At 39.4% G+C, this 232,668-nt stretch overlaps 2 protein-coding genes, 3 long non-coding RNA genes, 2 other non-coding genes and 4 pseudogenes across 12 annotated transcripts; 8 read left to right on the top strand and 3 right to left on the bottom strand.

The window, feature by feature from the left end:
• Positions 1–6,623: 6,623 nt before the first annotated feature.
• Positions 6,624–154,250, bottom strand: LOC116279834 (14-3-3 protein epsilon pseudogene; annotated as a pseudogene).
• Positions 19,269–59,779, top strand: LOC102530114 (solute carrier family 35 member F5 pseudogene; annotated as a pseudogene).
• Positions 60,512–61,090, top strand: LOC140691484 (uncharacterized). The gene is made up of 2 exons (XR_012067139.1): positions 60,512–60,655; positions 60,943–61,090. It is a non-coding gene; the product is annotated as an uncharacterized lncRNA (long non-coding RNA).
• Positions 75,839–75,945, top strand: LOC116279861 (U6 spliceosomal RNA). The gene has a single exon (XR_004189160.1). It is a non-coding gene; the product is annotated as a U6 spliceosomal RNA (small nuclear RNA).
• LOC102530546 (small G protein signaling modulator 1-like) lies at positions 76,598–80,394 on the top strand (annotated as a pseudogene).
• On the top strand, positions 117,040–117,802 carry LOC102530811 (proteasome subunit alpha type-3 pseudogene; annotated as a pseudogene).
• Positions 147,307–150,798, top strand: LOC140691513 (uncharacterized). Its single transcript, XR_012067221.1, has 2 exons — positions 147,307–147,788; positions 148,512–150,798. It is a non-coding gene; the product is annotated as an uncharacterized lncRNA (long non-coding RNA).
• Positions 154,251–154,532: 282 nt separating the features above from the next.
• Positions 154,533–154,606, bottom strand: TRNAN-GUU (transfer RNA asparagine (anticodon GUU)). Its single transcript has one exon. It is a non-coding gene; the product is annotated as a tRNA-Asn (tRNA).
• Positions 154,607–197,380: 42,774 nt separating this feature from the next.
• LOC140691381 (uncharacterized) lies at positions 197,381–212,449 on the bottom strand. The gene is made up of 3 exons (XR_012067014.1): positions 212,271–212,449; positions 205,757–205,996; positions 197,381–197,590 (listed from the first exon to the last, which is right to left on the bottom strand). It is a non-coding gene; the product is annotated as an uncharacterized lncRNA (long non-coding RNA).
• Positions 212,450–212,566: 117 nt separating this feature from the next.
• On the top strand, positions 212,567–216,689 carry COMMD3 (COMM domain containing 3). Its single transcript, XM_006208864.4, has 8 exons — positions 212,567–212,868; positions 214,193–214,304; positions 214,412–214,475; positions 214,571–214,605; positions 214,978–215,038; positions 215,130–215,186; positions 215,280–215,339; positions 216,319–216,689. Exons 1-8 carry the CDS (start codon positions 212,730–212,732, stop codon positions 216,376–216,378), a joined length of 588 nt encoding a protein of 195 aa, XP_006208926.1. The 5' UTR covers positions 212,567–212,729; the 3' UTR covers positions 216,379–216,689.
• An 859-nt stretch (positions 216,690–217,548) lies between these two features.
• On the top strand, positions 217,549–226,287 carry BMI1 (BMI1 proto-oncogene, polycomb ring finger). 6 transcript variants are annotated; one of them, XM_072954929.1, is made up of 10 exons: positions 217,549–218,167; positions 222,954–223,084; positions 223,442–223,538; positions 224,134–224,189; positions 224,290–224,340; positions 224,502–224,610; positions 224,692–224,737; positions 225,162–225,260; positions 225,638–225,718; positions 225,809–226,287. In XM_072954929.1, the coding sequence occupies exons 2-10, from the start codon at positions 222,973–222,975 to the stop codon at positions 226,136–226,138; spliced, it is 981 nt and encodes a 326-aa protein (XP_072811030.1). In that variant the 5' UTR covers positions 217,549–218,167; positions 222,954–222,972; the 3' UTR covers positions 226,139–226,287. The 6 variants fall into 6 exon arrangements, with proteins under 6 accessions (XP_072811030.1, XP_031532304.1, XP_031532305.1 ...); XM_031676444.2 differs by lacking the exon at positions 217,549–218,167 and adding an exon at positions 218,440–218,653; XM_031676445.2 differs by lacking the exon at positions 217,549–218,167 and adding an exon at positions 222,101–222,206.
• The last annotated feature ends 6,381 nt before the right edge of the window (positions 226,288–232,668 follow it).

Raw genomic sequence — 232,668 nt, 5'->3', positions numbered from 1 at the left:
TATTGAACGGTCTCTGTTCCATGTATTTCATTATTTCATCTGCAAAGATACAGGACTTGAACCCAGGATCTGAAAGGGGGCAAATCTAGTGAGTAGTGTAAAGTATACTTTTGAGAAAGGTGAAGAAGAGATGGAATTTGAACCAAGACAAAAAGCATACTTCTAATTATGATTTAAGATTTACAGGCATACCATAAAATACGCAGCCTGGTAGAAATTAGTGTGACTCAATCACAGCCTTAGGGGAAGTGTTTATTCACTTTAGCCAATTTCTAGTTAGTGTTGCTTTCCCAAATGAGGTCTATTTTAAAGACATTTAGGCTAAAAACCTCCTCTCTTTCCCACCAATGTCTCACCTCCTACTCCTATCCTCTTAAAATCTTTTTTGCCTCCACCACTATTGCTTTGTGTTATGTGAGCCTTATTATTTTCTTCGCTTTCTCACATTTCTCCTCCCCAACTCCCTACTCTCATTGAGTAAGTAGAAGGGAATAAACAAAATGCTTGCTGCATTCAGTATGCTTGACCAGTTTTGAGAGTTTGATCTTACGCTTTTCCCATTTTGGATCCAGCCAGCTGAATTAATCTCAGCAGGATAATGATAAAGCTACTTTTACTCTCATAGTTGGAGTATATTATGTTTGACAAAGGTTAGAGAAACAGTATCTAGGAAGTAAATCTTACTGAAGAAATCCTTTTATTATTGCAGGCGTTTAAAATATTTAAAAATACATAAATATAAGTATATCTTGCTTAAAAATCTTACAAGCTTGAATTTATCCCATTTTAAATTCATCAGGAGGCTTAACTTTCAAAGAGACAAGAGCACAGGTGTCTTAGCTACAGCTCCTGTAACAAAATACCATAGGCTGGTGGCTTAAACAGCAGATACGTATTTCTCATAGTTCTGGAGGCGGGGAGGTCCACAGCTGGGAAGTGTCAGCACGGTCCAGTTCTGGTTCAAGCCCTCTTCCAGGTTCCAGAGGGCTGCCTTCTTGCAGTACCTTCACATGATGGGGGTGTGGGGGAGGGGGAGAAAGCAATCTAGTGTTTCCTCTTACAAGGGCACCAATCCAATCCCATGGTGTGGGCTTCACCACCTTGATCTCATCCAAACCTAATTACCTCCCAAAGGCCCCACCCCCAAATACCATCACGTTGGGAATTAGGGCTTCAACCTGTGATTTGCAGAGGGCACAAACATTCAGTCCATTGCAAGAGGTATCACCTTTTTTTGTGTATCCCCAGTGACAAGCACAATGCATTGCACATGCTAGCATTCAATTAGTTGAATTGAATCCTGTGAATATCTTCCCACCTCCATTTCTCCCACTATAGTGTTTTAGTTTGATTTTTGATGTATCAGTCTTCTTAAAGTGACAGGCATTTTTATGAAGTCTCTAGCTTCAATGAGTAAAACATCAAAATAAAATGAGAGCAATGATCTTAAGCACTACTTTTACATAATTATCTCAACATTCATCTTTTCTCCTAATTTAATCATTGGATTAAGTGCAATATAACATTTGAAACTGGTGCCATATGCCATAAATCTAAGATTCTTGCCTTGATATTTTAGCAATCTGGTATTTCCCTCTTGAGCTCTATTCTTATATTGTCCAAGAACTCTAAGGACTTTCTTCACTTAAAGGGAATAGTTCTCTTTCCCAGACCAAGCTGAAACAGAACTGAAGCCTATTCAGTGCAGAACAGCTATGGCTTCTCACTGCCATAAGGTATTGCTCTTGACGCTTCTTTCTGCTCCGTTCCAACGACCCTGGTCCACTCTGCAATGATATCTTTGCTTGTTCTGGTCCAGGTCTCTGCAAAGACTGCAGTGACACTCACATTTTAGACTTCAAGTTTGGCATCTTCACGTGTTCAGTCTTGTCCCCCAGAGGACAACACAATTGAATAAATCTTCTTTTGCTGAAGCCGGGATTAAGTGAGCACACAATCAATAGCTGTTTTCTTATCTGGTGACATTTAATGATTCTGGGCATGGATGGCTGAAGCTTTGCCTAGCCTGGGCAGAGGGAGCATACACAGGAAAAGAGAAACCAGGGAAATGTTTAACAGTCACATGAGTTGTATAATGTACTGGAAATGAACCAGAGCCCCAGACTTACAGCCCGCTTTCCCAGAGAGCATTTGCTGAATCCTGGGGTGGTACAGGAGGCTGAAGGATTGGGTCCGACAGGAGGAGGAAAATCCCCCCACATACTACCAGTGCAAACAAAATAAACTCCACCTTAAAAGAGGACCTGCCTCAAATACACAGGCAGTCTTCCCCCTCAAGACATCCGTAATATTTCTCAAGTTATATGAGTAGGAGGATAAAGATCTAAGTGTAAAACCTCTGAATAGCAGAACTGAATCTGCTGGGTTGAGGAGATAGAAACCTTGTAGGCTCTTTATCAAAAGCCCAGAGGAATCACATCTAAGAAACAGAGAAGCCAGAAGTTGACTGAATCTTGCAAGAACTCCAACCCAGCTCAATCCCTGACCCTCCCCCTCTTTGTCTATTTTCACCTCTAGGGGTGAAACACCATGTCTATTGTCTATAGTTTTTAATATAAAAGCTTGGCATGTGATTAAAAAAAGTTATGAGATGTGAAAAAAACAGGAAACTTTGACCAATAACCAAGAGGGAAAAAGTAGATAATAGAAGACCCATAGATAAGCCAGCTATTGGAGTCCAGATAAGGACTTTAAAATAACTATTATAAAATAGAATGGTAGGTTACAAAATAGAAAAAAAAATGGACAAAATGGATTAGAAGATGCAGCATTTCAACAGGGAATTGGAATCCATAAGAAGAAATCAATGGAAAATCTCAGGTTGAAAAATATAATATCTGAAATCAAGAACTCAGTGGATGGGTTTAACAGCAGACTGGACACAGAAGAACAGAGGATTAATGAATTTGAGGACAGGTCAAGAAAAAAATACCCAGACTGAAGCACAGAGAGAAAAAAGAATGGAGAGACATAGCAGAGCTTAAAATGCATGTAGATGCAGTGAACAAATTGAACAGGCATGTAACTGGAGTCCTAGAAAAAGAGGAGAGAGAGAATGAAGCAGAAGCAATAATTATAGAAACAATGGCCAAGAATTTTACAAAACTAATGAAAGACATGAAACCAAAAATGAAAAGAAAAATTCAAAATAGATCATAGGCCTAAAGGTAAAAGATAAAACTATAAAACTCTTGTTTAAAAAAAATAGGAATAAACCTTAGGGACCTTAGTGACCTTGGGTAGCCAATGGACTCTTAGATATAATGCCAAAAGCATGTGACAGAGGAAAATAAAAAATAAATTGAACTTTTGTGTTACAAACAATACCATCAAGAAAGTGGAAAGACAACCAAAATAATGGGAGAAAATATTTGCAAACCACGTATCTGATACCATCAAGAAAGTGGAAAGACAACCAAAATAACGGGAGAAAATATTTGCAAACCCATTTAGAGAATGTAAAGAATTCTTACAACTCAACATTTTTTAAAATGGGCAGTGGATTTCTCCAAAACAGGTCAGTACAGGTCACACAAAAGGTCAATAAGTACATGAAAGATACTCAACATCATTAGCCATTAGGAAAATGCAAATCAAAACTACAAAGAGATATGATGGCAAAAATTTAAAAGACAGACAAAAAAGGAGGTTAGTGAAGATGTGGAGAAATTTGAACCCTCATATATTGCTGGTGGGAATGCAAACTAATGCAGCACCATGGGAAAACAGTTTGGCAGTTCCTTTAAAAACTAAATATACAGTTACTATATGGCCCAGCAATTCCGCTCCTAGGTATATACACAAGAAAAAGAAAAGCATACATGATCATAGCAGTATTATTCATACTAACCAAAGAGTTGGAAACAACCCAAATGCCCATCAACTGACGAATGAATAAACAAAATGTGGTATAGCCATAAAATGGAATATTATCTGACAATTAAACAAAATGAAATACCGATGCATGCTATAACATGGATGAACTTTGAAAATATTAAGCCAATTGAAAGACATCAGACACAGACCATGCATTATAAGATTTCATTTATATGAAATATAATAGGCAAACTTTCAAAGACAAAATGTAGGTTAGTGGTTACTTAGGACTAGAGGTGGGGGCGGTTGTAGACTTACTACTAATGGATATGGAATTTCTTTTAGGGGGTATGAAAATGTTCTAAAATTAGATTATGGTGGTGGTTGCATAACCCTGGGATTATACTAAAAAACATTAACTTGTATACTTAAATGGGTGAATTGTGTGGTTTGTCGATTGCATCTCAACAGGACTGTTTAAAAAATGAAAAGAAAGATGCAATAAGATCAGTAAGCCCCAAGTAGGAGATGCAAAACAAAAAACAAACAAAACTGAAAACATGCCTCAGTGTATCTTACACTGCAGAAAAGCTTGTGGGATGTCGTGAAGGCAGTGACTTCAGAGACCATTTGTAGCCTTAAATGTCTTAAAGAAGAAAGGCAAATTCATGAGCTAAATGTTCAACATAAAAGGTTACATAAATTACTACAAAGTAAACATAGAGTGAAGGTCTCAATGGGGACACCTAATTGTTTTCAACATGGCATTTCTGCAAGTGAGCTAGAAACACATCAGATCTTATATGAAGAATTTTTAAGAATTTTCATCAGTTTGTAGATTCTGGTGTTGACAAGTTTCAAGGTGTGACCATGATAGTCTGTGGCCAAGAAGCATTGGAACAGGATGTCACTGGGAATGAGGCAAGCAGGGACAATCTAGGGTGTTGGATGGGTTAGACACCTAGAAAGTGTCTGAAGGCATTTAGATCTTCTTATACATGAACTTGAACATCATAATGACCACTCCTTTCGGGGGGGGGGGTGAAAGATCAATGGTAATTTCATAAACCAGTAGGACTCAAAGAGGTAGTCTATCCCTCTCCTTTGGGTAAGATCCAATAACTATATCAAACAAAATTGAACATAATACCTGTCACAGCAGAAATCCAAATCTCTCTTAAAATCGCCATTTCTAAATGATTTTGAAAAGTCTGTCTCTCACTAAATCTTAAAATATTCTCTTTTGCCCCTTTTTTTGGCTGTTTCTCAAATATATGCACTTGAAGTTCTAAGATATCATTGCTCTCTCCTGGAAAATTATCTTCACTCAGTAATTTATTTATCCAAACATCATTCATGAACTTATATTGAGTTGACAAAGGTTAGAAAAATATTGTTTGGGGGAAGCACCTCCTTGGAAAATAATCCCTTTTTTATTGCCGTATTGAATTTTAATCTTTTGAAGCTCCTCATAAACAAATACAGATGTCCTTTATGTTATAAATAATAAATAAATTTCTTCATGTTGACTTTATGGTTTTTACTTCTTTGAATAATGTACTATTTGCTCAAATAATCTCATAGTGCATAAGAATACAGATTCTAGAGAGAGATTGATTAAATTTGAATCCTAGCTCTACTACTTTCCAGCTGGGTGATCCCCGTGTTTCAATTTCCTCCTCCGTAAAATTAGGATGATAATGCTACCAAAATCATAAAACACTACCAAAACTGTTGTGGTAACTAGGCGAGCTAATTACAGCCTGGTATATAGTAACTGCTTTTTAAATGTTACCATTATGCTATGAGAAGTCTCCATCTACCTTGTATTAAGAGCTCCATAAAGAAATCTTATCTATTCTTAAAATATTTAGATTCTGTCTTTAAAATCACTTGTTGTTAAACTTAGGCTGAGAATACCCACTTGACAAGAAAAGTATCCAATCAGGTGCCTGCCCAAGATGGTGGGAGATAAGACTGCCTTTACAAATGACTGGTTCACAAAGCCAGTTTACTCTTTTTTGTTCCAACTCCATAAAACATTATTCATGATTTTCCTGCTAAATTTGACTTAAAGATACACAATAGATACCTAATTAAAAGCATGTGACCCAAGTGAACAAAAGGAAGGGGAAATAGTTACATTCAATGATTTAGTCACTAAAGACTCACTGCTGATTGCCTCAGCCAAAATAGCTGTCTTTTCAGATAATGTTTTGTGCTTTACATAGACTTGAACGTGCCTCAGTAGAATCCATGTAAACATTTCTTTCTTCTAACATCTTCCACAGTCCCGAGATTATCATTTATTTCTCAAAGATTTCTGTCAATTCACCTGAATCACTTTTTAAGTGTGAAAATTTGTTTTTCTCTTTTTTCCTGAAACTAACCAAGAAGGATATTCTGTCCTACTGGCTCCTCACTTCAGCCCCAGCACACCAATCACCATACTTCCCTCATATACGAAAGCTCCAATTAGTCTGCAAAAGAAAATTTTAACAGACCTCTTCATCATCTATTCTTCCAGGCTGCACAGCGTGGCTTTGGCTTTGGCATTTCAGTTTGGCATTTGTTTGTGATGCCAAATTGAAACACAAAGGAAAATAGTACAAAGTTGCTGTTCACCTCAGTCAGTAGGCCACACAGCTAAGGCATTCGTTTATGCGTAAAAATTCAGTGACTCATAAATGCTTACTATCAAATTTGTGTGTGTGTGTGTGTGTGTGTGTGTGTGTTTAGACTAGAGATTTTATTTTAGAAGGATAAAGGATGGAGGCACAATAATATTTGGCATTTTTAATTTAGGTTTGTTTTATTTAAGTTTAATGTTAATCCATGCTGTGTTTCAGTAAGAACAATACAGATTCTGTATCTGTGGCTCCAGTCAGATACCAAGTAGTACAAATTAGCTTCAAGTTACACATACTGAACGAAAGAGGTTGAGTGAGCAAAGAAGGGGAGGAGGGGCCTGAGGGGAGAGGGAAGAAGAAGAAACAAAGAATTGAACACGCATGCAGGCTTTTCCATTCCACCTTCAATGCTAACCTGCTTCAGAGGGACAGTAAAAGTAGGCAAGAATGAGCAGCCACGGATTGTTGAACTGTTACCAGCACACTTTTCAGCAACATTTCAGCAGAGTTTGAAACACTTTTTACAGCAAAGTCATTATAACAAACTCCCCAAACAACCTTTTTTAACCACCTCAAGCTAACACCTGATTAATTTTAAACATTGGTATAAAATTCCATTTAAACAATTAGAAATGGGAAAATGATACCACATACACCTCTATAGTGTGATTAACCTTTCTCCTAGATGCTTGTATCACCTACAAGTCTAATGGTTTCAAATGTAATCCATTTCTAATGGTAGTCTTGCCACATTTGGCAGGAGACAATACAGAAATGCTGAAAAAGCCTCTATGCAGTCCTGTTAAGTGTCTTAAAGAACCTAAAAGCTGGGACTAGTAAAATCCACAGAAATTCACTCTTGCCTTTAAGAACTTTTGAAAACTTAAAAAAAAAAAAAAAAACCAACAGGGCAGGAACCTAAATTCTGAGACCAAATGTAAAAGTCAGATTTGGTGGTTCTCAATGACAATGGGGGAATTTCCAAGATGGGTGGGATGGGAAGGTGTAGGGTGGTCAGAGATGGTTTCTCTTTTTGGCTTTTATGTCTCCCTGATTTTCGTCTTCCACATCCTGCAGTGCTTCTTTATTCTGCTCTTCACCATCACCCTGCATGTCTGAAGTCCATAGTGTCAGGTTCTGCAATTGCATCATCAAAAGCTGCTTTTGCCAACCTGCAGGCATGGTCAGGGGAATTAAGAATTTCGTAGTAGAATACAGAAAAATTGAGAGCAAGACCTAAGCGAATGGGGTGTGTTGGTGGAAGTTCTGGCACAGCAATATCACTAGCAGCTTTATAAGCCACTAGGCTGTTCTCCGCAGCCTCCTTCCTGTCGTTTCCCATGGCAAATTCAGTGAGATACCTGTGATAGTTCCCTTTCATTTTATAATAGAAAACCTTGGACTTGCCAGTGTTAGCTGCTGGAATGAGGTGTTTGTCCAGTACATCCAGAAAGTCACAACAGATTAACTTTAGCTCAGCCTCAACCATTTGCCGATATTCCCGAATCAGTTTTAGTTTGTCTTCTCCTCCCTTGTTTTCTTCTTTCTGTTCAATGCTGCTGATGATTCTCCAGGAAGCTCTTCTAGCTCCAATCACATTTTTATATGCAACAGATAGAAGGTTTCTTTCTTCACCTGTCAACTCCACATCCATCCCTGCTCCTTTCTTCATTGATTCCACCACTTCATCATATCACTCAGCCTGCTCGGCCAGCTTCGCCTGATACACCAGATCCTCCTGATCATCCATAGCGGCAGTGGCTCTGGCAGGGTCTGCACGACGGATGGAAGCGGATGGCGTCTCCGACTGTCTCCTTACTATCAAATTTATTGAAAGGAGGTGGTGTTTTAAAATAATACTGAATTAGCAATCAACATGGAAACAGATAGAGACAGATTAAGGAAAATTTAGTTCCAAATGGTAAGATAGGAGAAATTTAAATTCTTTCACTATACCTATGGCCTTACCTTCATGTCTCCCTGCCTCAATATATAATCTTCTCTTATTTTTGCTCACCATAGAAGAATTTTTAGTGCCAAGACTCCATAATAAAAGTCTTAACTTAAAAAAAATTAAATAATAATAATTTCACCACCAGGGGGCAAAGAACAGTTTTACAGGAAAAGGTTATTTTTAACATTCTAAAAGAATTACCTGTGTGGACATAGTTTTTGTTGTTAGAATTTTGATAGCTTCAAATTAAGACATACAGATCCTAACCTAAACCTTTAAATTTAAGAATCATGTTTATAAGAGAGAAAATTGTACAAGTTACCATTAACCAGGCGCCCCTTTATTTACTATCATTTTTAGATGCTTAAAAGAAAATTTCCACCTCCCTTTTCCCTTTCCTATGTTTGCACAAGAGTTGGAAAAATAGAATTTGAACTTTTGAAATACTAATTTAGCCTTTGTCTATGCTGGTCGTTATTTATTTATTTATTGGCTTAAAACATCACATATTTATTCTCTTACAGTTCTGTATGTCGGAAGTCAAATTAATTTAATTTGGCTAAAGTCAAAGTGTCACGTAAAGGACTGGTTTCTGCAGAAGGCTCTGAGGGGAGAATCTATTTCCTTGCTTTTTGTCAGCTTCCAGTGGCTGCCTGTATTCCTTGGCTTGTGGCCCCTTCCTGTTTTCAAAGAATACCACTCCATATCTTCTGACTCTGACTCTTCCTGTGCCTCTTAAAAGAAACATTGTGATGACATTGGGCCACCTAGGGGTGGGATAATCTTCCTGTCTCATGATCCTTCACTTAATTACACCTGCAAAGGCTCTTTTGCCATGTAAAGGAACATATCCATAAATTCTGGGAATAAAGCTGGGAACATGTTTGGAGACCATTATTCACCCTACCACAGTAGGTATAATCAGAGGGAGCTGATACAAAGTACCTGGGAAACAGAGCAGGACTGGCTGACTCTGCCCCAAGAGGGAAAATGCCCTAAGAAACCACAGCCTTCACATTAAATATTCAAATGAACTAAAACCCATTTAACTTGGCAATCTCAGCCTCATTCCTTTAAGTATGCAAACCACCTAACTCCCCATCTAGCCCTCAGCGGACCAGCCAAGCCTCAGAATGCTTGCTTGCACACCCCTCTAATGGAAATTGCCAACCACCACCCTCAGTGCCTGGGGGCATCAGCTCTGTGCCCCCACCCTACCCTGGCTGCTCACTAGTGGCATCTGAACCAAGGCACTCAACTCATGGCATGGTCAGCAAGCTACAATGTGGCTTCGCATCAACCAGCCAAAGTTACAAGAGAAGCAAAATCAGTGGGTCAGAAAAAGACAAGACAGCTATTGGATCTGCCTAGGCTCCTGATGGCTCCCATCCTCAGCCATCCGTAATGTTGAAACAAATCCCCTTTTCCATAAAGTAATTTGAATGTACCTTTGTTCCTTGCCACCAAGATGGCCCAACTTCCACACGGGGTTGTACCCACTTATCCTGATTGAACATACTGGCCCTCAAGATTTAGATATCAGTCTCATGTGAATTTTGTCAATGTGAGTCAACATCCATGAGTCTGACTGAATATGGGACTAAGGAGATGAGGAACATGAATTTGAGTTAGAAAGCCCTGGGTTGGGTCCCAGCTCTGCCACTTCTTAGCTGGGTGACAGTGGATAAGTCACTTTACTCCTTCAGCCTGGGATCCTAACCTATAACCTGAGGGTGATCAGAGGACCTTGCGCATAGAATCACTGTGAGGACTAGACAAGACCAACCTAGGAAAGGGCTTTACACAGGGCCTCCTCAGTCATCAGTGGGTCAACATGACATGTTCACATGCCTTATCTGCATTTCCAAAATCCAAACAGCTCTGTAACTGCAGAGTCCTCTATAATTCATGTGACAGAAAAGACTGACCTCAGGGGACAAGAGGTTACTTACAGTTTTCCTTGTTCTCTTCCTGTGGATATTTGTTGCAGAAATATTAAAGTGTTTGGCTCATCTGGGTATTATGTGTATGCCAGTCTTTAAATTGGCTTTTAGCTTGTGGTATTTTTGGACAAATGGTTTCCTAAGCATTCCTAAGCATCCAAGCAGCTCTGCTTTTTTGTTAACTTAATGTGATTAACTCACATACTCAGGTCTTTGCCTCCTTCTAAAATCAGGTCCATCAACTCAATTAATGCTTTGCCATTTGTTAATTTTATAACTGTGAAATGATATAAATAATGGATAAGCACATCAATTCACCAATTATCTCTTTTGAGGCCCTGATATCACTAAACTTACTGGTGAAGTACCAGAGTCATAAATGACAAATAGACGAAAAGCAAAATGATCAGAATAGTAAACTATTGATAAGATGTGAAAAATTTGGTCTAACATGTATAAGTCCATCTTCTGAAGGTGTTCAGGGTGTTTGACTATTTCTGACTTGTTAAGTTGGTAAAAATTCTGGTAACAGAAGCAAAACTGAAAGTTTTTAAACCAAGGTATCTGCGGTAGAGGCAAACAACCACATTTCATTCCTCTTGGTGTATTTTGTTTGCCCTCTTCCTGCTCCTAAGAACCTGCTGGGACCACAGTTCCCTAAATCAATGATAACGATGTCACCATTTCAAATGAGGCCTGAAGCAGAATGAACACCACCGTGATCCACTAAGATCTGTCACTTTTCTTTCCCTCTACTGCTCACAGGAGCCTGGCCAGCATCTCCAGCACCAGGGCTGTCTCCAGCCAGTGCAGAATTGGGCCGGATACCACCATGTGTTCACCTAAAGAACATTTTTGTCCAGATGAAATCACATGAAAATGAATATTGACAGCAAACTTAAGGAGGAAAAGAAGTTGCCAAAGGTTAGCAGTAAGGGTTTATTAAAAGTCACACACTAAAGAACATTCTAGGACCCAACCCCCCTTTTATATTAGTGATGAAAGGAAAAGTAGAGATAAAGTGGGTTTCCTTTCCTCTTATCAACTTGCTTCTTTATTTTTATTTATTTATTTTATTTTTTTACTTATTTATTTTGCTGTGAATGGATAGACTCAGCTCCTTCTTTCTTGCAGAGCAGGTCCTCAAGCCTTTGCCCAGCTACTAACTGCTGGAAGGCTAAGCTTTGCATCCCAGTAGCCTATGTTAGATGCCTTGGTGCATCTTTCCAAATCCTCTCCACCTCATGTGTAAACTAAGCTTGGCCAAGTGACCAGAGCCACAGGGCTCCAACCAGCCTCCCACAGGTACCCGCTAAAAGCACCTTGCTTTAGGCCAGATTTCCTGATCTCCTTTTGTAATGGCAAAAGGTTGGCAGTAGCACACAGCCTACAATTTTCTCTTAAAAAAAAAATCAAAAAACCTTTAAACCTCATATAATCTCTTAAAGGTAAAGACAACATTTTAACAATGACTGAGAAAGAAGTTCATGCTATAGAGAAAGCAGGGAAATGGATTTTTGGAAAATACTTTCTTTATTATATAAATAAGATTTTTTTCTTTTGCCAAAAATGATATGTGTAACTAATAAAAAGTCTCCTATCTGGACTCATAAAAACTTGTTTCAAATCTTCCAAATGTAGCTTTTCAGTGAGTTTAAAATCCATTTGTTAAAAATATAAAAACCATTCATTTTCAGTTCCTTTCCCAGAACAATTATTTGACATCAGGGGGAATAGAAAATTACTAAGTTAAATTTTAACAAAAACCTTTGTACAACTGCTGAATGGAAATGCAAAAGAATTTATGACTTAGTATCAGAGCCAAGCATATGCTTCTTGCATTTAGATCTATGTCTCTTTATGAGGATTCTTTCTCACCTATGAATCCATTCAAACTAAGCACCTATATACATTGAAATTAAAATCAGACTTTCAGTTTATCACAAAATGTTTACCCAGATTCCTAAATAGACACATCTTTTAAAAATTTAAGTATATTCAGTTTACAATATTGCGTTAATATCTGGTGTACAGCATAGCGATTCAGTTAAATATATATATATATATATATATATATATATATATGTATTTCTTTTCATGTTCTTTTTCATTATAGGCTATTAAAAGGTGTTGAATATAGTTCCCTGTGCTACACAGTAGGACCTTGCTGTTTATCTATTTTATATATGGTAGTTAGTATCTGCAAATTCCTGAATTCCAAATTTATCCCTTTACCCTACCTCACTTTTCCCCCCTAGTAACCACAAGTTTGTTTTCCATGTCTGTGAGTCTATTCTGTTTTGTAAATAAGTTCATTTGTCTCATTTTTTAGATTCCACATACAAGTGATATCATAGGTATTTTTCATTCTCTTTCTGGCTTATTTCACTTAGAATGATGATCTCCAAGTCCATCCATGTTGCTGCAAATGACATTATTTTATTCTTTTTTATGGCTGAGTAGTATTCCACTGTGTGTATGCACGAATGTGTGTGTGTGTATATATATACACACACCATGTCATCTGTCAATGGACATTTAGTTTTATGGTAAATAGTGCTGCTGTGAACACTGGGGTGTGTGTATCTTTTTGAGTTAGAGTTTCTTCAGGATATATGCCCAGGAGACACATCATTTTAAAGCATATTTCTCTCAATAAAAATTGATGGTGATAATATTCTTCATTTTTGGAGAAAATCTTGGTTTAATCAATACTTCATGATATAATAATTAGGTCAACTTTAAGGTTAATTTATTAAAATATTTTATCCATTGCTTAATTTTCTTTCAAAGCATTTACCTTTTTCTTGTTGTTAAAACACTACATTTACTTTGAAGGATTATATTAAGTGTGTTTATTTATTTAATTTTTGATTGAAAAATCCCATTGCTTCCCATCACACTCAGAATAAATTACCATTCTTTAAAGTCCTCTGTAATCTGGCCTGTGTCTAACTGCAGCCTCACCTTGTACCATGCTTCCTCTCACCACACTGAGCTCCCTCCAGCACACCAGGCTTGGCCCATCTTAGGGCCTCTGCCCTCCCGTGGCTCAATATTCTTCTTCCCTTCATTGGACCTGCACTGAAATTCTACCACCTCTGACAGGTTATCTTGATCCCCTAACCTAAAAGGTCACCCAGTCGCTCCCTTCCACATCACCACCCTATTCAATTCTCTGCCTAGCATTTACCTCTCTCAGTCATTTTCCCTGTTCAGTATCCAGTATTTGTATATTGTGAGACTCCATCACTAGAGTGCAAACCCCAGGAGAGTGGGGCTTTGCCTCTCTTGCTCATTCCTCTAAATAGTGCCTACCTCATATTAAACTTTCAACAAATATTGTCAAATTGAAAAATTAAGCTTTCAAAAAGTATTGTTGGATTTAAACAGAGAGACTCCTTTTCCTCTCTGAGGGTAATAACTTATGGACTATGGATCACATTCCTAAGACAAAATAATCAAGTAACCTGGAGAACTGCCCAAGTTCAAGCCATAGGAGAGTAGCCAGCTGCCAAGGGAAGCTGCGACTTGCATGACAAGTTCCACCCTTCACCCTGTAGAACCAAATGGTCATGGTGGAGGATGTGTTGCTGTTTGGATGCAAATCATTGGTTGTGCTATTTGGTTGGGTAACAATCTGAAATAACACTGACTACCTAGGGACACTGTAGATATTCTTAGTCATTTTAATCAGTGTGTACTAAACTATTCATGACTTCTAAAAGCAGATTCTAATGTGGTGCCAAAATGAAGACTAGGTTCAAAAGTTGTTAAGTCACATAAAAATTCTCATTGACGTCTTGAATAAATACAGCTGAGAGGTACGATTTATACTTATGGTCTCCTAAGTGGGCAATAGGACATGCCACAGACAATTCTAATTTTTCTCAAGATTTCTCCTGTAAGTTCTAAGTCATATGTTCAACATGCAGAATAACAGTATTTTCAGGAAGACAGATATGCAAATATGATCATTTTCTACCCTCACTATAAAACATTCTGAAGCCCAACCAATTCTTTCATTTTAGTACAGGATTGCATTTCACAGAAACATCACTGTTTTCATTTATAGTCAAAAGCAACGTGTGTTGATATTTCAGTTAATGTTACCTTTCATTAGCTTTTTCATCAGGTATGTTTTCCACATAAGGTCAGAGCTGTGGTTAAAGCTTGTTTCATAATGATGTTTCAAGCTGCATTCTTTTGACAAAACAAAACAAAACAAAAAACACTTTCTTTTAAGCACATGGGAATATTCTCATTTCAACAGAGAATTGTGCTTGTTCACAATTGGGGGAAATTTAAAGGCTTCACAGTAGAGTTGTCATATTTAGCAAATAAAAATACAAGACACCTAATTAAATTTGAATGTCAGAGAAACAACATGGAACATACTTACACTAGCAAAAATTATTTCTTCAAATTTAACTTGGTATGTTTTCAGGCAACCCTGGTCTCTCTTTGTTTTGCCTACTTTTGATGGAGACATGGATTGAAATACACTCTTCTTCCAGGAAGTAGTGAAATCTTCATCACTTTCTTGTTAGCTATTTTAAAATGCTGTCAGCAGTTTTAAAATCAAAGAAGGGGGAAAAGCTACATGAAACAAACAAAACATCAATTCTCAAGACTTTGGAAGCCAGGCCATGAAAGATTTCATTATGTCAAACAATTAAAAATCAAATATTGACTAAGCGTTTACCATCTATAAGGCATTGTATTGCAACATTCCACAAGCACAAGAGAAGGGGAAAAGAAAGAAGCCAAGCTCTCAGACTCTGGAGGATGTATCATTTTGTGGGGAGGATAACATTGATACATACAAAAAGATAACAAACAGTACAAGGCAGTAGGTAGTAAGTGTCCAAGGAATCATATAGACAAGAGGATTCAGGAGATCAATTCCATCTGAGTCTTTGGAGAAAAACAGGAGGAGAAAGGGGGTGTTTTACTAAGTGCTTTATATTCATCGTCCTGTTTAAGCCTCCTGCTATGGTCTGAATGGCTGGGACCCCTCTCCCCCACTGCCTCACGTCTACAAGTTCACATGTTGGAATTAAAGTGCCTAATGTGATAGTGTTAGAAGATGGGTTCTTCGGGGAGGTAGTAAATCGTGAAGGCGGAGTCCTTACGAATGGGCGAGTGCTCTTATAAAAAAGAGCTCTAGTCTCTTCTACCATGTGAAGATGCAAGGAAGGTGCCAGCTATGAACCAGGAGGAGTGTCCTCAGCAGAATGTGACCACACTGGTGCCTTGACCTTGGACTTGCCAGACTCCAGAACTGTGAGCAATACATTTCTGTTGTTTATAAGCCAGTCTGAAGTACTTGGTTATAGCAGCCCAAATGGGTTAAGATACCTCCCAACAACCCTAAAAGGGAGATATTTTTACTGTCAGCACCAGCATCCAGAGAGGGTCACATTTCATGCCTACGGTCACATAGCTAATAAGCTACATACTGGTTTCCACCTTAGGTCCTCAAGACCCTGTAGCCTCAGTGCTGCCTCTGAGATGACAGGAGAGAAGGCTGGAGCCTCTACTGTTAGATGAAGCTCCTAGAAGTTTGAATGGGAGAGAGAGACAGAGAGAAAAGGATTATTTTAGAAAGCTACTTCTTCACACATTGCCCTGCACATTGTGGTTACAAATGTTAAGTACATTCATATTATTGTACTGCCGTCATCACTATCCATCATCAGAACTTTTTCATCTTCCCCAGCTATACCCAAGTGTTCATTCCATCGCACTGGATTATAAGGAGACTACAGAAAGTGTCAAAGATTAGAAACATTGTGAAATCAAAACAAACTGAAATGAACTGGTGGCTGTTTGCATGTAGAAGAATGAGAGAGCCAGAGAGATGAAGAATCAAAGATAAGGGCAAACCTAAGAATCCACAAGAACAAAACAAAAATGACAAAAACCTGTTAGATTTTGCACAGCAAAGGAAACGAAAAGCAAAACAAAAAAAGCAACCAACAGAATGGGAAAAAAATATTTGCAAATGATGAGACTGACAAAGGCTTAATTTCCAGAATATATTAATAGCTCATACAACTCAGAAACAAAAAACCTGCCCAATCCAAAAATGGGCAGAAGGCCTAAACAAGCAATTCTCCAATGAAGACGTACAAATGGCCAACAGGCATGTGAAAAAATGCTTAATATCACTAATTATCAGAGAAATGCAAATCTAAACTACAATGAGGTATCACCTCATGCCAGGAATGACCATGATTAAAAAGTCCACAAACAATAAATGCTGGAGCGGGTGCGGAGAAAAGGGAACCTTGCTACCCTGATGGAATGTAGTTTGGTGCAGCCATTATGGAAATTCCTTAAAAAACTAAATATAGACTTACCCTATGATCCAGCAATCCCACTCCTGGGCATATACCCAGAGGGAACTCCCAATTTGCACTGTGCACAAATAAACTACAACATATGGTCACCTCTCTGATTACGGAACACCCACTCTTCCCCCTGCACGCCCTGTGTAGCGTATTTAATTGTCTGATATGCCAGTCAAGTGAGGGCACCAGTATAAAAATGGTTATTACATATTGGTAAAGCTTAATTTCTTCCTCCCTTTTTTTTCAGAGAAAAAAATGAAAATAAAAGTTCTAATGTTGTTTGTTCAGATAGTACATTTTTAAAGAGGACACCTGTTAAAAGGAAGGGAAGGAATGACAAGTCAACAAAGATTGCGAAGGAACAGCAAACAAGGTGAATGACAGGGTGAGCCCTGGAAGCTGAGGGCCGGAGGGAAGCGGCAGTGGTCCTCTGGGTCTAGTGCTGGGGGAGTGAGATGGAGACAGAGGCACGATGCTGGGGTTGGGAGACCTTGACAAGAGCCATCTGAACAGAGCGGGGTGGATGGAAACTGCATGGAATGTGTCAAGGAGAGGCTGTGGGAACAGTAGTAATTATAGTTGCTGCCTTCAAAAGGTTTTGCTTTGAAGGCGAGCAGAGAAAGGAGAGGGGAATGTGAAAGGTGTTATGGGGTCATATGAGGCATTTTTTCATAGGGCAGATTACAGCATGGCTGGATGCTGGCAGGAAAGGTGATGACATTCTTGTATGAGGAGGTGAAGTGGGGCAGGGAATTTGATGGGAAAGAAGGTACAAAATAGCCATTTTGGAGTTGGGGAAGCAAATACTGCCCAGGATACGACCCTGGCCAGTACTGAGGACCCTTTCGCGATGTCTGGTCCTAGATTCGCAGTGAGACTGTTCAGCAGAGCTGTGCTTTTTTTTTCTCCAGCACCACTCAGCTGCTCAGGGACAGGGACAGGCACAGATCAGGCTAGCGATTGGTTTTAACCAGACAACAGAGAGAGAGGACAAGGAAGGTCACGGGGTCTGCAAACTGCGTGTAGTGACTGGTAGTGAGAGAATGTGAGGGTTCGGATTGGATTTGGTCATAACTGATGACAAGTGGGCATCAAAATGGGCAGAAGGCTTTCCAGCCTCCGCGCTCGGTCGGGTTGTGCTGCGCTGCGGGTTCCGGGACGACGGGTGGCGCGGGCCTCACGGGCCCCTGGCCCCCGATGGCCGGGGTGCTGGGCAGGGGCGCGCGGCTGAGCGGTGCCCGGCGCGGGCGGGCCGGGTCCGAGGGTCCCGGGCCCTGAACGCGTGGACGGCAGCGGACTGGTCTGGCCTCGCGCCACGTTGTTCGTGGGACCTCAGGCGGCGCCGGCCTGCGTTCCCACGCCGGCAGATCTGGCGATGGGGTTGAGGACATTTATTGGTCATCGACTGTATGCTAGGGATTTTTTAATAGAAGTGAGGATTTCTTGCATGTGAAAGGGAAGGCGTCGCCTTATAACTGCACCTATGCCTACCGCGTCAGTGTGACAACGGGTCAACGCAGAAGTCACGTGCCATTTAAGGTTTAGATCTTTACAACCGCCTCAGGGTGCAGAACTTGGCAGCAATCTAATATCACCAATTTTGCAGGTGAAAATGGATGCTTGAAGCAGACTGCTGCTAGCTGAATACTTGACTATCTGGGAGCACAAAGATGGCCTAAGGATGTCCTTGGTGAGGAATTTGAAAACTTGATCTTCAGGAGCTGCTTAGATTATTTAAAATTTCCAGGAGTGATAAAATTACTGTTTTGGACAGTCCGTAAGTGTATAAATAAAACAGTGGGGCCACAAATAAAGAAATTGTGCTTCTTCAAAGAAAGGGCAGAAGAAGTGATCATTGGAGGTGAGAGGTCAAGGAACTAAGAGGCCACGGCACAAACTTGTGGCAGCAGGGGTGTGCCACTGCTATGCAGGGTTTGGGAAAGTCCAGTCTCATCCTCTTTGGTCCCACCTTGGTCAGGAGGTGATTTTTTTTCCCCTCGGTGGCTCTGTCCCCACACAAGATGATCAAGTTTCCCATCTTCTGATCAAGGGTGCAGAACAAGCCCCAGAACAGCTTCCTTCCCACTTAAGGATAGCTCAGCACCAAGTCCTGTCCACTCCACTTCCTGGTTCTCTCAGTTAAGGGTCTTTCTTTCCCATCCCATTTCAAAAACTCTGATCTCCCAAGGCTTTCCTCTTTCTTGTGCACCGTCCTTATACCTTCTCTTTCCTTTCCCTGGAGCCCTGACATACTCAGCAAGCTCATGTCTGGATCTCTCTGTCTCACATCTGCAGTCTGTTTCTTCCTTGCATGCTGCGGGAAAGAAAAAGAGTCTTCAGGGTGCTAAAGAGCAAAAGAGGGGAGAGATTCACACAAAGCACACAGGAAATTAGAGATACACCCTGTCTCCGATGGATTATCCGTGAGACTGTTGAGGTCATCAAAAAGCAAAAACAGGAGTAGAGGTGGAAGAGAAGAGAGTGAGCCAGGTATTAAAGTCATCAGTGACTGAGCTGGAGTGATCAGGACAGCAAGACGTTTGACGACATGAACTTTGAAGGAGGTGAGGAGAGAGAAGGCCCGGAGATGGCATTTGGGGAGCTCAGAGGACTCTCACTCATTTAGGTCTGAGTACATGAGGCTTGAGAGGGAAAACCAGTCTCCATTCTAGAGGTGAAATGCTGTCCCCAGGGGGCAGGAACTCCACATTCCAGGTGAAAGTCTATAAGGGCCAATATCCTACATCTGTCATGTTCACCTTCACACCTGTAACACTTTGTACAAAGCAATGAGTACACAGCATGTACCCAATAAAGGTATATGGAATAAATGGAAGACCAGTTAATTCAATCCAGTGTTTATATTTAAACGATGTGCCACAACCCTACCAGTCTTGTAGGATAAGTGGCAGTCCCAGTTTCCTGCTCCAGTGTGACTGCCAGGGGAGTAAGGCGGTGCTCCAGGGCATCAGCTGCCTACCAGGAAGACCTGTTCTCACCAAACAGAAATAGATGCTGGAATCAGATAGATTGAAATAAAAACACCTGTTTTATTCCTCTTCAAGATGATGATCTGAGTTATGATCGTTACCAGGATCCCAAACAGATTCCTTTCTCCACCAGCTTATGCCAGCCCCGGAAAGTTTAGGGAAAGTTGAGTAAACAGTCAGTCTCATAATATCATGCTGCATCAAAAAAAGGAAGCCCAGAAGAGGCTGGACCACTCGTCTTCTGTCCCTTCAAACATAAATTGCTCCTCAGCTTTGGAAGAAGTGAATGAGGGGGCAGAAAAAACCTGGAAGCTTCCTCTCATATTTTTCTTTCCTACTGAGTGAGCATCTTCTCCCTTCTTTGAAATATGAAGAGGAGAGTAAAGGGCTTCCTCAACACATCCCAGCTTTTTATTCTAATAGACTTGAATATACAGTCAACCAAGGATATGATGTTCTCCTGGGAAAGGAGCTGCCTATCAGAAAGACCTGCTCCTACTGTCATGAGACGGCCCCTGTTCCAAATGCCAACTACTGTTTCTTCATACATCTTCCTGGGAACACTGATTGAACATTCAGATTTTTTCCCTGGAAAGCTCTCAAATTGTAAGATCAAAAACTTTGTAAAATGAGCTGTACTTCTACTCATTGACTTACTTTCCCATCTCTTTCTGTCATTCAAAACTCTTCCACTGTGACCTCTGGACCTTAAGGTCTATCAAACCAGCAAACTGCCCTATCTCCCTAACATCTGGCTGGTCAAAATGCGATTCATGGTACATTTTAAAGCCAAAACATAACTAGCAGTGAAATGTCTGAGTCATTTAATAATTCTATGTTTAAAATTTTGAGAAACTGACAAAACGTTTTTTCCAAAGTGGTTGCATCACTCTACCTTATATGAGGGTTTCAATTTTTCTGTATCCCCACCAACACTAATTATTTTCTGTGGCTTAAAATTATAGCCATCCTAGTGGGTGTGAAGTGACAGCTCTTCGTGGTTTTCATCACATTTCCCCAATGACTGATGATGTTGAGCCCTTTTTCATGTGCTTAGTGGCTACTTGCATATCTTCTTTAGAGAAATGTCTATTCAAATCCTGTGTCCATTTCTAATACAGTTGGTTGTCTTTTTGTTGTTGAGTTGTAAAAGTTCTTTCATCATTCTGGACCCTTTATGTAAGTTTCCTTATCTCATATATATGATTTACAAATATTTTCTTCATTCTGTGGGTTGTCTTTTCATTTTCTTAATAGTGCCCTTTGAAGCACAAAAGTTTTCAGTTACGGTGAAGTACAATATACCTGTTTTTTTTTCTTTTATTAATGTGCTTTTGGTGTCCTATCTAAGAAACCACTGCCTAATCCAAGGTCATAAAGATTTATGCCTATGTCTTCTTCTAAGAGTTTGATTGTTTTCCTCTCCCCCCATTTTTCGGTAACAGCTTTATTGGAATGTAATTCAGATAGCATACAATTCACCCATGTAAAGAATACAATCCCTATTCAATAATATTTAGTACATTCAGAGTTGTGCAACCATCATCACAATTTTAAAACATTTTCATCACCCCCTGAAAAAAATTCCTCTAGCATTTATCTATCATGCCCTACTTTCCCCAACCTGCAGCCTTAAGCAACCACTGATCTACTTTTGATCTCCACAGATCCGCCTGTTCTAAAAATTTCATCTAAACTATATCATACAGTATGCCGTCTTTTGTGACTGGCTCTTTCGCTTAGAATATTTTCAAAGTTCATTCCATGTTGTAGCATATCAAGACTTCATGCTTTTTGATGGCTGAGGAATACCCCATCACATGAATATACCACTTTCTGTTTATCCATTCATCGGTTGATGGACATTTGGGTTATTTCTATTTGTAGGTATTATAAACGATGCTGCTGTGAACATTTTAATTTTTACGTATTTGAGAATATCTTCATTTCTCTTTCATTTTTGATGGTCATTGTTGCTGGATAAAGAATTCTTGGTTGAGAGTTGCTTTTTTCTTCTTCCAGATATACTTAATGGTGTCTCACAGGTCTTTGAGATTCTCTTCACTTTTTTCATTCTCTTTTCTTTTCCTTAAATTAGATCAGATGAATTGATTTGTCCTCAAGCTCGCAGATTCTTCTGTTCACCTAAATCTTCTGTTGAGCCCCTGAAGTGAATTTTCATTTCAGTTACTGTACTTTTTCAACCTCAGAATTTTTATTCCTTTTAATAATTTCTATTTCTTTGTTGATATTCTTTATGTAGTGAGCCATCATTCTCACACTTTCCTGTAGTGTTTTTAGACATAATTTCCTTTAGCTCTTTGAGTATATTTAAAAATAGATGATTTAAATAAAGCCTTTGTCTAGTTAGTCCAGCATCTGAGCTTCCTCAGGGCCAATTTCTATTGACTACTTTTTCCCCCATGTATGGGCCATACTTTCTCATTTCTTTGCACATCTCCTAATTTTTGGTTGAGAATGGGAAATGTAAAATCATATAATGTAACAAACCTGGATATCAGATTTCCCTTCCCTCCCCAGAGGTTTGATGTTGTTTGTTTTGCTGCTGCTAATTGTGTTTGGTGGGTTTCCTGAATTAATTCTGTAAAGTCTGTATTCTTTCTCATGTGTGGACACTGAGGTCTCTATTTGGCTTTCTTACTGGGTGGTTAACAATTGTATACATAGTTCCTTAAATTCCTTGGAAGAGTAAGTCTGCCAGCCCTTGCATGCATGTTGGGACATGCCTTCAATGCTCAGGTAGTCTGTTTACAACTCTGCCTTTGCCTTCACCCCCTGCTTTCACAGAGCCTCATGGTTAATCAGACGTGAGAATTTAGGGCCTGCTCTGGTCTTTCCTGGGCATGCACACTGCCCTACACATGTGTAGCTTTCTAGATTCTCAGAAATATATCAGAGCTTTTCAAAGCTTGTTATTGACACCTCATGTTCCACTTTCTCCTTTTAAGTTTTTTGGTGAATTCGTTCTTTGTTGCAACTGTTATTACCACCTCAGGCAGCAGTGATATTAAACAATTGCCACTGATTATTTTCGACAACCACTGTGGTGGAAAATGCTGCTCATAATGGGTGAGCTCTGAGTCAGGTCAAATGAAGACAAGCCTTGTGAGTGGGATTTTCCAGGGAGCTGCCAGAGAGGTCACATAATGACAGCTATTTGGCAATGGGGCTTTGGGGGAGTGCCAACATTCTATCCCTTCCCATGGCTGCTGCACTATTGGTTTTCACCATGATTGCAGGTTTGTTTTCAAGTCTTCCCTGGAGCTGGGGAGAGGAGGAGGAGAGCAGGGTAGGTTAAAATGCCACAAATATCACTGTTCTTACCACAATTCAGTGTTTTTTCTTGAATAAACACTCTTCAAATTATTATAAACCTTTGGTTAATTTCTAGAGTTCTGAAAAAGTTGATTTTGACCATTTTTGCTAGTGTTCTTTTTCTTTCATAGAGGAATGAATTTTCAGAGGTCCTTACTCTGCCATTCCTGAAAGCCATGCTTCTTTTTTTTATTATTATTTAAAAATTTTTATTTTGAGAACATTGTGCAGTCATATAGAGTGGTAGGGAATAATACAAAGAGTCTGTATACCTTTCACCCAATTTCTCCCAAAGATAACATCGTGCATAACCAGAGCACAATATCTTACCCAGGAAATTGATACTGCTACAATCCACTGAGCTTACTCAGATTTTACCATTTATATGTACTCATTTGTGTGTGTGTGTGTGTGTGTATTCAGTCTGATGCAATTTTACCTCACGTGTAGATCTGTGTGACCACCACCACAACCATGATGCTTAACAATTCTATTATAAGGATCCCTCATGCTCTCCTTTTATAGCCACACAACCACCACTGCCCCCACAACCACCACTCTTAACATCTGGCAACCACTAATCTGCTCTTCACATCTATAATTTTGTCATTTCAGAAGTGTCATAGGATATACCATACAATGAAACATTATTCAGCAATAACAAGAAATAAAGTATTGACACCGCAACATGGATGAACCTTGAGAACATGCCAACCACAAAGGACCACATTCTGGATGATTCAAATTATAGGAAGTGTCCAGAATAGACAAATCTGTAGAGACAGAAAGTGGATTAGTGGTTGGCTAGGGCTGGGTGGGATGGGGGAGAATGGCTGGTGATGGTTAAAAGATGCAGGGTTTGTTTTTCAGGGTAATGGAAATGTTCTAAGAGTAAAATGTGGTGGTGGCTATGTAACTCTACATATTCTAGAAACCACTGAATTGTACACTTTAAATGGGTGAATTGTATGACATGTGAATTATTTTCAGTAAAGCTGTCAAAAAAAGAGAATGCTGTATAAATGGAATCAGACAGTATGCAATCCCTGCTCCCACGGAGACTGGTCCTATTATTTTTAAACAAAAGTTTGGTCCCAAAGGAAATATCTGTTACCAGAAGTAGCAGATATGCATAATATATACAGTACAGAAAAGTTTATATGTAAGATATCACAGTTGAGCAGGACAAGAGGCAACTGGGCAGAACCAAAAAGGAGAGAATCTTGTTCTCTGAGGAATCTGGGTAGCATTACCACTCACATACAAATGCAATTCAGGTGGGTCTCTTTTCAAGTCTACTCCAAGGATGGGATTTCTCAACTCTCTCTGAGCCAAAGAGGGGATGGATGAAAACAAGCTGTTTCAGCTCAATTCAGATAAGATAGACTTTTATTGGAAGAGAAAGCCAGCAGCAGTGATAGCAGTACACAAACATGCTGCTTCTAGATTCACAGATAAAAACTGTGACCGAGAGAGCCTTTCTGTTCTTGGCACAGAGACTGAACACGCTCCTTTCATATGTAGCTCTTATCTCATTTTCTGTTATTATTTCCCTCCACATTAGATCATTACAAAGCTTTCTGCTGGGAGAGCCATATTTATAGACCTCACATAATTCTTTTCTGGTGGAAATGAAGTGACTGCTTGTATACAGAATGCTGTCCCTTGATCAGTGTTATCATGATTATGGACCCTTGGTATTCAGTAGAAGTAAACTTGATTGGGTCTATATCTCAGTGTGTGATGTAGTTTCAAAGCTAGCAATTTGGAAACTGAAAATTTTCAAAAAGAGCTCCTAAAGGTAAATTCCTTAATAATTTCAAAATAACAGGAATTCTCAATGTCTTGAAATGTATAGGTTATTTAAGTGGTATTTAACCCTTATTTGAGAAAGAGAGGGGAGAGAGAAAGAGAGAGAGGGAGCTGTCAAGGTTATTGCCATTGTTCTGACTCCAGGTTCTCTTCCACTGTGAATTGCATCTTCAACATGGAACAAAACTACATGAGTAATTTATCTATTAACTGGCTGAACAAACCCTCTTCCACAGAGGAGTACTTTCTCTGGCACCAGAGAAATGAACTATAATAGAGATGTTTTCCAAAGTGTGGCATAAATGTTAGGATAGAGTTCACTCTCTAAACCAGGAGTTGGCAAACTTCTTCTGTAAGGGGCCAGAGTCTAAATATTTTAGGCTTTGTGGGCCAAATGGTCTCTGTTGCAAATCTTCATCCCTGCCTCTGTGGCCTGAGAGTAGCCATCAGCACTAGGGAAGTGAATGAGCATGACTATGTTTCAACAAAACTTGATTTATGGATGCTGAAATTTGAATTTCATTTGATTTTCAACAGTCATGAAATGTTTTTCTCTTGACTTTTTTTTTCTCCTAAGAAAATGTCTTAGCTCATGAGCGGGCCAGATTTGGCCTGTGATGATCAGTCTGGCAGCCCCACTCTAAACTGCTGGAAGACTAGAAACACTGAAGTCTGCGTAACAGAGTGGTTTGGAACCCACGTTTGGAGTCAGGCAGAGGTGGGTTTGACTATTGACTCTGCCACTCACTAGTTGTGTGACCCTGGGCAAGTTACGCAACCCGCTCAAAACCTGTCCTCACCTGTACAATGAAGATGGTAACAGACACTCCATAGAATTGTTGTGAACAGAAAACGAAGTCATGCACGGATGATTAGCACATGCGAGGTCACAGTGAACCTAGTCACCGCCATAATAAGCGTCTTGAGAAGTGCCACAAAGCCTTCCCTTTCCCCGAATCTCCGCTCCTACACTGGAATTTACAGCAGGATTTTTATCAAGGCAGTATCTACCAGGTCAAATCTGAGTAGTCCCCAGTCCTTATTCTCTCACCCGACCCAGTCAATTCATCAGCAAATCGCAGCTGCTCTGCCCACAGCATCTATCCAGACTCTGACCACTTCTCCGTAACTATCACCCTGATCCATGCCGCCACCGACTTTCACCCGGTCTTCTGCTCCCACCCCAACCCCTCTATTTTCCACAGGGATGCTTTAAAAATGTAACTGGGATGACTTCATTCCTGTTGCTCATTCCAGTCAGAGGAAAAGCCTAGGTCCTTATACATAAGCTCTCAGATCTCCCCGACTCTCCAACTGGAATGCCTTACTGCTCTTCAGACACATCAATCTTGCTCCTACTTCCCACTTAATATCTGTTCGTATTTCTTTCTGGAATGTTCTTTCCCCAGATAACCAAGTGTTTTCCATTTGACTACTTCTTTCAGGTCTGTGGTTAAATATCATCTTGTTAGGAAAGCATTCCCTGACACTCCTTAACTCTCTTATCCTACTTGGTGGTCACACTACAACCACTTGCCATATTTCATGTTTATTTGTGGATTGGATGCCTCTCGCCACTAGAATGTAAGCTCGTGAAAGCGGACTTTGTGTGTCGTGTTCACAGTTGCATCGTCTGTGTCTTTTAGAACAGTGCACGGCACAGAGTAGTTTCAAATTTGTTGAGCAAATTATTTTATGATTTATGAATCTTTTAGAGTTTAAAGAAATACAAGTTTATTTATTAAACTTTTCCTGCTCTAAAAAATTCTGAAAAAATGAGAGCTTTTTGAGTATTTTTCTTGTATTGATTAGAACATATGTTTGGCTGCATATAAATAAACAGCAGTTTAACAAGAAAGAAATTAATTTCTTTATTACCTAAGAGTCTAGAGGTAGGTGGTTCGGGACAATGCTCTGTGAAGTTGTCCAAATAACCAGGCTTCCTCTACTTGGTTGCTTATGAGTCCTAAAGTACATTATTGTCCTTGTCTATGGTCCAACAGGAGGGAGGAAGGGGTAGAAAGACTCTATTTAAGGACACTTTCTATAAACTGTACAAAACACTTTCACTCACTTCTCATCATAAAATTAATCCCATTACTGCAGTCAATGGCAGGAAGGGGTGGAATATAGCCTTTCTTCCAGTGGTCATTTGCCTTCTTAAAATTCAGCCATTCTACTTCTGTAGGGGAAAAGGGGCAAATAAATATTGGGAGGGGATTAGTCTTTGTTACAGTTCTCTGTATTTTTCCTTCTCTCATCCCAAAATATGTAGCCAAATTGAAGGGGTTCTCCCTGAAGCCCTGCTTCTCAGCACACGTGTCAGAGAGATTCCCTGGGTTGTCAATACTCCCTTGCTAGATTAAGATGCTAGGAAATCACCTTTTAGTTGAATTGAATTTACCAATTGTATTGATGATTCATTTCCCCTAGATCCACACTCTAAGAAAATGGAAGTATTTTCTAAACCTTTCAGAATATCTTCCATGGTTTCCACAGCCTAGCCCCTGAGAGCCTCTGAAATAGCCCTTCAAGGACAGCTTTATGAATCTATGACCTCTGTGGTCATACGGGACCCCACACTAGGTTCATGCTCTGTTTTCTCCATCTTGAGATGCTTAGTAACATAAGCTTTGATTCTGTGCTTTGTAAGGGAAGTCCAAAGGGACGATGCAATGCACCTGAGCAGAGGCACCATACTCTTCTCAGCCTCTGTTCTTTTTATGCTTATGCTGTCCCCTATTAGAAACTCCTGAATGTCCTAAAGTTCCAGTGCCTTGAATTGAGAGCTGCCCTAGAAAACTCTGGCTACCCCCAAGCTCCCTACTGCATCCAAATCCAGTAGTGTGTTACTTTTTCTTCACTCTTCTGATTTGCCAAGAGTTTCATGGTTCATCCTGTAGATAGATGCAATGCTTGTCTCATTTCCCTGCTTCCTTTTCTACATGGTGATTATAATGGGAATGTTTAAAAATATCAGATCTCTTTAAGTGACATTCCATCTCCAAGTCTGAACCATAAGCCATTTAATCATCCAGGGAAGGTAGAATGGACAGATACTGAGCAAAGAGGCCACTGGCCAGCTTCATGCCCCAGGGATGACCACACTTTGGAATCAAGAGAGACAGACAGACAGACAGACAGACAGACACATACACACACACACACACACACACACACACACACACACACACAGAGACAGAGACAGACAGAGAAGCTTAAATCCCAGGGTTTTTTCCAGAAGACAAGCATTTTCAAAATTCATTTATTATCTGTTACCATAAAACAGGACCAATTATTACAAATTACCTGGGCAAGAAAGTCTTACCAAGATAGAAAATGAGGAAGGAAAGCCTACCCTTTCTGGCTGTGGTAGCTTGACAGAAGGAAGTGGTGGAAGCAGGTCAGAGATTCTAGGGTATTTATTTCATGGTTTCTAGAAAAGCATCCTAGTTGGGGCAGACGAATTAAAATATCTATATTGTTATGGGTAGGGTAACCATATGTCTCAGTTTGCCCAAGATGGTCCTGATTCATGTTTGTTATCCCAGCATAATTATTAACAGCTCTCCTATTTACTTTCAGAGGCATCCTGAACTTGATAATAAATCATATGGTCACCCTAATTTGGGGAGCTTGAGAAAAACTGAAGCTAGTGGCTACTTTGCTTGGCATAGCAGGGACAGTCAGCAAGACCCAGCAGGCAGAAGACTGAAGACTCAGAGATAGGGAGGGAGGTGGCTGTAGAGATGAGCCTAAGGCAGTATCCCTGGCTCCCCATGGTCTGCTTGGGGGCGGCACGCGGGCTGGAAGTACTCATTGCCTGGGGGAGGGCAGCCTGGGTTCAGGATGAACTTGGTAGAGGTATTTATGAAAATTGCAGGAAACTCAAGCACATATCAAACTTAATGAGGTATTTAATGGGGGAATCTATAGAACATTCTCACTAAAGTCATGAAAAGAGAAAGATGCCTGATGCCTGTCCTTACACCTCTCTTTCAAGGATGAACAGAAGCTTCTAGCCAATGCGATAAAACAGAAGAAAAAAAAAATGAAGTAAAATGTAAAGGATTATGTTCATCGCAACAGACTGTATTGCCTTAAAAGTGGCAACAATATTTCTGGTTTCACGTGCTCTTCCAGGACCTTGCCACCTTTCCATCAAAAGTCTATGTCTCCACCCTTGGAACCAACGTGGGCCTTTGTGGCTGTCTCAACTAACAGGATATGGTAAAAGCAATTCTGTGTGACTTCTGAAGCTAGGTTATAAAAAGCAGTACAATTTCTGCCTGTCTCTTTCTCTCAGGACACAATACAGAGCCCTGAGTTCCTGTGTAGGAAATCCAGCTTTCTGAAGCTGCCGCATCAGGACAGGAGAAAACGTGTAAAGACGAGGCTTCAGAGAAACCTTAGAAATTCCAGATCTCTGCTGTTTGAGTCTTTCCAGCACAGGTGCCAGATGTATATGAGTGAGCAAACCCCCAAATCCAGAGAGTATATTAAAAGTTTTGATATGTTTGGGGAGGGGTAATATAGGAGTTTGGAATTAGCAGATACAAACTACTAAATATAAAAGAGATAAACAAGGTTCTACTGTACAGCACAGGGAACTATATTCAATATCTTTTAATCAACATAATTGAAAACAAAAACAAACAAGAAAGTTCACTTAAGGTGGTGACCACCAGATTTCTTCACTGCAGCTGCCACTTTTCTCTTTGTAATTAATAATCTCTGTGGAGATACTTTGAAACTGTAAAAAATCCTGTTCCCATCAAACTATCAATAATTTTAGCATCCACTAATGATTGTTTTTGTTTTTTGTTTTTGGACTAAATAAATTATTACTATAATGGTTGTAAAATGGTGGTTTTTCTGTTTCTGTCATTCCCTCTACCTTTACGAATTGACACCCATTCTCATCTCATCTTCCTCAACTGTCTCCCCACCCTCACCCATTGCTTTTCTTTCTCAATGTGGATTCAGGGAAGTGACAAATTCCCCCAGTATGGCTTAGCCCAGAGTCCTCTCTCTTGGGCCCTGGAATAGCCCAGCAGTCACTGAAAGTCTCACGCCTTTTGACTGTCAGGGATTCTGCTTGAATAGTTGCAGGACCACGTGTATCAGATCTGTGCTTCTCTTCTGGGGCGTTAGGAGGTGGGGAGTAATATAACCTGAATATTGAATATTCAGGAGATTCACTGATAAGACTAACAGGTTAGTAAGAGTTTCTTGTATATTTGGGAATAGTCTTCTGTGTTGTGGTTATTGCTGTTTTTAAATAAATTGTCATGTTAAACAATTATGTTGCTCATTATAAGGGTGTTTCCAGGCAAATGAGGACTTTATTCTATTTGTACTTTTTTTTTTCCTTCTAGATGATTTTGAAAGGTACTCTGCCCTTAATTTGGTTGTTGCTGTTAACTACACAGGAGTCATTAGTTTGCAATACACATCTAAAATATGAGTTGAAGAAAGTCTGAATATATTTTGATTTAAGCATGTAGTGAATGCTGTGGAGAGTGGCTTAGGCATCCCCATGGCGCCTCCCACTCCCTCGCTCTCAGCTAAATCCTCCCTGGGAACTGCCCTCAGCCAAAAAAAAGCCACTGTACCCTCCCTCCCGGAACAGCTCACAGGTGAGGACTGGACACTGTGGAGCCATCCTGACCCTGCCTCTGGGACCACTCTGAAGGGCTTGCCCAACTCCAGAGCTCCCAAAGGACTGCACCACATTTCAGCTTCTCCCTCGTGCAATCCTATTTCCTCCGCCTTCCCCATGGGTGTGGAGCCCCATGGGACTCACCCAAATCTCCATCTCAGAGTCTGTTTCCCAGGGAACCTGACTCAGTCAGCTTCTGAAGACCCAGACGTGGAGAACTGTCCTATTAATATTTTAGTCTGTTTTTCTACAGCAGTCAGAGGATTATGTTATTTACCTGATTTCAGGAAGAGATAATTTTGGGTGGATTTTTTTGTTTGCTTCACATACAATAGAAAAGTATTTTTGGAAAATGTGAAAATAAATAAAACTCAGAACTCAGTTTTAAAATTTGTTGCCAAGGTAATCTTATACTGGGAAATAAAAAATGTGCTTTATGAATTCATTCTCTCTCTCTATTATTAGCTTTTAAAAACAAAGTTAAAGATCCTAAAATAATGATTTGTGAAAAACAGAGACAGAACTAAATATAAAGTAGAAGAATTGGTAGCAGTTATCTAAACTTTACCACTGTTTAGGTTCAATTATGGGAAATAGTTTCAATTAATACATATACATTCACAAATTTATATATTCATTTGTAGAATTTATATAATATACAGAAATTCTAAGATTACACCATGCTCTACAACTTAACCACAAGTTGAGAAAGTAACTAATGAAATACTGAGTACTTACAGGCCTCCCACTTTACACAAATTTATTTAATTTCACAATCATATTATGAGGTAAGCATTATTGTCCCAATTTTATAAACAAGAACATTAAGGTTCAGAAAAATTAAGCAATTCTTCTAGATCACCAAAACAGTAAGTGATGGGGTCAGAATTCTACTCAGATCCGTGTGCTTTTAGGATTCGCATCATGATCTAACTTCATACTAAGTGTGTGGTTTCTCGTTTCTAAATGAAAGAATGGATTGGACCAGACCAGGGAGTCTGGTTCTAGAATGAAATGGGTGACAATTATGACTTTTCCTAGTTCATAGCAACTTTTATTTAGGTTTGCCCCAGTAACAAATGAGGTATAGATGTTCTTGAGAGACGCATCCCAATGGATGGACGCAGTGACAAGTGCCTCCCTTGTTTTTTGTGGAGACACGTTAGAGGTCTGGGGGGCTAAGCAAGCCTGGTGGGAGGAGCACAGGCCTGTGTGCTGGCTGACTTTTTACCGCCAGCCACGTCAGCATTCCAAGTAAGCAAAAACAACTCACACAACCGTGGATGGCAATGATTCTGAAACCGATGAAACCATGGTGGAGTTCTGAGCCTTGAAATTCTCTGCCAGTACTGGGCATTGTACATATCCTCCACTCATCAGGGCCTGGAAGTTGCCACAGGTGTCTGCTTGGGACAGCCTGTCCATGGCCACCTTCTAGAAGGCAGAACTAGCCATTTGGCCAAACTGTCACCTCAGAAACCAGGGTTCAAAGAATTCACATCCCAAATGTAGTACTGTATAAATAAGTAATTTAAATTACATAGAACAATGACTTTTTATGGTGATATTTCATTACCTGAAGAGATTTTTACCCATTTAAAAAAATTAAAATACATTAACCAGTTACAATGGCCCAGTTCTTAGGGGATAAATTCACATAAGTTTAAAGTTGAAAAAATTTAAATGATAACATAACATAACATCATATGACTCAAGATGTGGAAAAAACAATTGTGAATAAGTTTAGATTCCTAGGTCTAGAATCTGGTCAAAATGAAGTGGGGAATCTGAGGCAAGCAAGGACACAAAAGAAGTGATTCTTTTTATTGTCTTTCACATATAATTTCACACATAATTGTCTTTTATACATAATTCTACCACCTCCCTTTAGAGAGAGTAAAGTAAAATATTAGAACAGTTTGGATTGTTCAGCTGGGAGAAGAGAACATACAGACAACATTCTAGGTTTAAAAAAATAGTTTTCTTGAGATATAATTTGTATAAAAAGAACTGTAGATATTTAACATGAACAACTGGATGAGTTTGAACTTATGCAAACACTCGCAACACCATCACCATCATCAAAGTAACACTCATACTCATCACCTCCCAATTTCCTTCTGTCCCTTCGTTTTTGTTTTGCTTTTTTGTTTTCTTTGGGGGCCCTTGTTCGATGGGTATAAAGTTTCAGTTATGCTAGATGAATAAATTCTAGAAATCTATGGTGCCTATATATAAAATATATATATAAAATATGGTGCCTATAATAAACAATACATATAAAATATGGTGCCTATAATAAACAATACAGTAACGTGCACTTCAAAATATTCTGTTCTTAATTCACTATGTCAAGAAGGCTAGAATAACATGTATCTTCAAAGCCTCTCTTTTTTCCTTCTATTCTTCAAAAGGAATTAGGCTTAAACCACAGTAAGAGGGACTTACGTGGTAAATAAAAGGACAAAAGTGATTGCTTTTAGTCAAAAAATATTTTTCCTAATTGTACAAGTAATGTATATCATGTAGAAACTTAGGAAAATATTGAGGAACATAAAAAGAGAATAAAGGTTGCTCAGATTCTAATCACCAAAAGATAATTACTTTAGTGTTTCGGTGTATTTCTTTCCTTCCTTCTTTCCGGTTTTGAGTAGATAATACCTTGAGTAGTAATATGGTTCAGAAGTCAAAAGAGAAAAAGCATACACTCAAGGCATCCAGGCATGGGGTTCTCCCACCTAGACACAGCTAATGCACATTTCTTACGTATCTTTCCAAGTCTGCCCGGAGCTAACCTGTGCATATAAAAACAAACGCACGCATTTCACTCCCTTTTTCTTTTCTCAGAAATGATAGCATACTCCGTACATTGTTATGCAATTTTTTTTACTTAACAATAGATCTTAGAGATCTTTCATGTCAATCCCCAAAGAGCTTTCTCATTTCCTTTTTCACTGCTGCTTATTCAATTCTATGCATTAATGCCATGAATTATTTGCAAAGTTTCCTTTTCAGGGATAATTATATTTTTAATAATCTTTTGCAATTACAAACAATCCTGTAGCAAGGCATCCTATTTCAAGGCCACTGTATACCTGGGAGGGTCTATCTTTGGGATAAATTCCTATGGTAAAATTATTAGGTCAAAAAATTTTGATAGATACTGCCAAACTGCCCTCCAGAATAAGTTCTGAACTCTTGTTTTTTTTTGAAGTAGGTGGAGCAGTTAGGCTTATTTCTTTATTTTTAACAAAGATCCTGGAGATTGAACCCAGGACCTCATACGTGCTAAGGATGCACTCTGCCACTGAGCTATATCCTTCCCCTTGAATTCTTTTTTTTTTTAATTCATGTTTTCTTTTAGACCTTTTAATAGTAAATTTCATGTGTCAACTTGACTGGATAGAAAGATGTCAGATTATGAGACATCATAGCTTCTGTAATTGTGTGAGCCAATTTCTCATAATAAATCTCCTTTTCATCCCATTGGTTCTGTTTCTTTGGCAAACCCTAACATATACAGAGTTTATTAAAATAAAATAACACATTCATTCATGCATTCATTCCAGAGAAAAACAGCAGGACCACAGAATCTCCCTCTCTCCCTCCCATTAAAATCTTCATAAATTAATAAGACATAGAAGCAACACACACAGTTATTGAAGTGAGGCAAAAAATTTCTGTCTGTTACTTGAAAAGTGTTATTCAGAGATGAAAGTTGTGGGAATCCTCAAGCAGATTTTGCAGATGCAAGAGTAAGAGAGGGGGAAAAAAGCAAGAGGAAGGTATTGAGACAAAATTCTAATCCACAACTAAATACTCTGTTTTGGAACTGGGCAGAACTAATGGTGATGGTTGTGTGACAGCCATCCAGAAGGAAAGACATGGAAAGTTGCTGTAGAATTAAAGTCCTATTCCTCATCACAGATACGTAGTGAATCAGTGAAAGCCACACGTAATGCCAATCACACTGGTTTATTTTTCTCTTGCTGGGAAGAAAGTAGGAGAGAAATTGAGGTATATTAGGGAAAAACTATCTCTAAAGTAAAAAAAAGTCTTGAAAAATTGGAATGAAAGAAGATAAATTAAAAACTACTGGAGACACAGATGGCACATGGAAGATCCCAGGTGAAACTGTTCTCTGCTGTTGTACTCATGAATAGTGTCTCAGCTTGGACTGGAAGAAACCTTGTATTTTGCCCTTTCCTTTTGGTCAGGAGAAAGCTTGGGATGTGGCTGGTGGATAAGTGTAGACAGCAGAATACTCCTTCAGGGCTAACAGTTTCTGACATTATGAAGGCTTGGCACAGCCTGAATTAGAGGCACAATCAGGAAATAGGTTTCCTCCCTCCCCCAGCGCCCCTGCCCCAACTCTGAGAACAGACAACAGTACACCTGATCAGGAGGAATAAACCCTGGTGCAACTCTTTAAACATGACAGCCTACCAAATTCCCCAACTGATACAGTGCCCAGGTCTGGGAGCTTCTATTTCAGGCAACAGGAAGGTAGAACATAGAATACAAAAATACTGAAGCCCAGCTATCAGGCTGGTTAATATAAATGGGACAAGATGATCAATCTCTTCGTTAAACAAGAGACCTAGCAGAGTCATGGGCATTCACTCTTTTTATCATGCAGGTGAAAGAAGAAAAAAAATGCTAGTAATTGTCTACTGGTTTGACAGAACAATCTTACAAGTATTCATCCTGTATAGAAACATAGAAATGTCAAACATGACATTAAGAGAGCATCAGATTGTTAAGTCAGACAACTTATCAGAATTACAGAGCACTTTGGAGATTAAGAACACAGCAGTGATTTCCAGTCTTTGTTCGTATTATCCTTCCATGGATAAATTTGTAATAATAAAGAACAAGTTAATATAGTTATAAATATTCTCACAAGATCCGATTCTTTGAACATGTTTTAAGATACAAGGATGGTCACTTTCAGGCTGCAGGGGAGAAAGCACCTCTCCCTCAAATGTCTCAGGCTCCTTTTGTTAATCACGAAGACTTGCATTTTTAAGAGCCAACTCTGGAATTTAATTCACTACTTAAAGCGAAAACCAGGCCACTTTTATGAAGTGGAGAAAAAGATGAACATGATTTTACTAAACAACAGTGAAACAAGCTGAAGCTTATTATAAAAAGAAGATGAAAACAGGTCCTTGACAAGGAAGGAAGAGGATCCGTGTGCACAATAATTGGAAAACTGTAAGTCCCAGGTAAAGAGCCAAACTGCTTTTAAACTAAGTAGCCCTTAAGACAAACGGCATTTTTTTTCAGAATAAATAGGGATAATTTATAATTATAAAAGGTTCATTTCAACTGGTAGGTTTAGCAACTTTAAATTTCCATGCACCAAATAATTTAGCCTTAAAAATTGACAGAACTATTAAGAGAAATAGAGAAACCGATATTCATAATGTGGTACTTAAATGTAAACATTCCAAAATTGATAGAAAAGTGGAAAAACAATTCTTAAAAATATATATTATTTAAACATCATGATTAATAAATTTGACCTGATAAATAAATATTGAATACTGCATGTAACAAGCACATTCAAAATATTTACAAATATTAACCCGATACTCAGCCTTACAACAACATAAACAAATGTTTTAGGATTGAAATGATAATGCAAGCGTATTTTTCCTAACATACACAATGAGTTAGAAATCAAAAATAACAAAAACAACATCAAGATGACCACTCTCACCACTTTCATTCAACGCAGTATTGGAAGTCCTCACCACAGCGATCAAACAAGAAAAATAAATTTAAAATGTCCAGATTGGAAGAGAAGAAGCAAAATTGTCATTCTATGTAGATGACATGATACTACATATAGAAAACTCTAAAGACTCCACGCAAGAAATACTAGAACCAATAAATGAATTCAGCAAGGTAGCAGGATACAAGATTAACATACAGAAACATGTTGCATTTCTTACCTTAACAATGAATTATCAGAAAGGGAAAGTAAAAAAAAATCCTTTAAAAAATTGCATCAAAAATGTGATATATGAATATTACTCAGCCATAAAATAGAATGAAGTAATGCCATTTGCAGGAACATGGATGGACCTAGAGATTATCATGCTAAGTGAAGTAACTCAGACAGAGAAAGACAAATATTATGTAATATCACTTATATGTAGATTCTAAAATATGACAAAAATGAACTTATTTACAAAAGAGAAACAGATTCATAGACATAGGAAACAAACTTATGGTTGCCAGAGGGTAAAGGGGTGGGGAGGTGGGATAAGTTAGGAGTTTGAGATTAGCAGATACAAATCACTATACACAAAATAGATAAACAACAGGGTCCTACAGTACAGCTATATCTAATATCTTATAATAAATTATAATGAAAAAGAATATGAAAAGAATATGTATATGTGTGTATAACTGAATCACTTTGCTGTAAACCAGAAACTAACACAACATTGTAAATCAATTATACTTCAATACAGAAAGAAAAAAGAAAATCTTTATATGATTGGAGATTAATTAAATACATATCTAAGTGACTCACAGATCAAAGAAGAAATCATGGTTGAATTTAAAAAACAGTTTGAACTGAGAAATAAGTAAAACAGTACCTATCAAAACTTATGAGATTCAGCTACAGCAATATTTAGAAGGAAAAACTATGGTCTAAGATATTCATCTCAGAAAAAGGCTAAAAATTGATAAACGAAGAATATAATTCAAGAAAACAGAAAAAGAAAAGCAAAATAAACCCAAAGAATGTAGAAGAAAAGACATGATAGAAATAAGAATAGAAGTCAATAAAACAAAAAACCACACAATATAAAGGATCAATAAAGCCAAAGATTGCTTTTTCAAAAAACCTAATAAAGTTACAAACATCTGATGAGACCAATAAAAAAAATGACAGCACAAATAAGCAATATTAGAAAAAAGAGGACATTACTATAAAAGCTAGAAATATTGAACACAGAATAAAAAGTCATTATGAACAATTTTATGCCAATGAATTTGAAAATGTTGATTAAATGAATGAATGTTATCAACGTACAATTTACACAAACACAGCGTACTGTCTCAAGAAGAAATAGAAAAACTGAATGGTTTTAAAACGCAAATGATCTTTCAATGCAGTTGAAGAAACTGAATCAAGGAAAATATAAGGCCTAGATGGCTCCATGCTGAATTCTAACAATGAAGGAACAAATAATTCTGATATCCTGAATATTCCATTCTGATATTATACACAAACTCTTTCAGAGAATAGAAAAAGTGCGAACACTACTAATCTCATTTTATGAGGCTAGCATAAACTCGGTAACAAGAAAAACTGTAGTCCAATTTCACTCGAGAATATAGATACAAAAGTTGTAGTAAAACATCAGCAAAATGAATCCTGCAATGTGAACAGAGAATAAAACATCCTGTCTGTGCCAGTCTCCAAGATCCCCTGTGGTCCTCACCTCCAGGTAGTTCCCTCTCAACATTGTAACATGGTTGATGTATGTGAGCAATAGGATACAGTAGACATGATAAAGTGTAATTTCTGAGATCTGATTATTAAAGTTGTGATGGTTTCTGACTACTGATCTCTCTCTCAGGTCATTCACTTTGGGTGAAGCACACAGCCCTGTCATGAGCAGTCCTGGAGAGGGGCCCACATGTTGAAGAGCTAAGCCTACCGACAGCCATGTGAGTGAGCTTGGGAGTGGATCTCCCAGCCCAGTCAAGCCTTCAAGTGACTATAACACCTTAACTGATACCTTATAAGAGACCCTGAGCTAGAATCACCAGCTAAGCCACTCCTGGATTCCCGACCCACAGAAACTGTATAAGATAACAAATATTTCTTATTTAAGATGCTATGTTTTGGGATAACTTGTTATGAAGCAAAAGATAACTGATACATACAATGACCAACAAGGGTTCTGCTTATTCCAGAAATGCAAAACCAGTTTGACATTAGAATAATCAAGTAATGAATTCCACCGCACTAAAGGAAACATTCAAATGGTAATCTCAATAGATACAGAAAAAACAAATCAATTATTTAAAAAAAATTAATGGCATTTCTATACACTAGCAACAAAGGAAACCTTGGAACAGCAACAACAAAAAATGTACTTATGAATAACTATTAAACACAGATGTGCAAACTAGGAAGAGGGCCCTCACCTGGCCATGCTAGCATCCTGACCTTGGACTTCTAGCCTCCAGAACTGTGAACAGTAAATTTTTGCTGCTCACAAAGCTACCCAGTCTGTGGTAATTGGCTATATAGCAGCCTGAACACACTGAGACACCTTATATTTGGCAACAGTTTCTTAAATATAACACCAAAAGCACAAGCAAAAAAAAAAAAAGTAAATTAGACTTCATCAAAAAATTAAAACCAAAAACCAACGAAAACAGATGTGCAAGAACTTTATGGCCTAAATAAACTTAAGAAAGGAAAAATGTAGTAATATAAATATGTCAATTCTTCCAAATTAGTAAAATGCAATGAATTTACAATAAAAATTCATAACTTTTTGCAGACTTGCTAAGATAAGATGGTTGTAAAATTTATATGAGAGAAGAGAAAAGGGCCCCAAACAGCCAGAAGAAGAGGGGAGCAGAAATCTTGTTCTCCCAGATGTCAAGACTCATTTTAAGACTATCAGACACTGCCAATGTATGACTGCTTATGACAGAGACAGCATTGTAGATCAACGGGTAAAGGACGGACTGTCTAAACAATGGTGATGGAACACTTGGTTTTCAGTTTATACAAATAAAATATTGAATCTTTACCTCCCAGACATACATAAAAGTTATTTCTAGGGGGATTATATTAGTTACAATTCTTCAGAGAAACAGAATCAGTAAAAGATATAGATGGATGGATAGACAGATAGACAGACAGACAGATAAATTAGAGAGATAGAGAGATGGATAGATAGATTAGAAGGCATTGGCTCACACAGTTATGGAGACTGGTTAGCCCAAAATCTTCAGGGTGGGCTGGTGGTGTGAGAGACCCAGGGAAAGCTGATGTCACAGTTCAAAGGCCATAAGGCAGGAAGAGTCAATGTTGCAGATGAAATCTGAAGGCAGTTAGCTGGAGAATGTATTCTTTCTTACTCAGGAGAGGGTCAGCCTTTTTGTTCTATTCAGGCCTTCAACTGATTAGACAAGGCCCACCCACATTAAGGAAGGCAATCTGCTTTACTTAAGTCCTCTGATTAAAATATTAATCTCCTCAAAAACACCCTCACAGGAACATTCAAAATAATATTTGACTCACTATCTGGACACCCATGCCTCAGCCAAGTTAACACATAAAATTAACCATCACAGGACTTGAAGACATAAGGGAGGGCAAGAAAGCTTCAACATAGAGAAGAATGTTTATGACCTTGGGGTAGAGAGCAATTTTGAAAATAAGATACAAAAAATACAAAATGTGAAGAAAAAGACTGATACATATAACTACATAAAAGTGTAAAAAATTAAAATTTCCATCTAGCAAATGATTCCATGTTTTAAAAAAGAACGGAAATACAAGTCACAGAAACATCCCAAACTCTGTGTCAGCCTCTGGTTCCAGAAAGCCCAACCTGTGGCAAACTATTTATAGAATTTTAAAGTATGCAAAACAATATTCTGTGTTAGATATAGTAAATGTTTATAGACTGTAATTCCGAATAGCAGTGGTATGGGGTGTAGGAAATACACTTCAGAAGATGTAGTCTGGGAACTTCAAATTTATCTATGGTATTTTATTTTTTAAATCAGTGGTGGGCTATCTGTGTGTATTTTATCATTCTTTGTATCTTTGGTATAACTAAACAACCAGGGGAAATTAAACTGTCAGGTATAGGAAATCCAAGAGAAAGTGCAAGTCTTCATTTTGTATTTTAACAAACAAATATTAGGTTTATAAATAAAGCATCAATATCTATAAGTTGAATTTATAACATCGAATAAACTGAATCAAGTAACTGAATATTTCTCTTTGGCCCACAGCCTCTTTCAGACATTAAAAACTCACTGAAAAGAATGTTTCCTCTTTACAAACAAAATATGCCTCTATTTTCTCTAAAGCACAGGTCCACTTATTGCAAAGCCATTAAGATTAACTGAATTAAGAATTAGTTTCCAAAAATGAAAGATTTATTATTTCATGGATTAATCAAGCTTTTAAAGTCAGGCTTACATATACATTGTATCACTCAGCTAATATTAAATACCTCTTCTGTGCCAGGCATTATTTTCAGATGACATGGGTACCTATGAACAAAAGACACAAAGTGCTCTTAAATTATTAGCATGATTTGTTTTAAGAGTACTTTGTTACATCACCAAAGTATCTAGTTGCTAATGTTCGACTCAGGCAAAATATTTCTATTTAAATAGTCAAGCTATTAGAGGAAAAATCCCCTCAAAGATCGCACAGAAAATTAAGGAGTTAACTCTGTTTCTGTTCAATGTGGTAATGGAATTTTTTTCTTCCAGACTGTTCACACATGTCTACTTCACTGAAAGCACTGAGGATTATAAATTTAGATTCAAATGGTTCTAACCATAAAAGTTAACTATCCAAATTTTTAAACACATTTAAACCTGCACGAGGTCCAGGCAAGGAAAAATTCCCAAATGGCAATATTTACTGAAGTAGAAACATAAATTATGAGAAACCACCTGAAAATAGGGCACAGTACTCCTAGTTTTCTTAAATTGTTGCTGTTTCTCTGACCGTCAGTAACACTTTCCATTTTAAAATTTTGGTAGTATTTTCTTTATTTTTAAAAAAGGTGTAGCACTCAATCAAAGCTAAAACTGAAAGTCACTCTAATATTTCAAAATCATGAGCCAATAAATTTTTTTTTTAACTTTGGAGGGTAAAAAAGATGTCATGGCATTTTGAGGTTGACATACATAATCTGACCATTTAATGTTCAGGGACGGCATAAAAAACTAACCATTTTAATAAAATAACTCTTTGAATGATTTAATATTACCCAGTAAACAAATTAATAAAAGCCTAAATTGAGTTTTGTTATTTTTTTCTTAATTGTTAAAAGAGATTCATGGCAAAATAATAATTTTGTATCTATACATTTCACTCCACGTAAGATAAACTTACCTATATTCATTCTTGGCTATTTTAATGTTATTCACACAACACAGACTTTTTGGGTGCCAGTATGTGTGAGGTACTCTTCCAGGCCTGGAATGAGCAAAAAGACTTGATTCCTCTCCTCATTTAATCGCTGGTCAGGTAGAGGTGAGAGACATTAATCAAATAATCTCCAAACCAAAAAAGTAGTGTGACTGTGACAAGTGCTCGGAAAGAGAGTCATACACTAGTATGTCCTTAAGAGGAATATTTGATCTAGTCAGGGAAGGAGATCAGGGCAGGCTTCTTGGAGGAAGTGGTCCTTGAGTTGAGACCTGAAAGGTGCTTAATTAGGTAAAGGGGAGCAGGCACAGGGGGAGAGGATTCTGGACAGAGATGCATGTGCAGGGCTCTGTAGCTGGTGGCCTGTTTGAGGTTCCAAAAGACACAGAATGAGCAGTAGCTTGTGCAAGATGAGACCCGGGAAGCAGGTAAGGGCCAGATCCTAAGGACCTTGTAGATCACAGTACAGGGTTCATCTTTCTCTTCATGTGTGTGCATTTGCAAACACTCCTTCCTTCTGTGATGTGGAGAAGAGATGGCAGAGGGACCTGGGTGTGAGAGAGCAGGAGACCCACTCACTGGGAGGCTATGCCGATAGCCTGAGTGAGGGATGAGCGTAGGGGTGGTAGGAGTGGTAGAAATAAAGACCCTTTGGAGTTGCAATTGGCAGAACTTTGTGATAGGTTGATAGTAAGAAATCTCGACTGGACTTGTGGTCAAAAGTGTTAATAATGAAATGTAATTCACTACACAATTAAAGCAAACAGTGAAATCATATAAGTCTAATTAGTGCGCATGAATCTTAGTAGTAGAAGGCTCGATAACTGCAAGAGATTTATTTCAGTAAAAATAACTTTGGTCTCACAGTGTAGTTTGAGTTCGCAGCTCTTTTATTAAAGAAAACTTACTTTACCACATTGGCTAGCTACCATTTTGTCCCTTTCCTAATTCTTTTTGTAAAAACTTAAATCAATATCATTACATTTCTTTTTGTCAGTGAGAGATTCTAAAAACTTAAGGGACCTTAGGATTATACTTTTCCAGTGTAGCTTTGTGTAAATTTTTACCTTTTAAAATATAAACTCCAGGTTTAAATATAAACTTCTATTATAATCCAAAATCTCACTAATTAAACACAACTCATTTCAAATGAACTGGTATTGGCAAAGGTATTCACTTTGACTTAACTTTATACCAGTATATATAAAACTATAGGAGCTTCACAACTGGACTTATCTTCTGAACTCAGAAAATTTCAAAGCACTTGCAATAGCTCCTGTGTCTTTCACAACATGCCATGCTGTGATCCAGTCTTCCTTTCCTGTCTGGGACTGAGTCAACTTGAATGACAATTGCATGCATACTAAGGAGAGCAAGCTCATTTAACGCGCGAATCAGCAAAAGCGATGCCAGGGCATCATAGATTCGTCTCCATTAATTTTCATTAAGATTGGGAGGCAGACAGGCTTTACTTTTCCCAGCATCCCACTTTTCACTCCCTACCCTCCATCCTGGAAGGGATTTTTTTTTTTAAGTGGAGCAAAGAAGTGGAGCAAGACAATCCTTGACATTTATGTTATAAGATGATCAGTATCAGCAAGAGAAGGGAAAAGAGTTGGTCTGGTAGAGGTTTTCTCTTCTCAGAAGGACCTACAATCCCCTCCCAAAGCTCATGGTGCCTAGTCAGCTTTACTGAAAGGAAAAACAAAACAAAACAAAACAAAACCAAAAGCAATCAATTAACTGGGATTGGGGTGAAAAAGAGAGCCCAAGTGAGGGGTAAGAACAAAGACGGAAGGGAGAGATTACCAAACACCTCTCTGATTTGGCCTCCAAATACTGAGAGGAAATTTGATACCAAAAGCAAGTCTCTGTGTTTGGACTTAATTTGGTCTTTGTGTATTTGTGATCTGATTATGTAAAAATAAGATTTTTCTTTCTGATAAGGAATAATACCTTCCAGATGTTACAGGCTTAAGCAAGGATTTACACTTACTATTAATGCTGTAAATTACCTTTATTTTCCCAAAAGCCTAGATTTAGAATCGGACACCCTGTTTTATGGTACCTAGGCTGAGCTTTCTATTTTGATACCTTGTTTTATTACCAACTCTACTACCGGAGTTAACCTAAAGATTCAGTCCCTTTGGAATACTGCAACACATGGCTTACTCTTTTATCAAATATGATATTTGCTCTATTCCACAGTGAGTAACTCAAAGCCTAGCATCCTGGGTTGTTCCTGCTGTAAAAAGTATGAAATAATACCACAGTCATTGGATGAAGGCCAGCTGCCGAAGTGAACTAGACAGATGGTGAAACTCTGCGGAGATGACACACTTACAGGCTCCTCAGGACAAAGCAGCCTCGCTGGTGGCCATGCATAAGTTGTCAAGCTTCACGTGACCTGATCCTGGTGCCTTGACCACAACTGATTAGACCTTGGAAATGCGCGAAACCCAGGCAATAAAGACCTTTCATACGGAACTGAGGCAAATCTGCTCAGTCCGGTCCTCTTTCTCTGGGAACTTGTGTTCTAGATGCCAAGAGAGTAGAAGCAGATACGAAGCAATGGACAGAAGCTGTGTCACAAGTGTGGTGCAGCCATCAGAATGGGGGGCACTGAAGCCAACCTGGAGCCCAGTCTCCAGAGCTACTGGAAACCAGGAGTTACCACTGGGACGGGGGGGGGGTCTTTCATGTCTCCCCCCAACACCTTTATTGAGCTATAACATTGTGTAAGTGTAAGGTATACAACGTGATGAGTTGGTATGTGTATATACTGGGGTATACATAGATATAACAAGGTGAGCTAACACATCCCTCACCTCACATAATTACAATTTTTTTGTTGTCACGGTGAGAACATTTAAGATCTACTCTCTTAGCAACTTTCAAGAATACAGATGGATATCTATGTCATTATACTTTTGTCCAAAGTATGTTGAGCTGTGGACTTTGACGATTGTGATGTGTCAATGTACGTTCATCCTTAGTTAAAAAAAAAATACCACTTTGGTAAATAAAAATAATGTGTGTAGAGGGGGGTATATGGGAAATTTCTGTACCTTTCTGTCAATTTTGTTCTAAACCTGCAACTGCTCCTAAAAAAGTCTTAAAAACAAGAAAACTCAGGGCAAAACTTTGGTTTCGGTTATATACATATATATTGTGTGTTTCTTGGATTGTAATATAAAATGTAGTTTTCAAGTAAAAAAGTTTGTAAGCCACTGTAGTTAAGCTACACTGGTGAATAAAAGTAAAAATTAACCTAAAAAAAAATACAGTGTTGTTAACTATGGTCACCGTGCTGTACATTAGATTCCCAGGACTTATTCCTCTTGTAACTGGAGGTTTATACGCTGTGACTAACATTGTCTATCTTCCCCCTACTGCCCCTGGCAACTACCATTCTACTGTCTATTTCTGTGAGGTCAACTGTTTCAGATTCCACATGTGAATGAGATTATACAATGTTTGTCTTTCTCTGTCAAACTTATTTCACTTAGCATAATGCCTTCAAATTCATCCATGCTTTTGTAAATGGCAAGATTTCCTTCTTTTTTGTGGCTGAATAATATTCCTGTGTGTGTGTGTGTGTGTGTGCGCGCGCACGTGTGTGTGTGTGTGTGTGTGTGCGTTTTCACATTTTCTTTATCAATTCATCCATCAGTGAACACTTAGGCTGTTTCCATGTCTTGGCTACTATGAATAATGCTTCAATGAACAACGGAGGTACAGATATGTCTATTACATGACAATTTCATTTCCTTCTGATAAATACCCAGAAGTGGGATTGCTGGATCATTTGGTAGTTTTATTTTTAATTTTCTGAGGCACCTCCATACTGTTTCCATAATGGCTGTACCAATTTCCATTCTCACCAACACTGCACACGGGTTCCCCTTTCTCCACATTCTTGCCAGCACTTGTTATATTTTGTCTTTTTGATAATCACCATTTTAACAAGTATGAAGTGATATTTCATTGTGGGGTTTTTTTGGGGGGGGGTGGTAATTAGGTTATTTTTGGAGGAGATACTGGGAATTGAACCCAGGACCTCATGCATGCTAAGCATGTGTTCTACCACTTGAGCTATCCCCTCCCGCCATCTCATTGTGGTTTTGATTTGCATTTCCCTGATGATTAGTGACGCTGAGCATCTTTTCATGTCCTTGTTGGCCATCTGCATGTCTTCTTTGGGAAAATGTTTATTCAAGTTACCTGGATTACTTGTTTTTCACTACTGAGTAATATGGGTACAACTCTCTCTCTCTCTCTCTATCTGTATATGTATTAATCTCATCAGACATATGGTTTGCAAATATTTTCTCCCATTCTGCAGGTTGCCTTTTCATTTCATTGCTTCTTTTACTGCGCAGACGTTTTAGTTTGACGTAGTCCCACTTGTTGCTGTTTGCGTTTGTGCGTATGCTTTTGGTGTCATTGCCAAGACTGATGTTAAAGGGCTTTTTCCTCTCTTTTAGGAGTTTTATGGTTTCAGGTCTGAAATTCAAATCCTTCATTTATTCTGAGTTAATTTTTGTGAATAGTGTGAGATACTGTTTGTTTCATTCTTTTGCATGTGGCTGTCCAGCTTTCCCAACACTGTTTGTTGAAGACACTATTTTTCCCCCACTGAGTGTTTTTGACTCCCTTGTCAAATATCAGTTGAGCTTATATTCATGGGTTTATTTGGGGGCTATCTGTTGGCTTTTTTGCAAGTACCATACTGTTCTGACTACTATAGCTTTGTAATACAGTTTGAAATCTTCATGTCCAACTCTCCAGTGAGACTAGACTGTGCTGGCGTGGTTTCTAGGTCTTACTGACTTCCCCTATCATCTGAGATAAACCTTGTTGCTCTCTCTTCCTTCCAACCAGAAAGGGCCTTATTAATATAATGAGTGTATGGAAGGGCACAAATTCTTGTCCTATAGACTCAGAGTCTTAGAATGATAGGACTAAGAAGAATCTGAGAGGTTAAACCCATCTTCCAAATCAAGCATCAGATCTAATTATTATGTACTACATCTGAACTAATATGTCAATTATACATAAAAACAGAAATAAAGTGGAGGTGGGAACCCAATGTATAAACAAAATTAAAGCAGAACTTCTGTGGGTGAAGCAGGAGTGGGCAGACAGGAACCCAGCTGGTCAATATTCCCTTTCTTCTATCCTAAGGGCACTTCTTGGAGAGCACCTCAAAAACTACTGTAGTCCAATCCTGGTATTTTATTTTTATGATTTTTTTAATTGAACTGTAGTTGATTTACAATATTATGTTAGTTTCAGATGTAAAGTCATTCATGAGATATATATTTCTATCTGTATATATTCTTTATCTATATCTATATTCTTTTTAAAATTCTTTCCATTATAGGTTATTACAAGATATTAAATATAGCTCCCTGTATTATATAGTAAATCCTTGTTGTTTATCTATTTTATATATAGTAATGTGTATCTGTTAATCCTATACTTCTAATTTATCCTTCCTCCCTCCTTTCCCCTTTGGTAACCATAAGTTTGTTTTCTATGTCAGTAAGTCTGTTTCTGTTTTATAAATAAGTACAAATAATACAAAATAAGTTTGTATTACGTTTAGATTCCACATATAAGTGATATTATATAATATTTGTCTTTCTCTGACTTACTTCCCTTAGTATGATAATCTTTAGGTCCATCCATGTTACTGTAAATGGAATAGTTCGTTCTTTTTCATGGTTGAGTAATATTCCATTATATGTCTCTTCTTTATCCATTCATCTGTTGATGTATACTTAGGTTGCTTCTGTATCTTGGCTATTGTAAATACTGCTGCTATGAACATTGGGGTGCATGTATCTTTTCAAATTAATTTTCATTTTTTCTGGATATATGCCCAAGAGTTAGATTGCTGGATCATATAGTAACTGTTTTTAAGTTTTTTAAGAAACCTCCATACTGTTTTCCACAGTGGCTTCACCAATTTACAGTCCTACCAACAGTGTAGGAGCAACTCTAGTATTTTATAAATACGACACACATAAAATTAAATAACTTATCCAAATCCCTACAACTAGTTAATGTCCAGCAGCAAGGACTGGAACCCACTTACCTAATTCTTCCCCCAGAGTTCTTTCTACTAGATTCCATTCCCTTGAACCCATTATAATGGCTTCACTATCATAGTCCATAGGAGACCTTGGAAGGCATTACCAAGTATTTCTCTTCAGAAACAATACATCACTCTCCCCAGTCACACTTTGCCCAGACAAGCCTAATATGAAGACTAGCTTCCCTCCTCTCTCAGCACAGTTCGAATGTTTGTTGGAAGAAATTACACAAAAAGAATTGTGTAGTGTAAAAAAGTTATTCAAGGATTACAGTTTCATTAAGGTGCTAACCATAAGCAATCAGTTGAGAGAACTTTATTTCCAAAGATTTTTTAAAATTGCATAAATGTGTATCAAGCCTGTATACTCTCCCTTTAAGTAAACTAAATGGGCAGGTGTGATTTAGTAGTTGAAACACCGTCAGCCTTCTTCTTTATTGTTAAGAAACCCTCCATGTGGCTTTTTAAGCAGCACAACTAAGATTCTGATCAGTAGCTCTGATGTGTATGTATGGGAGTGGGGAGAGGGGTTTCCCCACATATCACCAAACAATTCTCTGACACCAGTTGGGTGTCATACAGTTTGACTCAATTCTGACACTACCTACTCAGAGACAGCACCAGATCGCACAGGTGAAGGGCTCAGCTCCGCACCTGGGGGCTGCCCTCCACATCAGATGCCAATCGCAAGTCCAAGCTGTCACCTGTGCTTCTGACAGAACGGCTATAAGAGGCTCCCACGACTCCCTTATTAGGTTTGGCTAATTTGCTGGAGTAGCTCACAGAACTCAGGAAACCAGCTTACTCACTAGATTACTGCTTTACTACTTAAAGGATTAATAGCCATAGAAAAAGGTACATAAGATGAGGTCCCAAACAAAGGAGCTTCTGTCCCCATGGAGTTTGGGGCCCAGCACAATGGCACGTGGAAATGTTCTAATTCACCAACCTGGAACCTCTCTGGACTCCCTCCTTTTGGGGTTTCATAGAGGCTTCATTACATAGACTGATTGATTAAATCAGTGGCCACTGATAATGGATTCAACCTCCAGCCCGTCTTCCCTCTTGGAAATCAGGAGTTACGACTGAAAGTTCCAACCCTCTTTTCTTGGTTGGTTCCCTGGCAACCAGCTCCCAACATCAGACACTTTCTAACAGTCACCTCATTAACATAAACTCAGGTGTGGTGGAAAGAGGTTTGTATGAATATTAAGGGAACTTTATTGCTCTTATCACTTCAGAAATTCTAAAGGTTTTAGGAGCTCTGTGCCAGAAATGGGGATGAAGACCAAATATATATTTCTTATTATAAATTACAGCATCACAACAACCTACACAAGATGAACTTCCACTCTAACTATCCTGATGCAGTTATTTTAAAGATTGGGAACAAAGCTGTATTTAAAAGCTAACTTTACAAAATAAGCTTTATGCTTTTAACTTTAAAAATTAAAATTTTTCACTCATTTAGGTTTTTCAAAAATACAGTATTATTTCAAACTAAAGCATAGGGAAGCATATAATTCTAAAATATTATAAATCTCATTATGAAAGTGATAAAAATTGTCTAATGTTGTCTAACAAGTTCCTTTACCACCAAAGCATGTGCAATTTATGTGACGACCCCAGACAAAGTAGATATCATTACAGTAAGTGACATTAATTAACAGAATCTCCTCCTGTCGTGTCCAGGAATATTTATTTCATTATCTAGAAATCTGTTTTCTTTAAATATATTTGACCTTAAAAGCTATAAACGCATGCAAATTGGCCCCAGTTGATTTCAGGGTGATCACAATAACGCATGCAAATTGGCCTCTTTGTGATCACGTCTGATTCTAACCTTGGTACCTAGAGAGTTCTGCCTTTACATCCTGTAACAAGCTACTATATTGAAACATGGAGACCTGAAGTAATTCTTCTACTTAAGCCCCTGTTGGCCAGAATGTGAATCTTCTGAAGGCAAGAACTCTGCCTCATTCATCTTCAATCCCCAGAATCAAGGTTATCAATACCGATAATCGATGAATGTTGAGAGCTCACAGATGGGAAGCAGCAAGGGCCAAAGTGGACAGTCAGGAATGTTTAGTGGACAATTTTGTCGGCAAATCATAGAGGAAATAAAAGTTAAGGAATCATGTCTAAAATATAAAAATACAAGTTATTTTAAAACTTAGTGATAGATAACAATTGAAATTAATGAGCCATTTTTGATCCTAGAACAGCATACCTTGTAGGTGGTACTCAGGATTTTTAATGAATAAATGAGAGAATATTAGATATAAAATAATATGAAAGCCCTCTTAGAATTGTGCAGGAAAGTCTGATGGGTGGTCTGGGGGTGATTTCTTCTCCTCCTCCTTTTTTTTTTGGTATGAGATGTGGCCTTTTAAAGCACATAATTCAGAAGATTATGAATTAAGAAACCAAAGTACTGCAAAGTCAGAAAACAATCCTGTGAGCATAGTTTTTTGCCTTCTTAATTAGTACACTGCTGGGTGGGGAAACAGGGCCAGAGTTTGAGATGTGCTCTCACCTGTTAGTGATTCTGATGGATGGAACCCATTGTTGAGACCCCCTAGAGAGCTTCTCTTAACCTGCCTTGGGTTTCCTCCCCATTATGCCTTACAGAACTCTGTCATCAATTCTTTTTTTCCAAGTGAAAATATCATACTAATTTTTTTCAAAAACAAAGTCCTCACTATAAACACTCACACCATCCAGAATAGCATTAGGAAGAAATCACAAACCCCTTGACATCCCATTGGAAGTCGTTACTAACCATATTTGTTTATGTACCTCTCTCCCAAGATAGACTGGAGTTGTTTAAAAGCAGTGCCTCTTACTTCTTAATTTTGTATCCATGATACTTTGTAACATAATAGGCTTTTAGTCAGTGTTTAGTGATGGAATAAATGAATGATCAACTTTGTTACACTCTGGATGTGCAGAGCATAATTAGACAGAGTTGCTGTCCTCAGGGAATTTGCAGCCAGAGGTTAAGAAAACAATGAAATAGGCGAAATTCTGGCAATAGGAACACAGTGGTAATGGGTCAGCTGAGAGATAGTGATCATTTCTGTCTGGTAGAGTGAAAAAGAGACATTGAAGCTGGTCCTCTAGGACGACTTGCATTTTGCTAACTTAAAAACAATCCCTGAAGATCTCTCAGAGGGAGGGTAGGAAAATAGACACAGAGCTGTTGTGAGCACAGCATGCTCTCATAATCTGGTGTGTAGAGAATACAGGGCTCTGGAAAATAAGGAAATTAGCATTTGTGAAGTATTTCCTGTGTGTCAAGTACTTGGTACTTAAAAAACCTTCCTGTGAGAATATTGTGAGGCAGTAATGAGACACACAGAAGGCAGTTATCAGGTATAGAGCAGGAGGTGCCAGAGGGGGTGAGCCCATTTTGCAAAGAGCCTTAAGGTCATCCAGTCAGGGTTATGTACAGATTTTAGGCAGAGGAACGACATCATCAGAGCAGTATAATTTTTAAAGTTTAGAACCTCCTTAACAAGACACACTTTTTCTATCACCATCAGTAGCTGAGTTTACCATTCTCCTCCCATAAATTGAGTCACCAATATCTCACATTGAGAAACGTGGCTTAATGTTATTTCATGTATTATTTTTTATAGATAGAAAATATCCGTGATGATATAATGCCTATTCATCTGTGCTCCAGACCTGTTTATAGGACACCTGATAAATAGTAATATTTAAATTTTGTTTTCTAAGCATCCACTCAGTTTTTTCCCTCTTCTTTTTTTTTTTTTTTTGAACTTCACCCATTTTATCCAGGACCTGTTATTTGTGTCTCAACTGAATGAGTCCAGAAGCTTTTTCTTTTCAATTATTTTCTTTCATTCTACGATGAATCTTGCTCAAAGCCTTAAATTTCCATATTTATAATTAGAGTGCAGCTCTGATTCTATTTTTCTGTTACTCCTTTGTCTCTGCATCCGAACTCCACATTGTGTCATCTATTAGAACTTACAGGGCTTTTCATCATGGGCTTTGGTCATTCTAACTGTGTCTGTGAACTCACGTATAGTTATCTTTCATAAGAAGTTCCTCTGGTTTACTGTTTTCCTTCCCGCCTTCCTTTCTCTCTCTCTCTCCCGCTCTCTTTCTATGTTGTTACTCCAAGTTCAAGAAGATCTGCTTCTCTGTATAAGGCATCTTTCTTCATTGCTCATTTCTTCTGTTTACTTACTGACTTATTATCTAAACGCTAAGGAACAAACTGATTGTGAGGGATTCACATTGCTCCTTGCTTCCTTCCTTGTAGGTGGCCACTAAGAGAATGTACAATCAAATTTTTCATACAATTATCAAATGAATAGACAAAAGGATATAAAACATCTGGACTTTTGGGTAAGCATTTGGTAGCATATGCATTAAAGAAATGGAGATGAATTCCTTTAGTTACTGATACCATGAAAGGGATCTTAGATAAGACTGTAAACAATGGATACTTTAAAATGAAGCAGCATGTGAGTGAACGATCTTGGTTTAGATTAGCAGACCTGGTAGGGTTTAAGGTCAAACTCAGCTTTGTTTGACATCTTCGTAAATAATCTAGAAGACTGATTTTAATAGAACCCTTAATTACATGTTTAAGTGACTTCAAGATGGGAGGTGTTAAACATGATATCAAGAAAAAAGACTAGAAGAGGTTGATGGAGGGAATGATAAATGTCCCCCCAAGCCCCCATTAATCAGGAAAAGTATAAAATGATAGCTTAGTATGAGAATAATTTCAAGTCATTAAAAGAGAAAAATAACAAAACCACAAGTAAAGGAAGGACAATGTTGAAAGAGGCCACAGAAAACAATCTGTAACACGGTACAGAAGTTAAAACGGTCATTATTATGTAGAGTTCTCTTAAAATGACTCTGTTTTCCATCAAGGGTACATACAATTTGCTGACCTAAATGTTAATATGATATAGAATCATTAAGATTTTTATGCTAGTCATAAATCATATGCCCAAATTCATGCATTTTGAACTTAACTGTTGTTTATTTAAAAAAATTAACATTTAGAAAGATTGATTTTTAGGAGGTGAACAATGGAAAGAAATTTTAAGACAAGTGTAGACTCATGCACCCAGCACCACGCTTAGGTAACAGAAGACTTCCATCCCCCTGAACACTTCTGGCGCAGCCCTCTGGCCACCCCAAACCTCTGGCAACCACTTATTTTCTCTGCTACTATAGTTTTGCCTATTGAGGGTGTCATGGAAATAAAATCATTTATTATATACCTTTGAGGGGGGATTCTTTACATTGTGGTCAAAAACACATCACATAATATTTATCATCTTAACCACTTTCAAAGGTACACTACAAGTGTTAACTATGTGCACAAGGTTACACAACACTCCTCTAGAACTTTTCATCTTTCAAAACTGAAACTCTGTAAACAATTCTCCTTTCCTCCCTCCCCAAAGGCTCTGGAAACCACCATTCTACTTTCTAAGTATTTGACTACTTTAGATTCCTCACGTAAGTGGGATCACGTAGAATTTGTCCTCTGTGACTGGCTCATTTCACTTAGTGTAATGTCCTCAAAAGCCATCCCTGGTGTAGCATATGACAGGGTTTCCTTTTTTTTTAAAGCTGAATAATACTCCATTGTACGTATATTCCACATTTTCTTTATCCATTTACCTCTTGATAGAAATTTAAATTGCTTCCAATTCTTTTTCTAAGTACTGCTTTAGCTGAATCTCATAAGTTTTGACATGTGCTATTTTAATTATTTTTGAGTTCAAGCTATTTTTTTAAATTCAACCATGATTTCTTCTTTGATCCGTGAGTCACTCAGATATGTATTTAATTAATTTCCGAACATATGAAGGTTTTCTTTTTTCTTTTTTTTTTTGAATTGAAGTTGATTAACAATGTTGTTTTAGTTTCTGGTGTACAGCAAAGTGATTCAGTTTTACATATATAAATTCCTTTTTTATAATGGTTTATTACAAGATATTGAATATGGTCACCTGTGCTGTACTGTAGGACCTTGTTGTTTACCTATTTTATATACAGTGGCTTGTATCTGTTAATCCCAAACTCCTAATTTATCATTCTCCCCACCACTTTCCCCTTTGGTAACGATAAGTTTGCTTTCTGTGTCTGTGAGTCTGTTTCTGTTTCCTAAGTCCCTTTGTGTCATATTTTAGATTCCACATATAAGTGATATCATATGATATTTGTCTTTCTCTGTCCAACTTACGTCACTTGGTATGGTAATCTCTCAGTCCATCCATGTTGCTGCAGATGGCAACTATCAACAAATATTTATTAACTGGCAACTTAGCTGGCAGTTGGTTGGGCATTGGTCCTACACAAGCGCACATACATTCCTGTCTTCAAGGAGTTACAGAGAGAGACAGACAAGTAAATAGGCCATTAGGCGTCAGTATAACAAGTCCTATGGCAGGGGCAGGTACCAGATGTTACATCTGTCAGAGAGCCTCCCCACTTAGGAAGCAGGGAAATCTTCATAGGAGGGGACCTTCCAAATGGAAGATTCAAAGGAATCAGCCAAAAGGAGGGCTATTCTAGGAAGAGAAAACCACCTGTGCAAAGGCCCTGAGGCACGAGAGACTGGTGCATTCCTTAAGTATCTTCCCTTCCCAGTAAACTGAAAGCCACCATTTCATCTTCCCCAGTTGTTTGGGTGTGTATTTGCATATTTGGAGCAATGGCACATTAAACACCCATGCATAGTAGTCTTAAACCTTATACATTTAATTTTTATTCAACTTTTTTTGCCGTATCTGTAAACAATGTAGGACTAAGTTTTTTATAAATATCAATCCTAGAGTTTCTGATAGGGAAGTTCAATTTATTCACATTTACTGTAAAAAATTCATTTCATCTTAAATAAGATGCTTACTATTTATCATAGTTTACTTAAATTCTTTTTTTCTCTTTACTTTTTTTTGGAATTTATCATACTTTTTTTTTTAATCCTCCATTTAGAAGATCTATATATTTGTATTTAGTGTGTAGTTATCTTATTATTTTTTTCTTAGAAGCTTACATATAAAGTTTTATCTTACTACTTTTAATAGTTATACTTAAATCATTATTTATCTAAAAATATGACAGAATCAAATACTTACTCTCCAGCCCAAGTAGAAGATTTTTTTCTCCATCCCTTTCTGCACTGAGACAAGATTTTTGAACATTTTTGTTTCTTTAGTCTCTATTTCTGGTCTGATCACCTTCATCCAACACTCTCTGCCAAACAAACAAATGAAATCCCTTCTTGGTTTTTCTAAGATAATTCATAATGTGGGTCTCAGGCCTTCATAGAGTTTCCCTTGATTTACCAAAAAAAAAAAAAAAAAGAAACGTTGGTAGGCAACTTCTTCACTTAAACATTCATTTAGCAATATTTATTGGGCACATACTATATGCCAGTCACTGCTTTACATTCTAGAGATACAGCCATGTACAATATAGCGGGCAAGTTAGGTAAAAAACAAGTAAGCAAAATGGGGGAAAAAACAAACTTACAGGAAGTGTATGTAATAGGAGTGACAGGATTAGTGGATGCGTGTGGAAAGGGCAAGACTGGACTCTGAGACGACCTCATTGTAAAGGTTCATGTTAGGCTGAGACCAGAATGAAAAGAAACCATAAGGAGATTAGAGGACCGAGCACTCCAGACAGAGGGATCCGCACGTACAACAATCAGTGGAGATATTAGCAGTCAGAGTAAACATTTTGGAAATGATTAGCATGTAGATGGTGCTGAAAGCCATGAGGTTGGAACATCTTACATAGGGAGTCAGCGTAGCTGGTACCAAGAAAGAAGGCACTATCCTAGCCCTAGTTCACGCTAACAAAGCAAGCAAAGAAGTCCAAGAAGCAGCCTCCTGGAGGTGGGAAGGAGGGAACCAGAAGAGGGGGGTGTCATGAAATCCAAGGGAGGGAAGTGTTTTAAGAAGGAGGAGCCGTCCATGTCCACAACTATGTCCAACACGACAGAGAGATGGAGTAAGATGGCTAAAGGAAGTAACCACTGGCTTAGACAACAAGGAGCTTATTAGCGACTTTCACAAGAGACATTGAAGCAGAGGGATGAGAGAGTGGGAGGTAAGGAATAGGACTCAGGGAGGTCAAAGAAGAGTTTTAGATGTGAGATTCTCCAGCACATCTTACATGAAGCATCACAGAGGGAGAGCGGGGATCAGGATAGTAACATTTGTGAGATGCACCCTCACTGAATAGTTACTCTGCAGTCCTTAGACACATGACCACCATCCATTTAGTTTTAACTAAGATATCATGAGATTCAAAGCCCCTCCTATTCCTTGCATTTTTAAACTTCTTTCTCTCTTGAAATATGCTTTGACTTCATTTTTTTTGTTTGTTTGCAGTTCTCACCTGGGTAGATTCCTCAAAAAGAGACCATGGTTGTAAATTTTTCTGAGCTCTTTATGTGTGGAAAATGCCTTTTCTTTTGCCATCACTTGGCTGTGTAGTGGATTCTTGGATCTCTCACTTCTTCTAAATGTGATTTTACTATTTTCTAACTCCCAGTGTTAAAGATGAAAAGACTGATACTTAACGTGATTCTCTCTCCCTTATAAAGATTGCAAGAGATATCACTTCATCCTTGTGATATAAAAATTTTACCATGAGATGACTAACTTTTCTTCATCCTGCTGGCCTTTAACTTGATGATTTCAAGAGAAAAAGAAATGAAAAGTTCAAGGAATAGGAGGGGCATTGAATCTTACGATATCTCTAGTTAAATCTAAATGGACAATGATAATGTGCCTAAGGACTGCAGGGTAACTAGTCAACATTTCTACCTCATTTCTCCCTCTCCCTCTGTAATGCTTCATGTAAAGCATGCAAAGAATCTAAAACCTTTCAATTAAGCCTCCCCTGTTGGGCGCCAACTGCTTTGATGATTTTGGTAGCACACCTCCTTCAAACAACAGTATTCTCTTCAATGGTGAGTGGGCTTTTTGGCTGATTCATATCTTTAGGTGAAGACCTTAGCAGGTGAAGAACTGAGTTACATCAGCCAACGTTAGGAGTGAGGTGTCTACTCAAGGCAGCTGGTGCCCCTCACCCCAAGCACAAAGGGATCTTTTGTCCTTATCCCTGGTCCCCAGAGAAACAGCCTCTTACAGCTTCTGAGCCCTAATGTTGTATACAGTGGTGTTCTGAACCTGTAATTTCTGCCCCGGAACTCAAGCCCTCAGATGTATTTGGATGCTCCTCCAGGCTTCAGCAATAGTGGATGGTTATCTGAGTGGCCTTGGAATCACAAGGGAAAGGAGTCGGGAATCTGAGCTCGAAATCCCCTTTAATTTGTCTTGATTTGATTTTTAAGTCTGTAGCGTTTAGACCATTGCTCTGGAGAGCAATGAGAACAGGAACAAAATGTTGGCACGTTAAACATATATGCTATGTCGTAATATAAGGTGATGTAACATATGATTGTCGGTATAGCTATTAAGTATACATAATTAATTGAGGTGGATAATTAGTTGGTGTCATAATGACAACAAATTATGTTTTTTCAATAAACTGAATCCTAAATACATTTTTTCATTTTGAGTAAGAACTTCGCCATGAAATACCACATATATCTTAATTATCTCATTAGGGATTAAAAAGTGTGATTACAATTCAGGTTAGAGTTTGAAGTTTGAAGTTACCACATAAAAGAACTTGTGTGTTGGTTTCCAAATGATTTTTACTTAAATTTAGCTAACCCCATCAATACACTAACACTGAGGGTGGAAATTTCATAGGTCAGGTGTTTGAACTCCCATAGATGTTTAGACGTATCAGAAAACTGCCGAGATGCTGGGGTACTCACTTTAAAACTCTGCTAGTTCAAAAGGCTTTAATCACCCTGGTTCAATGAAGTTCTCTAAATAAAGTCTAAGTTGACAAAATGTTTGTCAGGCCAAACTCTGATCCAGGCCTGCCTTGGTGTGATGCAAACAGTGGCCCCAGGCCAAGGACGCGTCGTGCTCCCTGGCTGAAATACGAGCCGGGCTCCGCGGAGACCAGAGGAGCCTAAACAAACATCTGGGCCCTTCTAGCTGCTTACTATTTTCAGTTTTTAAAACAGTCCTCTCTGGATTTCTATATAAAAACAAGACATCCCGTATACTCTTCCTCAGAAGAGACAAGAAAATCCTCAGTCTGTAGCCATTGGTTTCCGTCAACAATGACACTTGACTTTTTCTAACATCTTTAGCCTCAGCTGTCTCTCCCTCTTCCATGACCTCTCTTCTCTGTTTTGCTTTTTCTTTGTGCATTTTGATTTTTCATCAAACCACTAAGAAGCGTTTCATTAATACCAAGTAATGACAACTCTAGGAATAGGAAGATCCATCTGTCCCAAGAGTAGCTGATGTGCTTGGATAACCAACAATTTAAGATCATACACAGATTCACTGTTGAGAACTAGAGCCCGGCTGTCTCACAGCCAGAGTGGACCCGTGGCCTGCAGATGGGCTGGGTTTGGCCAACTCAGTGTTCTTTTACAAAACTGAGTATGAATGACGTAAAGCGGAATGCACTTTTTCCAGTTGACTGCAGGCCAAGCGGGCTTAAACTCTCTCACATTTTCCCTACCTGCATGGCCTCTGAGTCAGCTAAGCTTGTACCTGGTTAGAATTTTCATGAAGAAAGACCCCCCCTCCAAAGTGCAGCCCAGGGCTGTGCATATTTAAGGAGCATTTCCAGTGATCTTGGGGTGTGATCTGGGGCCACAATGAAGAAACATCACTTCAGTGAATTTTCCAAACAGTCTGTGTTTGTGTGCATATATGTGTGTGTGTGACCAGAAAATCAAATTAAATCAGAATAATTTCTACACTCCCAAGAGTAGTAGAGAAACCTGACAGAGTGGATAAATAAGAGTGTTGCATCTCACTCTTATTTATTGTTCTTGTTTGGCTAAATACATTGAAGTCTTTGTGAAGGCAAATCAAAAGTGAATATTTTTAAGTGAATTTTGTATAGAAAGCAGCAATTAAAACACCACGTATACATATGTAAGAGTGATAACGTTACCAAATTTGAACATAATTTTCTTTCCTAGTTCCCTCAAAGGTGACATAATATTTTTTAAATTTCCTAAAAATTCATTTAATGGAAACAAAATTTTAATCATAGAGTTTCTTTTTTAAAAAAGCAAAATTCTCGGGGCCGGGAGCGGGTCGGGGCCAGGGGCCAGCCCCGGGCCTCCGCGGCCATCGCTGCCTGCGCAGTTCCTTGCCCTCGCCCGCTCCCCGCCCTCCCGGGCTGGGCGGACCTGGGTGGCGTCCGCAGCCTTGCCCCAACAGGCACCCCGGCTCCAGGGGCTGGGCCACCAGCACAGCGCAATGGCAGGCGCCGCGACAGCGCTGCGAGTCCGAGGCCGCGGCCGCCCGGGGCCACGGCGGCGGATCCGGGCCGGGTCCGCTCATGGTGCCGACAGGACACCATCGCGGGGCAGGAAGGCCAGGTGCGCTGAGTTCTTCACCTCCGTGTAGGCGCAGTTCTGCCAAGTTTTCAGGCAGTGCCTTTGAAGGTATCAGAAAGGCCTGTGAAACAAGACTGCAAATGGTGTGTGTATTTATCATGAACCAAATGAATTCCCAGAGCAGTGGTTTCACGCAGCACAGGCGAATGGCTCTTGGGGTGGTTATTCCCCTACTTGTTGATGTGATACGGGTCGCATCCTCAGAACTTACTTCGTATGTTTTTACTCAGTACAACAAACCATTCTTCAGCACCTTTGCAAAAACATCTATGTTTGTTCTGTACCTTTGGGGCTTTATTATTTGGAAGCCATGGAGACAACAGTGGACAAGAGGATTTCGAGGAAAGAAAGCATGCTGCTTTTTTTGCAGATGTTTAAGGTTACTTTGCTGCTTGCACAACAGATACAACCATGAATAGTTCTTTGAGTGAACTGCTGTATGTTCCTGTGAAAATTCTCTCAATTTTGTAATAAAGGTTGCTAAATTAAGTTGAATTGTTACCTTTAATATAATTATTCTAAATTAAATTCTTGACTTGTTAGGTGATAATTATCTGAGCAAATCTACCATTAAATCCAAATTAGACAATGTCTTTGCCCTATAAAAAACACTATTTACTACCACCAGTAATCTGAAAATTCAGGATGGTTTTCTTTAAAGTTGGTGTATATATATATATATATATTTTTTTTTTAAGTTGGGAAAGTAGGCAACATTTCTCAATTTTTTTCTTCTTTTTCTTTTAAGAAAGTTTTCTCCTCTGATTTTTAAAAGTTACACATAAAGCCGTACAATATAGAAAGGCAGAAAAAGCAAATCATTATTTATAACTTCACCCAACTAGAGAGATAAACTTTTAAAGTCTAACATATTAAAGGTGATAAAGTCATATATATAACAATATAAAATATTTATAAAATAAAATGAAAAGGCTACTTTATAAAATTAAAGAAATATTTGTGTACCACAAATAGCCACAGTTAAACAAACAAAATGCAGATATCACAGAACTGCATAAAATAAAAGGTACATTTCTTCTTTCCCAGGTCAATCCTGACAGGGGCTCTTTTTCTTTCTTTCTTTCTTTCTTTCTTTCTTTCTTTCTTTCTTTCTTTCTTTTTTTTTAGTAACAAAAAAGTAACACTATACCTTGAAATAGTATATTTAGTATGTTAATTCTTTTTTTTTCCTTTGAATTTAGGTATAACCTGCATTGAGTAGTTTGCACACAAATCTTAAGTAGGCTCAAGAAATTGTATGTATGTCTGCAACCATGTCACTGTTATTACCTGAATCAAGCTACAGAACATTTCAGCTACTATGAGACTCCCTCTTAACCCTTTCTGGTCAGTACTGCTCCCCCAAGATAATCACTTTTCTCCTTTATCACGTAGAGTTCCACAAGTGTTTGAATGTTATGTAAATGGAATCATATGGTATACACTTTTTGCAATCAGATTTCTTTCATTTACCATAACGTATATGAGATTCAGCCATGGTTTATTTTTCATTGCTGTGTAGTATTCCATTATATGACTATATCACAATTTATTTTTCTGCTGTATTGCTGATGGACATTTGTATCCTGCAACCTTGTTAAATTCTTTTATTTATTCTGATAATTCATTTGCAGATTCTTTTGGACCTTCTCTGTACAAGTCCTGCCACCTACAAATGACAGTCTCATATCAACAACTGTGAAGGGGACAGCCACATGTAAAAGAATGAAATTAGAACATCTTCTCACACCATATTAAAAAATAAACTCAGAATGAATTAAAGACCTAAGCCTGGAAACCATAAAACTCCTACAAGAGAACATAGGCAGTACACTTTGTCATAAGCCTTAGTAATATTTTTCTGGATCTGTCTCCTCAGGCAAAGGAAACAAAAGTAATAAACAAATACGACCTAATTAAACGTAAAGCTTTTGCACAGCAAGGGAAACCGTCAACAAAATGAAAAGACAACCTACTGAATGGGAGAAGATAATTGCAAATAATATGACTGACAAAGGGTTAATATCCAAAATACATAAAAGCTCATACACTTTAACATCAAAACAAACAAACAATTCAATTAAAAAATGGGCAGAAGACCTGAACAGACATTTTTCCAAAGATGACATACGGATGGCCAACAGAAAAGATGCTCAACATCACTACTGGTCAGGGAAATGTAATTCAAAACTACAATAAGATAGCACCTCACACCTGTCAGAATGACTACTGTCAAAAAGACAACAAATGATAAATGTTGGTGAGGATGTGGAGAAAAGAGAACCCTGTTCACTCCTGGTGGGAATGTAAATTGGTGCAGCCACTGTGGAAAACAGTATGGACTTTCCTCAAAAAGTTAAAAAATAGAAATATCATATGATCCAGCAATTCTACTCCTGGGTATATATCCAAAGAAAAGAAAAACACTAATTCGGAAAGATGCATGCACCCCAATTTTACAGCAGCATAATTTATAATAGACAAGATATGGAAGTAAGCGAAATGTCCAACAATAGATGAATGGATAAAGAAGATGTGAGAGAAATATATATATATTTACACATACACGCACAATAGGATATCACTCAGTTATAAAAAAGAATGAAAATTTTACCATTTACAACATGGATGGACCTGGAGGGTCTTACGCTTAGTGAAGTAAGTCAGACAGAGAAAGACAAATACAGTATGTTTTCACCTCTACATGGAATCTAAAAAAATAAAATGAATGAATATAACAAAGCAGAACAGACTGAAGATGCAGAGAACAAACTAGTTACTAGTGGGGAGAGGGGTGAAGGAGATGCGAGATAGGAGCAGAGGAGACACAAACTGTTATGAATAAGAGAAACAAGGTACAAGGATGTAATATACAGCACAGGGAATGTGACCAGTATTTTATAGCTTTAAATGGAGTATAATCTATAAAAATATTGAATCACCAGGTTGTACACCTGAAACCAATATAACATTATAAATCAACTTATGCTTCAGTCAAGAGAAAAGAACTCTGAAGGGTCTGTGATTTTTACTCTACTTGCAAGGTGACAAGTTAGCTTGCTATGTCTTGCATGTTGACAGAGACACAAGACTCCTGGGTCAAAATGAAAGACTGTTTTGACTCCCAATAAAAGCAGAATCCAGAGTGTCAGCATATTTGTGTTGGTTCCAAGCCCCTGTCTGCACAGGGTGATGCGGAGGGGCCCAGATGAATGCCCAGTGGGTTGTGTTACAGGAGAGGAGCACTGAGCTTGGGAAACCTTCTGTTTTATAGCAACCAGTAAGCAAGGCTTCTCCTTATCCTGGGAGCAGACATGATCTCATTCCTCAAGGCTGCTTGCTGCAAAGACAACCCTCAAGAGTGGTCAGGGCCTTGCATTCTGGGCACACTCAGCAAGTGGTGTGGGGACAGGAGAGCCTCAGGAAGGAGTGTCTTCCGACACTGCCCAAGTCTCGGTTTCACAGCATCTTGGCTTCTGGCCTGGCCAGGGCTCCACGGACATGGGCAGGCTGTGTCCCCTGCAGGCTTTACTTTGGGTTTTTATGGTTTTGTTTTCTAAATGGAGGTACTAGGGACTGAACCCAGGACCTCAAGAGTGCTAAGCATGCGCTCTACCACTGAGCTCTACCCGCTCCCCGGGTTTGTATGCGTGTATCGGCAAAGAGGCAGGCTGCCCCGTCTCAATTCCAGATGCCAAAATGAGGGCTGTTAATGGGCCATGGGAGGACCTGACTGGACATGTATTTGGGACAAAGCACCTTTAACCTTTTGTCCCTTCTATTATCCCTTGGGAGTTTAAGGATAACCCTTCTCCAGAGTCATTTCAAACTGCTTTGCCTTTTTTGAGACCCCTCCCATATTAGGAACCCCAGCATGAAAATAACTGGCTTTGTTGTTTGTTTTGGGGTGGGGAGAGGTAATTAGGTTTATTAATTTTTTAAATGGAGGCACTGGGGAATTGACCTCGTGCTTGCTAAGCACATGCTCTGTCACTTGAGCTATGTCCTCCCCTCCTGTAAATAACTGTCTTTGGAGGTCCCTGTTCAGCCAAAGCAGGATGCTCCAGAAGGAGAAAGAGCAGGGCAAGGGGCAGGGCTCTCACTGCCAGGCGGTTCTAAGCGCAGGTCATCAGTGAATCACCCTGCAAGCTGCCGGCTCCCTCCCACCCCCTCTACGTGCTGGGGAGTCATGGGCTGGAGCTGTCTTGGGAAGGGTTGTTCTCTGCTCTTTCCTTTAAGCTTCCGATCCCGCTGCTTCCTCATTCAGGATTGCCCCAAACTTCCTGTTCTAAGGTGACTTCCCTTCTTGTTTTTCTCTGTTATGTTTTCATTTATTAAAAAAAAAAAAGATTCTTGCCATTTCAGCGGGATCCTGGGAGACAGGAGAAGTCAATGGGAACTTCCCTGTCTTGAAATGGAAGCCTCCACTTTTCCAAGGACTCGGTATCATGACAAGAGGGCCACGAGATCCCTTGTCCCCACCCGCCCCGTGCTCCATTCACTTCCCTCCCTCCTCATCTTTACTTCCAGAGCCAAAATGCAAGTCAACAAAAACTATTCAAATAAAACAGAAAGAGAATAGCAGTTGTTTTCATGATGGTCACTCTCTCTCTCTTTCATAGATTTAAAAAACATTTGCTGAGTGTCTCAGTGTAGGCACCAGTAATATAGGAACCTCTAAATTCCTAACTTCCCAGGGGCCTAAGGACCAGGAGGAGAGAAAGAGGCAAACAACAGGCAGTGTGATTAAGGGTAAAATTCGCATCGTGCACTCCTTGCAGGGGAGGCCTGGGGTGGACAAGGACTCTGACCCAGGAGGGTTGGGCAAAGAGGATACACTGAAGGCTTCTCTGTGGCACTCTGCACCAGCTCAGTCTTGTCCCAGACTAGGGGAAGGACTCGTCACACAGCACAACACACACAAAGGCAGAGCCCCGGGATGACAGGGCAAGGTGGGGAGGTTCTGTATTTCCAGAGCCCAATTGTGTACGGGGAAGAGTGACAGCAAGAAAGCCTTGAAGGGTCTTATGAATCGCCCCAAAGATTCCCAAAGCACTTCCCAAAGTGTGGTACAAAGATTATTTTAGTTCAGACATGGGCTTTTAGAAAAATAGTTTTGAGTTTATGATGTATGTTAGACACATGAACTAATACACCAAATCCATGATTTTGCAAATATTAACACTTAGGGCAAGGCGAGTAAGCCAGGCTGTTGGGCTCCACCTGAGGCAGGGCGAGGAACAGGTGAGCACTCAGACATAAATGTTCCAGGTCTTCGGCGACCACTAAACTTAGAGAAACTGGAACAAAGAGCACCCCAGTAACGTGAAGGAGCTTGAAATAAAGGAGAAATACAGGCGGAATGGGTAACCTCTCTTTCATCTCCTCAATTCCTTGTCCCACTCAGTGTGTACCTGTTAGGGTTTGAGGGATCTGGGACTGGTGAAAAGGAAGAGGGATGACTTCAAGAGGCAGGAGCACACAGCAAGATTCACTGGGTGATGCTCAGACAGAGATGCATGCGAGGAAGTCCCTCAAGAAGGAGTCTGTTGAGCGGCTCCAGCACGGAGTCAGGGGAGCACCACCCAGAAGGGAACGAGGGCAAGGGAAGCCCCAGCACAGAGGGAGGCCAGAGCGTGGCTCCTGCCTCTGGGCGATGTCCCTCAGCAGCCTGGCGGGGGTGTCGGCTCTGATATCCCACAGCAGCTGGGGGCCTTCTAACCACCAGCTCTGTCTCACCAACGACAGCAGATGTGGGGCGAGGTTTTGCAGGGTATGCAAAGGAGGTGGGCCCTCAATGGCTTGGAATCTGCTGCTTTGGGCTAATTTTAAAATAACTGGATGCGTAAAAATTTGAATTTGGCCCTGAGCTAAGAAGTCTCCGCCTGCAGTGAAGAAATAAACAACGCTGGGGCCGAGGCACAGAGGCTCTGTCTGGCTCACTTCTGTAACGGCGTTTGTTCCACTGAGTTCCTGGATCTCGCAGTTGGATTTACAGTGATGCATGCAAGTAAACGAACTCACATTACAACAAAACGGTTCAGCTCTCCTTTCAAGTTGTATTTCTTTGCATTTAGCATAATTCAAAATAAACCCAAACAATTTCATGTTATTTGGCTTCCAACAACTTGCATTATGTTTAAACTAAGGAGCCGAACTGGCAGTTAAGAGCACAGACTGGAGTCAAAAAGACCCGAATCCAACGTCTAGCTGGACAGCCTAGGTCACATCTCTCGGCGTCTGTGTCCTTGTATGTAACACCAGGATGACAGCGTCTGCTTCATTACGCCTCTAGGATTAAACAAGGTCACGCAGGTGGAACAGGATGGGAGACTGTTCCGGCCTGTATGTCAACCGAGGGACTATGCTGTGGAATCAGAATAGCCACATGAGTGAGAGACAAGGCAGCGTCCAGCCCACCAAGTGCAGAATTCACTGTGGGGACACAGGAGTTATTTATCGATGATTCTTAAACTCCTTCACCCACTCAGAGGACAAGGGCTAGAGTGTGGAAGAGAATTCTGCGGGGAGATGGTTGAAGAAATTTCTTTGGAGGGAGTGGCTGCAGAGCTTTGAGTTCCCAATCCACTCCTTTGCTTGGAGAAGTCAGGGTGTTACTTTCTAAGGCCGAGTTTAGTGGGGGCTGGGGGGGCAGGTCAGTGGGAACCCATGGAGAACCCTGAACCGTTTCCTGCAGTTGTGAAACAAAGAGAACTGGGCCAGACCTTTGCCTAAAGTGGGCTGAGGTCAGACCAAGCCGTGGAGCCTGAAGAGAGGCTGACTGGCCTGTGGCTGTGATGGCCGAGCCAGGAGAGAGAGGGCTGCTGGGTCTGGGTTGGCCTATACTCCTAGAGGCTGTTGGACCGGGCATGCTGGAGGGTTCTCGGAGGACCGGATGGTGGGTCCTAGGAGAGAGCTGAGTCCTACACAATAGGGCTGCCTGAAAAGTGAGGATGCAGGTGAGGACAGCAGAGGTGCCCCGAGGGATCCACCCAAAGCACACAGGTGCTTTGCCTGGCCCAACCCCGAGGCTCAGAGCTCAAGACCATTCAGCCAAGTAAGGACTGTGCTACCCTCTGACTTCCTTCCTTCCCGTAATCCCCAACCGCTGGCTCCAGCAGACAGTGAAGCAGCAGTTATGCCCTGGAGGAGCGAGGGAGGAGTTAAGCGGGTGGGATGGCAAAAAGCAGTCTCTTTGTTGGCTTGCAAAATGTGCCAAAAATACTCTTTAAATCTGCGCTGCCCAACACAGTAGCCACATTTCTGGCTATTGAGCCCTGGAGATGTGGCTCATTCAGACTGAAATATACTCTGAGTGTAAGCCACATGCTGGACTTCAAAGACTTCACTATGAAAAACAGAACGTAAGAAAATGTTTCACTATTAATTATATATTGATTACACATTGAAATGGTAATATGTTGGATATACTTTAAAAAAATGTAGCTCCTAGAAAACTAAATTACATATGTGGCTAACACTATATTTCTATTGGATTGAACTAGTTAAATCCTGTGTGTTTTCCTCTTAGATGAATAATTTACTCTGAGATTTTTTTTTCCAAACAAGTCTCATCACCAGCTTCATGTCTCCCTCAAAATACGACATTCTCAGCAAGACAAATTTTCTCCACAGTGTGATAAACATGGGCTTATCAGATGAATAACAGAAAAGAAAACGCCACTGCAAACTCCAGTAACACCTGTGTTTTCTCTGAATATCTGCCAACGAATGTTACCAAAGTCCCATGTCATGTAGCTCGCGAGACAAATCACTGCACAGGGCAGGATAAAATAAAATGAAAAGAGCATGTCCTATCCTGTAGATGAGAAATGGAATGAATCTTTGATTAGTATACTGTAGCAAGCTTTCAGATACTGGTGCTTGTTCAAATATGTGGTTTTAGAAATTTACAAAAAGCCAATGTGTACTTTATGGCTGGCAGGCAGTGCTATTCATACTATATATGAAGCTTTGAAGTTCATTGCTGACTCGGGTATCCTACAATGGAGGTGAGTCTTTCTCCATCTTTGTGGTTCTTTCCCACTGCACGTCCATGTCTGTTGGTCACAAGGGAGACTGCCCAGGATGCAGGAACTCAGAGTAAAAGTTGAAGATCCAATTATGACACAGTTGATGGAAGCCCCACTGAACAAGATGCCACAGGTGATGTCAGGGTAGCCTCACTTCAAGGTGATGTGAATGTCTCAGAAGGTGGTAAGGATTCTGGTCCTGTCCAGGTAATCATGGCCCAACTCAGGACAACTCGGATCGGCAAGTTCCTCCCCAGTGCTTTCCTGCTGTTGGTCCAGGCTTTCTCAGCTGGCATTTGACATCTCCTTCTGCCCAATTCTTCTTCCCTTCCTTCCCCTCCACAGATGTTAACCCCTAAAAAATATCTTGCACCTTGAACCTGGTCTCAGCACCTGCTCCTGGAAACAGGCAACCTCTGACATCCTGCAGCAGCCTGAGCTGGCGGCTTCCCCCTGCCCCACTCTCACAGTCCATCAGCCTCCAGCATAGAAAGGCAACAGCAGACTGGGGACAGGGGCCATGCTGGTGAGAGCCTCAGCCCCCCCCCCCCGCACCCCTCCAGCCCCTCAGTACACACACCGGGGGTAGGATGTGGTGTCTGTTGAGTTTGTGGCATGTCCTTTTGCTCACAGCACTCCTGGTTTGGGGATAAAACAGGTCACCTGGAAGTACTTCCAGGTGCTTCTGGGAGGCTAGCCATGCTACTTTTTCTTGCTCTACACTTGGATTCTCTTTTTTTAAATGGAGGTACTGGGGATTGAACCCAGGACCTTGTGCATGCTAAGCATGCGCTCTACTACTTAAGCTATACCACCCTCCCCCTTCACTTGGGACAAAAGCCTGTTCCAGGTGTCCCGAAGTGAAGCTTTCACGATGTCAGCATTTCCTTCATGGCCCCTGGTCCCCTAAAGGACAGCTCCCTGTGTGTCTCTGAGGGAGTAGCCAAGCCCTCAGGTGAAGCCCATAAATGTCATCTCTAACCACCTCCCTTCCCGCCCCACCTTCAACATCCTTGAAGTTGGAGGACCTGCACACCTCCAGTGGCCAGCCTCCCAGGAGGGGGCTCAGACCCCCAGCGGTGTGTGTGCCTCAGGTCTCCTCCTCCTCCTTCCCCTTTCCCCGTACCTGGTGCAGCTTGAACTTGAACATGTTCCCTGAAGCTTCCCCAGGACAGCAATGCTTAGTGAATGCATTTGGGCGGGAGCCAAGGAAATGTTTCAAGTCTGTCTTGTATTAGCAGATTTGGGAGTGGCAGTCAGAAGAGGTCCACACCCTGGAAAATAACACTGTCCACTACTCTCCACTCTCAGGGGTCAGATCGGCTGCCATTACCCTCTGGTCCTCTGAGGAATAGTTACCTATTTATTAGCACATTGACAACCATAATATTTATTTTAAAACACAGAACTTGGCCATGAAAGAACTGGGAAAATGGCGCTGTTTCCTGTCCGACCAGATCCTTTGCTCATGTCTATTTCCTTATTGGGAAACTGAAGGGACTCACCTGTCTCACAATAACAAAAAGGGAGATCCACTCAATTAACATCCTCTGGAGGAAGAACGAGGCAGAGGGCAGGAGCCACAGCTGGAGCCTGCTCGCTCGAGGTTAGCAAGGTCCAGGGACCCTCCTCACCCCTGAAAGGGGGGCTGGGGACCAGGAGCACAGGCTGATGTTGAAAGCCTGGCTGTGCAGGAAATGCAAACATCTTCGTTGTTTTTCCACGCTGGCTAATTACGATAAATTCTGTTTGAAGCCACAGCTCCTGGCTCCACTTTAAGAGGCCACTCTTATTTCTTGAATCTGTGCCCACAATGTGTAAGTTTTCTGCATGGGTTGTCTGGCTGGGTGACTCTGGACAATGTTTTCAGGAGCTGTCAGGCATGTGCAGCCTTGAAAGAGGCAACTGTGTATGTGCAGAAATTGCATACAAATGGCAGCATCTCACAGGCCGTAGACAGTACAATTTTTCCAAAGACCCTAAATAGAAGGCTTACACTGGGGAACCTGGGGACATGGTTTAAGTGTCAAATACAAGGAGCTGAGGGCTGATGAGATCATGTCTCAGAACCCCTGTGAGTGTCCTAATTTACACTGATTTTAAGGGTGGGTTTTGGAATTAAATCACTGGAGTTGGTTTGCCCACAGTCCTACTCAAAGCCAAGCACTGCTCAGGCATCAGGAGGAGGCGCTGTTATAGTAGAAGGGGATGATGGTTATTTGTTATCCCAGAAGTTCTTGCAGACCAAGATGATCTCTCCTGGTAGTTTAGGGTGCAGAATTCAGGGTTTTCATCCAGGTACCAATGAGACTCTGAGCAGAGTCAAAGATGATTCCCAAAATGGTGAGCCACTATGGAAACCAGTATGGACTTTCCTCAAAAAAGGAAAAACAGAACTACCACATGACCCAGCAATCCCACTCTTGAGTATATACCCAAAAGAGATGAAATGACTATCTGAAGGAGATATCTGCACCCCCACGTTTACTGCAGCATTATTCACAGTTGCTGAGAAATGGAAACCACCGAAGTGTCTCTCAACAAAAGAGTGGATAAAGGTGTGGTGTGTGTGTACGTATATATATACATACACATATGTGTGTGTGTGTGTATATATATATATATATATATATATATATATATATATATAGTGGAATATTATTCAGCCACAAGAAAGAAGCGTTCTTGCTATTTGTGAGTACATGGATGGACCTTGAAGGCATTATGCTAAGTGAAATAAGTCAGACAGAGAAAGACAAATAGTGCATGGTATCACTTCTAAATAAAAATGTTTTAAATTGCTACATTCATAGAAAAGTGGTTGCCAGGCGCTAGGGGGTGGAGGAAGTAGGAAGACGTTGATAAAAGGGTACAAACTTTCAGGTATAAGATGAATAAGTTCTGGGGAGCTACTGTAAAACCTGGCGACTATAGTTGATGACACTGTATTATATAATTGAAAATTAAAAATAAAAAACTAAAAACCAAAAAAAGAGATGTTTCCTAAGCTGAGTGCTGGCAGGACCACCCCAAGCCTCTTCACTCGAAATAGTAATACTCAACCCTGTCATTTACCTAGCCAGTCTCTAAAGAACCCATGGCCATCCTTCCAAGTGACCACAGGGACTCCCTGTACCCAGGTTCCTCACCTGTAACAGTGATGATGATAATAAAACTGACCTCCACCAGGGAGGGGGCTCTGTAGGAGCAGATGAGAGGACACATGGAGACCACTTAGAACTGCATCAGGCAACTGGCTGTTTATAGTACTCATCTTCCTTGCTCTGTTATCCAGCATGTGCAAATGACAGTGGCCACAAAGCGTGTGCTCTCTAACTCTGGCCCAAACTTCATCATCAGTATTTGAGAGATATATAGCAACCAGTCATGCCTTGGTTCTCTAGACCTAACTCTTTATTTAGATAGCCAAACAACCACATACTTGGACAAACTGTTTTGACTGCCTGTATTTAATTGTTTCTACTCTACCTTATTCTACCACGGATTTGAAACCACATATGTATAATGAGAAATAAGTTTTAAAAATTCATATCCAGGGAAAATCTAGATTGAGGGGGGAGATAAATTATATATGCACACAATATGTAATAAAATTTATGTATATCTTATATGTAGTACAAATTGTCTAATTTATTGACGTTATAAACAAAAGTGAGTGTGAAAATAAATACTACATAGAAATGATGGATCTACAGACGAGGCTGGGGTGCAAATTTGCTTCTTTAACATTTTTTTTAAATTTTTAATATTGTTTTTACTTTTTTTTGTTTTAAATTTGGGGGGGGGGTTAGGGATTTTTGCTTTTCTGAGGGGAGAGAATTAGATTTATTTATTTTAATGGAGTGCTGGGGATCGAACCCAGGACCTCATACATGCTAGGTATGTACTCTACCACTGAGCTATACCCTCCACCCCAAATTTGCTTCTAGGTTTCCTGGAAACCAAAGAAAAAAGAGAAATATAATTAGCTACCTATCTACATTGTCCAAAAGAAGAAAGCATAACCAGTTCTTCAGAAAAACAAGAAAACAAGTACATAAAAAGCCTTTCCTGATACTTGGGTATTTTTTTAAAAAATGTTTTGCCTGGTTTTTCATGTGGGAATACTGAGAATTCCAGTGGCTGGTGTCCTCCCCACACCCGGTCAATGAATGTGGCAGCTGATTATTATGAGATTATGAGATCACTGTAATGGACTCAGTGTACTCCAGGTGAATAAGGTCAAGTGTGGTGATGGCAGCTGTGGAAGCTGCAGACGAGGTGTTCCAGTGGGAGACCTCTCTTTCTGATCAGGTAGAGGAAAACATAGTCTCTGGAGAGAAATGGAGAGGTCTGTGAGTCCTTCAAACTCTCTTCCATTTTATATAGCTTCTCTCAATTGTTTTGACCAACCCCCCCCACCCCCACAAAGACAGCAGCAGACCACCTGAAATTATATTTTAGGGGAAGGGGCTAGCCTGAATTTGGTATTTTGAATTTTGCCCTGTATTGGGATTTGGTATTTGGTAATTTATGATAAAACTGCTGCGTCATTTAAAAACTGCTTTAAAAGACTTTCATAATTTTCAACAGCCCTTGATTAGATACACGAGACTTTTTTTTTTTTTAACTGTGTGTTAGGAAGAAATTGATACATTGGTATGGTTTCAGGTGTTAGGTAACCAGAGTTTGGTGCCAGAAACTCAAGAGGTAAATTTTAGATTTAACATCAGTAGCTCTCCTTCACCTAGTTTTTTCTGGAATAACTGTCTTTCCCTTGCTTTACTTCGATCATATCCTGCACCACGGTTTGAATGGTCCTGTACTATCTGTGCCATTTATTACAAGCTACCTCAGGACATTTTTTTGAAAGACGACGAGGCATGAGTTTCAAATTAAATGCACAACCACACTTTACGATGCAAAGGGGGAGTGGTTAAAATTTATCCACTAAATGTATTCATCAATATTGTTTTTGGCTGGAAGTAATACAGAACCTGACAGAACTATGGCTTAAAGCCTTTATCCCAGACATCAGGAAGTCTAGAGAATGCAGTCCAGGGCTGATAAAGGTACTTTATGATAGAACTAAAGATTCAGGGTCTTTCTATCCTTTTTTCCACCATCTATATGGGTAGCGTTCATCCCCATGGTCAAAGGTAGCTCCTGTTCCCCTCACCCTCAACGTATCTTATCTACATCCCTGACAGGAAGACGAGGGAAGGGTCAGAAGGCTACAAATGAAATGCCAGCTGAGCCTGTTCTTTTAAAAGCTTTCTCAGAAGCCCCACCCCCACCAGCAACCTCTCCTTCCGTGTCACCATCTAGAACTGCATCACGTCACCACTCCCAGCTGCAAAGGGCTCCAGGAAGGTGAAAGTTTTAGTTGGAAATATTTCTCCTTAAACAAACTCCCGGTTCTGTTAGTAAAGAAGAAGGGAAGGGTGGATGTGAGGAGGCATTTAAGAGTGTCAGCCACAGTAAGTACTAGGGTGTAATGCGCAGCTCGGCAGATGCAATTCACACTGCTATATGTTACGTAAGATAGTTGTTAAGAGTAAATCTTGGGTTCTCATAACAAGAAAAAATGTTTAATTTCTTTAATTTTTGTATCTATATGAGATGATGGATGTCCCCTAAACTTACTATGATAGTCACTTCCTGCTGCATGTAAGTCAGTCTTCTACACCTTAAACTTCTACGGTGCTGAGTGTCAATTATGTCTCAGTAAACTGAAAGGGAAAAAAAGAAATCACAAAAAACCAGCGTCAACTACAGAAAATGTCTGTAATATAATATCAACAGAAAAAACAGAGAACAAATTGTCTCTTGTGTACGACCTCGATTGTAAAAACCAACAGAGACAACATGAGAAAAATCACCAAAATTTAAGAGTAATTGTGGGTGGTGAAATTACCAGTGATTTTTTTAATATATACTTTTCTATATTTTCTTTGTTTCATTAAAATAAGTGTCTGCCAGCTTATAATAGAAAAATAAACTAGTATTTACAAAACAAAACATATTTTCTACTTCTGTCTATCTTATTGTTACACTTCTCCAGTCGGTCATTCACAGGATCATCGTGAACATGATACAATAATATCATGTACCATTATTTATGGACACCAATAGGTTGCATTTAGTCTTTCTTATCTAGTTTAAATACACACACACACACACACACACACACACACACACACACACACAGTCCTTGTCTTTAAGAGCTTAAATGTGGTGCATTATAGATTACATTACATGACAATCAGGAAAGTGACAAGACAGCAGGGTTCAGTTCAGCTGAAAGAACACTCAACCAGGATGCAGAGATAAAATTACATGGGTGCACCTCAGTGTCGGTGCTATCTTGGGTAGAAAAACTAACTTCTTTGAGACCCAATGGCCTCATCTATAAAATGAGGGCTTGAACTATGTGATTTCTTTTTTATTTATTTTTTGAAATACGTGATTTCTAAAAGTCTTTTTGATCTCAGCATTTTGCTTATTCTAGCCACATACTGACTTTGGTTATTTATCCTCACACTGAGACCGTCATCTCATGAGTGATGTTACCTGCCCCATTTCTCCCCCTACTTTTTTTTTTTCTCTCTCTTCTTTAGTGATTTACTAGCCTCCATCAGACTAGGAAGAATCAGCCTTGTTCCCATTTGCTCTTCTCTGTGGTCCCCCTGAACAATTCATCTGCTTTGAGAGCCTCTTTCTGGATGAGTCCCAAGTCTATGTCTCTGGCTCTGACACCTCCAAGCTTTAGAGTCACTTCCACCTGCCTAGAGCCCTACCTTGTCTGGATAAATGATATCGCTGAAAGTCAACCTGTTTAAAATTAAACTCATCTGTTTCCCTAGGTCCACGTCCTTTCCCATGCCTTGATTTTCTTGTTATTTCTCTGCTTGGCACCATTCCTTTCTTAGTTTCCTAGGCTTGAAATCTTAAAGGATGTCTTTGACTCCTTTCTCCAGCTTAGTCCTCTTATAAAATCTAGAGGAAGTCTTTTTGGTTCTAGTTCAGATGGCAACATAGGAAGATCCTGAACTCATGGACACACCAAGTCTATAGCTACATATGGAACAATTTCCTCAAAAGAAAAAAATTCCCTAAAAACTAGCTGAGCAACTTTTACACACCGGCCAAATGAGAAAAAAGCAAAAAAAACCCAAACCCCACACTGAAGTGGGTAGGAGAGGTTGAGACACATTCTTGCCATTAAACCCTACTCCTGGCACATCCAGGAGGGAACTCAAATCCCAGAGCTTCTCCCTGAGGAGCAGAAGGTTTGAACCCCACATCAGGCACCCCAACTTGTGAGATCTGCGCCTGAGAGATGAGTCTCCGAATCACCTATCATAGAAAACCAGCAAGGTTCACATCCAGAAGACCCACGGGCTATAGTGAACAGAAAGTCTCTTAAAGGGCTTCTGCACTCAGACTCAGTGGCTCCAGGGACCAATGCCCAGACTTTGTGAAAGAGGCTTTTTTGCTTGTCTTAAAGCATTGGCCTGAGGGGCAGGCATCTAACTGAAAACACATCCGGGGACCTGCTGGAGAACTCTCTGGGGGCAGAGGTTGGCAGTCACCATCCTTACACTCTCCCTCTGCCTCACTCCAGCTCACTGGTGTCTCCTAAATAGGAGCTTGTACCCTCCTCTGGCACCCTGATTTTTTTTGCAGCTGCTGCCAGGAAACATCTGTTAAATTGCCTGGCTATGGTGGCCAGCAGGCCTGACATCTGTACTCCCCCAGCACTGTATATATATTTATATATTTTTTAAAGCTGCTGCCTGAGGGTCTGACTTCCAATCAGCCTGAATCTAGGCGCTGACTGAGATCCTGTCCTCTGGGACACTGACAGGTCTTGGCACACCCTGAACTATTGGGAGCCACTAAAAACAAAATAGGCTACTTGGACAGTCACGTAGGTTTGAGACACAACCAGGGTTGAATGAAGCCACTCCTTAAAGACTGGGACAGGTGGCTGTTAAATCTAATGCATAGAAAGCAATGCAGAGAGTCAAGAAAATGAAGAGCTAGAAGAATGGTTACAAATGAAAGAACCAGGTAAAACCACAGAAAAATATTCTATTGTAATGGAGATAAGTGATTTACCTGGTAAAGAGTTCAAAGTAATGGTCATAAAAATGCTCCCTAAACTTGTAATAAGAATGGATGACCACAGTGAGAACTTAAACAAAGAAATAGAAAAGTATAAGAAAGTACCAACTAGGAGTCACAGAGCTGGAGTACAAAACCTGCACTGAAAGGTACACTAGAGGGCTCAACACCATATTAAATGAAGCAGAAGAAAGACAGGGCAGTGGAACTCAACCAATTAAAGCAGCAAAAAGAAAAAAAATGAAAAAGTAAAGATATGGTAAGAGACTTAAGGGACAACATCAAGTGGACCAACATTTCTACTATAGGAGTCCCAGAAGTAGAAGAGAGAGAGAAAGGAGTAGAAAATTTGTTTGAAGAAATAATGGCGCTTGCTTCGGCAGCACAAGTACTAAAACTGAAACGATACAGGGAAGACCAGCATGGCCCCTGTGCAAGGAGGACGTGCACATTCGTGAAGCGTTCCATATTTTTGAGCGTGGGAGGAAAAGCACACAGAGTCAGACCCGGTTTGGATTCTGTCTCCACTCTGGGCCGCTCTACCTTTCTGGGAGAGCATCTACATGTTGCTGAGCCTGTTTCCCAAAATAAGATCACAAATCCAGCTGGCAGGTACCAGAGCAGGGATTTGAACCCAAGTCGACCAGATTCCAGGGCTGATTTTTCATACTCCACCCTCCTGATTTTTTTTTAATGTATCCATTTCATTCATTCATCCATCCACTTAGAAACTGTTTCTGGAGACCTGCTATGCACCAGGCACTATTCCAAGCTCCATAGATACAGCAGTGAACAAGGCAGACGAGGCCCTCCCCTTGGGGAAATTATATTCTGAAAGATGGAGACAGACAGTAAACAAATAAACAAATAGGACAGGAAGTACTCTGACGGAACTGTAATAGAGGTGGATGGAGTTGGAGGTGGATGCCTTAGCTTATGTAGTCAGGGAAGGAGATGACATTTTTGATGTGACACTGGGCAAAGAGCCTGGAAAATTAATTCAGTTCACTGTGAAATGTGGGGCTATCTCAGACAGGGATGGGTGATGCAGCCCAGCCCTTTGGGGTATCTGCACCCCAGGTGGGTCAGGGTCTCCCCCTCCGGCTGCCCTGTCTTCCAGGTGAAGCAGATCATGGAGGAGGCCGTCACACGCAAGTGTGCCCATGAAGACAGCAGCCACATCGCCTCCTTCTGTGCAGCGGTGGAGGCCTGCGTCCTGCATGGACTGCGGAGGCAGGTGGCTGGCTTCCTGTGCAGCAACAAGATTGCAGCTCTCTTCATGATGGTGGGTGTGAGCTTCCTGCCAGCCGAGGAGCTGAGCTTCAAGGCCCAGGACCTGGAGCAGCTGATCGAGAGTGCACGAAACCAGATCCAGGGGCTCCAAGAGAATGTGTGGAAGCTGCCAAAACTGCCCAACCTGTCCCCACTCGCCATCAAGCACCTGTGGATCCACACAGCCTTGTTCAAGAAAGTCCTGGACAAAATTGTGCATTACCTTGTGGAAAACAGCAGCTGAGAACACTGAAGATCAGAGAGGGTGGTCACCTGTCCGGGGACACACAGCAAAGGAGGGTGCAGTAAGTATTATGAGAAGGAGGCTCTCCTGATGGACCCTGTGGATGGCCCCATACTTGCGTCTTTGTTGGCGGGGCTCTGTGCCCTGGGGTACACCAAGATGAAAACTTCAGATCACTTCTGGACGGATCCCTCAGCCGATGAGCTGGTCCAGAGGCACCACACCCACAGCTCACACCTGTGGCAGGACTCACCCACCAAGTGTCCTGTCCTCTGCATCCAGAAGAGGCATTCGAGTGGCAGCATGGAAGACCAGCCGTCTCTCTCCACCTGCGACTATGTGGAGTCCCTGCATTGGAACTCCCGGGCCACCCTGCTCTATGGAAAAACAATGTTCTGGTTCAGCCGAGGGATGACATGGAGGCTGTGCCAGGGTACCTGTCCCTGCACCAGGCGGCTGACATCATGACCTTGAAGTGGACACCTAACCAGCTGATGAACGGGTCTGTGGGGGACCTGGAGTATAAGAGTGTCTTCTGGGACTACGCCATGACCATCCGCCCGGAGATCGTCTACCTGCACTGCCACCAGCAAGTGGACAGTGGCGGGACAGTGGTGTTGGTCAGCCAGGATGGGATCCAGAGACCGCCTTTCCGCTTCCCCAACGGAGGGCACCTCCTGCAGTTCCTCTCATGCCTGGAGAACGGGCTGCTCCCTCACGGGCAGCTGGACCCACCGCTCTGGTCTCCGCAGTGGAAGGGCAAAGTATTTCCCAAACCGCGAAAGTGGAGCCCTCAGGGTTCATCCGAGTTCACGTCCTCTGACAAGGAAGACGACGAGGCCACGGATTGTGTTCAGGATCATCTACCCTGGCATGCAGTCTGAATTCGTGAGAGGTGTCCTGTGCATTGTGGGATGTTGAGCACCATCCCTGGTCTCCTTTCACGAGTGGCCAAGTAGCAAATCCACCCCCACCACCACGCTGAGTTGTGACAACCGGAAATGTCTCCAGATATTGCCAAGTGGCCTCTGGGGGCAAAACTGCTCCCGGATGAGAACTGCTGGCTTAGGGAAAGAACACATCACTTCTTTCAAGTCTGCCACTGCAATGTGGCCAAGTGACTTGCCCTCTCCAGGGCTGTAGAATGGGGATCACAGCACCTCCCACCCAGGATCATATTCTTTAGAGTGGCTTCTGACTCTGGGCAGCACTTCTCCCGTCTCTGTGGGCCCTGCGTGGATGGTGGTTCCTGCAGGCCGGTCCATGTTAGTGGTGGCCAGGGACAGTCGGTGAGTTCAGACCAAGTGGGACACCACCCTCCCCATATTCTGCCTGAAGCCTCAATCCCTCATACCCCATGACCTGATAGATGTCTCTGTGAGCAACCTGCCACCCCTATGGCAACCGGCCCCCGGAAATCCTCCTGCTTATCCTGCTCAGAGTGGCTCGGCTGATGGTGGCTCAGCCAATGGCTGCAACCATGAGAGGGCTCCCTTGAAACTTCTGTGTGACAATATGAAGTACCAGATCCTTTCCAGAGCCTTCCATGGATGGCTTGCCTACTGCAGACACTTGTCCACTGTGAGGACCCACCTGTCAGCCCTGGTCAGTCACATGATTGTGTCTCCAAACTTGCCTGTGATGCTGGACACGGGCTGACGGCCGGGATCTGGGAGCAGTACCTCCAGGACAGCACAAGTTATGAGGAGCAGGAGCTGCTGCGTCTCATCTACTACGGGGGCGTCCAGCCGGAGATCCGCAACGCCGTGTGGCCCTCCTGGGCCACTACCAGTTCGGGATGACAGAAACAAAGAGGAAGGAGGTGGACAAGCAGATTCATGCCTGCTATGCACAGACCAAGTCCGAGTGGCTGGGCTGCAAGGCAATTAATTGTGTGGCAGACGGAGTGGGAGTCCCACGCGGCTGCCCTGGCCAAGTGCTCATCAGGGGCCAGTCTGGACAGCCACCTGCACTGGCTGATGCACCGGGACTCCACCATCAGCAGTGAGTCCTCCCAGAGCTGCAGCTCAGGCCGTCAGAACATCTGCCTGCACAGTGACTCCAGCAGCAGCACACAGGTCTGTGGACGAGGTGGAGCAAGTGGAGATAGAAGGTAGACTAGAGGAGAAACAGCCCAAGATCCCCAGTGGAAACCTGGTAAGTGGGACCCGTTCCCCAGACTCTGGCCATCCTTCCTCCCACAACTTCTCCTTGGGCCTCTTGGAGCACTCGGAACCCAGCCTGAGCACAGAAGACAGCATCATGGATGCCCAGAGACATGCCCCCCTGGTACTGTGACCCAGTAGCAGCGTGGATGACGGGCAGAGCAGCAAGGCCACCACTTCCCGGGACGAGGTCCCCCGTGAGGAGCTGGCCGTGCAGGACAGCCTGAAGAGCGACCTCCTCGCCAACGAGAGCATGGGCGAATTCATGTCCATCACTGGCAGCATGGACGTGGCTCTACTTGAAAAGGAGGGCACCGGGATGGAGGGCTGGAGGGGCAGTGAGGCGGAGAAGCACAGCCAGGTGGGCAGTGAGGACAACCTCTCAGAGGAGCCCGAGATGGAAAGTCTCTTCCCTGCCCTGGCTTCTCTGGCTGTGACCACATCTGCCAACAACGAGGCATCCCTGTTGTCTTCCAGTGGTGCCAGCTACTCCCCAGAGCTGCGGGACCTGTACACGGTGAACCTGCACCCATCAAGGGGGACGTGCAAAGGTGTGACCGCAACTACTGGTACTTCATGCCCGCCAACCTGGAGAAGCTACGGAACATCATGTGCAGGCAGATGGGAATTCCAGACAGAGGGAACTGCTGGGACAAAAGCACAGTGGCACGAATGTGTTCTTTACTTGTACAAAGCTATCTCTGGCAGCACACTGAGATCAGCTATGTCCAGGGTATGTGTGACCTCCTGGCTCCACTGCTGGTCATTCTGGATGACGAGGCCCTCACCTTCAGCTGCTTCACGGAGCTCATGAAGAGGATGAACCAGAACTTCCCCCATGGAGGCACCATGGACACACACTTTGCCAACATGAGGTCACTAATCCAGATCCTGGACTCAGAGCTCTTTGAATTGATGCATCAGAATGGGGACTACACTCACTTCTACTTCTGCTACCGCTGATTCCTGCTGGATTTCAAGTGAGAGCTCCTCTACGATGATGTCTTCTCCATCTGGAAGATCATCTGGGCAGCCAGACACATCTCGCCTGCCCACTACGTGCTGTTCATTGCACTGGCGCTGGTGGAGGTCTACCGTGACATCATCTTGGAGAACAACATGGATTTCACAGACATCATCAAATTTTTTAACGAAATGGCCAAGCGACACAACACCAAACAGGTCATGAAGCTGGCCCGGGACCCCGTGTTCAAGGTGCAGACCCTGATTGAGAACAAGTGAGGGCCGCATCACCCAGGCACCATCAGCGGAGCTGCCGCCCACCTGTCCCGCCCGCTTCTCCTCTTGGCCGCCGGGGAGCGGAGGTCCCGGTGTCTGCCCATGAGCATGGACTTCCGTGCAAAGAGAAAGTACCCCAACTTTAGCCACTGGACAGGTGGGGTCAAGGGGTTGCCCCTTCAGTTCAGCCTTACATTTTCCTGTTTGACCAAAGATTGCCCAAGTCTGGGATTTCTCTTTTGTGGGAGTTGGGGGTTGTTGGTGGACCAAGGGAACATCTTCGTTCATGGTCCCCAGAATGGTCTCCTCTCTTTTTCTCTCTCCCATCCCTCCACATTGTCTTGCCGGATGAGACTTAGGGAGGGAATTTTTTTTGGGAAACTGGGGTAGGAGGGGTCTGCGGGACTAACTCTGTATTCTGAAGGGAGCCTTTGGAGATGTTCCAGAAGATGCCTGGAAGGTTGGGTGGGAGCATAGCACTGTTGACATTTGGGCTGGGTAATTCTTTTTCAGGGGACGCTGCCCTTGGGCACCGCTGGATTTTTAGCAGCATCCCTGGACTCTACCTGCTCGATGCCAGTAGCACACTCCTCCCCACCCCTTTGTGACAAGCCAGAACACCTCCAGACGGTGCCAGCCCCATTTGAGAACAGCTGGCCTAGAGGTTCCCAGTGTATCTCCTTCCCCACTTTCTTTGTACCTGAGCTGCCTGTATCCTGAGATTCCTCCCATTTAGCAAAGGCACATGGAAGTCCCTCACTCATCTCTCCTGGGGTCTGGAATTCCAATTATTGTATTCTCTCATTTTCTCTCCTCCACCTGGCCCTGGAAGAGACTTTTCTTCTTTTCAAGAAGGATGTCTGCCTGTGAGAAGTGTCTATAGGCGTGAGATTGGCTTCTATGGGGTCCTGTCCCAACCCCCACTGGGCAGGGCAGAGTCCACACCCCCTTCCTGTCTTCCTAGGGAGGACCTCGCCTCTCCTTCCACACATTGGGTCTGGTGTTCCAGAAGCTTGGAAGGTGTATGTTGGTCCAAACCACTTGTTCAAGGAGGCTTTCCCCCAAGTGCCCTTGCTCACTCAGGACAAAGGAGGAAAAGGAGGACAGAGGTTGGCCAGGGTGGGTGTGTGGGGGTCTTCCCTGGGAAAGAAGCATCAGCTGATGAACTGGCACCAGAGTCACAGCTAAGCCTGGAAACAGTTGCTTCTACGTCTTGACACAAAGGGTCACCCATCCCCGAACAGACCGTAAGTGAGCTAATCTACCCTGCTGACCTGCCCTCGCAGGAGAGCAGGGCTGCCAGCTCTTCTGTTCTGAGACTGCACTAGAATCAGGAGAAACAGGAGAGTCAGGGACACATGCTCTTCCCAAGGATGCCAGGTAGGATTTTGGAGAGGGGAGGAGACTGGGAAACTGCACTGAAGCATGTGCAGAAGGGGTGCGTTTGTCCTCCGCCCTGAGTAACCCAGGAAGGGGAGCGATTCCTGCCCATCATGCTTGTGAAGTCTCTTCCCTCTGACCGAGCACCTTCCGCTACATCCAACCCTTCAACTTCCGTCCAAGTGGGGTCTCTTGGGCAGAATGTAAGAGACTAGACGTTCCTTGAGAGTTGCACCTCCTCGCCGTGGTCCCCCAACTTCCCAAGATGGGAGAAAAATGTATGAAAGTCCTGTCCAGATAAACGTTTATTTTGCCACTCAGTTGTTCACTACAGAGGACGTTATTTTGGCAAGACCCAGGACCTTCCGATTCTTACTTATTTTTTAACAGACCAGTCTGAAAAGTACAGCATAAGATCTCTCCTCTGCCTTTTCTCGTGGTGTTCCGGAGAGCACTGTGGTTGTGATTTGGAATAACTCATATTTATTCTGCTTGGTGTGTTTATTTGGGTCTCTGGGCGGGTCTCCATGCATCGTGTGTGTCCTTGTGTCCCAGCATCAAACGTGTGGAAGTCACTCCATCTGTGGAGTGCCTTCTCTTTCTCAGCGTTGCCAACATATCTTGTAACTGTTTACAGAAGAGTCATGTCTATATATAGAGAATATATATATTACATATATATAATATATATGTTATATATATTATAGATATATAAACAGAAAAAAAAGAAATAATGGCTGAAAACATCCCTAACATGGGGAAGGAAATGCAGAGAGTTCCAAATAAGATGAACCCAAAGAGACTCACACCAAGACACATAATTAAAATGTCAAAAGTTGAAGACAAGGAGAGAATCTTAAAAGCAGCATAAAGAAAATGACTTCTTACATACAAAGGAACCCGCATAAGATTATCTGCAGATTTCTCAGCAGAAATGTTACCAGCCAGAAGGGAGTGGCATGATACATTTAAAATACCGAAAGAAAAAATCTTCCAACCAGAAATACTCTACCCAGCAAAGTTATCGTTCAGTGTAGAAAAAGAGGTTTCCAGACAAGCAAAAGCTAATGGAGTTCTTCATAACTAAACCAATCTTTCAAGAAATGTTAAAGGGACTTCTTTAAGCTGAAAAGAAATGGTACTAATTAGCAATAGGAAAACATATGAAAGTATAAACTTCACTGGTAAACCTAAATAAATAATAAAATTGAGAAAAATCTAATGTAAAGGTGGTGGATTCATCACTTATAAAGCTGGTATGAAGGTTAAAAAACAAAAGTAGTAAAATATCTATGAAAACAACAATTACACGAGATAAAAAGATATAAAATGTGTCACCAAAAACATAAAACTTGGTAGGGAGTGTAAAAATACAGAGCTTTAGAATGCATTCAAACTTAAATGGTTAATAATTTAAAACAGACTGTTACAAATATAAGTTGTTATATGTAAGCCTCATGGTAACCAAAGAACAAAAAAACCACAGAGCAAAAAACTCATAGCTTTTGCTATATTCAAAAGAGGGGAAAGAAATCTAAGCATACCACTAAAGAAAGTCATCAAACCACAAAAGAAGAAAGGAACAGAAAGGAACTATAAAACAATCAGGAAACAATGAACAAAATGGCAATAAGTACATATTTATCAATAATTGCTTTAAACGTAAATGAACTAAATTCTCCAATCAAAAGACACAGAGTGGCTGAATTATTAAAAAAATATTAAAACCCCTCTGCCTACAGAGATGTAAGAACACACACAGACTGAAAGTTAAGGGATGGGGAAAAAATATTCCATGGAAATGAAAACCAAAAGACAGTTGGAGTGGCTATACTTACATCAGACAAAATTGACATTTAAATAAAGATTGTAATTAGAAACAAAGAAGGACATTACATAATGCTAAGGGGTCAACCCAACAAGAAAATACATTTATAAATATTTATGTGCCCAACATAGAATATCTAAATATATAAAGTAAATGTTAACAGACCTAAAGGGAGAAATAGCAATACAATAATAGTAGGGCACTTCAATACCCCACTTTCATCCATGGATAGATCATTCAGACATAAAAATCAATAAATCAATTAGCCTTGAACAACACATTAGACAAAATGGCTTTAGCAGATGGATACAGAACTTTCCATCCAAAAGCAGCAGAACACATAATCTCAAGTGCACGTGGAACATTCTCCAGGACAGATCATGTTAGGCCATAATACAGGTCTTAATAACTGTAAGAAGACTGAAATCATATCAAACATCTTTTCTGACCACAACGGTATCATACTCGGAATCAATCATAGGAAGAAAACTGGAAATTCATAAACATGGAGCTTAAACAACATGCTACTGTACAACCACAGGTCAAGAAGAAATCAAAAGAAAAATTAAGCAAAACCTTGAGACAAATGAAAATGGAAACACAATATATCAAAATTTGGGAAATGCGGCAAAAGCAGGTCTGAGAGGGAAGTTCATAGTGACAAATGCTTACATTCAGAAGCAAAACAGAGGCGCGGGAGCACAAGGGCGCCCACCCCAAGGCCGAGGCCGAGCCCGCCGAGCCTGCCGGCCTGCCCCGCCCCAGGGCCATGGCAGCACCCTCATGATGGCTTTGCAGGGCGTCACCGTGCAGATCGCCAGCCAGAACATCTCTGTCTCCTCCTCCACCGCCGTGTCGGTGGCCAACTGCCTGCGCGCGCAGACGGCCCCGGCCCCGGCCGAGTCCGCGGCTGGCACGGCGGAGCAGGGCGAGCCCCGCGGGGCAGGAGGCCCCGGAGGCCCCCAGCGCCGGCCAGGGGCACGCGCCCGCCGAGAACGCGAGCACAGAAGACGGAGTTGGGGGTGATCGGCGCGCCAGCCCGCCCGGGGCTGCGGGGCCAGCGGCGGAGGATGGGGAGGGCGGGAAAGGGGCCGAGGCCGAGGCCGCAGACAACTTGGAGCAGCTGAGCAGCAGCAGCAGCATGTCCACCAAATCCGCCAAGTCGGGCTCTGAAGTGTCGGCTTCGGCCTCCGGGGAGGCCCTGCAGGCCACGGTCCTGCGCCTGCCCCGCTACCACTGCGAGAACCCGGCCAGCTGCCGGTCCCCCACGCTCTCCACCGACACCCTGCGCAAGCGGCGGTACCGCATCGGCCTCAACCTCTTCAACATAAACCCGGACAAGGGCATCCAGTTCCTGATCTCGGGAGGCTTCATCCCCGACACCCCCGTTGGAGTGGCCCACTTCCTGCTCCAGCGCAAGGGCCTCAGCCGCCAGGTGATCGGAGAGTTCCTGGGCAACAGCAAGAAGCAGTTCAACCGCGATGTGCTGGACACGTGTCCACCCGTCAAAGACCCATCTCAAAAACTAGTGCCACCAGGCCACCAGGAGTTCCAGCCCGAGCTGAGACCCGTCGCTGACTCCTTTTCCTCATCACCGCCCACATTCCAGCCGTCACCTTGTCCATCAATTCTTCCTCTTGGGTGTATCTCAGGTTGTCCCTTCAGTTGGTCTCCAACTTAGCCCGGGGCCCATCCTCTTGAGCTTGGACTTCTACAGGTGCATCCTAACTGGGCCCCCTGCCTCACCCTTGTTCCCTGCCCTTCCTTTTTCATTCATCCTCCCCTACACCCAGAGAAATCTCCTTAAAACAAACTGGATCACATCACTCCTCTGATCATACCCTTCTACTACTTCCCACTGCATTCAGGATAAAGCCCTCACACTCTGCATCCATCGCAGCCTCGTGGGCCCTTTCTGTTCCTTGAAAGTTCTTTCCTACCACAGGGCCTTGGCGTATGCTCTTCCCGAACACCCTCCTGCCCTCTCCTTCCTTTGGTCAGCCCTTACTCATCTTTCAGGCCTCTGCTCAAATGTCACATCCCCAAGAGGCACTTTCTGGACACATCAATATAAAGTATGTCTCCTTCATCCTCTCACAAAACCCTGTCCTTTCCTTACACTGGACTTGTCACAATTATAAGGAAATAATTATTTTTAGCTCTGCATTAAAAAAAAAAAGAAGCAAGACAAATCTCAAATAAACAACTTAAATTTACACTTCAAACAACTAAAAAAAGAAGAACCAAGCCCAAAGTTCACCCCGGGGGAAGGTGAGGAGGCTGGTGGTGACCATGCAGCTCTCAAGGTCAAGATCTACACCCCACAGCTGAGTCATGAGGGCACTGCCCACCCAGGGCTAATTGAACCTACCAGAAAAGCACTCAGGAGGAGCCGACTGCTTGGTCCCCTGGAGCTGTGACAGGTGGGAGAGGAGGAGTGGGCCCGTCTGAGAGGAAGCCCTGTGTTTCCTCTGCTGTGTTTTTTTCAGAGCCTCAAACTTAGAAGGAAAAATTTGATAAATATATTCTCTTCTGAATTTCCTGCCTGTGCTTAGCCAGCTCTCAGCAAGGGAAGCCAGGCCCTCCTAACCTCAGTGAGGAAGGCCAATGGGCTGACAGCTGGATTTCAATATTTACATTCTGTTATCACATCTGTTGAGGAACCCCAGGCCTAAGTAGCTAAACTGAGTTATTCTAGTTTTATCTCCCGACTGCTGGGTTGTGAAAAGACACTTCCTCTTTTTGAAAGCACAGGCTTTCTTAAGGTCTATATATATATACATATATACATACATATTCTTTTCTCTAACATCTCATCAAGACCTCTCACCCGAAGAGTTAAACCTTCTGTAGCTGAGCTGGCACTCAGAACATCTGTAGTGCCAAACGGACTGACATGGCTTGTTCTAAGCCAACATGACAACCGTCTGTCAGCTGGGAGACACATCTCCGATGCTTCGGTGCACAACGAGGAAAACAGACTTTAAGTGACCGCTGACACGAGTCAGCTGTGAGCAGCCGCAAAGAGAAAACACGTGAAACGTCTGGGAGGCCTTTGGGGGACTTAGATTTTGTGAAAAAGCAACTGCAAGTGAAACTTTAGGAGAGTTGGCTGACCACCCAGTGTAGAGACAGTGCCCTAGAGACATTCCACAAACCACGGGGAGGCTGCAGATACACACTTTCACTGGAAAAAAACAAACAAAAACCTCCAAGACAGATACACGTGGCTAGATATCACCCATGGTACCAAACGGCGGACAGCTTACATAGTTTATCTTTCTCCTGAGTCATACTTTTTCTTTTCTCTATTTTCCCTTTCTTCTCCCATTTTAATCTTTATGAGACATGCATAGATGCAGTTTGGAACACCCCAGGTTGATTAAGTGTGTCCTCACGGTCTGCACTGTACATGGGTTGGTTTACGTGGGGGCAGTGCTTAGCAGGTGGCCCTGCTGAAGGACTTCTTTCTCTTGCAAATAATATCACATCCGTATGTCTGGCCTACAGGATGTGAGGATGGAAGGAAACACCTTTGGTGCTTTAGTCTGGCTTTTTAGTGAGTTTCTTCTTTGCACTAAGAACTGAGTGGAACTTGCCCAGGGGCTGAGTCGCAGGGTGTGGGGTGGTGTGTGGCCTGACAGGACGAGGTGCGGCTGTCCATGGACCTGGAACTGCAGAGTCTCTCTCTCACACAAAAGCTCATGGCATTTGCTGGCATGAAGTCCCACGGCTTCTTGAACACCAGTGCAGAATTCAGACTCATCCTTTCTGTCTGTAGATGGGAAGAGGGGGAATTTCTTTATCGGCAACCATGGAGTTTGAACACAGTTTGATGGGAACTTTTCTCCCATTTTAAGTTTGGCAGCAGTTAACTGGTTAACTACATTCTGCATCTGAAGCCTGGTGTATGGTGGACATTTTTTTTAGGTTATTTTTGTGTTTTGGTTTTGTTTTAAAAGCCCAGCATCCGAATCCTCCTGGGTGAAGAATTCCCTATCTTGTGAGCTTTTGAGGGGAAACATGGCTAAAAAGTCCAGATTCCCAAGTTCTTAGTCTCCTTTGCAGTCGGGGGCAGATCAACAGAGCCACCATGGATATGAATCAAGTGCCAGGGCAGCCCACCAGCACCGGGGACAGCAGCCTGGGCTGGGCAGTGCTGGGCTTGGGGCACTGAAGGCACAGAGAGGGCACTGCAGGGACACCCACTGCCCCGCAGCCTGGCTCCCTGGTAGGATTCAGAGCAGTTCCTGCCTCTTCGTATCTTCCCTGGTTCCACTCATCCCCCAAGGCTAGCACTCCAGCATCCGCAGCAGTCATAAGGGCTTCCCAGTATCATTTCAACACTTTAAAAATCGTCCAGAGTCAGTCTCTGTTGCTCATCATGGGTTAGGGAAGTGAAAGAGCACACCACGCTGGTCAGTGGTCCAAATCCGGCGTCTTCCTAGGAAGCCTGTCTTGGCACAGACACTAGATGGACCTCAAGGTCTTACCTTAGCCACGTCTCTTTATCACCAGCACTGGGCTCCTGTCTTCAAAGGCAGCTTGATTCCTACCACAGTTCTTTTTGATGGCAAACCAGATCAGAAACACCACCACTCAAAAGAAACAACACAAAATGAAACACTAACTCCCATCGTTCATTCTAAGCTCCCCCAAGATGAGAGCAGATCTGCCAGAGGGTGTAAGGAAAGATGCATTTTTTATTTTATTTATTTTTTATTGGAGTATAGTTGATCTGCAATGTTGTGCTAGCTTCAGGTGTACAGCAAAGTGAGTCAGTTATCTGTCTATCTATACAGATATATTCTTTTTCCACTATAGGTTATTACAAGACATTGAATACAGTTCCCTGTGCTATACAGTAGGTCCTTGCTGTTTATCTATATATTATCTACATATAGTAGTGTGTATCAGTTAATCCCAAACTCTTAATTTATCCCTCCACCAACCTTCCCCTTTGGTAACAGTAAAACTGTTTCCATGTCTGTGAGTCCATTTCTGTTTTGTAAATGAGTTCATTTGTATCATTTTTTCATATTCCACATATAAGTGATATCATATGATTTTGTCTTTGTCTGATTTGATAATCTGACTGATGATAATCTCTAGATCCATCCATGTTGTTGCAAATGGCAAAATTTCATTCTTTTTCATGGCTGAGTAATATTCCATTGTATATATGTACCACAGCTTATTTATCTGTTGATCTGTGGATGGACATTTAGATTGCTTCTGTGTCTTGGCTGTTGTAAAATAGTGCTGCTATGAACATTGGGGTGTATGTATCTTTTCAAATTAGAGTTTCTTTTCTGGATCATATGGTAACTCTATTTTTAGTTTTTCAAGGACTCTCCATACTGTTTTCCACAGTAGCTGCACCAATTTACATTCCCACCAATGGTGTAAAAACGTTCCCTTTAAGAGATGCATTCTTGATGCTCAAACTGTACGATTCCATTTCTCCTTAATCCCTCACCAATAAAGCTTTTGTACTAGCTTATAAATAACATATATGTGTGCATTATATAGTCTTCGCTGTGTTCTTTTAGGGAAATTCTGAAAGCTGCCACCTCTTTTCTCAATAGCTAACTTAAATTATCATAAAGATTTTCTGAAGCAGTGCTCCAAGCACTATGTATTTATTCTGAAATGTAATTTTCACAACACAAACAGAACACGGGGCTAGGTTGCCACAGTGGTCATCTACTCAGTAAAGGGAGCTGTAGAGGGTAGAGGAAGACTTAATCATGGCCCTCTACCTGTGCATAGACTTATAACCAGATTCCGCACGCCTCCTTTCTAAGTGTGAAGAAGGCTTTTGTAACCAGCTGCCACAGATGCTATTGGATGGAGGTATGAATTACACCCTTGAGTTGTCAACAGAGGTGAATAAGCAATCTGCTTTGTTTGGTTTTCAAGCTTGAGCTTCTGTAAATATGACCTTTGTTTCCAGCGGCGTTTTACTCTACTTTTCAAAATAATCATTGTTCGGGTGGGAAATGTATTAAGACAACAATACAGCCTCCAGCAAATCTCCTGAAGAGACTTCTGGGAGCTCCTAGGGGTGTTTCCTCAGAGTTTACAGCCTTGTCTGGGTGGCTGTCTCGTGAGTTCTGTCATTTCTCCTCTTTTCCCCCTTGTCTCCTTCCTTGGGCAGGGCTGTGTCCGCCTGTCCTGCTGGCAGGAACTACTGCTTCTCGATGGGCCCCGCAACACCGGCTCACCTTTCCTCTCAGTTTTCTAGATTTTTACATGTATAATATTCCACTGGGAATTTTTTAAATTGAATTACAACTGATTTACCATATTATATTAGTTTCAGGTGTACAACATAGTGATACACTGTTTTTATACATTACAAAATCATCGTAAGTCTAGTTACTAGGTGTCATCATACAAAGTTATTATATTATTGACTGTCTTCCCTGTACTGTTCATTACATTCCTGTGACTAGTTTATTTTATAACTGGAAGTCTGTATGTCTTACTCTTCTTCACCTATTTCACTCATCCCTCCCACCAGTTTGTTCTCTGTATCTACGAGTCTGTTTTTTATGTTTGTTCATTTTTTTTTTTAGATTCTACATATAACTGAAATCATACAGTAATTATCTTTCTCTGTCCGACTTATTTCACTTAGCATCATACCCTCTAGGTCTATCCATGTTGTGGAAAATGACAAGACTTCATTCTTTTTTATGGTTGAATAGTATTCCATTTAAAAAGATTCCACATAAAAGTAGTATCATATCATATTTGTCTTTGTCTGTCTCACTTACTTCACTAGTATAATAATCTCTAGGTTCATTCATGTTGCTACAAATGGCATTATTTCATCATTTTTATAGCTAAGTAGTATTCCATTGTATATATACCACATCTTCTTTATCCATTCATCTGCTGATGGACACTTAGGTTGATACAATGAACCTAAAGGTGCATACATCTTTTTCAATTAGTTGTTTTTGTTTTCTTCAGAAAAATAGCCAGCAGTAAAATTGCTAGATCATGTGGTAGTTCTATTTTTAATTTTTTGAGGAAGCTCCATAGTTTTTCTCAGTGGCTGCACCAATTTCTATTGGGAACGTTTTAAAAATAACAGTAAGAGCTAGATGAAAATTCAGTTTACATCATCTAGATTAAATTAAAATATGCTATTGTGTTTTTTAACTCATAAGTATTTGGAACTGTTCTGAGTCTCTGAAATAAAGTGTGACCCTTTCTGTCCAGTGAATGAATTCAATCCAGTTTGAAAAGTTTCTCTTTTCTCTTTGGATGTCACGGGATTTTCAAAAGTCAACGTACTTGTTCAGAATCTGTTCTGAAGTTTCTGAACAAATATCAATCAGTTCACTCACAAAGACCAGCAGAGTAGACACTTTATTATGGACTTTGTTTTCCTATCAGATGTAAGGAGTTCCTTATATACTAGGCTAATCATTCTTTAACATATAATCACAAAACTTTTTTTTCTAATATGTTTGACTTTTAGCATTTTAACTTTTTCCTTTTTTTTAGCACTTATGCCAGTTTAAGTTAATTATCTATATTAATTATCATTTAATGTTTGCTTGATACAACATCATCTTACTGTCTCCATGTCTACCATCCAGATGTAGCCATGGCCATCTCTCTCCTGCATTACATCAGCGGCACCTCACGGAGCCCCTGCGTCCCTTTCCCGCCCTTACAGTCCACCCTCTTCACAGCAGATGGAAGGGGCCTGTTAGGATGAAAGTGTGGCCATGGCACTTCCTTCCTTAAAAATCTTATGTAAAGGCTTCTCTTCTATCACCTCCCTCTACCAAGCATACAAGGCCCTACACGATCAATTGATTGATTGATCAGTGGCACCCCTGGCTCCCCCCGACTGCAGTTGCCCTCCCTGACCTTTACCGCTTCCCTGCTCTCTCCCCTCCTCCTGCCACTTCAGCCTCCTTCCTATTCCTCCAGCTCGCCAGACCTGCTCCCACCTAGGACACTTGGCACTTTCAGTCCCCTCTACTGGAAATCTCTTTCCCTTGATATTTCCAAGTCCCAATCCCTTGCTTCCATGTGGGTCTCTGTGATGTTTTGATGTCCCCCCACTTTTTTTTTTTTTTTTAGTGGGGGAGGTAATTAGATTTATTTATTTTTTTTTTTAAATAGAGGTACTGGGGTATTGAACCTGGGACCTCATGCATGCTAAGCATGCACTGTACCACTGAGCTATACCCTCCCCCGAATGTCCCTCTTCCTGACTTCTCTGTCCATCTTTCCATTGTTTCCAAGTTCAGGTGTAGGGAGAGGTAAGGCTCTAATTAACTGGCCCCCTTCAGCCCTAAGGGTATATTATAGTTTATGTTGTTATTGTAAATGGAAGCTTTTAAAAAGGCATGTTTCCTAATTGCCTAGAAACCTAACTGGCTTTGGTACTTCGACCTCATCCCCAGGAAAACTGATGAGCACGCGTGTTAGTCTTAATAGTGCATCTGTAGAGTCCCTCCAAGTGCCTGTGCTTTCAATCATCGCATCTGGTGCCAGCTTTGCTTTGCTTTTCAAATCCTTTTCTCTTTTAGCTCTCTCTTTATCTTACTGGGCAGGACCTCTAGAACAATAGTGAATAGAAGCACGGATACCTGGCATCCTTGTCTTGTTCGTAACTTTAAAGGGCAAGCTTCCGAATTTTTATCATTAAATGTGATGTTTGTTGCAGTTTGGTTTTTTTTTTTTTTTTTGCTAGGTACCCTTTATCTGAATAAGGAATTTCCCCTTTATTGTATTTTTCTGAGAGATTTTTTTTCCTAAATCATAAATGCACATTGAGGAATAATGAAGACGGTCTTGTCCCACCGGATGTTGATATATCACAACGTTACAACAAAGGCTGTGGCACTGGCACCAGGACAGACAGAACGAGGGCAGGTGAACAGACAGTCTAAAATGGGTACAAGTGGAAATAAGAACTTACATGATTTATTCTGGTTCCCTTTGTCTCATTTCATTATATTTTTCTTTTATTCTGTTAAAATTTCATCTCAACTATCTTTATGGCTTCTCTTTCCATTTCACTGGCCATGTCTTCTTACAGCCCATTGAAGATGTTTTCTGGAAATTTCTTTTGAATTCTGCAACTGGTTATTTTCAGAGACTTCTCTGACTCTTCCAAATGATGTGCATTTTTCTTTTATTTCTTATTCTGGAAGGAATGTTTTCAAAGCTTCATCCTGCTGCTTAGTAGCTAATGATATGGGGTGCGTTACTTGTTTTTTCTAAGCTTCAGTTCCCTCATCTATAAAAAGGAAAATAAGAGATCCTAGATCAGGGGAGGGTATAGCTCAAGTGGTAGAGCGCATGCCCAGCATGCATGAGGTCCTGGGTTCAATACCCTGTACCTCCTCTAAGAAAAAAGAAGTAAACCTAATTACCTCTCCCTGCCCCACCCCCCCTAAAAAAGAGAAATCCTAGATCACTGGGTTCTTGGAAGGAATAAATGGGCTACTGTGTTCAACCTGCCTGGCACAGAACCTCGCACTGGGCAGCCCTCCATGCAGTTCAGCTTTAAGAAATGTATCCAGGTTTGTTTCTCTTTACGCCTCCTCAATCAAGTCCTAGTTAAGCTTGGGGAAGGTGTGTGCATTGTCCTTTGTCCTTGTGGTTAAGTTCTCCTTCTAGGTCTGCAGTGAAAGGGAAGCACAGAATCCTGGCTTTCACACATGCACCTCTGCTATGTTGAACTGACACCAACCCACCATGTTGCGTGCTTCCCTTATCCTCTGAACCAAAGCTAAACATAAGAAATTAAAACTCATTCACTGTCACAAGGTTATTCCATCCCATCCTACAGCACTTTATGCACAGAGAACGTACTCCTAAAATGCAGCATCCACAAAAGTGTAGGCTTGTACCTGAAGAATATCAGCTCATGAAGATGATGCTAACGCTGATGGACAAAGGTGATAGCAATGTTTATCAAGCACTGCACATGCAGTAAAGTCCCTACCTAACTCATACACATTTGAATCAGCGATTCCTCAAGCAAAAAGTCACGGTCCCAAACTGGACAGTTCCCACTGGGGACATCCATCCCTTGCATGGGCTCTTTCAGTCTTAACTGAGCCACCTGGGGGGCTCAAAGTCTAGAGCATCAGTCTGTCTACTGAGCTTGAATGTACAACACGCATGACTGAAGGGATGCACTTGTCAACAACAACAACAACAACAAAAGGAATGAAAACCCATCAGGAAGAGATTTCAACAACAGCCGTGGAAAACCGAAGACATTTGAAATGTAGAAAATAGAAGGGCGTTTTTTTTAAGCTACTAAGATTACACCTAAAATAAAGAGTATTATATATCCTTATTAAAGAAAAGTTAAAATAAGTGAAAGTTTTGAAAGTGAGGCAGACTCCTGCTAAGTATGCAACCAGCCTATAGAAAAATACCTCATTTTCTTTCCACATATTTTTTAAAGAAGGAGGCTCAGGGTCAGGGGTGCATTCAGCTCAAGAGTCTTGGGTAAACAGAAGCTAGTCTGCAGTGGAGAGAGATGGTCTATAGAAAACTAAGCGAAGTGTAGGACGGATCCCCAAAGGGCAGAGTCCGATGTGTGCAGTAACCCGAGGATTCACCTGGGCTTGCGTTGGTATCAGAGGTGGCCAAACTCAGTGGTCAGAGAATGGCAGTGGTACCACGGTAGGGTCAGGATTGCTAGTGGAATATCTAGTTAAGAACAAAACCTCAGCCAGTTCCTGGGGAACATACTCTCTGGGAACAGTGATGGTAAAGGCTAGGCAGAGTGCCGATACCTTGATCAACTGAGCTGAGGTTCAGGAAAGCCTCAGGTCCTCGTGCAAATAAGAAAACCAAGAAGGGAGCCCAATGAACACAGCAAGAATAGGCTTGTGTGCGTCCAGAGCGCCCATAATAGGCTATCTTGTAGATGGTTAATTCTATATCTTAGCAGCAGATGGGTAAATCCAGTCAATATGGCTGTCTTACTGGATTAACTGGGATTAACCAGAGAATTCAGTAAGAAGTTTCTTAGCCTCATTGCCTACAGTCCAGTGGGACCAAGTCATTCAGGCTGTAATGAGGCTTTACCATCTCAGGCTTGAAAAAGTGTTGGGGCAGGACAGGAATCCAACTGTAACGAGGGACGAACATGCAGATGAGGTACCACAGACCATCCAAAGGAAAAACACAGCGGCATTACTGCAGCCACAGCATGATGTATTCAGGGTACGAGACTTGACTAGAGGACCACACAGCCTGTAGCAGGATCATCCTATTTCATATGCTCATCAATGACCTAGTCAAGGACACACTGGCCTCCCTGCTCATGGTCTGAGACCTGGGCCATTCTTTTAACTTCTTGGGGTCATCTTCCCATAAAACAGAGATTTTATTTGACTCCTGTTAACTACGTCAAAGTGTTATGAATATAAAGAAGACTGTTATAAAAATGTGTTGCACATAAGTATTTATAAAAATAAAGTAGACAGGCAATGGAAGAAAGTGAAAGATTTCTTAAGGTCTGTTCACTGGAATTTCACAACACAGCTAGAGATAATCTCTCCAGCCATGCTGTTTCCTCAGCATCAGAATCACATCTCCCCTGGGGTGACTTCCAATGGAGCCAAACAAAAACTCATGAGATTTCCCTGTAAACACTCTGCCTTTTCCGATCTTAAATCACCCGATCCTCCTCTACACTCAGACTTGACCATTCCTCCCGCTCTTTGTCAGCCTGCATTAATGATCACTGCATTCAAAAATCTCAGTCAAAACTCAGCTTCTTCATTAAGCTACGTGGTCCTATATATGCTCTCCCATGTATACCATCATTCTTCAACATGTATTTTTAGTCCACTTAAATACAAACTGGGAGTGTGGGGAAGGGAGGAATGGCTTCTTAGAGAAGATGGAATTTGAATAGACCTAGAATGAGCAAAAAATTTAATAAGTAGACGTGGAGAAGGGCATTCCATTCCTCACCACCACCACCAATTACCACCATCGTCATCATTATCATCAGAGCTAACACTTATTGCATGCTTCCTATGAGCCAAGCACTGTTCTAAGCAGTTGATATGCAATATTTTGCTTAACTCTCATGGCAACACTAAGAGTTAAATATTATTATTAGCTCCATTTTACTGATGCATATACTGAGGCGCTGATGGATGAAGGAACTTGCCCAAGATTGCTCAACCACTGAGGAACAGAACAAAGTTTGAAACACAGAGGCTGTGCTTGTAACCACTATGCTATCCTGCATCACAAAATGATTGTGAACACCAGCAGACACAGAGAAGCGCGCAGGGTCTGAAGAAAAGCCACAAAGAAATACGGCTAGACACCAACAACAGCGTTTAGTCTGGAGAGTTAGAATCAGGCCAAGTTACAAAAGGTCTTGAATTCCTTCACCATATTTGCTTTCATAGGAGTTATTCTGTGGATAGTAGGCAGCTATCAGTGGTTTTTAAGCAGATGAATGGGACGAGATCTGGCTTTAGTTAGGTAAGTTTGGAGATAGTAGAATCCACAGATAACTGAAATTCAGCAGAAATCACCAAGTCTCATCTTTCCTTTGTAATGTATTTACCTGGTGAAGAACTTTGCATTCAGTCTAATTTGAATTCAGTGCAGACTCTGAAGCACTGTAACCTATGACACCTCCAACAAACAAGAAGAAATGACTCAATTCGTCATGGGCCAGTAGGTATATAATAACAGTGACTCTTGCTAACTGTATGAAATTATTGTTATCCAAATTTCCTTCTTCCATGGCGTACATACCCAGTTTCCTCTAATTACTGGATGTGTTTATCAGCTACATCTTTATGAAATAAAGAAAAAAATATGAAATATGTTTACCCTGCATAAATCTTTTCCCTCCACTCTAAGCAAGCTGCAATTAGCAGCCAAAGCAGTATTGAAAGGGGCTTAGAAAGAACAATCAAAGATGTGTGAATTATGTGTATAACTGAGTTTAATTAAATCCCTTTACTGAAAGAAATGGAAGCGTTAAGAGTTACTCACACTTTCCAGCTGCTCGCATTAAGCTCCTGGTGGAACCCTTGCAAGGAAACTGCAAAAGGGGGAAATTCTGCTCTGGGCAACCCAGCTGAAGTTCATCTCTGAAGCAGTTCAGACCACTTCCTGTGCCTAGTTTCCAACCTCTGTTTGGGATCTAGCTATGTCACTGAAACTTGATTGTTTGTGGTTAATTAGCCTAACCCATTAAATTACTCAGTTGCTTAATAAGACACAATTTGGTTACTCTTTTGGCCGCAAATCAAAAAGTAGACCCTGAATCTCTCTTTTTGACTTCTATAGATCTATTATCTTGATTTCTCATCTTTCGCTTTAAAATAAAATGTATTTTTCCACAAAACCTCCAACTATCCCAAAAATGAATTTTACTTCGGAACGCTAAATTCCCTGTTTGCTGGATTCAGGAAGTCACTGTGTTTGTTACCCGGGGGGTGGGGGTGGGGTACATTTTTCAGCTAATGCAGCTCAGTGTTCATACCAAGAGCTTACCCTGCTAAGAATCTGGAATTTCCCTGAGGATGACTGACCTTTTGTCACAACTCTCAAAGCAGACAATGCACGGTTTTCGAGGCCAAGAGCACTTGACTCCTGCACTGTGCCGTAGAAGTGTGGGGTCTCAAACAAGCACTTGCCAGTGTTTCTTGAGGACGATTTTGGCTTTGCTCACAGGTAACCCTGTCTACCAGCTGGAGCCAAGGTCGGCAGCCCTCCAGCTGACTGACCAGCTGCTTAAACCTCTCAACTTCTGTAACAGAAATGCAGGCGTGACATCCACACGTGTGAGAACTGTGAACACGTCGTAAATCAGCAGCCACTGCTTTAAAGCTCTTGCCAAAGAGTAGAGCCTTGAATCCTCTCCCTAGATATCACTTCTGTGAATGTTTCTTCCCTCCTCTTCATGTTTCTTTCCTTGGGGAGGAATCTTAACAACAAATGTCTTGGTTTCTCTCTGTCCTAGTGAGCTAAGCTGCCTGGGGGGGTCTGGAAGTAGAAAGTGGGTACGCTCCATTTTCATTTGGGAAGAGACCAAACGTTCCTCTCTGCTTCTCCTAAGCCCTTGGCGAGGGCCTCCCCCCGTCTGGTGCTGCCCCACACCGGGCTGGTTCATCAGTCTGTTTTAGGGGTTCAGTGGTGGGGAGCTCACTTGCCTATATTTGGAAACAACATTTTCCAAAACCAGGCTTATGAGTAATGAAGGCGAGGGAAATACTCAGCTCCAGTCAACTCTAGCCTTCCTCTCTCCCCTAAACAAAACAAAACAAAACAAAACAAAACAAACAAGAGAAGCACGTGCAAAGATCACGGCCCAGGGTCACAGGCTCACTAAAAGACTGACACCTTCAAAGCATATAATGTCAACATTCCTTTCAATATGTTTTCATACTGGAAAAGGAAAGGAATGCCTCCCTATTCTTTTGCAATTTTTTTGTAATTTTTTTACGATAGTTTTCACTTTCTTCTTTCATACAAACTTGAAACTAAATTTACTAGATACAAAAGCAAATCATATATAACGATGTATAACTGGAATCTTACTACATTCATAATTAATTTAGGAAAAAGTGACATTTCTATGACTTTATACTATCTCTAGAATATAACTGTCTTTACATTAACTCAGATCTTATTTTATTAAGCTATTTCATAAAATTTTATATCTTTCAATTAAAAAGTCCAATTTTCTTCACACAGGTTTGGTTATTTTTTGTTATATTTAATCCTAAGTATGTTTGTGTTTCTAATTTTATTTTAATTAGATATTGTTAATTATTAAAACTTTAATAATTTTCAATCATCATGTTAATTTTTCACATTTAGGAATTATAACATACAACAATTTTCAAATAAAGATAATATTTCTTCTCAAAAAATTAAAAAATAATGGATATATAAAGTGTAGTACATCTAGACAGTGGAATATTATTAAGCATTAAAAATAAATAAGCTATCAAACCATGAAAAGACATGGGGGAAACTTGAATGCATTTTGCAAGGTGAAAGATGCCAATCTGAAAAGACTACATGCTATATAATGACAACTATATGACATTCTGGAAAAGGTAAAACTATGGAGACAGTAAAAAGGTCAATGATTAATAGACACAGCACAGAAAATTTGGGGTCAGTGAAACTGTTCTTATGATACCTTAATGGTGGATCCATGTCATTAGACAGTTGTTAAAACTCACAGAATGTAAGACACAAAGAGTGAACCCTAACGCAAGCTATGGACTTTAGTTAACCATAACGTATCAATACTAGCTCATTAATTTTAACAATTACACCACACTAATGTAAGATGCTAATAATGGGGGAAACTGGGAAGAATGACATGAGAACAATCTGTATTATCTAGTTGATTTTTCTGTAAACCTAAAACCAGTGGGGGGAAGGGGGTGAATCTATTAATTAGAAAAATGAAAGCAAGGGAAATGAGTTTTAAAAATCTTACAACATTAAAAAAACAGGACATCATAACTGAAAACAAGCAGAAATTTTGTCAGTAAAAATTTAAATACCTAATGCACTCAGAATTCAGCTACTGGAATTTTCAGAAACAGAATGTTAATCATAGAGAGTTTAGAGAAATAAAACAGAAACTTAACCAATAAAAGCAGGGGTTTGATATGGTGATTTATAACAAAAAATATATATTTGATCTTCAACCCCATTTCTGGCACAGAGCTCCAAAAACCTGTGGAATTTCCTAAGTGATAAGAGCAAGAAAGTTTCTTTGCTGCTTACAACAAGCCCCTTTCAAACACACATGAGTTTATGCCAATGAGGGGACTTCTGGAAAGCCCCTAAGGATGGGAGCTGATTGCCAGGGGGACCAGCCAGGTGATTAGAGGGTTGGAATTTTCAGCCCCACCCTCAGACTCTGGGGAGAAGAGAAAGGATAAAGATGGAGTTCACTCCTCAATGACCAATGATTTAATCAGTTGTGCCCATGTAATGAAGCCTCTATAAAAAACATAAAACTGGATTCAGAGAGTTTTCAGGTTGGTGAATCAGAATGCTTCCATATGCTGGAAGGGTGGTGCAACCCAAACTTCACGGGGACAGAAGCTCCTATGTTAAGGACCCTTTCAGACCATATTTTATGTATCACTTCATCTGACTGTTCATTCGCTTCTAATGTCCATTGTAAATAACCACCAATCTAGTAAGTAAACTAGTTTCCTGAGTTCCATGAGCTGCTCTAGCAAATTAATCCAACCCACAAAGGAGATCATAAGAACTTCTGCTTTACAGCTGGTTGGCTAGAAGCACAGGTGGCAACCTGGATTCATGATTAGCATCTGAAGTGGGGGCAGTCTTGTGGGACCGAGCCCTTAACCTGTGGGATCTGCTGCTAGGTAGATGGTATCAGAATTGAATGAAATCTGTAGGACACCCAGTTAGTGTCTACCCAGAACTGGAGAACTGCTTGAGGAAGAAGGCTATAAAGTCTGACCAAGGAGATTTGCAAAAAACCATATAACTTTTAGAAATTAAAAATACAACCATTTAAATTTACAACTCAAAGGGTTAAGCCTATACAGCAAAGTAGAAAATCAGTCAATTTGAAATTAAATCAGAAGAAATCAGTTAAAAGGCAATCCATAGAAATAAAGACATGGAAAATATAAAAGAGAGATTAAGTGACATGGAATATAGAGTAAGAAATTCTCAAATATATCGTAAATAGAATAAAAACATCTAATGAGTATTTTGTCAGGGTACCAGAAAGAGGTAATATTAGAAAGAGAGCAGAAGCAACATTGGAAAAGATAATAGCTCACAATTGATCAGAACTGGGAAAAGATACCAATCCTCAGCTTCAGAAAGCCTAATGAATCCCCAAAAGAACAATAATACAGAAATCCTCCTTTGACAAGTCATTTGAAACTTCAAAACTCTAAAGGTAAAGAGAGAAAAAAAATCTTAAAAGCAGCCAGAGAGGTAAGACTAATCATCTTCAAAGGAAAGATAAGTGGATTCACATCTAATTTTCAACAGCAATAATGGGAAGCCAAATAATATATCAATGTACTGAGAGGAAAACTGTCAATCTAGAATTCTGTACATAGGGTACAGCAAATGGGGTTGGAACAATTGACTACTTGCAGAAAAATGAAATTGCCTGAATTCAAGAGTTAAAAGCAAGAGAAAAATAAAATCACAGACGAATTTGGGAAAGACTTGAATACTCTTTATGTGACCTGGGAGGTAGCAGAAAGTAAAAGCCATCCTAAATAAAAGCAAAAGAGGAAACCATCAAGGAAAAAAAAAATCAAGTTGCGACAGAATTGACCACAAACAAATTCAATGAATGTAGATACACAGAAAACACTGGGGGACTTTTTTCTTTCTGTGTGGGATTCAGGTGATATTTTTCCTCCTTTATATTTTACAGCTTTTCCAGTTTTTTTAATAAAAAGTATTACTTGTATTTTCAGAAAACTATTAAATTTAAAAATTAAAACAGAGTTTAACTAGGAAACTTGCCTGAACGAAAGGTTACCCTACCTCACCGTACAGTTGGCCACGGGTCTACCTGTGGGCAGTCTCTCACAATGTCTTTACATAATTATAATTTATTACTTATGTACATATTTATTTAATATTTATCTCCCCCTCTCCTACCTAAATCCCAGTCTTTCTCAACCTGGGTTCAGAGGGAGAATTAGTTCCAAATACCCTAATGCCTCCGTTTTAAATAATGAAGTCACTTCTCTCCTAAGCATCTAGAATGGAGCTCTTGAAACACCAGCCTTGGAAGAGGTGAGACTGTACTATGTAGTTCAGAGGAGAAACCATGCTTGAAAAAGGCATGGAGTAGACCCTAAGCTCTGCTTAAGCCTGAGGGCAGGAAATAGATCTCTTTCCTCCTGGGCTTGTGCTTGGTGCCCAGTACCATGTACAAAATAATACATGCGAGTCACTGAGTCAGTTGATAATCTGCTCAGTGCTCTGTTGGATCGGTATCTGCTCAAAAAAGAGAGTCTTTCCATCTGAAACAAACTGGAACTCACATTGGAACAGAGCATGGGAATTCTGTGCATTCTTTTATTTTGGGGACAAAAATATTATTAAGATGTTAGAAAAATACTGGGCATTTGGACCTCACGGGCAGTCAATTCAGCTAGCTGGAATCCAAGGAGAAAATATGGATTTGTATCACTGAAGAAAGAAAGCAAGAATATCTATCAATGCTGAAGTTTTGAGAACATTGTATCAACCAAATAGGTACTAAATATACCATGTGATCACTTCCTGGCCTAGGTAGAGTGAAAAACAACACAGGTAGAATGTATGAAGCATAATTTTTAATAGTTTCTAAGTATTTTCTAAATACTGGAGGTAATTAAATTAGGGCAAACCAACCAAAAAAAAAATTGGGAATTAGGGAAAGCACCTCAGATAAATTGTTGACATGCTTAATTTTGGTAACATTATTTCTCTTGTGAAGCTGGAAATATAGTTCAATAAATTACTTACTAAATCTTATTTATTCCTCAGTGGTCACTGTGAAGCACTAGGATTTGATAACCTAATCCTGATCTGAGTGCTCACACACTTGCAGTTATTAATAGAGACTTTTTCTTTACTTTGTCATAGTAACAACTTCCTCATTCATCATACATTCTTGAGGTCTACTTACTCACTCTCTTTCCTGTTTAAGTCTATTGTTAAGGATCCATCATTCTTCAAGTTGCCAGTATCATGTTTTACATTCTTCTCCATTAAATCCAAAAAGGAAATCATTATCTGATGACAAACCCCTGTGACGTACAGCAGGTGTACGTACTTTTTTGTTTGACTGATATTCTGGGTATCCAGGCACACATTGCTCTATGGGGTTTCTTAAAGCCACACTAATTAGCCTCTGTCTTTAACTCTGCATTTCTATATAGTATAGAATTACAGGAGGAAAGTATGTCTGTGTGTGTGTATTCTCATCTGTAGTACAATTTACTAGCAGAATAAAACAACCAAGTATAAATCTACACATATTCTTCTAGAGAAAATCAGACTGCACAATGAGCCATCAACTGAAGACCAAAAGAATGTTCTTTTGACAATATACAAATAAAGCCTTTCTGCCGAAATTACCATTTTTTCAAATTGCCATTTGCAACAAGGTGATTATTTAGGGGGAAAAGAATTCTCTTTCAAGCCAAAGCAATTTACATAGTACTGCCCTTAATTATATGTACTTTCGGTTCAGTTTTTTGAAATCTGGTCAACTGGAATATGCCCAGCCATGGGACAGCTGAGCTATGAACTAACCTACAGAGGGCTGGGTAAAGAAAAACCAACCAACCAACCCAAACAAAGCTCAAGGCTGGAGACAGGCCAGTGCACTCTTAGGTCATTATTTTCTCTTCCAAGACTTAGGTACCAGTGTCTACCTTATTTGATTAAACACCACTTCTCTGCCATCTTGCAAACAAACAATTGGAGGATCACATGAACAGTTTAGGGCAAGGTATCAGAGTTAGACACACCTAGTTCTGAATCCCAGACAGTCCATTTACTAGCTGGGTGATCTTAAAAAACAAACAAACACCTTAACCTTCCCAAATCTCAGATTTCTCAAGTGTAAAATGCTGGATACCTACTTTTCTATGACCTAAGGTGGGAGGAGGCAGGGGAGTGGGTTGACGAAGAGCAGGCATTAGATGTAGGTGATGGTCCTAGATTTTGTCTCAGGTGGTGGGATCATAGGTGCTTATGGCCTTATTAAAAATCAATAATTAAATAACATAGTAAACAAACACAGTCATCAATGAGCCAAGGATTACGTTGAATTCAATTCTGTGTGCCAAGATCCTAATAATAATAGTAATAACAATAGTGATATTTATTTTTCAGAGTTGTCATTGGCTTTAAATAATATATGTGGAATGTTTAGCACATTGGCACATTTTAATTACTCTACAAAGAGGCTCGCAATTCTTATGATGGGGGTGAGTGGCAGTGATGGGTGGGAAGGGAAAACTTTTTAAAAATTATGCTGAAGAAATAATGATGTCCCATAAAGAATGATCCTTTTCTACTTACTAACCTAAAATTCAGGACATTGAAATTGTATCTAAATGACTAGACTCTCTCTCGCAGACCAGATCATTAACACACCATTTTAAAGTCTAACCCTTTGGGATATGTAATCTAGAGTTATAATATGATTTAAATAGTTGTTGGTTGATTTGTTTTCTATTAAAGTATGGTCTGGCCCTCCAGAAACTTATGTTATTCAGGGAAGAGGGGGAAACAGTACTACAACACGAAGTGATTACAAAACTAAAATGCACCAGAATGTGATACGAATGAAAGTCCCTTGAAGCAGTCCAGACAAAAGAGAAGGCTTCCTGGAATAAGAAGCCAAGTTTCAAGAAGGGCAGGATTTGAAGACATGGTGAAAATTGGGTGAAGCACAATCTCATTTTTAAAGGAGAGAGTTTTCTTTCTATTCTTTCCAGAACATGGGGGTCATATCTGCCCCTCTAACAGCCGTTACTGAAAAAGCAATATGCTAAAGAAGAAATTAAGAACAACGTAGTGGTTTGACCCCAGATTGTACTAAACAATCTCACTTTCTTGCTTCTTAAATGTGAATCTAATTTTAAAATAGATTCTTAAAATATTTCCTAAAGGTAAAGTTGTCAGGGACAAGCACAGAGACAGAAAAGAAGTGCCAGGTATTGGATCTCAGATTGGTTGTATCTGAGACACAAATCACATGAGACTATGAGCAATTCTGGGACACCAGGTAAAGAGAGGTATTGATATAAGGAAGAAAAGGAACATTAAAGATAGTAAGAGGCTAAGTAAAAACAGCAAATAATTTTGTCTTTATACATTATTAAAAGGTGGCATGAAAACACATAATTTTGCTGAGTCATTTCAATTGGCTAAATTTCCACATAGTAAAAATTAATGGCACATAACTTAATTTTATATATATATTTATTTATTTATATTTATATTTTATATTTATATACAAATAACAAATAATAATGTCCCCTTTTACTCTGAAATTCTAAGATCTCCTTAAATAACTTTATTTGCTTTAATGAATTATCACCCTAGGAAATACATATTATATTAAAGCATAGTTAGTGTACATATTCAGAAAAGAATAGCAATGTTGTTTAAAAAGTATTTACTTGTGGAAAAGAAGTTTTGTAGAAATTATTCTAAAATCTTTAATACCAGTATAGAAAAAAGTTAGTAAGGATTTGATTGAAACATGTAAAACTGTAAAGGATATAGTATAAACTGATCTAGGTAATTTCTACTCCCAACACAACCAAGGGCAAAAAGTTTTGATGAAATTTAAAAGTAGTAACTTCAGCAGAGGAAAAAGTACAGAAAAACTACACAGGACATAAGAATTGCCTCTCAAATCTCCCAGGGTGAAAAACCATATAAACAAATTTATTTAAGTAAAAATAGTGTGCTAATTTGAAGACCAGGTGATATTTAACAAATGTTAACAAATATATATTCATCAAATATTTATTAAGTTCTTGCTGTGAACAAAACAAAGTCTCTGCTTTTTTGAGCTTATATTCTACTGAGAAAGACAGAGAACAAACAAGTAGAGGATCAAAAAAATCATGTACTTTCAGACTGTGATAAGTGCTATGAAGAAAACAAACCAGGAAACAATGCAGAGAGTGACTGGGGATGTGGTGAGATGGGGTGCAATTTTAGACTGTGGTCAGAGAAAATTTTTCTGAGGTTATATTTCAGCATAGAACTGAGTAATGAGGAGAAACTAGCCATGTAAACATCTAGGGGTGCAATTTTCCAGGCCACTTAACAGGTATAAATGTCCCATAGTAAGATAGATAGAAAGATGGTGGGGGGTGTGGGTGAATGGCTGGATGCATTGATTGGATGGATGGGGAGAGAGAGAAAGATAGACAGATAGACAGATGGATAACTTAACTATATAGAACACTCCACATATAAAAACATACACAGAATACTCTATTCAAAAGCAGCAGAATACACATTTTTCTCCAGTGGACATGAAACACTCCAGGATAGACCATAGGTTAGGTTCTAACAAGTCTCAATATATTCAAAAACATTGAAAACACACAAGGTGTCTTTTCTGATAATAATGAAATGAAACTAGAAATCAGTAACAAAAGGAAAACTGGAAAATTTGCAAATATGTGGAAATTAAACAACATAATCTTGAATAACCAATGGGTCAAAGAAGAAATCACAAGGGAAATCAGAAAATACTTTGAGCTACAATAAGAAAAAAATAAACAACCCAATCCAAAAATGGGCAGAAGACCTAAACAAGCAACTCTCCAAGGAAGACATACAAATGATCAAAAAGCACATGAAAAAATGTTCAATATCACTAATTATCAGAGAAATGCAAATCAAAACTACAATGAGGTATCACCTCACACCAGTCTGAATGGCCGTCATTCAAAAATCTACAAACGACAAATGCTGGAGAGGCTGTGGAGAAAGGGGAACCCTCCTACACTGCTGGTGGGAATGCAGTTTGGTGCAGCCACTATGGAAAACAGTGTGGAGATTCCTCAAAAGACTAGGAATAGACTTACCATATGACCCAGGAATCCTACTCCTGGGCTTGTATCCAGAAGGAAATCTACTTCAGGATGACACCTGCACCCCAATGTTCATAGCAGCACTATTTACAATAGCCAAAACATGGAAACAGCCTAAATGTCCATCAACAGGTGACTGGATAAGGAAGAGGTGGTATATTTATACAATGGAATACTACTCAGCCATGAAAACTGACAACATAATGCCATTTGCAGCAACATGGATGCTCCTAGAGAATGTCATTCTAAGTGAAGTAAGCCAGAAAGAGAAAGAAAAATACCATATGAGATCGCTCATATGTGGAATCTAAAAAACAAAAACAAACAAACAAACAAAAACAAAGCATAAATACAGGACAGAAATAGACTCATGGACAGAGAATACAGACTTGTGGTTACCGGGGGTGGGGCGGCGTAGAGGGTGGGAAGGGATAGACTGGGATTTCAAAATTGTAGAATAGATAAACAAGATTACACTGTATAGCACAGGGAAATATACACAAAATGTTATGATAAATCACAAAGAAAAAAATGTGACAATGAGTGTGTATATGTCCATGAATGACTGAAAAATTGTGCTGAACACTGGAATTTGACACAACACTGTAAATGATTATGAATCAATAAAAAATGTAAAAAAAAAAAAGAAAATACTTTGAGCTAAATGAAAATAAAACACCACATACCAAAACCTATGGGATGCAGTGAAAGCAGTGCTAAGAGGGAAATTTATAGCTGTAAAATGCAGGCATTAAAAAAGAAGAAAGATTTCAAATCAGCAACCTAACTTAAAACCTTAAGGAACTGGAAAAGGAAGGGCAAGCTAAACCCAAAACTAGCAGATAAAAAGAAACAGTAAGGATTAGGGCAGAGATAAATAAAATAGAGCATAGAAAGACAATAGCAAAAATCAATGAAACCAAAAGTTGATTCTTTGAAAAAATCAACAAAGTTGACAAATCTTTAGCCAGACCAAGTAAGAAAAAAATAGAGGAGATCCAAATTGCTAAAACTATAAGTGGAAGGGGGAATGTTAATAACAATTATACAGAAATAAAAAACTATAAGAAAATATTGTGAACAGTTGTACACTAATTCATTGGTTAACCTAGAATGAAATGGAAAAATTCCTAGAAACAATCTACCAAAACTGAATCATAAATAAACAGAAAATCTGAATAGAACCTACAACTAATAAGGAGATTAGATCACTAATCAAAAACCTTCTCCCCTCAAAAAAAAGTCTTAGACCGTTTGTTTCACTGGTAAATTCTACCAAACATTTAAAGAAGAATTAACACCTATACTTCTCAAACTCTCCCATAAAGACTGAAGACAGAGAAAACTTTCTAACTCATTCATTAGGCCAGCATTACCCTGATACCAAAACAAGACAAAGACACTACAAGGAAAACTGCACATCAATATCCTGAAGAGATACTGCAAAAAATCCTCAGCAAAATACTAGCAAATTGAATTCAGTCACATTTTAAAAGGATTAAATAACATGAGCACATGGCCTTTATTCCTGGAGTGCAAGGATGGTTGAACACAATGAAAAATCAACCAATGTAATATGCCACATTAATAGAACGAAGGGGAGAAAAATCACATGATCATCTCAATTGATGCAGAAGAAGCATTTAAAAAAACTCAACACTCTATCCTAGAGAATGTTCCATGTCCACTAGAGAAAAATGTATATTCTGCTGTGGTCATCTATTCCTAATTTAGTCTCTAATTTTGTAATCATGTTGGATGTTGAAGTTCATTAAATACTTATTTTCTGCAAATATTACAATCACTATATACATTTTCCCCTTTGGGCTATTAATAAGAAATAAATATATTCATTGTTTTCCTAATATTGACTGATCCTTGCAGTCCAGGGAGGGACTCATTGGTAATGGCATATTAAGTATTGCTGAACTACAATTGCCATTGCTTTATTAGGATTTTTACGTAAATATTGATAAATGAGCTGGCCCTGTCTTATCAGGTTTTGATGTCAGTGTTAGACTTTCTTCAGAAGTAAAAGAAAGATTTCATTTTTGGCATTTGGCCACAGTAAATTCTATCCAACTTACCCATTTCTTTAAAAAAAATTGAAGAATTATGGTTTCATGGCCTGAAGATTTTAAAGAGGAAGTTCTTTGATAACTTTTTCAATTGTTTCTATTGTTACTCATCTGTTTAGACTTTTCTATTTTGATGGCTATTTGGTATTTTTCACTTAAAATTTCAAATGTATTTTTTCAGGAATTTTAATTTCCTCTGTGTCACTACTATTTTTTTAGAAATGTATTTGTCCTTTTTCACTTTTTCTTTTATTTTTAGTACTCCACTAGCCAGTGGTTTAATCTGCTTTTTGCTTGCCATGTTGTTATGCCATCTTCAAAGAATCACTTTTCTTTTTTTTTGCAATTAAATGTTTTGTTTGATTTTGTGAGTTTTTTTCTTTGATCTATTCTGTGACTTTGTGTAATGGGTGAATGTATTCTCATTTATATGTATTGGAATAGGAGATATATTTAGTATTTATTATTTCATTTTCAGTTTTCTATGTGATAACAATTGCTATGTGTATGGTCTTTTCTGTATTTGGTTTTATAGGGGGTGTGTGTGTGTTTCTTTGGATAATTTGGAAAGTTTATTATCTGCTTTTGGGGTTTTCTTATTGTTACTATGTTTGTTTTGCAATCACTATAACTTTATTTACTATCATTAACTCTCCATTTATTAATTTACCAACTGCAGACTTCATCTCTTGAGTCCCAATTATGGAAGAATATCAAAGAAATGATCATAAATAAATCTCTTCCCACTTCTGTGACCATATTTTCCATAACTGCTTAGTCTTAATTCTATATTTAAATTGAGTTTTATCTCCAGTCTTTTTATTGTGGCTCCTCTCTGTACTTTTTGATTATTTTGCTTTGATTTTTCTTGTTTTTTCAAAAAGGTCATGTAGGTCTTGGGTTTGCTCATGATTGAGATTGTCTACTTGTCTGTTTCTTGCCTTTATATTTGGTTGTCAGCTTGACTGAGAAAAATATTCTTGGATCTCGCCTTCTTTTTCTCAACACTTTTCAGACATTGAATAATTCTCAGAGAAGTCTGAAGCGTTCCTTATTTTTCCCCTGGCAAATAATTAGTATTTGCCTGGATATGTAAAGAATTTTATCTTCATCAGTGAAATGCAAAAATCATTAGGATATATCTCAGTTTAGCTGCTCCTGTAACATTTTTTCCCCCCAGGAACAAGACATTCTAGGGTAACTCCTTCCTCCAATCAGGAAAATTCTGTTCTACTGGTTTTTAAGGACAATTTCTGGTCCATTTGTATTAGTTTATCCAATTCCAGGACCTTAATTACTTGTATTCTAATTAGTCTTTGTCCTTCAAATACCTTCCTTTCTCTTCAAATTGCTTTAATTTGTCTTTTAAAAAAATATGCAGACTCCATGACTGTCAAGCCCCTGTAACAGTAATTGGTTCTGTATTGTGTCTGTTCTGTTTTCTGCTGTTTCTAATTTTTTTAATGGCTTTGTAGTGGAGTTGTTTCAGCTTCCAATTTGTTCCTAACTCTGTGTCATGGTTTGTATTCCCCAGAAGCAGACCCAAGAATATGAGTGCAAATAATTTATTTGAGAGGTAATTCCAGGAAACACTAATAGAGGGGTGGGGGAGTAAGACATGAAAGGGAAAGAATCCAATTATATTAGCAAGCAAGCAACTGCTGTGGGCAGCTGGAACTAAAACCTACTCGGGGAGCTCTTAGAGACCTTGTAGAACAGGCTCAGAGTTATCCCAACCGACAGGCAAAGAAGCTGGAGTATTTATCCAACAACTTCTTGTCTGTCACTGGTTATAGGCTGTTTCTTGGAAGCATTAATGTTCTGACACTTCCCACTTGCCCTGAATGTGGGCTGGGCATAGTGCTTTGATCAGAAAAATGACCTCTGACAGTGTTACAGGTGGTCACAGGTTTACAGAGAAGAGATGTAGAGAGGGTAAGCCAGCGGGGACATGGGTAGGATACTAACTGTAAATGCTTTTTTCATCTTTGTATTGTGGTTTCACCTCATTTTTTATCTTTTCTATTTTTTAAAAACTGCATAGTCTCACTAATTACTTCTGAAGCCCCACTCGCCAATGTAGGTGACCCCACTATCCACAAGTGACCAATGAGAAACTGAAACATGACTAATCTTACTTGAGATGTGTTTTAAGTGTAAAATTCCAGATCTAAAGTTTGAGTAGAAATAAATGTAAAATATCTCCTTAATAATTTTATATTGATTATATGTTGAAATAATATTTTGGATATATTGGGTTAATGAAAAGATATTAAAACTAATTTCATATGTTTTAATAAACATTTTGAATTTGACTACTAAAATTTTTTAATACACATATAGAACAGATTTGTTTTAATCTCTACCTTGCATGCTAAGTTTCTTTTAACTTTTCACTTGGGAGGGTGGGGGAATCTAGAGAGTTTACTCGAACACCATACTATTTTTTGTTTGTTTCTTCACCTTACTTTCCAGAAATTCTATTTCTGTTTCTGTAATGTTGGTACATTCTTGTAACATTCAGTAGGCTTGTTGATTACATGTTGATTTAATATTTTATTTATTTACAATTATGAAAAAGGAAATTTTTACTTCCAGCCAAGATGGATTAATAGGAACCAGACTTACCCTCCTTTGGAGGTTCTGTCTAAGACAAACTGGGTCCTGCAATTCAGTTCAATTCAGAGACTAACTACTTGGAGTTTTCATCAGACTCCACACCTACAGGACTGCCCCCACTTCAGATGTCAATCACAAGTACTCCCGACCAAACAACTTTAAACCAGGGGCTCCCATGACCCTCTCTGCTGGCTTGATAATTTGCTAGAATGGCTTGCAAAACTCAGGAAAACATTCCACTTACATTTATTGGTTTATTATAAAGGCTACAACTCAAGAACAGCCACAAGGGAGCAAGGCACAGACAATATGTGTGTGTGTGCATGTGCGTGCACACACATGTGCTTGCACACACAGGGAAATAGAATTTCCCTGTCCTCTCCCGGCCCACCACCCTGCCTGCAAGTCAATGTGTTCACCAGCCTGGAAGCTGTCTAAATCTCTTATACAAAAGTTTTAATAGAAGTCCATTCCCAGCTGTCACTCCCTTCTCTGGAGGTCAGTGGAGGTGAAGCTGAAAGTTTCAACTCTCTACAGTTGACCCTTGAAAAACATGGAAGTTGAGGGTACCAAACCACCAAGCAGTTGAAAATCCAAGTGTAACTTGTGAATTCCCCAAACTTAACTATTAATAGTCTACTACTGACCAGAAGCCTGACTGATAACACAATTAACATATATTTTTATGTCTATGTCATATGTATTATGACTGCATCCTTACAATAAAGTAAGCTAGAGAAAAGAAAATGCTAGTGAGAAAAGCATAAGGAAGAAAAAACACATTTGCAGTATTGTATTTACTGACACCATAAGTGCTACATCATCTGTCTATGTGATGAATCTCGTGTCAGTACCTACACCAACACTGTCTTATTTGGTACAAGATACTGTAAATGTTACTAACACCGAACATCAAGAGTGAAAAGACAATGTGAAAAAGAAATTCATATTTATTTACAGGTATGACAATTCATGCATTGATAACAAAGCAGCAGCAATGAGACTGTCTTATGGTTACACAGTATAATCGATCTGATTGCTTCACGGTAGCTTAGCTCGTACACTAATTAATGAATTGTTATAAAATTTTAAGGCATACAGTATTATAGTCATATTCATAATACAGTATTAGAAACATTGCTACATTCTTTAAAAAAACCTACAATGATAGGCTGATTAGCAGTTGCTCCAATTATGAGAGAGGCGCACTGTATGGTAATGTAATACTTTGAAAGCAAGCCACAAACTTATAAAACAGTAAGAAAACTAACACATTATTAATTTCATATGAAATATCACTCATCTTATCCCTATGTAAATATAGACAGGTATCTACATACACTTTATGCATTCATGACATACCTAACTTTCTCTTAATTTTTTTGATATGTCTAGGCTAAAAGGTTCATCTGCGAGTTTTTTCAAATTGTTGCAAGTCTCCAAAAATGTTTCTAATATATTTATTGAAAAAAATTTGTGCAGCTCAAACCCATGTTGTTCAAAAGTCACTGTAATTATTTGGTCTTTCTGGTGCTCAGTCCCCTTCTGAGGCTTTCTAGGGGCCCCACCCTATGTCACCTCAATAGCACAAACTCAGAGGTGATGAAAGGGGCCCATTATGAATAACAAAAGACACTCCGATCCCTCAGGAAATGGCAAAGGTTTTAGGCGCTCTGTGCCAAGAACCAGGGGAAAATACCACATATAGCTCTTACTGTACCACACCTTCTGAATTTAAAAAACAAAACAAAACAAAATCCAGACAAAATACACAAAACAACAGTTTCCAAGATATTGGGTGTCAGGCCAAAAAGGAAAAAAAAAGAAAAAAGGATAGTGATTCCTGGGAGACAGGAAACACATGAAGTGAGTCTTATCACTGTTCCATTACAGCCTATTGAAAATCTCCAAGCCCCAGTGAAGTGAGCGAGAACTCAGATGGAGCTCAGCAATCTCCCTAAGTCGAGGAGACAAAGCTAGGAATCTGGGGAGTCTAAGGCATCTAGGTTCTCAGGGCAGATTAACAGAGAGGAGATAGCTTCAGAGAGAAGACTTCAGCTTACATACTGATCAGTGCATGCCTGGAGGAAACTCCCAAAGGCCAGGGGAAGAACCACCCTACAGTATCAGAGGGGAACACTCCCAGAACTCATGCAGGACTAGGAATAGTTCCCAGTCTCACAATTCAGAGAGAACCAAAACTAGCCCTAGACTAAACACTGCTTTGGTCTTGCCTAGTAAACCTTCAAAGTTCAGCCTCAAAGGATCAGACAGTTTCCAAGCAAGTTAACCCTGTCCCAGAGAAAAGATCAAGAATATTTATAGAGATATAAAAGTATCCAGCATACAACAAGATAAAATTCACACTGTTTGGCATCCAACAAAAAATTACTAGGAATGCAAAGCAGCACGAACATAGGACCCATAATGAAGAGAAAAATCAATCAATTGAAAAAGACCCATATATAACACAGAGGATTGAATCAGTCAGCAAGAAACAGTTACAGTAACCAACCACACTCTGTATGTTCAGAATTTAGAAGATGACTGAATAGGTTAAGTGGAGACATGAAAGATATTTTAAAAGACATTTCTCAGAGATAAACACTATAACATCTGAGACGAAAATTTCACTGGATGCTATTAATGGCAGATTAGACACTGCAGAAGAACATTAGTGAACTTGAAGTTTTAGCAATTGAAATTGCACAAAAACAAAAGGACTAAAAAAAAAAAAGAACAGAACATCAGTGAGATATGGTAAAATTTCAGGTGGCCTAATATATGTGTAATTGGAGTCTGCAAGAGTAGGGGAGACAGTTAAGAAAAAAATAGCCCTGGATTTCCAAAACCTGATCAAATAAACTACACAGCAAAGAAACTCAGTGAACCCCAAACACAAGAAAAACAAGTGTAAATGATTCATTAAAAAACAGAAAATGAAATGTGCCAAAATGTTCACAATTGTTTAATCTAAGTATTACATGTATTTACTGTGCTATTTTATTCACTTATAGTTGACATTTTCAAAATAAATACTGAGAGAAAAAAAGAAAAAGAAAAACAAGGAGAATTACACCAGCGTTTATAATAATCAAATTTCCCAAGACTATTAACAAGGAGCATTTACTAAAAGCAGCCAGAGAAGAAGACATGTTATGTCAAGCACAAATAGTAAGGATGACTACAAATTTCTCGTAGGAAACAATGCAAGTCAGAAGCAGCTGACCAGTGTGTTTAAAGGCCACCCCTCCAAATTATCTAACTAGGATTTATAGGTAGCAAATACATGTCTCAGAAATGATGGCAAAGGAGACTTTTTAAGAATGAAAGAGTTAATGACTAACAGACCTATACGACAAGAAATACTAAAGGAGGTTTTTCAGGCAGACGATGAATGATATCAAATGGAAAACTACACTAAGGAAGAAATAGAACCAGAAAGGATAACTGTGTGGATAAGCAAAACAGACTCTTTTTCTTATTTAAGTATCTTTGAAAGAAAATAAACTGTCTAAAGCAAAAATAACAACAATGTATTGTGGAGCTGATACAACATGTGCAAAGTAAAATGTACAGAAACAATAGCACAAAGGTCTGGGGGGGAATAGAAACATGATGCTGTAAGGGTCTTTATACTAAACGTGAAGTGGTATAATATCACTTAACAGCAGACTTTTATAAGTTAAAGGTGTGCACAATAAATTGGGAAGTAGCATCTGAATTAATACAATACACTATAGCTCACAAGCCACAAAGGAGATAAAACAGAATTTTATCCAAACATTTAAGGAAGAAATAATACCAGTTATATACAAATGCCCAAATAATTTTAAATAAAGTGGATTAAGAGAAAAAGGAGAGCAAAGAACAGGGACAAAAAGAAACCGAATAGCAAGATGGACCAAATCATATCGATAAATGTGATGGTCTAACCACCCAAAGTAAAAGGAAAAGATCATGAGGTGTTATTTAAAAAGCAAAACCCAACATGCAATCCTACAAGAAACCCACTTTAAACACAAAGACACACATAGGTTAAAACTGAAGAGATGGAAAAAGCTATAACATGCTAACACTAATTAAAACTGGCTATATAAAGTTCAGACACAGGAAACTTTAAAGCGAAGAATATTGCCAGGGATAAAGAGGGTTATATCATAATAATAAAAGGATCAATTCAATAAGAGGACTAAAACTCCTAAATGTTCATGCACCTAATAGAAAACTACAAAATACATGAAACAAAAACTGATAGAATGGCAAGGAGAAATAGGCAAACCCATAATTAAAATTGGAGCTTTCAATACCCCTTTCTCCATTTTTTTCAAAATAAAACAAGTAAACAGAAAATCAGAAGAGATTTAGAAGACCTGAACAGTCCAACCAACCAAACTGACTTTTATAAAGCACTCCATTCAATCAGGAAAGAAGAGAAATTTTTATTGTGTACATGGAACCTTTACCAAGATGGTTCGTATTCTGGGTAATAAAATAAGTATTGGTAAGTTTAAAGACCTACAAATCATGCAAAATATGACTTCTGGTCACAATCTAAGTAAATGAAAAAACCCAAAACAGTAAAATCATAAAATACAATAATACGTCAATTAAAAGGAATGAAATACTGATGCATTCTATGCCACAGATGAATTTCAAAAGCATTATGCTACAGGAAAGAAGCCTGTTACAAAAGAGTAGGTATTATATGATTCTCTTTATATGAAATGTCCAAAATAAGGAAATCTATAAAGAAAGAAAGTAGATTAATGTCTGTCTTAGGCTAGGGAGGTGGGAAGCAGGGTTCAGAAGAAAGGGAATAACCGCTAACAGATACAAGGTCTCTTTGGCAAGTAATGAAATGTTCTAAAATTAGATTGTAGGGATGCTTACACAGCTCTGTGAATATATCAAAGACATTTAATTTTACATTTTAAATGGGTGGCATTTATGGTGTTAAAACTATATCAACAAAGCTGGTAAAAATAACAATATAGAATTACACCTGAAAAACCCACAAATATTTTTAAATAACACACTTATAAGTACTCCATGGATCAAAAAAAAATCCAAGTGTAAATTAGAAAGCACTTTGAATTGAATGAAAATGAAATATAACATACAATTAATGTAGTATGGAGAGAGAAGTTTATTGCACTACAACACCTATACCAGAAAAAAGTCTCATAATGACCTTGCTTCCATCCTAAGAAACTAGAGAAAGGAGAATCAATGAACCCCAAAGCAAGAAGAAAAGAAATAATGAAATTCAGAGAAGAGATCAGCAAACCAGAAAATAGAGGGGAAAAAATAGAGAAGAGTCCATGAAACCAAAGTTCGATCTTTTCTATAGATCTTTGAGAATATCTATAAAACTGATACAATCCTAACCATACTGGTCAGGAGAAAACAAATTTCTAGTATCAAGGATGAGAGATGACATCACTGCAGATTCTACTGTTAGGAAAAGGATTATTAGGGAATGTTATAAACAACTTCATGTCAGTAAGAATGTAGATGAAATGGACAGATTTCTTGGAAGACACAAACAAGCTTACTAAAAAAAAGTAGCTAATGTGAACAGCCCTTTATCTATTAAGCAGCCGTCTATCGTTAAAAACCCTTCCCACAGAGAAAATTACACCCCCAGATGGCTTCATTGTTAAATTGTATCAGATATACAAGGACAAAAATACCATTCTAGGAAGGCTCTTCTGAAAAACTGAATTGAAGGGAATATTCCCAGCTCATTCCATAAAGCCAGAATTACTGTGTAGCCAAAACCAGACAAAGATATTACAAGAAAATAAAATTATAGACTGATATCGCTCATGAACACAGATGCAAAATTCTCAAAAAAGAAAAAAGAAAATCTAGCAATATATAAAAAGGAGAACACCTCATGGCCAAGTGGGGTTTATTCCAGGATAGTGAGGTTGATATAAAATTCAAAAATCAAACAGTATAACTTACCAAATTAATAAAACAACAAAAACCCCCAAACCTATATGATCATCTCAAATGACCTAGAAAAAGCATTCAATAAAATCTAGCATTGATACTTGATAAAAACTCTCAGAAAACTAGGAATAACAAGACTGGTTTTAGCACAATGAGCTCAGCTGTCACTAGGTACGACCTTTCAGGCTCTACATTCTCTCCTGATGGGAGAGTTTTCAAGTTGAGTATGCTTCGAAGGCTGTGGAATATGCTAGTCCTGCTACTGGAATCAGATGTACAGATGGCGTTGTCTTTGGGGTAGAAAAATTAGTTCTTTCTAAACTTTATGAAGAAGGTTCCAACAAATGACATTTTCATGTTGATCGGCATGTTGGAATGGCAGTAGCAGGTTTGTTGGCAGATGCCCGTTCTTTAGCAGACATTGCAAGAGAAGAGGCTTCCAATGTTAGATCTAACTTTGGATATAACATTCCACTAAAGCATCTTGCAGACAGAGTGGCCACGTGTCTACATGCCTATACACTCTACAGTGCTGTTAGAACTTTTGGCTGCAGTTTAACGTCAGGGTCTCACAGTGTCAATGACGGTACACAACTCTACATGACGGACCCATGGGGTGTTTCATATGGTTACTGGGGCTGTGCCATTGGCAAAGCCAGGCAAGCTGCAAAGACAGAAATAGAAAAGCTTCAGATGAAAGAAATGACCTGCTGTGATGTTGTTAAAGAAGTTGCAAAAATAATTTACATAGTACACGATGAAGTTAAGGATAAAGCTTTTGAACCAGAACTCGGCTGGGTTGGTGAAATAACTAAAGGCATGAAACTGTTCCAAAAGATTTAAGGGAAGAGGCAGAGAAATATGCTACGGAATCTTTGAAGGAAGAAGATGAATCAGATAATGATAACATGTAACAAACAGCAACTATTTTAAATCTAATACAGTCCCGTTTAACTATTTAGCCCTGTGGATTACTACATACCCGTAGACCAATTTTCATTGAATTTTTGTCTTGTGAAAAAAATGAAACAGGAAACTTCTTTAAACTGGTAAAAAGCATTTATGAAAAACTAGAGCTAACATCATATTTAATAAAGGACCAGAAAAAACAAAACAAAACAAAACTAGAGCCAGTGTCATAGTAAAGGACTGAATGTTTCCCTCTTAAGATCAGGAAGAAGACAATAATGCCCATTAACACTGCTTCCATTCAACTTTGTACTGGAGTTCTAAATTCTACCCAGTGCCAAAAGGCCAAAAAAATTAATCATCCAGATAGGAAAATGAATGAATTTTTTTTTAAGTGAAAGCAAGTTTATTCAGGGAGATACACACTCCATAAAAAGAGTGTGGGCTGTCTCAGAAGGCAACTGAGGCTCCGGGAGATGGAGTTGTCTTGGAAAGTCAGAGCAGCCTGAAATTTTAAAAAGCAGCGTAGCATCGAAAATATGAAAGGTTTAGGTATAAATATGATTAAAAGATGTTAAGACCTGCTCACTGAAAACTACAAGACACTGCTGAAATTTCAAAAGACCCAAATACATGGGGAGTTCTGTTTGTGGTCTGCAGAAGTCAATATGTTAAGCAGTCAGTTATTCCCCAATTAATACATTCACATTCAAAATTCCAGAAGGCTTTATTTATTTATTTTTTTCTTTTGTAAAAATTGACAAACTGGTTCTTGGAGATGCCAAGGATCTAAAATAGCCAAAGTGCTATTGAAAAAAGTGACAAATTTGTAGGATTTATACTGCTTGGCTTCAAAATGCATCATAAGGCTACAGTTATCAAGACAGTGTTTTACTGGCATCAAGACAGGCAAATGTATCTAAAGAGCAGAACAGAGTCACCAAAAACAAACCTACACATATATAGCCAATGATTTCTGACAAATATGCAAAGGCACTGGTTTGGTAAAAAAGGGTAGTCTTTTCAATAAATGATGCTGGAACATTTGACTATCCTTGTGCAAAACAAAAATGAATAAAAAATGTTGATCTGTACCTCACACCTTTACAAAAGTTATCTCAAAATATATCATAGACCCGAACATTAAATATAAAACTAAAAAAAAATCTCTAGAAGAAAAATGTTGTGACCTTAGGTTTGGCAGTGATTTCTTAGATATAACACCAAAAGCATAAGTCATAAAAGAAAACGTTGATAAACTGGGCATCATCAAAATTAAAAACTTTGGCTCTTCAAAAAATACTCTTAAGACAACCCACAGAATGGGAGAAAATATTTGCAAGTTGAACAACTTGCATCTAGGACATATAAAAAACTTTTAAAATTCAAAGTTCAATAATAAGAAAACAGATGCCTTAATGAAAAATGGAAACAATCTAAACAGACACTTCACCAAAGAAGATGTGTTGATGACAAACAATAGTCAATAGGGAAATGCAAAATAAAACTCCCAGGAGAGAACACTGTGCACCTCAGAACTGCTAAAATTAAAAAGACTAACCATACCAAGTATTGGCAAGGATATGGAGGAAACAGAACTCACATATACTAACTGGTGGGGAAGTGAAATGTCACAATCACTTTGGAAACAGTTGGAAGGTTTCTTAAAAAGTTAAACATATGTCTACCACATGATCCCACAATTCTTTTTTTTTTTGTTGGTATATATTTTTATTGAAGTATATAGTCCATTTACAATGTTGTGTATTTTTCCCCCCACAATTCTTCTTCTAGGTATTTACCCAAGATAAGTGAAAAAATATGTTCATAGACTTGCACATGAATGTTCATAGTAGTTTTATCGGTCATAATCCACAACTGGAAACAACCCAAATGCCCATCAACAGATAAATGGGTAAATAAATTACAGTCTATCCATACAACGGAGTACTACCCAGCATACAAAGGAATAAACTGTTAATACAGTCAATAGTATGGATGAATCTTGAAATAATCATGCTGAGTGAAAGAAGCCAAAGAAAAGTACATACTGTTCTATGGCTCTATTTAAATAAAATTCTAGAAAATGCAAAAGTAATCCATGGTGACAAAAAGCAGATCAAATTTCCCGGGAATGGAGAGAATAAGTTGGAAAGAGACATGAAGAAACTTCTGGAGTGATTATCTGATTGCGGTATCTAATTGTACACTTTAAATACCTACAGTTTATTGTATGTCATTCATACCTCAATAAAGCTGCTAAAAACTCATCAAAATGAGCTATAAATGCCTTTTTTAGAAATAATGCATGGTTTAAGAAACAGATGGTTGAAGTAGTATGTAGCAAAAACAAAAAAAATCATTTTGAATTTCAAAGGTTCTGTTTAAGGCATAACATAAACTAGATCTTTTTTTTATTATTAATTATTGGTTTGATGAAATGCTACCTCCTGATAAAGTCAAAATTCATTAACCTCAGATGGTCATTTTCCCTCCTCAGGAAAACATACTGCATCAGTGGATTTATAAATATTTAATGCTATCATAGGGGACTTTAAAAGTGCTGTACACTATGACTTGTGGAGAAACAAAGTATATAACTAAATTTGAAGACTAAGATATAATTTAAAAAAATGTGTTCAAAAAGAGCATTTAAGGGTGTCAGTAGAGGAAAGTAAAAAGAAGAAATAGATAAGTATGGAGGCTATGAGATAAGGTGCCTGTTAAATGCACTTAATACCTGCAGTTTGGCAGAAACATGAGAATCAGATTGAGCCCCATTATTAGAATAATAATTACAAGATAATGAGGAGGAGATTGATCCTCTTTGACTACAATAATTCCCCATAATAGAAATAAGTCCGAGAAGGAAGTTTTCCCAACTAAGGGTTGACGATCTTCCTGATGACTGAGCGGAGTTGGTTTTGTTTTATTTTTAATTGAAATATATTCAACACATAACACCGTGTAAATATAAGGTATACAACATGTTAATTTGACACACTCAGCACTGAATGTATAAATACATTTAGATATTGAATAGTGTTTTTTAATTTTTAATTTTTTAGGGGGGAATTAGGTTTATTTATTTAGTTTTAATGGAGATACTAGGAATTGAATCTAGGACCTTCTGCATGCTAGACACACACTCTACCACTCAGCTATACCCTCCCCACCCTTGAATGGAATTTTAAAATAAAGAGAGTGAAGCTGAAGCCCTCTGAATCCAATAGCCCATTAGGTGGTAACATGCAAATTGGGCTGGGTTATAGGCTTGAGGTGGTTCAGCTTTTCTGCCACATTCATGATTCACTGGTTGGTTTAATTACATATTGAGCATCTACTGTGCATTGACACTTGGCCAAGTAGTCTTCAAAATTCTGATCTATATTTTTATCATCTTCTCTTCTCAATTTCTTGCTATAACCAAATCATAGATGTCCCTTAGGGATACCAGTTGCCTCAAATGAAAGGCCTACCTAAACATCCTCCCTCCTCCCTCCTGCCACTCCCTGCACATTATATCCTCTTCCCTTTGCAAAACCCCTGCTCCTTGGAGAATCAGCCTTCTATTTATATCTCCCCCTCCCCCTCCCCAAAGCAATCATCTGCTGCCCCTCATTCATAAAAGACTAAGTGCTTGGCTTCAGGCTTCCTCAGCTCCAGTTCCTGCCACCATCCTGAGTCATTTCAACACAAGCCTGGATGACTCACCAGCTAGTCATTCAATTCCTTGAATGCCTCCTCATTTGTGACTTCCCCTGTTCCACCTCAATAACCTACTGCCAAGTCACACCTAGATCAGTCAGGAACTGCCTCATATCAAAACCTCATTCATTTATGCCCCCTTCCAACCACAACTTCCTGTCCTGCTTGTTCAACCACTTGGAGCATAACAGCTTTTGCCTTTGTCCCTTTCTTTCCTTTCTTCCTTCTTTCCTTCCTTCCTCTTCTTTTCGTCTCCTTTTTTCTTTCTCTTTTTCCTTTTTATCTTTTAAACTAATATTCCTCCACTTTCTAGCCACCCTCCTCGCTCCCATATTCACGTCTTCCTCAAGTCATTTTAAAAGTAAATACTACTTACTAAACTGTCACATTATTTCTAATTTTTCTGCAGGTTCTTTAGGGTCTTTATGTACCTCATCTGCAAACAGTGACAGTTTTATTTTTTTCAGGTTCCTTCCTTTCTAATTCTTGTGCCCTTAATTTATTTTTCTTATCGTATTATTTTATCTGGACACACAGTATGATGATTTTATCTGGAACAAGTATGATGTATTAGTAGAGTTTCTCTGAAAATCTAACCTAAATATTGCCCTTCTCTCAGTACCCAAGGCAAACTCCCCAGTTTAAGCCACCATTATCTTTCACTGGATCACTAATCTAGCCTCCAAAATGGACTCCCCAGTTTTACTCTGTTCCTCTCTATTCCTTCTGCCCTTGACAGCCAGAGTAATTATTTTTTGAAAATACAATCTCGGTTATGTCATTGCTATGCCTTAAACCTTCCACTGGTTTATGACTGCACCTAGAATAAAATCCAAAAGCTTTAACATAGTGTACCTCTTCAAGCCCTTCTTTTTCCTCAAGCCAGGGTTTTGTCTTATTCACTAGATTTTACTCGCAGTACTTTCTTCTATTTCCTGGAGATGAAAAAGCTTTCTGCCTCAAGTCCTCCTCAGTGGCTGTTCTTTCTGCCTGGAATGCTCTTCGCCTCACACTTTGCCTAGAGAACTCCTATTCATCCTTCAGGGCTCAGAACTCCCCCAGAGAAGCCCTCCCACAACTCTAGACATTCAGTCAGCTCTTTCCTTTTTAATATTTCATTTAAACCTTCATTTTTTTCCTTCATTCTTTTCCTTCAAAGTATTGACTACCTTTTGTAATTACATATACTTATTTGTGTGGCTACTTAAAATATGACTCTCCCATTACACTGAAAGCTCTGTGTGTTTACCCCATCATCCCCAGCCTTTGGCATTTTGCCTGGAAAATAGTGTGCTCTGAATAAATATTTATTGAATGAATAAACAGATGAATGAGGATATAAAGATGAATGAGACACAACTCTGGCTCAGAAAATGCACTCACAAATCTTTCCTTGAAGTCTCAATGATCTATTTTCCTTACCAGGATTAGAGATGGCAATAAGGAACAGCCTGAATCTAGACCTGAAAATGGCAGGAGAAGCAAAACAAATTGGAGCAAGAAACTAAGCACAGGATTTATTCATTTCCTATCCAAATCCAGAAGCTAGGACAGCTAAAATACCCATGATTGGAATTTATTAGTTTGAATTTAGGCCTAAAAAATTCAATACTTACATTCCTTTTCACACACTTGTTGTTTATCTCTTAATTTCTTAATACAAGTTCTTCTTAAATAGTGTTATATGTGAGTGACTAAGGGAAAGATCCAAGCTTTTGCTCAGAAGTAAAACAAGTGGCAGCAACTTCACTTCCAAAGTCAGAAGCAGCCTAAGTCACTTTTAAAACACTGTCACATGGTAGGTACTCAATAGATGTTTGTTCAATAAATAAATAAATAAATAAATAGTTCACCATCAGCGAGAAGATTAAAAACTGGCCCCCTGAGTTGGCCAGCTCATTCTTCCACCATCTTTAAATCCAACCCTTAAATGTAGGACTAGTGAGGAAAGCACATACATTAAGGCAATGTTAACACTGAGACAGTTGAGTTACAATTCTGTCTAGGGGGTGGCAAGAGAATTCCCCACTAGCCCTAAGAGCTTCTCATCATTTCGGTATGAGAAACATGAGAACACAAGGACATGGCTGCAGGTCATCCAAAACACTCTGGCTCATTGAAGCAAAAGTGGAAGGAGACTGTGCCCTTCGTTCCCAGTTAAGCCTGGTCATTGGATCAGTTATGAGTCACTATGTTGCAGGCACCAGAAAAATCCACCTCAGACTGACTTAAACCATAATAACTCACTCGCACACAAGGGATGAGTCTGGAGGTAGACTGATGCCCTTCTAAGTTAAAAACAACTAAAACATAAAATTCTTCCAAGAAAATATATACATGCAAGAAAACAATATTAAGCAGGAGACAAAAGAAAGTATGAACACAGGTTTCAGGACAAGGGTTACGTGAGGTCAGGGAAGGCAGGGGATGAGATGGGGACGAGGGCCAGCTGGTTAAGACTCGGGTTATTTGTCAAGGTCCTAACTTTTGTATAGTGAGTTTGAGGGTGTTGGTTACATTACTGAAAATATAATCAATACATAAACAAGCACATTTAGTTGGAAGCATAACAAAAAGAATTTCTGATTCTAGTTTAGAGTTCTAAGCCACTCCTACAAAGAATAAAAGCTGTTGTCACTGGGGTGCAGACTCTGTAATGGGGAGAAGGTTCAGGGAGAGTAACCTTCTGGGATCAGACAGGCACAGAGTCAGAGCCTTATTTTGCACTAAGAGAGGATTCATGCTGAAGAATTTTAGATAAAATAAATATGCACCTCTCTTATTTAAAAATAGAGAACAAATTTAAAGAATAGCCATTCCTAAATGCAGTAGGTTGATGGAATAAAATCAATAAACCAGGAAGAACTATCAGTGAGTGAGATGCTCCTTTCACTGTTAACTGAGAATTTGCAAATGCTATAAATTATTCACTTTGGCATCAATAGTTAATACAATTTAGTAATAGGAGAGCTATCAGATTAGGAAGCTAAATCTTAGGTCACATTTTGACAAGTAAGACCCATAGCAGTTAAGCCTGTCTCTTCTTTTACTGAGTTACTCTCAAATGAACAGGATCTTGAAATACTGTATCATGTGTTATGTGAGGCTTACAAGCACTAGAAAAAAAAAAAGCATTTCAATATTTCCCCCTGACTCTTTACTGATGTTGTTGGAGATTGGGTGGAAGTGGAGGTAAAACCTAAGTATGAGCCTTCGTTGGGGAGGATATATATATATAAGAACATGCTTAGCCTGTCCAAGGTCCTGGGTTCAATCCCCAGTACCGCCATTAAAAAGAACTAATTAAATACATAAACCTAATTAACACCCCTCCCCTCAAAAAAACCCCAAGTGTGAGCCTTATAGGAAGTTTTTTTCTCCTTCAGACCATGTTTACAATTTTCTCCTAATGGTTGGTCAGTGTCTGACTAAAGCTGCGATTTCTCAGGCAAAGTAAAGTGAAGCTCAAATGTGATCAATACAGAGAGACGAACTAAATCACAGGAGGAAAAAGAACCCTGGGAAGCAGCTGTTTCACACTATCTGCCTTCCTCCCCCACCCTTTCCCCACCCCACAGGTTTACTCTTGAGGAAATTTTGACTCAGATTTCCATTGAACTCTTTTCCTCTATATCTAAGACTTAAAAATAAGCTTGCTGGTAGTGTGTTGAGCTGACATGGTGTGGGACTTAAATATTTACGAGTAAACCATATCATCAAATGTTACAAAAGTCAGAACACGCTGGTTTGTTTTTTGATCATGGTCAGCTTAGCCACAGAGAGACAAAAGCCAGGGTGATGGCTGAGTCTGGCCTGCCTCACCAAGTTGTCCCAAATGATATAGAAATTACTGGAAAATCACCCTGTGGTTGTGTAGACTTGGCCATGCCTCCTAATGTCATAGTGGTTCTCTCCTCGTCAAGGATCCTGAAGTCCATGCTGGGCGTTTAAATACAAACCTGTATAGGAGAACGTTTTTGAAGAAAGGTAACATGATTGATGATTTGGAGGGCAGTTCATGTGACAGGAGAATGCAATATGGATGGCACGGGGGAGACATAAGTGAGGCAGTTATTCCAACATTCTTTAGAGACAGTAATCGGGTCCTGAGCTTGGTTAAGGCAAGATAAGTAGGTTAGGAGGTAAGGAACAGAAAACAGATGAGTTCAGTATTAAAGATGTTGAATTTGAATTATTATCAAGACATTGAATTTCAGCATATATAGTGGAAATGCAGAACTGATACTCTGGAAGGTAGCATTGGGACTGAACTAAGGTGATAGGAGCCATCACTGAGGCTGTGAAAGACACCAGGTAGATCTGAAGGGTGAGTACCTGACCTCAGTGGCTTAGCAAATTATTACAGCTGCACAAGTCCCAGCAGAATCCCCTCCGTCACTGTGTACTATGCTTAGAGGCTTTATCATCAGGACTCCTTCACAAGCAAAACACACACACACACACACACACACACACACACACACACACACTCCAGGGTTCTCAAGGATTTAGGGAAAGAAAAAGATATGTCTTAGTTATAAAATGTTTGTGTGGGGAATAAAAACTTTTCTCCTACCCTCTTAGGTTCTGTGACTGGGCCTGAGAATTAAAGTGACAAAAGACAGGTTAACAGGAGAAAAGCGTACACATTCTATTTGATGTTACTATTTCTTGATGTACGCAGAGGGTGTCAAGTAAAAGAAACAAAGACCCAAAGAAATGGGTAGGCCTAAGAGTTTGTACGCCATTTTAGCAAAGAGTGAGAAATGATGGAGACTTGATATGACAAAGGAAAAGGGGGTTGGGACTAGGGGTAGCAAACTGTGGGAAAGTGTCTAGGAAATAAATGGGGGAAGGTAATGAAAGGTAAGGGTTATTGTAGTCAGATATTTTTACAGATTCATCTCAACATCCATTTCCTGTCTTGGGTGATAAGAACGTTCTTCTCTTTCTGCTACAGGGAGGGTACCTTTTCCACAGGAAAAGCACGGCTTGCTTTTAGGAAAAAAGGAAGAGGACAGACAGCCCTTCCTCAATCTTCTGTTTCTCAAGTGCCTTCGGTTCAAAATATCCAATACACCAAAGTGGGACACTGGTGTGGCATGTCCTGACCCCCTGTATTTGCCATTCTTGGCTTAGCAAATTTTATACAAAATAAATACACCAAGATGTTAGCACATGTGTATGAAGTACACTGCAATATTAAACAGATAAACACTGAAACTAAAATCATGTCGCTACTGCGTTACAGCATTTATTTCCTAGTTAATTCCTTCAGCACTGCAGCATCCTGCCAATCTAGAACTACAGTAAGCACTTTGGGAGATGAGAAAATGAAGCAGAAACCCAACTCTCCATGATCATTTTTCAAAGTAAGGCAAATTAGATATAGATGGAAGTAATGAATATTAATAAGCATAAGACAGGGTAGAAAGTCATGTAGTAAGACAGGGATACAAAATGCTATTGCAGACTTGGGGGAGGGAGGGGTGGTGACAAGGCTCAGGCACTTAGGACAGCTCCCTGAAGGACAAGACAGCTAAACTGGTCCTCGAAGTATAGTAGGGTTTGGAATGTGGAGATAAAGGAGATGGCTGTCACCAGGAAGAGGAGCAATGACACAGAGCTGGGAAAATGTAGCTGGTGGGGAAGGAAAGGCATGTGTTTGGTTTGAGCCAAGGGCAGGACTTACTGAAGGGAGGATTTTAAGATCGGAAATGTTGGTTAGGGTCAGGTCGTGACAGCTTCAAGGGTCATATCCTGAAGCCAGGGGGGATCTTCTGAGGCTTTGGGGGGTTAGGAGGAGACATGGCGTGATCATAGCTATATTTCAGGAAGACAAAATGGCAACACTGTGTAAGATGGAAAGAGGAGGACCATCTGGAGGTGAGCAGAAATAAGGCTCTGTCAAATTAAGATGCAGGGATTATGTGTCATAACAAAGGATCCATCATCTTGTCACTGGGCCCTATTTAAAATGGTGATCTTCTCAAACTAGGATAGAGAGGCAATTTTCTCTGTCTTAATATGAATTTCAGCCTAAGGATATTTTGTAAAAGTTAAATTTCTCACACAAACAAGGCATCTTCTTGGAATAATTCTGTTAAAACTCAGGACGCCATGGAAGAGTCACGCAGGGCAGTGTCAGCTGCTTTCAATGAGTGCACATAACAACTTCTGAACCTTCAGACACTCCCCTGATCCACAGGTAAGGTGACATTCAGGTTTATTTTAAGTTTTACCGCTCTATTCATCAGAATGGTGGCTGAGGGAGAAAAACAATCAGACTGACCTTTATTCAATACCATAAGCAACAGTAAACGATGTTAACTGGAAAGGTGTAAGGTTTTATGTAAGTATTTTTTGAGGCCAAAGACTGAGATAACATTAGGCAACACAGCCTAGGACTTCTAAGTGTATTCCAACATTAGCTGTTGAAACTTTCAAGATGATTAGACCTGATCTGCCCAACTCATCCTTGCTATATTCATGGGGAATGGAGAAAAATGAGACTTTGGGGTTATCTGGTATCCTTCACACTAGCAGCTTCTCTTTTTTAAAAAAATTATTTTTTAATTGAAGTATAGTCAGTTTACAATGCTGTGTCATTTTCTGGTGTACAGCATACTGTTTCAGTCATATGTATACACACATATATTCATTTTCATATTCTTTTTTCATTTAGGCACACTGGCAGTTTCTTCATTCATTAAATCAATCACCTTTGTTCTTCTGCCCTTTGTGACACTTGTAATCATACACAGAGGGAAACACCAACCACACAGAAACACACAGGTAAATACAGGTTGACAAATGGCCGTAAGTGTTCTCAAAGGGACAAGGCACTGTGAAAATGAGGGGATGGATGGACGCAGGGAATCAGAGAAAGCTTCTTGAAGGAAGAGGTATTTAAACTGAAGTAGAAGTTGGCCAGAAAAAGAAGGGCAGCATTTCACAGGAAGACGGAAGCTCAAGTCTGGTTAACTATAATAACTCACAATGAAATTACATGACCTCAGTATACATTCTATTGGACCTAGAGGTGTAACATAAAAATATTATAGATCATCTAACAATATGTGAAAATGTCACTCATTAATTTTAAATAGCAATTTGCAATACTGTGGTTATAAACTATTTGGCTTGGGGCAATATATTTCCATGTCTTATGAAATTATTAATTCTCATTAAACGTTAATGATCCTTACTGTGGAGATTAGAGCTAATTAAGTACTCCTTTCACCAACAGTAATTTATTAGGTACTCATGATGAATCTAGTAAATTGTTTCTGTGTTAGCTGGCCAAAGTAAGTTCTATGGACCAGATACCAACACCACGAAGCACGCAAAGAAACAAAGACTTAGAATAATAAATATCACCGTTACATAGCAAAGTTGGAAAACAGACAGACAACAGGGCTAAACGTTATGATATGCTAAATAGTTATCCAACTAACATTAGTCAGGCAACCAAATGTGTTTCCATAGTTACAGGCGCTGGTGTAACAGGACAGTGTGGTGAGCAGGGTTACCTCATCACCATTTCAGAATCAAAACTGAAAATAACTGCAGTCGTTCTCTAGAGCCGAATTTCTTGATTTAAATAGTAACACTAGGTAAAGGGCTCCTACAGATTCATTTCTTTCAATTTGAAACAAACCGAAGCCATGTGAGAGCACATCACTTAGAGCCACTGATGCAAGAGTTTGGCAACAAGTTTTCATTATAAAACTTTGAATAAATTCAACTTTGATGGATTTCAAATATGTTGCAGGTTTAAAATTCTGAGGATTACCCGGGATTACACATATCATAAACGCTTTTAGTTAGTAGCACTTAAATTTCATGGTATATAAAAATATGACATTTATCCAAGAAATGTACTATACTTTCATTTGCAAACTTCTGTACATTTTAATATATCTTACATGGTAATCATTAAAAATAATAGTTGCTTCTTTTTAGGAGAGCCTATTATAGAACATACCTAATTTTTTAAACAATATGTAGAAAATTGAATAATCACTCTTCATATTATAAAAAGATCACCTTTGGCTTGAAAAAAATTTTTCAAATCATTTAAAAATAAATCTATTCATAAACATTAAGTGTATATATATATATTTTCTGATATACATGTATATATATCAACTAACTCAATCATATTTCAAGTACACCAATTTTAAAGTTCTAAGTATGATATACATGTATACCATGTGTCAGTTTCTAACATGGGGTAGAAGCCTTTTGGAACCTCTCCCCAGTGTGTACTGAATGCCTTCCTCAGTAAGCACGGTCTGATTTCCTGGAGGAAGATTCTATCTGGTCCACACGCTGCATTTTTAGAGGGCTCCAAATGCTTTGAACAGTCAATTAAATAAATAAAATTTAATTAAACCTACATGTGAAAAATTGAAAGGAGTATCTGAGAGCAGACCTTGCTCTAGTGCTAGAGGCAGTTCTACAGGGAAGCTCATCAGGACAGTGTTTTGAGGTGCTGGAAATTAATATGACAACCAAACAACCATGCAACATACATAAGAACCGCACATCACCCTTGGCGGGGAATGGGTTGAGGCAGACTCAAGGGGCAGCAAGATCGTCCCATTAATTGTAGGAGAAGAGTTTGATGAACAAAATGCAGGATAAGAGAGCTGGTTTATCCTATTCTTTCTATTATGGAAGTCTCAAGGATTCACTAGTTAAAACAAGGAGCGACAGTGTTATTAACACACTTTGCATAACTATCGTAGCAATTATAATTTTCTTCTAGTGAAGACTGAGAGAGAGCTAGGGAAGACTTCCCACTCGCTGTACAAGCAATGACTCTCCTCTCTCTATGTATATGTACTACCACCAATAAATTAGGAAGCGCATCTGCTTAAAGGGAAGGTAACTTAGAACTGAACCAAACTCCAACTGTTTCATTTCTTCATTAGATGAATAGGGACACTGCTATTTATCTTTCACAATGTTGAGAAGATTCAATGACGCCATGTATGTAAAGTCCTTAGCCCAGGGCCTGACACACAGCAGGAGCTCAGTAAGTGTGCACAGAGGTCATTATGATGGAGAGCATCACCAAATGAACCACGTCATCTTTGCCATCAAGCTCTTCGTATTTGAGATATTTTACGCACAAAACTGAACAAGGTTAGTATTACAGAAATCTTCCAGAATCCAAACCTAACGTTGATCCCCAAACTAAGTTGCATTTTAATCTCCCTCTCCTAAGCCAGCTTTAACACAATTTTGAGACAGGAGGGAAGGGGGCAGGGCATAGCCATTCAAGGAATGACAGCAGTTAGCACCAAAAGGGCGGAAGATTCACCTTTCAGGAGGCCGTGAGGATTCAGCTGGCTGGAGATTTGACTTCCAGTAGACCTTGAGCTTCATTATATGCTCATGGTAACATATTAGCATGAGAAACAACATGCCCACAGGCACCATGACAGTCCCAAGGCTAACATCATCGAAGGTCAAAAAGTGGGTGGTGGCCAAATTCCTGGGACTCCCAGCCTCTTCACCAGGGCAGCTGGAATAGTCCTCCCACTTGTAGGCATGGAGCTACGGAGCCCATAAAAACTTGGCAACATGGCACCTCATGGCTGCCTCTCCCGCTCCCTCATCTTCAGAGATGGCCTGCACTGTCTATGGAGTGCATACTACTTTTACTTTAACCAAAGCATCCAACCCCCAAACTTCATGGCCTTTGTCTCGCCTTCTGAAACAGCCTATACTCTATGTAGTATGTATCTCTGTAAATAAATCTACCTTTACTCAACTGTGGCTCGCTCTTGAATTCTTTCCTTTGGGAAGCCAAGGACCCACACCTGGCAGGGTATGTCCCGGGGCCTCCACCGAGACCTGGGACACGGCCCTCCCACGCCCCACATCTGTTTCTCCTGTGTCACTTCCTCCTCCTCCATGCCAGAGTTTCAGAAATTTTTCCAAGTAAGTATTAATGATTTTTAAAATTCGTGAAAGTCAACTCCTGCCTCAATTCCTAAATAACCAGGTTTTTCCTATTAATTACCAGATAATTTTAGAGCTGAAAGGGAAATGATCTAGACCAGACACTAACTTAGGTATCTTAGTTGAAATAATTCCTATAAAAGAGTTAAAAAGTGTTTGTATGTGTAAATGCTACTATGTCACTAGGTTTATTTGAAGCACATAAATTATACACTTCGGGTGGGAATATTTACTTTAACCTTCATTTGTTTTACTGAGAATGGTAGGTACTAGGTCAACTCATTGACTCAGATTCCAAAAAGGTAACTGTAGGAAAAATTGTCATCTTTTTTTTTTTAACCAATGACCTAGTTTATTTTCCAAAAGAATTTAAAATAAATATTATGATGTTTATCCAAGACAATCATTCCAACACTCATCTTCCAGCATCTAAAATTCCTGCCCTCCTTTGCTGAAAGTAAATTTACATTTGGAGAAAGGGTTGTGATAACAGATTTTTTTAAATCCAGCCTGGAATTTGATAAGCTTATCAATTTAAGATAAAGATTCAGACTCCAATTTCACAAACTAGCTAGAAAATTCAGTGTCATTCTGGGACAATATGAATGCCAATATTATCAACTGTATTTGTGGCTTCTCCAGTTCTTTGTTTCTTTATATGTCAGCGAAAAGAATTCCTTTGATTTACATCATCTGCCTCAGCAATCAGCTTCCCTTTGTAAAGGAGTTTATCACATACTGTCCTGTTACCTCTTTAAGTAAATTTTGACTTCAAAATTGACCCTGTCCATAGCACATCCGTCAGTGTAGGATCTTTCTTGTTCTTGTTTCTTTCTTTGTACTTTTTAAAAAAACTGTTTACCTTGCTTAAATGGAAAACACCAGTGAATCTATCTAAGCTCAGAGGAAAAGAACAGCCAGTTTTATAACTATAAACTACCATAACTATGATTATTCTATGACTTTCTTCAACTTCCAGGTTCAAAATAAAAATAATAAACTTCAGATTTTCTAAATTTCATTCACATGTCATTTAAAGAAAAACAAACAAACACAAAACCTGGAAAGTTAATATTTTGGTTCTTATTATGATGAAGAAAATAGAACTTAGAGTTAAAAACAAACAAAAATCAAAGAAACTAGTAAAATCAAGAAAGAACTGAAGAAAAACAATAAAGTCTAACATTTCCAAAGAAGATTCACATTGAAATGTTTTTCTCAGTTTCATCCTTAGTTATGTCAAAGTTTAGAACAATACACATTTTTCTGAAGCAAAAATTTGATTTCTTGGTTTCATACAAGGATGTGTTTTATGGAAAAGCAGATAATGAAACAAAAAATGATGCTTAATTTTTTTTTTAAATTGCAGTTGTAGTTGAAATTTTATAAGTGTGCCTTCTCACTCTGGAATCTCACTCCAGAGAGATACCACACCCATCTTTCTCGCTTTCTTCTAGTTCATATTACAAGTAACCCCTTTATTCTGCTATTTCTTGATTTTTTTGTTTGCTGTTCTTAATATTGTCTTTTTGAAAAATTAAAGTATAGTTGATTTACAATGTATTAGTTTCTGGTGCATAGTAAAGTGATTCAGATATATGTATATATGTATTTTTTCATATTCTTTCCATTATAGTTTATTACAAGATATTGAATATAGTTCCCTGTGCTATACAGTAGGACCTTGTTTGTTGTTTATCTATTTTATATATAGTAGCTTGTATTTGCTAATCTCAAACTCCTAATTTATCCCTCTCCTCCTCACCCCTGCCCTTTGGTAACGATAAGTTTGTTATCTATGTCTGGGAGTCTGTTTCTGTTTTGTAAATAAGTTCATTTGTATCATATTTTAGATTCCACATATAAGTGATATGATAAAAGTCTTTCTCTGACTTATTTCACTTATGTGGTATGATATGATGGTAGTCTCTAGGTCCATCCATGTTGCTGCAAATGGCATTATTTCATTCTTTTTTATGGCTGAGCAGTATTCCACTGTATTATTTATATAACTTCTTTACCCAATCATCTGTCAATGGACATTTAGGTTGTTTCCATGTCTTGGCTATTATTTTGTAAATAGTGCTGCTATGAACATTGGGTGCTTGTATCTTTTTGAATTAGAGTTTTCTCTGGATATATGTTCAGGAGTGGGATTGCTGAATCATATGATAACTACATTTAGTTTTTCAAGGAATTTCCACAGTGTCTTCATAGTGGCTGCACCAAATTACTTTCCTATCATAAGTGTAGGAAGGTTCCCTTTTTTCCACACCCTCTCCAGCATTTACCATCTGTTGACTTTTTAATAATGGCCATTCTGACCAGTGTTAGGTGATAACTCATTTTAGTTTTGGTTTGCATTTCTCTAATAATTAGTGATGTTGAGCATCTTTTCATGTGTCTATTGGCCATCTGGATGTCTTCTCTGGAGTATTGTCTATTTATGTCTTCTTCCCATTTTTTGATTGGGTTGTTTGTTTTTTGTTATTGAGTTGTACGAATTGTTTATACATTTTGGAAATTAATCCCTTGTCAGCTGCATCATTTGCAAATATTTTCTCCCAGTCTGTAGGTTGTCTTTTTTTTTTTATGGTTTCCTTTGTTGTGCAAAAGCTTATAAATTTGATTAGGTCCCATTTGTTGATTTTTGCCTTTATTTCGATTACGTTGTGAGACTGACAAGACATTGCTATGATTTATGCTAAAGAATGTTTTGCTTATGTTCTCTTCTGTCTTTTGATGTCTTCTATGGAAAATGAATTTCTCACCTACTGACCCCCACCAAACAAACTACTCCTCTCCTCCCAATGTAGTTATAACATAATCAATCAACCTTCTATGATTCTTTCTTAGGAATATGTACATCTGCATAGTAAGTCACACAAGGTTCTATGAGATAACTTTTCCTCCAGATATTTCCTTTGCTTGGTTTCCTCTGGCTCTACCCCTGAATCACCCACACACTCTCCCAAACAAATCTTCAGTCTTCACTCTCCCAAACAAATCTTCAGAAGGGTTGGGGAGAGGCGGCTGACCTGCCCTGAGAGGTAAGTGAGGTGACCTGGGAGTCCAAATAAGTCTCTCAAGCAATTTTGTGAATGTCAGAGCCGCCCTTGGACCCCTCTCTCAGAGATTCCTGCTTCCTATAAATTCCTGTGGCTTTCAAGGTTCTGCAGAGAGAAGGTGGCTCTCTACCAGCAGCCTTGGGTTTTGGCCTCATTCATACCACCAAATCAGGTATCACTCCTTTGCTTTTCCAAACTTTGTTGACATCTTTTGTCTGTTGTCATTTCCTCCCACTCTCTTTGCTCTTGTCGGTTTGTTCCTTTTTAATCCTTTAATATCCTTTTAGTGTGGCTTACAGAGGGAACACAAATAAATGCATCTGTCCAATCCACCATGATTAACCAGAAGTATTTGTGCTGATTATTTGTAAAAAGGATTTTCTATGTTTTTTTTTAAAACATTATCACACCCATTTCTCTTTTGTCCACTCTTAGCTGTCTGCACGTATGTCTGATTAACTAACTGGGATGGATTTTTTTTTTTTTTAGGTGCGGATAACATTCAGTCCCAAGTAAAATTTTATAGTAAATGAAATTCATGTTCAATGTTTTTGCCATTCTTTTGCCATTTTCCCCACTTGATGGCACCCTTCTCCAAGATCCATTATTTTCTTCATGTTTCCCTTTCTCTCTCTCCCTCTCCAAGAAATTAGATCTTGAGAGCAAGAAAGAAACACATGGCCTTATTCATACTAGGGTGTAAATGATTGACATCATTAAAAAGTGGTCCCCAGGATATTAATACAATGATAAATTCTAAATCAAAATTGAGGTAAACTGGAATTTCCAAAGATGTATTTTGGAAACTCTCTCTGGGAGCAAGAATGAGTTGGGAGAAGAATGGAGTTGAGTGAAAGAAGTGAGAGTGAAGGAGCAGAGAGAATGATGGACTAACAGAGAAGACAGATTGGTGATAACATCCAATTTGAAGAGATATTTAATATTTTTCTTCCTAGATATGCAGATCTGGAAGAAGCCAAAGTAAATATATTAAGAAAACAAAATTATGTATACTGGAAGAAACTATAACAAGAGACATGGCATTATGAAGATACAAATGTCATGAAAATTCTTTTATGTCTCGTGAACAAAATTATAAAATAAATGTGTCCCAAATTCCACTTATATCCCTACCTTGTGAATGTTGATAAGTGAACCAACTTTTCTGGTTGATGTCATCAGGAGATAGAACACTTAGGTTTCAGATTAGAGAAATAAATTTTTTGCGGACTACTCTGGTGCACATATAAAGAAAAAGAAGCCAGTGTTTATCAGGAAGATAGCATTTTTTTCTGACATGATAAACAAAAAATTCTAGTGACTACTAGAAATTAATATCAGACTTTTCTAGATCCATTATATCTAAGACAAGGGGCCAGTACAAGCAAAGAAACTGAAGTAGGGCCTTCTTGCTTTAAAAAAAAAAGAAAAAAAGAAACAAACAACAACAGAAACTACTTTGTGAATCAACCTAACTATGCGTCTTAAAGTATATATGGATTTACTTGTAGAGAAATTTCAATTGGCTCATCTGTAACATGAAGAGATTGTCCTACATCTGTGATTAGCAATGCAAGTGTGTGAAGCAACACCCTTCTGTCATTAAATTTCCGTCACGCCATAGCATGGGGAGAAAAAAGTGAGCTTTTCATGAAGCCGACTTTACCCAATTTAAATGACTGTCTTTTATTCTGAGATCGTGTCCCATTTTGTATGAAACTGTGAAGAAAACGGGCAGCTGTTTGTCTTTTTTCTCCTCCCCTCCCTTCTCCTACTTCATCTTTGGATTGTTCTTTGCAAAATTTAAAAGCTGATGAATTTCTACTAGTCATCAACATTTAGAAAATTAAAAATAGCTATGTTCAATGGTGTAATAGCTAAAACCTCTTCCCATACTGGTGCAAATTAATTCAACACAGTCCTCTAGTTGTTCTTGCACCAGTGGATCTCAACGTAGTTCTTTTAAACCTCAGCCTTTTTCTTACATTGTTACACCTCTATATTAGCTTGTGTTTAAAGTATGAAAAACAAGGAAGTTATTGAAAATGCAACAAGTATTCAGTTGGAGGTCAACCATGGTAGTTCTAGGGTCTACCTAGGTGCCTGGTGATGGCAGATTACATCTCAAGAATGAAATGACACAGTAAGTGCACTCTCTTTAATTTTATGTTACAGATTAATGACAAGAGCATTAAATAGGTTTCTGAGGTGCTTCTATTCATTCTTTCCATAAAATGTCAATTGTTTGTATCAAAGAATAAGAACAATAATTACATGAAGTCACTTCAATATGTAAGTCTTCAAAATAATGATGCTCACCTTGGTTTTGTTCATATTGTGAAACTGTCTATCTGTCTCTGTCTGTCTGTCTGTCTGTCTGTCTATCTATCTATCTCATATGGGTGTTATAGCGAGTTCTCCTGGCTGAACACGTCAAGCTAATATCCATGAGGGGCTGGCAAATCCAGTACTAATGTCTAACAAGAACACACATTATATAATTTTTTGACCATAAAGATCACTTTTGCTCTAAAAGTACTAGATGAGGATTCAGAGACTTAAGTTCTTGTCCTAGTTCTGTGTTTCACTTTGGGACTCAGTGTCCTGGTCTATAAATGGGGAGAATGTCTCATCAGAACCTCATGACTCTCCTGTGGGATACTTTACAGTCAGGAAGATCCTTTGAAAAATACAAAGCACTGGAAAAATATTAAAAGGTATGCTCACAACTGAATTTATTTACAGAACAGAAACCAAACTTATGGTTACCAAAAGGGAAAGGTGGGGGAGTGATGAGTTAGGAGTTTGGGATTAACAAATACATACTGCTAAATATAAAATAAACAGATACACACTATTAAATATAAAATAGATAATAGATTCCTATACAGCACAGGGAACTATATTCAGTATCTTGTAACAAACTATAATGGAAAAGAATCTGAAAAAGAATATATATATATATATATTCAGATATATATATTCAGATATATATAATATATATAATCTGAATCTCTTTGCTGTACACAAGAAACAAATACAACACTGTAAATCAACTATACTTCAATTGAAAATAGACTACTAAGAATAGCAAACAAAAATCAAGACATAGCAGAATACAGGGGTTATTTTGAGATAAAGTAACATAAAGTAGAAGTTGTGAAGATACACAGCATCATTTTGCTGGATTCTGTTGGTCAAACCAGGTCACGAGGGCTGGCCAAATTCAAGGACAAAGGAGGCAGCCTCCACCTCTTGATGCTGAAGTGACGAGGTTATATTGTAAAAGAATATGAGACAAGAGAGATTGTTATGGCAATCTCTGGAAACACAGTATCACATATCCTCAAATAAGATTCTTTGATAATAGAATCTAACTACATGTACAATGTTTTTTTTAAAAATAATAGCACCCCAACAATAATTTAACAGAAGAATAAAAGAAAATAATTCATAAAATATGTATTCAATACATAAATGTTCAGCTATTAGTATACTAAAGGATCTAGTAAAGTGGCCAGATTCTTACACTGTCTGAAAGAATAAGTTTTTATTTAAGAGAAGATAAATCATTCTATAAAGGAGAGACACCATAATGAACAGAGGTACAGGGGGACACTGGAGTCAACAAACAAACAGAAACAGTATTATGACAGGTAATAATGTAGCAGATTTATTTGTATATAATAAGGAAAAATAAGACAAATTAGAGAGGAAACAGAATATTCTCAAAAATGATCCGGGCCTTCTATGTAAAGTATAAAATCAAAATAACTCCCTCTGTAACTACAGAAAACAACAATTATTTTAAAATTCTACCACAGGTCAAAGCATATATCAGCCCCCTGTACTTAAAAAGACTTAGGAGACCACATCTTTCAATACTCACAGGGAATATTAGATGGGTTTTTAAGAAGTAAATGAAGGAGACTAGAGAGAATCTGTGTGTTAGATGTCAGACAGACATCAGAACAAGACTGGAAAACAACAGGCAATTCTCAAATAAGTTTAATGTGTGATTGTCACATTAATTTCTTATTGCACTATAAAAATTAAACATATAGAATGGCAATGATATACAATATTTTAAAATAACATTGATTAAAATTTAGTGTGACTCCTGTATTCATATCCTCAATAATATTTGATTTCTTAGTCTGATAAAGGGATTCTCAAATCTCCTTAATCACAAAATGCAATTGATTTCCTTGCTTTTGCAGTAACTGCACGACTGACTACATTCACACCCTACTCAGCACTGTGCAGCAGAGCTGGGTGGGACTAGGGGGAGGGGAGGGAGCCACTTGCCATGGGCACAAAACTTAAAGTGTTCCTTAAATTCAAACTCAGTAATCAAGATAAATCACATTTTAATGCAATCATTTAAAACACCAAATTAATGCCAAAAAAAATCTGCGATAAACAAAGTAACAAAATTTTAAATAAAGACAGGACACAGAGTACATTTTCCAGTAATTCTGACACTATCTTTTTGTCATTTTAGCTTTCCTGTCCATAATGACTTTTTTCCTAAATTATAAGCCTTTTTGTGTACCTTCTTATAAAACTTTTCAGTATTACTTTATACTGAAGGGCTACTGATTTTCACTTGTATTAATGTACTACTGACATATTTGTAGTAGGATATGGTCCAGCACATCATTTAATTTTTTATTTTATTTTTTTCTATTGAAATAGAGTTGACTATTGTGCACCTGAAACTAAGAGTCCTCTGTTACTTTCAGGTGCACTATATAATGATTTGACATTTGCATACATTATGAAATGATAATCACAATAAGTCTAGGAACAGTCTGCCCCACACTACGTTATTACAATATTATTAACCATATTCCTTAGGTCAGAACATCTTTGTAAACTCTAGTGGGACTCAGGAAGATTTTTCATTGTGTAGAAATGAATTGAGCTTTGGCGGATGCCAGACACACGTGACCCCCTCCTCTAAGGGCCGTTGGTACTCCACATACTAAATCGTTGTGTCAACCCAAAATGCCCCACGTTTTCAAGCTCACTGGCATTGTAGGAACTGCCCTGAGTGAGAACTACTGGAGACGATGATCAGAGTATGGGTGAATCAAACAAACAGGCTGCATGTAAGCACCTTTTGAAAAGTGTCTTGGGTACATACCTAAGGTTGATTTGAACTTTAATTAAGTCACACATAAAGACTCTCTAGGGTTTTCAAAAATTAAAGAGCTTTTATGATATGATATTCATGTCCTGCTTTAAAAACTAGACAATGATAAAAAGCTTAAAGCTGAAGTAACCACACGCTAATCACAATATTTAACTTCAACCTCTTGGCTGGAAGAGACAACAACTCTACTGTTACTCATCTCTGTCTTTTGTCTGGTCACAGTTAAGGCAATCAAAGGCTATTATGTTTTATTTAGCCGTGTCTTTAACTATTCTGTTCCAAATTTAGGCGTTTGACTTTGGTAGTATGCTCTGCGTCTCAATAAATCATTTCCTTTGCATCAATTCACAACAGTATAGGCATACCTTGTTTTACTGCACTTCGCCTTACTGTGTTTCACAGATATACTGCATTTTTCACAAAGTGAAGGTTTGTGGCAACCCTGCATCGAGTAAATCTATCGGCACAATTTTTCCAACAGCATTTGCTCACTTCGTGTCTCTGTGTCACATTTTGGTAATCCTCACAATAGCTCAAACTTTTCCATTATTACTATATTTGTTATGGTGATCTGCGGTCAGTGATCTTTGAGGTTACTTCTGTAAAAATATTATGACTTTCTGAGGGCTCAGATGATGGTTAGCATTTTTAGCAATAAAGTAATTTTTAATTAAGGAATGTACTTTTTTAGACATAATGCTATTGCACACTTAATGGACTATAGTACAGTATAAACATAACTTTTATATGCACTGGGAAACCAAAAAATTTGTGTGACTCACTTTATTGCAATATTTGCTTTATTGCAGTCATCTGGAACCAAACCCTCAGTATCTCTGACATATGCCCATAATCAAATTTTTATTCCCCAAAGTCCATTTGTAGGGGGAGAAAAAGCTAAGATTTATGAGGAAGAATGTCCAAAACTCCTATATACTATTACTACTACTACTAATAAAAAACTCCTAAAGCTTCATGGATTTTGCTGTGGTTACCAACTCTGAAAGCACACATAAATTATAGGGGTTTTGTTCAGTTTAGGCAATGACAAAATCTAGTAAGTATTCATTCAAATGAACAGAAAACAAAATTTCAGGTGTACCTCTAAGTTTTTCCCTCTGCCTTAATGGCGGGCTATTTAATGCCACTTAAAGGCTCATGCATTTGACTATGTCACTTCTTAACCCCATGTCCCAAACATTTAGTTTAACCATACATTTAATTTAACAGTTATAATTATAGCACTCTGAGCACTCTTTATTGTAAATAGATGTCTTAGATTATTAAAACAAAGAGTCTTTACTAAAAACATCCCTGGATCCTCAGTTATTTGGATAATTAACAATTAGGGCTGGTGGTCCCAGTGGCACCAAGCATAACACATTGTAGGCTCACAGAGCTCTCTGAAGCTTCTTTCAGATACTATAGGATGTTCTGAGTTTTCCAAAATTTGTTCCAGCCACAAAGAAGACAGTTAATTAACTAACAACTTGAACTGTCCATTTTTTTTCTGTTGTCCTACAACTCCTGACATTAGAATTCAAAGACATTAAAAATTAAGGCAGATATTACAAATCACTTGCCTTCTGAAATTCCTAAAACATGCAGTTTTCAGATGGCCTATAAAAATCTGATCCCTTATCTTACAAAATGCTGCAACAGTGGGAGATATATACCAAATAAACTGTCCAATAGTTTTCTTTCTTTCTTTCTTTCTTTTTTTTTTTGGTAAATAGAATAAGTCCCCAGTGAGACTCTTTTAACCTACTTATTGATTTATGATCTCTAGACTATTTCATTAGGAAACTTTCCTTCCAATTTTGGCAATCTATTTTTGGTGCAAGAATCTAGGCCAAATACAAAGTTTCTGGAATAATTTCTGGAATGAAAACTGTTGAAAATTCTCTATAAATATACGCTGAGTTTACAGCATTAAAATGGTATTAAAAAACTCAGTCTAGAATACAAAGTATGTTATCATATGTTCCAATAAAATATGTCTTTAAGGCAAATGTATAGGTCTGCAGCCTCCATTCTGTAGTTTGGGCAAAATTATGTTCCATCCAAAGAATGAAATTTAGTAAGCTCCAAATTCATTCTGTGGTGTCCTCAATGAATTTACTCCTCTGTTGATCAGCCAGTGCTAACGTTTATTAATTACCTACAAAATACAATCCTTTCCCTCAAGATATTTAAGCTATGGCAAAAAATGTTATAGAAGATGATATAAAACCATTGCTCTTTGCATATAGTGTGAACACTTGCATAGAAATTCCAAAATGGAAAACTAGTAGAGTCCTTTAAATATTTTCTACATTCAGTAAGTGGCTTCCTGCATTCCTAGAGGGGTTAAAGAACAAATTAAAAATAGAGAATAATGAGGCAGCATCCATAAAAGCAGCAAAGACATAGCTGTGAGAAGAGGTCATCCTACTGTGAAACTGAGGCAGCCCTGAGCCCCTCACTTGCATGGGCTCCTTCCAAGATCCAGTACTTAACTTTGTATTTGTATTTTGCATTCTTTTTCATAAAGAAAGCCTTCAAAAACTGCGTAAGCTGCAGGCCCCGCAAAATCTGCATCTGCCCCAGCGAGGGAATACACAGTATGTGATTTTCCATAAGTGAGTACTATACTTGGCTGAGATATTTCAAAACGCTGTAACCAGAGAGATGTACCAGGATCCTGGATGACAACACGCAATACTATTAAAATGCCAAGTCTTTCAAAATCAAATTGAGTGTTTAATGCAAGTGCAGTAAACAGTCCAATACTATTTAGAAAGCATAATATGACTTTAGGAAAATCTGGGAAACATCTGGAAAAAAATAAGAATCACCAAGAAATTTTTGACTATGATGACTAATTGAATGTGAGGTGCAGAGATGAGCAGAAAATGGCTGTTTTTCCAGATATAAAACATGTTATAAACCTTCAACAATTCAAACAATTTGGTACTACTGTAAAAATACACACACTGAACAAAATGATGTAAAAAATTAATCAAGATCCAAGAGGTCTACAAATTCAATAGGAAAGGGAAGAAGTGTTAGGAACATGGTAATGGGACAACTGGTCAGGTTTTGGGGAGTGAAAACCCATTTAGATCTTAACCCCGTAACATTTTCTCAGGTAATCTAAATAGATGAAGTCATAAAATATTTTTAAAGATCAAGTTATAGAAAAATTGCAAGAAAATAAACATTAACGTTTATCCAGCTCTATGGAGGAATGGTTTCTTAACACTTACAAACAATGAAATAAGTTACAAAATTTCATATTAACAGAACTGACAATCCAAAAATTAAAAATATATGCACAGACACAAAACATTACAAATGAAAGGCAAGCAAGCTATGGGGATAAAACAGTTTCTGTAAGTATGCAAGGTTAACATTGACCTTATATAATAGTTCATACAAATATACAAGCAAAACACCAAAACTCCAAAAGATAAATACGCAAAAATCATGCACAGTCTGGCAGTTCCTCAAAAGTTCAACCACGAAGTGACCATATGACCCAGCAGTTGCATGCCTACATATATACCCAAGAGAAGTGAGAATATATGTCTACACAAACACCTGTACATTAATGTTCAAAGAAGTATTATTCACAATAATCAAAAATTGAAATAACTCGAACAACCACTAATGAGTAAATGGATAAATATAATGTGTTAAATCCATATGATGGAATATTACTGGACAATATAATAAATGAAGTACCAACACATGATGCAATATGATTAGAACTTGAAAACTTATGCTAAGAGAAAGAAGCCAGTCATGGAAGACCACATATTGTGTGATTATATGAAATATCATATTCCATGAAATATTCGTATGATTCCACGAAACATCCAGAATAAGCAGATACAGAGAGACAGAAAGTAGAGATTACTGGTTGCCCAGGTCTGGGGTGGGATTCAGGGGAAGGGAGAAGTATCTGCTGATGGGTACCAGGCTCTTTGCTGGGGTGATGAAAATGCTCTAAAATGAACTGTGGTGATGACTGTACAACTCTGGGAATACACTAAAAATCACTGAATGGTACACTGTAAATGGGTGAATTGTATGATGTGTGAATTATATCAATATACAGTACATCTATTCAATATGCAATACATACCACTAGACTATATGTTATAGCAATACACAATATTATAAGTAGCTTTATTGTAGCAATGCTGTTATCTTTTTAAAACATGCACAGTCAAATCACAGAAGAGAAAGCAGTTCGTAAACATAAGGAAATTATCAATATCCCTAGTAATCAAAGAAATACAAATCAAAACAATAAGGAGACACAATTTTTACTAATCAAAGTAATAGAGGGAAAGTTTTTAAATAATTCTCACTACTGCTAGAAGGAAGGCAAAACAGATATTCTCATATATTGTCAGTGAGGGTGCAAAGTGGCACAGCCCTTTTCAAAGGCAGCTTAGCCATATACATCAAGAACTCCAAATATAGTAATACTCCACCTCAGTGGTGTTGTTTATGAAAATATTACCTAAGAAATTCACCCCAAATATGAGGGAGGAAATCATTACATACAAAGACCCACAGTTCAGTAGTATGTATAACAGTGAAGAATGTTCAGTGATAGTGGAATAGTTAAGTGTGCTGTGATATACAAAGTTGGTGGAATATTACACAGCAACTAAAAATATATGACATACTTGTATGGAAAAATTATTATTACATTAGATCAAAAGAAAAGTAACAGCACAAAAAGGTATACACAGTATGATTACAACAAAGCTTAAGTTTTTCTTTTTTCTTGTATTTTTAAATTATGTTTAATAAACATTTAAAATTGTTTAAAATATCTAAAAGAGGAAAACAGGAACAATAACTACAAGGAAAGGCACCATATGATGCATGCTATAGTGAGCATCAGATATTTAGAGAAGAGATTTAAACTCAGGATTTCAATATTTCATCCACAGGTGACTTTGAGTTTCAAAGGTTTTCTTCCCCCAAAAGAAGTTCTTCAATGAATTCTTATTTATAGACCCCTCAGCCCTGGCATACACAAATAAAAACCAATACATTTGTGATAATGCACACCTCAGTCCATTGCATGAGATATGATGTACTTTCCCTTCAGTCCTAATTCTGCTCTACAACTATATTTACAATAAACGTTTACTCTTCAAACTATTTCCAACCTAGGCTTGTTAAATATTTTTTTTTAAAAGATATATGTAACCTACTTTAAACTGTCACAAATGGAATCAAATATGCAAAGTCTTTAAGGAAAACTATTCACAATCAGAATGGAATACTTTTTATTCTTTAAAAAAAAAAAACCCAGGTTGCAACATGCTATATAAAATAGGTAATATCCTATTATTTATTTTCAGAAACATGGAATATTTCTTTGAAACTGAAAGTGTAACATTCACATAATTTTCATCAGTGGTAATCTGGCACACAAAACTCTTCAAAAAAAGGTAGATTAGTGATAATAAAGTGAAGTAGGAAGGAGGATAGGATTTTAATGAAAAGTTGCAATTATAAATTGTAATATTATAATTAAACAGAATACAAGCCTTCAGAAATTCTAATTTGAATTTTAACACACTGAATGTTTGTGAAGACACAAACGGCCGAGAGGTACATGAAAAGATGTTCAATATTGCTAACTATCAGAGAAATGCAAATTAAAACTACAATAAGGTATGACCTCACACCAGTCAGAATGGCCATCATTAGAAAGTCCACAAATGGACAGTGTGGAGAAAAAGGAACCCTCCTACAATGTTGATGGGAATGTAGTTTAGTGCAGTCACTATGGAAAATACTATGAAGAGTCCTTGAAAAACTAAAAGTAGTTACCATATGATTCAACAATCCCACTCCTGGGCATATACCTGGACAGAACTCTAATTCAAAAAGACACATGCACCCCAGTGTTCACAGCAGCACTACTTACAATAGCCAAAACACGGAAACAACCTAAATGTCCATCAACAGTTGACTGGATAAAGAAGTTGTGGTATATTTATACAATGGAATACTACTCAGCCATAAAAAGGATAAAATAATGCCTTTTAAAACAACATAGATGGACCTGGAGAGCATCATTCTAAGTGAAGTAAGCCAGAAAGAGAAAGAAAAATATCATATGATATCACTTATATGCGGAATCTAAAAAAGAAAAGCACAAATGAACTTATTTACAAAACAGAAACAGACTCACAGGCATAGAAAATAAACTTATGGTTACCAGGAGGGGAAGGGGTAGAAAAGGATAAATTGGGAGTTTGAAATTTGCAAATACTAACTACTATATACAAAATAGATATACAACAAGTTTCCTCTATATAGCACAGGGAACTATACCCAAAATCTTGTAGTAACCTACAATGAAAAAGCATACAAAACAAATTTATGTGTCTATATGCATGACTGAAACATGATGCTGTCCACCAGAAATTGATACACTGTAACTGACTATACTTCAATTTAAAAAAGAATAGAAAGACAAAACAAACAAACAAAAAACAACCAATCTCTGAACATGCTCCTGGACCCAGGCAAGATCAGAGGGCCTGACCACCAATCTGAGTGATCATGATTCGAGAACTGCCCATCCTGAGCCGGCTTCTGTCAGACCCACAGGGAACAAGGCTGAGCAGGCTCGGCTGCCATTCACTGTGAGATGGAACTGGCCCATCCGGGACCGGGGCCAAAGGAGACAAGCAAATCCCAGGAGCAGCTGGCGTAAACCCCCACATCACCCCCCAGAGTGGTCCCAGGGCTCTCCCTCAGTCCACGTCTGTGGCCAAACAGGGGTGGCGTGGGTGGCGGTGGGACGAAGCCTCTTACGATCAGGTGACAAAGGAGGAAAAAGGCTGGCTTTGTACAGTCACAATGGGTCAGTTCAGTGCGTGGGTGAAGCCAGAAATGGACAGCAACCCCACAGTGACCCTGAGAGACAGCGGGGAGGACAAGGCCTTCCAACGGGCATGCAGTTTCCAGTGGCACCTCTGCACACAGAGCAAAGTAGCCCAGTATGAACATAAGACAGTCTTGAATGGCTTGACTGGTTAGTCTGGGGCTGTGACGGTCAAAGGTCGGAAGACTGGCATGGTAACAAGCCGTCAAAGAAGACGCCCAGCAACGCTACAGCTCCGGAACGCGTCTGCCCTCCCCAGCCGGTGCGGCCGGTAAGCTGGGACACAGCCTACAGCTGCTCGGTCCAGCAGGATGCAGAGGAAGTGACATGTGGAGGCATCTGTGCACATCAAGTATTAAGAAAGCCTAGCATCGTCTACTCTCCCCCTCATGGAGCCCTGAAGTGCCATTTAAAGAAATCCAGGCTGCCCTGCTAGAGAAAGAGGCCCCATGAAGAGGCCCTGAAGGATGAGGTGTCACATGGAGAAAGAGGCCGCGTGGAAGGACCTTGAAGTGCCAGGCACCTGGTCCAAGCCCCATCCAAATGCAACCACATGAGACCCTGATGATAATGAAGGCATTGCTTAGCTGAGCCCCAGTCAGCCCATGGGGTCAAGAGAGATAAGGAAAGGCCTGTTTTCAGCCACTGATTTTAGTAGCAGTTTATTACACAGCAAGAGGTAACTGAAACAGAACGTGGTACCTGAAATGGCATCTGTCTTGACAAAACTCGACTAAAACACACAGTATTAGCTTTGGGCCCAAGGTGGAGTTCCCTCAAGAGATCAGAGTGAAGGCAGGAAAGACAGCAATGAAATCACTATTGGAGACCAAAGGCAAGGGGACCAGAGTGTTATTATGTTGTCACAGTAGGGGATGCAGACACATACATGAAACTGTCACCTGCAGTCAGGAGGGAAATAGAGAAGCTACGTAAGGAACTCCTGGGTCTGGCTAAGGATGCTTGTAGGCAGACTGTTGAAAGCGCCAACTATTTTCATTTTGTTTTGTTTTTGTTTTTAACTGCCTATAACAAGTACATGGGGAGTAAGATGAGGGTGAAAAAAAAATGGAAATAGTACAGTCTTCCAGCGAATTTAGAGGCAATATAAAGCAACTGATACTTACTGGGTTTGAAAGCAATGCTGTTTCTCCAGATGACAAAAGCCTCTCAAGGTAAGAAATGGACTTAGAAGAGGGGCGGGCTGGGGGGATCAAATTCAGAACATGGGAAGTGAAATAAGCCTCAGGGTCAAGTTCAGATTAAGGGTGTGACAGTGAGACACTCTGTTGAAACCTCAGGAAGATTTTCAGTGATGCGTCATAAAGCCTTCCAGCCGAACAAAGAGACTTCTAAGAATCCTCAGGGCGTGCCTCCTACAGCCTCTCACCTAGACAACAGGGTTTCTAAGAATCATAAGGAAGTTGTCCCAGAGGAACTTCATGGGCTTGTTTCAGAAAGAAGTGCAGCTATGGCTTTTACCCAGTGGAGCTGATTATGACTTGATACAAACAAAAGGCACAATGTTTTAAAGGAACAGAATCCATTTGGGCTGAAAGGGATAGAGTTAGTTCATGATGAAAAGAGGTCTCGGGCCGTCAAATGTGTGCAGGCAGTAAGCAGGCTAAGAAAGCTGCTTAGCTTCCAAGAGAGGCCGTTTATTATAGAAAAGGAAGGATGACTCAGGGCAGAGCCAAGAGACGTGGGAACTAATCCCACAGAGCAGGACTGGTCCACAGGGAAGGGCTGAGAACATGTGCAGCTGGATTTCAAAAGCGCTACGAATCCTCACTGCCGTGTGCCTGCTGTTTCCCCCTCATGACTGTCCCAGTTTTCCTGTTCCTGCTCATCCTCACTGGGTGAATGCTGATTGAGTAACCTCTCTCTTTATGATTTAGTTCTGTAGAGCAAGAGAAGCCATACCTAAGGGGCTATACCCAAGAAAACAGCCGAGACGATCCACCCGTGCCTACAGCTGATTTAGAGGATGAGATCCTGGGTTCAAGTGGATGCCACTAGGGGATGAGACTTGTGTTCTTGGGAAAAGGAATGAGGTGTATGCTGTAGAAGGGAGGAATGTGAATTGTGGCCAGAGGATGGACTGTGCAGCTTTTCTTCAAGAACAACCCTACGTAACCCTGCCCCTCCCTGCACGCACCTACTGCTACTCCCATCTGAGACAAAGCTTATGTCCCACTGATCTGTGATGGCTTTGATGAACAGAATGCAAGGAGGTGATGTTGTGGGACTTTGGAGCCCAGGCATTAAGAAAGCTGAGCAGCTTCCATGTCTTCCCTCTTTGACCCACAAAACTGGCGATCTTGCTGGATGGAGTGGCCACATGGAGGAGCACTGGGGCACCCATCCGACTGCTACTGAGAAAGATCCCACACAACACCAGCAGAAGAGACCCCCAGCTGAGTCCAGCCAAACCACGAAGTCATGAGCTATAACTAAATCGTAATAACTAAGTTTGGGGGTGGTTTGTTACCCAGTAACAGACCACAAAACAATCAGGGTAAGGAGGTCTGCAGAAGACGGACGTGGTGGACCCGATGATAGTGGGCGTGAAATGTGAAGTTCTTTGTATTGTAATGTTAAGTCCCACAAGGGGGCATCCATCAAGGAAGAAAGATTCACAGAACACCTCAGACAGTTCACATCAGCCAGCATCTGCCATCGACTGTCCCAGCGGTGATTCCGTAAGTTCATGAATGGAGTAGCCATGGTGCTGAGGAAGAGGGTCTGGATGGGCCCAATAGCACTAGACCGGAAGAGGTGCAAGCAGCGGGTAAGGAAAGAGCTCAAGACTGCCATCACCAAGGCCGAGCCAGCGGCTGCCATGGCTGAACGTTCATTCTGTCAGTAAGAGAGACGAACAGCCCGACTCCAACATGGCAATCAGTCAAGGACACCAACTGGTCACTTGTGGCAAAAAGATTACACTGGTCCCCTTCCACCCTGATAGGGGCAGTGACTCCTGATTCTGATATGTGCTCCAGACACAGGCTTCCCTTTGGCACTCACACAACCTGAGATACACCACTCTCTGAGGACTGGTGTTTGATCAATGACTCCGAACCCTAGGTAACATTACATTCAGCTACTTTTTTCCAGAGAAGGTGCAACAGTGGACATGTGACAATGCAACCAACCTATCCTCTCACTTACTGCATCACTCAGGAGCTGCTAGCCTGATCGAGCAGTGGGATGGCCACTTAAAGACATAACTGAGCCAAAGCCAAAGCCAGCTTGGAGGTGATACCCTAGAAAGCTGCTCCTTGAGACACTGTATACACATAATATGGTCCTGTGTCACCAGTACGCAGAATACATGGGCCTGGGAGCCAAGGTTTGGAAGTAGACCATCACTTCCAGTAACCTGCTTAAGAAACCTGTGCTTCCTGTATCCATGATTCTAGACAATGCTTTTACCAAGGGACATAGCAAGACGGTCCTTAAACATAAAGCATGGCTGTCTCCAAGTCACCTCAAGCTCCTTTTGCCAAGAGACCAGCAGGCAAGGAAAGTCATTATCATCGTGTGAAGGGTACTTGATGATGATCAGCAGGAGGAGGCAGGCTTGCTCCTCCCCTGTGAGGACAGCCAGGTGACCCATCGTGGTGTCTCTTGGGATACTGCTCTCCAACTGTGATGGTAAGTGAGAAATTCGGAATTGACAGACAGCCAGCAAAGAGCATGATGAGCATGAGTTCAGATCCCTCAAGGCTGGGAGTCAAGGTCATTCCATCAGATCAGCTTCCTAGACCAGAAAAGCTGCCAGCGGAGGGTAAGGAAAGACATGTTGAGTATCAGTTGCAGCCTCAAGACCAGCTGTAATGGCCAGCACCATAACCCATCCCACTAACCTTCCTCTTGTGAATCTCCCAGAATCAGAGACCACCTAGAATCATGGAGATGTTCCCAGATGGGACTCCTGTATGAAGCAAGTGAATCTGATCAGGACAAGGGGTCAACTACAGTGGACCCCAGGTCCAAGGAACATATTTCTGCTGTTGCCGGCAGTGTGGCTGTGGATAACTCACATCCAAGATGCCACACTACAACATTTACTTGTCTCCTTATGTTTACAGTTTAAAAGTTACATTTTTAGACACAACATTATAAAATGATTGTAAATCAATAAAAAATGTTAAAAAATTAAAATAAAATAAGGAAAAATTATATATATATGTATATTTCACCAACATGATCTCAGAAACAACAATCTAGGTGTCTGCTCACAGGGAAATGCTTAAGTAATTGTGTCTTTACTCTAAGAGGTATTTTCTAAAATGGTCACTCTCTACAATATTACTCCCTGTTTCCTTGCCTTGCCTTGCTTTGCTTTATACCAAGTGACATTTTATTATATATGTATTGCTCACTGTATGGCTCTCTTTCTGGAATTAAGTCCACTGGGTAAGGGTTTTGTCATATTCACTATAGAATCCTCAGCATCTAAAATAGAGCGTGGCAGATTATAAAAATTACGTAAATATCTGTTGGTTATATGGATGAATGAAACATGGAATTTTCTTGGGAAAGACTATTTAGTAAAAATACCGAAAATCAAATGTGTTCTCTCATTAAAACAATGAAAAAAAAAGTTACATTTTTATAACTGGGAGGACAAGAGGAGGTCTCTGGGATGTTAATATTGTTTTACATATTGACCAAGGTGTTGGTTACAAAGGTGTGTGTTTACTTTGTAAAAATTTACTCAGTTGTACTCCTTATGATTTGTGCACATTTCTGTATGTATTTAAGCTCAATAAAGAGCTTCTTAAGAACAAGTCTCTACGTTTTGTAATTTAAATACTGAACAGTAAACACTTGAATGGCTTTTCTTAAAAATTTAAGCTATGAAAACAACTTAAAACTGAGGTAGGTACTATGATTTCACAGATCTAGTTTATCTGCACATAAGTCTTGTAAGTTCAACAGCTGTTTTCAATAGGTAAAGACACAGAATACAAGACACCACCAGAGGGGCTCAGCCTCAAGCACTTTACATGAAATGCTGCAGCTGAGAAAATGAACTTTCCTAATTATTTGAAAGGTTTCACCTTCTTAAACTGTTTTCCAGTTCAATGCACATGGGTTTTTCTACCACCAATTTATCCTTCCTCTGCCTGTTGTACAGATACATTGAACCTTTCAAGCGTCATGTCCACCAAAATTCTGAGAAATAAAATTAAAATTCATGTTGCCATTACTGATTAGGATGTATTATGAATGCAGAAACAAGGCAATTGAGTTTCTTTGGCAACTTGAAGTTTTTCCCCTCAAACCTTGTATATCAGACGCAGGTGTTAGAAATGAACACGGAGCTACACAAGCCATGTGACTTCCACCCAACTTCTACCATCTAAAGAAACGCTACACCGTAAAACATATTTTAATTATTTTAAATTACATGACTGTTACCTTCTCTAATAAGTTTGTATAAACCACAGCACGGGATTCCCCTTTCACTGCATTACTTCAGTGAGTTTCCCTTTGATTTTATATATGAAATTTAAGTATACAACTTATTAGGAATGTATTTACATGCTCAGATGCTCAACAAAGCCTTTTAAATGCTCTTCAGTCTTTAATTCATGCTCTAAATGATCTCAACATATTCTAGGCTTTGTTGGTATTACAGACCCAAGAAACTGAAAACAAAATAATGCTCCCCAGAAACAGCATTTATTGCAACAGCTATACCCAATACACATTAAAACTGTGCAAAGCCAACACATCCACAAATATTTAAGCAATTTTTCTAAAATGTTTCCCACCTATCTTATCTGTATGCCACAGCCCAGTGCAAGGAAACACGCTAAGCACATTAATGAAATCACCTACTTACATGAGAGTGCAGTTTTGCACTCCTCACCCCACCTCCATTCTCGTTTAATCCTCCCTTTATTTTCTGGCCTCTAAATCCCAGTAATCCCCCAAACTGGGCGAAGGAGAACATACTTAGGAATTTAGGATCAAATTTAAAACTGCCAACTAAGCACCTGTCAAGTGCAAATCCTGGTACTCTCACAAAGGTGTCCCAGAAAAGAGGTCTGCTTAGATACCCCAACCGCTCAACCCCAGCCTGCGGTCCAAGAATCCCTAGACACCAGACAAGCCCCCATGCCTTTGCTTGAATCTATTCTTTCTCCTCCTCTTCCATATTTTGTCTGGACTGTTCCAACCTGCCTTTATTTCCAGTCTTGCCTTCTTCACTACATAAATGCTATCAAGTTGTTTTGCTAAAGACACATTTCACATGAAACTTTCATGTTCCCACACGGTTTTCATTTCAACAAAATGAAGCAGCACAATGAACACCATGATTTAATGATGTCCTTTAATATTCCATGAATGTTCAGTGGGGTTTTTTTTCTCTCTTGCATGAGACTTGGAGCAAAATATTAATGAATCTTCATAAAAACCAATTAAAGTATCACCTTTGGTTTTAAATTAACTAATTAATCAAGTAGCTCTATTTTAGAGGAGAAAACGCCTCCGTTAGCAGTACAGCAGTGAAGAGCCTGAGCTCTGAAGCCTGTCTACCTGGGTTTAAATACACACGGTGCTAGGGAATAACTGACTTCACGCAAATCACTCAGTTGCACGGGGCAGCCTACCTGGAAGAGTTGTGGTGAGGGAGGATGTCACATTTTCTTGCAGGAAAGCACTCAGAACAGTGCCTGAAAAGTAGTTAAGCACTCGATAAATATTGGCCTTTATTAATATGTAAACCTGGGGGGAAAATATAAAAAAGAGCTTAACTATATATTTGCAGAAAATAGGACATACCACTTTTCTCCAGAACCGTCCTTCAAATTAATCTATACCCAAGACAATAATTATGATGATGAAACTGTGATTACGTCTCAAAAGCAGCATAAATTTAAAGAACAAAGTACAAGGTAACTACTTTGAGAGAGCTCTGCATTTTTGTGAAATAAACGCTCACAGAATGTCGAAGCAAAATATGTTAGTAGTTCCTCTTTTAATCTTTCTCATAATTCGCTTTTTTTTTTAAGTGTAACAATCACACAGTTGTAAGAAAAGTTTTCTCCCTTTCTGAATAGATGGGAAGTTTCAAAGGTTTATTCTGTTCTCTGAAAATTCTAGCACTTTAGTAGGAAAAGTTAAATATATAAATTTTACATGCTATTACAACAGTGTCCACACAGGCTTTAGGAGAAGCATTTCTGAGTTTACCAATGCCGGGAATAGTAAATGTTTAAGTTAAATTATGGGAATATTTGTTTATGCTGATAGGGAACAAAATGCTGCACAATACAACACACTAAAAAACAAACAATCCCCCTCCCCAACACACACACATCCCAAAACCAAAACCAAAAACCGTGTGGTTTTAAATCAATTTACAGCGTGAGCCTGACACTAAATACATACATTCAGTCGACCTCTGACACGGCAGGGGTCGCGCGGCCCAACGAGGACCAGGCCAGCTCGCGCCGCGCCGGGAGCAGGGGCGGCGGGTTCGAGGCCGGGGCGCGGCGGCCTCTGCGCGCTCTCGGCGCCCGCCGCCCGCACGGGGCCCGCGGGAGCCCGGCCGCGGCGGGCGGTGGCGGAGGGGTGGGGTGAAGCCGTGAGGGCGGGGCCTCGGGAACAAGGGCGGGGGTCTGGGATCCGAGAGTGTGGAAGTGAGCGGACGCGCGGCCCTTAAGGCGCTGGACCCACACTCCGGGTCCCGGGACGGCAGGAAGCGCCCACCTGGCCGCCGGGGGAGGGGCCCCCGCGCGCCCGGAAGCTGAGGAGCCGCGCGCTGTGTGGACCGCGAAGTGAGATCCTCGGCTTTTCCTCTCCAGCCAGCCCCTGGAAGTCCACAGCAGTGTAGCCCGGGGCCTCAACCCCACGATTTGTGCAAAACTACCGGGCACAAGCCCGTAAAATGGAGAGAGCGTCCCTGGGTGGGCTCGAACCACCAACCTTTCGGTTAACAGCCGAACGCGCTAACCGATTGCGCCACAGAGACTCCGATGTCAGTTATGTGTCCAGCTACAGCCTTTATGAAAAATAATAAAGGCAGAGCAAGAATGTTATTTTCCTTTCTACTTTCTAATTCATATGATTAAAATCAAGATTTTTCCACTTAATATTTCTAACCCTTCAATTCCATTTTCCACCTTTAAAGCACATTAGAAGAATTATAAAATACAGCAAGATCGAGTGGAATTTCAGATTGCAACGTGTGTTAAAATACTGCTGTCCCCCCAACCCCCGCCTCAAACACCCGTTTGGAATGTTTTGTTTCAGGAGATAACTATTTCTGATGTTCGTTTTTATAGGGAAATAACAATTTCAATTTTATGAGTTGAGAAACTTTCCTTTTGTTTCAAACTCTTTGTCCAGGGCTTTACTCGCTAATCTTCATAATTTCCTGTGTAGCATTCCCAAGGTCATCGGAATTGTATTTCCCTTGTTTAATTTATTTTCCAGTGTTATTAAATACGTATATGCAATCCCTATTTACTTGTTGTGTACTAAGCTATAGTGCAATTATCTGTCACTAACATTTTGTTACTGGAAGAGGACATTTGAAAAAAGCTCCACTAACATTCTTTAATTCCTGTACATTGTAGTTCATCGCTAAATCCGCTCTTGATTCTCCCTGGAATTAGCCTGTACACACACATTTGAGCCATGCCATTTCGCAGGATATTTATAACCCAATTTGAGGAAAGAGAAGTTAAAGAGAGGTACGGTTTAAGACTAACGACTGAAAATCCCTAGAACAGAAACACCACTGGCAAGCATGTTACTCCGTATAATAAATATCCTGTATGAAAATCGTAGCCTTTGTGTGAGTATTTTCTGATGCCTTTTAAAATGTGCTTCAAAACTACACTTTTTTTCCTCCTCCCGCCTCAAAGAACTGCTAATTTGCCCTTGACCACTCTATATTTAAAGTTTTAACAGTCACTAAATTGCTCTGTCCAGAATCCCTTGAGAAAAAATTCGTGATTTATAGAAGTTGAATGCGACATGCCTTAGTCCAATCAACGTTTTTAGTTCCCATCCTTTGATAAGACAACTTAAATTGGCTTTGGAACCAATTAGCAGAGTTTCTTGAAATTGATGGGTTATCAAACAGTTGTGAATTCACACCAAACTGTACCACTCTGCTCTCCAAAAACTTTTAGAAGTACATTTGAAAATTTTGAATTTGGAAGGGGGAAAAAAAGAAAACAGGCCAGGAAGCAGTTATAAAGAACATACAATGAGTCTGATTTCACTATATGATGCTACTACCTTCATATTTTTTTATGTACCTGGTAATGTGAGCTAAAATTATCAGACATCGGTTTTTCTCCTCTGAATACCAAAATGAGTGTCCTTCCCTCTGCTATTGTTCCTGTGACTATTCAGTTAGAACAGACGGCAACTAGTACCTCACCACCCCTTCCTTCAATATTTACTCTGCTGCTTAAAATAATATTACGAACAGTTCTATTCATGTGAATATCTTTAGTTCCAATCTCTTTTCCTCACTTCAGTCATCATACCAACATTTTAACTTCTAAAAAGAGAAACGCTGAGAAACAGTTGATGAGAAAAAAATAATTCAGCAAGAAATAATTAGCTCATTGTATGCTAACATTTTTTTCTGTGTGAGGACCATTGTTTGTTTTAAAACTCAGTCTTCAAGCCTGGTTCTGAAGTTCTTAATGTTTTTAATAAAATAAATTGCTATTTCTACAGTTCATTAGCTTTGCCTTTTTTTGTCTCTCCATTTGTACTTCAAAAGAACATATAAATATTAAACAGATTGAATGGAATCTCAGTGTTTCACATGAAGACGTATATCAAACGTAGCTTCTTTATGCAAAATGCCCAGTTATAAAAATAAGAGTGTGTGTTGTCATCTAAATCTTTGTGATTATCTCATCTTAGGCCTTAATATCTGCACCCAGTTTTTAAAGCCAAATTAAGCCCACTGGATTAACTATAGAAACATACATCATTTTTCCTTAAATTGCAGGATAACCCACCACAGATGATTCTTACAGTTTCATTAGAATGTAGGTCTTTATAATTGTTAAAAGTGAAAAGGGCTGGGCAGTCTGTCCTTTGTTTGTACATCATACACAATGAACTGCAACTTTAACTTTTCCAAAAATGTGCCCTAGCAAAGAAGCTGACCTCTGCAGATTAATGGGCCTGTATATTTTATTTCCTTCTTACAGAGGAGAAAAAAGGGAGGGAGAGAGAGAGAAAAAAAAAAAACATCTTGCAAATAGGATCCACCTGTCTTGACAGACAAGGCAAGATGGACCACACTGATTTATAGACCTTCCCGGCATCATGAATCCAGTGCTCTCAGAAGATGTGCCTCCAGCTTCAACAAACAGAAGAGGCAACTCACAGGATTTCCATTCAACAATTATGCAAGAACTTAATTCTTTTTAAGTCCTGTATTTCAAAAGGACAGTGACTGAGTTGTTAATGATGAAAAATTCAGTTAGTCAGAATTTTAAAAGAAACCCAGTGAGTTAGAAAAATCATCTCAATAAATGGAAAATTGTGTCACCAGGAAATCAGTCAAAAGAGAATGCTGAACCAGGAGTCACAAGCGAAAAAGAACTACGAGACCAATTTTCAAAGCCAATTGAAGCCACATTTTAAAACCAATGTTTAGTAAAGGGGAGTCAAATCCTTCCAACCAGGCTCAAGCTTAAGTGATGTTTCCTACTCACTAAAAGTATCTTCTCATTCAAAATTGTTGACTGAAGATCAGTTATCAATTTATCAGGCCAATAGCATGACACAAAACAATATTCACAGAGCATACATCTCCCGTAGTTGACCATTAAATTGGATCTATTAATAAAATAAGAAAAGTGAGAAAGGTATATTAAAGCCTCATGTCTTTTTTTCATTATTTAAAAAATTGTACCCACTCCTGGGCTTATATCCAGAAGGAACCCTACTTCAAAATGACACCTGCACCCCAATGTTCATAGCAGCATTATTTACAATAGCCAAGACATGGAAACAGCCTAAATGTTCATCAACAGATGACTGTATAAAGATGTGGTATATTTATACAATGGAATACTACTCAGCCATAAAAACTGACAACATAATGCCATTTGCAGCAACATGGATGCTCCTGGAGAATGTCATTCTAAGTGAAGTAGCCAGAAAGAGAAAGAAAAATACCGTATGAGATCGCTCATATGTGGAATCTGAAAAAAACAAAACAAACAAAGCAGAAATACAAAACAGAAATAGACTTATAGACATGTGGTTGCCAAGGGGGTGGGGGTTGGGAAGAGATAGACTGGGATTTCAAAATTGTAGAATAGGTAAACAAAATTATACTGTATAGCACAGGGAAATATATACAAAATCTTATGGTAACTCACAGAGAAAGGAATGTGACAATGAACACATAATTTCATGTATAATTGAAAAATTGTGGTCTACACTGGAATTTGACACAACATTGTAAAATGATTGTAAGTCAATAAAAAATGTTAATAAATAAAGAGAGAAAAAGAAAAGAAAAAAGAAAAATGGTCAAAGGATTTGTAGACATATCTTAAAAGAAGATACACCAATGACCAACAGACACATAAAAAACTGCTCAGTATCAGTAATCATCAAGGAAATGCAAATCAAACCATGGTGAGATGTCACTTCACATCTGCAAGGATAAGAAGAACAGGAAGGATGGATAATAATGAGTGCAAAGTAGGATGTGGAGAGGTTGGAACCGCCATATATTGCTGGTGAGAATGTGGAGTAACAGTTATTCTAGAAAACAGCTTGATGGTTCCTCGAAATGTTCAACCTAGAATCATCATATGATCCAGCAATTTCACTCCTAGGCAGTTGAAAACACAGAGACACACAAAAACAATAATGTTATAGCAACATTACTTACAATAACCCAAGATGGAAACAACATAGTCCATCAATTGATCATTCAACAAAATGTGCTGTGTCCAATTAATGGAATATGATTTAACCATGAGAAGGAAATAGGATTGACACATGGTGTAAGAGAAATGAACCTTGAGAACTTTATGCTAAGGTTATGTTTTTTGGTTATTGGGTTTTGTTTTTTGGGTTTTTTTTAGTGCAAAGGTAAAGAAGCCAGACTCAGAGACCACATATTGTAGGATTCCACTTATGTGAAATGTCCAGAATAAGTAAATCTACAAAGACAGAAAGCAGAAGCCAAGGGTTGGAGAACTGGGTGTTGGAGGATAATTGCTAATGGATGTGGGGTTTCTTTGGGGAATGATGACAATGTTCTGGAATTAGATAGTGGTGATGGTTGCACACTCTGTAAATACACTGAATTGTACACTTTAAAAGGGTGAATTTTATGACATGTGAATTATATCTCAATTACAATCAACAAACAAAAACAGGAAGCATAATGATGCCTTTGACTTGTTTACTAGTATAGAAATGAAGGCACAGAGAATTAACCAAATTGGTCAAAATTAGCAGCAGAACCTGCATTCTGACTTGCAAATCTGTGTATTTTAATCTACTTTTCATCCTGACTAGCCAACTCCCATGTTGATACTGTCACCTGGTTTCCAGTTAATTATTGCAATTTAATGACAAATCTGGTGGGAAACATTTCCTTACTGACTCACTCTGTAAAAGACAGTGGCTGGATATCTAAATCTACCTCTGTCTCATCAGTTTATCTAGGATCAATTTTTAAATTAGAACACACTGACTGAATACCTATCATGTGTCCCATCCTGTGCACATTTTGGGGAATGTAGAACTCAAGGCCAGAAAGTCAGAGAATTAGAGACATAGACTGAGAAATCATGGGTCTTGTGGTGCTGGTTAAAGTCCTAAGATGGGATGAAATTGCTAAGAGGACAGGAACTGGAATGGAGAAAGTTATCCCGCCCGATTTGAAACCTTGTATCTTATCATATGACATTGCTATTAGCCGCTTACATGACTGTCTTCTTTGCAATTCCCTGAGCTCTTCAGGTTTCTGCCTCCCTCTCCTGCCGACAAATATTTAGATAAGTCAGCAAGACCCTCCAAATTGTCAGATTCCACGCACTTTCTCCACTCGTTACTTTATCACTGTATTGCTTCTGATACGGCAAACAGACCATGACCTTATTTTTTTCTTAAAATGTGGGCATAAAAATGGTGCTCCTCTCCTGGGGGTCCAGAAAGGGCAGCTCCTTAGACATAAGGCTGTAGGATCCTCCCTTCATGTGCGTTACTCACCTCTCCCTTGCCCCTCATGCCCCCACCCCACGGACTCCACTGCACACTGAAGCCCATGCTCTGTGATGCTGCCTTTATGAAGCACGACCAGAGTCCCACCAGAGAAAAAAGCTAGACCCAGATGTCTACAGAACAGAATAGTGAGACCAGAGTCCTGGCTTCATCCAAACACATGGCCTTATCCCAGCTTCGTGACGCCTCTCCAGGTCCTGTCTACTTTGCAGGATCCTCTTCCTCCACTGATTCTCTAAACACAGGCGTGTGTCTTCCCTAGTCTACTTGCATGTTGCCAACCCTACTATCTATATAAATAACTTGTCAATCTACATTTCTTTTCCAGGTCTTCTCCTGGGGTCCAACACCTCACATCCATCTCATCCTTAATAGACATCTCAAATTCAGTACGCCAAAAAAAGGAATTCCTTCCCCCAAGACATGTTTTTCCTATATTCCCATTACCATGTTCCCTTTCATCCAACCCAGAAATCTAGGAATCATCCCATCTCTTTCTTGCTCTCAAAACTAATTGATAAGGAACTCCTATCCATTACCACCATGACATATTTTAGATCCAACAGCATTCTCAGTAAGATGCCTCATTTGACATCCTAACCACTTCTCTCCTAACTGGCCATCATTAACTCAGGGTCTCCCTACCTCCCAGCATGGCTTTATTCCACCCTAGCCTCCAGTTCACTGAAAGAGGCATCTTTCTAAAATATAAAACTGCATGTTTAATTCATTAAATGAAAAGCTTCAATAACCTATGCGATGGTTCTCAAACTATGCATCAGGTCACCTGTGGGCACCACTGTGAACTCAGATTTGCTGTAGGATATTTAGTTTTTTTAAGGGAAATGCAGCAACATCCATCCAACACCACACAAGCTATTACTATTATGTCATTTGGAATTAAGTACTTAATGCATGGACCTGTTAGGTATTTCTTTTGGCCTAGGGCATAGTGAAAAAATTGCAGAGATGTAAAGTTGCAGTGAACTAAGAAAGTCTGGGAACCTGTGACCTACCAAGTATCTTCAAACCTCTTAGCGTGACATGAACCCACCTCTTGGAGGGGTTGGCTATTTTTTGGAATTCCACAGGTATTTGTCTGGCCAAGGAAAGGGAAGAGACCAGCCCTCTGGTCTTCATCCTGCTCCCCATTTTCTATAGAGGTCTGTATTTTTCTAGGGTGACAGGCAAAGAGTCAACCAATAAAGCAACAGTAAGACTGTCTTTCTCAATGGCTGGACCACCCCTTCCCTTCCATTCCCCGAGTTCTATAAATGACTGCTCCTTTCTTTGTGCCCCATTTTATCTCCTTCTATCACAGCATCTCTAAAGTGCTTTACACTTATTTGTTCACATGTCTTCTCCACTTGGCTGGAAACTTGTGGAGGGCCAAGACTATGCATGATTTGTTTCTGTGTTCTTTTCACCTGGCAGCCTGCCTGATACAGAGTAAGAGCTGATGAATGAACCCATTTCAAGGAGGGTGTGGTTGAGCCCCCCAGAAGCTCAAGCAAGTTAGAAAATAAACAGGGTCCATTAGATAAAAAAGTCCAATGGTCACTGACGGAAGTTGTCAAAGATGTTTCAAGAGAGTGACAAGGACAAGCTGGTTTGCAGGTGCTGAGGTGCAAACAAGGTGACATGACACAGTGTCCATTGGCTGAGGAAAAGCCACTCCCCCGTTTCCTCCTTGCTAAACAGAACTTCAGTTTTATTCAGGTCTTGAGCAGATTCCTTTTGATGTGAAAAAATAGACCAAGTCCCTAAACTATACCAAAATTCTAGCTGATGAGATGTAAAAGGAAATCCTTCGGTGTTTGTTTTTTTGTTGGTTTTTTTTTTTTTGAGGAAAATATTTTACCTCCTTGACAAGAACAAGACTGATGAAGAATAAATGTTCTGCCTGCCTTCCCACCTTTGAACCCAGGGTGAAGATGTGGTACTTGAAGTGTGGCAGCCATTCTGCAACCATGAGGTGAAGGTCAAACAAATTGCAGAGCTCTGACATCACTGAACTCCTGAGAAAGTACCAAACAACTCCTTCCCTACAGACCTCTTGTCACACAAGATTAAATAAATAAACAAAATTCTGTTTTACCTGGGTTTTCTATTACATTCTAAGTTATATAGGAAGAAAGGAAAAAGATACAAGCCAGGATAGACTCCTCCTTTTAATAAGCACATGACATATAATACAGATTGGCAGCCAAAAGACAGAGTTTGTTTTTGCAGTATTTGGAAATGAGGCTAGAGATGCAATGTAATGAGGTTATAGGGGACTTTAATACCAGAGAAGAGATTTGGGCTTTGATTTTGTTGGAAGGAAGGAGTCATAGAATGTTTCTGAGTGAAATTTTAGAATTTCCAGAAGATTACTTTGGCAAAATTAGCAGGATCCGTATGTGCCCAAAGACTGATGCATCTCTTTGTGTAACTTTCAGGCCTTCACTTGACATGACCATAGTGACCACGCCCACCACTGTCTATGGCAGGAGTTCAAAGTGTAAATGCCCCTCGCTCTGTTCACACATGAGTAAGCAAAACAATAACCATGCTGCTTCCTCATGCTTGTTAGCCTAATACAAACATAAGGTCTCAAAGCAAATGATATGTTACATCACTGGAACAGTGGAAGTTACAACTTCCTTGTGGAAGTTACAAGCAAACAAAACTTCTGTTAATGAAAAGCAGCAATGATAGAAATATACACTGTAGGAACTCCTGCCATATAAAATGAGGACAGGAGACCACATGTATACTTCCAAAATACCAATTCCTGACATTCAATCTGCACCTGAAAAAATCAGACATAGTAAGTCTTGCATGCATGCTGGGCCTGAAGTGGTTCGATTTTTCAAAAATGTTTCTGTTATGGTATGGAAGGTTTTTCATTTGCTCACTTTTAAAAGTATCTTTAATGCTTTCATCATATAAGAATAGATGTTCTTATGCTTATACATAGTTTCAAACATGCTTCTCTATTCCTACTAAATCTACCCAAAAAACAAATCAGCTTACAACAGCAAGATGCCACTAGGGAGGTCTCTGTGATGTGAACACCATGCAGCATTCAAACACGGTACAGGAAAAACACTGAGGAAGGGTTGACTCTGTCATCATACATGTGAACACCATCTTATAAAGATTATTATTAACTAAGAAAACTGTATGAGTCATTTGTTTATTTTGTGGACCAAGGATTGGTATTAAAGATTTTAAAATAAATTATAACATCTTATAAAGTACAAAGAACAAAAATGCTAACATCTTGTCATAGCTGCCTCTGATCTTTTTATAAGGAATTTACACTCCCTTTGGATTCCTTCCTATTCCCCTCCTTCCTTCTCTCCAAAAGGAAATCATTTTTTTTAAGTCAATATGTATCCTTTCTGTTAATAGTACTGTATTTTACTTGAAATGTGTGTATCCTCACCACGTCCTTTACTTATGAAATTCTCCATATGTAAATTATTAAGTTCTTTATGTATGTTATTTATGCATTTTGAGTATTAATCCTTCATCAGGTACATGTCTTGGAAATACCTTCTCCATTTGTCTTTTAACGTTTCATGATGTTTGTTATCATATATACATGACTTATTTTAATATAGTCCAATTTATCCTTTGTTCTGTGGATTGTGCATCTTAATGTTTTAAGAAATCCTTCCCTGCATCAAGGTCATGAAGCTGTTCTCTTATTGTCCTTCCAATATGTTTAAAGTTCTGTTTTTCTTGTTTAGGTTTTTAGTCTGTATGAAATTTAATTTGTGTGGGGGATAAGGTAGGGATCTAATTTTATTTTTCTCCATATGAATGCTCATTTTTCAAATGAGACAATAAAGAAGGAATTGATCCCTCCCTATAATCTGTAAACTCAACGTCAGACACCGTGTCTGATTTATACCCTCCTCCCCAATTCACTGCCTAAATGGGCTTTGAACATTACTGGTTCTCTCTTATATATACACATATATATTTTTTAAATAAAGATACCTTTTTGTAGCTCCCCATTGCTTAGAGCATATACAAAGTTGTCCAGCTAGAAGAATCTGACTTGTGCCTTATTTATCCCCTTTGAGTAGGAATTAACATCTTAATAGGATTCACTTGGTAAAAGTACCAAATCATTCCAATTAAACTGAAGGGTATTAATAACTTTCTAACTTTGCCCATTTTTAGAAAGCTTGTCTGAAAAAAAAAAAAGCTCCCTACCCTTCCAGTGAGATTCGTCTTATTTGTTCATCTACCAGGAGAAAAGCATCACGAAGAAGCAGGAGCCTGTATTAAAAGCCTATTCTAAAAAGATTTATAAAGTCAACTGTTTGAGTCAGAGGAAAACCCACGCCAAATTCAATTTGATAAAAATTGTGAGGGCACCAATGGACAGATTTAGGCTCTTAGTAAGGCCTAGATCATTGGTTTAGTTCTTGCCACAACTTACTTCCTTTCTCCTCTCTTTCATAAAGAAATAGTCTGAAAGTAAGATGTGAATATAACTTTAACTTTAATCAAAGGCAACTAATAAAAAACCAAGGAAGGTTAACTTTTAAAAAGAAACGTTCTAAGATTCCTTCAAATGTCCTGAGACATTTTTTAAAAAGGGTCTCCTAATCAAAGTCGATCTGCTTAAAAAATTCCAGAAGCATTAGAATCACATAAAGGATGAAAACTTGTATTTTTTTTCCTGTAGGATATGGTTCTGACAGACCACAGTGAGGAGGTAAAACTGGCCAGGAGGTATGAGAATGCACTAGTAAATGTGAATAAGAAGAATGTATTTGCTAATAAATATACTGGGAAGCAAAATCATTTTATTTTCAAATATCATGATTAAAAGAGGGACTCAGGTCAGAAAATGATGTCAGTGCTTTTAGATTTGTATTGACTGAAGCCTTCCACTTGAAATAGCTTCTATCAGCTGGTTCTTTAACAGAAAGAACCAAGGCAAATTATGCCCAGCCCTCGTTACCCCACCCCATCCCCCCAAAAAGGAAAAACAAAACCGGAGACTCTCTACTACCAAGATTGAGCACAATCAGGAAATACCACCTTCTGCTTAATCTTTAATGTAGGAACATATTTCTCATTGTTTCACTGAACGGCGCTTAGAGACCTTGAACTTTAAAATCATCATAGGTCTAGAGAAACCTTCTGAGAACCACAATTCAGGGGCGTCATGTATTCAAAAGCATCAATCTCTTCTGAAACAGTTCATCTTTTTTTTTTTAAGGATCAAAGTCAACAGTGAGTGTAAACCAAAAAGTAATTTTCAAAAAAGTTTAGCCTTCAAACATAAGTATCTTAGTGCCTGGGGTTTCCTCTGATCAAAAGAAAACAAGAGAAAAATGACTAACATTGCTGTCTTCTCTGCACGCTTCTCTTAAAATGGTCTTTGGAAGTCCCTTGGGAAAATGAGATCCAGCTTCCACACCTATTCAAATTATGCCATGCCCACGAATACTGCAAAAAAAGAGATTCTAAGCTTAAGGGGTTTTTTTTGTTTTTTTGTTTTAAGATATTCACTTCTGCGTAAACCCTGAGCCTCCTCGGGGCGGGGATGCTGGGCTGGTGGGACGGCGCGGGGCGAGTCCGGGCGCAGAGCCGTGGGGGACCAGGGCGCGGGCGAGCGCCCGGCTAATTACAGGAGAAGTTTGGTTCCAAAAAACCTGTCTCTACCAGACCAACTCGCCACCCAGCCTCACCATCCCTACCACCCTCGCTCCCCGACACGCGGGAAACATCCAGAGAGATGGGCGGCGGAGTGCGAGCCCAGAGAGGGAACTCAGAACAGAAGCGCCTGTGACACAAAATGGAGAAGGGGGAACCAAGAGGGGAAAGAAAAGAGGGAAAAGCGGGGGAAAGAGGTTCTTAATAAGAAAAACAAAGGGGTGATGAGCTAGAGAGAACGCGGAGGAATGCCAAGGAGAGGGGCGTTGAAGGACTAGAAACAAAAAGTAGACGAAGTAAGAGACAGAGGAGGAAAGAAAGACGTTTTAGAGGCCGAGGCTCCATTTTCAGCAGCGCCATTTCGCTTTTCCTTTCGCCGCGTTGTGTTTGGTTTTGTTTGCAGCCGGTGGACGGGCGCCAGCGCGTGTCTGCAGCTTCAGCAGCTTTGGTCCGACAGATGGGGAGGGACAGGGCCCGGGCCGGCCGCGGCCCCCTCCCCGGCCTGGACGTCCCGCGCACCTCCCGCCCGCGCTGCTCCCCGCGGCCAGTCGGCCTCCCCATCCGTCCCCAGCCCGGAGGAGACGCGGCGCCCGAGCCCGTGGCGGGCCCCGGGGTCAGCAGAGGCCTCCGATGCCGCCCGCGGGGCTGGCGGTGGGCGCGTGCGGCGAAGGGATGGAAGACCGAGAAGCGTCGAGGGAAGAAACTGAAAAAGACCAACCGCAGCCGTGGGGAGGAGGGGAGGGCGCACGCTGCGGGGTGGGGGTGGGGGCCGGGAGGGATGCCCGAAGGTAGACCTTCCTGGGGGTGGCTGGGGCCCCCGTCCGCATTCGGCCCTGGGCGAGCGGTCCGCGGAGCACCTCCACCTGCGCCTGGCGGCGGTGGCGGCGCGGCCTCATTCGCGCGCTCGCGCCGGGGCCTCGTCCCCCGCCAGCCCGGAGCCCAGCTGCCCGTCGCGGCGCCCGGCTCAGACTGCCAGGCCTCTCCCTGCTGCCGGAAGAAAAGCCAAGCCCCAGGCGGGCCGAGAGGGAAGGACGGGCCAGCACCAGCCTCGGGGCGCCCATCCAGGAGGCGGCACGGGAAACCGATCTGACGCGGGGCGAGTCCCAGGGACTTTCGGTGCGGTCAGCGTCTCGGAGCGTCTTCGGGGTTAAGTTCTGGGGCAACTGGAGGCGGTTCAGGAAACAAAGTTAGATTTTTCTCATCCCCGACCCCCAAATGCTGGTTTCCGTCGACTTATAGTGGGTCTATTATAAGAATGTCCAACCCGCCCTGGCTACGTTTACTTTGTACCCCTCCCCTTTTCTCCTCACTTGCACTTGTCATTGTCCTTCGCTCGAAGTGACGTCCTCGCCGGCGATAGAGAAGTCTCCGGGTTCCCAGCGTCCGCATCCCCACCTCTTGGCCCGCGGCACCCACCGCCCCCGAGCCTCCAGAGGAGAGTCGGGAGAGACCCCTGGCAGGGAGGCCATGCGTCCGGGGCTGCGGCCGGTCTCGGCCCAGCTCCCCGCGTGGACCGGTACAGGGTGGCCGCGGCCAGGGAGGCTCCGAGGCCAGACCCGCCGTCGAGTTCCGCGCCGCGCTGAGCCGCGGGGCCAGGATCGCCGCCTCCAGCTTCCCGGGCCCTCCGTCCTTCACCCTGAAGGAGTGTGGAAGCTTGAGACTGGAGGCTTCTACAGGCCGGTGTAGACCCGGGATCACCTTAGTGGTTACCAAACCCTACAATGTCCCGGGGCAGCTCAGCCAGCGCTTCCCTGGTTTTGAACCTAGGAGTGTCTTCACTCCTGTGCAACCTCCGGCTCTGTGCGTCCTCCGTCCGTGGTCAGCTCTAACAACATAGCTCTGTGCCGGCCACCGGACTCAGGAGTGCTCAGATAACTTAGACACCGCAATAAATCAGACGTGCCACCCAAACTTGGCGCCTTGGAAGCCCCTCTGATGCGGGCGGCAGAGCCCTGGAATCCACTCACTCTGCCAGCTACGCACGCGCAGGCCCACCTGCGGCTCCGCCTTGGCCCTTGTAATCCGGCTATTTTATCACTACTACTATACTCATCGGTCTTTAAAATTTGAAATAACATTAATTTCTAACAATTGATCCTTTATATAAATAGTTTTTCAGAGTACAGATTTCCACAAAGAAAACATATCTTTCCCAAACAAAAATAAAAAACAGAAACAAATAAAAAAACCCCACACAGATTTCTTGTATTCTTCCGTTAGAAAAGTTGTATTAAAATGCAGGTTTCAAGTTACTTTAGGATTCAACTGTTTTCCCTAAGAGAAATCTCGCTGGCTAAGCTCAACCTTTAGTCTTGACATCTTTAGTTAAGGTGATCTTCTCCTTGTGTTTTGTTTGTGATTTTTGAAAGACGAGATCAGTGCTAAAATCAAGATTTCAAATTCAGTTAGTTACCTGCGATGATTTTAGACTGTTCCACAAAATTAAGAAGTAAAAAACACTGACAAGATGTAAGGCCTAGTTCACAAATAACATTGCCGCTCTGGTTTCTGAAAGAGATATCTAAAAAAAGAGGACTGTTGAAGATTTTAAAAATTAAAGTATTCACAGTCTGGAGTGATAGATGCTCAAATTTACCATTTGACAATATATGACATTTTAAATTGAGCGTTGTCCATAAGTCTCATGTTTATATTCTGTTTCTTGGATATACTCAACAGTCTTCTGCAGTTCCTTCTTTTATGGAAAAGCTTGCATATAATTCACCAGGTTACTTTTAATTTAATCATATATTTTTCTTTTTAAGTACAAACTCTCATGGCAGCCAAATACAAAGGTAAATATAGCTTAAAATAAGTAACTTTCTCATCTCTCAGGGATCACTTCCTTGAGAAATAAAAGTTAGAAGTTGTAGTTTGGTAGGTATTTTGCTCTTAAATCTAGCCACTGAATGCAGCTGATTAGGTATTCAGGCCTACTTTTCTTTTTTAAAACATTTATTAAACTTGAGAGAAACAGGGATTTCTTTTCATAAGTCCATGTACTGATTAATTTTCAGTGTAGAACAAAGATAACCACGTGAACGTACCCCACTTCCAGCATTTCATGTGTTAGTGCTAGGTAATGTGCAATTCAAAAAGGAAAGCATCTCTATTTGATAGATTTACCCTGTAAAAGAAGGCATACAATCACTGCCTTAGAGTTAAAAGAAGAGGCAAATTTTAAGTAGAACTCTTTTGTTTTATTCAAAATCCATTTAGAAAGATAGGTAATATAAATTACCTTCGGAGCAAATTTTTGGCAAGATAGTTCTTAGGAATGCAAAAAGTTAAATCAGAAATGTCCAATATATGATAGTCAACTTATACAATTTTGGCAAAGCTACACTATTATTTTTAACATTACCTGCTGATCTCTGCTTTCCAAATCCTAATATTAGTAATTTATTGCATGACTTTAAGGACACTTCTTTATATTTAGCATTGCCTGCTTTGTTACTTCATGAGTCATAATTGCTTCAACCCGCTAAAATATGTATACCAAGTATATTTTAAATGTTCCTATTTGTTTTATGACTACCTCAAATTTTAGATATCTGCAACTTTTACATTTTGAAATACTTTTTTTAGTGCCAGATATTATTACATGTTAGCCCATGGAATACATTAAAGTATTTCGTTCTAATAGGATCCAAATGTAAATGCCTAAAATAAGGCACGTATGATCACAGGAAGCAGCAAAGAAAATAACTTCATTTTACTATAATTCTGTTGGCATTTTAAGAACATTCAGTTAAAAATGTAAAGTAAGTTTCCAATTTGCTAAGCCCTAATTTTTGTATTAACCAGTAGAAAGTAGTTCAGTTTACATTCTCTAGCAATCCCTTCCCAGTCCATTGCTTTATTAACTACTCTTCTGATTGTGGCTACTAGCATGATCAAACACAGATAATGAAATGAGATGAAATTAAAAATTTTCCCTGTTTAATGTTTGATGTTGCTTTTTAATTGTTTTAAGAGAAATGGATATAGTTAAAAGATTTAAACAATTTTAAACCTAAAATTAAGATGAACACTTGCATTCATTTATCAAACACATAAAATTTTGTGAAGTCCAAAGTCATCTGAGCAATGGATGTGTTGAAAAGAAATACTGAAATACAAGAAGTTCAAGAGTTAAAATTCCTTATGTTAACTGGGAATTTAGGAATAGTGTTCTTTTTATTGTAATATTTCTTTGCTTTAGGATGGCTGGATATAATACAAAATGTCCTAATCTTAAAGTGTTGTAGTGCTAGTGGTGGCTGGATGGAGTTACTGAAGTAATCTTACTGCTTCTTTTTTTAAATCTGCGTTTGTTTGAAAATATTTTTGTTTGTTTTCAGCTAAATATTTGGCAATATGTCCAATGCCCCAGACAACTTCTTAAATAATTGTAAAGACCTAAAATTAACAGTGAAAGAATGTTAACCAGCTAAAATTTTATAGTTTTCATGTCACAAATAAAAATTGCTTATGAGCCATTGATCTTAAGTGGTATTAGTGAAAATTCTACAAAGCAATACAGAAAAATTGCATAATTGTAATACTGAATTAAAAATTATTACTACAAAAAATGGTGTATTTTATAAAAGTCAGTAATATTTTCAGTGGTTTTCACACATGTTAATGCATAGTTTTAAATTCTCCCCTTTACTATAGTGCAAGTCTTCTGAATGAATTGTTTTTAAACTTATAGAATATCCAGCTGATTTCATACATTGGTAATAGTAAGAAACTACTAGAATTCTTGGTTACTAACAATGGTCTAAACACAATGATAACAGAATTTCATAAATCAATTATATGCTCCATTTGAAGCTTACAAAGAATAATTAACTTACTTGACACTAACACAAACAATGTTTTGTTTCTTCACAGAACAGGCTATAAGCTGTTTTCAATTATTGCAGTGAAATGCTGTCCTCTAAAATTAACAAATGAATGCACATTTGCATACTGTACATTGTAGTTTAGACAACTTAAAAGTGGGGCTACCCAATTGTTTTTCTAATGATATATTGCCTACTCACATAATTTATTTTCCACTGAGGAATTAATGATTACCTGATTTTTTTTTAACTAAGTAACTTGGTGAAATAAAAACTCCTAATGAATTATCCTTATGAATGCTGTGAAATAAAATTAATCTTTTGAAATGGCATCTAGAGATTGTGATTTTAATTCTTTATTTAGAATATTTAGCATAAAAGACATGTTATAGCTTTTGCCATGCTCTTCCTTACAAAGACGCAGGAAAAAATAGAAACAAATACATAGATAATTAAAATAAACAGTTTCTGGCTATGTCAAACAAAGGAGAGTTTTATGGGAAGAGGTGGTTGGTGCAGAATTCTTGCCTGCCCTCGTCACAAGTGGAGTAGGCAAATTGCTACTTGGTACAATTTCAAGGGTAACTGCAAGGAGTGTATCCTCCCCAAATATTTCCATTACCCATTTATTGATGCCTTCAAATTTTTAGCTTAAATGTTAGAACATACATAAAATCTAAGTCCTATTGAGAAAACTCACATTTTCAGCTGTTATCAATACCTTTGAGTGGATGTCAGAGCTATTGTTGGTGGAAGAGAAAGTTTCAGGACACTGAGTAATTAATATGAATGGAGAGAGAATTAATATGAATTGAGGAAGTGGGAGAGGCAGAGAGAGGGATAAGGATGGGAAACTGCTGAGAAACAGAGACAAACTTTTTTGTCCACAATTCTGCTTGGTCAAAAGTATCTGACTAGATAAAGCTCCATTTAAAATCAGCAATTAATGATCTATAATCTGCTTCATTTTATACCATTTCTTAAATCTGGGCAATTAAGTTATCAGTGTAAGGCATAATGGGAAAAAAATGAATTAATTAGTAGTTTCAGGTGCAAACTTGACTTGAATGTAAAATGCTCAGATCATTGAAGTCACGTCTATAAAATAGAAAGTGAAATATTGGTTGGGTTATGTATTTGACAACCAGATAATTTATCTGTCCACATAAATCAAATTTACTAGGTGATTGCTAGATTTCAGCTTTACTATAAGCTTTATTTATATATATCATGACAAAAGACAGTCTCTTAAATTATTTTTGTAGACTTTAGGGTTTTTGTTTTTTCTATTGGTTATATTAACGACAATTTCCATGCTGTGTAGAAATTAGACCATAATGTCAATTTCAAATCAATTGTTAAGAAAGCCAAACAATCATGTAATGGTTCAGTTATTTCAAACATAAACCAGACTCAGATTTTTTTTTTTTAACAAATTGGCTCCAATCCATTCAAGATTCTATTTTAAAAGCAGCATTTAGCAGTTTTCAGGCAATTTCCAAAGAAATGCAGATTAATGAATCATCAGTGATTAAATTTAGCTTCCTAATTTAAAGTGAAAAATGAATTATTGGTCAAAATGCTAATGACATAAAAGTGAAATTCGTGTATATCCCTTGTTCTTAAATATTGAACAAATATGAACTAAGCACTGAATTAGCCAACACCAAAAAATATTAAAATACAATGCCTAGTTAATTTGTTTGTCATCCCCAAAATTGATTGCCCTGCTTTGCAGTTCAGTAACTTATGTGTGATCAAAAGTGTGTTTCCATACCTTTAAGTTTAAACAACTGGAAACCATTTCTCGATGGTGCTGTTAATCCAAGAAACGTGGAGACATACTGCTGATTTTGGAAGCTGATTTGTGCTGATTTGTGAAGGAATTGTTTCGCTTGTACCCTGGCCTCTGATGAAGGGAGACACACTTTCAGACACTAGTTGCTTATTTGCTTCCTGAGTCCAGTTCTAATGGCCTATGACTGTCCCTTCTCCGATCTGACTGGATTCTGGTTTCCTATTTTGCGATTGAAGGCTGATTTTTTTTTTACTCCCATATCCCTGATTTGGCTTGATGAGTAAACTGTTGTTTTGTGCCTGCTTTCTTAGTGTTTGTTTTTGAAAAGCCTTTGATCTATTTCTCTGGCCACAGCCCACCCCAGCCCAGTCAAAGCCTAACATGAACACAGTGGCTCAGCGAGCGGTCGGTGCTATTTCTCCTGGTAGCCTGACCACCCCCCCACCTGCCCTCCAGTAAGAAGGACCTGCCATCCATGGACTGGGTTTCCCTCTCAGCTGTTCCTGGTACCCAATTGCCCAGAATCCAGCACCTGTGTGCTTCCTTCAGAACAGACCGGGAAAGATCTCAGCTTTGCCACATGTCAGAGGGTTTCCTTCAATTTTTTCTATTGACTAGATTGGTGAGTGATATTTTTTGTTGGTTGGTTGCCAAAGATGACCTTTCACCAGGTTTATCTGAGAACCTGGCCAATATGTACATCTTCAGTTAAAAAGAGTAGAAGAAGTATCCCCAATGCCCACCTTGTCTCAGGGCTGGGCCAGCCTCGTGTCCCTGGCCTTGTCTTGGCCTTCGTGCCAAAAAACTGTGGAGGACACAATGGCTCTGTTTTTACTGGTATTGGGTTGCCTCATCCTGGGTTGCTGCCTTTGTTTGGCTCTGTGACAACTTTTACTAAAACCCAGAACATCTGTGAAGCTTCTACATCAGCAAGATAACCAAAGCCAGATTGTGTTCTTATAGAAAGTGAAATCAGTGTTGCTGGTTTAATTTGTCATAATGTTTTCCACAACACAGTTCTTTCAGTTTTTCCCAATCCTGAACTACCTCTCTCTAGGATTCTGACATAAACAGATGGTAAAGCTCTAACTCTACTGCCGAGTCTTTTACTTCCTTGAAGATTTGGTTTGGTTATCTTACTCCCAGATACACTCAGTTATAATTAACTCAAGTACAGGGATGGCGAACCTACCTGTAGTTTTTTTTTTAAATCTACTTTTTTAACATGTAATGTTATTTAATTATTCCTCCATAGTAAATTTATGAGGATATTATTAAACATACTTTACAGAGATGCAAGCATTTGTTCTTAGCTAATACAACAACTCACATTTGGCCAGACATTGTACAAGTGTATGAAGCGCACGCAGAAGGGCTCTGTGAAGTGGGTACAAATATTATGACATTTTACTGAGGAAAGAAGGCTTGGGATAGTTAATAAAGTGACTGAGATGCTTACCAATGTTACTAATGGCCTTCCATGTTGTCAAATACAGTGCATCCTTTTCTGACATCGTTCTCAACCTAACAGTGCCAGGCAACCCTCTTAGTTTGACGGCTGGCTCCTTTCCCTTCCTTACTGGTCTCCTTTGCTGCCTCTTCCTTCTTTACCTTAACTCTCAGTAATGATCTTCTTTAAGACAGGGTCCTGTCCCTTGTCTTTATTCTCTCTACCGTCTTCCCTGGATGGCCCCACATAGTCTTATACTCTGTTGTATTCTGCATGTCTACAGTGACAACATTTACACCTCTATGGAAGACCTCTTCTCTGAGCACCAATTTATCTATCCAACAACCTGCCTGATATCACCATTTGGATGCCTCATGGGTATCTAAAATCACATAATAGATCCAAAGCTAAATCTTTGACCTTCTGCCTACAAATCGGCTCCTCCCCATTCTCAGTGAATGGTATTACCCCTTACCTAGTTGCTCAGGTCAGAAACCTGGATGGCATTCTTAAAATTCCTACATCCAATTCATCATCAGCTTCTATCAGTTTCACTCCACAATGCCTCCTGTCTTTGTAATTCTTCTCTATCTTGATGGCCACCACATTAGCTCAAGCCACCATATATTTTCCTCTGTACTACTGGAATAACTGCTTAAGGGGCCTCCCCTCTGCTTTGCCCCTGAAATTTGTTCTCCATCCAGACATTGTACTCTTTACATACACATTTTTGGGGTAAAATTTTTACAGAAAAGTGCACAAATCATAAATGTTTAGCTGAATGAATTTTCACATCCTGAACAGACCTGTGTCACCAATGCTCAGGTCAAGAAATAGAATGCTATCATTACCCCCAGAAACTCCCCTCTTAATCTCTCCTGGTCATTACCCACCAAAGGTACCCACTATCCTGACTTCTGTGCCACAGATTAGTTTTGTTCATTTCTGAGCATTACGTAACTAGTATGAACAAGTTTGAAACATAAAAAATATTATGATACTACAGCCTAAACTCCTCAAAGGCTTCCTTTATACTTGGACAAAAACACAAAATTTTACCATAGCCTGCAAGTCCCAACACATTCTGTCCTCTTCATATTTCCCCAATATCAACTCCATTAATTTCCAATTTACTCAACACACTTCAGCTCACTCAGCCTTGTTTTAATTCCTTAAATATGTCAAGCCCCTGCCTTGACTCAGGGCCTTTGCATGTGCTGCTTCCTCTGCTAGTTTGCTAGTTTCAGCATGGCTGGTTTCTTCTCACTCCTAAGTTCTCATGTAAGCATCACCTCCCCAGAGAAACTTCCCAGGGCTGGAGTAGAACGAAGCTCCAGAAGGCTGGGGTGGGTCAGGAATGGTTCAAGCTCTCTTGCTTGGCAAACAAGAAAGAAAATCTTGTCTCTGCTTGTTTTAGCAGCTGTGCATGCAAACCATTTATGGGGGTATTTGAATTGGTTAAATTTGGTTTAAAGGAAGCTGGAGGAATCAGAAAAACAGTGTCAAACAGAGATGGCCGAATCTGAAAGGCCAGCTCATTTGTCTTCTGGGAAGCAAGATAAAGCAGCTCTTTTATGGCCTGTTTTAGATTAATTGTTAGGGAGAGGAAGGACCCCGGCCTTTTCTTTTAAAATGCAAACATGAAGTCCATTGGTCTGTGACTAACTGGGTACCTGGCGAGCAGAGAAGTGTGTGGGAGAGAAGCAAGGGCTCCTTCTGCACTTTTGGCCATTTTCCCCAAGACCCAGGTGGCAGATTCCTGGTGGAAACAGTGTCCTACAGAAGTTGAATCACTCATCATTCTATATTAAGTATGTGTATCTCAATTTGTGTGACTTGAACTTGGATTTCTTGCAATTCTGCTTTACCTAGCCCCTCAAATTTCCTCCCAGTGTCATTAAATACTTTCACACTATGGATGTTGCCTTTGGGCTTTGAAAACAGACATTTGGGAGGAAGGGAAGAGGAGAGAAGAAAGAGGATGAAGAGTGGATCTCAGAACACTGTCCAGTAAAGTTTCCTTGCAGAAACAAAGTCATCATCCACGGGAGGCACATCTACACTGTCCCCAGGGCTGTTCAGCAGGTCCCTGTCTGCTCCCTCTCATCACACAGGACACCTTGCCCTGGCCTGTGGAGTAAGGCTGCACAAATACTTTCCCTGGAAATCGTTCCTCCGTTTCACAGGATGCTCCAGCTTGAACAGGATTTTTGAATAAAATGCCTCCTGGAGGGTTTGGGTTCACTTTGGAGAAAGTCTCGTCGAGGGTTATTCATGGGAAAGCATTCTGTGCTCCCTGAATGCTTGCTGTCAGGAAACACAGGCGTGGAGAACACAAAGGTACAATTATTTGTTTACAACAATAACTATATTAGTATAATTGATCATTATTATTTACAGTATAAAAAATATTCACTCCTGTTACTATTCTGGGTTTTAGTTGGGCTGTTTCAAAAGAAAGACAGAGTCTGTCCTCAACTCCAGTCTGAATTTAAGGGATCTGAAAAAAGAACAAAGCATACATAATGGAGTTAACTCTTAGAGGACATCAAAATCTGGAATGGAATTTTCAAGCCATTTCTTATACAACCTAGCTGTTCCAATTAGCGTGCAATCATTTCAGGCTTTCTAAATAAAGGTTTTGTTTTTTTTTTAAACCTTCAAACAAACAAAAGACAGAGTCTGAGTCAGTTTACCTCAATGGATGGAGGTACAAGTCCCGTGGGACGGAGGCTCCGCAAAGAGCAGCCTCGCTTTGGGGTCACCTAGCGGGCTTTGCTCATTTCCTGGGTGTCTCTGGTGTTGGCTGTCGGGGCTTGTCTTGCCAGTGCTGCAACCCGTGTCCTCACGTTGTTTCCAAATTGGGGGCAGGGGAAGGAGGCAGGCTGGGGGATGTTCCACCACCAGGGACCGTGGCCTGGCTTCTTATCTCAAACCGGCAACTTGACTCTTTAACGTCCCTCCTGGAGCCTCCTGGCTGCTCCCAGCGCATCATTCTACCTCTTAACTTCTAAAAGTTTCACCTTCTGAGGCAGATTGCTTCATTCGCTTTAAGTTTTTCATTTCAAATTCCTGACACAGAGAGAAAGAAACAGGGAGAGAACCTAAATGGTCCGTTCACTCATTCAAGCCTAGTCCTGCCATGGTCACGCCTATGAATTTACTGTCCTTTCAGCTGGGGCCGGGATGTGAGTTGAAGGAGGCCATGTGATACGTGTGCCTAAAGTCTGTCCTTTTAGAAGGGGTGGGGAGTGATCCATCTTCCTTAGAAGCAACTGTGGTTGCAGCCGGTGATGTATTTGGCATTCCTAAGATATTCTCATCAACAAAAGAAAAGCCTTAGCATTGTAAGTAATAGGCATAAAACATACAAAGTCATCTTTCTTCTTTTTTACCTGATGTTAAAATCTATGTGTATAATGATGGTAGATATGTTTAAAGAATACATTCTTTAAAAAAAAAAAAGCTCTGGTTTGGAATGTTTATTTGACACAGCTGTGGAGCATTTTCCTACTGATTCAAGAAATTAATATATTCTTTAGAAGTATTAGTATTATGATGGTCTAGTCCTTCAAACAATAAAAACCAGAACATAATGGTTGATGTCAGGCTTTAGTTTTGTGTACCTGGACCTCGATGGAAAAGAAAGCTTTGATGATGAGAAGAGTTTGGAGAGAATGTGTCTGTTTCAGCTACAGTATTCGTAATAGATGTGAGGTATTTCCAACCCTTTTCTGCATTATTTAACATGAATTTAACCCAATTTTCCCTAAGGCTCAATGGAAAACAGGTGTCAAGAGAGCAACACAAAGATGTTTTTATCTTCCTTAGCTATTTCTGCAGTGGTGGGAGAAAGTTTTCCCATGTTCTGAATGAAAACAAGATTTTACATTTCCATCTGTCACATCGAGACAAAAACCTAGAAATCATTTTTGATTTCTTCCATCCCTTACCCCGTTTCCAGCCAACTCATCATCAAATCCGGGTGGTTCTACTTCCAAAAGACATCCTGAGTCTGATCACTTCTCTCCACCTACACAGTTACCACTCCTGACTACTATAATAGGTTCTCTACTAAAAATGCATTCAGCAGCGAACAACAGAAAACTCAACTACGGTAGCTTTGACAAAGAGAGGTTTATTTGTCTCTCATAAATGTAGCCCAAGGGTAGGAAGTCCAGGTCTAAAACAACAGCTCAACAATGCCTTCGAGGACCCTGGCTCTGTCTTTCTTTTCTATCATTTCTTTCTTTTTTTTTTTAATTTTTTCGGTGGGGGGAGGTAATCAGACTTATTTATTTACTTATTCTAAAAGGAGGTACTGCGGATTGAACCCAGGACCTCATGCATGCTAAGCTTGTGCTCTACCACTTGAGATATACCCCCTCCCACCTTTTCTATCATTTTTAATGTCTTGACTTTCATTCTCATGCTTGTTACCTCATGGTCTCCACATGACTGCTACATTGCTAGCCATTGCATCTGTGTTCCAGACAGAAAGAAGGGTATGAGTGGAGAATGATTTCCTTCAGAACTGTATCTTTTTATTCAGGAAGGGAAGCCCTTGGCAGAAGACTATTCCTCATATTTCATCAGCCAGAATAGAATCCCTTCCTATTCTTAGACCCATCAATACCCAAGGGATTCAAATTGCTGAGGTACTGTGGACCTATTTACACAGTAACCTCTAACCTCCTTCTACTGTGCCTTCCTGTACAGCTGAGAGAAAGCCAAAAACTACATTTCCCAGACTCCCTTGCAGCTAGGGAGTAGAGTGGAGTGAGGAGAGGCCAGCCACTTGGCCCACTAGCAGAGGTAGGGTGGATCTGGAGTGATTAAATGGGCACTTCCTTGATTGGTCCTTCTTTATAAAATGACAAATCATTATTAACTCCACTTGGTTGGGCCTGTTCTTTTTGGGTTTTGTCTCCAGCTATTCCAATGCAAAATATTACCAAGTTAGGTAGCCCACAATAAAGCACTTTATAGCCTCTTTGGTTTCCTCACAGTGGATGAGCTATACTTAGAACATGATATATTTCTTTGGTCTCAGAACCACAAATTGCTGGGCTTCCCCAAAGGCACTGGCTGCTGCTGCTGGTGGTGGTGATTTTAATGGTGATGTGATTTTTCTAAATTATCTGGATCCTGGGAATGGTGACCAGTGGTGTTGACTTTTCCTTCTTAACCATTAAAAAGATTTAAGGCAAGTGGGTGTCCTTCTCCCTCAAACTACAGTCTTCATTGCGTGTATTTTGTGTGCTCACCTCATTTCTGATCCTATCTTTTCTACTCCCCCCAACCTTTTCTGATTCCCTTACTTATTTTTGTTATTTCATTCTGTTGCTTCTTTTTTCCTCACAGCAGAAATTCTTTTTGAAAATTGATAGGGTTACAAGAGTGTGTCTGCTAAAGAAAAACTATTCAGATATTTAATTTCCCAAATTAAAAAAAAAACTATCAACATACTAGATATCAAAAGTAAAAATTGGGGTTGAACATTTCATAGCTATAAGTTGATTTTAGTAGAATATTTTAAGTTGGTCCCAAACATGAGTCTCTGCTTTGCTCCTTGGAAAAAATACTGACTTTCCTCTATATGCTGATCATAAACTTGTGAATAGGATGAATATAAAAGACACATGCTCAGTTTTGGCCTAAAGTCATCTTACTATAGCAATAAGGACTGCATACATCGTAGAACCACACTGGAAGTGTTTGCCACCAACACTTTAGAGAAGATAATGGCATATAACTAAGTTTTAAACACTGATAGGCAATAAAACTAGGTGAGAAACCCATACCCAAATGCTGGTGGTGTTTTCTGAGATGATTGAAAAATGGGACCACAGCCCAGATGGTGTCATGAAGTGTGGACTAATTGTAGAGCCCTGACCCAGACCGGAAGCTCCACAGGGCACCATTTTTGAAGAGGGAGGGAGATAACATTCCTTGAACCATCTGTGTGATTCAGCTGCTGCCAAGTCAGGTAAAAACATGAATGACCGAAAAAAAAAAAAAAAAAGAAGAATGGCCGACCAATGAACACATTCTAAAGTGTGTAAATGTGTGTTTCATTAAATGCAATAAGAAGCAAAGATTCAGCCTCATGGCTTTATAATCAGAGCAAATTTCTGACCCCCAATAATTTTCACTCACTTCATCACCAACTTAGTTTACAGAACACAATTTCTCTAACTGGTTTGTTTCCCATCCCCCCACCCCACATCCTACCCCCAAGTCTAGTCCACCCTCAAAAGCATTCTCAGCATTGAGTGTATTCAAAAGAGTGAGCTGAAAGCAATTTAAACGAAGCTCTGTAAAGTTTTGAGTCAAGGAGCATTGTGGAATCAGTGTGTAGCCCGTGGGAACACTTCCTCCTTAAAACCACTCCTTGGCTCACCAAGGCATTCACAATAGTCTCAAGTCCTTGGAATGCCACACAAGGCTCTTCAGATGGGAGCCCCGCTTCCCTCCCCAGCTTCACCTCTGGTCATGGCCCATCTCGTGGCCTGATGAGATCCGACAATACCGAAGATGCATTTCCTCCTAAATAAGCCATGTGCTCTTCTGCCTCCAGGCCCCGACACAGCCTGGACCCCTAACCTGCCCTCCCCGTCCGTTCTTCCTGCCTGATGACTCTGGCTAACCTTTCAAGACCTGTCTCAATCTTCGCCTGAACCAGGGAGCCTTTTTCCACACCCATTTTTCACGGCCCCCAGTGCTTCCCCCTTTCTACCCCTTAAACTGACATGAAATTGCCTGAAACTCTTTTGTCTCCACCTGCAAATTCCTTGAAGGCATGGACAGTGTTTTGTTTCTCACTGTATCACTAGCACCTGGGCCATAGGAGGTGCTAAATATATGCTTCTCAAATGAATGAAAGTGATTATTCTGAAGGAAACAATTCACTTGAGTGGATAATTTTGCTGTGTTTGAAAAAATTCACTCACTCTCTTATGGACATAATTCACGTTGTAGCGACATTAATGTTTCCTAGTAAGTACTCAAAGAAAGTATTGTCATCAATATGATAATTCTACTACTTGCGTTTTTATTCCCCATTTAAACTTATGAAAACTTCATCACATGGGAACATTAGCTATCTTGATTGTGGTAGTGGCTTCATTGGTGTATACAGCTATCAAAATTAATCAAATTGTACACCTGAACTATGTGTAGTTTACTGTACAAGAATCATACCACAATAAACGTGTTTAAAAAAAAAAACTTCATGACAGCTTAAAGAAATTTATAAATCAAAATATTTTAAGGATTTAAAAAAGGGATATTTTAATTAATATCATTTAAAGGAAGGAAATATTCTCTAAGTAGAGCTGGCAATTAAATTATAACATGAAACAACCTAAATGTCCATCAAGAGATGACTGGATAAAGAAGTTGTTGAATATTTACACAATGGAATACTACTCAGCCATAAAAAAGAATAAAATAATGCCGTCTGCAGAAATATGGATGGATCTGGAGATATCATTCTAAGTGAAGTAAGCCAGAAAGAGAAAGAAAAATACTATATGGTATCACTTATATGTTGAATCTAAAAAAAGATATAAATGAACTTATTTACAAAACAGAAACATACTCACAGACATAGAAAACAAATTTATGATTAACAGGTAGGAAAGAGGGTGGGAAGGGGTAAGTTGGGACTTTGAGATTTGCAGATACTACTATATATAAAATAGATAAACAGTAAGTTCATACTGTATAGCACAGGGAACTATATTCAGTATCTTGTAGTAACCTATTATGAAAATGAGTCTATATATGTATATGTATAACTGACACATTGTACTGTACACCAGAAATTGACACAACATTGTGAACTGACTGTACTTCAATAAAAAACATTATAACATGAAACAAACATTAGCAAAAGGCCTCTGGAGAAGAGGAACCTAGTCATGTCCTTATTTTATAAAAAGTGGCTCTTTTTCAAACTGTGAAGAAAAAATACTCAGAATAAAATCTGCCACTGTCCTCTCCCTGTGCTGATGATGATAATAATAATAGTAGTTAGCCATGTTAAATGTGTACTGGGTGCCAGGTCTTTTAAATGAATTCCCTCCCTCGGTTCTCAGGACAGTACTATCATTGCTGCCATTTAAAAAAAGGAGAAATGAGTTTTAGGTAAGTTGAATGGTTTGTCCAAATCTACTTACTTAAATAACCAGTAGAGCCGAGACTGGAGCCCAGGTGGTCTGACACCAGAGCTCAGGCTCTTTCCTGGCCTCTGGAACATGAAATCTCTCTCACATTAAGGAATAGAAGATTCTACCTCTCAGTTGACTCCTACCCCACGTGTTACACAACATTACTAGTTATGGAGTAGAATGTGGCCTAAAGCTGTTCCTTCTGAGAGTCAGGAATCTGAGGGCTGCTTTGCTGGGTGGTTCTGGCTCAGGGTCTTTCACGAGGCTGCAGTCAAGCTGCAATCTCATGACTGAAGACATTTCATGGCTCCACTGCGGCTGAAGGACCCAAGACTTTGGGCTGAGGGCCCCAGTGCCTCACTGGGTGTTGACCAAAGGCCTCCCTCAGTTCCTCAGCACAAAGGCTTCATGACAGGGCAGCCCACAGCGTGGAAGCTGGCTTTCCTCAGAGCCAGGAGCTAAGAGACCAAGAAAGAGGCGACCCAGGACAAAAGCAGCAGTCCCTCAGAGCCTCACCTGGGCCGGGACACGTCGTCACTGCTGCTGGATGCTCTGCGTTAGAAATGAGTCACAGAGTTCTGCCAACCCGAGGGGCCTACACAAGGGCAGGACGACCAGAAGATGGGGTCACTGGGAGCCACCCTGGGGACTGCCTTCCACACCTGCTTTAACACGCTGCAAAGAAACGGGTGTTTTGGCTTCATGCCAGGTTTCCAGGTGCGAGTGTTGGCTTTTTCTTTTTATTCACATGAGAAGAAACGAGATCATTAGACTCAAATGACTAATCTCTGCTTACCCCAAAAATCCTTTCACTAGAAGACAAGATTGGAAAGACCAAGTAAAATTGAAAAAAGCTTTAATTCACAGTTGCATCCAATTGCTAATATATTGCTTCACAAGTACCACATTCTCTCCTAATACAGTTCAGATGTAGGTATGAGCAACAGTGGGTCCCAGATAAGACCACACAAATAAGCAAAAACATTTTAAAATACCGTAGAGTATCGATTCCTAAAAACAATTGTGTGTATCCATTACCTCCCTTCTATGGCTAATTTCTGAAATCACTGTGACAAGTGTCATGCCAGAGACTCCTTGGGGACAAGCTGAGGAACACATATTTAAGATCAGTTTGAGAAAAGATATGTTACTGCTTTACATACAATACAATTAATCATTTTTAGTCTTTTAAATCGGTTGTTTTAAAAATAAAAGAAATACACAATTTAGACCTAGTGGTTAAAATGAAATGGTGGTATTTCCAAATTTTAAATCAGTTTGGAATGTTACATATTTTCCTGCTCACAAACATAGCCTCTACATTATTTTAAATTAATACCTTACGATGCCATTATCAGAATAAGCAATCATTTGTTCTGCAAGATTGTTAATGACCATGACCAAAAACCTTAAAATTCTGATCTGAAATAGCATGAATCTTATTCATAAATGTGGCTGTATGGTCTTATGAAGAACTATAAGATATTTGCCCTTGACTCATTATAAGGTGAAAATTATACATGCTTCTGAATTTTTTCCAATTAATTAAACATGTAAGTTTGACTCATGAATGCAAAAATCAAAGAATAATTCTTTTCTTCTTCTGGTTGCTGCATATTTGTGTCATACGTTAGCATAAGTTTTTTTCCAAACAGCAAATTTCTTAACTGCATCGTACGTGTTACAGACACTGTGCAACTCCAGAGCAGCAACTAGAACAAAGTAGCTGTGCTGATTTCTTTTCAGACTTAATCTATGATCTCCAGAGGTCAAACAGGAACTGAGACTTCCCCAGGCGGATAGTAGAAGCTTACCATTTTTATAATAATGTTCTTTTATAATGATAATATGAATTTAGACTTAGTCTGTCATGGAAAAGAAAATATTTCCTTCCTTTCATCACTGAAATCAATATTCATCTTACATAAAGCTTTACAGTCATATTTTAAAAAAACAAAAAGAATTTTATGTTGAATACATCGATGATTTTTCATAGCCAGTAGAATGAAGCCTTATTAATTTATATCTTGTGGGTTCTGAGTTTGTTGTTATTCTTACTGTGATTATAAATATATTTCCACCTTTGTAGGCGCTATTGAAAGGGCTTATTACTATATCTGAAATGTAAATTAGATTGCACAGGAGAGCTCGGTGTCACCAGAAAGTAAAAAAGTGAGAAAGAAACCATTAGGAGAGTGAGTCCAAAACAAGTGGGAGGAGAGTAAGAAAGCAACTACTCCCACAATTTAATACAAAAAATATATAGTGATTGAGAGCCTCCTACCTCCAAAACACTTTATATGAAGCAACCAAACATAAATAAAATCCAATCCATGTGACCAAGGTGTTAACGTGATAGTAGATGTGTTAAAGCCGTTCATAGTCATTTTAACAAATGTCCTAACAGAGGTGTAGCTTCATCCTATGGATGGTCACAGAAGGGTGAAGTCACCTCTCAGGGACGTGAGTCAGAGTGGGTCTTGCGGAAGAGGCCACATTTATTGTAAATCTCAAGGTGAGCACATTGTCAGAAGGAATGGCAGGAGAGCCTCAGAAAGGTGATGCTTACTCTGGGTGGTCTTGTGTCTGCTAAAAATCAGGAGTTATTGGAGAAAAGCAGGGAGAATGGATTTTGGAGTCAATAGCAGCGTGTGGCACACATGGTTTGTATAGAGACTGTAGCAGAAAGATGACATCTGGCTAATATGCAGAATATATGTGTGTCCCGTGTCCCAAACTCACGTTTGGAATACGTGGTTCCTTAGCAGGAATGTTCTGGCTAATGAAATAAAGAAGTTGCTCAAATGGTATAATACCTCTATCTCTTTTCTTTACTTTCCTCCATAACACTAAGTACCTTCTGATGTATATTTCACTACTGGTTTATTGTCTGCTTCCCCTCACTAGGAAGTCAGTTCCTTGAAGGCAGGGAACTTTGTTGGTTTTGTTCACCTAGAACAATGTCTAGTAAGCGCTCAGTAGATAAATGTTGAATGAACAAAGAAATAGATGGTGAGTATTTATGAGTAACTAGCACAAAAGCATAATTAACTAGGATGCTTTCATGAAGGATAGAATCCTTAAGAGAAGCCACCATGCCTTTTCCCTCTTTGTGATCCCAGCATCTGACAGAGTATCTGTCATATTGTAGCCATTCGATAAATACTAGTTGAATATTTATTTAAGAGCACAGACTGAAGCTGGACTGCCCGTGTTTAAATCCCAACTCTTCTACTTAACACCTGTGTAACCTAGGGAAAAGCATTTAACTTCTCTGTGCTCAGTATCTTCGTAAAACAAGAACAGTAAGTACCACAGCACAGGACCACCTCAGAGATGCTGTGGGTTCAGTTCCAGACCACAGCAATAAAGCAAATATCACAATAAAGTGAGTCACAGGGGCTTTTTTTGTTTGTTTGTTTTCCAGTACATATAAAAGTTATGTTTGCACTATATTGTAACCTAGTAAGTGTACAATAGCATTGTCTTAAAAAAGTACATACTTTTATGAAAAAAATACTTCATTGCTAAAATAAAAGCTATCACCTGAGCCTTCAGCATGTCGCAGTAGTTACATCAACAATCACTGGTCACAGATCACCATAAAAAATATAATAATAATGAAAATTTTGAAAGATTACAAGAATCACCAAAATGTGGCACAGAGACACGAAGTGAACAAATGCTATTGGGAAAATGGTACCCATAAAGGTGGGGAGGGTGTAGCTCAGTGGTAGAGCTTGCATGCATGAGGTCCTGGGTTCAATCCCCTGTATCTACGTTAAGAAAATAAGTAAGTACATTTTAAAATTTATTTAAAAAAATTTGTACCCCCCCACCAAAAAAAAAAAAAAAGTAAAAATGGCACCAATAGACTTGCTTGAGGCAGGGTTGCCACAAAGCTTCACTTTGTAAAAACACAATATCCACGGAGTGCAATACAGTGAGGCATAATAAAGCGAGGTGTACCTGTAATCACACATGCAGTCCTTGTGAGGATTAAGAGAGGGAATATGTTTAAAGCACAGTAACTGTTAGATAATGATGACAAATAGCCCTGTGAAACTCACAATGAAATAAGAATATGCTGAATAAGCTAAAACCACCTAAACTTTTTAAATGTGAAAAAGTTACTTGAATTCCATCAAATAAGCCCCTTGTAGCTTATGTCACTCCCCAACTGAAATCCGTAAATGAAAATCCGTAAACAGCTACTACTACCTCCATGATAAAATCCAATCGAATCCATTCCAACCTAGCATTCAAGGCCTCCTGCAACTTGTACCCAACATTTAACTCAAAAACTAACAAGGCTTTTCTTCAAAGAACAAGGGAATTCTCCAGCAGTGTATAATAAGAATGCCTCCTATTTTTATAGCACTATATGATTTTCAAAGAGTGTTTACACAGCCAATTCACTTATTACAATGGCCACATCAAAAAAGAAAATGAGACAGGTATTGTTATCCTCATTTGGCAGGTAAGGAAAGTAAGATTCAAAGAGAAAAAGTGACTTGTTTGAAGTTTCATAGCTGATGGTGTAACCAAGACTAGAAAGCTGATTCTCCTGATACTGAATTCAGGATTGCTTTTGCCATAACCTTCTGTTGTTAACACTGAATTTAATGAATGGCTTCTGCATCCCTTCTAGTTTAGCATATGCCAGGTATATAATAGGTGCTTAATCCATGTTTACTAATTGCTTATAGTAAGGAAAAAAAATATATATATATTCTTTTGCTCTGATTTACCAGACTTGTCATAGAAAAAAAGATAATTCATACCATTTAGCAGAAAATAAAAGAACCCCCAAATCTTGCTAACGTTCATAAAAATTGTTTCAGTGCTTTTCTAAAATATAAAAGGGCCCATGATTTCTATCAATATTCATATTTACTATTTGTCTTTCTAATAGGAATATACCTGATCCATCTCCGGGGAGTTCTACAAGATTAATGTCTGGGTTTCATGACTTGAGTCATTTTCTTTTGAACCAAAGAGTAAATTATTAGATCTTACAATATCTGTGTTTCCTTCTGTGTATACAATTCTAGCCCTCTTCTGTATTTGAGGGGTCAGAGAGATTTGACTTTACATTGTCTTATAGAGGAGTTTAAAATCGCATGCTTTAACATTCCATCGCATACTCCTACTAACATTTTCCAGGTATCATATACGAAATAGGAACTATAAAAATATAGGAAATAGCATGATATTTATATTCAGGACCTTATATGAACCACGTTTATGATGGAGCCACCAACAGCTAACCACAGCCGTCGAAGGTTTTGGCAGATACGATAGAATAGACTTCAGTCTTTCCTATTTCAACCACATCAAGAAAGAATTTCTCTAAAGCACAGAAACACCCAGAGAATCTCTTGTTTTTCTAAGCCTGATATGGAGAGGCATCACAAACAAAAACTTTGGGGGGAAAAAAGTAAACAAAAGACATTTCGCCTTTTGGCCCTTTGGGTAATTTACAGGAGCAAGTACAGTCTTTTGTGAGTCACATGTCTGCTGCGGTTGATCTTGCCAAAGGGGTGGAGACATTTTCCCTCCTGGGCTACAGCCTTGCTGACACTCCCATGATGATCACGCCTGGCCGAGGTAGCTGCCCCGGTGAAATTAAGCTTCAGGTTTTAAAACATTAAAAACCAGGGAGCTCACTTCCTAAGCCTCTTCTCCCCAACCTCCACTATTTTTTTCCACCACCCGTCTTCTTTCAAGAACATCTGATGAAACGTGTGATCCAATAAAGGGGGAGGCACACCCAGCACCCGCGTTTAGTGGACACCATGACTAGACACTGGGCAGAGGGTACATTTACATCCTTGTACAGGCTGCTCGCGTAAACTGTTGTTCGCTGGCACCTACGCACTAGGGCGGGAGTCCAAACTTGTGAGTGGGCAGAGAGCCATGCCAGCAGATGGGCTCGGGGATGACAGCCAAGGGACTATGTATGTGCATCAAGTATAGGTGTTGAGAACAGGAATTCCAACTGAGAAGATCAAAATGACTCCCTGTCTCAAGCTTATGGTTAAGAGCTTGTCAATTCATGCCTTGTTTAATATAAATGGACTGGAATTCCAGAGAATTGACAGATTTTGACAAAATCTTCCATTTATTTTTATTTCTTTTTTATAAAAATATAAACATAAAAATAACTCGGAGATTCACAGGAAATTGTTTGGTGACATTTTGTAAGCAAAAAATGCTTCAACATCTCCAGAAGATTTCATGATTGTTAAAGTTTCCCTTAAAGAAATATAGAATTGGACCCTTTTATAGAACCAGCTCACTAGTTTCTCATATGCTATTAAACTCTTGAAGTGCATTCAACTCTGTCATTTCAATGTCAGGTATAATTCTTTAGGAAATTTATCCTAAGAGATCAATGAAATCGAATTTCCTAATTTAATCATCTGTTAACTCTCAAGAATGCCTGAGATCTACTCTATTTTGTTTTTAATGCAGGAAATATCATTCAGAGGAGGAACTGTCTTGGTGTTTCAGGTTTTTCTTTTTGAAAATAATTTCAGAACCTTAAATCTTAAAATTATATGATTTGAATCATAAAAGGGAAGTTCAGAATCCCTTAGATGGCTCACACGAACAGAGAAGGGAGCATGCTGTCTGTATTATTTATAACATGTCTATGCTTTTTTTCCTATGTAATAATATTAGGGACTTGGACGAGGCCATCTCCGGGGTTCTCTCCGGCTACAAAATCCTCTGTTTCTAATACAAACAAACGGAATGGTGCTGTGCTTTCAAAATAGAAATCAAGATTCTGAGTGGAAGTCTCCCCATGGCTGTTATGACCCCAGAAGGAGACAGGGCACAGTGATTCCCCCTACACAATCCAAGTTGCCCTTGATTCCTAAGCTTTTCAGAAGTAAGGAAGTCTCAATTCATCCCTACTCTTTAGAAATACATTGCCCTGATCATCCAAACCATCTCCATAAATATATTTAAAAATTTTATGTTGAGGAATAATGTAACAGGAAAGGGCACACACCATTAATGTACAGTTCATGAACTTTCTTTCTCATCAACTCAATACTCTGGTGGAAACAGCAACAGATCGAGGAACAGAACATCATCACAGCTCAGAAGGATCACTCCCTTCCAGTCACTACCTCCTCTACAGCAACCACCATCAGGACTTCTGTCAATGTAGATTAGCTTTGACTGTCTTTTGAACTTTATATAAATGAAATCATACAGCATGTGGTCTTTTCTGTCTGGCTTCTTTCACTCAATATTATGGTCACGAGATCCACCCGTATTGTTGCATGGAGCTTTAGAATGTGCATTCTCACCGCTGTAGCATAATCCATTTATCTATATACCACTATCGACAGGCATTTAGCTAGTTCCCAGATTTGGGCTATTACAAATAGTATTCCTATGGATATTTGAATGCATGTCTTTTAATGAACATTATGTACGCATTTCTTTGGGGCACACACTGAAGGGAAGGTTTGCTGGGTTATAGGCTGTGCATATTGTTCAGCGCTAGCAAAGTCTGCCAGTTTTCTCAGTTTTCTCATCTCAGCACTCATCCACCACCACTCTATGACAGTTCCTGTTGCTCCACATCCCCACCAAGACTTAGTTTTTATGTCTTTTTTTAGTTTAGCTCTTCTGCTGGGTATAACAATGTGTGTGTTTTTAACATATTTTTTTATGGAGGTGAAATTCACATAACATAAAACCTTTTAAAAGTGAATAATTTAGTAGCACTTAGCACATTCACAATGTTCTCCAACCACCACTTTCATCTAGCCCTAAAACATTTCATTACCCCAGAAGGAAATTCTGTACCCATTAAATATTCATTCCCTATTCCCTGATTCTGCCCCGCCTGTCCATGGCAACCACCAATCTGCATTCTGTCTCTATAGATTTACTTTTTCTGGATATTTCATATAAATGGAATCATACCAGATGTAACCTTTTGCTTCTGGCTTCTATCACCTAGCATAATGTTTTTAAAGTTCTTTCACATTTATTCAGTACTTCATTTTTTCTATAGCAGAATAATATTCCATTGTGTATATATATACACCACAATTTGTTTATCTATGAAGTCACTGATGGACATTTAGGTTAGTTCCCCAATTGTGAACAGTGCTGCTATGTATATATGTGTACGCATATTCAGTTGAGTATCACTTTTTGATTCTTTTGGATAGGTATATATAATACCTAGGAGTGGAATTCCTGGGTCATATGGTAATTCTGTTTAACTTATTAGGGAACTGCTAAACTGTTTCCATTTTAGATTCCCACCAGTAATGTACCAGGACTCCAATTTTTCCACATCCTTGGAAGAAAAATAACACAGTATTTTCTGGATTTTTAAAAGAATTATTATAGCCATAGCCATCCTAATGGGTATGAGCCACTTCATTGTGGGTTTGATACATTTCCCTAATGGCTAATGACGTTGAGCATCTTTTCATGTGCTCCTTGGCCATTTACATATCTTCTTTGGAAAAATGTCTATTCAAAGTCATTTGCCCATATTTTAATTGGATGGGTTGTCTTTTTGTTGTTAAGTTGTAAGAGTTCTTTCTGTCTTGTGCATACTAGACCCTTACCAGATGTAAGATTTGTGAATATTTTCTTCCATTCTATAGGTTATCTTTTCACTTTCTTGATTGCATCCTTGGACATTAGCACAAGTTTTAAATTTCAATAAGACCCAATTTATCTATTTTTTCTTTTGCTGCTTACACTTTTCATGTCATTTCTAAGAATCCATTTCAAATCTAAGGCCATAAATATTTATCACTATGCTTTATTCTGAGAATTTTGTGATTTTAACTCTATATTTAGATTATTTTGATTAAATTTTTATATATGATGTGAAGTAGGGATCCAACTTCCTTCCTTTGCATGTGGACCAGTTATGCCAGCACCATGTGTTGAGAAGAGTGTCCTTTCCCCATTGAATGGTCTTAGTACACTTGCTAAAAATCAGTTGACCATAGATGTGTGGGTTTATTTCTCAATTCTATTACATTGGTCTATATGTCTGTCCTTATGTCAATACCATACTGTTTTAGTTACTGTAGCTTTTTATTGTCTTCATAATAAAACAAGATATGAATCTTAAAACTGGGTAACCTGACCCTTTCTTTCTTATCTCCTCCCAGCTCAAAATGCCTGCATCTCTTAATAGCCAACATTCTCTTAAATCTGCAGCTGGACTCAATGCATTCAAGCCTCAGCACAAAATTTTTTTTTTTTTTTTGTAGTTTTAGCCTTTTCTGGAAAATTGGCTTGTTCTGCTCACTATAGCCACTCGGCTTCCTGTCATAATGCCACCCTCCCTAGGCATACGTAGAACCCTTGCCCTGCATGTACTGTGTCCCTTTGTGGGGTTGGTGCTTGCCACACTTCTTACAGGAAGTCCAGTGGGTTTTAGTGACCTTCACCGTGTTTGTGAGAGCACTATCAGGAAGGAAAGACTAGTTACTATAGCTTTATAGTAAGTTTTGAAATTGGAATGTGTGAGACCTTCATCTTTGTTCTTTTAAAATGATTTTTTGGCTTTTAATATCCTCTTGCAATTCCATATGAATTTAAGAATTGGCTTTTCGATTTCTGCAAAAATTATCATTGGAATGTTGATAGAAATTTCACTGAATCTGTAGATCACTTTGGGTAGGATTGCCATCTGAACAATATTGAGTCTTTCATTCAGTGAACACAGGATATCTTTCCACATATTTAGATCTTCTTTAATTTCTTTAAGCAATGTTTCATAGTTTTCAGTGTACAAGGCTTTCATCTTCTTAGTTTATTCTAGGTTCTTTATTCTTTTGGATGCTCTTGAGAATGGAATTGTTTTCCTAATATCCTTGTCTGGCTGTTCACTGCTGGTGTATAGAAACACAACTGGATGTGTGTGTGTGTGTGTGTGTGTGTGAGGATCTTGCACTTTTGTAACTCTGCTGAAATTTGTTTAATAGCTCTAGTTTTTGTTTTTCGGGTTTTTTTTTTTCTTTTTGCTACTGTCCTCGAGATTTTCTTTATATAGATTAGTGTCATCATGAGTAGAGGTAATTTTACTTCTTTCTTTCCAATTTGGATACCTTTTATTTATTTTTCTTGCCTGATATTTATGACCCTTTACCACGCTGAGAAAGTTCCCTTCTATTTCTTAGGTTTTAAAAATGTTTTTATCATGAAAAGATTTTGTTAAATGCCTTCTCTATATATCAATTGAGATGATCATGTAGTGTTTACCTTCATCCTATTAATGCAGTATATTTTGTTGATTCATTTTCTTATGTTAAACCACGCTTGTATTCCTGGGATGTTTCTCACATTGTCACAGTGTATAATCCTTTTAATACATTGTTAGATTTGATTTGCTAGTATTCGTTGAGGATTTTTTTTTAATATAGTTTTTTTTGGTTTTTTTTTTGGTGAGGGGAGGTAATTAGGTTTGTTTATTGTTTATTTATTCTTAGAGGAGGTACTGGGGGTTGAACCCAGGACCTCATGCACGCTAAGCGTGTGCTCTACCACTTGAGCTACACCCTCCCCGCCTCGTTGAGGATTTTTGAATCTATATTTATAAGGAATATTGATCTGTAGTCTTCTTTGTGGTATCTTCGTCTGGCTCTAGTATCAGAGTGATACCGGCTTTATTGTATGAGCTTGTAAATGTTTCCTCGTCTGTTTTTCACAAGAGTTTGAAAATAACTGGTATTATTTCTTCTTTAAATGTTTGGTAGAACCAGTGTGGTTTTAATTTGTATTTCCCTATTGTCTAAAGAAGTTGGACATCTTTTCATAGGTTTGTTGGCCATATTTACATCATCTTTTGTGAAAGTCTGTTCAAGTCTTTTGTCTATTTCCTACCGGTATTCTGTTCTCTTCTTGACTTGTAGAAGTTTTTATATAATTTGTATGAGTCCTTTGTCAATATGTGTATTGTTTTGTCTTCTCCCACTCTAATTTGCCTTTTCATTCTCTTAAGGATGTCTTTTGATGAACAACATTCTTAATTTTAATATAGTCCTATTTGTTATTTCTTCCTTCTGTGGTTAGCCCTATTTGTGTTGTGGTTAAATCATTTTTGCCTACTCTGTCATAAACATTTCTCCCATGCTTTCTTCTAAAAGCTCTGTATTTTTACCTTCCACATGCAATCTACCTGGAACTTATTATTGTGTAAGATGTGAGGCAAGAGTTAAGGTTTTTTCTTTTTTTTTTCCACTTAGGTACCCAACTGGCCCAGCACCAATCCTTTCCTTAGTGGCCTGCAGCATCACCTTTGTCATAAATCAGGTAACTGTGTATGTTTGGGTTTTTTCCTTAATTCTTTTTTTCTGTTCATTGTGGTGATTTGTCTATCTATGCATGAATATCACATTGTCCTAATTACTGTAACATTATAAGTCCTAGTATCTGACAGGCAAAGTCCTCCAACCTTGTTCTTTAAGATTGCCTTGGGTATTCCTCACCATCTGCATTTCCATTTGAATATGAGTCAGCTTCTCAATTTCTACAAAGCAAAAAGGAAAAGCCTACTGGAATTTTGACTGGGAGTGTGTTGTTGCATAGGGCTTTGGAAGCTGAAAAAAAAAAAAAAGAAAGGATACATCTAGAATTGGGGGGAAAGATCAGAAGAAACATTGTTTATTCAATAAATATTTACTTAAAAAATAAATGTTTGTTCGGTGCCTGATTTTGGTCATGCCTTTTGTGAGGAGTGGAATATGTGGAGATACAGTGGTAAAGAAAACACAGTATCTACAGTTACGGAGCCGTCTAGTGGTTCTCTGAATTCCGCACTGAGACCCTCCATAGAATTGATGCAGTCGGTGTTTTGCTTTTAAATCATGCCAGTTTTATAATAGGTGAGATTAGACACCTGCTGAGGCATATTATGATCATTTGTAAATGTATTCCTGATAAAACTAAGTGCTTTCCAAATCCTCAAGACATTTCACTTAAGAAATAGAAAGCTCAGAGTTTACTGAGTTCTTAATATGTGCTACTGAGTACTTTAACAGATTTTATTTAATTCTCATGACAACATCACCAACAATGAGGTAAATATTATTATCTTCACTTTTAGAGCTGAAGAAACTGAGGCTTAAAGAGGTTGAGTAATTTGCCCAAAGTCACACAACAAGTATATTACAGATCTAGGGTCGGAATCTAGATCTTCCTAATTCCAAAGCCAGTGCTCTTACCCACCATACATCAAAACTAGAAATAATGTAACATGACTTACCCCTATGATTTAATTTCTTGCAGCATGTCTGCATGTGCAGTGTTACAACAGGAGAGCCACAATACGAATGGAGTCTCAAACAAAGACAGACAAATATGAATGTGCTGGTGTTTCTGCAGTGCTCCATGGGGAGTTGGGCGTCAGGGGAGACAAAATATCTAGAGCCGCAGGGAAGCTGGGATTTGTTATCTGGCCAGGATGGAGCTGAATGGAGTAACAATACAGGCAGTTTTGAAGGACCGGACTTTGGTATTACGTGGAGCAGTGAACTATGGTCACCTGGCAGGAAGTGCTACTTCACACAAGGCACTGAGAAACCCAAGGTCTGTTCCCAAGAAACAGCATGAAAGATGCAAAGAATTCAAAGCCTTCGGGGTAAAACAGGTGCTTCTAATGGTACTGGAGAGCTTAAAGAAAGAAAATGGATCATAGTGAGGACTCAAACGAGGCACTGTCTATGATTATTCTTAAAGAATCTGTTATCTTTTGTGCAGCAGGGTTAATAGAACCCCAAATAAATTCCTGAAAATCAAACATCCGCTTAGGTCTTGTTGTGAGTTGTCTAATTTCAGTATCAGGTGAGGTATACCAGCCTCACCAGATTCCTCATGTTCAAGTGAAGGCACTGAATAAAACAGCTCAGAATATACAGAAACGCCAGCTCCATGGAGTTTCCCTTGCAGCTGAAGTGGGTAAGACCCTTCTTGCCTTGCTTGAACTCTGTAAAGACCTGGCCTGACTAGAATACTTTCTTCATAACTTACCTCCTCCACCCATCATTCTTTCTGTCTGTCTATCTATAGAGTTACATCTATATGTATGTGCGAGTATGTGTGTATATAACTATATGGTTACACATATATATATATAACTACAGAAGTAACTATATATGTAGTATATGAAATACATATATTGGTATATAGAATACATAGAATATAACATGTATTATATTATATACATCCCAGCATGTCTTGGAGGAGATAGGCTATAATAACAAAATCCAGTAAGACAGATACTAACTATACATCACAAGAATTGTAGGATTATGCTAATTTATATTGGTAGACTTTGGAAATGGATTCTGAGGGTGTTATGTTAATACTAGGGCACAGAATTTTAGGTCAGACTGTATTTACGGATGCACTGATACAAGCAGCTGGGAATGGGTCTAATTTTTTTTTTCAATTAGTTGACTGAAACCTGGCTAAGTAGAGTTGAGATACCAGAAATTCCTTGATATAATGTCAAGGAAACAATCCAAGCAGGGAGATAAAAGTGTTGGAGTGAAAAAAAGGCAAAAGAAAAAACGCTGGAGTGGATTGATCTCACAGAGGCTGTTTGTTCTCCCATCTTCCTGTATCCCCTTAGAGGGTCGAGAGACACCCCTTGGTGAGGGGGCACCGACATTGAGAAACAAGTGAATGAACATTGTTCTGGCAATTCGATTGTAGCCTAGGGATGTGATGGCTGGAAATGGGCTCCTGATTTCATTCCCCAGTGAACTCACATTGAGAACACTGAGGTCCCAGGGTAGTACCACCAAGGCAAGGTGTGTGTGGCAGCAGAATGGGGGTGGTAAATAGAACGAACCCTACAAGGATCTTTGTTAGTGCCTATTTGAGTATTCGGTCCCTAGAACAAAATAGATGGTCAGCCATTAAGGGCCCACTTGATCTAAATAACCAAAACCTTCTGACTCTGGTGAACAGAGACTTACTCTGAGCCCTGGCAGTGGAGACTCAGAGCCTGATTCCTAGCTCCTGAGTCAGTTCAGTGACCCAGAGTGCCTGCATTAGGGGGAGGTGGGGACCCATGCAAAACCACACACGTATGTCCTGTGACTCTTCCTCCTGGACTTTTCCAAAAGTACCTACAAGTCATTATATCAGGAGAAGAGTACACAGTAAAGGTAAACACCTAGATGTTTGGGAGATTATTGAAAACTGGCTCAGAACTAACTCTAATTCCTGAATGAAACCGGTTTACAGGATAGAAAGAGATTGCTCCCTTGCTTCCTTTAATCTTAGCTGAAATACAGCCTTCTCTGAGCACCCTATTTAAAATACAAACACCGCCCCCTTCTAGAATTCACTATCCCCTTTCCTTGACTTATTTTTGGCTCCATAGAATTTGTTGCCTTCTAATGTACTATATTATTTAACTAGCTTACTGTCTGCTTCCTTCATTTAGAACATTAGCTCCATGAAGGTAAGGGTTATTGTCTGTTTTGTTCCTTGCAGCTGGAACATGCAGCTGGAACAATGCCTTGCATAGGATTGACACATATAATGTAGTTACTGAGTAAATAAAAATGAGAAATGATGTTTTGCTCTATGGAGGAAAATCATAGCATCTACCCTGGCCTGATGACTCATGATATAAACAAGGACTATTCTCTTCTTTCCAAAGTCAAGTACATACCTGCACATTTTAACTAAGTTTCAATTTCTCCCTAGGTCTCCTCCCCCCACTATTTTATATAGGGTCCAAATTAATCTCGTGATTAATTTTACAGCTGTTACCAATGGGACTTTGGGTTGGCCACTTTGGGAAAGGAGGTGAACACATTTTTCATTGTCCTAGAGTTTACTCCTTATGTTGATTAGAATCATTTCTTTCCTTCTGAGATTCCTCTTCTGTCTCTCCCTCCTTCCTTTTCTTCCTTCCTTCCTTTTTTTTTTTCTCCCTTTCTTCCTTCCATTTTTGGAAGTTTAAGTATGGGAAGAAGATTGTATGCTGATATTAGGCAGCCAAAAGGGTGAAATATAGAACTATGCAGACACTTACTACTCTTTTTTGCCACCCAGTATCTGAACTCCTCTGTATTTGTAGAACCCATCACTTTACGAGGCAGAACCCGCCACCTATTAAGCTTACAATATGAAATAATTCTTTTTTTTTTTTTTAGATTCCTTGAACCTAAGTGAGAGCTGTCAATCAGTTGTATCTATCAAGTTCAAAGTCTTAGGAACCAGCAACACAAAAACATAAGGATCACTGTGCTGTGGTGACAGATGCCAGCTGTGGCTGTTTCCTGAACCAACAAAGGGCACTAATTCTACCAGTAGCTTCCTGTGCCCAACTAGTGACAGCGTCTGTGCCCAGCTATCTTGTGTGCCATCAGCTCTTCTGTGTGAGTGCTGTGGGTGATCTGGGGTGCTGTTTCCTGGCTGGGTGGCCACCAAGCAGTGGTGTGCTACAGCCAGCTTGTAAAAGGCGATTGCTACATTTTCAGGAATTTTGTGAGCCAGTCATTAAATGTAATACTAAATATTAAATCATGTAACCTTACAACTAAATATATATAAACAAAGATAATAAACTCAAAACTCATCATTTCCTGATCGTTTTACTGTATTTTGCTGTTATGTATGGACTTAATGTTATTTACATTTATGGCATCTGTATTGTACACTTCTTCCCAATTCTGTGTTCAGTGACGTCACACTGAGAGCTTGGACATCAGCCATCACAGGAGTATTTACATCACAGAAATTGGCAAACACTGCAAATCATGGACTGATTTACTATTTTGTTGATTGTCTAGAGTTTAAGAGATGGAAAAATGTTAGTAATATAAATTAAACTTAAAAATGTGTCATGTCTATAATCATTATTTGTAAATAGCATAGAAATTAAGAAAACATTTTTTTTCCCCCAGAAAGCTGGTTCCACTTCCCAAAAGCTTCATTCTCTGATCTTCCCAGAGATTCTGAGAGCAATCTATTATCCTTTTTAAAATTGAATTATCGTTGATTTATAATACTGTGTTAATTTCTCATGTACAACACAGTGATTCAGCTATATGTATATATTCCTTTTCATATTCTTTTTTCATTATAGGCTATTACAAGGTATTCAATATAGTTCCCTATAATCCTTAAAAAAGTCTTTTTCTGAAGAAATCAGAGTACATTTCTAGGGACTAAGAAAACTGATGAATGCACTCCTCTATCTGTAACAGGACAGTATCTTTTCAGTAGGATGTAACAAAAATCTCTACAATGAGCCTACAACATTCAAGGGAGAGCAGGACTCTGCCCTTCCTTCTGAAGCTTAGCCTGAGCTTCTCACAAGAACATCTCAACCCTTTGGGCAGTATTCAATTCCTACTTAAAACTGTTCATCTTTGTATGTTCCAATTTAGTGGTAACATCTCTTCCACATACTATAACATACCTAGTGTCCCTCAATGCAAGTTTATATTCTGATGTGGGACTATTTTGCAGTTTTTTGAGGAACCTAGCTACTCTATTAAAAGTCATAAGCATTTATTAAGTACTTATGATTTGCAAAATACTGTGGCAGCAGCTGTTGAAGAATAAAGAGAAAATTTTGTGTGGTCCTTGAAGAACATTATCCCTCAGTTCTAGAAATGACATATACACAATGGCTGTAATTCAAAATGGAATGTGTTAGGAAACACAAAAGGAGTTCAAATTGCTGTGAAACCTACCAATTTCAGCAAGAAAATGACTAAGCAATCACACCACCCATAACAATAAGCCAAGCTTCATAATGAGTGCCATCCAAATAAAAATCGTAACTGGTTTTTTGTTTTGTTTTGTTTCTTCAGTATGAGAGGAAGCAGCCAGACTGACCTGGGCTTGGGAATCTACGCAGAAATTTACTTGCTGTTAATTAACCAGTTAATAGTTCAATCAGGGAAGCAGACACAAGGAGCGATACGGAATAAGGGGCTCATTATAGGGATTAGACATTACACAATGATGGGAAAAGACGTGATGGTCAAGGTCAACGAAGGAGGAGGTAGTTGGAGGATCAAATAAGGTCGCTAACCTGGGAGCATGAATGCGAGCCTGTGAAGGGCTCCCTGGAGGGCTGACTCCCCTGCGGGTGGCCCCGAAGTCAGCTGCCTGCAGAGCAGCAGGGCGGGCTATCTTAGGAAACCTGGACACCAATGGGTGGAAGGCAAGCATGCCAGCTCTTGGGAGCACAGCATGCTGGCTTTATTCCGTCTCTCACTGCAGCGGGTCTGGCCAGGATTGAGAGCACCTGCAGTCGGAGATGGGCAGGCGCCAAGGGAGCTGCTGTCCCAAGCCAACAAGATGAACCAACCGGCGGCTGTTGGGAGGATAAGGGCTGTGCTTCAAGCCCACCTTCCAAACCTGGCACAGACTCTCCTGTGGCCAGCTTTAGTTAGACAGGGACAGTGCAAGCCAAAGAACTTGGAGGAACAAATTCCAGCTTAGCTAACTGACACAGTATTGGACCACCATACTATGTTACTCAAGTTAGAGACTAAAACCCTCTTAGCCTCAGTTTCCTCATCTGTGAAAAGGGAATAATAGCATTTACTTGAGACAGCTGTCCTGAGGATGCATATCTTAAGGTAGAGTTCATAGTACCTAGCATATAATCTATAATATTGTTTATCCCGTAAAACAAATTATTTTTAAGGCCTTTAATACCAGTTTTATAGTATATCTATTTTTCAAAATACCCTCTTTTGATAAGATTATCTAGGTGATTCACTATTTTTAAGAGAAATGACACTTAATTTTCTTGAAATATATTTTAATATTATATGTCATTTTCTATGATTAAAAGTGATTTTATTATTGACAGCAAAACTCATATGCAGTTAACTTTTGTATTTATGGCTCCAAATTTGAAAATAGGCATACAATTTGGCTATATTGACATAGGATTAAGTCACCAATAGCCTGGTCCTCAACCTATACTGACTGGAATTTTTAGATCTCTCCAAAAAATTTATGATCCTTTCTAGATGCTTTTTTTTTTTTTGAGGCCCTTGGGACCAGTGCCCACAATGATATCAAAGTTCTCAGATCCTAGAGCCCTAGGATGGTTGTCAGATTTAGCAATAAAAGTATAGGATGCCCAATTAAACTCAAACATATGATAAACAATGAATAATTTTTAATATAAGTATGTCCAATGCAATATTTGGGACAAATATATCAAAAAAAATCATTCCTTATTCATCAGAAATTCTAAGTTAACTCAGTATTCTACATTTTATACAGCAACCTGATCTGACTCTCCATTCCTTTGGAGGCGCCCTGACCTCACTAATCCAGTAATCTATTCTACTGTCATATCTTTTCATGCTATATTTGCTGTCAGTTCCCACAGCAGCTCACTTCACCCTCAATATATCCCAAGATGAAGCACGACCTTAACTCCTAATATGACTACCCTTTCTATCGAGTCACGTCTGCCAGTACCATTGGGATTCTTCTCAACTCCTCAGATAAGAATCTTGGGTTCACTTTTGAGTGCCCCTCTCCATCTATGCCTCCTTCCAGACATGACTAAGTTCTGTCTATTCTTTCTAGAAGGTGACTTCCAAGTGCTCCTTTCCTCCTCATTTTCACTGCCACCACCTCTGCCCTTTACTCTCATCGACTAGTCTCCTTAACTCCAGTCTCCTCCTTTGATCCTGTCTGAATCCTACTCATCGTCCTCCAACACTGCTATTTCACTGTTCTGTGCTGCTCAAGAACTTATAACAGCTTGCTACTGTCTATTGTATTAAGTTCTATAACTCTTGTAAAATCTTTTGCTCTTTGAAGAACAATGTTAAGAAAATGAAAGACAAGTGGCAATTCTCTCAAGGAAGAGCAGATAACCTGAATAATAGTATATCCCTTTTAAAAATAACTTTAGAGCTAAAGACCTTAAAACAAAGAAAACTGCAGGACCAGATTGCTTCTCTGATGAATTTTACTAAATATTTATGGAAAAAAATAATTCTAATTCTACACAAACTCTTCCAGGAAATAGAAATAAGGTCAGCATTACCCTGATACCAACAGGAGACTAAGATACTAGAAAAAAAGAAAAGGAAACAATATGTCTCATGAACACACACAGAAAATTCTCAACAAAATTTTAGCAAATAGTACCCAGCAATATGTAAAAGGGATAATACAGCAAGATCAAGTGAGCTTTACCCAACAAATGCAAATTAGTTTCAAAATTTTTAAATCAATCAATGTAATTTACCATACTAAAACTAGAGAAAGACTGGTCATCTCAATAGCTACAGGAAAAGCTTTGAAAAAATTCAGTATCTACTCAAGATTAAAAAAAAAAAAACTCTCAGCAAACTAGAATTCTAAGGGATATTCCTATGTTCCTCAACCTAAGAAAAGGTTATCTATGAAAAATTTACAACTAACATCATAGTTAATGGCGAATGACAAAAGGTTTTCCCTGAAGATGAGGAACAAGGTAAGAATGTCTACTTTCACCACTCCTATTCAACGTCACACTGGAGGTGATAGCCAGTGAAATAAAGCATAAAAATAAAAGACATAAAGAATGGGAAGAAAGAAATAAAATTATCTCTGTTTACAGAAGACATGATTGTCTACTCAGAAAAAAATCCCAAATGGGATCTATAAAAACTAACTGGAACTAATAAGTGAATTTAGCAAGGCCATAGGATATTAGGTTAATATACAAAACCAATTGTATCTTTATATATTCACAATGAATAATTAACAAATGAAACTTCAAAAGCTATCATTTAAAATAGTACCAAAAAGCATAAAATATTTAGGTATAAATTTAACAAAATATTTAAAAAATCTGCATGATCAACTATGAAGTACTGATGAGAGAAATCAAAGAAGACATATAAAAGTAGAGATATACCATGATCATGGATTGGAAAACTCAATATTGTCATTTCTCCTTTATATTGATCTATAGGTTCAATGTGATCCCAGCCAAAATTCCAGCAGTCTTTTTTGCAGAAATCAACAAGCAGATATTAAAATTTATGCAGAGAAAGCAAACAAAATAGAATTGCCAAAACAATTTTGAAAAAAAAGAAGAAGTTGGAAGACTCATACTACCTGATTTTAAGACTTACATAAAGCTACAATAATCAGGACTGTTTTGGTATTGGCAAAAGGATAGACACAAAGATCGATGTATGATAGAAAATTCAGAAATAGACCCACATACATATAGTCAATAGAATTTTGACAAGAGTGGAAAGGCAACTCAGAGAAAACAGTACAGTTTTTCAAAAAATAGGACAAAATAATTGAATATTTATATGCAAAAAGAACCCCAACTTAATCCATGTCTCACACAATATATAAAAATTGACACAAAGTGGATCACAAACCTAACTGTAAAATCTAAAACTGTAAAACTTTTAGGAGAAAATCTAGGTGAAAGTCTTTGTGACCTTGGTTAAAGAATGATTTCTTAGATACCACACTAAAAGCACAATTTATAAAAGAAGAAAATGGGACTTAATAAAAAATTAACACTTCTGCTCATTGAAAGACCTTTTAAGAAAATGAAAAGACAATCCACAAACTACCCAGAGAAATATTTGCAAAAACATATCTGATAAGGATATGTATCCAAAATATAAAAAGAACCCTCAGAACTCAATAATAAGAAAATAAATAACCCTATAAAAATGGGTAAAAGATTCGAATTCACACTTCACTAATAAAGATACATGGATGGCAAACAGGCACATGAAAAGCTGCTCAACATCATTAGTCATTAGGGGAATGCAAATTAAAACCACAGTGACATACAATTATACACCTGTTAAAATGTCTAAAGTAACGATAATACTGCACATGAAGAGGATGTGAAGCAATGAGACTCCCATACAATGCTGGTGAGGATGCAATATGATACAGCTACTATGGGAAACAGTTTGGTAGCTTCTTGTGAAGTTAAACATATTCATATCATATAACCCAGCAATCCCACATCTCAATATTTATTCAAGAAAAATAAAAGCATATGTTTACACAAACTTGGCACACAAATCTTTACAGAGGCTTTATTCATAATCTCTAAAAACTGGAAGCAATCTAAATGTCCATCAACTGGGGAATGAATAAACAAACTTGTGGTATATCCATACAATGGAATACTCTTTGGCAGCAAGATGGAAAGAACTACTGATACATATATCAACATAGGTGAATCTAAAAATACTTGGTGAGAGAAGCTGGACAGAAAAACTTTAAACTGAATGATTCTATTTGGGAGACATTCCAGAAAAGATAAAACTATAGTAAGACAAAGTAAATCAATGGCTGCCTGGGATAGGGTGGGCAGGAGGGAGTATAGTGACTGCAAAGGGGAAGAGGGGAAATTGTTGGGATTATGGCAATGCTCTGTATCTTCATCTTGGTGTGGTTACATGACTGCATGCATTTGACAAACTCATTGAATTGTTCAACACTTTGTTTGGAGTTGCAGAGTTTAAACCTCCAAATTCCAAATTGTGTGTCCTTCACGTGGTAGGTAAGGGTTCTTTTTCCTTACTGTTTTAAATTTACTTGATCTTCTAGAAGCTTTATGGAATATGCAAAGATGTCCCAAGTGGAGCCAAAAGGACCCAAGTCATGGATCATTCTAACTAGAGGATGAGAAAGCAGCTCCCTAACAGTTGTTGTGACAACCATAAAGATTTAGATCCTATGAGATTCAATATACTTTAAGAAGGCCTTGTAACCTATTTGTGTAACTTTATAGTGATCCTTACAGTTAGGATTAAAATAAGCAAGAGATGTTCCAGAGGAAAATGTGAAGGCATCTCGATTTTGCTTCTGAATACTTTCTAATGAGGTGCTAACCAGAGGAAGTGATTCACGAAAAGCTAGAGTAAGAACCAGTGGGAAGAGAAGGAATGGCCCACGAGGCCTTCTGAAGATGGAAGTGTTTACAGGTTAGCTGACCATAATGGACACTGGCCTGGATTCTGAGATTCCAGGGGGGCCAAGAGATGAAGGGTAAGATAATTATTGTCATCAAGGTCTTTGGGAGCATTTTATGACTTATGCTATTAAAAGAGCTCTGTCAGATCCACTGTAAAGTAAAGAAGTGTTATGCAGCCCAGAAGGTTTTTATTTCATTTTCTAAGTAGGGGTTTTTGTGCTTGAGGTCCTCAAATGATTACATCATGTGCACAACAGCTGTAAATCTGAATGGAAAAAAAATCTATGCCAGTGAAAACAAAATTCACAATTACAGAATTACATTATTTGGCTGTAATTGCATGCATGGAGAACATGCTAAGGCTGGGCTCTGAATGTTTTGCACATGCTTAGGCTCTGAATGCTTTTCAAGAGCCATATGAAAGAGATGCCATTATTACTCCCCTTATACATTTGAGAAAAATGAGACTTAGAGAAAATAAGTCCAAGGTCATAGAACTAGAAGCAGGTGGGATAGGGATTTGAGCCCAATTTCCTCTGACTCCATGCTCCATACTGACTTCATTGATTCAATAAATATTCTTGACTATCTGTTATGTACCAGGTACTTGTCTTTTCAAAGGACTCTTTTTTAAGGACAGCAAAGTAAAAAAGTAAAGAAGTAACAACTATAAAGGTTTAAATTCCATGAGCCTCAGTATACTTTAAGAAAGCACTTTAACTTATTTATATAACTTTATAGTGATCCTTACAATTAAGGTAAAAATAAACTTTTAAAGCCCAGTTATGAAAATCTCCCCACTAAAAAAACAAAACAAAACAAAAGAATACATCTCTGGATAAATACTCCACAAAGGATTTTTTACATTCCTTTTCAATAAATTGTGTTACCCTAATCAAATGTGTTATTCGAAAAATTGATGCTCCACTTAAAATTGGAGATAAACTCTAATCCTTAAATTTGCCATGTAAATGCTTTTATTTCCGAAGTATTATTTATGTAATTATTCAGATATTGTAAAGAAAATAACAATTATTTTCCTCCAAAGAATGGTGTGATATTATTCCAACACACATAGTAGCATTATTTACTCTTCTATTATCATATTTAGCTGGAATGATCAAATGATCATTTTAATTTTGTGCATAATGTAAAACTATGCTCGAGACTCTGATAACATTTCAATGTAAAGATTTTTTTCCCTTACCATATTAGGAATTGTGTTGAATTTGTTCAAATTTAACCAAGTCTTTATCTTTACACTATTTTCTAAAATTTAATAAAATAAAGGGAAGCTAAGAGAAAAAGCTTAAGACAAACACAACTGTCTTTATGCCATTTATGTCAATGGACAGATACTTAAGTCTTGGCTAAAGATTTAAGTCTGTTACTTTATGATATATGCTCCCGGCTACCCTGGCCATTACTTGACAGGATGTTTGCTTACAAAATGACTATTTTCCTATAGTCACTCTTGATTTTAATATAAAAGACTATCATTATGACTCAACTTGAACATTAAGTCATCATGGAATGTCATAGTTTCTACAAACAGACAAATATTGATCACAGCAACTTTTAGAAACAGAGTAAAAGCAAAATGAAATTTAAATTCATTAAAAAGTATTGGTTTGAAAATGTTTTTTAGATTTCTCAAAACACATTAATCATTGGTTACAAAATCTCACAAACCTCTGTATTTTAGGTTTTTATTAATGTCCACCTTGTTACAAAAATAATTTAAGGCAACCTTCAAAACAACAACATATATACTTGAATATTACTTTCCTCCTATTATAATTGGCAAATGCAAAACCAGTATTTCTAGCATTACTGTTGAAAAAAGAGTCCTTTGTAGAGTGCATATTGTCTACAGAAATTTATAAAACAGAATACACGTCTTCACTGCTACCATTGGTTTTATAAACCAATTCTTCATTTCAATTCACAAATATTTTAATTCAATTGCTATTTTAACAAAAACAAAATTTTCTTAACCCTCTGCCGACCACTCACCTATATATGATAGTTAGGCTGAATTAAAAATCTTGTCACCTTCAAATTTCAAAAAAAGCATATGAAAATTCAGAGTTTTCCCAGGCCTCGTTTGCCTGTGTACTTCCATCTACATTATTAGTCTTTACCAAATTTCTCATTTCTTGGTCTACAATTTATAGAGTACTGCAAGTCAAATAAAAGTTGCCAAGTGTCCGATTAATTTTGATTTAGAATACTGTTGCTCCAAATGATCCAGGCCTATTTATTTTGGCACAAAAAAAGAAGAAAGTTGAGTAATTACCCAGATACTAGTAACTCAAGTCTAAGTTTCTAATTATATAGACTAACTTGACTATATTAATACAATTCTCTCTTTCACCTCTGTTGCTAGTCATTTTTTTCTTGGTATTTTATGACATTAAAATGATTCTATAAACCTTGCTTCCCCAATTCCTTTCCATAAAATACAGGTTAGAATGCTTACACAAAGAAATGTAATTTTGAAAATAACACTTGTAGGAGTAAGAATGTGGTTATGCTTCAAACTTAATAAAAGAATCAAAAGGTTGGGGAGAAAAAATAGAAAATTTTCATCTATTTCATAGGCACTTGTTTTCACAACAGCCTATAAAATCAATTTCTGAGCACTCAGCATGGCGTAAAAATCAGTTATGTATAAACTATTTAAAGTCTTTTCTTACCATAGGGGAGGGGATTGTAGGGGGAATGAATGAAATAGGTGAGAGAGAGTAAGAGGGACAAACTTCCAGTTATAAAATAAACAAATCACTAGAATGTAATGTATAACAGGGAATATAGTCAATAATATTATCATAACTTTGTGTGGTGACAGATGGTAATTAAACTTATCATGGTGATCATTTTGCAATGTATAAAAATATTGAATCACTTTGTTGTGCAGCTGAAACTCATATAAGTCAACTCTAATAAAAAGTAAATAAAGCATTTTCTGAATAGTTTTGTGTATGCAAAAATATAAGTGAGAGAATTGAACACAATTCTAGGTAGGTATTTTTAAAAAGTATTTTTAGAGTGAATTTTGTATAAAATTGTTTTGAGTCTATGCTTCCTTTTGACAAGGGAGATAAAATATGTATTCTCTTGAAAATAACATTCAACAGAATCATAACTGAAATGTTAAATTCTTAATCAGAATTATTTAAAAAAATATATATTTCAAAATATTAAACCACTCTTACCTAAGCCTTTCTTTGCAAAGTAATCTCCCTTAAAATGTTAATTTTGGTTTAAATGTGTACTTTAAATGAGTTAAAACCAAATTTTGTATAGTTTCTTTAGTGTTTGCAATGTATTTAATTCAGATCATGAATTCTTAGACACATAACTTCAGTTCCAAAATAATTCATTTGATAAGTGATGGTCAAATCTTTCATTTTATAAGCAAGTGCAGATTACTGAGACCTGAGTTTAGTCTATAAAATACTCCTTTCATTTTTTTGTTTCCTTTTTTCTTTTTAAAATTATACTCTTTTAAACAAAATAAGAATACTTGTATATTAAATTCAAGTTTTAATATGTAAAAAGCATGCTTTCAAAATACAAACTTTTAAAAATTATTGGCTTTAGACAATAATATTCCATTAAGTAGGCCCATTTATTCCCTCCTTTTGCGGGGGGGTGGTGGTGCTGGAATTCATGATCTGGTCAAAACTTTAATTTCTGAGGTATGAGAAAATACAAGGTTAGAACAGAGATTCCAAAACCAGAACCAAAAAGGAAGGGAATCTGTTAAATGTTTTCTGTTGTTTTAAGATAAACATAAGCCATCTTAAAACTGGTCAAGTTCCGGACATGACAGATGATCTTTTAGTCCATTTTGAGCATGACTGAGGCTTAGCTGAATTAAGTGTAGCTAAAAGAATCTTGCTGTAACAGACTGTGTCAGAGAAAATAAACAGTAAATAAGCTTTCTGGGATATTTCTTCTCTTGAAGGGAAACATTTTCCTTCCTTCTTTCCCTCTTTTAAAAAGTATTCAATCCTTCTCTCTCTTTAAAAATATACTAACAATTTAAAGGAGAGTCTGTATGCATATGGAAGAATTAATCAGATATGTTCATTAAAGTAAACTTGTTTCAACATGTCCACACTTCGCTTTCATTCTCTTATAGCTAAACCATGGGTCATTCTGCCTAATACCAGATCAACGAGGTAGGAAACCAAAGTGGTGATCTTTATAAATTTAAGTAGAAAATGAAATCAACCTGCTGTTCAGGGGGAGACTGTGTTTATTATCTAAATTGCCTATTTGACAGAGTTTATTGGATGATTGGCCAGCTCCTAATTTTAGTATCACTTCACTTGGTGAAGTAGGTATAAATTATGTGACTTAAGGAGTAAACTTGTTTTTTATAATTCATACAAAAGATAAGTACATTGTAATCATTTAAATCACTTTCTGAATTTAAAGGTAAGTAATTAGTTTTTATTTGTCTATATAGAGAAGTTCTAACACATAATTTAACCTGTTCTTTTCTCATTAAATGTACTGTGGAGTACGGCGGCTTTCCTTGTTTCTTTCTAATTTCCTTTCCTTTCAGTTAAAATTTGCCTTCACCCCTTGCCAAACTGCATTTGTTTATTTTCACTTTTAACAAAAACCAATTTCTTATTTCTTCCCAGCTTAAGACTTCACAATTTTAGTCTGTACGACTCAGATATTCCCATGTGACATTAGTTGGTTGGCTTGAAAATAAAGGATCCAACTTCCCAAAGGAAGCCCTAAAGAGCTGACATGACTTTTCCAAAATACATAAAATCTTTTCAAAACTACAGACTGGTTAGACACAAAGATTTGATATTAAAAATTATCATTTGATGCTTATGGACGTTCCTTTAATGTTACAAAATTGTCTCATTTTGCCTCAAGTAGCTAACAAAATCAAGGCATGACACTCTTGATGACAGCTCCCAAATCTCATTTTAGAAATTCTAGAGTATTCTTTTTTAACAATATCTTGACTATAGAATTCCCTATTTGCAAACAAAAGTATAGTTTCTTAATTTCAAAGGAAATGCTTTGAGATTTATCTTTTTAAGAAACTCAGTTTCTTAGTAGTATGATAATTTAACCTGTTACAACTTAGATTTGAAATATTTAATTTTGTTTATTGTTATATCAATTTCAGGTTTTACATTTGATATTTCCCTGATGCAACTATCTGAAAAACAAAATTTAAAAAATGATACTAAATGATGAAAATATTACTTAAATAGAAGTTGTACTAATTAGTTTACATGTTCTCAATAAAAGGTTTGAGGGAAAAATACAAAACACTTTTGAAAACCTGCAAGCATGAATTTTCTGTGTTTTAGAGAACATTCTATCACTGATTTTCATTCCTACAGTTTCAGTTTCTTTTATGTGACTAGCATTTCACTTTCTCTCACATCTTAAGGCACTAATTCGATTGCAATGAATTTGAGTTTTATCTGAAAGTCCTCAAATATAAGATAGACTACATGATGTAAGGCAGGGAGAAGGTCGCATTTGCCTATATAAGGGATTGGATTAAATGTTTCATTTGGAAATTAAAGCTTTGTTGTCCTTTCTGAATGCTTAATACCGTCTTCTGACAACATATTTGATGCAAGACTCAGTTTGAAACCACTGAACTCTGTGGTGATAAATATGCCAAAAAACTGAACAAATTCCAAGTCCCAATCTATGCCTTACCAAGTTAGGATATTTAATAACAATGTGTATAGATTTTATAAACTCCACTGAAATAATTTTGACCTATACTCTCAAATGCCACATGTAACTCAGTTAAGCATCCTCCCAATTCTTCATTTGTGGTTAAAATATCTTTAAAAGAGTAAATTCTATTTTTATTAATATTTATCTCAAGGCTTTAAGATCATTAACCATCAAAGAATCAGTATTAAGGGGCAGAGAGAAGATGATTTCTTGTGTATAGATAATATTTAAGTGTTTTTAACTTCGTTCTCTCTGGAAAATGAGCAAGTATTCCATGGGCAGGATGAAATAGAACCCCACTAGAAGACATACTATATATGCCACTGAAAACTTCTGGATGTCCCATGGGCATTTAAGCGTATTGGCTTTTTTTCCCCTCCCATGGATGTTCAAGGAACTTGTCAATCTAAAAGGATACTTTCCTTCAGTTTTCTCTATACAAAAGCAAAAGTATTTACACAATCTAAAAAATAAATACCAGAAATTTTTTACAACCAACAAATGTAACAGTGAGGCCTTTGGGAAAAGTTGACCACACAGATCCTGTAAATGCCCCAGCCCACTTAAACTGCACTCACAGTGCAGAGGCCAATATTAAATTGGTTCCCCCTCCCCCACAAAATTAATAATAATAATAATAACAACAAACCAGCTCAAAGGACAGAATGTATTTGAAAACTCTAAAATATTGTTTAAAGTGATTCTGATTCTTTGAATAATTTGTAGATTCTCAAAAAGAGAAATTTATCAGCATTGTCCATCTTAATATTTGCAGTTTAAAAGGAAAAAAAGTATATATTATTGACATGAAGATCTTTGAATATCTATTTTGTTATTTTCATCTCCACATAATTGTTATTTTAAAAGGTTTTTTCAGGGCAAATTTAGTCTATTGGCTTTAAGGCTGCAGAATTTTTTTTTTTAAGGCTGCAGAATTTTTTTTAGTAAAAGCTCCAATGCTATTTTCAGTGATCAAACCAAAAATTTTAAATATTTTTTCACACTTTCAGAATGTGTTCACACATAGTTTTTCTAATACTATAGAATACATTGATTTTATTGCTGCAACAAAGATTCTACACCTGTGTAATCATGCCTTTTAATGATTATACTTCAATGTATTTTAATGGCTTACTTGTCAAAGATACACATATACTATTAACACTTAAACAAATACTTAATCCTGTGCCTCCTTCAAAGGAAGTCGAAATAAATGTAGCTACAGGGGGGAAATTCAGTTTTTCTAGTATCAGAAAACATTATGGTTAAAATTTTTATGTGAGCTGGAAATGGTCCCATCACTTGGGCCTAACACTTAAATACATTTAGGCAGAAGAGGACAAATGCCTTATAAGACAAAGAACTGACTTATGTACAGGAGGATAATATGATGGCTATTATGGAAACAATCCTTGTGAATTTCCTAACTTTTCTGCCCACAAACTCTCCTTTAATCGTATTTACTTTCCTCTTTTAAAGTAACATTTAAAAATCTATGCTCAAGCATTACTGTTTTCTTTTTTGACACTAAATTGAGTATGATTACAGTCACCAACTCAAATTCTATTAGAGTATTAACAATCAATGTTACGAAAAGTCATAAAATATACGTGTAACAAACATAATGAGCTTGGGTGTTGTTAATATTGTTTAAGCTTTTACACAACTCTGCCCTGTAAAATACCCCTCATGAAAATCAGGTATCTGGACATTTTTCAACTGACATTTTACTACTGATGAGAAACAAGGAGATTAGAAAGAAAATGAGAGATGGGAAGAAAAGATGAACATGATTAATAGGTATTTGTTTCTTAAAGTCTCTAGGGAGACTTTTAAATCCTTCACTGCTCCTATAGGCTCACCGAAGTGGAGAGCTAATTCACATGCCTTTCAAAGCCTTCAAAGGAGAACTGAGTAGTTACTCAATCTTTACTGATGCTAAATTATTCCATTTGCGTCCTGTTGTTGTGAAATCAAGTGCTCTTTATGCATTGGTGCAAGGTTAAATGTTGACTGTATTCATTAGAAACTTTTTTTTTCCAAACAAGCACCTAAATTATGTCCAAAAAAGTGTCTCATGTTGAGTCTGTTTCAAACAATGCCTCCTGAACACTAAAACATCTTTCTTGTTGCTTCTCTCTCCCCTTCACCCAGAAAGAACTTGCATTTTGACTTTTCTTTCTAAACTTTTTTGATCAAAAAAGTGTCATCTACTTTGCTTCGCGGTTTTTGTTTTTTGTTTTTTAGAATCACTCCTGTTTTCCAACTTTGTAGAAATATAAAGGGGAAGTTAAACTTTATACAGCATTTGAATCTTTAAAATTACGGGTATTCGTAACAATAATGTACTTCGAATCAAGGGTTTGCCATTCCTGACTATATTTTACTAAGATAACTATCTGATATAAATATATGAAGATTGTTTGACTGATTAAAACAGGGCTCATAGATGTTGTGAGTACAGTAGCACAAAATTTGCATCAGTTTGCTTTTGAAAGGTGTTTCTGCAGTGGGTAAAAACTTAATAATTGTGCCCAATATGTTCGTGAATAAGGAAAGTATTAACCCCTCAGTTGTCCAAGTACAGCGCGTACACGCGCGCTCTATGTATCACACCGCCCCCCTCCCCGCAGAAAGGAATCGATTGCCGTATTCCAGAAATGACAATGAAGAAGGAAAACTAAGCAAGAACTATAATCAGCCGTCTACAGTCTCACTCACAAAAGGGCAGTGCTGTGGGGTTAAGCTGTTGAGTTAAAAAAACAAAACCAAACCCCAAACCCAAACCAACCAGTTGCCTTAAACTGGAGCTTCCCACAAGCTTTCGCGCTGAGCGAGGAGCGGGGAAGGCGTAGTTCTCGGGAACTGGGGGCCGGGACCCCGACACCGTCACCACCTCCCGAGGGGGTCTTTCGGGAGCGCTCCCGCCTGAGCCGGTGACAGTCCTGGGTGGGCGCCGAGCAGAGAAAGCTCCGAGCGCGTCCACAAAGCGCCCGGACCGCCTCAGGCACTGAGGCGCGGCGGCTCTGGCGGCGGGCGCAGGAGGAAGGGCTGGACGGAAGCGGCGGCGGCGGCTGGCGGGCGGCCGGGGACGCGGGCCGGGGCGCGGGCGGGGAGGCCCCGGGCGGGGAGGCCCCGGGCAGGGAGGCCCGCAGCCCGCGCCGCCGCCCCAGCCGCGTGCGCGCGCGGCCGCATCAGCTGAGCGCGCGCGTCACGTGGTGCGCGTGTCGAAGGTCACGGCGCGCTCACAATGGAGCTCTCGGAGTATGTGCAGAAAGGCTTCCAGATGCTGGCTGATCCCGGCTCCTTCGACTCCAACGCCTTCACGCTTCTCCTCCGGGCGGCTTTCCAGAGCCTGCTGGACGCCCAGGCGGACGAGGCCGTGTTAGGTAAGCCGCTCGGCTCTGAGCTGGATCGGCCTGGGTGGAGGGGCGCTCGGAGAAGAGGAGTGAGACCGAGCGAGAAGGGGAAAGCCCCGGGAAGAGGAAGTCTCCGGGCTTTGCCCTTCGCTCCGGACGGAGTGTAGGGATTTGGCTCTGCCAGAACCCACAGCGGACCCTGAGCATTGTTCTGTCCCCAGTTGGCACCTGCACACAGCCAGCTACACGTTCCTGGCCTGATTTCCCCTCCCAGTCTCTTTGTTCCTTTGTAAAGCCCGTGTTCAAGTCTTGTTTGTGGCCTAACATTTAAGGTTTTCAGCCTGGTCTGGGGCAAAGGCTGTTTGACACTTGGCCTTCATCAGGGCAGCTCCCTGCAATTCAAGCTTTCAGTGCTAGGCTGGCGAAGGTTTGAAAGGGTCTGCTTCCAAAGTAATTACTAGGTCAAACAGTGTTGACATTTTCCAGCTTAGAGAATACCTCAAGGTCTTCTGACTCCCTCTCAACACGCTAGTTCAGTGTGTTTTGCACAGGTTACACGCCTAGAACCTTAAAATATGGTGCATAATGTTTTGTTTCGCACCAGTTAATCAGGAGAGGAGACTCTTGTCAAGTGGTCCGGTCAGTGATTGAGGAGCCATATGAATGGAAGCATATTTTAAGACAGATCGCTTTTAGATGATTTTCTTAAATATAAATATCTCAACAATTCAAATTTTTGGCTTTTTCCTGTAGTTTCACGAATTAAACACGTGTACAAAATGTATGAAAGTGGAAGTTCTTTAAACGAAAATAGTAACCACCACCTGGGTTAATCTCAAAAAAAAAAAAAGGATAGCTGTCAAAGCATGAAAATATTTTGCATTTTACATTCTGAACTCGTTCCCTCTCGCCCACCCCCATATATTAATGTCCATGGAGCCAGTTACCCTAAAATTAATCAATCTATAGAAGGAAAGTTTATTCATTCTTAAATTTACACCATGTAAAATATCTTACTTTCCTCTGAATTGACTCCATCCAGCATTAGAATGACCGCTGTATAGTTGTTTTACCCTAGGACTATATTGTTTCTTTAAAAACAATAAAAATATTAAGGCAAAATAAAAGAAGATAATTGAGACCAGGTAACAGCGTTAATTATTGATGTGTGCTCTTTATTGTTTTGCCATTGACCATGTTGCTCATCTCAACTTATAATTGCCAGTCCTTATAGTAGAATTCTTCTTGTTATCTTGTTAAAGACGGTTCTTTACCCAAATTAAAATACCTTTTTAGGAGCAGGGCTATAAAAAATTTATTATCCCAGGCATCATTGGCAATTAATTTATTTTAGATCACCCAGACTTGAAACATATCGACCCAGTGGTTTTAAAACATTGTCATGCAGCAGCTGCAACTTACATACTGGAGGCTGGAAAGCAAAGAGCTGACAAATCAACTCTAAGGTACAGGATATATTTATATATCCATTTATTTTCAAATAGTACCTTTATGATTCCAATTTCAGTTTTTAAAATGGAGACTAAAGTTTTGCTTTTTTTTTCTTCTTTAGCACCTCTCTGGAAGACTGTAAATTTGATAGAGAGAGAATAGAATTGTTTTGCACGGAATATCAGGTTACTTCCTTAAATTTAAAAAAAATTAACAGTTACTATTTGTCTTCTACTGTGTTTGCAAAGATGTATTTTCTTTCTTTTTTTCCCCCTCCCAGAATAATAAGAATTCCCTAGAAATCCTACTGGGAAGGTAGGTACTGTATAAGGTGTCAAGCTGAGCCACTTTTCACTTGCAGGTATGAATGGAGAGTACTGGTGTGAAACAAACAGGGCAAAAACCAGGGATCTAGACCAAAAAAAGGGGGAGGGGGGCAAAGGGCAAGTGAAACAATTGAAGTTAAGCTAATGTTTTTAAAGATAAAGTTTATTGAGATAATTTTTTAAATGCTCTTTTACTATTCAGAACTTGAAAATAAAGTTTAACAAAGTTTTAAATTCCGAATGGATTAAATTTGTGTGTGTGTCTGAGTGGGGGAGGTGGTAGACACCATTGTGGGTAAAGATAAATAACTAAAAGTTTTTCTTCAGTTATTATGAACAAAATTATCATTGTATCTTTCAGTATAGGCAGATCTCTCCCTCACATAACTGATGTTTCTTGGCGCTTGGAATATCAGATAAAGGTAAAGTTTAACAAAATGTTCTCTAAGGGAATTTAGGGAACTTTTTAAAAAAACAGTTAAGGACTGAAATTCATGTCTTGTGTTGTTTTAGACGAATCAACTTCATAAGATGTACAGACCTGCATATTTGGTGACCTTAAATGTAGAGGTATTTATACAAAAACCCTGTCTAAAAATTAAATGTGCAATGAAATTTAAAATTTCCTTGATTTAAATAAACAGCATATTTTTTCTTCCCTAGAACACTGATTCCCGATCCCATCCAGAGATTAGTTTTAGTTGCAACATGGAACAGTTACAGGTACAGTATTAGGATCTGTGAAAATGCCTATGTTTTCTTCATAGATTTTTAATTGAGAATTATGCCTATGGAAAGTTCAAAAGAAAATTAATCTAACCATCTGTCAGTAGACAATGAAGGTTGGTTAAGGATTTGATGGGAAGAGGGCTTCAAAAGCAATATTTTAATGTAGGCTTCCCTTTTGAAATTAAGATGTTACTAATAGAGAATTGGTCTGCATTTGCTGTTCCCCCCAATTAAAATAAACTTGTGTAGTGTTGAGTGTAAATTCTTTCTATTTGTGATGTGTTTGAGCCAATAGGACAAAGCAAAATGAAGAGCATGGCTTTGAAAATGTCTTCTTTGCTTACAAAAATTGAATTAAACTTTCAAAACAGGATTTTTAAATAGTGGTTTTAAATGACTTTTTATAAAGGAGAAAGTATACATAAAATTCTAAAACTGTTTATACTGCCAGTGTAAGACTGAGGGGATTCAAAACCACATTGATTAATGGACATGACAACAAATTTATTTCTTACTATTTAAAAAAATGAGTATCATTACTTGAAATTTTGATGAAATTGAATTTTTCAAAAGGAATGTCCTACAGTCTTTTTAATGTAACCATTAATCAAACTTTACGTGAATACAGCATAGTCTTTGTTAGATAACTTGAGATATTTAATTTTGATATTCCTTGCCTGTTAAGAGGATTCAGTTAGAAACCGTATTTCACATTTGAGGACAAGTAGCCCATTTGAAGATGAGATAGTTTATAGGAAATCCTTCTTTTGACCTTTTAATTTTTTTTAATATTTTGTATTTTAGAGGAAAACCTTCTCTTGATAGTGGCTTGTCAAAGGTTTTAAATCTTTGTGAATTTCAAACTTGTTTAGAAAGTGTCTCCCGTCTTTTTTTTTTTTTGCATCTTTCTTAAACTTGAATACTTATTTCTCGTGTTTTATCCTAAAAACGTACCATCATATACGTTTTTCAGGACTTAGTAGGGAAACTTAAAGATGCTTCAAAAAGCCTGGAAAGAGCAACTCAGTTGTAACTTGGAGAAGTTAACGATCTTTCTAGAGGAAGACCGGGAACGCCTTGCCGTTGGCCGAACCATCGTTTGTGCGAGCTGGACGTCTTCCTTTGCAGGAGAACAGATTTTTTTTCTTTTAGATTCCTGTCACTCACAAATTTTGACACTTCATTTTTTTTACACTTTTTAAAGGGTTAAGAGGGAAATTTTGCCTAAGTATTTGAGTCATCTTTAGCATTATCTGTACCTGGATCCCATTTGATCTTTTTCAAGTCTTATGAAAGGAAGTACAGTATCACATTCTGAATAAATAAGTTGTTCTCACAAAAAGAGTGGTGAGCGTGTGTCTAGATTTTAGTTTGTTAATTATTACTTTGAAGACATAGACACGATTGGCGTTAACTTTTAACGATCGCCTTGTCTCAGGATTAGTTAAACACAGTGGGGAAGAATGCGATCTCCGGGGTTGGTTGAAGACCCCAGGTTCGCGGGACGTGGGGAGCGGGCGCGGTAGCCCCGCGGCGGCAGCCGGCCAGTCCCCGTTACCTGCGCCCGAGGGCTCGCCCGCCGGGCACCCCAGGCCCGGGCCGTCCGGTCCCGCGCGGAGCCCGTGGCCCCGAGCGAGCGGCTGCCCGCGCGCGCCCCGCTTCGGCCACTGGCGGGCGGGGAGGGGGGTCGGCGCGGCCGCGGGAAGACCGGGGCGGGCGCTGATGTTTCCGCGAGCCCAACTCGGGCGCAGGTTCCGCGCCGCGGCGCCGGAGTCTGGGCCGCAGCCGGTGGAGCCGGCGGGGACGAGCGGGGGGCGGCGGCCGGGCGCTCTCCTCGGCGGGAGCCCGCGGACGTCTCCGCCGCTGGCGGAGGCGGGCGGCGGAAAGAAAGAAATAACGGGGGGTGGGGTGGGCTGAGCTGCGTGCGGGGCCGGAGCGATGCCCGCGCCGAGAGCAGGGTGGCGCATGTGGCGCTGTGGAGAAATGTCTCCGCAGCCGCGCCAGCGCCAGCGCCGCCGCCGCGCCGAGCGAGGGGGAGGGGGCCGGGTCGCGCTGCTCCGAGGGGAGGGGGCGGCCGCGGGCCCGACTACACCGACACTAATTCCCAGGCCGCCCTTAAGGAATGAGGGGAGCACGTGACCCTGTGGGGGGGGTGGCGGGGGGAGGGGGCGGGCGGACTCTGAGCCATTTTGGAGCCGGTGTCAGTTTCCACTCTGCCTTCAGCGGTGCATTTTTTTTTCCACCCTCCCCTCCCCCTTCTTCATCCTTCCTCCCCTCCCCCCGCCTCTCCGCACGCACACACACGGCGCCCCCCACCCGCCCTCCTCCCCCCACGGCAACTATGAAATAATAATCGTAGTATTAAAGGCAGAGATCGTTGCGAGACAATGGGGATGTTGGCGAGGGATCCCCGATCCGGATTAGAAACACCTCCCAGCCCCGCAGAATAATACTGATCGCGCCCCCTCCGCGAGCTCCCTCCCCCGAGTGCGGAGCGGGAGGAGGCGGCGGCGGCCGAGGAGGAGGAGGAGGCCCAGGAGGAGGAGGCGTTGGAGGCCGAGAAGGAGGAGGAGGAGGAGGAGGCCGCGGAGGAGGAGGAGGCCGAGGCGGAGGAGGAGGAGGAGGCCGGGCTCGGGAGGCAGCATGAGCCGAGCGCGGCGGCCGCGGCTCCTCTCGGCTGCGCTCGTTGCCCATTGACAGCGGCGTCTGCAGCTCGCTTCAAGATGGCCGCTTGGCTCACATTCATTTTCTGCTGAACGACTTTTAACTTTCATTGTCTTTTCCGCCCGCTTCGATCGCCTCTCGCCGGCTGCTTTTTCCGGGTACGTAGGAGGCGAGGCGCCTCCGGGACGGGGCCTGGGGGCGGCGGGGGCCGCGCGGGGCTCGGGCCGGCCGCGGGTGGACAGGGAGCAGCCCCCCCGCGCCTCGCCCGCGCCGGCCGGGAGGGCGCTGACAGCGTGGGCGCCGAGCCCCGCGCCGCCGCCCGCCGCCGCCCGCCCGCCGGCCCCGCGCGCCGCCCGGCCCCGCGCGCCGCCCGCGAGCGCGAGCGCGCGCCCGCCGCCGCCCGCCGACTCCCGCGGCGCCGGGACCGACCCGCAGCCCGCGCCGCGCCGCCGCCGCCAGCCGGCCTCGGCGCCGCTCCAGCCGCCGCCCGCTCCAGCCCGGACGCGCCGCGCGCGGCCCCACGTTTTAGTTCCTTTCTCCCCCGAGCGCCCCTCTACACCCTCGCGACGCACATGGCCCCCGAGAAGAACACTTCTATTTGCAGCCTCTGTGGCTCTCCCGGCCGCGGCGCCCTTTGTTGAGAGGTAGATTTGGATAAAACGGGGACGGATGCCTGAAATCGGGAGCTACTTGGGTCAAGTGGCTTCCCTCCTCTCCTGAAGAAAGGGCTTTGGAGGGGTTTAAACTGCCAGAGAACGCCCCCATTTTATAGGGACGGGTTGCGTGGGGGGCAGCGATCCCTCCAAGGTGAATGTTAGGCTGGAGAGAGCCCGAACAAAAATGTTATTAACTTAAGTTGGAGGGACACTTGTGTGAAATTGGATGGCTTGTAAGATGGCGGTTCCCAGTTGTTTCCAAGGTCTCCTGCATTTGTGTTTAAAATGGTAAAGTTTTCGAGGTGTTATTTGTTGGGAGTCTCGGATAATGTTCTGCAAACATTACTTGGGACGTGCTCCCTGGGAAGTGGGCATTTCAAATTTGGAGCTTTTTTTGGAGTGATGATGGTGAGTGGACGTTAGTCTTGCAAGAGGTTTCCTCTCTTTCTTTCTTTCTTTTTCCTCTTTTTCTTTTTTTCCCTCTCGGAGACTACATTTTTTTCTCTCAACCTCTAGCATGGGATAGTACTTAGAACCATGACTTAAGTCCACAGCGTTTAATAGGTTTTGCTAAATGTCAGGATAGGTCATGTGGTAAAGAGATGCTTTGGAAAACGAGCACTAAAAGTTGATGGCATATGTTTACGCATTGTTTTGGCTTTGACAGCGATATAGCATGATCATTTTCACAGAGATTTACAGTTAATAATTGGAAGTAAACAAGTAGAGAGACTTTGATCATTCCCAATTGCAATAAAAGGATTTAGTGGGCTTAGTGGTCACGGTTCAATATTTGAAAGAGAAGCATGTATTAACCCCTTCCCTTATAGTAGGCAAAATTCTGGGCATATTTATTTAAATCCAAATGTAGGTTAGTGGTGCCTAGAATGTTATGAGTAGTTCAACCTATATTTTATAGGACCCTTAACCCTCAAGTTCTGGAAACATATTATAAGCCACACTAAAGTCTTGAAACTTAAGAATGCCAATTGCTAACAGCATATAGGAAGCTATAATAGTATTTGAGTTTTATTTTAAGTAGACTGCTCAGAATCCCTTAGAGGTTGATTTTATGAACATATTCATACTTTTTTAAACACATGTGTACATCCATCCCAGAGTGCAAATGTGTTTGAAATAATCTGCCTGTAAATTTATGCCTAGTAACAGTATCTTTAACGCCATATAAGAGTCACTATAAGAGAATTGAGCTTCTGTAAGAGAATTGAGCCACTTAGTTGTACTTGGTAAGTCCATTGATGCTCTACTACCAAGTTCTTGGGTGTGCATAAAGTGCCCCAAGGGCAAACTTCTCCCTAGGAGTCTAGTTAGCCCCAACTTTACCCATACTTGTATTGGGCTGTGAGCCTCAGCTGGGGTTATGGAGTTCATTTGCATTTCTTAGATTGCAGTAGTCAAGCTGATTGTTAACATAAGAACTTGCTTCTGTTTTCCTTCATTTTGACATTACTGGTTTTAGGCCTCCAACAAAACTGACAGCCCCAACTGAGTGTGTGTTATAATGGCAAGGTTTAACTATTCAGTATTTTTTCCATTGTATGTTTGGTGCATTTTTGCTTGCTTAACTGGCATTTTCTGTTATGGAACTTAGAAGGTTTTCCTTTCTAAGGTGCAAGAGATTGTTTCTTAAACCTTACCAAGTACATCAAATGTTTTGGAAGTCTTGATTAGGTTGCTAGTTTTTTCAAGTGGTATAAAAAGATAAGGAACTGATTCTTATAGAAATAATAAGTGATATTTACCAGCATCATAAATGGTAATAGGGTTGTGGCCAAATTCTTTTGAATTGAAGTTAGAGGAGTTGTGTGAATTAAGACTTAAGATGAATTTGAAAGGGTTCTGGTCAAGTACATGTGACTTAAATGTTCAAAGCCAACCAGTAGATTACCCTTCACTGAGGTCTGATTGTTCTGTGTGTTAATATTTGTGTTTGTCTGGTGTTAGTTTTCTGTAAAGTAGAGGAGAAATAAAGGCAGCTGTTTTTATTGTAGACCCTTTCTGAAAGTCATGATCAGTGGCATTAGTGTGATGTGCTTTCACAAGGAGACAGAAGTATCACCTTGCTAACCCAATCTTTCTAGGAAACATCCTGCAGTTTCACAAGGAGAGGTGTCTTTGAGAACCAAGGCTTGTCTGTAATCACCAAGTACAATAGAATTAAATATTGCTACTCTTTAGAGACAGTGTTCCACCCACAACTCCTCTGCAACCCCACTTAGATTTATATTAACAGTATATTGACAGTATTTCTCTAAAGAAGTCATACAAAGATAACTGAGGAGTTACACAATGACATTTTCTGGTTGAAGTTGTTGGTTGCCACCATGGTCACCTTTCATAAAAGAGGCTTTGTTTTGTTTTTACTTTTTTTTTTTAAGTACTCTAAAGCTAGTTTCAGCCATTGATGTATGTTGATTAGTATTTCCCTCTTCTGCATTAAAAGTCCCTAAGAATTAAAACCTCAGATGCATCTTCAAGTTTCACAGGTTCCTAGATGTCTATTCAAGGCAGCTTTGAGAATGTACTTCAGATAAGTCTGGAAGCTTAGGCTTATTTCAGATTCTGAAATGAATGAAGTGGGAGTAAGAAATGCATTTTTCAAGAATACTGCACGAAGTAATTGACTTCCCTGATTGTCCGCTGGTGGATTGCTACTGACAGTTCCCCACCGTGACTTTTCTATGATATATGATATCTGTTGGGAATATCCTTTCATTGTATGGGGGACTACATGGAGGTTGGGCTGAGAAAATGACATTTGTTTTTCTGTGCCATAGATGCTCTGGGTTGACAAGGTGTTGATTTAGCTTTGGGAATGGGCTGGTCACATGGTTCTTTACATATTGTCACTATCATTGATTCAAGGAGTTTTTCTTGCCTCCAGCATAGTTCAGATAAAACAAGGCTTTGCCCACCTCGTCTGTTGTAAAACATTTCAGTTTTCAGCCTTTCCAAAACTTTGTATCGCTCATCTAATCTACAGGAGAACTTCCTATTAGAGAAGAAAGCTTAAAAGAGGTTCAGCTCAATAAGCATCTCTGCAATTTGAGCCCTGACGGTTTCGGGCTAAGTGCACAGTTGGCAATTCTCAAAAGATCCCTTCGTGAAAATTTTGACCCTAGTGATTGCTAACAGGAGAGGCCGAAAGAATCAGGATCTGAAAGAAGCTCTTCGCGCCGAGTCGACGTGGAAAGAGGCCCCCAAGAGTGTCGGAAATGGCCGGGAGTGCGGTTTGCATTTTCCTTTACCACTGCACGCTCCTGGGTCCCCCAGGCTGCCTGCCAGGTCGCCGCGGGCCGGGATCCTGCTCCCCAGCGCTGCGGGCCTCGTGGGGCCGCCCCACCCCCGCGCCGTGCGCCCGCACCCCACCCCGCCCCCGCGCCAGCCCCGCCCCCGAGCTGTGCCAGCCCCTCCCCCGCGCCCGCCGCTGCCGCCGCCGCCCGGCTGCCCCGCACACCCGCCGAAGCTCCGGGCTCGGCCGGGCTCCGCGCGGAGTTGCAGCGGTGGCCGGATGCCAAGTGTAAGTGTAAGTTGCTATGGAAACCCCGACAGAGGCGAGTTCCGAATCCGGAGTGAGATGGAGCCCCGGGCGCCGCTGGATCCGCCCCTCGCATCGCGGCCCCCGGGCGTCCGCCCGCTCAGGCCCCAGCCCGAGGCCGACTCGAGGTGCTTCTCCTGCGGCCCCAGCACCCAGCTCCGGAAATGCCAGGGATGCAGATAGAGCAGAATTGTTTTCCCTTTGTATCGGGTCAAAACGTGCCAGATTCGTGTTGCTGGAACCGCCTGTAACAACCAGAACCCCTGGGAAGCCAGGGCATGCTCCCGGATTTTCGATCGAAGATCCATAAGGAAGTTTTACAATAAATTTGGAGACCTGGAACAAGCCCTAGCGGTTGGTAAATATCTGCGGGGATTGTGAGATGGCTGCAGCAGCCGTGGGGCTGCTGGGCTGGAGGACAAATGGAAGAAAGAGACCCGAATACTCGCAGCTCCCAGCCCCCACCCCAGACCTTTTCTTCTTCCTCCTGAAATGACCGGAGGGACTGGAAATTACTTTACTTGGATCCTTTTTCAACAGTTCAGTAGAATTGATTGAGGTCTGATTAGTAAATTCCTTCTGTAGAAAACGGTGAGACAGTCCAGCTTGTACAGTGTTCAACGAGTTTTATGAACTCCCTCAGCATTTCAGAGGGTAGGGTTATTAGGAGCTGGAGATAATCTCGATTCTCTTTCTGTGAATTACGGCCAATATTCCTGTGTCTTGCAGGATCCTTTATCAAGCAGAAATGCATCGAACAACCAGAATCAAGATCACTGAGCTAAATCCCCACCTAATGTGTGTGCTTTGTGGAGGGTACTTCATTGATGCCACAACCATAATAGAATGTCTACATTCCTGTAAGTACAAAGTTTTAGACCTTTTTTTGGTGTCGTGTATATTTAACATTTTATCATGAAATTTGAAAACTAACAATTCCTGCAATCCTTGAGAATGTTGGTACAAAGTGAAGGAGTCTTTATTCTCTTGCACTTAGTGACTTTTTAATACATATTTAGTAAAATATTATTGTATAAGTACAAATTGCAGAAGTGAACTGTACAAGTGTTCTCAGGATGTGAGCTGAGTTAGTTTAATTAGAAATACCTTTTGGCATGTACCATTTTGTTACTAGTTCTCTGTTTCTGATACTAATTTTAATGCTTAGCATCTAATTCCTAAACTTTAAAAAAAAAGGAATGTGTTTTTATTTCTAGTCTGTAAAACATGTATTGTGCGTTACCTGGAGACCAGCAAGTATTGTCCCATCTGTGATGTCCAAGTTCACAAAACTAGACCCTTACTGAATATAAGGTAGGAAAATATTTTAAGTCATTGTAATTGCTATTGGCATTGCATAATTATTGAGTTTAGTGTTTATTTCTTCTCACAGAATTTACCGTTGACTCCCTATCTAATGTGTGCACTTGGTGGAGGGTAGCCCTTAATTTCTTGGCCATTTTAATGATGACTACTTTAAACAAAATTCAGTATTATTCAAGAGATTTAAATTTCTTTTAAATCACCTTTTAAAAACCAAATTAATTCTGCATTTTTGCATTGCTTTATTGACTCCATGACAGGCAAGAGTGATGTGTTCAAACTGCTTCCATTCAATCTTCTTTATTCTCTTCTGTATTAGCTAATTTAGTAAATTGAAAGGTACACTTCTCTTGATTCAGTGAAATGTGAAGAATTTATTAATGAATATAAAATATTTTTCCACTAATTTAAAACAGTGCTACTACCTAAGAACTTTTATTCTCATAATTAGCATATTGATGTAGTTATAGTGTCACAATCAAATTACTATGACACAAAGAACACAAAGAATGTGTAATAACTTATGAACATTCTTTTTAGTTTGTGCCATATTAATTGATAGTTTACTTTCTAATTAATTCTTCAGGTCAGATAAAACTCTTCAAGATATTGTATACAAATTAGTTCCAGGGCTTTTCAAAAGTGAGTACTTTGCTTAAAAATGAATTCTTTAAAAAGTATTTATGGGTTTTACCTGCTATACCAAATGTTTACGTCTTTTTCTCCTCCCCCCCATCTTTAGATGAAATGAAGAGAAGAAGGGATTTTTATGCAGCTCATCCTTCAGCTGATGGTAAACTCTTTGGAGGGGGAGAGACGTTTTAGGTGGAGGGAGACCTTATCCAGTAATTCATTAGAATTAAGTTTAATCTAAAGTACCACATCCATTCTTCTGTATATATATTTTAATTAAATGTTTAATTGTAAAAATTGAATATCAAAATGTCTTTCTAGCTGCCAATGGCTCTAATGAAGATAGAGGAGAAGTTGCAGATGAAGACAAGAGAATTATAACTGATGATGAGATAATAAGTTTATCCATTGAATTCTTTGACCAGAACAGGTAAATTCTTTAAGAAGTATGTTTCATGCTAATATGATTTTTTAGATTTATTGTTCCCCTAATAAATTATCTGTTTCTTAGATTGGATCGGAAAGTAAATAAAGACAAGGAGAAATCTAAGGAGGAGGTATGTCCCATGACACAAAAACATATAGAAGAAACATTGCTTGGATGCTAGATTTTATGAGGGTGTATGTTGCCCCTTAGAATATTCTAGGGTCAAACAGGAGAAAATTGTCATGTTCGATGTTTACGAGTGATGTGTATCCAATAGTTAACAGACAGAATTTATATGTGAGTACTATTTTTACAAAATATTTTAAATAACGTTTAATGCTTTGATGTACTGAAAGTTTCCTTATTATATAAGGAATCTGTTCATCTAGTATTTAACATAAAAGCAAACTCAAAGACTAGCTAAGAACTTAGTCACATCCCAGTTTCGGTATTGGTACCTTTTATCATATTTAGACATATATCTAATGGACTTTTTAAAAAAGTCTTAAAGTTAGGAATGTTTAAAAAATTCCTTTTCTTAAATATACTCTTAGGTGAATGATAAGAGATACTTACGATGCCCAGCAGCAATGACTGTGATGCACCTAAGAAAGTTTCTCAGAAGTAAAATGGACATACCTAATACTTTCCAGGTATCTATTTTGTAGTCTTCATGTGTTTTATGTAAATCTTTTTTTTTCATTCAATGACTTTTTTCTTTTTGGATTCTAAACCCAAAAAAGCAACAATTTCTTTTGTTTTTTTAATTTGGCACAATTTGGAAATAGTTCTCAAAAGGTTTGATATGGATTCCTTTTTATGCTATGAAAACAAATCCCTTAATAATTTCAAGAAATGTTTTTCCTCATTTAAAGTTTCAAGAGGGATTTGTTTCTTTGTCCAAATGTTTGGAGAAAATGTTTTTTTTTTTAAAGCCTCTTTGGATTATATTTGGATGACCAAAAAAAAAAAATCTAGATTTACCTTGGTTCTTTGTGATGTTAAGAAACTGAAGTGTTGTTTTCAACAGATTGATGTCATGTATGAAGAGGAACCGTTAAAGGACTACTATACACTAATGGACATTGCCTACATTTATACCTGGAGAAGGGTAAGTAGCATCCCTGATGCTCAACGATTATTTTGGCAAGCTGTACTTAAAGATGTAAGACTGATTGTTTTTTCCCTCTTAACTTTGTAGAATGGTCCGCTCCCTTTGAAATACAGAGTTCGACCTACTTGTAAAAGAATGAAGATCAGTCACCAGAGAGATGGACTGACAAACGCTGGAGAACTGGAAAGTGACTCTGGGAGTGACAAGGCCAACAGCCCAGCAGGAGGCATTCCCTCCACCTCTTCTTGTTTGCCCAGCCCCAGCACTCCAGTCCAGTCTCCTCATCCTCAGTTTCCTCACATTTCCAGTACTATGAATGGAACCAGCAGCAGTCCCAGTGGTAACCACCAATCTTCCTTTGCCAATAGACCTCGAAAGTCGTCAGTAAATGGATCGTCAGCAACTTCGTCTGGTTGATACCTGAGACTGTTGAGGAAAGAGATTTTAATCCCCTGATTTCTATAGATATCTTCATGCCATTACAGCTTTATAGATGCTAATACATGTGACTATCGTCCACTTTGCTTTCTTTTGTAGTGACATTAAATTTGGCTATAAAAGACGGACTAGATGTACTATTCATATGGACGTTAATGGAAAAGATCGTTCCTCTAAAGAATGGGTTTCTGAGAAAGCAGGCAAGATGTTTTTTTTCTGTGTGTTAGGACAGATGTGAAATGGTTTCTGTAACCATTGTTTGGATTTGAAAATCTTCTGCAGTGAATATAAACATTGGGCCATAGTTTGTTAATCTCAACTAACCCTACATTACATCCTCCTTGATTGTTCTTGTTATTATGCTGTTTTGTGAATCTGTAGAAAACAAGTGCTTTTTATCTTGAAATTCAACAAATGGAAAGAATATGCATAGAATAATGCATTCTATGTAGCCATGTCACTGTGAATAACGGTTTCTTGCATATTTAGCCATTTTGATTCCTGTTTGATTTTTACTTCTCTGTTGCGACGCAAAACCGATCAAAGGAAAGTGAACTTCAGTTTTACAATCTGTATGCCTAAAAGCGGGTACTACCGTTTATTTTACTGACTTGTTTAAATGATTCACTTTTGTAAGAATCAGATGGCATTATGCTTGTTGTACAATGCCATATTGGTATATGACATAACAGGAAACAGTGTTGTATGATATATTTATAAATACTATAAAGAAAATATTGTGTTTCATGAATTCAGAAATGGTTGTTAAATTCTCCCAACTGGTTCGACCTTTGCAGATACTCTATATTTGAGCCTTACCAGCATAGAATATTTTTAAGTGTGGATATCTGATTCTAAATTCTGTCCCATTGGAAGCAATTGGCATATTCGTAATACTGACTTTTCTCTAGTAATACATGTTTACTTTTAAAATTAATAGTTGCATTAAAGAAAAACTTTTAACTAAAGATTATGGAAATGCTGTCTTCATTTCCCATTGCTTATGGTGGAATTAATGTGTTTTTAAAATGCATATTGGTCACTGGAATTCTAAAACAAATTTTTAAATAAACCAGCAAATTACTGAAGAAAGCATTTTATCTAAAATTATTTTAGTATGTGGTATAGTGATCATTTCAAATTTAAGAGTTGCTTTTACAGTTATAAACAATGGAATATGCCCTTTGTAATATCTGGAAATAGAAGCAATTTATTGTGAGCTTCTACAGGTATTAATTTTTAAGTAGAGTGAGCATGTTGAATTTAAAGTACGAATATCCCCAACAACTTTCAGTTTGTGTTTTGCTTTGGTCGAACTTGGTGTGTGTTCATCACCCATCAGTTATTTGTAAGGGTGTTTATTCTATATGGATTGTTTCATGTTTGTATGGGAAAACTGTAGCTGAACATTTCATTGTCTCCAGTCTGCAAAAGAAGCACAATTCTATTGCTCTGTCTTGCTTATAGTCATTAAATCATTACTTTTACATATATTGCTGTTACTTCTGCTTTCTTTAAAGATGCAGTAAATGAAGTTTTATGAAACCACAAAATACATATATTTTTATTTTGACCTAAATTTGTATAGTCCCATTGTAAGTGTTGTTTCTAATTATAGATGTAAAATGAAATTTCATTTGTAATTGGAAAAAATCCAATAAAAAGGATATTCATTTAGAAAACAGCTAAGCCTTTAATAAAAATTTGATATGAAAAGCACACTATGCAGAAGTTTTGGGAACCCTGTTGTGGACTACAAGTGGTAAAAGCTAAAGAAAATCCACTGCTGTCTTAGTGATGTTGCTAAGAGTCATGCTTTGTTGTATAATTGCTTGAAAGCCCAATTGAAAGATGTATCTGTTTATTTACAATCTTTGAAGTAAAAGTTACCCATGTTTGCCAATGTTGGTGATTTTAACTCATTTTTCTAGGCCTTTCTTCTCAAGTTTTTCATCATATTATCTAAGACCTAAAAAAAAAGTTAATAGAAGTTTTAAGCGATGTTTTTACTTTGGCTATGACCATGTATATAAAGAATGAAAAAATATTTTTCAAAGGCTATAAAAACTTCCCAAGTGCTAGTGGATTGTCATTTGACTCACACAAAACCAAGTTGTAGGACCCAATATGGAACTCCAAGACTTTCTCAACCTTGTTATGGGATTATCTTTGAAATTACTTAGTAAATAATTTGAAATTACTTAGTAAGTGCAGATACTGCATTTATGGCTCATCTAACACTATTTTACCATACTTGAAAGCATGTCCATTTATTTTGTTTGAAAGAAGAATTTTCCCCTTTTCAATTTGAAAATTCCTTAAGCTTTAAAGGATATTTCATTGAAAATTTGTCTTAATAAAACAGAAGAAAGATTATAAATGTGCTGTACTCTCCTATATTCAGCCATCACAGATCTGACAATTAAGACTTAAAACTTCTGCTAAACTACCACTTAAAATTTCAACCTTACAAAAACCTATACCAAAACTAACTTGTATCTCTTTGCAGTCAAGGCAAGGTACCTGAAAAGTTAGCTTTTCCTTCTGAAAAGCCTTCTGAGATTCTATACCACAAAATTAGGGCTAAAAATATCCCACAGAAAATGCCTAAATTGATTTCACAGATTTTAGCTTAAATGCAAAAAGAGAATGAGGCTGGTCGCTGTTGTGTAAATAGTGATCTGTCTTGCTTTTACACATGCATACCACTTTACAAGAACCTTTTTTGCTTTTAAAATTACCGGCCGTTAATTGCACTGAGTTGGGGAAAAAGTTACCCGTCAGTTGACTTAACCTACCAACTATATTGCTGCTTTCCCTATCCGTATGCGCAAATACTAGGATCTCTGAAGGTGCCATGCAACAGGCAGAGTTAGTTGATGAGGGCTTTTCTTCATGCTTTCTTCTTATTCTTTTCCCAATATTTGGAGTTGTAGCTCATTTGTGAAGTCTTTTGGTTCACTCATTGTATAGGCCTATCCAGATAAAGTTTTGTTATGAAATCATAGTAGGAACCTAAAAGGAACCCAGGTGAAATCTACTTGCACTGGCCAAGCAGAAATGAAAATGTTCGGTTCTTAAAAAAAGCTTATGGCAATCTTTAGAGGAGATGGGATTTTAATTTTAGAAACAATCTGCACATGGATCCTAGTCCCTTTTAGAATCCTAAGGTGAAGGGAGTGTTATTTTTCTTCATTTCTCTTTATACCTTCAAAGTTTGATAAATAAATCTTTTTCTTCTGACGCTGCTCCTGGAATGACAGTTGGAAATTCTGATTTAGTTTAGTGCTCCATGAAATGGAGGCTCCATGGTATTTTGAAACAGGATGATTGTTCCCTCCATACAGTCTTCCTTACACTTTATCCCAAACAAAAGGTCTTGATGAAATTACATTTTAAAGGACCCTTTAAAAAAACATATGTATCTTTAAGACATCTAAGGTGCAAACAACACAGAACGCAGCTCCAACATAAGGCTCTTGGGCTAGATAAGGTAATTCCACTTGAGGATGTTTCAGGTATAAAATGAACAGTACAAGTGATTATTTCTAAGGTCGCTCTAAAAAAAAAAAAAAAAAGATCCTGACTCCTCCAAAATAAAACCTTGAATTAAACTAGGACCAAAGAATTCAGATAGACGGGTCCTTTACAAAGAAGATAAAGTATCGCAAAAGGGAGCTTCCCAGTAAGTCAGACTTGGGAATCACCCCCGCGAAGCCCCTGAGCCTGTCCACCTCCTCGCAAATCTCAAGATCGCCCAGTTTTGATTATGAAAGTCTCCGAAAATGTTTACACAGTCGAGTGTTTCCTGTTTCCGCAGTTAATTTTTTTAAACGTTTTTTCTTCTTTTGGTTCTTGAAACGGATTTCCTTTATTTGCACCAGTTTCTTTTTCTGAGTGTGCAATTTCTAGAGGTCTCACATGAAGATTTCAGTATCAATTCCGGTCTTCATCAAGTCGACGACATCAAAAGTCATTTATCACTGGAAAGTCTACTCTAGGATCCTTATGAGTTTTCTGGAGAAGTTCAAGTGCATATGGAAAACTCACCCCGAAGTCTCATTTAACCCTCTAAATGAATAGTAAGCACTCAATAAAACTTCCAATGAATGAGTTTAATTACTCCCATTCTTCTGACTCTTGTCTTAAAATATCCTTTCCAGAGACTATTAGAAGGAATTCTCCAACATAGCAAGTGATGTTCCCTCAGAGTCACCTACATTTCAGTGAAAAAAAAATTACTTCTTGCTCTGATTGTTGGGTCATCATAAACTCCAAACTTCATTGTGAACATGATTTCAAGTTCGGTGCGGATTCGGCGCTCTCCAACTCTGTCCTTCTAAGTTAGGTAGAACCCTAAAGACCCTTGGAACGCTGTGGACCAGGTACTCGGAAAATGCGTCGTAAATTGAGATGGAAGGAAAGAGAACATTACGGAGATGGCTAGAGGGGTTACTGAAAATAAGGAAGTCGGTCCAGGAGCTACAGTCTTAGGTCTAAGTGCCCCCAAGAGCGGAAGATACTCAAAGAAAGCCGAAGGCAGGAGCGCGCTGCAGGGCTTGGAAGATAAAGTAGGGGCGAGGGTGATTAGCATGGAAAAAGCAACGGCCGGTAGAAATGGATCAGGATGCCCGGCTGGAGAAAATGACCTTCCCTTCCCGGCAGCGCTGCCTTCCCGATTAGGGAGCCTTTACGGGTTAAGGACGGGTTAAGAAGGAAACGGCCCTTTTCCCTGTCTTTATTTTTTTAAGTAGCTGCTCTCGGAAGACTGGAAAGAGCTACAGCTCAGACCTCTGGCGCGGAGTGCGCCGCGGGGTTCGTCCCGGCTCCGCGCGCGAGCCCAGGCCGCGGGGCACCGGGAGGCCATTTTGCGCGTGCGCCGCTCGCCTCGCACCGCCCTCCGCTCGGCGGACGCGGATCCCGCCAAATTTGAAAGCGAGATTTTCAGGCCCTGCCGGGCTGGGGAGGCGGGGAAGCGAAGTCGTTTCTCCAAAGCCGGATCCCGTAGCGAGTGACGGCGACAGCCGGACAAGCGTGGCTCCACAAGGCGGCCCCCGTCCTGCCGGAGGCTTCTCCACCGGGAGAGACGCCGGCGGGGCAGCCCGGCTGCTGAGACACATCCACTGGCTCCTGGGCCGCGAGCTCCGCGCGGGCAGGAAAGGGTCCCACGTCGGAGGAGGCGGCGGCTTGGCTTGCAAAGCCCCTAGAAGCACATCCTTGAGGGGCCATTCCAGATCATCGCCTTTCTTTGCCCTCCTCCCTCCTGCTGTTTCAAATCCTATGCCCTTTCTCCTTCAATAACGAGGTGTCCTTGGAGTTCGGGGTTTTGTTGGAAAGATTGTAAGCCATATGATTAACAAAATATAAAATTGCCATCTCGAGGGTTGCTGAAGGCTGAGCTTCGTGGACGGTGACTAGAAAGGCCGATGGGAGAGGGTCCTACAGTTGAAAATGTTTAATGGGTAGTGGGCTCTAATCCCCCGGGAAGGAAAGTTAACCGGGTGACAGTGTCAAGGAGGGGGTAGCTGCGCGGCAGAAAGCTCAAGCTCTGGGCGAAGGACCACACCTTGGGTTCCCAAAGATGACGGCTAAGTGCGTCTTCGGGCAGCGCGAACCTGGAATGCCCAGCGCCCTTGAGACCCCCCGCTGGATAGAGGAGCGGGCGGTCGGGTGTTAGGATGTGCCCCCGAAAGCCGCTGGGATGCAGCCGGTTTCCTGCAGAGCCCCCGCCTGCTTGATCCTCGGGACAGAAATGTTTCTCTGACCCGGGAGTCCCACGTGCACCCAAAAGCGGGGAGAGGAAGGGACGGTTTGGGGAAAGAGGATTGGGGTAACAGCACAGAAGTGAAAGCAGCCTAAAATGGGCGACGCCCGGCGAGTCCTCTGTATCAGCGCGGCAGACTGCAGGAGCCGCCATTTGGTGGCGGATTTCGGTATTTCAGTAGCACGTTGTGCTGAACGTCACAACTGGCTTGTCTACGTGGCACGGTCCTTTCTGAACCGCGGTTTTTGAAAATGCAAATTTCTCCCTGTTCTCCCCCCTCCCAGGGGTTACGGACCCCTCCCCCACTCCCAGTGGAGGGCGCCGAGGCTCCGCTCTGCCCGGGACCCGGGGCGGGGACCTTTCCTCGGGGCTGCATCGGCCCCCACCCACGCCCAAAGGCTAGCGTGATGCGGGATGGAGCCTAGAGCAGGACTAACGGATGTTTTCCTCCTCGTTTTCCCGAGATTCCGAGCCTGCAGCTCTCCTCTCCCCCTGCGGAGAATCTCATTTCCTTGGGGCGGTGACGGGCATTGTCTTTTCGCGGGGCCATGTCCCAGCCCTGGGACGCCTCTCTCCTCACACCTCTCGGATGCAAGGAAAGGAAAGGCGCGCCAGGCGTGGCCGGAAAGGACCCACCCGACGAGAGGCGGCCCCTCTGGGAGTGTCGGGTTTGCATCCCGGACTTGCGCTTCCAGCTCGCCCCGGAGCCCTCCGGAGATTGGGGGAGCTAGACACTTATGGAGAG

The sequence above is a fragment of the Vicugna pacos genome, chromosome 35 (genome assembly GCF_048564905.1).
Source record: "Vicugna pacos chromosome 35, VicPac4, whole genome shotgun sequence".
NCBI classification, from domain to species: Eukaryota; Metazoa; Chordata; class Mammalia; order Artiodactyla; family Camelidae; genus Vicugna; species Vicugna pacos.
The sequence above is the reverse complement of the archived record's forward strand: the minus strand, read 5'-3'. Positions and strand labels throughout refer to the sequence as shown.

Excerpts from the sequence above, each read along its gene's own strand:
- COMMD3 (XM_006208864.4), top strand. The coding sequence starts at position 212,730 with ATGGAGCTCTCGGAGTATGTGCAGAAAGGCTTCCAGATGCTGGCTGAT. Across the intron at positions 214,476-214,570 it reads TGTTTTGCACGGAATATCAG|AATAATAAGAATTCCCTAGA; the intron begins GTTACTTCCTTA and ends TCCCCCTCCCAG. Across the intron at positions 214,606-214,977 it reads CTAGAAATCCTACTGGGAAG|TATAGGCAGATCTCTCCCTC; the intron begins GTAGGTACTGTA and ends TGTATCTTTCAG.
- BMI1 (XM_072954929.1), top strand. The coding sequence starts at position 222,973 with ATGCATCGAACAACCAGAATCAAGATCACTGAGCTAAATCCCCACCTA. Across the intron at positions 225,261-225,637 it reads ACATACCTAATACTTTCCAG|ATTGATGTCATGTATGAAGA; the intron begins GTATCTATTTTG and ends TGTTTTCAACAG. Across the intron at positions 225,719-225,808 it reads ACATTTATACCTGGAGAAGG|AATGGTCCGCTCCCTTTGAA; the intron begins GTAAGTAGCATC and ends TTAACTTTGTAG.